Consider the following 288,358-nt stretch of genomic DNA (forward strand, 5'->3'; position numbering starts at 1 on the left):
TTTGCCAAAATAAATTACGAGATGTATGATATTCCATCATGTTAGCAAAGTAAACAGTGATTACAAGGTGTTTGGTTTAATTTCTTCACTCATTTCATTTCTTTATCTAATTGATGACTAGTTTATTGCTGGGCTATGGTTTAGATGTCTATTAAATTTTTTACCGACAGCCCAAATTTTGCCTTGCTTTAGTCTATACGTCTGGGCTGTGTTGGACGGCTATTAGACGTCTTTTTTAAACACAAAATTACTTGCTGGAAGTAAAGTAAATGAAAAAAGTAATCTGATTACGTAACTCACGTTACTTGTAATGTGTTACCCCAAACACTGTGTACTACCCCTCACAACAAAAGAGACCTCAATATTTGTATTTACATTTATTTGTATAGTGTAGGTCGTTTGGTTAAATGATTATGCAGTTTGTTTATTACGATCGAGCCACCGTACTGGTTGTGGCATCCAATCAGAATGCCCGGTGGCGGGGTGATTTGTTCTCTGGTCTGTATTGGCAGTCAGTTATCAAAATGTGAGATTAAACGCAGTTGTCTACATTCAGTGTGTGATCATTGACTCAAGATAACATATTCAAACATTCTACATGTAGTTTTTTAAATACAGTTTTATTTTAGTACTTTGGCACTAATTTCAGAACCCTAATGTCTTTTTCAACACTACACTCAAAAAGGTCTTTACTTGTAACACAGGCTGCCCAATGTTCAAACCATTGCATTGTGCACTCATATCTTTAAATAAACCTTTAACTTGGAGAACCATTGGTTCAAATATCTTAGCGTGATATACCATAGCAACAATAATTTAGTTTCATTGTATAGTTGTTCATACAATCATTAAATATTCTAGCGCAATATATTTTAAACAAGTATTATCATTATGGTACTGCATGTAAATAATCACAGAAGAAAGAATACTAAAGACAATCATTTAACAAAATCTGACTTTTATTGATGAAATATAATCCCTAGTAAAGATTTGGCAGTATTGGGAAAAGCAATTAAAAAGGCCTGCTCACTGTTCTGTAAAATCAGAAAATAATGGTTTGGAAAAGTGGTACATAGGACAACAGTTTCTGAAGATTATTATGATGCAATTTTTCAAGTTCAAGTTCAAGTTCAAGTTCACTTCAAGTGAACTAAACATTAAACTTTGTTAGTCAGTTTCCAACTATTAGTAATGCAACAGTTACATATTTTAAGCAGTTGTATCAACAGAGAAATTACTGTCAAAATGTTATAAGATTAAAATGCTCTCTCTAAGTATCATGTCAAAAACCTACTTAAACATAGAAAGTAAATGTGTTTCTTAGCTTGTGAAATTGACAAATTAAACTAAATGACTGATGCACAAAGTTTGTCACTGTAAAAAATCCTTCAGTGTGGTCTTTTTTGGTGTTGTTAGACACTCTATTTATCATAGAGTGATAAAACATAGAACAAGTTAAGATTACAAAAAAGTCAACTTTTAAGTGATTTGATATGCGCAACATATTTTTAAACTGTGAGAACTAATGTCAAGTTTGGTGCGGGTAGAACTGATTCTCAGTTCTGCAAAACCATTCGAAGCAGAACAGTTCCACCTTTTTTAACTACCTCTATGACTGTTGCAGCTTGATTTGACTTGATATGATTCATATTTATAAATAATATAATATTCTATTATTTAATATGGAATGTGTTTATGAAATGTAAATATTGTGATACAGTAGTTACCTGTAGGGTAACAGTTTGTGTTTGCATTTTTATAAAGATATAAAGGATAAGCACTTTGAACCTCACATTGTTGAATCTATTACTGAGCATGAGTAGCATCGTGGCTCGGGGTAATACCAATATTATACCAATACTTGCACTTGAATTGTTTAATTTTGTGTGTTTGGGTCAAAACATGGGGAATTATGAAGATGTGTACATTGGTTGTCCTTTACAATTAAAGGATAAACATCTATTTAGTGTTTTGAGTTTGTTTTATTTTAAAGGGGTCATATAATGGTACATGCACTTTTTCAAGTTGATTGCACAGAAATGTCTGTTGGCAGTGCCTGTACACAACCATCCTATCATGATTAAAATCCATCCAGTGGTTTTGTTTTAATCTCCTTATATGTTTGACCATCTATGAAATCAAGCCGTTCGATTTTGTGACGTCACAAGATCGTACGCCCCTCCCGCGATTGTGATTGACAGCCGTGCTTCAACACAAGACCCGCCCTGAGCAAGCTGTGACAGCCGTCGTCATAGTAGTCCGCCATTGTTGATATGCTGGAGGAGAATGGCGTCTACGCGATTGTGGTGTTCTGTTCTTAGATGTAATAAGGAACACAGCAGTCATTTGGATGTTCCTAAATCCGAGCCGTTGAAGATGCAGTAGCTGAGTTTTGTTTTTGAAGCGATATGCCCAAAGGATTGACGCGGGGATTCCCTCACAGGGATTCCCCACGATCGTCCATGCTTTCATGTTTACGCGAATCATTTCACACCAGACAGCTTTACAAACGAGAAAAAACGGATCGGTACCAACGTGTTCCTGCTGAACCTCCAGAAGATGTGAGTGTAATGTTTTATTAACCTTTATATTAGTATTTATATTAATCTTTGCGAAATTTGCAAACCTTGCTGCAGGCTTCACAATGAATGCGTCTAAGGTTTACACTCAGGTACATTACAGCATGTTTTCTATGTACGACGTTCTCAATATAATTCATAATCCCACGTTTATAATGAACAACGCGTGGTTATTGTGTTAGAAACGGTGTACGCACAGAACAGAGGGGCGGGTCAGCAAAGCTCATTATCATTTAAAGACACATGCACTGAAACGGCGTGCTGAAAACAGAGCTGTTTTTGACCAGGTAAAATGAGTGTTTTCTTACAATACTAATGAGAATTTTTAATTAAAGTATATTACAAACTTTTAATTTAGACCCTAAAGAATCATATTAGCTTGTACAAAAATGGCATTATATGACCCCTTTAAAATGTCACCATTAGTGTGAATAGGTCTTTTTGGTTTCCTGCGCCAGACCCACCGCCTGTTCCTCCCATCAGAGACTACACCGATCGTCACACGGAACTACGACCACCAGCAACTTATACTGGTGAGCCACAACTGTCGATCATTTTTGACCAAGTGCTCTTTGTTTATTGTTCTTCAGCCATCAGCATTTCCTACCGAGCAATCCAAGGTGTTAGACATTGCAGTTGCTGTTCGCAAAGCGGCGCATGTGTGCTGTCTGAATTGCATCAATGTAACCGATCAGTTACAGATTAATCTATTGAGTTTTGCACACTGCAAGTGGAACGAGGAGGCACAGTGGGATAATGTTCCTGCATGGGTTGGCTGACCATAATCAAAAATAGATATTTGCCTTGGATTTACCCACAGACTTGGATGCTTTGATTGACATGGCGATCAGACTAGATGCTTAATTGCAACGTTGTGATTAACGTGCTCTGCAGAGTTTTGTACCTGAGAGGGAGGCTCGCTCTTCTTCGCTATCTCCAATGCTACGGTCAGCCCCGCTTTCGATCCGGAAAGGACACTGGGATTATGTCTACTGTGGAGCTGCGGGCCACATCGCAGCGCAGTGTCCAGCAAAAGCCAGTCCGTAAGTAGTTTCGAGGTTACTGAGGGGTGGCATTATATTTGAGAAATCCTCCTTATCCGTACTCTCCTCCCAGTCAGACTTCAATGGGTTGCTTCTCATCACAACTATCAAGCGCTTCCATCCGTCGCTCATTCCACCGGGCCGGTGAGTCTCATCACTTCAGGCAACCACATAAAAGAGATCTACTTCATGTTAATTAACTCTCCCTTGCTCCATCAGTCCTTGGACATCCCTGGCTTACCCTCCTTAACCCACACATCAACTGGCGTCAGAGCAATGTCTTGTCTTGGAGCGATCACTGTCATGCCTCTTGTTTGGTGTCTGCGTGATCTTCTGTCTTGTTTTGTGTTACAGGATGAATCTGCGGACCTGTCTAACGTGCGGAGGAGTACCTTAACCTGAAGGAAGTGTTCAGAAAGTCTCAAGCTGCTTCTCTCCCACCTCATCGTCCCTATGACTGTACTATAGACTTGTTACCAGGTTCGTCTCCGCCTAAAGGCAGGTTATATTCATTTTCTGCTCCAGAAAGGGAGGTGATGGAGAAATATATATCTGATTCTCTGGCAGCCAAACTCATCCTTCCTTCCTCTTCTCCTCTTCGTGGAGAAGAAAGATGGTTCCCTGCACCCTTGTATTTACTATCAAGGTTTGAACAGCATCACGGTTAAGAATACCGATCCTCCTAATCGGCATTCGAGGGGTTGCAGGGAGCTTGCTTTTGTGATGGCTGGGGTTTGCTATAATGGCCCACATCAGCGAATGTTGTAACAAGATGACCCCCCCCCCCCCATTAGGCTTTTTGATAAGAAAACAATGGGCAGACATATTCAACATCGCATTCAACACCTAGCGATTCTAGCACGTCGAATTGAGCCTGCATTTCCTGTACCTGGCCCCTTGAGTACTGCGGAACTCTTCCAAGTCGGACCTTCGCAACGCGGTCCATGTCAGGGAGGGGGATGAGTGGAAGACTGATTTCAATACCCCCACTTTGAATATCTGATATTTTCTCCTTCTCTTCAGGAACATGTTCAGCATGTCAGATGAGTGCTTCAGAGGCTGTTAGAGAATGGGCTTTTTGTCAAGGTGGAGAAATGCATTTTTTCATGCATAGTCTGGCAAGATACATCATGCCGTCTGAGGGAGTGCGCATGGATCCCGATAAGATTCAGGCTGTGGTGGATTGGCCAACCCCAGACTCCCGCAAGGCCCTGCAGAGGTTTCTGGGCTTTGTCAATTTTTACTGGCATTTTATTCACAATTACAGCCAGACCTTGACCTCCACCAAGACGATGGAGGTCGATGCTACTTTTTCCAACCTCAAGGTCGATGCGTCAGAGGTGGAGGTTGGTGCGGTTCTTTCATGGAGATTTTTCGTTTACTTTTTTTACGTTTTTGAATGGTGAAGTCTCGTCTTCTTTTCCCAGTGCACGCCGTCAACTTTAGAAAGGGAGTGAACTCAGTGTCCAAAGATAAGTGTAGACAAGGTTCTGACACCAGTTCTCAAACTTTTGTGAGACACCATTGCCTCGGAACTCTGTGTGTATTCGCCATATCTTAAGTCTCGAGTTTCGTCAGTGGAGATAATTCACAACACGGCTTGTTTATGCATAACTATAGTGTGAACTGATCTCCCATGAGCTCAACTCACGTTCTCTTTGGGGAGTGAATACGATAACACTGCCACCACGCCAGTGTGTAGAGGAGGCAATGAATCGCTGACACAAGATAATAGTTTAGTCAACCCTTTAATGGTGACCACATACCCAACAACAAGCTGTAGCACACACTCATACTCCGCCCTTGTCAGCGGCTCCACGTTCAATGTCAAGAACCATTTCATGTCACACTCCACATACTGGAGGAAAGTAGAACAGAATTTTTTATTGTTTTAGTTATGATTATATTATTATGAGGATTTTGCTGTGTACTCGTGAAATGTAACCTGCATTATGTGTTTTTCTTTATTATATAATTTATTAAAATTGTCTTGATTTTATTTAACTAAACACACACTAAGAAAAGTGATATTTAACACATGAGTTTTGTTGTGGTCTTGGATCATACCAGCACCCAAAAGACAACATATGCTGGCCCACCAGCACACCCGCTTCCCATGCTGAGAACCAGAAAACCCGTAACCAGCATCCCATGCTGGTCCCAGCGTGCAAAACATACCTTAATATGCTGGAGACCAGCAATGCTGGATTTTTCAGCAGGGTTTGTTATTATTTTTGCCTCTTTTGTTGTAATGATCTACAATTCTCAACTATGCACCACTGTCAAATCAACCATACGTAAAAATCATGCAAATGGTCAAAAATGGCTTTATGCCAGCATTATGTCTCCTCAATTGACAGAGACTGAATGCTGCCCTCTTGTGTAAGTTTTCTGTGTTTATCAGTCTGGATGTGTGACAGTAAAACTCATCTTTAGATGGTAAAGTTACAACTTATTAACGTAACGGGGTCAGTCAATGTAATGTAGAGGTGGGTCTTACTTTACCAGTCAAAGTGCACAAACACAAGCTATGGCATCCGTGATCAACAAAACGCAGCTGTGCATTATAACCTGTGAGTTTATGTTTTCAGTCTTTATCTACATTAATGTGTATCGGGGTGACGCAAACGATTTGAACTGGTTCGAAAGAACTGTTTCGCGCTGTAAATTAATCAAGCTTAATCAGAGTAGGCAGTAGTAAACCCCTGCACACCATGAATCATAGTGGGTGACATGATCTCAGAATTTTGGCTGGGAAAACCCCCCAAAGAGATTTCCACAGAACTCTGGCTAAAGAAACAATTTATTCATCTCTGTTGTGGAATGAACTGTAGCCAAACACCCGGCCAGTGTTAAGTTTTTAAAATGTGATTTGGAATCATATTGTTTGAAAAGATTTCTACTTTGAATAAATGCTGTTCTTTTAAACTCTTTATTAGCCAATGAATCCTGAAAAAAAGTATCACAGGTTCCAAAAACTACAACAACAACAAAACAATTAAGCAGTAGCCTACAACTGTTTCCAACATTAATAATAACTGAGTATCAAATCAGCATATTGGAATGATTTCTAAAGGATCATGTGAAACTGAAGACTGAGTAATGATGACATTACTTTACATCACAGAAATAAATTATATTTTAAAGTATATAATAAAGTATGTAAAAAAGAAGAGCATAAGATACTTCTTTCAAAAACATAAAAAATAGTAATTTTTCCAAACTTTTGACCGGTATACTGTATATATATCCTATATAACTCATTCTCTTTTAAAGCCTAGTAAAAGAAGCATCATAATTCCATCCTTTATGCATAGTGCTACATCTGAATAAATAGAGCTATGCCATGTTCAATCAAAGACGAGGCACACTTTAAGTTTGCCAGTGTACATAGACACAGGCAGAGTTGCACGCACGCTCTTATTCTCAAGCTTTTCGAAGTTTGCTGTCTGCCTATTGTTGTTTTATGCAAAAAGTCAGAGTCTGGATAGGACACACCAGGGCCTTATGCAAATGACGTGTCTATCGGCTGGTGTGGGATACTGGAGAGGTGAATGCTCTTCTACTAACCCACTTTGCTAAATGTGTTTCTCTGAGAAAAGCACCACAGAAGCAGGGATTTAATCTACAGAGCCTGGGTCCGTGGATCTTTGCTTTTATAAGGTAAGTGTAGATGTACTTCTCAAAGTTTTTATAGAAATGCTTTATTTCCTAGATTCCTGCTTACTTCTCAAGCGGAGACCGTTTTGTGGAATCATATTGTTTTGCATTGTACCTGTACACAGCTCTAGATATTGACAAATTTAAATGTTTTTGACTAGAAGAGATTAGGGTGGAGAGACAGAGTGATTGTGGTGAATGGTGAATGGGGATACCCTTGCTCTTATGAATATTACAACAAGCCCTTTACATAAAGGAGACCATTTGAAAGCTGGACACATTAGAATAAACCTCAAGATCATTTTACTGGCTGGGCCCGGGCATGAATTGCCTCAGTGTCTGCATAAAGTTGTGATCCTGTAGGAAAATCAGCTGTATTTATCATTACAGATATTAAGATGAGCACAGAGGCTGTTGAACAGACAGAATCTCAGCATGAACCAGCTGGTAAGGAGCCTTCTCTCACTCTCTGGAATACTGTCAATTGTCTTGAAATGGAACAATTACCTCTTAACTAATGTATGGTGACATTTGAATGGAAACAACATGGAAATATAAGTCAATAAATTATGCGCCAATTATACATTTTTTTAAAGTTGTAAAATAACAATTTGCGGCACGAAACTATTACAAGTGAGGTTTACGATATTTCAAAACTATAAAATATGACATAAATGTACATTTGAAAATATTATGTGCTACATGATTACCAAACACAATTGATTATTTTCTTAAATATTTCAAATAATTTCACTGCTTTTATGTCCAAAAATGTGATTTTGTTTTGGGTATTTTCTTACAAATGGTCTATTTCCAGTTATTGAGCCTGTATTATCTGTGGTTAAATGTGTTAAATGTTAAATGGTTAAACACAGTGTTTGTGATTCACCTTTACGTTCTCTTGAAATGAGGATCATAATTTCACGAACTGCCATCGGGCTTCTTTACAATAACCGTTTGTGGTTATGACCAAAAGTTTAACTCTTTGTGTTGATGGGACACTGGTCACGCTCTCAGGCAAGTTTGTACAAATGGCTTTGTGCCAACCTTTTTTGTTCAGTGCATTTATTTCTATACATTTACTTATTTACTTTTTATTTGTCACCCCATAAATTGGGATTGTACTTAAAAAAGGCATTCTTATGTATTGTTGAATACCGAGTAGAGAGTGCATAAGGCGTCTAGGTGTGTGATGCATGCAGGCTGATGGATGTGAAGTCTACCAGGATGTATGTGGCGGTTTGTTTGCAGTGAAGCGCTCATAGCCTCAGGCACTACTGAATCTTGGTCTGGTTACAATGACTTCTGTACGGAACCATCTCGCTCAAATGAGGAACCTGAGAGAAATGAGAATTCAGAGAGAGCAGAGTGTTGTCCCTCATTGTTAAATATATATTTCATTTATGTTCCATCACCTCTGTGGTGTGAAATGTTTGGAATATGTATTAGGGTTCAGGTTAGACCTATCAGATGTCCCATCAGGTCATGTGATACCTACAAATATTTGGATTGTACAAAAGAAATGTTGTTCATGTTTACAAACACCTTTATATGAGCCTACATGAAAACTAGTGAAAGTATATGAAGAGTTCAGATGCAAACGCCTCTAAATGCCATCTGAAATTTTCTTATAGAATGATCATTTTTATTAAGCTTGTATATTTAAGTTCAGTAATTTCACTTAAATGACAATTATAGGTCATCTTCATTGCCATTTAAGTGAAATTATTGAATTTAAATATACAAGCTTGATAAAAATTATCATTCTATAAGAACATTTTAGATGGCATTTAGAGGCTTTTGCATCTGAACTCTTCATATCTAAATAAAAAAAAAATTCCACTGTTTTGTAGTAAGGACGTTTTATTGTTTTGGACTTGTACAATTGCTATTAAGTATCATCACAGTTTATGTGCAAACACGTATGACTGGATGACTATAACCATTCTGACTTTAAAATCAGGGATTTTAATGAAGTATAATGCAATCAAAATGGAGGAAATGGGCCATAGCAGGTTTTATAATCATAATTATGTGTGTGTGTGTGTGTGTGTGTGTGTGTGTGTGTGTGTGTGTCTGTGAACGAGAGAGGGAGGGGGAGGGGGGTGGATAAGAGATGCACCTGGAGGTCTGTAAGTATTCAAATGTGAAGGCCTCTAAGAGTTGCCATGGAAACTCATTTGCATGATCTGATGATTTCCATACTGGAAGTTTGGCTCAGGAGAAGGCTATATTTCCATATTGTGGAGTGAGTTAGTGCCGTTCTAACCACGGCCTCATAGAGATAGATTTGAATTTCAAATGAAGAGAGATTACCTGGTATTGACAACCTTTGAACTGCTGACAGTCCTCCTCGCTCAGTTTAATGGAACATTTGGGAGTTTGTTTTTATGGTCCATTATAAGTCTTAATATGAAAGCCCCTTGAAATAAATAATGATACAAGTTTAAATGTTTTTTTAACATTATCTGGATCCCTCAGCTGGGAGACAGTCTGAATGTTTATGCATAACTTTACTTTAATGCTAAGTGTGATTATCTTTTTTGTTTTCCAGACATTGAACAAAATGGCATTGACTTCAGCAGACAAGTAAGTACAAACTTTGCTTTACTTAATATTCATCATGTGAAAACGGACTGTTTTGGTATTCGGAGCAGCGCATTGCTCCTCTTATAAGGTGAAACTCTTTGGGAGTTCAAGTGGAAACGGATTGAAAGATTACAAAAGTTTTCTAGTGTTACACTACGTGAGACATTTGAGTCATTATGAATAAGCTTCATTAGTCTTTTAGATAAGCCTGTCATATGATCTAGTGGTGAGGACAGAGAAAACTTTCGTGCACAGGAACTAGCTTCAGGCTTCTATGGGCATTTGCATACTGCGCCTGCGGGAAGGGAAGGAATGTTTGTTAAAGGCCCTCTGCAGAACGAGTCCTGCAGCCTTACTGGTCTCTGAGTACACACAAAGAGTGCATGTATACACACACACAAACACACATGCCTGAGGCCAAAGCGCAACAGTACATATCTTGAATTTGTTCATTAACAACAAATTCGAACAAATTTGGGTTATCTAACAAATGATTTGTTTCACGTACAGATAAAGACTGAGAACCTGAACGATTCACCTCATTCTGGTTCGTCACACAAGACATGCCACTTAACTCAGGGATCACCTGTGCCTGGTGGCCAGCTTACTGGGGTACGTCTTTATCAACTCATGCACACACACACACACACACACACACACACACACACACACACACACACACACTTATGTTTTGTATTAAGAAAATTAAGCCTATTTAGATCATTAGGTCTTTTGGCATTGTTACTTTTTTAATAACAGTTAAAAAGATAGTTCACCTCAAAATGAAAATCCTGTCATCATTTACTCACCCTTAAGTTGTTCCAAACCTGTATGAAGTTCTTTCTTCTGCTGAACACAAAAGAAGATATTTTGAAGACTATGGGGAACCAAACAGTTGATGGGCCCCATTGACTTCTACAGTATAGAAAAGAAGTACTATGGAAGTCAATGGGGTCCATCAACTCGTTGGTTACTGACATTCTTCAAAATATCTTCTTTTGTGTTCAGCAGGTTTGGAACAACTTGAGGGTGAGTAAATGATGACAGAATTTTCATTTTGCGGTGAACCATCTTTTTAAGCACCAATTAAGCATTGATTTCAGTCCCAATTTTCATAACTGCAAAAAAATGTCATTACTGTAAGGTGAGAAATTTTTATATATTAAATATTTATTTTATTATTCAAGTATTTATGGGGGAAAAACTAGCACGTTAAATATATATTATTTATTTTATTATTTAAGTATTTATAAATCACGGAAGCATTTGTTAAATGCCTTTAATTTATAATGACTTATTATAACAAGTTTTTATATAATACAGTAAAAGATAATGTAAATAAAAAAAGGGAAAAGCATTATGGTAATGACATTTTTGAGAAAAGTCTGCTTAACGGGATAGTTCACCCAAACATAAATTCTGTCATCATTTACTCACCCTCAAGTTGTTCCAAACCTGTATGAGTTTCTTTTTTCTGTTGAACATAAAAGAAGATATTTTGAAGAATGTGTGTAACCAAACAATTGATGGTAGAAGTATTTTTTTTTTATAACCTCATACAGGTTTGGAACAACTGGGTGAGTAAATGATTTTCATTTTCAGGTGAACTATCCCTTTAACTGTCTTAAAAATTATTTCTTAATTCAAAATATCTTAATAGACTTTAAGCAAAATATTTTTCTTATTTTTTTCTTCTTGGATGCAATGTGACCTGAAAATGTTTTGTGAGATTTAATGCTGGAAAAGTTCACACAAAGTGTAATTGTGGTGAAAGATAAGGCATGCATGTAAGGGCTGGTGATTGGTGTTTTCAGGAGCTGCCCTCCCTGCACTCTCTGCCCCAGCTCGTCCTGATGCCTGGATCTCATCTGTCCTCTCCATCATCATTTCTCCTCTCACAGGCCCAATCAGGACACCAAGGTCAGTGGATGTACTGCATCATATTAAGGATGATGTCGCTCACTGAGAAAGTTATTTTTGTTTGACTTAACTACAGTACAGTTTAAATGCTGTTTCCTCCAGCACTGCTGCAGCCCAATCTGCTTTCCTTGCCATCCCAGTCCCAGACAGGACTCTTACCACACCAGCCAGGTCTCGCACTCACTCCTCAGGTACATCAGAGCCTAATGTTGGATTATTTCTTGAAATAAATAAATTATTATTTTAAAAGTGTTAAAAACAAACAAACACCAGAAACACTCTACAATAAGGTTTCATTTGTTAACATTAGTTAACATGAACAAACAAAGAACAATACTTTTACAGCATTTATTAATATTAATGTTATTCTCAATACATTTTTAAAATCAAAAGTTGTATCTGTTAACATTAGTTAATGAACTGTGACCTCACATGAAAATGAAAATTTGTATTAACATTAAGAAAGGTTAATAAATGCAGTAAAAACATATTCCTCAATGTTAAATTATGCTAGTTAAAGCGTTAGTTCTCCCAGAAATGAAAATTCTTTTCTTCACACTTCTTCACAAATGACCCTTCTTCACAAATGAAGATCTTTTTGATGAAAGCTGAGAGCTTTCTGCCTCTCCATTGACTGTTTATGTAACTTCCACTTTCAAGCCCCAGAAAGGTAGTAAAGACATCTTTAAAGTAATCCATGTGACTCCAGTGGTTTAACCTCAATTTTATGAGGTGATACGAGTGCTTTGTTTGCACAAAAAAAACAACAACAACAACATAATTTAACACTTTTTTTGACTTTAACATTACTAAATATTAATCACCGACGCGCATTCAGGCAACAGCGTCTGCTTTCGCGTCAACATAACGCGTGCATCGTGGTCCTCTCAGGAACTCTCTTTGGAGATTAATATTTTGTAAATAAAATGGTTTTGTTTTGTTTATTTGCGCAAACAAAACACTCGCTGCTTCATAAAATTGAGGTTAAACCACTGGAGTCACATGGATTACTTTAAAGATGTCTTTACTACCTTTCTGGGGCTTGAAAGTGGTAGTTACATAAACAGTCAATGGAGTGACAGAAAGCTCTCAGATTTCATCAAAAAGATCTTAATTTGTGTTCCGAGGATGAATGAAAGTCTTACGGGTTTGGAACGACATGGGGGTGAGTAATTAATGACAGAATTATAATTTTTGGGTGAACCCTGTAATCAGAGCCGATCCTGACCTCCCTGGGGCCCTAAGCAAAAAAAATTTAAGGGGCCCTCCTACCTGACCCAGACTAAAGAAACAATAAGTAAAATTTACTTTTTTTTTATTTCACATGCATATTTTTTAAGTTAATTTCACATATGGAATTAAGTATACGTTACTTAACTAAGTTTGGTGAAAGTATTTTAACTTGGCTAGTAAAAGGTTGGGTAGTAGGCTATCCATTTAGTTGAAATTTCCTTTGCATTACATTTCACTCAAACAATATAATATTAAATTATCCCACACATTTATGGTATGTGCTTTACTTGGGAAATCCATGTACTTTATACTACAGATATTTTGCGAGACACCATATCTACATGTCAGGTGTTAAGCATAATGTGAATGCAGAGACCTCAATACTTGTAGACAATACACAATGCCAATAACATTTGATAGAAAATGAACTCCAAATGTCACAAAATGGCAAGTTACTAATCCTGACAACAAAAGCAATGATAAAACTGTATATACAGCTGGAAAACAGTGAAGAATTAACCTTCTTAATTAATCAGCAGTGCATGATTGGAACCCCAATATCAGAATTTGTATTTTATTACGTAGATATTTACGCTTTTGTTTACTTTCTGAGTAATAAATAAAGGTAATAAAGGTAATATAATAAAGGTAATTCCTGATATCAGAAATAGACAGTGTTACTAGTAAAATATTAAGTATTCACACTTCAAATAGAACAAATTGAATTCTTGAAATCACAAATGCATCCTGTGCTGTGAATGAATAAAACTAGCTAAAATTGCCACAGCATGTCACTGTGTTTTAAATGATAACAGCAATACTTAATACTTGAAGGTTATTATTTACTGAGGGATGTGCATCCATATTGACCAGTATGTCCAGTCAATCAACATCTTAATTGCAATATAGACTATAAAGCCAATACATTGTTTTCCATCTGGCATTATTGCAGAGTTGTAACTTAACCTTGACTTGGAGAGTAGATGATCATTGTCTTGTTTAAAAAGTATGTGTGCCTACGTCTATAATGAGGATTGTCATCCCGCTATTGTAGGATGTTTATTTTGGAAAGTGCGCGTTTCATTTCGTGCACGCGCATATGAACGCATGTTAACACGCGACGCGGTTATCTTTTCCCAGCTGCAGTTTATAAACAAGCAAACTCAGTCTACCTGATTGCTGTTCCCACAATTCACACGCATAGTGTTTTTTCCTCTTTCTTCATGACCAGAAGGATAGTTCCGCTTCATTTTCTCATTTCTCAACGATGTTGTCAACTTTGATTGACGCGCTTTGACATGAGGGGGAGGCGGGGCCTTGAGTAATTTGCGGGGCCCTACGCAGCTTGCGTAGTGTGCGTATAGGGCGGATCGGCTCTGCCTGTAATGCATTATCTAACATTAACAGATGAGAACTTGAAAATTGTTAAGTGTAACCAAAACACCTGTTTATTCTTCACTGTCACTATTTTACATTTATTAAATAAGTCATCAACACTATGGAAGAACACAAATGAAAGTATGGGAATTATATAGTGACCAGGAAATGGTCAAAACTATCTTTCACCCTATCTTTCCATTTTTTTTTTTTTTACCCTTTGTCTTGTTTATAGCTTTGCTCCCTTTTTCCATTTTTATTTTCAGAAGAAACATACATTTGGGCAAATGCCTCTAAACCTTTGATTATATATATTCATCGGTTCATATATTAGTTATTATATTAATCTACCATGATATTTAAACCTATTAACATTTACTCCCCTCAACATAGACGTAAAAATGCACATCCAAACTTAAATAGTTGTAATTCATGAATACTTTGGAATACAGACCTAAGGTCTCTTTTCAAGGTCTCTTTTTTAAAGAAGACACACAGCAGATTATTATTATATTTTACAAAACAATTTGGACTCTAAAATTGCTAGAAAACCAAAGCCATGTGTCTAACCAAGCTTTTGTTTCCCAATTTGAAGTTGATATCATAAAATTGAGGTTCCTGGCACCTTTTTTAAATACATTTCTATCACAAAACAATGGCCAAATATGGAACCTTGAGTCTCGGACCTTTCCAAGGATATGTTTTTTATCAAATTTAGAAAAAGATTTGATAATACAGTCAATTTTGAAACATGACACCATCCACTAGGGGGAGGATCCTGCTAAAAGGTTTTAAAGTACTGTTTCCATGCTAACAAGATGTCCAATTTCAAGTCCAATTTTTTCACAGGATGATTTTTTTTTAAGCTTTCGAATGATAATTTATGATGATTTCTAAAATATGTGATAGAAAAAAAAGAAAGAAAAAAAAGCATGGCAAGTGTTCCACTACAAGGACACTGAAATTTAACAGTGGTACTGTAAGGTCTTTCAATGAGTTTCCATCATGGTAGTGAGAAAAACATGGCATTGCTAGACTGACATAGACTATTACTGTAATGCATAATACCAGGGTGCTTTTTTAAGGGCATGAGAAAAGGAAAACACTAAAACACACCAAAACAATAATACAAATAGCACGTAAGCAAACAAAGGTGATAACTGATTACCTAATAGCTTTATTTTCTCCTAAGGCAATGGGCAGGACAGGGCTGGCTGGTTCCTCTATGGATGGACACCTGGACATGTCTCACTTACAGGTCCCTAAACATGTGGGACCACCACAAGATGAGCCTAATGACCTGGAGGAGCTGGAGCAGTTTGCTAAAGCCTTCAAACAAAGACGCATCAAACTAGGCTTTACTCAGGTAAGACTTTGTGCCTGGTTTTATAACTGTTTTAGATGTATATTTTATGGTATTGAACAGACTATATGTAACCGGTCCTACTCGACCCCCCCCCCCCCCGCCTTTAGCATCAGTCGCTAGTGCGCTTCTTGTGATCAGGGGAGTGAGGTTTACACGCACAGCTCTTACTGGCCTACGACAGTTACACTCACTCTCCTAAACCTCACTAACATGAATAAACATGAATCTGTTGGTACAATATGCGTCACATGACTAAATTTACGTCATCGTTTTTAAATACCACCGGTTTCACATTCCACACTACAACGTGAAAACAGCGTTTTCAAATGTATCCACTTTGGAGTGCGTTTTCAAAACAGCTTCATTTTCATTAATAAAAATGTTGTCTCAGTGTGTACGGAAGGCCAAAACGGAGAGAAAAATATACGTTTTCAAACGAAAACGTTTTAGTGTGGACATGGCTTAAACCTAACTAACATCCGAGTCACGGCTCAATTGTAACCGATCCTACTCGACCTGCTCCGAGCAGGATTCGAACAGGGGTCTCCGGCGTGGGAGGTGGCCACGCTAACGCTAAAGACAGAAGCCGCTATTGCGCCTCTTAAGGCCAGGGGAGTGAGGTTTACAAGCACAGCTCTTACTGGCCTACGACAGTTACACTCACTCTCCTAAACCTCACTAACATCCGAGTCACGGCACCAATTGTAACCGATCCTACTCGACCTGCTCCAAGCTGGATTCGAACAGGGGTCTCCGTCGTTGGAGGTGGCCACGCTAACAAGGACGCTAAAGACAGAAGCCGCTAGTGTCAGTCGCTAGTGCGCCTCGTAATGCCAGGGGAGTGAGGTTTACAAGCACAGCTCTTACTGGCCTATGACAGTTAAACTCACTCTCCTAAACCTCACTAACATCCGGGTCACGGCACCAATTGTACCAATTGTGGACATTGTTTAGTGATCACAAATAAATGGAAGTGAACACGATTGAATACTACCGATTGATATTATATAATTTTGCAATCCTGACAGAAATGAGGATATTGCTGTCAGTGTAACCAGGTTTTATCATAAACAGGGGTCAAATATTGAAGCTATTCTGATTCAGTTTCTCAAACTCAAATAAGAATGCTTTGTGTTTTACTTGTCAGTGAATAAACAAGGATACTTGGTCAATATTTATGTATTTTTGACTAATGAAATCCACATATATTGTGACAGTGTTGTTTTTATTTTTTATTAGTAGTAGTATTTTATTATTGCAATTTTGTATATTTATTTCCCTGTCATTTCAATTGTCTTTTCAATTTAATGTCATGTGGGTATATCCACTCAAATTTAAATGAAAAGGAGCCAATTTTAAATAGGCTACTCAATGTTGCCTGACCCTTTGTGGATCTCATCCAGTTCTCAAACTCTCCTGTGATGTGTTTGCAGGGTGACGTGGGTCTAGCCATGGGAAAGCTGTATGGAAATGACTTCAGTCAGACTACCATTTCACGCTTCGAGGCTCTCAATCTTAGCTTCAAAAACATGTGCAAGCTCAAGCCCTTGCTAGAGAAGTGGCTGAGTGATGCAGGTATGTGCTGCTACTGCCCTCTAGTGGACAGAACTTAAAAATGTTTCTGTAAGCATCAGTTGGTATTTGTTTTGCGTACTGTACTCAAATACCTGCAATATTAAACCTTCCCTTCACATCACCTCAGAGAACTCGCCATCCGACACCATGACCAACCCCACCACCCTACCACCCCTTTTGGAGGGTTACGGAAGGAAGAGGAAAAAGAGAACAAGCATTGAAACTAACATCAAGCTCACACTTGAGAAACGCTTTTTAGATGTGAGTTTGCCGTTTTTACTCCTTTTTTTGATGCTTCAGGCCCTCATATGAACATAATTTGAAAGAATTTCTCATTGTAGGGAGCATGACAGAAGAATGATAAAAATGTTTGCCATACAAAGTACAACAGTTTACGATAAGGTCTAACCCTAACTAACAATGAGCAACACATTTGTTACAGTGATTGTTAATATTTTGAAACATTAGTTTATGAAAAATACAACTGTTTGTTGTTAGTTCATGTTTTCTCATGTCCGTTAAATATTATTAACAGATATTAAGAATAATAATTTTTCCCCCAGTATTTCAACGGTTAGAAGTCTTATGCTCACAAAGGCTGCATTTATTTGAAAAATACAGTAAAAACGGTAATATTGTGAAATATTATTCCAGTTTTAAGCAACTATTTTCTATTTTAATATATTTTAAAATGTCATTTTTTCCTCTGATGGCAAAGCTGAACATTACTCCAGTATTTAGTGTCACATGATCCTTCAGAAATCATTCTTAAATGCTGATTTGCTGTTATTATTGGTGCTCAGTTATTAATAATGGTTCTTATAATTGTCAGTGTTGCTGGTGATATTTAAGTGGAAACCATGACACATTTTTAAGGATTCTTTAATAAATAAGAAGCTCAAAAGAACAGCATTTTTTTTTTAAATAGAAAGCTTTTGTATCAATTTAAATGTCTTTACTGCCACTTTTGATCAAATGAATGTGTCCTTGCTGAATATTTTTTTTTTTTCTTCAAACTTTTGAATGATTGTGCATCACGGTTCCGACACTATAATATGAAGCACAACAGTTTTCAACATTGATAATAACAAAAATGTTTCTTGAGCAACAAATCAGCATTATGAGAATGATTTCTGAAGGATCATGTGACACTGAAGTAATGATGCTGAAAATTCAGATTTGTCATCAAAGGAATAAATTACATAAATATATTCAAATAAACAACAGCTCTTTAATTGTAATGATATTTTACTGTATTTTTGATCAAATAAATGCAGCCTTGGTGAGCATAAGAGACAAATACTTCTTAATTATTCCAAACATTTGAAATTAACATTTACTTCTTGAAATACACCTCTGGTGCAACTCAGACACATCATCAGTGATGTATCCTGGGTTCATTGGGTGTTTCGGGTCTCACAACATCATACACCCTCGCCCAGGCGACCCAGCCAGGGTTGATCAGACCCTGGCTTGTGTCTGAGTAGCTTGTCCAATCCACGGATCACCCCGCTTGATCCACAGCCATCTTGACGCCTTTTCAGCGGCATCCGTGATATTCTTGGTGGCTTTCCTGATGTGCAGTCCCTTCACTCCAAGCATCTTGAGAGCCCTGATGAGTGACTGGCCGACGAATCCTCTGCACCCGACCTCGATAGGATTGCATCGGGTCCTCTGCCCCCTGCTTCGGCATTCGCCTGCCAGCTCCTCGTACTTGGCCCTCTTCCTCTCAAATGCCTCCTCCATCCGGTCTTCCCAGGGAACAGTCAACTCCAGCAGGACCACTTGCCTTGTTTTTTCTGACACCAGGACAATGTCTGGCCTGAGCGTGGTCACCGCGATGTTTCCTGGGAATTTGAGCTGTCTCCCTAGGTCGACCTTCAGCTGCCAGTCCTTTGCTGTTGCGAGCAGCCCCCCTGATTCCTTCAAGCGCTGATGTGGCTTCTCCCCGGCTTTAACAAAGGCGATGTTCTGTCTTGCTGGTTGCTGGTGTTTACTGCAGGCGATCCCAGTACTGATGACCTCAGCAATGATCCTCAGCACTTGGTCGTGGCGCCAACGGTAGCGCCCATCTCCCAGTGCTTTTGGGCAGCTGCTCAAGATGTGCTCCAATGAACCTCCTCTCTGGCAGAGTGGGCACAGTGGTGTATCTGCCAGGCCCCAGCGGAAAAAGATTGGATGGACTGGGGAGGACATCATAGACAGACTGAACCAGGAATTTTATCCGGTGTGGCTCAGACTTCCACAATTCTGTCCACGATATCTTTCGGTCTGCCACCTGCTCCCATCGGGTCCATGCCCCCTGCTGCCGCATCCCTACTATCCTACTGCAGCGGGCTTCTTCCACCCCAGCTCGGACCTCATCTTGGATCAGCTGTCGCCTTTCCTTTCCCTGGGCCTTGTTAAAGCGAGGTCTTGGATTGCTCCCGAGTCCTGCCCGTCCAGATGCCACTGCCCCCACCAGCTCACTGTGTCGCAGCCGTGACTCAGCCTGGTCCACTGCCTCTTGGGCCTTCCACTTCCTGCCGGTTCTGACCTCTATGCCTGCCGAAGAGACCTTGATGTCACTTGAGTCTCTGTACAGTAGCACCTCTCTTGATCGGGTTACCATAAACTCTTCCTTCAGACTGCTGAAGGGCAGTTTTAGTTTGTTCTTCGTCCCGTACAAGGCGATATCGCTGAGGCTTCGTGGTAGGCCTAACCACTTCCGCAGGGAACAGCTGACTTTCCTCTCGAAGCATTCAACGGTGGTTATTGGCACGTCATAGACCAGCAGTGGCCAGAGGAGTCGGGGCAGGATGCCGTGCTGGTAAATCCAGGCTTTATATTTACCTGGCAGACCTGACTTGTCCACAGCCGTCAACCAGATTCCCAACTGGTTGGTGGTTGTCTGGAGTGATGCGGTGTCCTTCAGGGTGCAGTCGTAGATCTTGCCCAGACTCTTGACTGGCTTTTCTCTGACAGATGGTATCTGGATGTCTCCTAGTGAGAAGCGGAACTGGTCTGTAACCTTCCCTTTCTTCACCACCAGGGACCTGGACTTGGCTGGCTTAAATTCCATCCGGGCCCAGTTGATGAGACGCTCTAGCCATTGGAGGATCCATCTGCACCCCAGAACCGATGTTGTTGTCACCGTCAAATCGTCCATAAATGCTCTGATGGGGGGCTGCCGTATACCTGACTTGGTGAGTGGGCCTCTGCACTCCACCTCTGCTGACTTAACCAGCATATTCATTGCCAAGGCAAACAATATCACGGAAATAGTGCATCCCGTGATAATGCCCTTCTCAAGCCGATGAAACGCAGATGTTTCCGCTCCAGAGGTGACTCTCAAACTGAAGGAATTGTAATAATCCAGTATGAGGTTCTTGATCTTGTCTGGAACGTAATGTCGGTCAAGTGCGGTTTCTACCCGCCTATGTGGGATTGACCCGTAGGCATAGGCGAGATCGAGCCAGAGGACTGCCAGATCCCCTTTGCCTTCACGTGCCTCACGTAGCTGGGTGACAACTCCTGTGTGCTCGACGCATCCTGGCATCTTTGGGACTCCACCCTTCTGCACAGAGGTGTCGATGTACGTGTTCCTCAGGAGGAACTCCGTCAGGCGTCGGGCAAGAATACTAAAGAAAATCTTTCCCTCAACACTGAGGAGCGAGATGACTCTGAACTGCTCGATGGTACTTGAGCTCTCCTCCTTCGGGATCCAGACGCCCTCTGCATGTCTCCACTACTCCTCCAGATGACCTTGATTAGTTTCCATAACCTCTTCAAGAGTCTGGGGCACCTCTTATAGACGACGTACGGCACTCCACTCGGGCCTGGTGCTGAGCTGGTTCTAGCAGCTTTGACGACTTCTTCAACTTCCTTCAAAGCTGGCTCCCTGGTGTTAAATGCCACGGTGGGTTCCAGCGGGGTTATCAACATTTTGCATGGCCCAAGATCTTTGTCTCTTGCGCTGTCACTGTACGTGGTGCTGAGATGTTTGTTAACATCTTCTTCAGTGCACGCCAGATGGCCACTTCTTTTCTGCCCGAGGATCTTCTTCGTAAATCCAAACGGGTTAGAAATGAAGGCGACACGTTTCCTGGCTCTCTCCTTGCCCCTCCTCCTATGCCACTCAGCTCGCCGGAGGGTGGTTAGTCTTTTCCTCAGGGTGTGGCGGAGTTCTGACAGACCAGCCTTTTCCTCCTCCCTTGCCTTCCTAAACTGCCGTCCGAGCAGTCTAAGCTCACTCCTTAGCTGGCTGATCTTCACTTCCCGTCTGTTTGGCTCTGCCACCCCTCTGGTCTGCTGTCGTTCCTTAATGCCGAACCTTTCAGCTCCGATGCTGATGATCATTGTTGACAGAGCCCGCAGTTTCTGGTCTACATCCCCCCACGCGGTAGCTTCAAGGACTTGGTCCAGATCTTCATCAAACTGGAGCCACTCTCTCTCCTTGTTGGCAGCAGGCCACTTGACCCGGCGATGTTCGGAATGTCTCACATGGGGTGGAGCTTGTGGGGCGTGGAGGTTCTGGGCACTGTGGGGTGATTCCGGGCCGGGCTCCTCCTGCGTCTCACCAGGTACTGGACCTGTGCGTTGCACCACCTGCTTCCCAGTCAAACATTTCATTTTTGCCTGGTGAATCTTCAGGCCATGCCGGTTCTTGCAGACTTTGCCACATATGCAAACTACACTCATTGTCGTTTCTCCATTAGCATTGGTCGTTGCCTGTATATCCGTCCTGTTGGAGTGCTCATTCTATTACTAAGTGCTCATTCTATTACTTAGTAATCTTCGATTACTAAGATCAATAAATATATTCTTTATTGTTAGTTCACGTTTACTAATATAATCAACTAATGTTAACAAATTGAACCTTATTTCAAAGTGTTTCAATTAATTTATCATTTAAAGTAATACAGTATAATTTTGTTGCATTTGTAATCTGCCAGAAGTTAATTTGGTCAACTGTTTGCTGCATTAGCATGTGGAGATTTAATCCTAAACTGCTCCTTTCTAACGTAGGGTAACAGGTCCTCTTCAGCAATGACAAAATGCATCAGTTTTCTTTCAGTGCCGCCTGCAGGCTGTGATACATAAACACACTTTATTCCCTATATCTAGAACCCAAAACCCAACTCTGAAGAGATTACGCTCATCTCAGAGCAGCTAGCCATGGAGAAGGAAGTAGTGCGGGTTTGGTTCTGCAACCGGCGGCAGAAAGAGAAGAGGATATACTGCCCCATTTCCACTTCACCCATGAAGTCTCACAACTACAACCCTCGTCTGGTGAGTCTGAGAAATCATTATTGATTGAGGTCTGTCTGTTTCCTCTAGTAATGATTGATCTAGACCTGAGGAAATTATTAACAGTCCAGTTAAGCTCCCCCTGAAATTTTGCAAAATGGTAGTGAACATGATTCATAATGCACATGTGGCAAGCTTTTTTAGACACACCCAGTCATAAAAGTACAACCTGAATGGTGACCATCAAGTTTTATTACTAATAATCTCTGGTTCGACATGGATTGAGCCACATAGGGCAGATCTTGTTTTGAAAAGAAGAAAAGGAAGTTTCTTCTATTCTATTCTATTCTATTCTATTCTATTCTATTCTATTCTATTCTATTCTATTCTATTACTGTCATGAATATGTTAGTTTCTTTGTGTTCTGTTCCTGTTCGTTTCTATGGTTACTGTTTATGTTAGGCACCTGTCTCTACTTCTGTTGATTAGTCTCCTTGTGTATTTAAGCCCTGAGTTTTCTTTAGTCCCTTGTCTTAGTGTTATGTTATAGTGTGTAGTGCTTGTAACAAATAACAATTTTATAATATTCAATACAATTATATAATATATAATATATAATATGATATATTATATTATACCTTTCCATGGTTTGGGGTCAGTACGATTGTTTAAAAGAAATGAATACTTTTTTTCAGCAAGGATGCATCAAATTGATCAAAAGTGAAAATAAAATTTCTTAAAATGTAACATTATATGTCTAATCATTCTAATTTCTAATTCTTTTTAACTTTCTATTCATCAAAGAATCCTGAAAGATATGTATCATGGTTTTCACAAAATATTAAGCAGCAAAACCATTTTTAACTGTGAAAATAATAAGAAACAATAATAGTTGAATGTTACTTGAGCACCAGATTAGCTTATTAGAATGATTTCTGAAGGATCATGTGACGCTGAAGTAAAGGCTGATGAAAATTCACCTTTGTCATCGCGGGATTAAATTACATTTTAAAACATATTCAAATAGAAAATAGTTGAACTGTAATAATATTTTACAAAATTACTGTTTTGACTGTATATAAATGCAGAAAATCATCGAAAATACTGTATTAAACAACCATAAGGTTGACCCCAGACTTTTGAATGGTCATGTATTTTTTTATTTCTACATAAAGAACAAATGGGACAAATGGATAGACACATTATGTTATAATAAACTTTAAATTAATAATTCATTATGTTGGCATGTTTATAACTTTACCTTCCTCCCCAAACTGTGTGTGTTTTAGAGGGTTTGTGATTAAAGGGATGTATGTGTTTCCTTAAAAGAAATGTTCTCCACGTTGTTTCCCACTAATTTGATTCATTTCCTGTTTCAGCCTTCAACTTCACGCTCATTCAGTCCACTCGCCTCTGGAGGTGGTAAGTAAAGAGCTGGTGGGATGACAAACCCCACTATTGCCATTGTAAGAAAATGTATTTATAATTTATAACCTTAATGTGTTTTCTGATGTTACAACACATTTTTCTTGCAGTGTCATCAAGCTCCTCCCCCAACAGCCCCAGTCGAGGCTCTTCCCCCAACGCTCTGTCCACCACATCCAGTCCACTGACGGCACAGGGGGTCAACCAGACGTTCAACACCACAGGGTATAACCACATCAAATACCTTCCCTTAAGTTACTTCACACATGCGGCCATCTTATGTGTAAAGACACCATATGATGCTATTTTAAAAGGTCATTGTTTTGTTTATTGGGAATAGTAGAAAAAGTTAACATGCTTTAATGTTAAAAAAAATATATATTGCCGAACTTCTATTCCCTGTCTATCGGAAAGGCTCTAATTGCATTCCAGTTTCTTCAAAGCCCCTCCTTTTGAAAAGCCCAGAGTGCTCTGATTGGCCAGCTGACCCAGTGCATTGTGTTTGGCCAAACACCTGAAGCGTGTGTCTGAAATGTAACGCCCCTTACCATAATAGCAAGCTTCAGCTTCTAATGCACACATTGTACGATTTTGGTCATGTTTCCCAGATGAAACATGACCAAGCGTGGTGATTTCTGTGGTAGTGGCTCCTAAACGGTGCATGGTCTATGAAGGTAAAACAGTAGCAAAACTCGAGAGCATGTAAATGTGAATTTGAGAACTTGTACAATAAATATTCGTACTTGTACATGAACATTTACACTCACAGCTCCAATGTGAAAACCTGTAAAATAAAAATCTGAAGTTGAATGTTGAAATTTGCACTCGCAAACAATAGTCACAAACCTGTATTCTGAATCTGAAGCTGCAGACAAGTAGACACAAATGTGTAAAATGCCATTCACAGAAATACAACGACAGACACAAACTTGTAATATATATTTTGCGTTTAATCTTACGTTCACATTCGCGGTACTTCCTCAATTAAGCACTTGCAGCTTCTCAAATCTGTCACTGCAATTTCAAATTTCGCGCCTTGACTTTTGCTACTATTTTCGCGATATATCAGGTGCAAAACTAACTTGTGCACTTGAAACTGAGAGGCGGTGAGAGGGAAAGGGGGACGGGAGGAGGGGGGTCAAAGGAGCCGTTTTATTGGTTGGCACCTAGCCAATGAAATGGGAGTTCGATGATGTCACGAAACCCGCGTGCACTGAAACACTAACATGGCTTAATGCATTAGACTGATATTAAAATAAATAAACGAAATTATCAAACTCAGTAGACACAATGCTAATGCATACTACAGAAAAGCAGATGAGCACAGAATATGACGTAAAACATATGACGTTTGCCATATATATATATGCCCTATATATATATGGTATATATACCATAGACTGTAAAAGACACACACACACACGTACGTGTATATATATATATATATAATTTATTTATGTTTTGTTTGTTTTTGTGTGTCCAACAGTTAGGCTAGGGTGAATATTTAAAACATTTACATTTTTCCAAAGCGACTTACATTGCATATTAAGGTATACATTTTACATTCTTATCAGATAATTTAGGTGCATTTTCATATTGCAATGGAATTGGCACATATATATATATATATATATATATATATATATATATATATATATATATATATATATATATATATATATATATATATATATAAATATGAAGAGTTCAGATGCAAAAGCCTCTAAATGCCATTTGAAATTTTCTTATAGAATGATCATTTTTATCAAGCTTGTATATTTAAGTTCAGTAATTTCACTTAAATGATAATTAATAGGTAATCTTCACTGCCATTTAATTGAAATTATTGAATTTAAATATACGAGCATCTGAACTCTTCATATATATATATATATAAGCAAATGTGTGTTCAGTGCAAATAAACTTGCTGCCTAGTGTTTTATTAATAAAGTAACAAATTATGTGTTTTTTTATTGTTTTTAATTTTTATTTTATAACTGTTGGTCCATTAAGCCTCATTAAGTGTTTTCTTGGGTTCGAGGAAAACGTACAATTAAACGCGTTGCGTTCATATTCTGTGCTCAATTTTTTTCTGTATAGGCTATATGGTGTTTCCTGTTTGGTCTTTTAATACCACTGTCTCAATTAAACGCGTTGCGTTCATATTCTGTAAAACTATTCCAGTAAAACTAATGATATTTCATAAAAATATTTTCCAAGCGTTTTAAAAAATAGCTGATACATATGCATACAAATGTTTGCATTGTGGCTGGCGTTGTTCATTGGTGAGGCATCGACCAATAAAATGACTTCATTCCGACCCCAGCCCCGCCCCCGACTCTGCTCTCTCAAGTCTGCATTTACAAGTGCACGAGTGAGTTTTGCTACAGGCATATCGCAAAAAGAGTAGCAAAAGTCAAAGCGCTAGGATTTGAAGCTGTACTGCCAGATATGAGAGGTTGTGAGTGCCGACTTGTGGTTGTACAACGAAACTGAACTAAAGCACAAAGATAAATGTGTAGTACACAATTGTGCCTGTCATTTTGTTTATGTAAATGACACTTTACACATTTGTAACTATTAATCTGCAACTTCGAATTCAAAACACAGGTGTTCTGAGTATTGTCTGTGTGTGCAAATCGATAGATGCAGCTTTTCACATCAGAGCTGCAAGTATAAATTTCAACTAACAAATACAAATATTAATTTTACAAGTTAGCACATTCAAATTAGCAAGCTCTCGAGTTTTGCTACTGTTTTACCTTCATAATGGTCCTACGTCGAACAGTGAAAGAGGTTCAAGACAGCTGTTGTCACGCTCTTGCGACCAAAGATAGCTTGCGATAATTTTCTTACAATTTAGCATGATCATCTCTCACAACAGTGTGTTTGCTGCTACGACCTACGTCTACTGACTAGCTAATAAAAACACAACATGAAATGGCGCATTAATCAACATGATATGACGCTAAAACATAAAACTACTAACCTCCATTTGCAAAATAGCCATGCCAAATGGCCTCTTTTCCCTAGCTATGACACGTCAATATTCTCCTCTTTCGCTTCCTTTTTTTCAGTGCTCATAAAAGTGCTCATTCAGTGCTCCTTTTGTTTACCACTAGCATATGCTGATGACATTTTATTCTTCTATGCTAACTTGCGTTGTAGCCTACAGTTCAATAGGTGTCATCACCGCAATCGGCACCAGGCAATCAAACCAAGTGTGAAATCGCCCTAAAAATGTGGATGATCAAGCAGATCGATCAGAACCAACTTTGTAAGCATGACTTGTGTATAACCAATGTTGTACTCTCCCAAGTACATTAAATGCACATTACACAAGCTTACTTTTGGGTTGTACTACTCAGGAACGGTTACCACTGATTCCTAATTTCATACATTTTTGGAAGGCCAAATGAAAGGGGTTTGCTTTTGTTGAAAACTTTTTCTTCGTTGAAGCAGAAACCAGGAGACGTTGGGGATCACGTTCAAACAAAGTTATTCTTTATTGAGGACTTCGCGTTGACGCGGCTGCAGTTCTTCCCAAATCATTCTGGCTAACATACTTCACATGGTTTCTTTATAGGCCTTTCAGTGGGCTGTCCTTAAAGGTGCTAAACATACACACAGCCTTAGAGGTAACCACTAAATCTAATCATCTAAAGACAATAGAGGCAATTGCCCCCAATTGAGACAATGGTACCCCCCCCCCCAGATGGTATACACAACAAATGGTCACGAGACCTTAGACTTGGTAACATTCACACACAGTCCAACTCTTAGTTGGAAGATCAAAGACTATTACGTTCAGACAGCTGACTTAAAGCTGACTTCTGATCAGTAAATTGATGCCATCATGTTCACCTTGAATGCCCAATACAGTGTAATTCACCTTAGTTTTTCATGTGATGTTATGTAAGGAAGTAAGATCAGCAGATCTTAAACATATTCTTAAATTTGGATCCTTCACTTTCATACAGAAACACACAGCATCTCAACAACATGGTGACAACACTACAATTTACTGAAGCCTTTCTTTTTAGCGCAATTTTCCACCGGACAAAATTGCGATTGTTAACTCATGATTTCTGTTCTGTCTGTGTGCACCAATCTTGCACTTCTATCTACTCCTCAACCAGACCACCTAGAGACTTCGGGTTTTCGGCATTATGTTAAGGAAGGTCTAATCTCGGGAACGCACAAAAAAAATCCAGGAAAATATTTACTATCTCTTAGTGTTGTGATCCCATGACGTGAGAAAATTGCGCTAAAACACTCACTGAGTTTTTATTAATTGTTTTGCATTTGCATTATGCTAATATTTCAAATTTATGTCATGCGTTTACGTAAATAATATCTGGACTTTGATCGAGGCATTTTAGGCAAGTCTGGATCAATGTTCTCTTTTAGAATAAATCCCTTTTGTAGGAGAATATGAGCTTTTTGCAGATCTTATACATGCACAAACAGATACATTACACACTAAAGGAAAAGGAAAACAGTAAAAAGCATCATATGGCCTCTTTAATTATTAAAGAACCAGTCAAACTGACATATGATGAATTTTGCAGATCCTGGTATCGCTGGAACACCGCGTCATACCACCACTGAGCACCTCTGAAGAGCTCCAGTACATCCGGAGGCAACAGCTTCACTTCATAACTTACCAGACGAGAGAGATCTCTGTGAAAGAAAGGAAATATTCATTCTGTAATGTTTACAACCTGCACTAAACGTGGAGGCAGAACACAGAGAACCACTATTCTGCTTCTCATGGTCTAATGTTCAAAATGCTTGTGAATAGAGCTTCACTGCTAATTACTGAAGGGAAAAAAGCACTAATATGCAACGGCACATTGTTTAGATATGCAAACTTGCTGCAAAGAGCATGACAAACATGTTCGGCATTTTCAGGAGAGCTTTTGATGTGCGTGAAACCTTATTTCACTTTCTGTGCAAAATCTCTGTGCCAATTTTGTTGGAGATGAAGGTTCAAATCTGGCTTTATGTGTATTGATAACGATGAATAAACTGCACAAAACAAAACACAACTTTTAAAAAACCACTGATATTTGTATACCTTGTTTACATATTGCTTTGTCAGAAATCTGTGTCACTGTTGTGTAATTAAATGCTGAACATTGACAATTTCATTGACAATTTTAGACGTTAGGTCAAGACTGGAACTGCTGGCTCTGATATGTGCAGTTATTTTGAGACAACCTTTAGTTGATTGGTCAGCACATTTTACAGTTCTTAATATATTTCGGCATGCACCTAGTTTTGTGTTTCTGAATTTTTCTAAGGATTTCTGGCAGGGAAAACATTTTATATGCCTGGTGTGGAATATAAGCATTTCACACTATTTATTTTTTATGCAGCATTGTCCAAAGCATTTGAAGTGCCTTGAGTTTCACATTTTAGATTCACTGTATGATTAATAATATTATCTAGATATTGTTTGGTTGTTTTTTGCTTTTTTAAAATTTGTATAACACTGTTGTATATTTCAATTTCACTGTTTGACTGTTATTAAAATTTGCACTTAAATATGGCTCTTTTTTATTTACTATTCAACACATGCATTTGGGGGCATATAATTATGTCATAATTAGAAGATAGAAGTCAAAATTATGAGATAACCTACTAAGTATAATTATGAGATAAACAGCAATCAAACCAACAATAGGGCAACAACATGCAAGTACTGTGACTAGTCTCAGTTTATCTAGCACAGTTAGCAAGGTTTATATATATATATATATATATATATATATATATATATATATATATATATATTGTAAGGCCCGATATATTGGTCCAATGCTGGTTCGCCAATACACAGGGAAGGTTATCACGTGTTCTGTCCTCACTCATGCAAAGTATTGGTTGGTTAAATTTGCAATACATTAATCATATATATTTACTCGTTATTTCATCTGACTCCATAAATGAAAGGTTTTAATAATATCTGTGCCTCACTAAAAGTGAGCGAATGTTTGACTATTCCTTTTAACCATTAAATGAACAATGTCAAAATCAGTTAGAATAATCACATGTAACAATTTAATATTTCAGATATCAGAGATCAATTCCACAATCAATTCAGATATCTAGAACATGGTTATACATTAGAAAGGGAAAGAGAGAGATAGAAAGAGAGAGAGAGACTTTGACTTTTACAACCCCTTTATTCTACATAAAAATGTAGAAAAACATTATTCCTTCACATTCACATTAAACACACATTTAAAAAAAAAATAAAAATAAACATATATATTCCATGTTCTTAACACATTCAATTATAAATCACCCATTAAAAAAATTCATTACCAATTAAAACCCAACCCCCCATACTCATTCACTATAACCAGTGCTTCCTTAACACACCATCTCCATTTAAAGAAAAGAACATTATTAACATGCTTGTAATATGTATATTCTATAACCACTCGTGCTTCCACTAAGGATTTGAATAAGGCCACCAAACAAATGTCTCTTCCTGCATTCTTTTCCTGATGAGATTTCAAAATTGCTAATTTAGCTTGACCAATGACAAAATTAGCAAGTACACATTGTTTTTGTAAAGATTTCCTATAATAACAACCCAATATAAATAAGCTATTGGTATACAGAAACCCTAATTTTGTTATTATTTTTCTCAACAGTTCAAAAATAGGATCAAGTCTAGGGCAGTCACAAAACATATGAAAAATAGTATCAAGAGCATCACAAAATGGGCAATTCGATGTAAAATTTTCATTCATCCTAGCAACAAATTTGTAGCTATGATAAAATGGATCAATCTCCAATTAAGATCACCACATCTCTTAGAAAGTGGAGGTTTATATAGGAGTCTCCAAGATGGAAATGTATCTTCAGATATAGAGAGTTGAGCTCTCCATTTAGTATCAACTTTTCCTTTCAATTGACCCAAATGTAAAGTTTTAACGCATATGTGATACAATGTTTTTTTCCCTATACAATCAAAATCCAATTTCCCATAACCTTTCAATAAGGAAACAGAACCAGAGTCATCAATGCCACATTCTTTAGGAAACACCTTTAACTGAGGAAAGTTCAGCCATACAACACCATCTTCCAAAACATGATTAACAAAATGATCAAATGATAAAGGAATGGAGGATTTAAAACCCCTAACAAATCCTTCAATAATTCTAAGAGAATTCAAGCCAACTTGATCAGCAAGTGACTGTGAAGTTCTCCATTGTCCTCTACTTAAATCAATCAAATCAATAACTTTAGTGACACCAGTATTCAAAAATCTATTGATTAAAGACTGAGATATATTTGATGGAAGCTCAATAAGAGGGTTAAAAAAAAATAGGTTCCTCCACACCATAATGCTCCTCAACAGTTCTTGATATTTCAAACAAGTCCCATGATTTGAGCACTGAGACATAAACCCTAAAACACAGATCAGAAAACTTTTTGACAAAAGTTTTCTTCATTAGGAATAATTGTTTGTCAATACCTATTCCACCAATCTCTAAGTATAGATCACCCAAAACACACCCAGGGCACATCATTTGAACTATACAATAGTTTCTGCAATGTTTGCATCCTCATTGCTAAGATCTTTGACTCCAGATGTATAAGCCCTTGACCTCCCTCTGCCACTGGAAGGTAAAGGACTCCTGGAGGAAGCCAATGACATCCATCCCAGAAAAAATTAACCAATGCTTTTTGAACACATTTAAGCAAGTCTTTTGGAGGGTCTAGAACAGTAAACTTATGCCACAACATTGAGGCTATTATATTATTAATGACCAAGCATCTTCCTCTAAAAGAAAGTTGCGAAAGTAGCCATCTCCATCTCTGAAGCCTACCATTAACACGATCAATTAATCCCTCCCAATTCTTCTTTTCATATTGTTCATTCCCAAAATAAACTCCAAGCATTTTGAATCCATCCCTGCCCCATTTACACTGTTTTGGCAATTTTGGAGGTACAAAAATTTGCCAATCACCCAGCAAAAAAGATGTACTGTACATTTTTCCCAATTAATGCAAGCAGATGATGCTTTTGAAAATGATTTAAACAAGTTGTTAACCTGTTAATATCTTCAGAATGTTTTATAACTATCGTTACATCATCAGCATAAGCAGTAAGTTTAATGGGAGCAATTTCAGGGGAATCAGGAAGAGAAACACCACATAACTGTTTCCTCAGCATAACTAAAAGCGGTTCTATAGACATCGCATACAATAGGCCTGATAGAGGACAGCCTTGCCTTATGCCTCTGGTCACTGAAAAAGATCTAGTCAAAGATCCATTAATCTTAAGCATATTATAAATATCACTGTACAGCAGCTTAATACAAGATACAAAGTATGGACCAAATCCAAAAGCTTCCTGAGTCTTAAACATGTAGTGGTGGTCTACTCGGTCAAAAGCCTTCTCTTGGTCCAAAGAAAGCAAACCAATGTCCAACTTGTATCTTTTTGCAACAGTAATGATGTCTCTCACCAAGAATAAATTGTCAAAAATTGTCCGCTCAGGGATGCAAAAAGTTTGATCCACGTGGATTATGGTTGCCATATGTTGTTTAAGTCTGTTAGTCAGTGTTTTTGACAAGATTTTAAAATCAACACATAACAGTGAAACTGGTCTCCAGTTTTTTAGGCATCCAAGATCTCCTTTTTTGGGGATCAATGTCAACATTGCTCTCCGGCAACTTAAAGGCAGAGTCCCTCCATTAATGCATCCTAAAAGGACATCATACAAATCTTGGCCCATTAGTTTCCAAAAGGATTTGTAAAATTCAAAAGGTTTTTCAAAATTCCAGCAGATAATGGATGGGGTTCATCATGATTCCGATCTAAAGATGGATTTATTGTACAATTAAAATTGTAGCCTTGAAGCAAGATTATATCTGCTTTTTTTAAGATTAAATAATCAAATAAAGCAGCTCTCTTCGTTGTGCCCCGGCAACCATTAACATTAAAGGTCCCGATGTTTAAGAATGTCATGTGGGGAAAAAAGGGGCACAAAAAAAAAATACATGGAGAATCATGGCTATATTATTATTTCTTATGACAGACTTTCAATCTTTGCTTAACAGCACTCATGTGTTTCTTAAGTCTTTAACGTTTGGGCTGGTCAATTTCGTCAAGTGTAAGCTTTTCTCATAGCCATAGAAACAGATTCAACAAAAAGTTGTAAATCAGGAAAATAAGTCTCAAGTTTAGGTCTTCGCTGATTAAATGTAGCATCAAGGAAATTATTAATCTGCTGAACGGAATAAATACTTCAGTTAAAACTGGAGGCTTTCCCTTCAGAATTTCCTTGAGAGTTCAATTCAGTCACACCCGTTTCATCTGATGTATCACTGTCAGCACTATCATAGTCAATCAATTGAGATTCACCTTGTTCTAGCTCTATTTTTGAGTCTGTTATATTCTGTGACAAATTTTCAACCAGCATTTGAGTCTCCCCCGCAAACTTAATCTGTCCATCAGAATCATCCACTTCATTTTTTTCCGCAGTAACTACTACAGAATCATTTCCAACTCCATCATTCAAAAGTGCATCTGAATCAACAGAATGTTCGTTTGCACTCACATTGCTTGGTGATTCAAGTACAATTTGATGTGCTCTATCACCAGACAGAGTCATCGTCTCAATTTGTTCTTCATTTTTCTCACCCACACTATGGTTTTCTGTAGCTGGAGTTACTTGCTGTACATTAGCAGGTTCATCCTCATTTTCAACTACACTCACAGCCTCAACATTTAATGGGCATGTCTGCTTTATATGTCCATATCTGCCACAATTAAAACATTTCATCGACTCTGTGCTAATAAATATTGTGTAATCCTTGCCTTGCAGAGTCATCTTTGCAGAGACATTTAAAGATTGACAATCTGCATTCAACACCATATGTGTTTGGCGCCTAAAAGACATTATATGCTTCAACTCAGGGTCTTTTAGGCCAAGAGGAATCATCTTTATAGGCCCCACTAATTTGCCGTAGCGAACAAGTAAGCGCTCTAATGAGTCATTAGGAATAAACGGGGGTATATTAGATAACATCACTTTTTTTGCCAGATTAGATAGCGGTAAAACTGACAAGAAAACATCTCTTTCAGACAAACCACGCTCAACCAAAACGTCTACCATAGACTCCTCTTTAAGAAAGACAACAATGGCTTTATTCATTCTAGATGCCGATAAGATATTACGAGCACCTAACTCATCTCCAATAGCATTTAAAACATCTTCGACTGTGATTGATTCGTCTGGCATGCATTTACATCCATGTCGTGCGGTTAAAAACGAAAAACCATCAGAATGCGTCTCCATTTCAGCAGCACTTGACACAAAAAGTTTAAATTACACCCTCAAAACGATAACGGATCCGCAAGAAAAAAAGGAGATGTAAGGAAAAAACTTACAGAAAGAAGTACACCGTCAGCACTCACTCAGACGCTCACACACCTCTCGCAGTCACTCATCCACGCATACGCAAATGGAAACGAGAGAGAGAGAGAGAGAGAGAGAGAGAGAGAGAGAGAGAGACCACCTATTCAATTCATGTCCAGCAAAGAAGAGACCAGACAGAGGGAGCACACCTTCCTTTATCCTCTTTGACCAGGTGACATGGGGGATGGGGGAGACCACCCTCAAATGGCCTTATCTCTGAACCAGTTTTCTCTAAACTTCTATAAACCTTATTACCTTTTATTTTGTCTATCTGGATATGAGATATATGTACCACTCACTTTGAGACATTTCAAATGACACCAAAAACATAACAGTCAATGATAAACATTCACATTAAACCATGTTCTTGTGTGAGTTCTTAGGTGTTTCTGAGAGGAAGTGAGGTTGTATGGGGGAGGTCGAATGTTAATTAGCCAGCAGGGCCCTTTTGTCTCACCAGGCCTCAACCAGTATTTTCAGTCTTACAATATATATATAGAGAGAGAGAGAGAGAGAGAGAGAGAGAGAGAGAGAGAGAGAGAGAGAGAGAGAGAGAGAGAGAGAGAGAGAGAGAGAGAGAGAGAGAGAGAGAGAGAGAGAGAGAGAGAGAGAGAGAGAGAGAGAGAGAGAAAATAGTAAGTATTAATGGGTCAAGTGTTGACGAAAAAGGTGCGTCTTCAGCCATTTCTTGAAAATAGGTAAAAACTCAGCAGCTTGGGTTGAATTAAGGCAGGTCATTCCACCAGCAGGGAACAGTCAAAGTAAAATTCCTTGAAAGTGATTTGGGATGGCACTATAAGGCGCCGTTCACTTACAGAACGATGCGAGCGGCAAAAGGCAACCAGTGCAATTTTGTGAGGAGAGGTGTGATGTGTGCTCTCTTCGGCTCATCAAAGACCACTCAGCATTCTGGATCAGTTGCAGAGGTTTGACAGTCCATGCTGGAAGGCCTGCCAAGAGAGAATCACAATAGTCAAGTCTGGATAGAACAAGAGCTTGGACAAGGAGTTGTGTAGCATGCTCCGATAAGAAGAGCCTGATCCTCCTAATGTTGTATAAAGCAAATCTGCAGGACCGGGTAGTTAGCAATGTGGTCTGTGAAGTTTAACTGATCATGAATCACAACTCCAAGGTTCCTGGCTGTCCTGGATGGAGTTATGGTTGATGAACCTAGCTGAATGGAGAAGTTGTAATGAAGTGTTGGGTTGGCCTGGACCACAAGCAGTTCTGTCTTCGCAAGGTTGAGCTGAAGGTGGTGGTCCTTCATCCTGCAAGAAATGTCTGTCAGGCAGGCCAAGATCCGAACAGCTACCGTCGGATCATCTGGCTGGCATGAGAGGTAGAGTTCAGCGTATAATCAGCATAGCAGTGATAGGACAGACATGCTTGTCAATGACAGATCCTAGTGATGACAAGTAGATGGAGAAGAGAAGTGGTCCAAGCACTGAGCCCTGAGGCACCCTAGTAGCTAGATGTTGCGACACCTCACCCTTCCATGACACCCTGAAAGACCTACCTGAGAACATTGGAGTGTGGTTCCTGGGATGCCCTTCGTCATGAGGATTGACAGGAGGATCTGGTGGTTAACTGTGTCAAAAGCAGCAGACAGATCCAGCAAGATGAGTACTGAGGGTTTGGAAGCTGCTCTTGCCAGTCTCAGAGCTTCAATAACTGAGAGCAGGGCCGTCTCAGCTGAGTGGCCGCTTTTGAGTCCAGACTGGTTGTTGTCCAGGAGATTGTTTTGTGGAATGTAGAGACTTGGTAGAACACTACTCGTTCAGGTGTTTTAGCAATGAATGGAAGAATGGATACCAGTCTGTAATTTTCTAAAAGTTATTAAATCTTTTTTACCATAATTGAATGATTTTTGCCATCATTTTTTAACAAAACAAAAGTCAATAACTTCACCTGGGTTTCCCAAAGAACGGAGTGCTACTAAACAATGATCCTCCATGGTCCCCTGAACTATCGGCGCCGCTTCCAGAGGACGCCCACCCTTCCACCCCATAGAAGTATTACAGCGCGAGGACAAGTTACGGGTATCTTTTTTCTTTTCTTTTTTTTTTTATTAAAATAATTCCTAACAATGGAAAAATCATTTATAATAAATACTGCAACATTCCATAAAAAATAAGAATTATCCATTTTGATTTCATGGTGACTTTAAATGACAGAACGACAGATGATAAAGTATAACTTTTAGATGAGAGAGATTAAAATGTTCTTAAGAATCAATATTGATTTCACAAGAAGCCATGCTTGCAATAGTAATAAAGAAATATTTTGGTCTGTTTGTTCCACAAAGCTATCGTATGACTTCAGAAGGTAATATGGAATATAGTGCATTGGTTGTATGGACCACTTTTATGGTACTTTCGAAGCTTGAAGATTCATCATTTTGTGTTCCACATAACAAGTCATAGGGGTTTGGAAAAACATGACATAATGAATATTAGTCATTGTCCCTCAACTAGTCAATATAATAAAGGATTTATGGTGTCAGTTAGAACATGCCTTCCAGATTGAAGGCCTCCCTAAGGTGTATCGAAGGGAAGGGCTGTTATTTTATACACACCTGGACAGACCTGTTCTCTGTGGTTACCGATTGGCTCAATCATACTGTTCAGTCCTGCTTGTCTGGTTATCAGCCATACTGTTATCCTTTTATTTCCCATCCCACAGTTTTATCCAGAGCATTGTGAGTCCTGAACACACCTGAACTCTACAGGACAATATGCTGACTGTGCTCTTCATCCTGGGGGCGTTGTGTCCCCTAAACTTTGCAGGTAAAAATAATAACTTTTTATAGCTTCACATTACCACTACAAACTACTGTTGCTTAATATTTGTTGCCAGTAAGTGTTTAAATACATTTAGTAAGTGTTTATTCAAAGGCTTTGATTATTATTTGCTATTTAGAAATCCCTATTAAAGTGCTGAATCCTGAAACCGACGGGGTGCTGGCAGGCATATTCCCAAATTCTTTTCTGCTGAAACTGCCTGACTGCTCTACTTATGGAAACAAGTCCGCTGAACTGCTGTACATAGAACTGCCCAGCACTGAAAACAGTATGCATCGCTTTCATCCAGAATTTGGTTTACATGTCATTGCCTGAAGAGTAAGCATTATGACTTGTGTGTCTTGCAGAAACAGCGACTTTCAAGGTTCCATCTTGTCCTGTCAGTCAGCCAGGGTACCTTCTGACAGGCCTAAAAAGTGGAACAAAATACAAGTATGTGTGTGTGTGTGTGTGTGTGTGTGTGTGTGTGTGTGTGTGTGTGTGTGTGTGTGTGTGTGTGTGTGTGTGTGTGTGTGTGTGTGTGTGTGTGTGTGTGTGTGTGTGTGTGTGTGTATGTGTGTGTACAGGCTTGGCTGATATATATATAAGCTTTTGCTTTAAATCTAATAATGTCAGCAGGCTTGTGTGCTTCAACAAATCATTTTTACAGTGAATAGTAAAATGTTATAAAACCCCACAAACTATAAAAATTATTTGATGGTTTAACTTAAAGAAACCTGGTTGCTTCATTAATACTAAAATTCGAGTTAATACAAAAAGATTTGTTTAATCAACAGAAACTCAAAATATTATGTTATCTGAAAAAACAGAGATTCTAATGATTGGAACAAAGACCTAGGTAATAACCTAGAATACTGTCTAACAAATGGCTGCTCTGTCAAGTCTTCGTTGTCGGTTAGAAACCTGGGTGTGCTCTTTAATAGCAATCTTTCATTTGAAAGCCACGTTTCTAGCATCTGTAAAACTGCATTCTTCCATTTTAAAAATATATCTAAATTACAACATATGCTCTCAATGACAAATGCGGAACAGTTAGTTCATGGCTAGATTATTGTAATGCTATTATGGGTGGTTGCCCTGCACGCATAATAAACAAACTACGGCTGGTCTGAAACGCAGCAGCTTGAGTTCTTACTAGAAGCAGGAAGTATGACCATATAAGCCCGGTTCTGTCAACACTGCATTTGCTCCCTATTAAACTTCATATACATTTTAAAATATTGCTGATTACTTACAAAGCACTAAATGGCACCGCAGTACTTGAGCGAGTTCTTAACACATTATAGTCCTTCACGTCTATTGCGATCTCAAAATTCTGACCAGTTAATAATACCTAGAATCTCAAAATCGACTGCTGGCGGTAAATCCTTTTCCTATTTAGCACCAAAACTCTGTAACAGTCTTCCTAACATTGTCCGGGAAGCAGACACATTCTGTCAGTTCAAATCTAGACTAAAAACACATCTCTTTGACCTACACATAACACATTATAGACTTCTATAATTCAATATTAGGCTGCGCAAACTAGGTCAGACGGAACCGGGAACATTTCCCATAAATCCTGATGTACTCGTTACATCATGAGAAGAATGGCGTCTACACTTATATTAGTCTCTCTGTTTATCCCGAGGTTTACCGTAGTCCGCCAAATCCAGGCCGCATCCAGATCTGATGAAGGACCTTCGTCTGGACACGACGACAACGCAGTCCTGAAGTGTCAACTAGACTCTCCCCTGTAAATGCCTCCTTCCTTCCCTTTACCTCTGTACAGATAAAACGTTGTCAAAATGATTCCAGTTCGCATGGATGCGCAGAAGCGACTAATTCTGTATTATGCAGGCCATACAAGTACTTTGCTGAGGCCACTTTTTTTAAAAAGACTACTCGCCTACCCACATATATATTCAAACGCACATACCTACAGTATAGACTAAACACATAATATGCATGTGCACGCACAGATTCAAGTTTTTGAAGTTTATACGGAGATAAAGTTTTTCTAAAATTTTCAAAACTTGCACCTTGGAACCTATTTCAAAGTTTGCGTTCTTAAACCACCAAACACTGTTGTCGTGCTGTTCCAAATGACTGTTCCAAATGAACGGCCAGAACACATTAAAAGTTTTCTCTTTTCAGTTAAAATGGTGTTGTGTTAGCGGCCCCTAAGTTAATAACTAATGATATTTGCGACGGAAGTGAATCAGTCAACTTTAGCTGGACAATAACTTTATTCTAGAGCTGCTGTAAAGCCAAAACAATCTCTGTTACTTTAATTTTCTATTATCACTGTAAAGCCGCTTTAAAACAATCTATATTAACAATATAAATGAAGGTGACTTTTTGATTTGACAAAAGAAAAAAAATGGGAAAACATGATTTTTTTCACAGTTGAATGAAATCCATTAGAGATAGTGTCTAAGGTCTCTCTCTCTCTCTGTATGTGTGTGTGGTTCAGGTACACTTTTGGGGACAATATGTCCTCACAAATATGGCAATATCTGAAATTCTTGTCCTTGTGGGGAAATTTTCTGGTCCCCATGAGGAAAGCAGCTTAGAAATCATACTAAGTGAAGTTTTTTGAAAATGTAAAAATGCAGAAAGTTTTCTGTGATTGGTAGGTTTATGAGTATAGGGTTAGCGTAAAGGGATAGAATATACAGTTTGTACAGTATACAAATCATTATGCCTTGGAATTTCCCCATAAAACACGAAAACCCAACGTGTGTCTGTGTATGACCATCACACAGCAAATCAAATCTCATTATAAATGTCTTTATCTTTCAGCATGACGTACAAAATTGATAATGAGACCAGCACAGTCTTGACTGAAGCAACTACCACCGGTAATAGATTTTCTGTGATTTTAAATAAGCTGCTTGTAATAAATTATACATGTACCAATTTTATCATGATATACAGTATCTTTTATCATATCAAAAAATTTAAAGAATAAATCCCCAGCTTGTATTGAGATGACTATGTAATCAGGTCTGTTTGTTTTTCTTGTCTTTTTTCCAGTCATTGATTTTCAAGACATAGACAGTGGTCTCCCCGCGCGCAGTGGAGCCATGGTGGTCATCACCGTCATTCTGTCTTTGGCTATGGTGGCCCTTGTGGCCGGACTCATTATTAGTGTGTTCTTTTCAGGCTGAGCTCAATGTGATTCACTTCAGTAACACCTCATGAAATCTATTTAACTTCAAAAATAATCCAAACGCATTTTCGATACCTTTAGAAAATGTCAGTCTAGTAACAGTATACCTATCGTGTTGGATGTAAAAGGAAATTACACAAAAGTACTATATTTTTCAATCATTTCAAACTGAATGGTTTATTGCTTTTCAAATAAATGTTGTTCCTTAAATACATGGTTTTATGTCTGTAGTTTTTTTTTAGGACCTTCTCAAGAGAGGTGTATTTTTCAGAAATATTAGGTTAGCACAAGTTGCCACGTTTTATAGGCATGTTTCTAGTTTTATATAGGCCTAGCTCACTTTATCACTTATGTTGTGGAATATTTTTATTTTTTTATTTTAGATAGGCCTATAGTATTTCAAATAATGGCATTCCACTCAAGCCAGTGTCAATAAATACAGCAGGGCATGTTGTCACAAAACGTGAACATGTTAAACTGCATGATGAACTGTAATCTCTTCCTGGTAAACAAACCCAGCGCGGAAATGTTTAACACCGTTTTTGTAGTCCAAATGTATGCGCATAAAAGACGAAGTGACGAACTTCAGTGATCAATGAAAACTTGTTGAACACTCTTGATTCCTAATAAGCTTAATGATCCCCACCTGTTATAATGAACGATATCGCCACAGTTGAAGTCTTAATTGACACAACGACACATTTATTTGAATAAAAAAGATACTGGGCTTTATTTACACACGTTTTGCTGGCTGTTGTAAAATAATCGACAAAATGTATTTACAGCTTCAATCCAAAAGCAGAATTCTCGACCTTCATTTAACCAGCGGATTACATGACTGGGACATGAACGAAGAAATAAAGTTAACGACGACGACTGATCAGTTTTACCACGGTAATATAATTTCAGTGAGTAATTCACTCGAGTCTGCGAAACAGGGCCGTTTGTTGAGTAGGCCTCACTGAAGTGTTGTGGTTTGGCAGATGACAAGCGGACTGACCAGTATCTGGCGCAGTGGCACTACGCCAGAATCTCCAGAAGATCATTACCAGTAACACCAGTAGCAGCTCACAGGAGTTTCCAGCTCCCGCTCAGCGCCAGAGGTGTGTGTTCATCCGTCACATTATAATATAATCGCCTACACCATTTATAGGAACAAAACACAGATCTCCCAGTCTGTGAGTTTTTTCACAGAGGTTTATTTTATTTATTTAGAATGACATTTCAAGTTTATGTAGGCTATTTTTTTTAAATGTATTTTCAAGTTTATTTTATTAAATGTCATTTCAAGTTTATTTTTATAATATTTAATTTCATTTTGTGTTTTTTTTTATTTAATTTCAAGTTTATTAATTTATTTTAAAATATATTTTATTTATTTCATATGTATTTTAAGTTTATGTATCTATTTAAACTGTCATTTCAAGTTTATTTTATTAAATTTATTTTCATGTTTATTTTTATAATATTTAATTTATCCAAACATTATCTGGAAATTAGCCTTCTTGCTTTGACAGTTGGCAGTTTTTTTTCCCCCGCCCAATGGCAATATATTATTTCATTTAAACAAGTAAGATTACTGATAAATAGTGCACCATTAAGACTCTAAAGCCTGGGCCGGTTGCATAAACCACTTGGACTAGTCTTACAAGGAAGTTAGTCATCAATTTTTTTTCTTTAAAACTGTCTTAAAGTCAGTTACATTAAAATGTACATGGGCCTAATTTGATACTGAAAAGTATACTAACCATCCCTTGACTAACTACTAGTGGGTCATACTAGATCTTAAGACACTGTCTTGACATAATGGCTAAGTTTATGCAACTGGCCAGGTTTCACATACAGGGTTTAAGTTAAACCAGTGGCATTTAAGTAGCTTTTATAAATGTACCTTAGAAAACACATTGGTGTGCATCTTGAGACAAAACAATGGCACTGACATATTTTAAGTCAGTGCGGATTGCTTTAAATTACAGGGGTACGAATTCCAGATTATCCTGTAGAATAGTGTTTGATTCTCTGAAAATACTTAATTGAGGCTCTTTGGATTGGTTCCAAATTATGAAAGAATCTTGTGTACATTCCTTTTAAGTTTTTTTTTTTTTTTTTTTTAACTTTTCAACTTTCTTCAAAAGTCTTGTCACTGTGCCCTTCAAACATAATTGTTTCCGTCTTTTAAAGAGCCCGAAATACAACCTAATCTGTGGTTGATGGTGAATCCCAGTTTAGCCTGCCCCATAAAATACCCTAGTAATTACCCAAAAGCCCCAACACCCCCAAAACTAACAGCGCTGTCAACGACGCCAAGAACCACCACACCTCAGGAGAAAAGTGTGCGTCGAGTGATCCTGCCTGATGAGACCTGCCTGAATGAGTCGATACACGACACCTCCCTCTCCAGCGAGTATCAGGTATGAGTAAAACAGCATTACATGCTTTGTTTGCTACGTTAATATACTGTCATGCAAACCTGACCGTTTCCACCTTGTCCCAGTTGACCGATGAAGATGACGCTTCCTCTGTAGACGTGCCTGTTTGTCGTAAGGTGAAGGGTGCTCGGAAGGGGAGGACTCCTAAAGCGTCCCCTCGCAAACTGGGTCTGACTCAGAACAGAAGGCTTCAGAGAGCACTGCAGGACAGCCTGAACCTGAAGAGTGGCGGATGGCCTCGGCCTCCTGTGAACTACTGCATCCTCATCGCCATGGCTCTCAGCAGCAGCCGACACGGCAGCCTCAACGTACAGCAGATCTATAACTTCACCAGGTCCCAATGCGCTTTTATACAAGGATAGGGTTAAGGATTTGAACCAACTCCAAATGTAGATGATACATCTATATCGGGGTTGGATATATCGGCCACCAAATCAGTATCGGCTGATATTTTTTCATTTTTAAAATGATCTTTATCGCCCCGATAGGAAAATTAGGCTGACATCTTAAAGTCGATAGGTAATGGATTATTTCCTTCAGCCGAGACGCGCTGTTTGCCATTATGGTTTTGATGCGCTTGGAAAAGTGATTGTGCAGTGCAAGTCTGTCTACGAAAAAAATGTAATGGGAATATTGTAATTGTGTGCTTGGGTCATGGCTTTTAATGGTGTGACTTTTGTTTTCGTAATCAGGCTCTCAAAACATTAAATAAAATTTTTGATTTAAATTTATCGGCCGATATATCGGTTATCTATGGAAGCTTGTTTCCGCCACTGAATAAAACATTTTAAAATATAATTGCGACTTTTTATCTCACAATTGCGAGTTTATATCTCGCAATTCTGACTTTATTTCTCAGAATTGCGAGATATAAAGTCAGAATTGCGTGAAATAAAGTCAGAATTCTGAGATATAAAGTCAGAATTGCGAGATATAAAGTCACAATTGTGTCTTATAAAGTCAGAATTCTGACTTTTTTTCTCGCAATTGTGACTTTATATCACGCAATTCTGACTTTATAACACATAATTGCGAGTTTATATCTCGCAATTCTGACATCTTTTCTCAGAACTGTGAGATATAAAGTCCAATTCTAAGGAAAAAAAAAAAAGACAGACTTTTTTTTTTTTTACCTTAGAATAGTTTATATCTCACAATTCTGACTTTATAACACGCAATTGCGACTTTATATCATGCAATTCTGACTTTATATCTCCCAATTGCGTGATATAAAGTCAGAATTCTGAGATATAAAGTCAGAATTGCGTGAAATAAAGTTGGAATTGTGAGAAAAAAAGTCAGAATTCTGACTTTATAACACGCAATTGTGACTTTATTTCACGCAATTCTGACTTTATATCTCGTAATTCTGAGAAATAAAGTCAGAATTGCGAGATGTAAACTCGCAATTGTGAGATAAAAAGTCGCAATTATCTTTTTTTTTTTTTTTTTTTTTGTGGCGGAAACAAGCTTCCATAGTTATCGGCTTTCGAATACGGTATATATTTAATAATTATTGGTTATCAGTATCAGCCAAAATTTTCATATTGGTGCATCCCTAACATATTAAAAACCTGTCAAAAGTTTGAAAATATTACAATTGTGTTTGTCTTATGCTCACCAAGGCTGCATTTATTTAAAGTCCCAGTGAACCGGAAGTTGCAAACAACTTTTCTCCAGTGTTATGACGTATTTCCAAGTGAAACGGAATATTGAACAGAGGGCAAGGTTTTAATCTAGCGCTCCTCCTCTCCAGCTCTGCTTATAACAGACTAACGGTTTGAGGGGAGTGGTTAAGCGTTTTCAAACCAAGCCGTCAAACCTACATCATCAGAAAAAGACGCCATTCCAGATCTGGAAGTAACTTTTCAGATTTTGATTAAAGATTACCATGGTTAAAAAAAAAAAAAAAAAAAAAGATGTATATTTACTTGCACGGATTAATTGTTCACCACAAGACTAGTAATATGCGCTTACAAAGTAAATAGGGTCAATTTTGATTTCATGGGGACTTAGATCAAAAATATAGTAAAACAGTAATATTGTGAAATTAATACAATTTAAAAGTTGTTTTCTATTTTAATACATTAAGGATGCATTTAAATTGCATCTATTTAATAAAAGCTTTAATAGATTTAATAAAAGCTGTTCATTGAACTTTCTATTCGTCAAAGAATCCTGGAAAAAGTATCACCATTTCCACAAAAACATTTTGTCGACGTAATAAGAAATGTTTCTTAAGCAGCAAATCAGCATATGATTTCCGAAGGATCATATGACAACGAAGTAAATTACATTTTAAAATGTATTCAAATAGAAAACAGTTGTTATAATTTATAGTATTTCAAGAATTCTTTCAAAAACAAAAGAAATTGTAATGTTTCCAAACTTTTGACAGATACTAGTGTGTATATGTATATATGTGTATAGATATGTATGTGTATAATATATATATATATATATATCATTTGTTCACCCCTTCATTTGGTTTATTTACTTTTTCCAGTGATTCTCATCCCGTTTTCTTTTACTGTCTTTCTAGAGAGCACTTTCCCTTTTTCATCACGGCTCCGGACGGGTGGAAAAACACAATCCGACATAATCTGTGTTTCAGCAACAGTTTTAAAAAGACCCCGCAGCAGGTGTCTGGAGATGGCAAGAGGAAGTCGTGTCTGTGGCATCTCACGCTGGACGGCCGGCAGAGACTGAGGGATGAAATCCACACACTCACAGGAGATTCCTTCAGAATGCTGAAGAGGAGCATGAACTATCCAGGTGAGGGTCGAGCGCTGAAATAAGCAGCATTCTGTTGATCTGATCTCATTCTTAATGTTGTCTATCACAGATATGATTCAAGCGTTGTTAGAGCTGTAATTCTACTTTAACTCCTGAAAAATGAGGCAAGACCTGCAAGACCTGCTGTGATTTATTCTTCTTTATGAACTTGCGAATGTCATCAGCTTTTCTTTCTTTAATTTTGTTATTTATGTAATTGTTTTGTTTTTGTGTGCCTTTTTCCTCAAATGACTCATTGTGCCTTATTAAATAAACAAATGCATGTTATGTTTCTTTATTTCCTTAAAGCAGCTGAAAAAAGGAATTACTTAACACGAAAAGAACTACTAATAGTAGCTTAAAAGAACAGTTCTTTCTCAAACGGTTTAAACTTTGATAGGAAATGTTTGAGCACAAAATCAGCATATTGTGATTTCTGAAGGATCATGTGCCACTTTACAATCACAGTAATGACAAGTTAACCTTTTCAAAAAGAAATGTTTGTTGTTAATTCTATTAGTATTTCAGAATACTATTATATTTCTGATCAGAATGCAGCATTGAGCATATCTATTTCTATGTTTGCTGCTTGGATTTATTATGTTTATCAGTGATTATGTCTGTTTGTTTGTTTGTTTCAAGAGATTTAATAAGAGTTAAAAAAAAAGTATTTATACACCCCAACCACAAGAGGGCGATGCTGCATATTTGACAACACAAAACGTCACTGTGTTTGTGAAAACATCATGCAATCCCATGTGCAATCCTTATGTATTGGATCGAAAAGTGCCATCTGGATGCATTGGACACAGATTTATCATTTTACAGTGTATGAACTGAAGCAGGTGTTACAAGGGGTGAAACATTCATCTCCAGAAAAAGACGAAGAATATGTTATGAAATGATAAAACATCTTCAAGATGTATGTCTGAACTTTATTTTTAGAGTTTTTTTAATAAGATTTGGGAGTTGGAAAAACTCCCTACTACTTGGAAACAAGGTGTGATAATTCCATTTGCAAAGCCTGGAAAGGACCACTCTATAGCATCAAATTATAGACCAATAGCTTTAACATCTAATTTATGCAGTGATTGAAAGAATGATAATAACCAGATTAAACCATGTAATAGAAAGGAAAAACCTACTATGCTCTTATCAGAGTGGCTTTAGAAAAGGCCGTAATACAATGGATTCAATAATATGTTTAGAATCTGAAATTAGAAAGGCAATAGTGAATAAAGAGGTGTTATCTTTGATGTGGAAATGGCCTGTGATGCTTTGGAAAGGGACTTTTAATAAAATGAAATAAGATGGGAATTAAAGGGAAAAATGTATAATTGGATAATGGACTTTTTGATTAATAGAACTATACAAGTAAGGGTTGGAACAAGTTACTCTAGGACTTATTCAATAGATAACGGGACCCCACAAGGAAATGTGTGTAGCCCAGTATTATTTAATGTAATGACAAATTACATAATTTACAATGATTGGACAAGGAATAGGTAAATCTTTAAATGCGGATAATGGTGGCTTATGGAAAAGGGGAAGAAATGTAGTGTATGTGGAAAGTATTATGCAGAAAGCAGTTAATGAAGTGGAAAAATGGTTAGACTGTGAGTAGAAAAAGGTAAAGTGACATGCTTCTCAAAAAAGAAGAAATCTCCAAATATCAAAATAGGCCTACAGCTTTACGGTCAAATGAACAGGTTTCAGAAATTAGGTTCCTTCGAGTATGGATGCATTCAAAACTAACTTTTGCATCACATAAAGAAAGCAACAGATAGGTTTAAAAAGGGAATCAATATTGTAAGATGTTTGGCAGGGGTGGATTGAGGTGCAAACAGACAGGCATTGAAAAGAGTACTGTGCAATGATAAAACCAATGATAGATTACGGCAGCACAGTATATAGTTCGGCATTAGTATCTCTGTTAAAGAAAATGAGTGGTAGTCAGTCTCAAGCACTAAGAATAGGAAGTGGAGCTTTTAGAACATCGCCAGTCTCAGCGATGCAGGTGGAAATGGCGGAGTTGCCTTTAGACCTTCGGAGACTTGAGTTAAAGATGGCATACTGGTGTTCTATAAGGGGGCATGTTGAAACCATAGACTGTAAAAAAATATAACCCATCCAGTCAAAGAAGTATTAAAAAAATGTTGGGAACATGAATATGTAAATTAAAGTAGTTTTGGATGGAATGCTGAGACAGATTCCAAGAAGTCAGGAGAGTCATTCCACGAAACCGGTACGATTTGGACATTTTTGGATTTTTTACTTACATGTATTACTTTTCTAAACACCCCAAAACATTAATTACATATTTAACTTCCAGAAAAACATATTTTCCCTCCTCAGGCATCAAATCCCTATTATTATTGGTAATTATTTTAAGATACGGGCACTATTAGTCTTCAACCCCGTTATGGACACTATGGGAGCTCTCTGAATATGATTATAAAATATATTTGTAATGAAATAAGCATTTTCCTATTAATCATATGTCCCTCACACTAATTCAGTAATTGTAAATGTAAAATTTACATATAATTTTACACTTATGTTATGCTATACTAAAGCCTGAAATTGGCACTTTTTGTGACAGCAACCTCATCATTTTTGATCAAAGATGTGGCTTAACTTCAGAATTTGAACTAAAATCAGTATTCTTATGATTGCTCTGAACATTTCTGACTAAGTTCAACAAAAATTAAATTACTTATTCATAAACTTAAAAAAATTATTATTAAAAATGTAGGTGTGACGGTGTTGAGACTAAGGTAACAGGGTTGAAGATGGTAACGGGGTTGAAGAGACAAATACAGCTTAACATATACATAGCTGTTTTTTACTCAAATTCACTGTAAGATTTTCTATGAGCACTGTATTTCATTATGTGACCAAGAAAAACAACAGATATAAATTGCAATTGCAACTCAGTTTTATTAACCCGACTGCAGGAAAAACAACTAACTTAGTATACATTAGAACATTATAAACTGACTAAATAGGTCATCAAAATAAAACATATTACTTGTGTGCTTTTTTGATGTGTTTGTGTGTGTGTGCGAACGTGTTTGTGTGTTTTTTTGCATGTGCGCGCGCTTCGTGGCAAAAAAGTAACGGGGTTGAGTGTGACGGGGTTGTGATTTTTTGCTTGAAAATGGCCACTGCTCTACATGTAGTGAATAACAGGAGAGCACATGGCATTCATGGTATTAAGAAATCATGTATATTGTTGAAATAACAAAGATCATTTTCACAAGTAATAGAATTCTATCTTTATTTGATGTAACAGGGTTGAGTCGTTGAGCTTGACAACCACAATATCACAATTCTAAATAAGTTCTAGTTATAAAAGAAGGTGGTAACTTGCCTGTGTCTACACACAATGTTGTTCAGAAGACTTCTATGATGTTAATTCCTGTTATTGATGTCACATAAAGATCTGTTCATTAGTTTCATGGGGGAGAATGGTTTGTGTAACGGGGTTGAGGGATTACTGAGGGACGGAACGAAATAATGTGATTTTAATGAATAATCATGAATTTACTTAGAAAAAAAAACCATTACCAGCAAAAAAGCACAGACAGGTAGCCTATTCATGGGAATGACAAAGTGTATGGACTTTTTTCTAATTGTATTATTCCTATTCCAAGTACACTTTCATAGAAGGCCGTGAGGGACATGACAAAATAGGTGGTGTCAACTGAAAAAACAAGATAATTTCTAATATAAAGATAATATGTATGTCATTATTTTTAAACTTTATTAAAGGAGACATTTCAATTGATACAAAAAGCTTTTAAGAATAGATTTTGGTGACCCAATAGGTAAAATACACTTAAAAAGGTCAGAGGGACTCAAATCATACCGGTTTCGTGGAATGACTCAGGAATTGATGACATAAAAATAAGCTCAACTGTAGTAATACCTATAATACCCATAATACCCCCTTGGCCAGGGTTCCTCAAACTCGGTCCTGGAGGGCCGCTGTCAGAGTTTAGCTCCAACACTGATCAAACACACCTGAGCAAGCTAATCAATGTCTTCAGGAACACTAGAAACTCACAGCTACTGTAGGTGTGTTTGATCAGGGTTGGAGCTAAACTGTGCAGGACAGTGGCCCTCCAGGACCGAGTTTGAGGAACCCTGGAATAAAGAGTCAAAAGGGAGACACCTATTCAGCATTCAACCTAAAGTGGGGATTGATAGAAGGGTATATGGAAACAGAAGAGAAGATAGGCCCACTATTATGACCAGGCTCCATGTAGGACACACTAACCTTCATTATTCACTGCATATTATAGGAACGTGTGAGACAGACTGCTGCATTTATTGTGGAAAATCAGAAACAGTTGAACATGTTATTTTACACTGTGAGGCATATAAAAGAGAAAAAAATCAGCATGTTGAAAAATTAAGAGATTTCGAAATCAATGTCATTACAGTTCAGAATATATTTCAGAATGCACAGAAACAGTTAAGGGTGTACGATAATCTTCTAAAATATTTAAGAGATACAGATTTGATTAAAGCTGCAAGCAGCGATGAAAGGGCCCTCGCACCCGTGCCATCAACACTCGGTGGCTTTAGGAAGACAGAGCATGGTTGGGAAATGTACATTTAAGGAGGTATATATAGTAAGAGTATGTCAAAGTCAGTTACAAAATGTTTTGTATAATGGTGATAATAGCATGCTTCATGACTCAGCTAAGTGTTGCTAGCATGTTTAGTGTGTTTCTAGCATGCTTAGTACACAATAATTATGTGGTTAGTACTGCATTACTGTGTTAACCATGTCAGTTTCTGTTGCCAGTAGGTGGCGTTATGACTATAACTGAATATGAGCTTGGATGTGTGTTCAGGACAGAACTCTTATCAAACGTGTGAAGTTTGGTGCAAATTGGACATTGCCTTCTTGAGTAACAACAAAGTCATGTTTAATTGAATTAGCATGCTTTAGCACTTAGCTAAGCATTGTTAGCATGTTTTAACATGTTTCTAGCATGTTTAGAACTCAATGGCATTTTTAACATGTTGCTAGAACGGCATCAACGTGTTAAACATGTCACTTCCTGTTGCCAGTTGGTGGCGCTATTACTATAATTGAACATTCTCATGTAGATGTGTTCAGGCCATGACTCTTATCAAAAGTGTGAAGTTTGGGGCAGATTGGACATTCCATGCCTGAGTTACAGCAAATTCCTATTTAATTGCAATAATAGCATGCTTTAGCACTTGGCTAAGAGTTTGCTAGCATGTTTTAGCATGTTTCTAGTATGTTGTTAGCATGTTTAACACTTGCTGGCACTTTTTTATATGTTATTAGGAGTCCATAACAGTGTTAAACATGTCACTTCCTGTTGCCAGCAGGTGGCGCTATGACTGTAACTGAATATAAGCATGGTCATGTGTTCAGGACAGAACGCTTATCAAAAGTGTGAAGTTTGGGGCAGATTGGACATTCCATGCCTGAGTTACAGCAAATTCATATTTAATTGCAGTAATATCATTCTTTAGCACTTAGCTAAGTGTTTGCTAGTATGTTTTAGCATGTCTATAGTATGTTGGTAGGATGTTTAGCACCTACTGGCATTTTTTTATATGTTATTAGGAGTCAAGAACAGTGTTAAACGTCACTTCCTGTTGCCAGCAGGTGGCGCTATGACTATAACTAAATATGAGCATGGACATGTGTTCAAGAGATAACTCTTATCAAACGTGTGACGTTTGGGGTAGATTGTACATTGCCTTCTTGAGTAACAACAAAGTCCTGTTTCATTGAATTAGCATGCTTTAGCACTTAGCTAAGTATTGCTAGTATGTTTTAACATGTTTCTAGCATGTTTAGAAGTCAATGGCATTTTTAACATGTTGCTAGAATGGCATCAACGTGTTAAACATGACACTTCCTGTTACCAGTAGGTGGCGCTATTACTATAACTGAATATTCTCATGTAGATATGTTCAGGACAGAACGCTTATCAAAAGTGTGAAGTTTGGGGCAGATTGGACATTCCATGCCTGAGTTACAGCAAATTCCTATTTAATTGCAATAATAGCATGCTTTAGCACTTAGCTAAGAGTTTGCTAGCATGTTTTAGCATGCTTCTAGTATGTTGTTAGCATGTTTAGCACTTGCTGGCACTTTTTTATATGTTATTAGGAGTCCATAACAGTGTTAAACATGTCACTTCCTGTTGCCAGCAGGTGGCGCTATGACTATAACTGAATATGAGCATGGTCATGTGTTCAGGACAGAACGTTTATTAAAAGTGTGAAGTTTGGCGCAGATTGGACATTGCCTTCTTGAGTAACAACAACATCCTCTTTCATTGAATTAGCATGCTTTAGCACTTAGCTAAGTATTGCTAGTATGTTTTAACATGTTTCTAGCATGTTTAGAAGTCAATGGCATTTTTAACATGTTGCTAGAATGGCATCAACGTGTTAAACATGACACTTCCTGTTACCAGTAGGTGGCGCTATTACTATAACTGAATATTCTCATGTAGATATGTTCAGGACAGAACGCTTATCAAAAGTGTGAAGTTTGGGGCAGATTGGACATTCCATGCCTGAGTTACAGCAAATTCCTATTTAATTGCAATAATAGCATGCTTTAGCACTTAGCTAAGAGTTTGCTAGCATGTTTTAGCATGCTTCTAGTATGTTGTTAGCATGTTTAGCACTTGCTGGCACTTTTTTTATGTTATTAGGAGTCCATAACAGTGTTAAACATGTCACTTCCTGTTGCCAGCAGGTGGCGCTATGACTATAACTGAATATGAGCATGGTCATGTGTTCAGGACAGAACTCTTATCAAACGTATGAAGTTTGGGGCAGATTGGACATTCCATGCCTGAGTTACAGCAACTTCCTGTTTCATGGCGAAACATCAAAATTTGTCAGGCCGCCGAGGACCCGCCCTTCGACGAAAACTCAAGATCTTCGCAATTTAACGTCGCAAAGGCCTTAAGATTACACTCACCAAATTTGAAGATGATCAGATTAAAACTGTAGGAGGAGTTCGTTAAAGTATGAGGCCTGAAAATGTCAAAAACTGCACAAAAATCTGGGAGGAAGTTCAAAATGGCTGACTTCCTGTTGGGTTTAGGGCTATGCTCCAAGAGACTTTTTTGTAGGTATTAGGTCATTACATGTATGTACCGAATTTCGTGCACGTACGTGGAACGTTGCGGGAGGCGCACTCCGTTGAACTTTTATAGGTGGCGCTATCGAGCCGTTTTGCCCCGTCCAATTCTGAAACCTATATCAGATGTAAATTTTCGCCAGTTCTGACGCGTGTGCAAAGTTTCGTGAGTTTTCGCGCATGTTTAGGCCCTCAAAAATGCAATTCAATGCGGAGAATAATAATAATAATTAAAGCTGCAAGCAGCGATGAAAGGGCCCTCGCACCCGTGCCATCAACACTCGGTGGCTTTAGGAAGACAGAGCATGGTTGGGAAATGTACATTTAAGGAGGTATATATAGTAAGAGTATGTCAAAGTCAGTTACAAAATGTTTTGTATAATGGTGATAATAGCATGCTTCATGACTCAGCTAAGTGTTGCTAGCATGTTTAGTGTGTTTCTAGCATGCTTAGTACACAATAATTATGTGGTTAGTACTGCATTACTGTGTTAACCATGTCAGTTTCTGTTGCCAGTAGGTGGCGTTATGACTATAACTGAATATGAGCTTGGATGTGTGTTCAGGACAGAACTCTTATCAAACGTGTGAAGTTTGGTGCAAATTGGACATTGCCTTCTTGAGTAACAACAAAGTCATGTTTCATTGAATTAGCATGCTTTAGCACTTAGCTAAGCATTGTTAGCATGTTTTAACATGTTTCTAGCATGTTTAGAACTCAATGGCATTTTTAACATGTTGCTAGAACGGCATCAACGTGTTAAACATGTCACTTCCTGTTGCCAGTTGGTGGCGCTATTACTATAATTGAACATTCTCATGTAGATGTGTTCAGGCCATGACTCTTATCAAAAGTGTGAAGTTTGGGGCAGATTGGACATTCCATGCCTGAGTTACAGCAAATTCCTATTTAATTGCAATAATAGCATGCTTTAGCACTTGGCTAAGAGTTTGCTAGCATGTTTTAGCATGTTTCTAGTATGTTGTTAGCATGTTTAACACTTGCTGGCACTCTTTTATATGTTATTAGGAGTCCATAACAGTGTTAAACATGTCACTTCCTGTTGCCAGCAGGTGGCGCTATGACTGTAACTGAATATAAGCATGGTCATGTGTTCAGGACAGAACGCTTATCAAAAGTGTGAAGTTTGGGGCAGATTGGACATTCCATGCCTGAGTTACAGCAAATTCATATTTAATTGCAGTAATATCATTCTTTAGCACTTAGCTAAGTGTTTGCTAGTATGTTTTAGCATGTCTATAGTATGTTGGTAGGATGTTTAGCACCTACTGGCATTTTTTTATATGTTATTAGGAGTCAAGAACAGTGTTAAACGTCACTTCCTGTTGCCAGCAGGTGGCGCTATTACTATAACTGAATATTCTCATGTAGATATGTTCAGGACAGAACGCTTATCAAAAGTGTGAAGTTTGGGGCAGATTGGACATTCCATGCCTGAGTTACAGCAAATTCCTATTTAATTGCAATAATAGCATGCTTTAGCACTTAGCTAAGAGTTTGCTAGCATGTTTTAGCATGCTTCTAGTATGTTGTTAGCATGTTTAGCACTTGCTGGCACTTTTTTATATGTTATTAGGAGTCCATAACAGTGTTAAACATGTCACTTCCTGTTGCCAGCAGGTGGCGCTATGACTATAACTGAATATGAGCATGGTCATGTGTTCAGGACAGAACGTTTATTAAAAGTGTGAAGTTTGGCGCAGATTGGACATTGCCTTCTTGAGTAACAACAACATCCTGTTTCATTGAATTAGCATGCTTTAGCACTTAGCTAAGTATTGCTAGTATGTTTTAACATGTTTCTAGCATGTTTAGAAGTCAATGGCATTTTTAACATGTTGCTAGAATGGCATCAACGTGTTAAACATGACACTTCCTGTTACCAGTAGGTGGCGCTATTACTATAACTGAATATTCTCATGTAGATATGTTCAGGACAGAACGCTTATCAAAAGTGTGAAGTTTGGGGCAGATTGGACATTCCATGCCTGAGTTACAGCAAATTCCTATTTAATTGCAATAATAGCATGCTTTAGCACTTAGCTAAGAGTTTGCTAGCATGTTTTAGCATGCTTCTAGTATGTTGTTAGCATGTTTAGCACTTGCTGGCACTTTTTTATATGTTATTAGGAGTCCATAACAGTGTTAAACATGTCACTTCCTGTTGCCAGCAGGTGGCGCTATGACTATAACTGAATATGAGCATGGTCATGTGTTCAGGACAGAACGTTTATTAAAAGTGTGAAGTTTGGCGCAGATTGGACATTGCCTTCTTGAGTAACAACAACATCCTGTTTCATTGAATTAGCATGCTTTAGCACTTAGCTAAGTATTGCTAGTATGTTTTAACATGTTTCTAGCATGTTTAGAAGTCAATGGCATTTTTAACATGTTGCTAGAATGGCATCAACGTGTTAAACATGACACTTCCTGTTACCAGTAGGTGGCGCTATTACTATAACTGAATATTCTCATGTAGATATGTTCAGGACAGAACGCTTATCAAAAGTGTGAAGTTTGGGGCAGATTGGACATTCCATGCCTGAGTTACAGCAAATTCCTATTTAATTGCAATAATAGCATGCTTTAGCACTTAGCTAAGAGTTTGCTAGCATGTTTTAGCATGCTTCTAGTATGTTGTTAGCATGTTTAGCACTTGCTGGCACTTTTTTATATGTTATTAGGAGTCCATAACAGTGTTAAACATGTCACTTTCTGTTGCCAGCAGGTGGCGCTATGACTATAACTGAATATGAGCATGGTCATGTGTTCAGGACAGAACTCTTATCAAACGTATGAAGTTTGGGGCAGATTGGACATTCCATGCCTGAGTTACAGCAACTTCCTGTTTCATGGCGAAACATCAAAATTTGTCAGGCCGCCGAGGACCCGCCCTTCGACGAAAACTCAAGATCTTCGCAATTTAACGTCGCAAAGGCCTTAAGATTACACTCACCAAATTTGAAGATGATCAGATTAAAACTGTAGGAGGAGTTCGTTAAAGTATGAGGCCTGAAAATGTCAAAAATGCACAAAAAAAAATGTCAAAGGCCTTAAGATTACACTCACCAAATTTGAAGATGATCAGATTAAAACTGTAGGAGGAGTTCGTTAAAGTATGAGGCCTGAAAATGTCAAAAATGCACAAAAATCTGGGAGGAAGTTCAAAATGGCTGACTTCCTGTTGGGTTTAGGGCTATGCTCCAAGAGACTTTTTTGTAGGTATTAGGTCATTACATGTATGTACCGAATTTCGTGCACGTACGTGGAACGTTGCGGGAGGCGCACTCCGTTGAACTTTTATAGGTGGCGCTATCGAGCCGTTTTGCCCCGTCCAATTCTGAAACCTATATCAGATGTAAATTTTCGCCAGTTCTGACGCGTGTGCAAAGTTTCGTGAGTTTTCGCGCATGTTTAGGCCCTCAAAAATGCAATTCAATGCGGAGAAGAAGAATAATAATAATAAATATAGCTGCGAGCAGCGATTACGGGCCCAAGCCGGTGGCACCGCAACCCCAGTGCCTTTAGTTACCTAAAGGCACCGGGGTGGCGGTACCGCCGGCTTTGGCCCTCCATCGCTGCTCGCAGCTATATTTATATATATATATATATATACATACATACATACACACACATACATATATATGTATGTATATATATATATATATATATATATATATATATATATTATTGTTCAAAAGTTTGGGGTCAGTAAGATTTTTTATGTTTTTAGGAGAAGTCTCTTCTGCTCACCAAGGCTGCATTTATTGATTAAAAATACAAACAAAAACAGTAATATTGTGAAATATTATTCCAATTTAAAACAGCTGTTTTCAATTTTTAAATATTTTACATAGTAATTCATTTCTGTGATCAAAGTTGAGTTTTCAGCATCATTACTCCCGTCTTCAGTGTCACATGATCCTTCAGAAATCATACTAATATGATGATTGATGCTCAATAAATATTCATTATTATTTTCAATGTTGAAAACAGTTGTGTACAGATTTTTTTTTTTCAAAATGCTTTGATGAATGTAAAGTTCAAAAGAACAGCATATATTTCAAATATATATATTTTTAACATTATAAATGTCTTTACTGTAACTGTTGATCAGTTTAACTCATCCTTCATAAATAAAAGTACTGATTTATTTTATTTATTTCCCCAAAAAATAAAATTTTAATTATTACTAACCCAAAACTTTTGAGCGGTAGTGTTTAATGTTACAAAAGCTTTAGATTTCAGATAAATGCTGTTCTTTTGAACTATTCATCAAAGACTGTACACAACTGTTTTCGACATTTAAAATAATAATGAATGTTTCTTGAGTATCAATCATCATATTAGAATAATTTCTGAAGGATCATGTGACAGTGACGACTGGAGTAATGATGCTGAAAACTCAGCTTTGATCACAGGAATAAATAACAGTTTAAAATATATTAAAATAGAAAGCAGCTGTTTTAAATTGGAATAATATTTTACAATATTACTGTTTTTGTTTGTATTTTTAATCAAATAAATGCAGCCTTGGTGAGCAGAAGAAACTTCTCTGTTATGTGCGCGCCACAGACTGCACGCACGTCCGCTTAGAGTTCCGCCTTTTGCCTTCCGTCAATATTACGTTATTAGAAAAATTTTTTTTAGAGAATCGATTTTTTGACATTTGTGAATCGATTCAGAATCGTCCACGTCCGCATCGCGATGCATCTAAGAATAATTTTTTTCTCCCACCCCTAGATTTCATACAGCAGGTTAATAAACAGTTACAATTAAGTCACTTACATTTTAGATGCAATGTTGACTGTTTTTGTTCTGTTTCAGCAGCGAAAATAGTTAAACAAAGATCACGGCAGAACCATCACTTATCACGTGTTTTCTCATAACTGAACGATTCAGCATTTTTAACGAATCGGTTGACTCAAAGATTGAATGATCAATCCATAAACATCTGTCTTAATCATGATCGACTCATTCGAACGAATCGTTTGAACGAATGAATCAATGATTCGCTTATTAAGATGGATGCCTGGCGACACCTAATGGCGGTTTAGTGTTGTTTATTCTTTCCCACATGTGTGTGATTTGTGTGTGCAACATTATCATTATTTTTCTTTCACTATTATATTAGCGATTTAAAAGCACCCACTCGTGTCACACGTCGATTAACCGGTGGGAAAATATCCTCAGACACATACCTAATAAATGTACATTTAAATACAATATTGGCCTACCTGGTAAAAAGTTTTATATACTATTTTGATGTCCTTTTGGACACAAGAGGGCAGTATAGCCCTATGTTTGCTTTTTTGTTGAACCAAATAGCACTAAATAGCCTGTTTTAACTTTTTCATTCTTCTTGAATTGCAAAAACAGAATAAAATGGGTTTAGTTGTGATATTTGTATTCTTTTATATAGAAATAAATGGTATATAATTACATTTTTAGAAGATTTTTAGTGTTTCCTTTTTGGACATTACTTTAATCCCTCGCCATAGCAAAACCGTTTGAGATATTTATTATCCATTCACAATTTAGCATATTTAATGTAGTTTCATCATGTTGAAAAAGTTTGGTACGAATAAAATAAATAGTTTAAGAGGAGTGGCTAAAAATTCAGAGGCTGATTTTGCAAAAAAATTCACATTCAGACCAAAATATCTGACTTCCTGATGGCCAGAGCTATTGAATGTAAATTAGAAAGTTGTCCGGCTTGATGAGAACAATATACAAACTGTTTTTTCTTTACTGTAGTTAAAACTAACCCCCCCACTTTTGTCAAAAGCATGTTGAAAGTGACACACTTCCTGCTGCCAGTTGGTGGCGCTATAACTTTGACTCACAATAGCTACATCCATCTGATCGGCCTCTTACCACGAACACACTGCTGAAGTTTCATCAAGATCAGTTAATGTATGCAGAAGTTATTCCACTTCCGTGTTTCTCTTTTCTCGCCATAAATTCGATTCCTCGCCACAGCCAAACCGTTCGAGATATCAAAAATCCGTCCGCAATTTAGCATCCTCAAAGTCTTGACTACATGCACACCGAGTTTGAAGGGGACACGGTGAATTTTCTAGGAGGAGTATTTCACATTCCACAGCAAGCGTTTTCCAAACAACCCATAATAGCCGACTTCCTGTTGGGCTGGCGTAAAACTTGACCGGGGTAAAGTTGTTCGGCCCGATGAGATCTATATGTGTACCGAGTTTCATATTAATTCATGCGAGCGTGTTTGATATATGGATCAAGTTTTAGAACCCCGTTCAAGGGGGCGCTGTTGAGCCCCCCAGCCACGCCCGGGTCCCAGCTTCAGCCCGGCCCTGATGGCCGTGGGTTCTGACCTGTGTGCAAAGTTTCAAGAGTTTTTGAGCACGTTAAGGACCCCAAAAGCCCCTGAAACCTTGATTAACAATATAAAAGCAATAGTCCAATCCCCCCCTCCCCTCACACACACACAGACACAGAGAGAGGGAGAGAAAATTCTTCAGAAAATCCACATTCAAACCAAAATATCTCTCTTCCTGTTGGTCGGAGATGGTTCATGTAAATTAGAAAGTTGTCCGTCTTGATGAGAACAATACACATACCAAGTTTTGTGATTCTAGGAAAAACTAAGCCCCCATTTTTGACTAAAGGTGGCGCTACTGAGCCATTCCACCACGCCCGTTTCTGAAACTTTGCACATGTCTACGGGCTAATAAATGTGATGTGTCTGTTGAGTTTCATGCAATTTCAAGTATGTTAAGAGTCTCAAAAGCATCAAAAAATAATATTAAAGTTTGATGCGTTGCCACGGCAACAGTATCTAAGATATCAATAATCCTTTCACAGGTTTACATCTGCCGTGTGTCTACATTGTACACATAAAGTTTGAAGCAAATCGGGTAAAAATAAGACACTGATTTCAAAGCATTTTAATAGTGATGTACTTCCTGCTGCCTGTTGGTGGCGCTATAACTTTGACTCACAATAGTCACATCTGTGCGATCGGCCTCTTACAACGAACACACTGCTGAAGTTTCATCAAGATCAGTTAATGTATGCAGAAGTTATAACACACTTCCTGTTTCATTTTTTCGCCATAAATTCGTTTCCTCGCCACGGCCAAACCGTTCAAGATATCAAAAATCCGTCCGCAATTTAGCATCCTCAATGTCTTGACTTCATGCTGACCGAGTTTGGAGGCGATTGGATGAATTCTCTAGGAGGAGTACATTAAATTCCACAGCATGCGTTTCAAAACAACCCATAATAGCCGACTTCCTGTTGGGCTGGCGTAAAAAGTAAAAGTACGAAAGTTGTTCGGCCCGATGAGATCTATATGTGTACCGAGTTTCATATTATTACATGCAAGCGTGTCTGATTTATGGACCAAGTTTTCGGACCCCGTTCAAGGGGGCGCTGTCGAGCCACCCGGCCACGCCCGGGTACCAGCTTCAGCCCAGCCCTGATGGCCACGGGTTCTGACCCGTGTGCAAAGTTTCAAGAGTTTTCGAGCACGTTAAGGGTCTCATAAGTGCCCGAAAGGTTGACAGAAAAATAAGAATAATAATAATAATAATAAATAATCCTACCGAAAACAATAGGGCCTTCGCCCTTTCAGGGCTTGGGCCCTAATAATAATAATAATAAACAGAGCAATTCCAAGAGGGTCCTCACACCATCGGTGCTCGGGCCCTAATTAAAGCTGCAAGCAGCGATGAAAAGGGCCCTCGCACCCCTGCCACCGCCACCCGGCACCTTTAGGAAAGGCCTTAAGATTACACTCACCAAATTTGAAGAGGATCAGATCAAAACTGTAGGAGTTTGTTAAAGTACAACATCAGGAAATGGCAAAAACTGCCCAAAATCTGACAGGAAGTTCAAAATAACTGACTTCCTGTTGTGTTTAGGGCTATGCTCCAAGAGACTTTTTTGTAGGTATTGGGTCTTTACATGTGTGTACCAAATTTCATACCTGTACGTGAAACGTCGAGCCGGGGCAAAATGTAGGGGCAATAAGTAAGCCATTTTGCCCCACCCAATTTTTAAAACCACATCACACGTAAATTGTCACCACTTCTGAAGCGTGTGCAAAGTTTCATGATTTTTCGAGCACGTTTTGTATTTGACACACTTCCTGCTACCAGCAGGTGGTGCTATTGCTATAATCATAATGAGCATTGGCATGTGTTCAGGACAGGACTCTTATCAAACATGTGAAGTTTGTGGCAGATTGAAAATTGTATGCCTGAGTTACTGCAGGCTGTCTGTGGTTGCCTAGCAACATCAGAACTGCAAGCAACATTAATATTGAACTTATCTGATCATGCATATATCACCAAAAGGCCGAAATTGGGTGAACTAGTGCAAAAAATGCCCGTGCAAAATCAGTTTTTGTGTGTGTTTTTAGTAATTGTTGGTTTGGTGTGTGCTCATTGTTACAATTACACAGCAAAAGTTCAGTGACATTTTTATTTGTGCATGGTAAAAAGCACACAGTGAACTCCGAGAAAACGCTATGCTTGAGCAAACAGTTTGTGAATAGGCAACTACAAATGATGCCCGTGAAAGAGACTGTGAACGCATTGAATAGGATATGTTTAGTTGGTGAATAGCATAGGCTACTATTACACAGTAGCGACAACGTTAAGCGCACCAGAATGAAATATAATATTCAGAAGTAAACACTAACAGCATAGCTGACTTACAGATTCAGTTTACATCCACAAATGAATAAGCACCTCGATTCAGGGAGCAGTGCAAAGTGCCCGTGCAAAATCAGTTTTTGTGAGCTGATCGCCGTCAAAAAAGTTCAGGAGATATTTCTTGCGATGGCAATATGATCAAAAATAACTTTATATTGATTCAATGGATTAATAGCATTTAAAAAAAAAAAAAAAAAAGTCATGAATTTATTGCATTTTTGGGAAAAAATAATCCGTTTTTATAATAAATCTTAAAAAATTCAAATCCAGATTTTGATTTTCAATGTTGTTATAACCTAAAGATGCTATGTGAAAGTTTGAAACAGAAAATAGTGGTTTTCACACATTTAGTGGTTATCTCACATTCGAGAGATATGCGAATAACACACAGACAGACAGACGGACGTTTCTGTAATTTATAGATAGATGGATTTATCACGTTCGGGAACCAAACTATAATATTCAGAAGTAAACAGTGTAGCTGACTGAGTGTTTATGTCAGAATGTTTATTTTTAAACCACAGCCTTCTTGGGGCTTCTTTGACCGATACAACTCTCTAATGTCAGAATGTTTATTTTTAAACCACAACCTTCTAAAAATGATATATTTAACGATATCTTTTGCATTTCTCATCCAAACAATGTCAAACTTGGCACTGCACTTACTCGTGCCCGTGGCAAGACACCTGTCGAGTTTGAAATCAATCGGACTAACGGTTCGAGAGATATGCGAGGAACAGACACACACACACACAGACAGACAGACAGACAGACGTTCCTGTAATTTATAGATAGATGTTTGTCAGGCCGCCGAGGGCACACCCTTCGACGAAAACTCTAGATCTTCGCAATTTAACGTCACAAAGGCCTTAAGATTACACTCACCAAATTTGAAGAGTATCAGATCAAATCTGTAGGAGGAGTTCGTTAAAGTACAACATCAGGAAATTACGAAAAATGCCCAAAATCCAGGAGGAAGTTCAAAATAGCTCACTTCCTGTTGTGTTTAGGGCTATGCTCCAAGAGACTTTTCTGTAGGTATTGGGTCATTACATGTATGTACCAAATTTCATACCTGTACGTGAAACCAGGAGCCGGGGAAAATTGTGGGGGCAATAATTTACCGAATTTGCCCCCCACAATTCTGAAAACCATATCACACGTAAATTTTCACCACTTCTGAAGCGTGTGCAAAGTTTCATGAGTTTTCGAGCATGTTTAGGCCCTCTAAAAAGCGATTCACTTTGGAGAAGAAGAATAATAATAAACGGAGCAAAAACAATAGGGTCCTCTCACCATCGGTGCTCGGGCCCTAATAATAATAATAATAATAATTAAAGCTGCAAGCAGCGATGAAAAGGGCCCTCGCACCCCTGCCACCGCCACCCGGCACCTTTAGGAAAGGCCTTAAGATTACACTCACCAAATTTGAAGAGGATCAGATCAAAACTGTAGGAGTTTGTTAAAGTACAACATCAGGAAATGGCAAAAACTGCCCAAAATCTGACAGGAAGTTCAAAATAACTGACTTCCTGTTGTGTTTAGGGCTATGCTCCAAGAGACTTTTTTGTAGGTATTGGGTCTTTACATGTGTGTACCAAATTTCATACCTGTACGTGAAACGTCGAGCCGGGGCAAAATGTAGGGGCAATAAGTAAGCCATTTTGCCCCACCCAATTTTTAAAACCACATCACACGTAAATTGTCACCACTTCTGAAGCGTGTGCAAAGTTTCATGATTTTTCGAGCACGTTTTGTATTTGCCACACTTCCTGCTACCAGCAGGTGGTGCTATTGCTATAATCATAATGAGCATTGGCATGTGTTCAGGACAGGACTCTTATCAAACATGTGAAGTTTGTGGCAGATTGAAAATTGTATGCCTGAGTTACTGCAGGCTGTCTGTGGTTGCCTAGCAACATCAGAACTGCAAGCAACATTAATATTGAACTTATCTGATCATGCATATATCACCAAAAGGCCGAAATTGGGTGAACTAGTGCAAAAAATGCCCGTGCAAAATCAGTTTTTGTGTGTGTTTTTAGTAATTGTTGGTTTGGTGTGTGCTCATTGTTACAATTACACAGCAAAAGTTCAGTGACATTTTTATTTGTGCATGGTAAAAAGCACACAGTGAACTCCGAGAAAACGCTATGCTTGAGCAAACAGTTTGTGAATAGGCAACTACAAATGATGCCCGTGAAAGAGACTGTGAACGCATTGAATAGGATATGTTTAGTTGGTGAATAGCATAGGCTACTATTACACAGTAGCGACAACGTTAAGCGCACCAGAATGAAATATAATATTCAGAAGTAAACACTAACAGCATAGCTGACTTACAGATTCAGTTTACATCCACAAATGAATAAGCACCTCGATTCAGGGAGCAGTGCAAAGTGCCCGTGCAAAATCAGTTTTTGTGAGCTGATCGCCGTCAAAAAAGTTCAGGAGATATTTCTTGCGATGGCAATATGATCAAAAATAACTTTATATTGATTCAATGGATTAATAGCATTTAAAAAAAAAAAAAAAAAGTCATGAATTTATTGCATTTTTGGGAAAAAATAATCCGTTTTTATAATAAATCTTAAAAAATTCAAATCCAGATTTTGATTTTCAATGTTGTTATAACCTAAAGATGCTATGTGAAAGTTTGAAACAGAAAATAGTGGTTTTCACACATTTAGTGGTTATCTCACATTCGAGAGATATGCGAATAACACACAGACAGACAGACGGACGTTTCTGTAATTTATAGATAGATGGATTTATCACGTTCGGGAACCAAACTATAATATTCAGAAGTAAACAGTGTAGCTGACTGAGTGTTTATGTCAGAATGTTTATTTTTAAACCACAGCCTTCTTGGGGCTTCTTTGACCGATACAACTCTCTAATGTCAGAATGTTTATTTTTAAACCACAACCTTCTAAAAATGATATATTTAACGATATCTTTTGCATTTCTCATCCAAACAATGTCAAACTTGGCACTGCACTTACTCGTGCCCGTGGCAAGACACCTGTCGAGTTTGAAATCAATCGGACTAACGGTTCGAGAGATATGCGAGGAACAGACACACACACACACAGACAGACAGACAGACAGACGTTCCTGTAATTTATAGATAGATGTTTGTCAGGCCGCCGAGGGCACACCCTTCGACGAAAACTCTAGATCTTCGCAATTTAACGTCACAAAGGCCTTAAGATTACACTCACCAAATTTGAAGAGTATCAGATCAAATCTGTAGGAGGAGTTCGTTAAAGTACAACATCAGGAAATTACGAAAAATGCCCAAAATCCAGGAGGAAGTTCAAAATAGCTCACTTCCTGTTGTGTTTAGGGCTATGCTCCAAGAGACTTTTCTGTAGGTATTGGGTCATTACATGTATGTACCAAATTTCATACCTGTACGTGAAACCAGGAGCCGGGGCAAAATGTGGGGGCAATAATTTACCGAATTTGCCCCCCACAATTCTGAAAACCATATCACACGTAAATTTTCACCACTTCTGAAGCGTGTGCAAAGTTTCATGAGTTTTCGAGCATGTTTAGGCCCTCTAAAAAGTGATTCACTTTGGAGAAGAAGAATAATAATAAACGGAGCAAAAACAATAGGGTCCTCTCACCATCGGTGCTCGGGCCCTAATAAACAGAGCAATTCCAAGAGGGTCCTCACACCATCGGTGCTCGGGCCCTAATTAGAAGGATACACGAGGCTTCACTCTCCATCCCAGTAGGTGGCGGAAATGCACCTCGAGCTGGTTTGCCAACCGCCAACACAAAAGAAGAAGAAAGAAGACGAAAACATCATGCTAGCGCTTGCTTGCAGTGGCTAAAGAAACAAACCCAAAGCTGTCAAATGGGTGCATTTTATTGCTCGATCTGCGGAAAAACTGATTTTTCTGGAAAAGGACACATTCATGGGAAAAGCCACCAGAGTAAACTTAAAGTGATACTTGTCAAATTCATGGATAAGGTAAGTGTGCTAACTAAATAACTAGCTCACGATACTGCTTCAGTGGCTCCAAATGCGATTTAGGCACTTAAGTCACAATCAGATAATGTTTGAATTTGATTGTATTAAATAACAAAACATCCAAAAAGAGTGAGCCATTTTTGAATTTCATTTTAATCAAGCCAAAGCGATTTTAGTGTCTGTATGAAGTCAGTTCAGTTCATCAGCATCAATATCTATGAATGGATCTGCAGACAACCACAAAATGTCTTCTTAAAAAATAATATATATACTATTTTTTTCCTTTTGCAATGTATGGTAGATTGTTTCCGCCAAGGAAGAATAATAATAAAAAAAAGGTAATTGCGAATTTTTAATATCACAATTCTGAGAAAGTCATGTATAAACTCGCAAATGCGTGAAAAAGCTATTCTGACTTTATTTCTCACGATTCCAGTCGCAATTTTAACATATTTCTTAGAATTGTGAGATACAAATTCGGAATTACGAATAAAAAAATATATAATAATTGTTAGAAAGTGACCGTTACTTTTTTATTGTTCATTTATATCTCACAGTTCTCTGTTTTTTGAGAAAAAAGTCATAAATGTGAGAGAAGAAGTGACAACAAGTTTCCATAGACTTTATTCAGAGCAGCGCCATGACAGCGAGGCTGTGAGAGATAGAGACATACCGTGTTTTCAATGGCATCTAGGAGTGTAAAGCTCCTAGATCAGTTTTAACTTTCCACAGCTCATGTTTGAAGTTTTTTGTCTACTGAAATTTCTCGAAAATATAGTTTTACAGTGTATCATAAGCAGAACAATCCAAAAACACACAAACTAACAGTACAACCCACTGAAGAGATACTGAACGTCTATCCCTCACAGCCTCGCTTTCATTCCCTTTGAAAATCAAAGATGGCGCTGCTGTGAATAAGGTCTATACAGCAATGACAACAAGTAGCCTATGCCTTAAGTGTCGAAGTACTATTTGGAGTCACTACCTGAAATAAACGAGCTCATCTCTGCGTCTGCACATATGTAACACTCCCATATGTTATTACAGGTCAAAGAAGCACGGAGAACCGTCAAAAATCCTCAGGTGGAGAAATACAGTCCCCTTCATGACGTTAAGTTCTGGTGTTACTGCTGCGCGCTGGAGGTGCAGAAACACGTGACTGACAGTAACATCACTGTGCTGTATGGAGGACTGCTGGAGCACATGAGCACGTAAGATCACACACGAAAACCTTTGAGATGCGCATGGAGAGCTTGCAGTGAATTCACAGAGCGCTTTTCATTTCAGCCCTGAGCACAGGAAAAACACACACAAGTTCTGGTGGGACAATAAAGCAGATCTCAAACTACGAGACAAGTTTATCATAACAGAAGAGGAAACTGAGAGGTAGCTTTCTTGCTTACTTGTGTTTTGGAAATGGCTGTGATCATGTTAGCATTTAGAACAATAGTATACTGATACCGTAAAAGATGTTCTACAGAGAAATAAACGAAGAATGCCTTTATTGTAGATTCAAGTGTGAGGTTTCCAAGGCTCTTGAACAGTTTGAGGAAAAAGAGGATGTGTTTATTAAACAGGTAAAGACATTTTATACAGGTTCCTTGTGTTGTTAATGGTTAGTTGAACCACATCTAAGTTTTTTTCTTCTCTTCTTTCGTCCTCAGCAAGCTGCAGTGATCCGATCTCAGGAGCAGCACAGACTGGAGGTCCTTCAGTCATTATCAGAGGTTTGTTTTCCTGGGATGCTCCAAGCGTATCCATATCTCAGTACTCGTCTGTTCTGTTTGTGTAATGAAAATATTAACTTTGACTTTTTCAAACCCCATTGTTAATGATCATTTTTAAAAACAGCATGCATTTGTCAAAGTAATTCCTTTGTTGGGAAAATGATGTTAAAGAGACAATGGACCATTACTATTGACTTTTCCTGAATCAAACTTAGCCGGATCCAGAACTGCTACAACGTGCTGAACTGGACCATTACAGCAATAAACCAACAGCCAGGTAAAATATTATGACCACCAGTGTTATTCTGAAACGTGAGGGTGCACCAATTCTCATTTACCAAAATGCTCCAATACCGCCAATATCCATTCCAATAGACTTGAGTTCAAAAGTTAAAGGTCTTTAAAAAAAAAGAATACTTTTATTCAGCATGGATGCATTAAATAGTCATAATGTTACAAAAGACGTCTGTTGCGAATAAATACTTTCTATTAATCAAATGTTGAAAAAGTTTCTAACATATTAATACAATTTAAACAATTGTACTGCTTAATATTTTTATAATTAATAAGAAATGTTTCTTGAGCAGCAGATTAGAATGATTTCTGAAGATCATGTGACACTGAAGACTGCATTGAAGAGTAATAATGCTGAAAATTCAGATTTGCCATCACAGGATTAAATTACATTTTAAAATATATTTGAATACAACAGTTATTTTAAATTGTAATAATACTTCATGATTACAATTATTTGACTGTATTTTCGATAGAAAAAAGCAGTCTTGGTCTATTGAAGCTTGTTTCCGCCACTAAAAAATTAAAAAGGTATTTGTGATTTTTTTTTTTTCTCTCTCAGAATTGCATGATATAAACTTGCAATTGCGTGTTATAAAGTCAAAATTGTGAGATATAAACTCGTAATTGTAAGAAAATGTCAGAATTATGATTCCCTCAGAATTGGACTTATAACTTGCAATTGCGAGTTTATATCTCACAATTCTGTTGTGGAAACAACCTTCCTTCCATTGGTGACCATAAGAGACTTTCAAAAACATAAAAAAAAAATCATATGTTATGACCCAAAACTCTTGATAGGTATTGTATACAGTATGTTAGGTGTGATGCAGTTTATGCAGAGATTGCGAAACAGGAATTGCGAAACGGATAAACGGATAACTCAAGGGAAGTATAACGGATTACATTGGTTGTACGTAAGATTATATTCAACTTTAGTGTCATTGTACTGAGTAGAGTACAAAGCAAATGGTTTAAAATGTACTTATGATGCTTCTGTCTTTAGGGGTAGTTGTCTGTATTTGTGTGTTACTAGAAATACTGCTGCAGATTCATTGGTGCATCCATAATCTTTATACATTATATACAATAGTAGTCAAAAGTTTGGACGGTTTTGTAGACAAAATATACATTAGCCTATATTAATTTAGTTTTTCTTTTATAGTTTTTTTTATGGATTTAATTTTCTTGAACATTTTTCAACACTACATAATTCCCATATTTAAATGTATTTAATAGTTTTGATGCCTGTGCTATTATAATAAAATGTGGAAAATTATGATGATGATGATAAATAACGAGTGTCCAAACTTTTGACTAAAACCAGACTAACATTTGCGTAATATGCATTTTCCAGCATTGACAAAATAGAAATTGCTGGTTTAGTGTCATTTGATGATCAGAATGGGAGTTTGTAATGCCTAAAGCATGAGTTTTAATGTTTGACAAGAAGTTCTCACCACCGTCGATCTTATGAAATGGAGGCACAGCCCGGGCCGAGCCACGAGGATCTCGCCTCACACTGTCATCGGAGTGAGCCAGGATTTGGCTTAACTTTCATTGGCTACCAGGTATTTTGTCTTACACTATATACATGCAACAATTATTGATTAGATTAATAAACGAGGTCAGACATCACCTTTGGTTTGCTGTCTGTATTTGCAGAACTCGTCCAGCTGTGGAAATGTTCATACTGGTGAGTAAAGCGGCAACATGATATCACACCATCCAATCAATTCTCCCTATGGACAAAATCAAGTCCCGCCCTACATTTTTTCTAGTTTGAGAAGCCGTTTCACTCTGTCAAGTCACATTTATTTATATAGCGCTTTTTACAATACATATTGTTTCAAAGCAGCTTTACAGAGATAACAGGAAAACAATGCAAAAAAGTTTGTTTCCAGAAGAAAGGGCAGTTCTCCTCTGGCCAATGAACGAACAGTGTATGATTATGATTCAAGCAGCATTATAGAGGTCATTAGTCAGATTGGTTTGGAACAATCACAATAGGGAAGAAAAGACTATTGCAACATCTGTTTCATGCCGACTTTAAATGATTGGATACAAATCAATCGTTTTAACCTTTATTATAGTAATGTACCAACAGACAGGGTTCCCTGTATTGTTTGCAGAATTAGTTCAGAATAATTTGAGAAAAATTGACGTACTGTACCTGATATACATATCCAAATGAATCAATATCAAAGCCAATCAAGATCAGAATTGAATTGAATCACAACCGTGTCAATACCCAGGTGAAATGCCGACCATGCTGTGTTGACTTGTAGGCGCTGTTCCGCCGTGGCTATTGGAGGAGCCAGACGAAGGGCCGCAGGAAATGGGCCCCTCAATCCAGGAGTTTCTCAAACACAGTATGTACTTCACTTTCATGGTGATGCTTGTTGTTTTTGGCTGGGTTTAGATTAAAGAGAAGATCTCTGTTGCAAAACACTTCTTTCTTTCACCAATGTAATACTTAAAGGGATAGTTTACCCCAAAATGGAAATCGGCCCATGATTTACTCACCCTCAAGTCATCCTAGGTGTATATGACATTCTTCTTTCAGACAAATACAATCGGAGTTATGTTAAATAATGTCCTGGCTCTTCCAAGCTTTTTAATGGCTTATATAACTGCCTTATATAATTTTTCTTACACAAATGCATCGGTTCGCTTCAGAAGGCCTTTTATTAACCCCCCGGTGATGTGTGCATTTCCTTGAATGTGTTTTTTTTTTTTTTTTTTTACAAAAGTGCTATGAACATATATTATAATTGAAACTAGGGCTGTCAAGCGTTTTATATCTAAGTACATGTACATGAATCTAATTAATTGCATCAAATTTGGCAGAGAAATTACCACCAAAAGATGGTCATTAGTGTTAAATGAGAAAAGCATTACAAAAAGCAGCTTAAGAAAGAAATGTTTTTTGATTCAACATAGAATGCATAAACTTTTAGGCTACAAGGGCCATGATTATTTTCAGAAGCTGCATCTGAATTAGTATTTAGATATATTTACAGACCAAACCAGTTTGGTCTTATACAGTCCCTGACAAAAGTCTTGTCGCTTATCTATTTTGTAGAAACACCTGCTATTAACCTGACTTTTAATTAATCAATTGGTGTTAGAAATAGCTCATATGAAAAGCTAAAACCCTCCCAAATGATGTTTAATGCACTGAAATAAATTAGTTTCACTGAAAAAAGATTTATCATTTAATCAAGACAGAAAGGTCAAATTTTGGCAAGACAAAAGTTTTGTCGCCTATACAGAAATTGAACAAATTTACTGCAAATACAAAAATATGTCAGCAAATTAAGTACTGGCGCTTTGAGATCCAAATTTAATATCTTGTATGACTTCCATGAGCTTGAAGGACTGCATCCATGCGGTTTGGCAAGGATTCATACAATTTATTGATGAAGTCATCAGGAATAGGAAAGAAAGCAGTCTTGCATGCCTCCCAGAGTTCATCAATATTCTTTGGTTTCGTCTTCCATGCTTCCTCTTTCATCCTACCCCACATATGCTCAATGATATTCATGTCTGGTGACTGGGCTGGCCAATCCTGGAGCATCTTGATCTTCTTCGCCTTGAGGAACTTTGATGTGGAGATGGAAGTATGCAATGGAGCACCAACCTGCTGCAGAATTTCTTGGTATTTCAGACTATTGATGTTGCCTTCCACCCTGCTGATCTCTCGCACACCCCCATACTGGATGTAACCCCAGACCATGATTTTTCCACCACCACACTTCACTGTTTTCTGGAATCTCAGATCCATGCGGGCTCCAGTAGGTCTCCTGCAATATTTGTGGCGACTGTGGTGTAATTCAACAGAAGATTCATCTGAAAAATCCACCTTCTGCCACTTTTCCAGCGTCCCTCATAGCAGGCTATGGGCCTTGGCAAATGCCACACGGTTTTTCAATTGTCTTTTGTTTAGTGCTGGCTTCTGGGCACTGATTCGACCATGGAGGCCATTTCGAGACAGAATCCGACAAACTGTTCTGGTTGACACAGGGACTTCAGATGACCAGGTCTTGTGGAGCTCTGCTGCAGTGGAAAATGGGTTGGCCTTGGATTTTCGAGGCAACAAACGGTCCTCTCGAGCAGTTGTCTTGCGGGGTCTGCCTGACCAAAAACGTCTCCAGTGTCTTCAAATGTTTTTTTTATCCTCTGTACTTGACGCTGAGACACATTGAAGGTGTCTGCCACATCAGCAGTGGATCTGGTCTTCAGCCTCTTGATAATCAAAACTTTAGTCTCAGGGTGAATCTTAGGCATGTTTGCAGAGGTCTAGTTGCAGTTGATGTGAAGGTCTAGTGTACTGGGGTTGTTTTTATACACACCTGAGACCTAATTGATCCATTATTAGTCACAGGCGAAGCTCATATGACAAGGCGACAACACTTATGTCTTTGCAAAAATTTACTCAAGGGGCTTTACCAAGCTGTGAATATTAGAATACTTTTTGACAGTTTCGTTTTGCACTGAAACATTATTACAAAAGCTGTTGGGATTAAAATGAGCCATTTCTTGTAAAACAATCTTGATTAGAAATATATTTCAGCGGCACTTCAGGTCAATTTGTACACAAGCGACAAGACTTTTGTCAGGGACTGTACAGGGGCATTTTTGCCCCAATATCTTGCATTTTAGGGGCATTCTAACGGTATTCTAGAAGTTATATCACACTGAGTTTTTAGCCTGCTTCATGTCCATCACCAATCAACTGTATGAAATGTAATTTTAATTGCGTCATTTTTCATAACTAATTAATGCGTTATATCAACAGCCCTATTAAAAAACTGAGGGAAAAAATATATATATTAAAACTTTCTTATATATTAAAACTTTTTTCCACAGTCATTGTCTTCCTTCTATGGTTAATCCTTATTTATTGCACTTTTTTTCATTGTGCTAACTATATAAAGAGTAAGTGCTTAACCAGGTTTCCATTCAAATACAAGTTGTATATACTGTTACTGTGTATGTTATGAATAAGGAATCTTAAATGTTGAATCACAGAGGAGCAAGAGAAGCTCAAGAAGCTTCCGCCCAACCGTGTGGGGGCAAACTTTGACCACAGCTCACACACTGACGCCAACTGGCTGCCATCTTTTGGACGCGTGTGGAACAGTGGCAGGCGCTGGCAGTCTAGGTGAGCGCTAACTTCAGCACAAATAGCAGGCTCGTTTCATTCTTCTCATCATTCTTACTGACACATTCCCCCCCCTCAGGAATCAGTTCAGGGAAGAAGAGGCAAACACTAGGGGGAAGAGGAAGTGGAAAGATGATGGGAAAGCAACAAAGAAGCAAAAAGGCCTCAGTAATGGAGAGTTATGAAATGGATACACCAATTACACTGGCTCCAGGAGGACAGTATGTGAAAAATGGCGTATATATCGCTTCTCTCATATTGAGAATAACTGCAAAGGCAGTAACATGCTTCAATTGGACACCAATTATGGTTTGTTTCAGGTTGTCGTTAGGAAGAATTTGTACGAGAAATGAACAGCACCATTTGCGTTTCCAGTTTATTGAATATATTTCTGCTACAGATGTTGTGTAATTTCCTTTTTTGGTCATAAATCCAAAACAAAATATCCTTCCCACTCTCCTCAAAAGGTAAATGTGATAAAATGAAGACACAATGTGCAATATCTTCTTTCCATTTGGAACAATACATCAGTTCAGTCAAATTTAATAGAATCTCATCTATTAGAGCTATTTCATGTTCTCAACGGAAAGCCAAGACCATATTAATGTTCAATAATATAATAAAATACCTCAAACGTCTAGACAGAATAATAAAAATACAGATTACATTAATATTAAAGGATACCTTGCAGTCTTTTATTTTTCTTCTTTTTTTTAGTAGTTTCTGTTAAAATAATACATGACTGAACGCTTTAGAATGCAAAAGAAGAAAAAACAAAAAAGAAAAGAAAAAAACGAGTCTCTGTAAGAGATGCAGTGTTGGTCATAATTGTACAATACATTACATTTAAAATGGACCATTAAAGGTCTTCATCAAGTTCCTGCGTTGAAGCTTCTTTCTATTTAACTTCATTCTCAAAACCAAGAAAATCCGAAAGATGGGTCGGGCCAAGCTGCCGGAAATGTGTCGCGTCAGCCCGACCCGACGACATTACGAAAGGTCCGGTTTTCCCGTGGCCGCAAGCCAGAGAAAACGCTTTCAGTAGCTTCATTAAATAGCATGTGGTTTATTAAGAGAGGAGGAATGAGAGACACCACCACAATCGTCAGCCCATCCTCAGACTCATTTCCATACTAGTATCATTTGCCTTCATCGTCAGTCAGCAAACATTGCCCGTTCCCCTTTGAGACGTCTCATTTTAGGCTCACGTGACGGCTAGTGTTACAGGACTTCAATCAGAAGTTTTCAACGCCACTCACTGCTGATGGTTTCTACGTCACATATACCACATGCCAGATTGAAACAGAAGTCAGGCATTCGGTTTATGTGAATATCTGTCTGAACTAATCACACTGTCATCATTATTAAGCACATATGCTAGTGAGGAGCTAGCCAGCCAAGTAAAAGATCACGTGACCATTCAAGTTGTACTTTGATTGAATGAGTCAATATTAGCCAATGAAACTTCATGAAAAAATGTCATGCAACCTAGGGGCGTTTTGTAGATCCACGCTTACATTTACACTCAAATCTTGTGGGTTTTTTTTCCATCCAATGTTGTTCATCAGGACAGCATGGTTTTGACGTTGATGGAGGGTTGCTAAAGGAACGAATTGTCTTCTGTCCTCAAAGATGGTTGAATGAGAGGTGATGAAACTTCCTTGCGTGGCAATCGTTCTCAAAGTACGATGACGTGCGCTTGTCTCTGCTAGTGTGCAGCGATTTGGAGCGAGTGATTGGGGTCGTCCTGTTGCGTGAGTGTGAACAGAATCTCCAGATCTCCTGTTCATTCTGTCTCGTGCATGAGCATTGTTTCAAGAGGAGCAGGGCTGGAGCAGCCCAGTGTCTCTGTGTCTCCTCCTGTCTCAATAAACAGAAAGAGCTCCACTTCACTAACTTTTATCTGAAAGAAGGATAAAAAAAGAAACGAGAACTATGAAATGAAAGCTCTTTTTATAATGACAGCACAACACTGAACCACTGGCAGGAAGGACAGAAGCTGCACTACCTTTGTTTTCCTCTGTGTCAGTAGCTGTTTCCTCTGATAGCCTTTGGCATAGCTGGTTATACTTGATTTCTGTATCCTGAAAAAAAAACAAAAAAAACAACAGAATTGAGTATTTCTTCAAATTTGTGACCTGAGCCAAACAGGCATGTGCCTGTTTTATTGTTATGGTTTACTTTTTAATTACTAAAAATCATTTGCCAACATGCAGTGGCCCCATAAAATATTTGGACACTTCAATCAGACGTATCAGACAGACGTATGAATCTCCTAGCATTAAATCAGGGTTTAATGTTTTCAAACTGTCCCCAATACAATGAACCCCCTGCAAGGGCCCTCAGTCATAAAATATAAAGACAGTCATTTATTCTTAGGAATAACGACCAAATGATATATTGTAAGAAAAATGGTATACGAAAAGTTTATATCAAAAATGCATCTTTTGGCTTTTTTTTCTGTGGTCATTTAGCTGCCAAAAATATTATCTGGACATTTACAGAAACTACAGCATTTATTTCTCTACAGAATATTAGTTTTCTTTGCCATTTTTTTAGAGGATATTATTAAAACATTTTCAGTTCAATTCAAATGTATTTGTTTAGCATTGTTCATTAAATATATATATATGAGCTTAGCTTGCAACATTGAAAAGAGATTTAAAAATAGAACTGGTATTTTTAAATATTAAGAAAACAAAAGCAAAAAACATGCAGTTTTCATTTTTTTTATTATTACTGCTAAAATATGTTTCGTAAACCATAGTCTCTAAAATTATCCAGGGACCCCCTAGAATCTCCCTTGAAAATTGAATTAGATAATAAAATTATCCAGGGACCCCCCAGAATCTCCCTTGAAAACTGAATTAGATAACAAAATATCCAAAAGTGACACTTTTTTTTTTTAGATTGGAAAATAAAGTTAGGTTTTTAAATAATAGTAAAACAATATAAAGGAAAGTAAAATACAGTATTGAAATGAAGCTTGTTTCAACCACAGAATAAAAAAAAAGAAGAAAAATTGTGACTTAATACATACTTTTTTTCTCAAAATTGTGCATTTTTATATCTCACAATTCAGACTTTATTTCTCTCAATTTCAAGTTTATAACCCCTCAGAATTGTGAGATTTAAACTGAGAAAAAAGTCTGAATTGTGAACTTTTTGCTATGTAAAATGAATTTTAAATTCCATGCAGTTTTTTTTAACCGCCACAAGTTACAAAGTGTACCTGTAAAATACAGTATAATTGTCCCTGAAAAGTAAACTTACTTTTGAGAAAATATCTAGCAGATGCCACTTGGGTCTGGCATGTTATATAATATAAATTGATACATTTTAAGTGAGACACAAGTCTCTCAATACTTCTTGGTCATGTGTATATTTGTGACCGGTTTTCTTGGTGGGCAACATGTCACCTTCAGGTGCTGCAGGTTGGCCTGTAGTAGACGTATGTGGGTCATGATCTGTCTGTTGAGGTTAGGTCCTCCGCTGCTCTGAGAGGAGGAAGAGAGGAGCTTCTTCAAGTCAATGCCCGAGTCTCCCCCGGCCGCTGGCTCCCCGCTGTTGCCCTGCACGTCATCATCTGTGCTGCTCTCACCTGAGCCTCCATACACCTCCAGCACCATGTAACTGCCTGCAGAGACTGGCAGAGAATGAGACCAGTGGTTACAGGTTATGTCAACAGAAAATGTACATGTAGTGCAAAAAGTAGGCTGCTTCCAAACATGCATACTTGCCTACTTACAGAGTTAGTGTAAACAGCACAGTTCTTTCCAAAAAATAAATCAAGCATGCAAAACATATGCAAAGTGAACACATTTGGATTTGTGCCAAATGACGGTGGTACATGAGGCCAAGATTACATTTACATTTATGCATTTGGCAGACGCTTTTATCCAAAGCGACTTACATTGCATTTCAAGGTACACACACATTATGTGTGTAGCTGCACATCTCCCACAAGCTGGTAGTGTCTGCTGGTAGTTTCACTTTAAATAAATTTGTTTATAATAAATAAACTAAAATACAGTTTAGTATACACTAAAATACTTATTTATAATATTTGTAAACTTTTTTTTATTTCTAAATGTAATAATACAGTTTGACACACATACAGTAGATGCAACTTATCTGTTTTTTTTTTTCCCCCTCAATATATAATGTAAATGTCATTTTGACCTGGTGCAACTTACTTTCTGTAATATATGGTTTGGGTGAAGAGAGAAGCATTTCCGATTTCACAGTATTTACAAAATTGTAGGCAAAAAGTACCCAGACAACCTACTACTACTGCAGAGGTTCTGAAGTGTGCATACAACATACTTTTCGATCCCATGAGGCCACAGGAGAGGATTTGTGAATGGCAGGGAAACGGCTGACGCACGTAGGTCACAGGACAATGACAATTTAGTCCACCCGGGTTACATTCAAACTAAACACATTCTAACTATATATACATTTTACATGGTTGCAAAGTAATTACTTGAAAGAAGTACTATTTTGAGCACTTGTTTCACTGATCAATTTAACGGTCTTTATACTGACACCTATTGGTGTGGATGAAACATCACATAAACTAACTCCACTGTTTATGACCAGTTAATAATTGTTAATTCTATAACTAAGCATGTCTGGTCTTAATTCTTGCGGAAAATCATTTTTCTATAATGACTGTTGAACTTTATAATTGATGGTTGTCCCACACAATCAATGTTCTACATATCTGTGCTAGTTTCATGTCTCTTGATTTACTCTGTAGTCTTGTCCATTTACTTTTCAATGTGTTACGTAGTCATGTAATAAGCAGGATAATGTGCGGTCAGCTGCGCATTATCATAAAATAAAGGCCCCTCCTGATGACTTTGAAAAAGCAGGACAAATACATACCACAATCCTCAGACGTCTCAAAGAAGCCCGTGTCTCCGGAGGGCAGTTCCTGTGCGTTCTCCCCTCTGTTCTCGCCCCTCTCTGAGCCGTTCTCAACAGTGGACCCGATCGCAGCGCTGTTCTCCGGCCCCTGCTGCGAACCCGTCCTCGCCACGTGTTCCCGTTGCTCTCCTCTCTCGGGGTCTCTGTCTGTGTCCTCCTGACTGGACATGTGGTTGATCAGGAGCTGCCTCAGTGTCGCCACTAAAGAACACAGAAATGAGATGAGAATAAATAGGGCTGCAACTACCAATTATTTTGAAAATCGATTCATCAATAGTTTGTTTTTTACGATTAATCTATTGATTATTTTCTAGTTAGTCACTTAATCCTTTAGTTAACTCTTTCCCCGGCATTGACGGAATTTTCCATCATTTATGAGACACTACCCTGCCACCGACGGAATTTTCCAGCTTTCTGTGTTTTCACTGTTATACGGTAGGGGGCGCTATTACACATCTTCTGAAAGAGTACAGAATCTCCGGATCAAAACACAGGCAAAGCAGCAGCAGAAACAAGCGATAGCATATGTAAGCAGATGCATATGTAAAATAACATGATCATCAACATTAAACAGCATATAAATCAAAACTGCCTAACATTACCAAATGAAATGTCAACCCAGGATGAGCTATAGGACTGAGCGTTGATGGACTCGATCTATGTTTTGATCATCGTTCTGAATCCGATCCGGACATAATTTTTGAGAAAAATGTTGCTTTTTTTAAAAGAAATTTACCCACATTCAAGTGTTGATAAAAAAAGAATGCATGAAAGCCATGAAAGTTGTGTGAAAATGATCAAAAATGCTGGCGGTGGCTGGAAACTTTTTTTAAAAACACTGCCGGGGAAAGAGTTAAACAACCACCAACGACGACTTTAAACGCCTCGCATCTCGCACCCAACTCCGGAGGTTCTTTGGATGAACGCAATTCAAACTAAACCCATAATTATACAGTTTACAGTGGCTCTCACAATACAAGACTTGGCAGGCAACTAGTTGTCCAGTGAGGTTGCTTTCATTCAGCACGGGTGTGTCAAATCAATCTGTTTTCCTAATCGACGTCAACGATTACACTGACGTGTCGTAACAGCTCTACACACTTACAGGGTTACAGTTAATCCCAGAAGTTGATTTGCTGGATTTAAGTTGTCCCTATCCAAATGAAGTTTTCAGTTACGTGAGAGGGATGGCTCGTAGCAGTCGAGTCTTCTACTCACGTGTTCTGAGAGCTTCATCAGCTCTGAGTGGCTGGAGCTCAAAGGCCTCGGCCTCGTCCTCATCTATGGCGATGCCCTGTCTCGAGCGCTGCTTCAGTAATGTCAGTCGATCGGTCATATCAGCCACCACGAACTCTTCATCATCTTCAGCCTGATCCGGTACTGAGTTTTCTTCCTCTTCATCCTCCTCATCAGATTTGGTCTCAAACGGGTTGGTACTAGATGGCGGGGTTGACATGACCTCAGTGGACATGACTTCAGTAGACATGACCTCAGTGTCATCTTTTTCTAAGGAAAATACACAACAAAATTGAAGAAAACAATTCTGAAACATATTTACGAGGCTCCTAGTCAAATAAACTAGATATTCATGAGTATTAGGGGGCTTTCAAACTGGCAGTTTAGTTCGAAAAGTAGCATGGTTCGCGTGAAAAATTGGTAACCTGAAAGCTATAATGTGGACCCGGGAGTGCACCACGGTACCGAACCGAGTACCACGGAGTGAGTGTGCAGTGTAAATGGCGCATATTGAGTGAATCAGAGCGGCAAATGAATGGCTCACAATCGGCTGTCTCCTCAAAAGAGTCCATTTGCAAGCCTTCATGTGTAGACTACAGTTGCACGATTAATCATTCAAACCAATATTTTTTTAAATAGACTGCAGCAATTAATATTTAGTCAGAACCTTTAGTAAATTAAATGTTATTTTGTTTAGTTGTCTGTTTAGAATCCTGGGAGAATCATGATCTCTGTTTGAAACAAAAAGTTTCGTTCACTGCTGCACATAATGGCACCAAATTAATAAAAAAAAAAAAAAACCTATATTGACCTGCGTTCTGCTTTCCATCATTTGGTTCAAAAGAATCAAGTGAGTGTGAAACCAGTCCAACACCCCCTACCAATGAGAACAATTGCACTCAGATTCAGACGGCAGCAAATGTGCCCAGTGTGAAAGACAAATGGATACTGGATGTGCTGCCAATTGCCATATTTCAGCAGTCAAACAACTGCATTATGTTCATATTTGAACAAACTACCACTTTATTGCTCATCTTCTACTGTAGTATCCATTTCATATTTACTTGCATTACACATATTAAAAATCTGTCACTAGTTGCAGTACAACAGTGAGATGGTTTAAGTGAGCATTGCAGACCAGACTTTATGCTGATACTTTAATGAATTACTGAAGCAAATGAATGCCAGACAGTTAAATGCACTGCACAACATCCCGAGTTGAATTAAATGAAATAACAAACAAATGAAAAAAATGCTTACCTGGAGACTGAATGCTGCCTAAAGAAATGGGCTCAGCGTCTTTGTTTAGTTTCTGAACACCAGAGTTGATCAACTCGACCTCTTCACGCTCCACGCTGCAAAACATGTCATGTTATCACATTAACTTACTGCCTATAAAACTATATAAATGATGTAGAAACCTTAAACTTACTCAGTCTGAAGTAATGGAATGATGTTGTGTAGTTTGGTCTTCATGCAGTCTGCTCTTTGTGTGATCAAACACTGCCACCTAGTGTTTGGAAGATCAAACAATCAAAACAGGTAGGGGTCATGAGCTGCATTTTTAAAATGTTATGTTCTCTGAGGTCCACTTATATTGTTATCAAGATTTTTACACCCTTATTGATAAGCAATAAACTGTTTTCTGTCCTGTTTCTGACCCTCTCTTTGAAACACTCCGTTTTGACGGATGTATCGCATTCAAGACTTGGAAATAAAAGCTCACTGCTATTGATTGGGTAATATTTTTGCATATTGAAATAAGTACGTACTTGAAGTTACTACAGTTATAATTGACAACGGATGACTTACGGTGTTTTGTGTAAATAGACTTATGAATAAATGTACCATTGTTTGTCGCACTGTGGTTCTTATAGGCTATTCACCCTTTTCGATAAAATGAAAACTTGGCACTTCAAAAAGTTTTGTGATCCTCAGAGGCATCTCTATGGTTTTGTTGCTGGAGTAATCCTGTGTTTGTGTCAATCTCGTGTTTACTACTACAATTGGTGGGCGGGGCTAAATAGACAATGATGTAGAAGTAGGCATTGATTTTCTTCTGCAAAGGTGGTCTTTCGTCACACTATGAGGTGTAATAATGTGACAAAATCCGAAACAAGTCGTTTTCTGAGCTTGGTTTCAATAAAAGCTGTTTTTTGACTAACGAGGAAGTTTTGAGTTCTGAAACTTACAGGATATTTTTATAGTACATTTTTACATTTTACCTCTTGTAATTTCTGACCCATTTAATGTAAACTAAAATATTTAAAAATCATTTTTGGTAACTCAAATAAGGCAGAAAAAAATATTAGTTGGAAAAACTTAAATTATAGATGTTGTCTTGGCAACTAACTGAAATAAATTAATTTACTAAAATTAAAGCTATATAGAAATATTTAAAAAACTAGAAAAAACAAAAGCACACAACAAAATTCCCTAAACTAAAATGAAAATTGAATATATAAAAATCAAAGCTAATTCAAAATATTAATAAATACTATGTGTAATTGTGAATTGGAAATAACACAAACATTCGTCCACTGTTTTAGAGGCTAAACATACTGAGGTGAATTTTGTTCACTTACAAACTTACAAACTGAATAAACACTTAAAGGTCACTCTAAAAGGGCAGACAAAAAGGAATTATAGGGTAAAAAGATCAGTACTCACGTCTTCTGCTCAGATACAGTCTGGGCCATCAGCTCATAGATCTGGGCTCCATTATCAGACATCGACAGTACAAAGAATGACCTGTTGTCTGTAATGCATTCAGACAATAATGTTATTTCAACCTACCCTTGAATCTGCTTTTATTTTAATCTAGAAGCCATTAACGACTTGATTATGGAAGACATGATTTTTGAGGTATTGTTCAAAAATATGATCTGATAAATGTCCATAAACTATGTCTTACCGGTGGCGACCGAGCGCACCATCACAGTGCTGAGTTTGATGATGGGGCTGAAGATGTGTTTGGTCTCAGCGGTGCCCGCCAGATTCTTACTGTGGCATTTTAAGATCAGCTTCTCATCTTGCCTCTGAAGTAGCACCAATATATCTTCCAGCAGCAATGTGTACAGCTCTGCACACACACATACCATATGTAATCATTTCACAATAATATTACATTACAGTGGACCCATTATGATTTTTCGGACACTACTTTCATGTAGTGTGTTAGATAGCTGTTTGTGTATGTAACAGGGTTCATCTGTAAAATGAAATTCCAGGACTTTCAAGGACTACAATCAGCACTTATCAAACAATATCGTTATTATTTTTATTTTTAAAAAATTGTTTTTTTTGCTCAAATTACATGTTATCTGATGTTTCACTTCATAGAGATCAATCCACTGACCAGCGTGGTCAGGCATGGGAAATCTTCCTCCTGATAGGATACTATCATGCTCATAGCCATGCAAAATAGCTCTATATCTCAGATGGGCTGCTGTGTTAATTTTGCATAAAAGATTATTATTTTTTCATAAAAATTCAAGCACTTTTCAAGTACCTCTTCAAAAATATGTCTGTTTTCAAGGGTTTTCCAGGACTTAATTTCAAAAAGTCAAAGTACTTCAAGCACTTTAATCACCTTGTACGAACCCAAATTTTCAAAGATCAAAGTGCACAATAAAATAGTTATTGTTTCCGAACTGCCTGAAACGCATTATCAGTAATTCCAGTCTGTATGAACCTACATAGGTTTGTAACAAATTTGCATAATTCCAGCCTATGGTTTTCATTGACTGTCTGCGAACAACGTCTACTTTGACCTTCAACTTACGCTTACGCTACTGGTAGTTCCTATTGTGCTGTGTTAGACCCTACTCTGAGGTAGGAGCTAATTTAGTTCCCCCAAAAAGTGTTCCTATACGTTCCTGCGGTGCAAACAAACAAAGAAAGCAGGCACTTCCACTCAGGGCCGTTTCTAGCCTTTTTGGCACCCTAGGCAAGATTCCTATTGAGCCCCCCCATTGTAATTTGGCATTAACAGTTTTACTCACTTAAAAGGACTTTGTTGCACTATGCTGGAGTAAAGTTAATAAATGATCGTTCTATCCCATAGGATTTTGTGAAACTATGTTGGGTGGACCTCTGTCCCTCTAGGGGGTTTCGGGGGCATGCTCCCCGCAAGAAAATTTTGTACATTTTCAGGTTAAATTAATGCATTAATCTGGTGCACTTTGAGAGCTAAAAATTAAGAGCTTCAACCCATGAACTGTGCACATTGAACAAAGAAAAACCATTGACTTGTACCTGGACACTAAAGAGGGCTCAAACATCTTATTAGTTTAGAGTCTCAGTCTACATCACATTATCACTGGTGTTTATGATTTATATAAGTATTGCTATGATGTAAAATCCATATAGCCAATTATATGTACTGTATAAATTAAAACTCTTATTTCAAAAGTATATTTTACATTACACTGCTATAGTATAGGAAAATTACAATACTTTTGTCCTAATTTCTTCACTTGCAAGAAATAAACCCTTGAGCTTTTATTTTGGAGAAAACACCAGATCACCATGCTGATCGCATGAGCAAAGTGCGCACTTTTCTTTAAATCACGCAGCACAAACAGAATGCCTATATAGGCTACTTAATTAAAGTCTTGTGCTGTTTTATAAAGGCACAAAGCCATATCATGATTTCGATTTTAGTTAATATAACGCTAGAGACCTTTATGCTAGGCTCTAAATTTTACATCTCATGTGTTGGGAAAAGGGAGAAGAGCGAGTTCGCCAAAAAGCGGATTCGAACTCGGGTCGAACGCATCAAAAGCTACTTTCAAGCACCTCACGCCTTAAGACCTAATGTATGCCACTGTAGATATTTAGTGGTGGGCGTCTTTTTGCCAAAAAGACAGGCACTTAGTGCAAATATACGCTCCATTATCGGAAATGTAAAAAAATAAGGATTTTTCTTCCACTCGCTTGGGCAAGAAAAAAATCTCTTGGTGTGGTGGGGGCTCTCACTGGCGCCCCCCAGCTGTTTGCGCCCTAGGAGACCGCCTAGTTTGCCTATGCCTAGAAACGGCCCATATCCACTAATAGTTATAGGAACTATGAAATGTTCCTTCAGTGCGAAAGTCCCTTTTGAAAAAGCATATTAGGGAAACTTTAAAACTGCTGTATTATACACTTTTGCAGCATTACATTTTTGCCCTGATGTACACTTATAATGTTAGTCAAGCTGTCTTGCACCAAACACAAGTCATAATTTAGGTTTTCAAGACAATTTTTCTCTACAGAATTAAAGGCTATTTACGCTACTGCACCTTTAAGAGATCTTTATGTAAATGACCATCTGATAATGGTATAAAATCAAATTTTCCATGATATCACTCGTAGAAAACATTTCTAATTTGAGTTTGGTCAAGGGTGAATTCTGTGACAAGCCACACCTACCAATAGTTTTATCTTTGTTGACCTTCCAGGATAGTGGTCCCTCATGCACCATCTTCCTCTTAGTCAAGTCCAAGTTCTAGATAGAGAGTAAAATCGTCATTTTGTTGATAGCGAGTGATAATTTGCTATACAGCTCCTGTTTTTTTTGTTGTGTTGATAAAATGGATTTCAATTGGATAAATATGAGGTCTCACCTTAAACTCCGCTATCATGGGGTTCTCGCTCTGTTTCAGTGAGGACAGGTCCAGTCGTCTCTGGTAGTCCTCCAACCTCTGGGGACGGCAGATGATCAGGGATCAGTTCAATATGGTCTGATCTGAGGTCAGGCACCCACTGTGTTATTTACTCACCTGTTTGTTCTCGGCTTCTTTCACCTCCTGATTGACGTGAGTGAGAATCTTTCGACAGCATTCGCCAGCCCGTTTCACTTTACTTTTCTCCTCAGGGTCCTCTGTAATATGTGAGAATGTCTTGCAATGTGATTTGCTTTACACCATCCAAAATGTACATTTCATGACAACTTAGTTTGTATTAATTACTGGCGAACTGGCTGTTATTTTGAGCTGTAGCAGAAATGCAGTTAATGTGATAGCACTACATCATTCTGCTGCTGATGTTACACAGATGCATGATGTGTGAAACAGGGCCCATATGTGAACGGTCTAAACAAAAACAGACCTCGCCACATCTGAGTCTCAGACACAAACACAGTGGCAATATAGCAACTTTTATTTTTGCTAATGAAATGGACATAAAATGGTAAAGCATTTTTAGATTTTTGTCAGATTAGAAGATATTTTACTATTTAAAATAATATCATTATAATATGTATTTTTCTGATGAAAAGGACATAACACGCTAGATAATATTTGTCAGATTTGCAGACATCTTAGTACTTAAAATATTATTATTAATTTAAAAGGTGTATTTTTCCTAACGAAAAGGACATAACATGGTAAAGAATACTTGTCAGATTTGCAGATACCTTCATATTTAAGATAGTAATATTAATTATAACATTATGTATTTAGTAAACACTTTACAATAAGGTCAAATTTGTTAACATTAGTTAATACATTAACTAACATGAACTAACAATGAGCAATACATTTTACAGTATTTATTAATATCGGTTAATGTTAGTTAATAAAATAGTCATTCATTGTTTGTTATTTCACAATGCAAGAAATACAACTTTCTATTTCAATAATGTATTAGTAAATGAAAACTAAGATTAATAAATATAAAATATTAGTAAACTAAGATTAATAAATGCTGTAGAAGTTCAATCTTAGTCCATAAGTAGTTAACTAATGTTAAACTAATGAAACCTTATTGTAAAGAGTTACCATGCATTTGCGCTAATGATAAGAACATAACATGTTAAAGAATATTTGTCAGATTTGCAGATATATCTTACTGTTTAAGATATGAATCTTAATTTAATTTGTATTTTTGCTAATGAAAGAACATAACATGGTAAAGATTATTTGTCAGATTTGCAGATATCTTGATATTTAAGATAGTAGCAAGTTTAATATTATGTAGTTTTGCTAATGAAAAGGACATAACATGGTAAATAATATTTGTTGGATTTGCAGATATTTTAACATTTAACATATTATTATTAAAAGAGGCTGCTGTACCGGTGTATTTGGCGATGTTCTCTAGCAGAAGGGGATACTTTGTGAGTCTCTGAGTCTCCACAGGAATAATGTCCTTTAACTGCAGCCTGCGACAATTACGGTTACTCTCCGCCTCCTGCAATACAAACACTTCAACATGAAAATGACATTTACCATCTGGCAACAGCCAGATATGAAACACACACACACACACGACCAAAAGCAAGTAGAGTTACCAACAATTATGAAAGCAACCACTGGACTAGTAAGCCATTGACCTGAATGAAGGAGTTGAAGCGCTGGTCTTTCTTTTGCTTGCTCTTGATGAGTTCCAGGGCGAAAGGCTGATTACTGCAGTACGTGCCGGCAGCTCTCTTGATCTTCGCCTCTTCTTCCCCACTGAACTGTGGGTAAAGACACAAGCTAATGTGAAATTTCCTCCTTGGAAAATCTAATGGTAACTGGTTTAAGATGGTTCCTAGCTGGCTAAAGCTACTCATTCATGGTCGAATTGGTCAAGTTGGTTTAGTTGGTTAGATCAGCCACTTTGAAACAGCAACAAACCAGCTACCATTTTCAAAAAAACAGCTTTGCTGCCTTCGACTAGTACAACCTGGTTTTGCACTGCACACTCACTCTCATCGCCCATATTCAAGGTAAATCATCACCACATTTCAAGTGCAACCGAACTACAGGTAGTCAGGTCCACACGACAGCTTTCACTTTTCATATTTTCATGCAACTGTGCCCCGTTTCAAACTACCTGCCACTGTCTCTCTTCCTTTCTTACCCAGGAAAGCAGATCGTCTCCTAATAAGTCAATGAGCGCCGTCTCATTCTTCTTCCGAACAGCGGCCATTTGTTCCGTTAGAGACACTGAAGTGAGAAAACAAGCAAGACCGTGTTTAGAAGGCATGCTTTTTCAAGGGTTTTGAAGGATTTAACAGGTCTATGAAGTTATGAGATTTACTGTGCAGCTGAACGATCTCCTCAAGGTTGCTGAAGATGCTTTTGATGTCTGCCGAAGGCAGGATGGAGTCTCTGATCAGCGGCTGGTAAAACAAATTCTCCAGAACCTTCATCATTCGAACGTGTGCTCTCTCAGTGTAGAACAACTCTGTGAAAGCAATGATGTAGAGGAGAAAAGCGGTCACACAGGATGGTTTGCACTGGTAAATTGCCCCTGAGCAAGTAAAAAAAGCTTCTCATACTGAATGTATGCTTATACACTGTTGGGAGTAATCAGAATACTTTTTCCTGGGATAATGTAAGGAAATACATTTTCACTGTCTATTTACACCGGTGCAAATAGCCCGCCTTGTTGGCAGAGGCTATTTACACTGACTCCGCACACCTTATCTGATTGAGCCAGACAAAATTACAAAAGAAAACAGGAGCAGTGGTGTGGAGAGTAAGGCATTACTCTACCATTGTTTTGTTTTGTTTTATAAAAAATAATAAGATATTCAAAAAGTGGAAATAAAGTGCCTAACAGGGAATAAAAACAGTGGGAATATAGTGTTTAATGAGGGCTTAAGGGATATAAGGGCATGGGATAAGGCAGCATACATTTATGATCTTAATAAATATAATCATATATACGGAATCATTTGTTATTATTGCATACTGTTTTATAACATTCTACAATACAATATGAATCTATGCCACTATTTGCCCAACCACCATTATTTTTTACCAGAACTAAAAGAAAAAATAGTAATGTAACAATACAATTAAATAAAATAAACTATGTAAAAATATATTCATAATCTTACTTGTGTTACATACAGTTTTAATTAATAATGGTAGAATCATTAACATCCAATAACAAACAGTGTTTCAATTAAAAATAAAAAGTATTATACCATGGTCTGGCTGAATACTCGATTCTGATTGGCTGCAGGGTGTCCATTAAAAAGTGATAATGTACACCTTGGAACTGATGACAGTTTTTCGCTGGCTCAAACTCACTGATCAACTGCTGCGGTCGGCTCGCTGTGGCCACGTTGCTTGGCAACGCCTGTATACTATTAAATAGTGTGCGCTCGACTTAATAAATAAAAACCCTCACGATTTTTACTCTAAAACACATTAAAGTATTATTAATTGATTAAATATGTCTTTCTTTCGTAAGTGACCATGGTATAAGCGGGTTATCCTCCGCTGCGTGTCGGACGGTTCACGCCTCGCCGTCGTCCATTAAAACCTGATAATGGACACCTCGTCGGGCATTAACTCTTACATAATAGGATGAAACTAAATGGAAAGAGATCCACATCACATAACAGAAGGTGACTTGTCTCTTGAACTGTATAACTGTAATTTATCAGATATTTAAATCAAAACAAAGTGTTTTAAAAATCAGTAATTCAAAATCAGTGATTACTTTAGGAAGCAACTTCCCCAACACTTCTCATACAGTACACCACACTTGTCGCTCACCGTTGATGACTTCTTGTCTCTTGATTTCCTGAGAGTTAAGTGTGGACAGGACGTCTCTGCTCACCAGCGTCTGCCAGTTAGAAGGCTCCAGCTCCACCTCAACACACTGATCATCCTCACTCTGCACTTCTCCAGAGCCCAGCGGATCCATCCTGCTGTACAAACACAATGACAAAACATGTTCATCAAATGCATGTCTAATCAATTCAGTGAATAAAACTTAAACAAATTAATCATTTATTAAAATGTTAACAACAATAGGCTTTCCCCCCAAAATGTATTTAATTTTTTCCTACATCCTGTTTGTCTGATGTAATTCTACTGGATTCTGTGTTTTATGATTCATTGCCAATTTATCATTCAAAGAAATGTATACATTTAAAAAAAATTAATCAATCCTTTTAAATATAATCAAGTAAAAATATAAAAATTCCTTTACAACAAATGATTATGATTAAAGTTACGTTTAATGTTCGCCTCCTTCTTCCCTGAACTTGAACTTTGTTACAATTACTTAAATTCACATTATTTTATTTCATTCTAATGAAATAGCAGCAAGTGCTGAATTACAACTCAGAAAAAAAAAAAACCACTAGTGGTCTCACAATTTTGTGTGTTTTATTTACATATTATACATGTGAATAGTCAGTTTGTTGCCCATATTGTTCAAGTTATTGTTATTAATGGCCAAGAGATGATATCAGCATCGACCACTGAAAAACCCACAGTGGTCGACCACAAAAGCAAAGAGCACTTACCTCCGGTCAGGCCTGGGGGTGCCTGTGTCCTGCGTCCTGTAAGGAAAATCACATTCCAATTACCCTACAATAGTAACAATCCCAACATACCAAAACCGCATGTCGTCAGCATTCCCTTTCTCTCCTCAGGAGCCCCAGTCATGAGGCACAAGCTTAATTCTCTGTGTCTGTCCCAATAAGATCATTTACAGAGGAGAGCACCACAGAGCAATGCTTTGTTCAAACGGTACATGTGCATCGTCACAACGGAGACATAAGGAACAAAAATAGCTGTGAGGCCTGTAAACAGCCTGATTATAAGACAGCGACTGCTCGGCTTTTAACGAAAATCCAAATTCAATGCAAGTAAATGTTTTGGAGTGATAATTCTGCAAAGCACAGGGATGTATATTTAAGGGTTATAGACACTACTATTCAAAAGTTTGGGGTTGGTAGGATGTTTTTGACAGAAGTCTCTATGTGCACTAAGTCTATACTAAATCTATTTGATCAAAAATCAAACAGTAATTTCCGGAAATAATATAACAATTTTAAATGATTTCTGTTTTAACACATTTTAAAAGGTAACTTATTCCTGTGATGTCAAATTTGGATTTTCAGCATCATTACTCCAGTCTTCAGTGTCATTCTAATATGCTGATTTGGTGCTTAAGAAACATGTCTTGTTATTAACAGTGTTGAAAACAGTTGTGCTGACTAATATTTTTGTGGAAACTCTGATTTTTTTTTCAGGATTCTTTGATGAATAGAGAGTTCAAAAGAACAGCAAGTCTTTTGTAACATTATTAATGTATTTACAGACACTTTTGATCAATTTAATGTGTCCTTGCTGAATAAAAGTAATAATTTCTTTTAAAAAATAAAATAAATGAATAAATAAAACTGACGGTAGTGTTTTGAACGGTAGTGTTGTTCAGAACCAGAGCTGTTTCAGTTTTTGTAGTCTAAAAAATATTTAAATGTGATTTTATCCAATAAAAAAAAAATAAAAAATTTTGGGAAATCCAGTCAGTATGAAATACCAGATTTTTCTTCTTTTGCAAATTATATTCAGCTTCACAAGCTTCACTTTAACTGAGGAGGACATACAAGATACTGACTGAGCAAATGGAACACGGATGAAATTTGATCAATTTGAATTGTGTTTAGTTTAAAAAAAACATTTTATTAAAATGAGCCTGGATGGTGATCGTTTGACTCACTTGTCGGTCTCAGCATCCTCTTCCTGTAGATGTTCCAGTGTGCAGGGGCTGAAGTCAAAGTGAGTGTTTGAAGAGGAGGAGTCCTGCGAATCTCCTGGGGTGGAACCCTCTCCCATTCTGACCAGTGCAGAAGAGGGAAGTCCACCTAATCCACAGTCAGAGAGACGCACAATGTGTCAGAAAAAGAAATGCTCATGAAATCAGTGCTAAATTGAAGATGATCCACTTCAGAGATTCTACTAACAATTAGCAAGTTTGCAACTCTTTAACATTAGAGTATTAGTAGACTGTCTGTGTGATATCTGCTGACACTTTATTGAGATGCTCCTTCTACTGACTAAGTATCTTTGCAACTAGATGTCAACGTATTCTACTAACCCAAACCCTAACACCTAACCCTAACCGTCTGCTACAGTTGACATGTAGTTGCAAAGTTACTTATAGATAGCAGCATGTCTAAAGTGGACCACTGAAATAAAGTGTAGCCAAAGGAGCTTCTTAAAGACAGACGTCTTATAATTTTGTCAAATTACACAGACAATGAAAGGCACACACAGGACAAATTCTTCTTTATAAATGTGGGCACAATTTGACAATTTAAGAAGAACAGGCCAATTATTTTCTGAAAAGGGTTAGTCAGCAGATCTGAGCCGTGACCCTGATAACCCAGGAGAGCTCAGACAAAGAAAACAAAGAAAAACATCTAAATACATACCTGGGGCTGTATTACATAAACATCCTAACTAAGAATCCTATCCTATCTGTTAAGTAATCATAGTAACTTCACTTAGTAACTTTTTCAAATCTTAAATCAGGAATTAAGATAGGATGTTTCTGTAATACAGCTTCTGGAGAAAAAGTGGAAATACTGTTCAATAGTTCAATTTAACTAATGTTAGCAAATGGAACCTTATTGTAAAGTGTTACCAAGAAAATGAATATGGTTGATTTTCAGTGGGCAGCTTTTCTCAGCCGATACTCACATTTACATGGTCAGCTTGGTTATTAATTTAGCATATCATGTAATTGATTTTATTTTCTTTCATTTAAATCTGATAGTGGACCACAGACACTTGACAGCAATGATTCGAGAAGCGTCTCTCACCAGTTTCAGACTCTCGGATGATGCCGTCTGTGCCCTGCGCTGCTGGAGCGCTGTAAGGAGGTGACGTGACCAGGGCAACGCTGCCATCTGAGCCCTCACTGGACTGACTGCCCCGTATGAGAAGAGACGACCCGTCTGTCTGCTCTCCAGTGCCCAGCGGCAGCTGAGGCTTTGTCAGACGCTGCTTGGAATCCAGAGCCTTGGTGACTGCAGGGCGAGAGACAGAGAGAGAAGAAAATCAGTGTCAGTGCTCGACGATAAGGACAGCTGACAGAATTGTCATAAGTGGATGTAAAGAGTTGGGACAAAATATATATAATAAGCAGAAATATATTTAATTCAGTGAAGAATATGCAGTCTTTTTACTTTCTGTAGTATTTCTTACCTGAATACTACTGTTAGTCCTATCTGAAAAACTTATTTATTCTATTTGTTCTATTGTATTTATTTTTACCTGCTTGTGATTTGTTTATTACTGACTGTTTATTCGTCTTGCGTTTAAACTTTATAATAGTTGTGCTAGGAATTTTTGCTACAGTATTGAAAATGAAACTGAGAATTGTGAAATTTCACAGGTATCAAAAATGTTTGTGTTGTACCAACAACAAACAAAAACTATACAGCAGTAGTAAAATAATCCAATCCTAAATGGTAAGTGCCTCTTCAAGTCTCTTCAAATAGGTAGTTGCCTTTAAAATGGTCACAAATAGGGAAGTTACAAAAACCCACAATAACTTCACAAGGAACTGAATTATACCACACACAAATTTCACCATAACAAAAACTGAAACAAATCATTTTTTTTTCTGGGAAATGATGATAGAATTTATTTATTTTTTTAGCCCTTTTAAGTTCACTTATAATATTCAAGTTCAAGATGTACACTAATATTGCATTTCTGGAGTAACGAAATTAATGGTTAATTTAAAATATATCAACACTCTGTTAATAATAACAAAAAAGTCTGTGTCAATTAGAGCAGAAATAACAGAGGAAATATCTTAGTCAAAATGGAAGGCCTGCAAATATTTGTGTTGGACGATGGTGGGCCTTTGAGTCAAAAGGTTGAGAACCACTGGTGTGACCATTCATTAAATTAACCATCAACTTACGTGATGAAGCATCAATCTTGCTCGGCCGTCTCTGAGGAAAAACGTTAGGAAACCTTGTTTTCTTTGATTTCTCCTCACTTCCATCTTTCTCAGGCTTTATACTTTTCTGATTAAGGAGCAAAGAGACACTGGTTTAGTTTATTTGGTTTCATTTGGAGTCATTTGGAGATCAAGAGATGATTTTTGCTGAGAGGTTGTACCTTTATCTTAGGGAAAAGATTCATTAGCTTGGGCTTGTGCTCCAGCCCTCGAGTAGACTCCTTCCCTTTTACACCGAGCTGCTTCATATAGGACAGTATGACAAACTGCATGGTGCTACTGCGAGAGAGAATAACAGAATGAGAGAAATTTAAAGGGATAGTTCACCCCAAAAAATGAAAATTCTCTCATGTCGTTCCAAATCTGTAAGCCTTTCGTTCTTCTTCAGAACGCAAATGAAGACATTTTTAAATCTAAGAGAGTCCACGCAACTAAAGCCTAAATTCAATATCTGTTCATCATATCAAGTGAACGTGTCTCTTCAGAAAATTTACACTAAACTGCTCAAATCATTTGGATTCGTTTTACAATCTCTTTATTAACTTTTTAAAGCGTCAAAGTGGTAGTTTTAAAGGTATGGAACTACATGGGGTGAGTAAATGAGGACAGATTTTTCATTTTTGGGTGAACTAAATTCATGTTAGGTTATTATATCTGTATAAATACCCAGGTGTCAGATCATTCAGCCAAAACTCACTAGCTAATGCTGTTGTTCTAATCAATCTTTTGACTTAAACATTGTAGTTTAAAACTGACTGTGTCATTTCCAGCAGGGGGAGCAAGTGCTCGGTTCAGTCCATGTTGAAACACTTTACAGTGCGCAGAAAATTATTCTGACAGCTAGGACCCCAGCCGAAGAACTTACAAAGCTGTTCTCACAAACACTTACAAGCCAAACAGATGACTTGTACAATGCGTAACTGCAGTCAGTGCCAGAGCAGAAATAGCCCTCACAAGCTCCTGTCAGAGGCTTCATGAGGCTCCAGTCTCTTGTGAGCCATCTGGGCGGACACACAACGCCTCAGTCCCTGCTGCTGCCACCCATATGTGCTCCTGACCGATCATATGCTGCAACTACACACCACTCAAAAGATTGCAGCTAAAACTGGTGGGAAGGAAACTACAGTGCTAGTGTGTTTTGTAGCTAGGTTTGCCTTTAAAAGCTTATTAATACCTTTTAATACTTGAAGTTTTCAGCATACTGCTTAATGAAATTATGTAAAACTGTACTGTTTTTTTACTAAGTACTCATACTTTTAGTGTGACGTTGGATTTAGATTCAGCCTATGAGTCTGGACAGTGTTTCGGGGGTTAATTCAGGGTGATGTAATATGTCGTTCATGGAAGAGAGAGGACATGAGAATTCCCCTTACCACTTATCTTCCTCTGTGGCCTGCGACGTCAGTCTGAAACAAAACATAAGTTGCATTTATTGAAGTGTGAAAAAGACAACTCTCAGTTTTACATCTCATTTGAACAGCATCTTGTGTAAAAATGATTCACCCATTTTGGTTTAAGTCTAAAGATATTATAACAATTAGTTTAATGTCAATGCTATCATTTTAGTCTAAGTTTAATCTTAGTCAATCTTTGGGTCAAATGGGATTCTGTTGTGTCCAATATAAGCGTAAATAATGACCAACAACGAATATGCCATATGTGAAGCCTTCTTAAAATAATCTACCATTCCAAAAATTTGGTCAAAATGACATCACTATTCATTAAGGAAGTGAACTCAGATAAGATAAATAAAAGCTTATTTTTTTAACTTTATCTTTATTTTTGTTACATTTATTAATCAGGAACAGGCTTAAAATGTCAACCCAGTTGTGATGATTTTGTAAACAATGCCAAAAACCAGCATAATACCAGAATGAATTTCTCTGGTTCTAATAAGTTCATTGAAGTGTCAAGAACTATCTTACTAATTACATACACAGTTCTGCTAAGTTTACATATTGAACTGCTACAAAAGCAAAATAAATAAATAAATAAATAAATAAATAAATAAATATATATATATATATATATATATATATATATATATATATATATATATATTTATATATTTATATATTTATATATATATATTTATATTTATATATATATTTATATTTATATTTATATATATATATATATATATATATATATATATATATATATATATATATATATATTGAATGACCAGAATATTGGAAGTTAGATTCAGAGTGGCTCAGCAGAGTTGTGTGGATTCATTGATGAATCACAATGTAACACGGGTTGCATGGTGATGCTCCAGAGCAATGTCTTTGAATATCTGGCGAGAAATTTAATAATATATGCTTCCCAAACAACTAAAAAGTTGATATGTAAAGAAGAATGATCAGATGTTATTTTTCAACAAGACAATGCTCCAGCCCAAATTGTTTAGCCACCAAGAAGTGGCTTGAGAACAAGTCCATCAGACTCAGTTTTGGCATGGTCAGATTTAAACCCTATAGTGAATATTTGGCCTCACATTAAACTCAAACAAATCGAGATAATTTTTTAACTAATCATGAACTGCTTGAAGCCATTAACAATAAGAGGAACAACAATGGCTCTTTTTCCTGTAAAAAGCTGTCTACAAGTTTACCCACATGGCTTTCACATTTAAAGAAAACAATGGGGAAGTCTATTCTGTGCTAAGTTACTTTATAAATATATAAAATGAAGAGGAAGAGCTGTGGCAGATTAAGCAAATAAGCAAGTTTGTTGTAGGTCATCAGCATAACAATGGTAGCTGAGACTATGACAGCAGAATATATGACCATGGGGTAACAAGTAAATATTGAAAAGAAGAGGACCAAGAATAGAGCCCTGTGGGACACCCTGAGTGAGAGTAGTGGAAGATTTAGCCATAGTTATGAGTAAACAATTAATTGTCTATCCGTGTAAAAGGATATAAATTATGAAAGAGCAGTGCCTAAGATGCCTCCAGCTGAAATATGAGAAATAAGTCTATTTTTTAAATAGGAGAGATCATATATATATATATATATATATATATATATATATATATATATATATACATTTATTTCAGTAGTACTGACTGATAAAGCTATTTGACAGTACAATAAATTTTAGGTAGCTTCTTCTGAGCAGTACAAAAAAAAAACTTTTTTAATAATGCTAAGCATCTTAAAGATTCTGCAAGGGCTATGTAAACTTATGAGAAAAGGGGTATGTAAATGATAGTGATCTGTAGTGTGTGTGACCACCAACCTCCAGACACAGAGACAATAAATAAAAAAGGACAAGTATATTCACATACATATGTCAGCAACGATATGTGCACTTACAGTACATCCTCTATCTTGGAGATGATGTGCTCTGCACAGGATCGTTCTTTTTCTGGAGCCACACGGTCTCTCATTCTCTCCGTATCCAGACGGGCTAGTTCCGCTTCAGCCAGCGTCAGACCCATACTGCGCTTTTGCCTGAAACATACAATTAATACATGAGAGAACATACTGGAGGAGGTGGTTTCAACTGACACTTGTGCTGATACATTGGAGTCGTTGAGTGTGTGGATTAGATGAGTGCATTTTACCTGAAGTCTTCTAGGTTCTTCTGAATGTCAGGTAGAAGTGTGTCCTGCAACTGCTGCACGTATTGTCGGTGGACATCCTCTGAGATGGGCTCCGGCCTCTTCCGTTCTGCATTAATTGAGTGTGCAGTCCGCTCTATACTCACGCAAACGCATAAATAATTCAAATGAGATGGGTGACTTATTATATAAAAAATAAAGATGCGATCTAATGGTAACACTTTACAATAAGGTCTTACTTGTTAACATTAATGTATTAACTAACATGAACTAACAATGAACAATACATTTGTTACAGTGTTTATTAATCTTTGTTAATGTTAGTTAAAAAATCCAGCTGTTCATTGTTTGTTCGTTAGTTCACAGTGCATCAACTAATGTTAACAAATACAACTTTTGATTTTATTATTAGTAAATGTTGAAATTAACATTAAGATTAATAAATACTATAGAAGTTTATGTTAACTAATGAAACCTTATTGTGATGTGTCACCGTTATAATATTGGTCATTTATAGGTTATCAGTCATAACAGGAAAATAATCATTGACTTATCAGTATCAAGCAGAACATCAGTTCATCCCTATGATAGAGGAATGTATTGGTAACATCCTAGATTAATTACAGATATCAGCATAACATCTGAATTAGCAATGCCCCACTTAGTCAGACAAGCCCCATGTTTAATAGGATTTATCCAAGTAGGAACTATCACTGGATCAACTTTCTTGTTGGTTCTAAAACATTTCAATGAAACAATGAGATTTTAAGTTGAAGGTCGGGGTTTGCACAACATTCATAACTATCATTTCCATGAATGCTAAAACAAAGTGATTAAACAATGTATTTCAGATTTTTAGAGGTTTGAACTAACCCAGATCAGTGATGATGGATTCAGGTACTGTTACTTTCAAGCTCTGTTTAAAAACAAAATACAGCTTAGTCAGAGATCACATCATCTATGACAAGCTAAAGAATCTGAGCCTATCGTAAGGTCCCTCACAGCTGTTTTGTCTATGAAGAAGGTATCCATGAGGATTCGTCGTGTCTCTTTGGAGCTGGTCTGTTTGTAAAGTTCAGCATAGAGGTAGCACAGCTGTGAAGTGAGAAGGGAGATGAGAGGCGCTTTAGTGATGTGACTCATCTGATCTGAGACCAAACTATAAGCATGCAAGAGAGATTCATGGAACATGGAAAGTCCTTTATAAACATTTTGTTAGATGCCTGGAAATTCCAGGTTTGTGTGAGAGGGTTTGTGGGTAAGAGGGGTGATCGATCTCACCAAAGGCGCAGGGTCAAACTGAGAGACCACATGATGGATAAAAGCTGCCAGGTGAGCAGGCCGAGATTTCAGGAGGTCTATGCTCTGAAAACAGCTACACTGGCCATTTATCTAGAGACAGAGAGAGAGTTATTTACAGTACAGGCAAGCACAAATTCTTATATTATTAGACTTTATGATTTAAAGGCAAACTTAAATGTGGTATTGTGAATGTAACTGTGTAAAGGTTTTTGCTATTTACCATGAATAAATGCTATTCCAAAGTCTAGTGAGCGTCATTATAAACTGTCTACATAGTCTGTTATCTTCTAAGGCAACATCTATCCTTAAAGGAAGCCTCATAAACAGCATTGCCTATATATCCCAAAACAGTTGACTCATATTACTACTGTATGAATGGGAGAAACTGCAACACGCTATATGGTGGAATAAGTTCCACCTTCTAAATAAAAGTGCCAAACACTGTGTCACAGCTTTGGTTCTCATAGAAACTGGTAGTGTCCCGAGACTAGCGCTTAGTACTGCACATGTGCATTGGATAGACCAACCTGAAATATGATTTTTTTTTTCTAAAGCTACCTGTATTTGAGCATAAAGTAAAGTAAAATTTTCCAAACAAAATAGAAATGCACGTGATAGGGAATTTTGCGTGAGGTCGAAAGATTTCCCAGTCCAGATTTCGCAACAGGTTCAAGTTGGTAACACTGATTCGACACGTTGACCAACAGAAAACAAAGGCTATGTTCACACTATCAGTCCAAACCCAATTATTTGTTTATTTGATTTGTGTGCGGCAATCGTTTGTTTTCCGGAATATCTGCTGCACTGTGTTTTTATGACAATGTTGCGTTGGTATGTCTATGGCAAAAAAAAAAAAAAAACAGCGACATGGAGGGATTTACAATACAGTTGTTGTCTTAAAACGTGAAAATGTGTAGCCGTAGCGCTTGACTACTATGTGTGTGGGTTTGTTCCATGCTGCCTTCTCCATCTGTCTCAAAATTCAAAAAGGTGTGTAGACCAGGATTTCAAACCACATTATGAACTTAGCTTCAAATGGATTTGTAAAAATGTTATTGTCATTTGATGTGATTTTTTTGCCGGATTCCAATCAGATAAGCACAAAAATCGTATTTGGACAGAACAAGTATTAAGTGACTTATTAGCGGTGATTCATGCATTAGTACACTATTGCCAATAGACAATGGAGTACTGCTAAACATACCAAGTACTGCTTAGTACAGCCTTCATATCAGAAGCTCACCTATGATGCCTAAAAATGCTATGTAGGGGCCCTGATATACTTCAAGCGAAATTGAACGAACTGATGTGACATAATATAGAACAAAATCAAGCCATCATTTTGGAGTTTGTTTCGAAAGTTGAAAACAGCTTGGCAAAGCAAACTACGGAAAAGTTCACTGCAGCTGGTAAAAACATTCGTACTACAATTGGTCCATAGATAATAAGTAGATGTGCTCTGTGCCTCTTCCTTTTTCATTTCATTCCTTCTATTCAGTCCATCGAGGTCAGGTGTGAGTAAAAGCATGAACATATTGGAGAGTTTCTTTATAGTAGAAATTGAAGTTGAAAATCTAATTGAAAGTCTTCTCATGTTTAACTCTTTCCCCACCATTGACGGAATTTTCTGGCAATCAATGTTTTCACTTATACGATAGGGGGGTGCTATTACTCATCTTCTGAAAGAGTACAGAATCTCCCGATGCAAAAATAATAATATAACATACGTAAGCTGGAACAATCATCAAATTTTCAACACCATATAAATCAAAACTGCAAAACGTTACTGAATGAAATGTCGACCCAGCAAGAGGTATAGGACTGTGAAGCTTTGTGGGTGTTGATGGACTCTACGTTTTAATCATCCTCCTTCTCTGAGAAAATCAATAATACCAGAAAGGCGAGGACAGTGCCCAGCATATATCTACATCTTCACCAAAACACTGCTCCCAACAGACTGTTCGCTAACAGCTGAAAAGGAGTAAAACTTATTTTTACTCCTAAACGAAGAAGAAACAAGAACTACGGCATGAGTATATCGGGGCCTTAGTCACTAGTGTTTGGAGGAGAGCCCACAAGTACAAAAATACAAATTGACAGAAATAAACATACAGAGTACAACCAAGCCACAGTCACCCCTACCTGTTCCTGCTCTGTGTCAAAGTCTTCGTCCTCAGCACCAATAATGTGTGCAACCGGACGAGAGGAGGGGCTCCCCATACTCGACTGAGAGTCCTAAATGAGAAACGCACAATTTTTGCACAGCTCTGAGAAACTACATATAACTCCAAGAGGTCAAGAGGTCACTCACAAGATCAGGTGTGTCTTCGGCGTCCGGTGAAGGACAGGAGTTGAGGCTGTCTCGGGGTGTGGTCTTTGGGCTGTGGCAGGGGGTCTCTCTTTGGCATGGGCTCTCCGGGAAAGGACTAGGAGTGACCTGCATGGAGCAATTGAGAGCAAATGTCAATTACATAGAGGAACCACAGATCTTCATTCAAGTAATGTGTTCGGGAGGTGTACTGACAGGGGTCGTGATATTGTTGGTCCACAATGGCTCCGTTCCAGCATCACCCTGCCAGGAAGGGGGTCGATCCAAATCTCCCCCGCCATCCTCCAGCTCTCCTTCACCTGGCCTTGGAGATATTGAGCCATCCTACAATATACACAAACTCTCATTATGATTGTAACATCATGACGTTTTGTTAGAACGTGAAGTGTAAGTTTCCACACCACTAATGGTACTGAATAGCATCGAACAAAATAATGACTGTAACTGAAGGCATTATTTTATTTTGCCAAGTTTTAATGTAAAAAGTTTATGTAAAAGTTTATGTAACTTTTCTCAGAATAGTTTTACATCCAGATTACAAGAAAAATAAGTAAAACAGAAATACTGAGCAAGAAAATCACTGTATGTTTGTAAACACTGGCATTTCATTTGGTCTCACCAACCTCGCAGAAATCATATACACATATATATAATGCGTCATCATAACCAGACAGTGCGTCAAAACGCGATAAAAAGTGGCTTTTTCATGTTATTCAGTTTTTGTCCTAACCAGTCGTGACAGCAATGCATCAAGAGATGGGGTTACAGTAAAGTTAAGTCACCTTTATTAATACAGTGCTTTATACAACAGATTGTTTCAAAGCAGCTGAACAGTGATAAACAGGAAAATAATATTTATATTTTTTAATAGTTTCTATGGCGTTTCGTTACTGATAATTTGCTTTGAGATAATATTGAAAAGGTTACTTTTTTCAGTCATTTTATTATGTACTTATCAATCAGCAGTGTGCTTGCAGAGAGAGACTCTTGCTCATGCTCTTCTGATTGGCTGAGATTTGTAATTGAGTTTGCAGCATCTTGTAGCTGTGTCGTATCTGGCGTGGACAGACAAACTGATTGTCATTGTAATCTTATCGCGTCTGGTAAAAGCATGGTGTAAGACTACATCAGTGTTATTTTAGTATCATTGATGCTATGATTGTATTGATATATTAGTTTGTGTTAATAGTTGGAATTACATTTAATTTTGGTTAAAGTTTTAGTAATTTTGTTAGATGTTTTAATCATTATTTTTAAAATATGATTGTCTATATAGTAGGGCTGTGTATTGGCAAGAATCTGGCGATACGATACGTATCACGATACATGGGTCACGATTCAATATATTGCAATATATTTCGATACTGTGCATAAGGCGATATATTGGGATTTTTTAAAAGTAAAATATATTAAAATATTTAAAAAAAAGAAATGATGTGCATAAAAGTCAAAGAAGTTTACTTTAGGTAAACAATTCAGTACACAGAAAATCAAACTGCCAGTTTGGGCTTGTGGTTTACAGGTTCTTAGTGAGCAAATGTTTATATGCTCAAGTAGGCCATAATAAAAGAAAATAGGTACATAGCCCCTGTCACAATACAAAACAACAACGTGAACTGGACGAAAATGAATGAAAGTGGATGAAAGTGAACAAAATAAATGTGTCATATATTGAAATCAAGTTTTATGTGATAAAAGATTTTAAAAGAACTGGACGCGCGAATGAGGCGAACCGCGCCGCACTAAACGCCTCGTGCCGCAGGACCTCCAGACGCGCGTAAACGCGTCTTTGCATTGACTTAACATTGCAATCACTCGCGCCAGATGCTCTCTTCGCGTTTGATGTGAACGATGTGAACGATGCACGCGATTACATTTAGAAATAGACAAGCTTTGTTTCCAAATGCACCAAGCAAAGATATCCTTTCAGTTGTATAAACTTTTATAAAACCAGCCAATATAATCACAGTAAACACATCCAAAATGAAATATTTAACATATAGGCTATATAACAACTGCACAACGTCTAATTTGTAAACAAAATGATTTACGCACTAAATCCAGCATAAACTCCGGCACAATTTGCATATGTTTAAACTCTCAAGGTAGACATCACATCCCGAACCTCACAGCAATTGGCTGCCGACTGCGTTTTTCGCTTGATATTTGTATAAAGGAACTGCCCAACTTTTTGACGCTCTCGGTCGCTCTCAACGCTTTCTCCGGTCCGCTGTCAATCCTAAAATGTCCAGTGGACACGCACCGTTATAGGCGAGCCTGGCGAGGACACTAGTGGTGCGTCTCAGCATAGCTATCTATTGGTAGGGATTTAAACAACATAAACGTGAACCACTGTCTTACGGTCTTACCATGAATATTTTTGGACGTAAAAAAAAAAAAAAAAAAAAAAAAATCGATATTGCGTTTTTGAAAATCGATACAGTATTGCAAAATAAAATATCGCGATACTCAAGTGTATCGATTTTTTCTTACACCCCTACTATATAGTTTTTTATTGTTTTAGTTTAGTTATTTCAGTACTTCACTTAAAGTCACCATGAAACCAAATTTGGCCATTCTTTTTTTAAAATTTTTATTAAATATTGCAGCTATAAATGATTTTTCTGTGCACATCATTATTTATTTATTTTTAAATTCATGTGCCCTCATAATCTTTCAAAATAACTTCCCCTCCCTCTTGCAACGACATTTCTTCTCTTTTCTGTTGAAATGTTTTTCGGTGCGAGGTCAGGACAATCTGTCACTCACATTACATCACAGCAATAGCAAACCACAACGATCAAATTATCCAATCAATTCCCTATGGACAAAATATTTTTTTCCTTTTTAAGAAGCCGTTTCACTTGAATATGAAACGCAATAGGGAAACAATAGGGAGCACTTCTGTTTCATGCCGGCTTAAAACTAAACAAAAATGAGAAATGTTGCTTTGGCAACATTGAAGCTGAAATAAAAAGCTGAAATAAAATAAGAACATTTGTTTTTATTTTCAGTTAATGTTTATTTTATAAAAAAATTGGTTTTAGTTGATACATAATCTGGACAACATTAAATGTTCAATTGAAGCTGAACCAGAGATTTTCCATTGTCACACATTCCACGTGTTTTACTGATGAATAAAATTTCACGTTACTTATTTTTACATTTAGGGGAAAAAAGTGATTGTGTGAATCTCATGAAGAAAAGTCTCGGTCATATTTCACCTCACACGAAAACAAATGTGATCATCATATCATGATGTCCAGACAAAATCATTTTTAATATTAAATTAACATCTACATATCTTTTTTTTTTTTTGAGGTTTTAAAATCAAGAATTTCTCTGAATCAGAGGAAGGGAGCATGTGTGTGGGTTCGGGTGTGTGTGTGCACGTATATGAGTCTGTACCTGTCCAGTCCCAGTGGGCTTGCTGAGCTGCTCCTGGTGCTGTGGAATGTGCTTCTTGGCGTCCTGGTTTTCCTTCAGTAGTTTAGGTGTAGGGTTCCTGCTGTACTCCTCCGTCATGGCCTGTAATTTATCGAACATCACAGCAGCTCTGATCATTCACACATCTCTTGTTAGAGAGGATGTGAGAATGAAGACAGACTCTGTCACAAACATCACATGGTTGATAAATGTACACTTATGTGTATGAGCTCAATGACAGTGCTAACCACACATGAGTCAGTCTATAATTATAGCTTCAGTTCTGCAAATTAAGACATAACTTTCCCATGGTTCAAAACCAAATGTGTGCTACATAGGTCTACAAATATTAACAGGTTGCAGAACGGACACTGCGTGTGTTAAGCAACTGTGGCAGCAGCATTGCAAGTAGTCCTAATCAGCTTAATCACAAAATCTTTTATAATAATAAAATATATTTCTTGAAGAAACAAAATAATTGATTAAATAAAAAAATAATAATACACATCTAAATTTGTAGATTTTAATAGTCCACTCAATAACCAATGTACACATGTTTAAAAGTTTGTGGTAGGTAAGATTTTTTTGTAACACTTTAGACATTCTACTAACTATAAGTAACTTTGCAACAACATGTCAACTAACTCTCATAAGAGTATTAGTAGGCTTTGTGCTTAATATCTGCTAACACTTTAATTTGATGATCCACCAACAGACATGCAACTAAGTAACTTTGCAACTACTTCAACTTATTCTACTAACCCTAACGACTAACAGTCAACTAATACACACTAATGCGAGTTATATGACATGTAGATACAAAGATTCTTAATAAGTTAGTATAATGTCTAAAGTGGACCACCAAAATAAAGTGTAACCAGATTTAAAACATTTAAAAAAGTATAATTTTATGCTCACCAAGATTGCATTTATTTGATCAAAAATACTGTGTTAAATATTATTACAATATTATTTTTATTAAAATAACTTTTTTTAATATATTTTAAAGTGTAATTTATTTATGTGATGGCAAAGCTAAATTTAAGTGTCACATAACAGAAATAATTTTAATATGCTGATTTGGTGCTCATGAAAAATTTCTTATAATTATAAATGTTGAAAACAGATGTGCCATTTATAATTTTTGTGCAAATAGTGATAAAAAAAAATTCAGTATTTGATGAATATAAAGTTTAAGAAGAAATATTTTGTAACATTACAAGTGTCAAGTGTTTTCTGTCGCTTTTGATCAAAGTGTTCTTGCTGAAAAAAAGCAAATCTGATATCAAACTTTCGAAATGTAGTGTATCCTTTAAACGGTTATGAGGAAATACTCAATCTAGCAACCCAGAAATTATTTTTGTGTAGAGCCACAGCTCTGTTATCTGTCCGAAACACTCTGTATGAAAGCATGTGACTGCTGTTGTATTTTTGCTGCTGTGATGCCTCAAACACACAATGAGTTACTGTAGTAAAAGGCTTACAGTTCTATGATAGAAAAAGAACGAGGGCTGATGGAGATCAAGGTTGTTTTTCGGTGATCTGAGGACAAGACTGAGTTCTTACCCATACAGGCAGAGGGGTGGGTTTGCGCTCCGAGGGGCTGGGGGAAGAAGAGGAGCGGTCTGGACCGATGGGCCCCGGGGAGTGAGGGGATGTGAGCGAGAAGAGAGACCCCTCCTCCACCTCGCCGTCTGAGAGGGGGATCTGAGGCAGGCCTGGCGGTCTCCCCAGCACGGTTAGGGCCACATAGGAGCCCGCTGTAAACACACACACACACACACACACACACACACACACACACACACACACACACACACACAAATAGATTATCTGTACAGAAAAACCAACAACTGCACAGTATTGTTCACTTTAAATGTGAATAACTTCAATTAAAATTCAGTGAAAGCCACAGGCTACTTACATTTTATTAGCTTTACAACTTCTACATGATTTGAATGTGTAACTAATGTCCCATTGACCTGGATGAAAAAAACAAACAAACAAAAAAAACACATAAAACTGATTAAATTCATAATGATACTCAACATTAAGAGCAATATTGCCAGTTACTTTGTCTAATTCTGCACCAGCAACAAAAATAGTGCCAAAAATGCTTTTTATTTAGCTTGTTTATGAGTTTTGCACGACCAAACTACATTTCCCATTATTCTCTATGACAGCATGATAATTATATATATATACACACAGATAAAGCATAAATTACAAACCAAACATAACGTCCTTTAGATACATCAATGCTCCACTAAAGCTTCCTGTCTTTGTTGGGTAGTGGAAATGAGAAGGCCCAATGTGTCTATTTTATTCTGACAGAACTGATGTGAAGGTACACAACAGCTCAAAAGTAAGACTTTTTTAAACAAATAATAATTTTAAACAGCAGGGACACATTAAATTGATCAAAAGTGACAGTAAAGTCATTTATAATGTAACGAAAGATTAAAAAAATCCTGAAAAATGATTCACAATATAAAAACACAACTGTTTTCATCATGGATAATAATAAGAAGAGTTTCTTGAGCACCAAATCAGCATATTAGAATGATTTCTGAGGGGTAATAATGCTGAAAACTCATCTTTGTCATCAAATGAATAAATTACATTTTAAAATATGTTCAAACAGGTATATTAATTTGCAATAGTATTTTACAATAATTCTGTTTTTACTATATTTTCGGTCAAATAAATGCAGCCTTGGTGAGCACGAGAGACTACTTCACTGAGCCCACACTTTTGAACGGTAGCGCATGTCACATCATATTTATGACATGTTAAGATTTCCGAACTCTTAAGTATGACCAGAGAAATATATACATCTATTCTTCTTTATTCCGCCAGCAGGAGGCAGAACACGGCACCCGAGGCATCCTGCCGACATCAGGTGAGCCTGTGAGAGAGCTTTTTTGTACTGTAACCTCAGGGCTTAAAGATTTTTACTCGATTCATTCCTTTTATAACTGCTTTTATTTTGTGCTTATTTTCTATGCAAAGCACTTTGAATTGCCATAGTGTGAAATATTAATTCCCCTCTATGTAAAGCATTTTGAATAACTGTTTTAATTTTCCTTTTATTTTGTGATATTTGTATTCCTTTCTATGTGAAGCACTTTGAATTGCCACAGTGTATGAGATGTGCTATCTAAACAAACTTGCCTTTTGCCTTGCCTAAAGACACAAGCCCAAATAACAGTTTCTGGGGTTGGTCATACAGACTACGCTCATTTTTAACTGAATCTCAAGAAGTTATATTAAAATCTACTAATAAATCTGAACTTCATCACAGTGGAGTCCCTGACGGTCATCATCACCTTTATGATCCGGTCGCCTGTCTGAACACCAGCTCGCATGGCAGCTCCATCTACATGCAAAAGAAGAGAAAGAGAGATCATGCAGTCAGCTGGCATGAAAAATATAAGTTCCTTGATCTGAAACCGTCATTGTGCCATAATATCGCCACAGTACAGAGTAAGAATGATCACAAGTAGCTTGAATACACATTTCCACTGCCTCGCTGTAGTTACTGGTAAAAGCAACTATGTATTTAGCACTGTCAGTGTCGTAATTATACCGTACTGTGTAACACAACTGGATAATTATCTAAGGCTGGGTAGTTAAAAGAGACAAGTGTGTGTTTAAGTCACTCGTGAAACTGCTCTGCATGTGCATGCTATGGAGGGCAAAACAAGGACAATGAACAACACGGTTTGTGTCTTTCTTACCCTCTTTTACAAGCTGTACAAACACAGGGTTATCGCCGCTCACTGTCAGCCCAAAGCCATTCTCATCTTTCTGGATGATGACACAACGCTGCACAAGCCCTAAGAGACAAACAGACAGAAAGATAGGGGGATAAAGGAATGGAAAGATATGGAGGGTGCAGGAGAAAGGATGAGGACTTGGTAAGTAGCACTCAAGGAGCTGCATAAAGAAGAGTGTGTTATTCCTGGTCACATACAGTATAGTGGTGGCGTATGTAAAACCAGACCAAACGGTTGAGAGACTGTAGGTGAACGCAGCGAAAATGATTTCTTAAAAGGCCTTGAGCATGCCAGATGCACTCAGTCATAAAAGAGCTTTAGAAACGACATAAACAACAAAAACCTGTTTCTTTTCTGGCATGCCAGGGACTTCATAGGAAGTCTATGTGAGAAAATGACTTGTAAACGCAAACATACCCTTACTGTTCAAAAGTTTGGAATCGGTATTTTTTTATTATTATTATTAAATGAATTATTTAATTCAGCAATTATGGATTCATTTGATCAAAAGTGACAAGACATTTATATAAAAAAATAAATAAAAAAACCTGATTAAATAAATGCTTTTCTTCTGTTCTTTCTATTCATCAAATAATACCCAAAAAGTATAATGGTTTCAAAAAGAAACAGAATAACTGTTTTCAATGTTTCTTGAGCACCAAATCAGCATATATTACAATTGCATTTTAAAATCTATTAAAATAGAGTACAGCTTTTTTAAACTGTAATACTATTTCACAATATTACTGTTTTACAAATAAATGCAGCCTTTGTGAGCATAAGAGACTTCTGTTAAAAACATTGTACTGACCACAAACTTTTGAACAGTATGTGTGAATGTGTGGAAAATATGCTCAAGGAGAAATAGGAAATATTTTAGATATCAAAGTCAAGATGAAACAGAGTCTGCGACCCATTTTACTTTTGTATTAAGAAGTATTTCCAAGAGAAACAAAATATTCAACAAGAAAAAAAGTCATTATTTTCAATTAATATTAATAGAATATATCAGAGGGTTTAATGGTGTCAGAGTAGGAGCAAGTTATTGCATTACGATGAAAAATTACAAGAATAATGTGAAATTGCTAAATCGCAATTTTCATTAAGATCAGAAAGGTGTATTAATAAAGTAAATGGGGTCAACTTTGATTTCAAACTGGCATAACCTTACAATACTATGAAAATTATATACTGTATTATATACTTTTGTACATATCATAAATTAAGTGCAAAAAATGAAAGTTTATAATAATGAAATGAAAACTATGAGCACTTACAAATAAATTATTATGAAATAAATCATAAGACAGCAGGAAAGAGTTACAACATACAAAACACTTGTGCACCAACTACACAAATTAAGATTTATTCAGCCCAGATACTTGTTTATTTTTTGTTTAAATTTGAATATTTTAGTGTTTAAGCATATTGTTATTCCGGATCTGCCAATGCAAATGTATAGTAGCCTACAGAAACTACAGAATGATTTATGCCTTAGCGGACTGGTGTCTTTTAACAGTTTTTACATGGCCACTGCTTTTGTGAAGAGTGGAAGTGTAAAAAAAACACGTCAGATAACAAGTATCTCACCAGACTGGATCAGCCTGCAATGTGTTTACATGAAGCGTTTGGTGTAGCTCATAAGCCATTCATGTGTGATGGCTACAAAGCGGATTTCTCCATTTGTGCTGCTAACACAAAAAAACACATGCACTCGCAAACACTCGGGCTGAGTGTAGCCATTGTATTGGACTTGATAAACCTATGCACTCCAAATTTGTGACAACCACACTCAATAAAACAGGACTAGACGACCCGCCTTTGGAATTGTATTGCTTTATGGATGTGACATCTGTCCTAGATGCATCTTTCAATCCACTTGGAAGTTGTTTGAAAGATTACTCCTCGTTCTCATGCATTATTATGCATGTCTTTTGTTTTATTGGTTGTATTATATGTGCAATTTTTATTCATTTATACATTTTGTATAATTATTATTACATTAAATTTAAATATAAATTTTGACTTAACACAAAAACATATTTCTAACATTTTTGTGTACGTAATCTGAGTTGGTTATACAATTGTTATCCTAAATTTTGAGGCAAAGTAAACTGATGCACGAAAACATTCGCACAGGTTTTATGCGCAAAAATAAGCATGTATGCGTGGTTAGTAGACAAGACCCCCGTGTGAGAAAACTAGTAAGTTGATTGTCAAAATACTGTATGGAAATGATGTGCTTCTTTTAAATTAAATTCTTAATGAACAATTTGAGCTGGGTGCACTTGGTCAACTAACCACAAAGAATTGGCTAAATAAAATGTTTCAAGCATCTGTTCATTCATTCTGTTCACTTAGATCAAGCAGATGGCTATGAAGTAAGATTAAAAGAAACCAAAACGCATGAACTCACTATATAATAGATAAATAAAACAGGCAACGTGTAACAGAGAGAAACTGTTGCAAAAAGGCTAAAGTGTTTGAGAAAAAGGCACAGCACGTTACCCAAAGGACCAAGCTTGTTGACGATTAAACAGATCTTTGAGTAAATCCAAATCCACCAATTTACAGCCCGACACCAAAACATGCTAAAAGATTGTTGCAGGTTGAGTCTGATAGGCCGGCGGGCACAAAAGGGAAAGAATGAGGCTCTCACACACACACACACACACACACACACACACCCCACAGCAAAACTCCAGAGCAGCGGCAGTGACCCAGTGACTCTTACCGCAAGACTCTGGCCTTCCGTCGGCTACTACACTCTGAACAGGCAGTTCTGACAGCAGAAAACATGCGGCACACACACACACACACACACACACACACACACACACAAACAGCAGAAAACAGCAAGAGAAACAATACGATTATGCAACAAAAATCTCATTAAAATAAGAAAAAGTAACTGATATGAAGTTGTGAAGTTTTGTATGGAGGAAATCTGTGGAGTTCAGCCGAATTTATCACATTTGAGTTTTTAAACTACAAATAAGGGGGAAAAGGGACATTTTTAAAATAAAATCTTAATAATTAATAATTAAATAATAATAAAAGAATACATCTACATTTTTCTTATTCCAAGTATCACTTCAGTTTTTAAAATGTCACACTTGTACCAGATTTGAGACAGTTTATCCAAAAAATTACATTTCAGATATATGCTGTTCCTTTGAAATTCATTCATCAAATATTCCTGAGGGGAAAAAAACGGTCACAACTGTTTTCAACATTGTTAACAATATATATTCCTTATTCAGCATATTAGAATGGCTTCTGAAGAAGCCCCAAACTTCTGAAGGGTAGTGTATAAATTGTATTGATTTATACATTTTGTATTCATTTGTAATAACACCATCCATATTTCCATCAGGACATTTTGAGTCGGTTGTAAATTTATGGATACACTTTATTTTAAGGTGTCTTTGTTACAGTGTACCTTCACCGATTTTTAACCCGCTTTGTATGGTTACAATTTCGTAGTATGTTTACTCGTTCTCCATGTTACGTGGACTGAGAAATTCACATTTATTTTTACAGCTCCAGGGCTTTTGTGAAAACTACAGATTATACTTCCACATTTTTGTATCCGACAGTCGGATCGACAGAGGGTTATTAGCAGAAAATATTATGGTAAGGGTAGGTTTATCACTGAAAACAGTATCGTACTGTGTTTACTCTTTAAACAGAATTATGGTAAAAACGGAACACCATGGCAACAGCTTTCTTACTGATTCAGTTCGATGTTTTGCTTCAGGTGGTTGTCCGGAACTGACAGTTTTCCCTTCTGGCCTAAAACGGTGTTCGTGGTAATCCCGTTTGAAATGCTGACTGAGTTTGAAATTTTCATTTTGAAAATCTCTAAATATTTACGATTCTTTGCAGCCTTTAGCAACCGAATACAATATGCTAGATCCTTCACTGGAGACTGAAAGTAACTCACTCCCTCTAAACGTTTACTCTTCGGATTCTTGCACCCCGGAAGGATACAAGTCAGCACCATTATGACTAAACGTTTGCTATGAAGTATTTCCTACTAAAGCAAGGCAGTAAGCGTATCCATAGCAGACTGGTGAGAGTGGCCTTGGACAACAACGAGCCCAGTGCATTATGGGTGTTGAAGTTTTCCTACCTATTTGGCAAATGGGAAGACAACAGTTTTTTCTCTCGGTTTTATCTATCAGGTATCAGCCTTTCTACAGCCTTTCTACTGTATAGGCAGCCGAGTTTTATTGAAAGCTCATTTTGCCAGTGGTGAAGTAGCCCTTTAAATACTGAGTAATATTAAATAATAACACTAATTCACTGTAGGGTTAAGAATAGGGTTTGGTTTAAGGTTAGTTAATTATGCATAATTTACTATTATTACTACAGTTAGAACATGTATAACAAGAACACTAAGTGTTACATACATTTTAACCTAAATTTTGAAGAAAAACAAAACAATGTAAACTTATTTAAGGTTTAATGCACAAAAATAAAGGTGTTAAATAATGGTTGTCAAACAGTCAGTTTATCCATGACCAACAGACAATGCTTCCCTTTCCTCCCGAATCATTTATAAAACGATGACTCAAACCCATCTCAGACACACCCTGTATATCCTCCTAGATGACTCAGCTAGATCCCTTACTAAAATAAACTGTCATCATGAAATGAGATTTCCCTCTCCGATGGCCGCACAGCTGTGCGTCTCTGCAGCAGGAAGAGCGAGAGGGATTACAGGCCTGTGACAACATCCGGAACTTGTGATGAGATGGGCCTCCTACATAATGGCATGACCAGGCTGCTAAAACGATATCAAGTCCAAAGCTCTGGGAATGAAAGAGTTAAACTTCCATGCTGCATGGCAACATGGGCTCTGATGTGCTTGATTTGATCACTTCAGTCATGTCTAGTTAATCCCAAGAAAGATTATAAATGAGTCAGGACTTCAAATCCAGGTTTGAAACACAGATGTGTGAGGAGCAGAGAAAAGTATACAAGAGCAAATTTTCAATGGTACGTGATGTTAATAAAGAAATTATACATTCCCACTGATCTCTTCCAATCGAGTGTGAACATGCGCATTTTGCATTTGTCCAATAAGGCTTTTTTTTTTTATTGCTCACTTTTGGTTCATGTGTCTGGAACCAGTATTTGATAACACTGTATGCTGAGTAAAAGTAACATTTAACTCCATGAGGGTAAACTGAGTGAAAAGAAGTAGTGAAATGACAACCAACTGTTGATAAAATGAGAATGTTTAAAATACTTCAGTCAAAAATGAGTCTCATTTGCACTAACACATTTAAATTTCACATATTCACATATTTGCAATAGATTTGAAAGGTTTGTGGATCTGTGGTGAAGGAGAAGATTCTTTGTGAAATTAAATTTTAGTTCCTACATAAAGCTATCGTATGAGAGCAGGCAAGTCTTGTAGACTTTATTTTTAGGCTTGACATACTCAGTTCTCATTCATTTTCAATGTATGGAAAAGTGCTGTGTAAACATTTGGCCGTTTGTGACCACCTCAGTCAAAATAAAACTTTGCTGCAACCCCAAAACTGCAAAAACTTTGTTTGCACACACATAATTTGAGAAAAGTGTCAATTATATAATGATGGTAAAAATGTCAGTTTTCAAGAAGGGTATTTGTTAAAAATGTCACGTTGGCCAACACTGACACAACTGGGCCGAGATCCATATGCATTTAAAACATTAGAAAATTTTAGCAAATATTTAACGTTACTTTTACATTATGTTTCCAGTGTCATTTTTTCATTGTTATATTTTCATTTATACACCAGAGTTGAAAAGTTTGGGGTCGGTAAGGATTTTTAATGTTTTTGAAAGTCCCTCATTACGGCTGTATTCATTTGATACATTAAAGGTGCCCTAGAATGTGAAATTGAATTTATCTTGGCATAGTTAAATAACAAGAGTTCAGTACATGGACATGACATACAGTGAGTCTCAAACACCATAGTTTTCTCTTTCTTATTTAAATCTCGTTTTTGAAAAACACCCCTGCAAAACAGGCGAATCTCCACATAACACCAACTGTGACGCAACAGTTGGGATCATTAATATGTACGCCTCTAAAAATTTGCATAAGCCAGCCCATGCTCAGTGCCAGGCGAAACTGCACAGCCGAATCATCGGAAGTTCTGCAGGTGAAGAAACAATTGAGGATCATAGAGAAAATGGCAGATCTATCTATAATCTATCTATAATCTATCTATAATCGGATACCGCTACAGTTTAATTTGAAGTTGTTAGTTGCTCTGCCCATTTCACCGCGGACTGTTTTTCTAACCTGGAACAATATCAAGCAGCCAGGCTTCTCTCGGCGTCTCAAACGGACGAAGGGGGCAATTTCAACTAACGCTATATTCCCGCAAGCGGTAAGTAGTGATTTTATTAACGATAATTTACACTGTGTTATCTAGATCCAGCGCGATATTGTTTTTTCCTCGAGAGACATCGTGGCTTGCAGACGAGCGAACGAAGCATGGCAGTTGTTCAGTGTTTGGATGTAACTACAAATGAACACAAAAATATTTTTTTAGCTCCTATATCCGAGCCTCTGGAGAACCAGTGGGTTATGTGAATTTCTGATGTGTAATTGTTCAAGTCCAGACAGATAATCTTTCTCTCAAAGTCGTTCAACACTGTTTATGCATCAGTAAATCGCGTTGCAGTGATAAGATCTTCATTCACGCGATCGACAGGCTGTCATCTGCTCAATGCTGGAATAGATCTAAATACTTAAAAAACTTATCATGATTCGTTAATCCCGATAGCTGTAATAGTAAAAACGTATAATCACTGTAATAGTAAATGTTTTCCAGATACATGTAATGCCAGATATTTCATATGCAAGCATGTCAGCCAATCACAGCAGTGGGCGTTTACACTGAAGTCTCACAGCAGACACGCCCCTTCAAACAGAGTGTTCAGATCAGGGTATGAAATCAGGCTAGGAAATATGCCTTTTATTTGCCTTTATATGCCTTTTATGATCTAATAAACATACTAACATTATAAGGGCACCCCAGGAAACATTATAAAATAATAAAATAATCCATTCTACGGCACCTTTAAAAACAGTAATATTGTAAAACTTTTTTTTTTTTTTAAATAGCTGTTTTCTATTTTAATAAATGTTCAAATGTTATTTACTCCTGTGATGGAAAACGCTGAATTTTCAGCAGCCAATAGGGGCCATTCACACAGAGCGCGTTCGTGTGGTAAAAAAAAAAAAACAGATAAATGCTGTTCCTTTGAAATTCATTCATCAAATATTCCTGAGGGAAAAAAAGTCGGTCACAACTGTTTTCAACATTGTTAACAATATATATTCCTTATTCCTTATAATATATATTCCTGAAGCCCCAAACTTCTGAAGGGTAGTGTATAAATTGTATTGATTTATACATTTTGTATTAAACACAATCCATATTTCCATCAGGACATTTTGAGTCAAGACCTGCAGAAGTTGCGAGACGTGAGCGCAACAGTTAAACAGGTCTGTCTAGAACTTTTACATCGAAAAACAATGGAAAAGTAGTGCAGTGGAATAGAAAAACTTCTTACTCCAGTTTTCAGTGTCACATGATCCTTCAGAAATCTTTTGTAGAAAATCAGAGCAGTGGCACCAGTGACACAAAGTTCTACATATAGTGGCACCAGCACCTGATTTCATAGCACTGCACATACATTGTGTCACTGTGTTCATATCAGCGGCAGCATCAGTGTTGTGCGTCTACCCTCAACCTGCCCATAGCACTGTAATATTAATCCTATTTAATAATTTTGTCTCTTGGAAATCCACATTTGACAGTAGCTTGAGTTGACAGTAGCATGAGTTGAGATGTGGAAATAAATGTATTTTTATTTAAAAAACACATAACTGTTAACATTTTCTTATATTTCTTAAATTTTTATAAAGTAAAATTTAAATATTCTGACTGTTTGAGTTACGACTCGACTTCAAATTGGCAATTGGTCTGTGGTATTTTATATGAAAAACGGTAGCGAAAATGCAATTTGCAAATACAAATGCACAAAAACTATATAAAACTATAAAATACTGTAATTATGTTCTACTACTCCTTTAATACATTAAATACTTGTCTGCATTCTACATGAATATCCCACCTTTCTGCCACAACACCATGATTATAGTGAGTGTACAATAAATCCATGGTAAATGTTGGAGATTTGTGGATCGAAAAGCCTTCTAACTGGAATCGCTGTGGCAAAAAATGTATGTTTTAGCAGCAGTTTTGTTGAGAAAGTCAGCGCTGTTTTATCAAACAAGACATTTGTGCTTTGTATCTAAAAACTCTGCGCTGAATTCGAACGTTCTCACCGGATCTTCTCGCTGTCTTTTGGGCCGATCTGATCAATGGTCCGCGTGGCGCAGTTCAAACGAGTAGTGCTGTTCGTTCCGCTTTTGGTGCATTTGTCATCGAATGTTATGAGCAACAGAATAGCAGCGCTTACCAGTTAGGCAAACTGGTAGTGGCATCAGTGTGACCGCTAACAAAATTCAGTCGCATCAACAGTAAAAAAGTTAGCAAAATACGGGTATTTAGTCTAGTTTATTAGGTCTAGAGCCCTGAATAGGCTGATTTGGTGCTCAATAAACATTTCTTATTACAATCAATGTTAAAAACAGTTGCTGTTTAATGTTTTTTAACTGATACATTTTTAGCATTTATGTAAGAAAATCTTACAGACCCCAAACTTTTGAACGGTAGTGCATGTTGCAGATAAAACCAATAATATAATGTTTAATGACAGGTTTTATTGTTTATGGGTAAACTATCCCTTTAAGTGTTGCACTGAGTCACATTACTCAGCGGTGGCCAAAAGTCAAAGTCAGTGTTAAACCTTTAAACAAGGTGCTACTCCAGCATTTAAATGATGATTGAGGTCCCTGTGGTCCCTCTGATGTCACAGCTTGACATGTTCCTGCTGTAATTATCTTTATACAGACTGAGGCAGTCCAGCAGCACAAGTTGGGTCTGCATTCAATCTCTCAAACAATAAATTTACAGGCATGCAAGTTCAATGCTCTTTAGAGCAATGTGCACTATATCTGCACAATATCCAAGCTGTCACAACCCAGATATATGCATTTCATTACAAATAACCTGATTAACTTTGTCAGTTACTGTTAGCTTTCAAACTAAATAACTTAAACACTGAAACCTCTAGTTTTGCACCACAAAATATTCTTGAAATGAAGAAAACGAGAGAGCGAGACAGTTATGCATTATTTAGATGTCTTTCAAGAGGACACAAACAGGCGGGTTCTTACCTGTGGGGTCAAACTCATGCGAGGGGGGGACTGACGCCTTGTCGCTTTTGGGCTTTTTGTCTGGGGGATGGTCCTTGCTGAGAATACTTCCTGTCCTGTGCGCACACACACACAAAAACGGGAAAAAGGGTCACCATCACCGCCACATCATGCTATTCTTATCCAGCAGCACACAGAAACTAGACAGGAAATTTGGATCCACTTACAAAAGGTCACACTCATGCCCCATGTCCAAAAACAGGCCCAGAGAGAGCAGACAAAACATTTCTGACCAACACAATGCAAACTACTGTTCACTGTGAATTCACCAATTACAAAAGAGCTATCATGTTGATGGGTTGCGTAGTCATCCATTAAGTGAATTCTGAGTTTAGCTTTAATATGGTACTTCAAAGGGGATACATTTATAGATGGCACTTCCCAGAGAGGGTTTTAGCATATTGTTCAGGTAAATTGAGAAAATAAATTTGTACTTCGCATTTATTTTAATTAAAAATATTTTTTTGTCTCTATGACTGCAATTATTTAGCTGTTTTGCACACTTGTAACAAACAGCAAAGCTAATCGTATTCCATATAAGTCTCCATCTTCCCACCGGTCACAAAAAATGAAAGACACATTGTGATTTTTTTCCTCTTGTTTTTGTTTTTAATGTTAGTTTAATTTACAAAGCCCCTAAAGCAGGGGTGCCAAATCCTGTTCCTAGACATTTACCTACCAGCAGAGTTCAGATCCAACCCTGGTCCAACACACCTGTCTGTAATTATCACGTGCTCCTGAAGATCTTAATTAGTTGGTTTAGTTGTGTTTGATCAGGGCTTGAGCTGAACTTTGCAGGAAGGTAAATCTTCAAAAAATTATGTAAATTTGTTAGCGTTCTCTCGCACATGTTTTGCGCTCCACGAGAAACGTTGCATTCACTCACAAAATGTTTGCGTTCCCCCCAGAAACTTTCTTTTAAAAGTTCTTTGCTAGTTTTTCTTTCAACTAGTCTCTCCCTATGGAGGATCCCTTTACCACTCTACAGATAAGGCGTTGTCGGGAAACTCAATTCGCGTATCTTCCCCGAATTGATAAAATAAAATAAAATTCTGTATCAAAAATTATAAGGAAACACCAGTACTTTGTTTAGGCTTGGTTTGTAGGGAATTCCAAACCTGCGCACATATATTCAAACGCACATAAGAACCAATTCTTAATGCGCATGTGAACGCCATCAGCGTTTCTCACAGGTTCACGTTTGAAGTCTATGTAGAGAGAATGGTGTCGTCTTAGCGGCTCCTAATTTTATAACAAATGATTGTTGCCACGGAAGCGAATCAATCAAAAGTACATTTAGCTGGAAAATAACTTTACTAAAGAACCGCTATAAAGCCAAAACAATCTCTGTTACCATAAATTATACGTTTATCTCTAAAGCTGCTTTGAAACAATCTACCTTGTTAAAAGCGCTATATAAATGAAGATGACTTGACTTGACTTGACTTTGCGAGTGAACGCAAAGTTTCTCGTGGGATTGCAAACGTTTTGCGAGAAAACGCAAAAGCATTTAAAAATATATTTTTCCTCCCCCACAAAGTCCCTTGAGGGGCTCCATATTAATTAAAACGTTAGGAGTCAGTAACAGTAGGAGTTTTTTTTTAAAGAAATTAATACTTTTATTCTTGAACAAGAACACATTCATCTAAAGTTTTTAATGTTACAGAAGACTTGCATTTCAAATAAATGCTGCTCTTTTGAACTTTCTACACATCAAAGAATGCTTAAAAAAAACATTTAAAAATATGTAAGAATTGAAAAGTTATTTTAAATTGTAATTCATAATATTACTGTTTTACTGTATTGATGAAAAAAAAAAAATGCAGCCCTGGTGAGCATAAGAGACTTCTTTTAAAAACATTTTAAAAATTGTACCATCCCCAAACTTCAGAAGGGGAAAAAAATTCTGAGATACAAATTATGATAAATTTTCCTCAAAAAAAAAAAAAAAAATTGGTTGAAGACGATCAGGGGCCAGTTGCATAAACTTAGCCACTATAGAGATTTAAAAAAATAATAAAAAATAAAGGATCTTTATTAGCATTGGTGGTTCCATGAAAAAAAACTTTATAATTATCAGAACCTTTCCATTGCACAAAAGGTTCTTTATAGTGGAAGAAGGTTCTTCAGATAATTCAAATGCTCTTTACATTAAAATGGTTCTTTTACGAACTGTTGACTGAAAGATTGGTTGGGGAACCAAAAAAAAAAAAAAGGTTATTCTATGCTTCAAAAACTCTCTTTTGGAACCTTTTTTAGGAGTGTAGGCCTATGTTATGACTTTCTGAAAATGGATAGTTCACCCAAAAATGAAAAGTCTGTCATCATTTACTCACCCTCAAGTTGTTCCAAACCTGTTTAAGTTTCTTTCTTCCATTGAACACAAAAGAAGATATTTTGAAAAATGTCGATAACCAGACAGTTGACGTAAGCCATTGACTTCCACAGTATTTTTTCTTTCCTACTCGAAATGGAAGTCAATGGATGCTGTCAAATGTCTGGTTACCAACATTCTTTAAAATATCTTCTTTTGTGTTCAACAGAAGAAACTCATGCAGGTTTGGAATAACATGAGGGTGAGTAAGTAATGACACAATTTTCATTTTTGCGTGAACTATCCCTTTAAGAATTAGTTTGGCCAACTAGCAGTTAACTAATGCCTGGTTCAGATTACACGATTTTAGCCCGATTTTGGCACGATCCGTTTGACGTAGGGTGTCGTGGGGATTCGCAAACGGGCATCGGGACGCAAGATTCGATCGTTTCATCTTGTATAGTGTGTCATAGTGGGCGACAACCTACGTCACGTCTGCGATGCTTCACGACATCACGACAAAAAGACTAGCATGTTTAATTTTTTAACGGTCCTCCACGACGACGGCGCGCGAGTGAGTGAGTGAGAGAGAGTGTGTGTTCGCGAGTGTGTGACTGTGAGTGTGTGAGTGAGAGAGCATGTGTGTGTGACTGTATGTGTGCGCGAGAGTGAGTGTGTGAGTGAGAGAGAGAGCATGTGTGTGTGACTGTGTGTGTGCGCGAGAGTGAGTGTGTGAGTGAGATTGCGTGTAGGCTATGTGAGTGAGCGTGTGTATGTGCGAGTGAATGAGTGTGTGAGACGGCTCGCGATGACTGGTCGGAAAACAACGTGTAGTCTGACATGTTTCTTGTCCGCGACATGACAAGATTTTTAGGAGTCAAAATCGTGTAATCTGACACAGTGACTATCGTAACAGACAAAAAAATCGTGTAATCTGAACCAGGCATAAGAGGTAATCCGTCGTACTTTTCTAATTCAAATTGGACCGATCTACCTTTTTATGTAACTGACTTTAAAAAGTTAGGACCAGCCTTAAAGAAAAAATTTAGAATACTAATTTTTAAGACTAGTCTAAGCAGTTTATGCAACCGGCCACAGATTATGATTCTTATGATTCTTGATTTTATATATGTTGTAATTCCTAGAAGTTAGTGAGTTTTGCAATTTTTTTATTTGCATTTGATGAGTGTACGCTTTGGATCCTGCTCACAAGCAAATAAGCAAGCTAAAATGAACAGCTGGATTTGTATTAACTAACATTAGCAGAGATGAATACAAATGTATTGTTCATTGTTAGTTCATGTTGCATTAACTAACATTAACAAATGAGACCGCCTGAAAGCGTTACCGCCTGAGTTAATGCTGTAAATCTGAGCGTTTTATTTCCATACTGTGTCACTGTGTTCATATCAGCGGCAGCATCAGTGTTGTGTCTACCCTCAACCTGCCCATATCGCTGTCTGCAGAAAACCGGCATTAGCTGTCTGTCTTCTCTCTGGGACTATGAGGGCGTTTCACTAGGAAAGAGCAACAGGAAGGAGGAACGGCACTCACCTGCTCGCTTTTTTGGGAAACCTGGAAGACAAAGAACGTATATTTTAAAAAAAATGCTAATAGAAGTTTAACAATGGCAATTTGTTTTTCAAAAGTGGTACAACTACCATTCCAAAGGTCGGTGAGATTTATTTTATGTCAGTAAGACCGGTTACACTTTTTTTAATGAAAGAAAAGTCTCCAAGGCTGCATTTATTTAATCAAAAATACAGTAAAAACAGTAGGATTGTTATGATTAGAGTTTAAAATAACGGTTTTCCATTTTAATATATTTTTAAATCCAATTTATTCCTGTGATGGTAAAGCTGAATTTTCAGTATCATTACTCCAGTCTTCAGTGACATGATCCTTCAGAAATCATTCTAATATGCTAAATTAGCTAAACATTTCTTATCATCATCAATGTTGAAAACAGTTGTGCTGTAAAAAAATAAATCAGGATTTTTTTAGATGAATAGAAAATAAAAAATTTGAAATAGAAATCTTTTGTAACAATGTAAATGTATTCGTCACTTTTGATCAATTGAATGCATCATTGCTGAACACAAGAAAAAGAAAAATCTTACTGACCCCAAACTTTTAAAAGGTAGTGTACATGTGTGGTATAAACATTAACATTATTTTAGAATAACATTAAACATAAAATTACTAATTTCAAACTAGCCCATGTTGAAAGAGCCCACCACCCAAATCTCTACAATATTTATACACGTTAATATAAAAGTTGATTTTAAATAATTAATTTAGTAAAGAATTAGTTAAAGAATAAGCTAAATTATATTATGCAATCACCTAGACGGCACATACCTCCCTTCTTTGACACACCCTCTCACGATGCCACAATATATGTATATCTAGGTCATTTTATTAATATATTATAAATGATCAAGTAAAAGTAAGAGGTGATTCTATCTACATCATGGTACGTGACAGTTAAATTATGGAAAGTGTATATAACAAATAGCTATTCCTGCAGGAAATTCAACCCAGAGATATTTTATATAGGCCTACTACATTACCAATTACTATTTACTGATATTCTAGTGAGTTATAATCTAGTAGCACAGATAAACAGTATAGTGGAATCTCCACAGGTTGACATACTGCCTCAGCAAACACCACTAATGACCGTTTCCAGACGTATCCAAACAAGCCCACAGAGGCCATGCATTATTATTTTTCTGTGTTGTTTGCTTGGGATCATTACATCATTATTTTTGCAGTTCTGTCTCAATTTTCTCTCCTTTATGTCACCATTATGTTGTAACTGCCTATATACTGTGTGCACTGCTATTGGTGGTGTTGCATAATGAATTTGACTTTCCATCACCCTAAACTTTCCCCTGCCGGTTGTGCAGCAGCCCATAATCTGTTTGGTGTGTCTTGCAAATGGATTCATGTACTGTAGTACAAGGATAAGATTCAGCTTGCAAGTATTCCCTTCGGTTCCCGACCTTGTAAAGGTAAAAATGTGTCTGTTGTTAAGTAAATGGTCTTAAGTAAATGCCCCCTAAAGTATCCAAACAAATAGAAAGTCCCATTCAAGAACAATTCATTGACTAGTTGATTTCAAAAGTATGTAGTTTTGTACTACACTTCAAGCAGTCTGAACATGTTAAGCTGTTGTGACCTGGTTTTTCCAGCAGGGATTTCTGCCCTTGACCACAGAGCGGAAAAGACATTGGTTGTGTACAGTAAGGCTTTCATCTAACACAAGTTTGCATGTTTCCACAGACATCAGATCCTCCATTCTCATGAGTCACATGTATTTTTGAATTTGTGCGTCATCCTTTAACATGGCAGAGTACTGAGATAGATCATAGAGATAAACTCTGCAGCCGAACACGCAAGAGCCGCCGTATCTCATCAGCGAGCGGACCTCACTTTGGGAAGGAGCCTCTTTACAGAAATAGCTCAGACATCTTGTCCTCCCTCCCTCTCAGCTCCTTCCGCGGGTGTTTTTTGTTTTTGCTGCTGTTCCTTCCCCTCCACAATGGAGCTCCGCACGGGAACAATAGCCTTCACGTCAGAGCCGGCCCACTACACAGCAGCCCTGTGGGCCTGATTCCCGGAAACAGAAAGGGCTTCTGGCAGGGTCCCCTGTTTCCTGAATGTGTGAATGAGGGAGGGAGGGGGAAGGGGGCGTTTGGGGTGGCTAAGAGTGAAGGCAGGGGGCAGGACTGGGCCAAAATAAAAATTCTCAGGGCTTTGCTCCCTCACGCTTCCTACTTCTCTCTCTTTTCCAAGGCACAGCTCTCTCCTTCTCTGGAAAACTGTCTTTAAGCTTTCAGTGGTCAAAAAACAAAATCGCAGCTTAAAAATACTCAAGCGCTGCTGATCCAGGCCACAACAAACAATCAAAGCGGAGATAAACTGAGAACATCAATCCTCAAGGAAATCAAGGATAGTTTTTTTCCCCTTAATGCTAAGTGAAATTGAAAAATAAAAATAAAAAATGGACTCGAGAGAAAAGAGTTCGAAAATCTGATTCACTCTGGCCTCTTTTTTCGAAAAAAAGAGGGGAAAAACTGTAATTATCTTGTGAGCTTTTGTGGAAACAGGAAAAGCCTCATAATCCAGTTCACAAGAGATTAGAGAGAGGAAAAGAGAATTAATGTCATGGTACTTTGGTTACTGAGCTGTCTGAGTGAATCAAACCAACTGTTTTGTTAACCTGGTTCACCGTTTCATTATAAAAAGAACCAATCCGAAAAGTGATTCATATGTGTTTGGGCATTGCTGGTTCAGAATTTAAACAGTTATAAGAAAAATAAGACTTGATTGATGAAAAATGGTTGACTTGGTAATCTCTTTCAGTATTATTTTTTTTACTTGCACTCCAGCATAAGGCCAAAATTCGCGTCCGAAATTTTTGCACGCTAAAAAATAAATACGACCTCAAGTTATGTCAATCACACTTTGCACACTGCCTCCGAATCTTTCATCCGTCAAAAAAATTTCAAATCAGGTTTTCAAGCATTTTGAATGGTGTTTTGACAATTCAGAGCCACCAAATCACGAATGCGACAAAACGCATGCGATCATTTCGGACTCAGTGTGCAAGGGCCTTTAGACCACATGCCAAAATACTATTAAAAATGATGTTTGTTGGTATCGACAAACAACAGACTCAACAGCAGGGCTGAGTCCACTGAAGAGATTTCTACAGAGCAATGAATGTCGCAGGTCTGTGCACAGTCTGTGTGCAGAAGCTGAAATCACAGATACAAATGTCATAATAGACACCAATTGTCACTGACATAATAATTCAATGACAATTATCAGTGAATAACAACTTAAATTTGGTCTTTTCCTCACACAAAGTTATCAAATCACTTAAAGACACGATGTAACGGAAGTAACTACAAATTATTTCTTATGTATGTTAACATACAATTCACCAGTTGTTGATTGGATGGAGGCAGATCTAAATGAGAGTTTGAAGACAATTGTAAGAAAGGTTTGTGATAAGAATTGGAGAAATCCGGCATACGTTGCCAGGGAGAAGTCTGTCATTTCACCGGAAAAATAAAAGAGGAAACATTACTATCAGTTCATGCATTCGAACCCATGAACTTGGTGTGGATAGTGCCATTGTTTGAACAAATGGAATTCTGAACTGAACACATGAAAGGATGAACTGTTCGCAATAAAATCATAAATATGCATTTAGGAAATAGGGTCAGTTTCCATCTCGTGCCAACTTTAAGTTCTGGAATATACAGCCCAACTATTTTAATGGTGCTTTTTTCTGTTTTTGGAAGGCAGTCAACTTTCAGTGTATGGAAAAGAGCAGCTTGGTCAAGACACAAGTGTCAATAAATTATGACAAAGTTCATTTTTGTGTTAACTATACCTGTAACACCATTTCAGATTGACTAAAACTACAGAACTACATGGATTTTATCAAAACATCAATCAATCAAACTATTACTGATGTCATTTCAGTCAAACAAGAGATGGTTCCCAGGCCACGTCTCTCAAAGACAACATTAGCATGCTGATTTACAAGCAGCAGTGTTAATGACTCTACAATAGCAGCAGATCTGTAATATGATGCCATTGTAACAGAGGGAATAATGATTATGCTAAGCTGCTCAGAGAACATTTAGCACCTCATTTTCCTGCATGTGATGGCCAACAGCAACCTGGATTAAAGAGCCATTTGTGGGGTTTTGGTAGTATTTGAAATGATTTGAGCGTCTTTGCCTCACTGAGCTGTTAAGCTTATTAGTGCGAGACTGGACTTTAACCAAACACGATGTATAGATTTGTCCATTTGTTTATTGTCTTCGTTGTTTCCATCCATTTTGTGTGTAACACTTATCTTGAATCCTATTGGCTGGCAAGTCTTAAAATATGTATGATCACAGCAGAACATGCCTCAAGCCTGATAGTAACAGCGGCCACACCTTCTGTCCTATTGCCCCCTTTCACTCTCTCTTCAAGTGCTTGAAGGATGGGGTCTCATCTCCAGCGCAACCTCTCCTTCTGCCCCAATAAACCCGATGAGAGCGACAGAACGAGTGTGCTCGGGGACGCACATTTCTTCACGCTAGACTGTCTCTTCACGTTTTATTATGATTAGGATGGGCTGGTGGGGGCAGGAGAGAGGGTGAGAGGAACATACATTCATTGAAACTTGAGGGAATCCTGTTCTCTCAATTCCCCAGAATATCCAAACACAGTGCAGTACAGTACAAACGTGAACCTACATTATACACACAGGGGAAAAAACAATCCCAACAACACAAACAGAGCTGCCATGATCAGGAAATGTGGTGCTGATGATGAATTGTCAGACTTCTACAATTAATAATAAATTGTTATTATTTTTATGAGTATAATTTAATCGATCATCATTATGATGAACACATATCGTTTCCTAAATCCCAAGAATTGATCATTTGTCTATGCTGTCTTCAGTTGATGATTAGTTGTAGCACGCCTCCCATCCAATAATCGCAAGCTTTATGCTTTGTTAATTTAAAAACCATTTTAAAAAAAATCTCATGCAGAAGTTTTTTTTCCAGAACAGTCTTTATTATAAGTATATATAAAAAGTGATAATGGACACCTAGGAAAGGCGTCCCGTCAATTTGCCTGATGACAGTTCTAAATGATTGCGCTGACTCAAACTCACTGATCAACTGCTGCGGTCGGGTCGCTGTGGCCACGTTGCTTGGCAACGCCTGTATACGGGAGATATTAAATAGTGCGCTCGACTTAATAAATAAAAACCCTCACAATTTTTACTCTAAAACACATTAAAGTATTATTAATTGATTAAATATTTATTTATTTCGTAAGTAACCATGGTATAAGCGGGTTAATGCCCTTCGAGGTGTCTATTATCAGGTTTTAATGGACTTCGGCGGAGGCAACCGTCCGACGCGCCCGCCGTCGTCCATTAAAACCTGATAATGGACACCTCGTCCCGCATTAACCCTTACATAATAAATATGAAAAAATGAAGCATTTACACAGATGTTTTGGGACAAACAATGTGTTTTTGTACGGTCAATTATTGGCTACAAACATCATTAATCAATCAAATTTAAAAGTTTATTTATTGCTTATTAATTTGCAAGATTCTCTATCAGGGGTTTTTCAAACTTTTTAAATGCCAAGGCACCCTAAAAAAAAATCCCCTTTTTGAGGCCCCTTTATTAGGCTTTAATATATAATATAATTAGGGATGGGAACCGAGAACCGGTTCTTCTTCAGAACCGGTGCCCAGTGAATCGATTCCTTGGAACCGTTAGCATGCCTGCTTAACGATTCCGCTTATCGGTTCCGCTCGTTCAAATGTGACACGACGTCACACACGTGCTGCGTTGTTTTGGTTCAGAACGTAGCAAACACTATGAGCAAACATGGCATCGAGGCAGAAGCGCTCTGACCGCGTCCTAACTACATGCGACGCGACGGCGCGACACGCGATAAAAAGTATAATTTTCCATGTTAATCAAAGTTTAACCAGCCGCGACACGCGACGATTCTATTTGAAACGGATCCTATTTTACTGCGACGTCGCGCTGGAACAACAATCTCAAAGTGTGGCAATGATAATATCAGGTAGCCTACTATTTTTGTGCTTTATTTAATGTTAAAAGCGTGTATAATGTGCCTGAATATCATTTAGTGCTCCCAGCTTTGTAGCTGTAAAAACAACAATGGATAAGTCACATCAGATCTTGAAATTAAACAAATGGAAACAAAAACGTTCAAAATGTGAAGAAAACCCGTGTATTATTTGACAAAGATTGTTTTAGTAACTCAATAGCCTAATCCAAATGAGCACTGTTAATATTCCAAAAGACACAAGCTCTTCCTAAACTGTTTTCAGTCTGTGTTTTTAGTTTTTATGGCACATAAATGGCAGTTTTATTTATTTTTTTGTCCGGACCAATGAATGTGAAAATTGTCAATTTCCTAATCCTAAGGCACTCTTCTTGATAATCTTTCAAGGCACACAGGTTGAGAAACACTGCCCTAGGCTATAGGTCCCTGGACTTTACTTTGAGAAGTAGCTCACCTACTTTTAGGTTTGTTCTGAGGTTGCTACACATAATTTGTGTATACTCTGTGCTGTGTCTTCTGATCAGATATTAAAGTGAGTTAATACAAACAAATTTGTACTTATTCCCTCACCCAATAAGAATCGATAAGAGAATCGATAAGGAATCGGATCGATAAGCAATATCGATAATGGAATCGGAATCGTTAAATTCTTATCAATTCCCATCCCTAAATATAATATAATATAATATAATATAATATAATATATGAAAAAAATGAAGCATTTAGCTAAATATGTTCAAGAAACATAAATATGCAAAAAAAAGATTCTATCCCTAAAACCCACACACAAACCTATTTAAACTGACATTTTGTTTGCACGCTACACCTGTGGTGGGTGTGTAATTGTAAATGAGTTTTGTTACCATGCTGTGCACATCATCTGTTATTTCCACCTCTTAAACAAGTCACTCTTCATTAAAACATGTTGATGTTTTATTTCAGGATTATGCATTTGCGTTGCCTCTCGCATTAATTTGGTCCACAACCATTACAATAATCCTGATTTGCCTCACATCATTCTCTTAAGGAAACCTGTAAACCGTTGTCACCGGTTCTAACACTATAGAGACAGAGCGCATTTAGGCCACGCCCACACTGGGGGGAAAACAATCCAACCGTCTCCATTGACTTTGCATTGCGAGAGGCTGCCTCCTTGTCATTTCTTGCTTCTAACAAAAGACAGAAAAATGCCTAAAAGCTGCTGTGTGACAAGATGTACAGCAAACAAGCTAAAAAACCCAGAAATAAGTTTTGAAATAAATCAAAAAACGAGTGTTTAGGACATAAAAGTGGATACAGGCAGTTGAGACAGAGCGTCACGTGTCTCATTACTCTGAGAACTAACGTACGCCCGCTGGAGGAGACAGAAATCGCCAACACAGGATAGTTTATCTTACAGAAATACAATATATAAAACTGACATTTGGATATTTGACTCACCAGTGACCAAATGTTTAACTTTAGTGCATACTGAGTGTCAGGATCCCACAATTTACCCATTCGTTCCAGCCTGTATCCACTTTTATATCCTCAAAAGCTCGTTTTTTGGAGTCTTGAAGGAAAACTTATTTCTGGGTTTCTTAGCTTGTTTGCTGTACACCTTGTCACATAGCAGCTTTTAGGCATTATTCTGTCTTTTGTTAGAAGCAAGAAATGACAAGGAGGCAGCCTCTCGCAATGCAAAGTCAATGGAGACGGTTGGATTGTTTTCCCCCTTGGTGGGTGTGGTCTTCAGATTATGACGCGTTGCGCTCTGTCTCTATAGCGACACTAACTCTTTAGCGGTTGACCAGAACACTGCAATTATTTCTCATTTACTAGGTTACAATCAAATGACTTTTACCACACATTTCGTGTCTGTCCTCTGCGCGCCATTTTATTATTTCTGTGCGGTTACAAGCTCCATTATGACTGACTGACTCCTCCACAATTGAAAATTTAGGATCTGGAAGCAAAAGCCACCTGTGATTGTTGTTTAATATGTTGTTTAATATGTCCGCTTCCTTTAGAGGGTGGAGCTTGACCAAAATGCTGCAGAGTGGATGAGACTTTATGAAAATAATTAAAAGTCTATGCAGAACTATTCAATCATTAAATGAAAGCGATTCCAAAATAGTTTGTTTAGCTTAAACACAAAAAACTCTCGTTCTCTTTTGATTCTGCTCTGAAGAAGCTCAGATGATTATAGAATTTCATAAACGTACAATGGGCAAGAGAACGTCTAATAGGAATGATACTGACTGTTTGTGAATGCAGATATGCGTTCACGACAGATGTTTGAGAACTGAACTGTGATTAAAGGGAGACTCCAGTGCTTTTTCTGTCTAGTTCCTTTGTTGCCATTGTCAACAACACATGCAAATGCTACGGTCTGTGACTAAAACACGTCCAAAGAAACAGACTTTAAACAATAGCAAAGATATTTTAAATAAACACAATGGACAGCCCATAGAGGGTGAAGCTGAGATAATACATTTCAAGAAACCTTAAAGGAATCTCTAACTGCAGAAAACTAATGTTCATCCATAATGACAGTGTGAAGGCAGACACGAGTGTGAAGCTGAATATGGAGCAGCACTTCAACATTCTCAAGGTTTAAACAAGCAGAATTAGAATAAATCAAACACTACAAACTTAATCACAGAGCATAATAATTCAATTAAAGTTTCAAAAAGTCTAGTTCTTAGCAACAATCAAAGTTCCCAAAATAACTTACAAAGATTCAATTTGCTGTATAGCTAATTAGCTATCAAATCAAATCAGGCATGCTAAAAAAAAAAGATAAGACGATTACAGATCTGAGGAAATACTTATATTTCGTACAAATAAGTACATTTCGGTTATTTTCATATGCATTTATTTTTTTTATAATATTTAAGGTAATAATAATCAACATTATTTAAGGTTATATTTGAAATATAACAATAAATACATTCAGAAACAGGATTGCCAGGCTCACTAGCCGCTATTGTAGTCAAGCACTTCAGGTCTACACGAATCACATAGGTGAACAAATGTGCTTTTCAAAACAGTGAATTTTGACGAAATGAGCCGTTTACACCCCTGTTAAATAGCCCATGGCCAATTCAGGAAAATTCATTGTTTCATTGATTCATTGTCCAATTCTGCTTATTGCTTTCTGTGTGCGCATTTTAATGTGACCATTCAAGCACGAAAAGACGCAAAATAACTCAATTTGGCACTTTGGCAGCGTTTTCTGTGCTGCGCACACATGCAAAGCGTGTGAACAAAAATAAGCCGCTCATATAGTGAGCCAATACTAAATTGAGTTATCTTTCGCATCTTATTGTGCTTGAATGGAAAATTCCACACAAAATTATGTCAAAATATCCTCGTAAGAGTCCGTTTTGTCTTAAGTGAACGTAAACAAGTGAGAAAGAAAACGCATACAGTATATTGGATCTGTGCATTCGGTCTTAATGACAGCAGCCTAATGAACCTGTTGCCGTCTGTCTTTTATGTTAATCAATGAACAAAAGAAACTTCTGTAACTTTAATAAGGATTAATCTACATTGTATGTATAAAAAGAAAACTATGCAGTGTTATTTTACATTTGATTAAATTTCTGTACCTGAACTTTGTTCAGCTGTATTTATTTGTGCTACTGCTAATTTGTTTATTTGTTCTTATTTTATTACTGACGGTTTACTTTTCTTTAATGATGCAATGTATGAAATACGGATGCAACGAAATCAAAATTCTGGATGAACTTGGCTGAAAATTGAAACTTTCTTTATTATTCATTTCTCAAATTACTTTTTTTGGATATTAATATTTGACTTTTTAATGAAATTAAATAGTTTTATGGAATCTGAACTTAAAAAATACAAGCCAATAAAATAAAATAACACTTTTATTTAAAGTAACCGAAAGGACAGAAAAGAGAAAATGTATTAAAATAATATAAAATATCAATAAATTATTCTTAATTCAGTTATATGCAACAATACAGATTATACAGATAATTTTTTTTGACCAATTATCAAAATATGATTGTTTATACATAAGTGATCACCCGGATTTAGACCTAACTATATTGTATTTATATAAAGCGTTAGGTAGCAAATTTGCTTTATGTATTTCCCCGGCGTCGTAATCAGGCACATTTAAATGTCAGGAAACACGATTCCTGGCTGCATGTCAATACTTGATTTTGTAATTTAAACTAATAATGGTTCGTTTTATTTGCGTTTTCTCAGTTTCCCCCATTAAATCCAGTCACGCAGCAGCTCTTTTGCCACTCTGTCCGGATGAGAGGGCTCTGTCTGGCGGGAAAATGATGTTAATGCATACCCTCTATAGACATCTTTGATGCTTTTCACCGAGTGCTTTAATACACAGATACAAAAGGGAGCATTTGAAAGCAAGCATCTATCAACGGATCCCTAATATATCCGCAGTTAGACGCTTGCTTTCAAATGCTCTCGTGTGTATCTGTGTAAGCGTTTGGTGAAGAGCATCAAAGATGTCTATTTACAACGTTTTTGAAGCGTTGATCACTGTAACCAATCACAGACAAATATTTTGAGCACGTGAACACAATGGCCAATCAGAGGCGCATGTTGAGTGCGTGAACACAATGGCCAATCAGAGGTGTTTAAGAATCCGGTCAACAGTGCTCAAAATGCTAGAGGGAAATGCTGGTATCATCACATTTTTAAAATGTCAGTACCGAAGTCGGTACTTTTGGCAACACTAATTCAAAGTTGTGCATCTTCAAAATCAACCTGCGAATGGCTTACTTATGATTGACTACGCATACTAAACTGCGAACAGCATTTTAATGCATTTTAACATTAAAAAAATGCACAAGTCTAATGGCAGGTCAGGGGTCAAAGGTCAAATAATCTGGTGGAACACAAGCCGAGGCAACAGCTGATTCCCCGGCAGCTGAACTGAGCTGCCCATCGGCTGCCTAGCAGTGCAGTCCCAGACATGAGATTCTGCCTCTAGACAACAGCATTTCTACTCTGATCACGAACCCACTTCACTCACGATTCCTCACTTTAATCATTTAAAAAACGAGTGCAAAAATGGCTTCAGGGCTCAAAAACAAACATGATTTACACTTCAGAAGCTACAGTCTGGTCACAGCGGTGTGAGAGAGATTGATGAGGTTGTGTGAGTGTAGAAAGCTCAGTGTTCATGACAGATGCGGCAGTTTCCTCAGGTCAATCCCTTCGAGCCTCGATCAATTCTACAATTGACAGTGTAAATGCACGAAACACGCTTGACATGAGTCAAGACTTGCTCTGTGTGCCATTCTGCATGTCAGCCCGAGGCTACTGTTAGTCACTGAAAACTAATGGCATTAACGTATACTAAGACGATATCATCATGTCATTTAAATCATTACTGGCAGGTATATAATTGAGGCCAGACATAATAATAGTCATAGAATTTCTATGCATGTAGAAGCTGGTTGTTCAGCTTTTTACAACTGAAAAGCATCAGTGTTCATTGGAACATTTTAAAATATGCAGAAACGATCACGCAACTACCTGTAGCAGAGTAAAAAAAAAAATTGGGGGGTTAACTAATCTATTTATCTATTGTTAAACTAAATCCTTGTGATGTTATTTGATATAAATTAGTATTAGAGGTGTAACGGTTTTAAATTTCTCACGGTTTGGTTTTTATCACAGTTTTAGGGTCACGATTTCTTTACGGTTCGGCATATGCTATGTCCAGGGAAAAAAGTAAAATAAAAATGAAGAAAATAAGAAATAAATCAAACTACAAGCAACAGCACAAATAAATGCAACAGAGCAAACATATAAACTCCTTTTCAGGTGATTTTGGCATCTAACAGTAATTTTCAGGTACGGAAATTTAATAAAATCAAATGTAAAATAGAATTACATACAAGCCTCACTTTATAAATCAAACAAAGATGAATCATTATGAAAGGTGCAAAAGGTGATTCTCTACGGAATTTTGTTTTTGTAATGCTGGTTGAAAGTCTATCCTGATAGCAATCACTATGTTAAGTGGTCTTAATGTATTTTTCATATCGTGTGTGGATGCATAGGACTATAAAATGTTTGTTCAATCATTGCATTCAGTCCAAATAAAATGATACCACTGTTCCCTGTCAGAACGCAAAATGTGTTTGCATTCCACTGCATCAGTGAGATTCGACTGTGTTGCTGATATGTCCTGAAATCGCATATGAATAAAGCTGAAATACAGTGCATTCTTTCCTTTCAACAGGTCAATACTTATGTATGCAAACAATCGCTTCTTGCAGGGAGGGCGGGATCATATGCTTTCAATGCTAGCAGGCTAAAGTTAGCATTTCCCAGATCACCTATTGCACCTTTAAAGCTACAAAATCTATCCAGTCAAGAGCAGTGAGTGATTTCCTTGTCTTGTGTCATTTAATAGACAGCAGGAATATTAGGCTGCTGTCACCAAGACAATGCACGGATACAAAATACTGATTCTGGTACACATGCGTTGTCTTCCTCGATTGTTTACGTTCACTTAAAGGTTGTCTAAGCGATGTCAGGCCAAAACATTTTTTGTCACATACAGCAAACATCTCCTCACTATCCGCTAGCTGCCTGTCCCCTGAACACACTGTAAAAAAACGCGGTCTCTGTAGACACCACAGGCTCCACAAACGGCAACAAAAACAAACTGTGCTCACCCGCACCCCGAAACATAACAAACAGAGCTCCAGCCAATAACCGACAAGAAGTGTTGAAGGGTGGGGTTTGCGCGTTTGCGGGGTTAGTGCGCGTGCACATGAGGTGGGTGTGTGGAGGAGAGAGATGAAGAGGGAAGTTTGAATTATGGCCGACACACGACCAAATAGACGACGTTCCGATGAACAGAACAACTTGCAAGAGGGACAAGGATAAGGAACGCGCGAAGTCCCGAATTTACATCGGAAAAACCTTTGATATGTGGCGAGACCTCCGCCGGCAGAAGGGATTAGCTAGCAGCTACTATCCGACATTCAGTTGCTCTGTTTTTGCAGAACAGGTAAATCCACTTTTCTTTCTAAACTGACGTTCATGTTCGCCAAACCAACACAAGGATGTAATTAGCTAGATTTATGCAGTCAGCGTTAACTTTGGTGAATACAACATGTATGTTTCTAGCAGCGATCAATCTCTATTGTAAATGATCAAGCAAATTCACAGTAGGGCGACAATTTGTGTAAGTTAAGGGTTGTTTTCACCCACGGTTTGTCGTGAATTTGAATGTTCATTTATAGGCTATTGACAACTTTGACTAAATTGGTTTACAACGCCGCCGTTGTTTATGCTCACTGGGAAACGCGAAGCTAAACGTTATCTTGCTATTATTGCGTCCTTGTATGGGAGCTATTTATAACCTCAGGTGGCAAAACGATTTTAAGATAATTTTTCTCTTTTTCTGCATTCTGTTCTGCAATATATAAAAGCATTTATCTAACTTGGCGACATTACACATTGAATGAAGTATCAGTAAAACGTAACTTTGTAGTGACTATTTTGACTTTCCTTTATGCCGGAAAGGAGGGGAGGAGGGAGGAGACGGGATAAGGAGGAGGGAGGGTCTAGCCAGCCTCCGTTTTGTTTGACAATAATTCGAATGTCAACAAGAAGAAACGTCTCCCGGGATCGCTTAGACAACCTTTAAGACGTAACCTACTATGTTTTCTAGGATACCTGCGAAGATGGGCATGTTGACAATTTTTGTGTCAATTTGTCCGTTCAAGCGCAAGACTTGGAAGAGAACTTAATATTTGCGTGCAGTCTGAGAAGTGGCTTCCGTTTGCGTGCTTCAGATGAGAGGACACACAAATCAGCGTGTGCGCGAGAGTTCTTTTTCTTGTCTTCTTGCGCTTGGAGGTTTAAATTGGCAAGGCTTAAATGAGTTTAATTTAAACACAGATAACAACGTTGTGCTGTTCAGGCCTCACCTGTGCTCACACGGTCAACATCAGGGTATTAGCAGTGTAAATGACTGGTTATATTAGAGCATTCGGCACTAAAATAAATAAAATAAAATAAGACTCTTATATAGTGTCCAAAGAATGACTTTTGTCCAAGGTTTTTTTTTTTTGTTTTTTTTTTAAACATCGTTGTTGTAACGCAGGGGTCGGCAAGTAACTTTGGCCGCGGGCCAATATTTTTTTTAGCCAGTAGATGGCGGGCCAGCTACACAGAGTAGGCCTATGGATACAAATTAAATACTCTTATATAGGCCTATAATCGCGGAATATGATGGGTCCGTCACCGTCCGTGGATCATTCGTTCAATCGTTTTTTCAAATTAAAACCAAAAATAAAAAGATGAAAAACGACTTGTTTTTCCATTATTTATTTCCTAAACTAAAATGAAAAAAACTAATAACAATGGGTTTTCTGATTTTCTGATTGTGCTCAGATCAAAAATAGAAAAAATTAATTACTGGATTAGACAAATTTTTTTATTTTTATTTAACACCTTAGGCATATATCAAGGAAATCGTTTTAAACAGATCAAGTACTATTGTGGTAACAGATTACAGCCATTTTAATAAAGGTGTGAATAGCCATCATACCTCATTCGCTTACAGTCCGACTTTTGAACTTTATTATTCCTTTTTTTTTGTATTATTATTTATTCGGGACACACACATACACACCTAAGGTTTAAGGAGGTCTCCGCGGGACTGTTTTTTTTCCGTCCCGCTCCCAGAAGGTTCTATTCAGCAACCGCTTAAAATACACTCGGTGTTCACTCACTTTATTTCCCGACCTGACGGGTCCGCAAAATTTAGATCTCGTTTCCATAATCTCACATTCAAATGTCACTAACGGAAAGAATGAGATTAAGTAGCCTATAATAAATGCTATACAAAAATTGTGTTTGTGTCAATATAAATATTAGGCTATTGTAACATTGTACTGTCAGCAGAGAAAAAAAATGCCACAGAAAAAAATTATAAAATATAAATAGCCTAACATAAATTAAATAGGACAAAGCCTACCACTCAAATTTCTAAGCAACATAAACGAAAATCATATTGCCCTACTGACAAATGAAGTAGGCTATTTTCTGCCGAACTATTTCAAACATCCTTGCAAAAAAAGAATGTTGTTGACTGACAATGGTTTCAGTACCAAACAGCTCCTCAGAGCTACGTGTACGTGGTCAGAATTAAGTGCGGATACGCTGTCAAAAGATGTCGGGAGTGGGCTATTGTCAGTCAGACCGCCCGCTCCGTCCAAAGTTGCCTACACCAGAGTTCTGACCGCTACCGTCTTTTGATGCGCGAATGGACACAAAGTGGTCAAGCGTATAACTAGACGCGGCAGGAATTTGACGTGCTATTCGCGTCCGGTGTGAACGCACAGTTATACTTTAAAATGTAATCCCGCGCCGCATGATTCCACCTATGGGTGTTTCACACAGTATGCGGCTGTGAGATCGCCGCGCGACTACGGCTTTTCTCAAGCAGTGGAAGAGTTCTGTGCAGCATTTAGAACTTCCAAAATAATCCGGCGGGCCAGAAAATATTGCTGGCGGGCCAATGAAGCCGCCAGTTGTCGTTCCCTGTTGTAACGTATTGGAAAGCTAGAATGCATATATACATTACAGACCTAATTAATATGCACTTGCTCTAAAATGGATTTAAAAGGAACCTTGTTGCTAAGTTTTGAATCTCAGCGGAAAAAAATTAAATGTTTCAGTAAAAAAAAAAAAGCTTGCTTCTGTGTTTTATTAAATGTCCCAAAAAAAAAGAAAAGATTTGTTTATATGCACGCTAAAACTTCTGTGAACATTTTTAAGTAAAGACTAAGACTAAGTACTAAGTAAAGAAGTATTAAACCATGCCATTAAACCAGTACAAAATAACTACTTTGAATTAGATTATATATATTTTTTATTTTTCATTTTAATTTTAGTTTCAAACATAACATTTACTTTCTATTGCCATTTCTAATTTTCTTTTTTAAAGTTTTCCTCTAACACTGATGTGCAAAATAGAAAAACTATTAATTCTTTTTAATGGTTTTAGTTAAAAATAACACCGTTGTCAGTTTTCAATATAATCGCTGAGCCCCAATCCTTCTTGTTCACAACTGTTTATGATGCAATTGAACCTATTTTATAACATAACAGACAGCTCATATACATATTTCAATTACACTAAGCTGATACAATGATGAAATAAGTGAGAAAGACGAGAAAGAGACAGTGCTCCCATCTTTACTGGCTCCGTCACAACGGTGTTGCTGTCAGTGTCTGTTGTTTGGCAGCAGTGTGTGGGATTCCCCACATCATCTCACAGATCAATATTTCAAGCATGCTCCAATTACACCAGCTCAATTATATCTGCCTCAAACCTACTGAACCAGACGGTTCATTTAACCAAATGGGCAAGCCAACAATTGAGCGTCCAGCAGAGAAATAATTTGATACCAGTAACCAGAAGGACAAAGAGCTCAATATAACGTTTAGAGCCAATCCAAAGAACAGTATGTAGCCAGAACTCCATATCAACTCTACAATACACACATTAATTCCTGAAAAATTATTACCTCAGAAGAGAAAACTCTATTCAAATGTTACTGTTAATGGCCATTCCCACAGAACATATCCAGGCCAACATAATCAAAAGAGAGAAATGAGAAATGATACTTTGCTTAAAGAAAAATTAAGCAAATTGTAATGTGCAATAAGCAATTTTTGAGAAACGCTGTTGAAAGTGTATCGGACCGAGTGACACAACACACTTGTAGCCAATCAGCAGCAGGGGGTGTTTACACTCATGATGGGGGAGGAGAGAGAGTGAGCAAGAAGGAGATTTAAAGAAAGACTGTAGAAAGAGAGATTATGAGAGATGCTCACAGCTAACACAACTCAACAGAGACTTCACTGGAGAGCACTCAGATTCATGGTAAATACTAAAAAGAACATAATCCTTTACTAGCTACATCAGATGGCTGTTTTTTGTCTCTTTTAGTGTAGAGGTGAGCATGACATGTTTCCCTGGCAATGTCAGCATAAGAACTGTGTTTTGTGAGTTGTAGGATAAAACAGATTTTGGTAGTAGTCATAGAAGTAGGCCTATGCATGTTTTATTACTGTGTGTACCTGCGTCTTGCTGCGATATGACCAGTCGAACAAAGAATGAACAAGGGCTCCAGTTTCCCACAGTGGTAAATTTAATCTTTACAGTTGTTATTATGGTTAGTGGTGGGGCGATTTAAATGCAAAAGTTGTGAGGTTTGGAATTGTCATTCAATGAATAGGAAAAAAAGATGACCTTTGTAACCATTTAAAGCAGCCATACCAGTTTTGATGTCAGAATTTTCAACTGTTTCAACTTACACACTGAGAAGCCAGTAGTTAAATACTCCAAAAGTCTCTGGGAGTGTCCAGGTCACCGCTCTATTTATAGCAGCTTGATTACGAAAAAGAAAATAAAGGCACAACAACAATACTCTCACGTCTTGAATGCCAAAAATACCAGACAATTCCTGAGGGGTGATTCAAGCGCTGGCCTTTCACAGCCTGGTGCTTGAGTCATATGGTTTTATCTACTCAAGTCTAACACTGATAAATCACCCTTTTACCATTAGTTAGAGAAAATTAGTATGGCACATTTCCTAATAAATAAACTAATCCTAAAACACATCCTTGACTTCTCAAAACAGCTCCCACTAGCTCTGCTCCAAATCCTAGTGAGCTGTAGGTAGACAGCAAATAAAGCACCACAAGTTGTTCCAAACAGTAGGCAGCAAACATATGCTGACTTAAGTAACTTTATTTTGTCCAAGTTCTAAAGCAGAATCACTTATCTTTCACAGAGAAGTTCATCCAAGAATGCATTGCAAAAAGTAGTGAAAACAAGAAATATTCCAAGAGAGCAGCCAAGAGAAATGTAGACTTTAATTTCATGCAATACTAAGAATCAATATTCCCTTATTTTGTGTGTGCTGTCTTTATGCTTGGAGGCAGCAAAAAGCAAAGCAGCTGACTAAGTTTTAGGATCTCAGGGAATGTAAGACTTTAAAAAATGTAGTTATCCTCGTCTCATAAATCACTACAGCTTCCTCCAAAACAAAAATGCCTTTGAAAACTTTCAGCAACCAATAAAACAACTCGATTTGAGTGGATGAAAATTTAAGTATGGATGGATAAAAGAGGGAACGATTTGAGCACAGGAGGAAAGAATGCTTTCAAGACAAGATAAGCACTGCAGCCGGAATGAGACTGTGAACAACGAAAGCTATGCTGAATACCAAAATCTCCCAGTTCACGTCTCGGCTATGAAGTAGTTTCCAGGCAACTCCCGGGTCTGTCAGTAGCCTCTGCCTAGTTGATGGATTTCAGTAGCGCAGGCATGTCCCCAGTGCTGTAACACCGGGGAGGTTGGCTTGTGCACTTTGTTGGGAGAACAAAAACAAAAGGCTGGGCTCAGCAGTTGCTTTTGTCACTGGTTACTTAGCACACTGAAATTTTAACAGGCCCTACAGCTGGGGCCTATTCAGGTATAACAACGTACCACTCACTCTCTCTGCTATCTGCCATGTATGATGACAAGGATCACATGTCCCCTTGATTATATGACATTTTGTGAACATAAAGGGAAGTAATTTTACCCACAGCCACAAGTCTGATCACTACTTGGATTACATATTGCTTAGAAATAGCTTTGACATGATTTTAATATAACTAGTAATGCAAATCCCAAAGCAATACTGTATGTTCCTGGATGAAGATCTTTGCCAAACAACAACCCTAATCCCAAAACCTCCTGGAGGACCATTATCCTGCAGAGATTTGGTCCAATACTTATCTAACACACCTAAACCAGCTATTCAAAGTCTTTAGGATTACTATAAACCCAGGCAAGTGATTTTAGGCAGGTTGGAGGTGAACTGTTGAGGACACCTTTCAAGACACAGTTGCCTGGCTGCTTCAGTAGCAGGATTGGACACACCTGCCCTGATATCATAGAATATTTTGTGCAGTTTATACGAATGTTGTTTAAATACCTAACCCTAGCCCTAAGCCTAAGAACTAAGAATCTGTTTCATTTTAAATTCCCCAACTGCCCCCAATGAATAGAGTTCAATCACTCAGCATTTGGTCCCATTTTGCAATTTTCATCCCGTTTGCTAGAGCTGAACATCTACAGCGAATATAGTTCAGAGTGTAGTTCCTAAATAAAAGTCTCACAGGTCCTAAATCTATCATTCAAGGATCTTTATCACATTCCAAAAGTAATTCAACGCTATATTGAATTTCAGAAGGAGAAAATTCATAATGTTGCTTTTTGTACTCTGCCATGAAACAGTGAATTTATGCTTCATTCCACTTAACTTTTAAATGCACTTTTAAACTCACATCCCATGAACATGAAACCGCGAAAGCTGCTCAGACCGAGAGCAGAGATTCATAATGCATTATGATGTACAGGCAGATGTTGAATCCCTGAGTCATGGGAGAGAGTCCTACAGATACGGAAAAGGCAGACGTGCCATGGTTCTGTGGCTGGGTTTGGTAATGGTCTGTTGGAGCAGGAAGCAGACGGGCACGGACACTGTGTGGAACGTGGCAGGGTGGAGTTGCCAAGCCCTTCTTATCTCCCTTTCAGAAGCAGATGTTGCCAGCTGTGTGGAGCAGAGATACTGATCGGGGTGCGCCTCATGTTAAGATTCGCTCCACTGGACTGGAGACTGGAGAGGTGGGGGAAGAAAGCGGGATGCAGGAATACAGATTTACAGGCCAAACCACAGGTACTGACAGCAGAGATAGCCTAGTTCAAAGATTTTTCCCTCTTTGACAATTGATTCTCCCAAACTAAAGCATGTCCAAATTGTGTTTCTTAGGGGCTGTTTACATGAGACAGAATTTTAACTAAAAAATACAGCATTTTTAGTCGTTTTTGCGAATCTGTGTGAATGGGGTTTTGACAAAGCTGTCACCTGTAAACGAAAAACACAAAGCAAAAACTTTTCCATTTTTAGTACATCGCTGTCATGTAAACATATCCTTAAAATGTTCAACATGAACCTGGTGTTGATTCAGGACCAATAAAATTAAAATGGGCATGCTTGAATATGATATAAATCATATTTAAGACAATTCTAATCTAAGTGAGATTTTTGAGTGGCACTTTAGGTCACTCTTTGAGATTTTTTGGAAAGATGTGTTCTCAACTCTGTATTTGACAACTGAACCACTAGTCTTGCGTAGCCAGAATCGATGAATTATTCATTCAAGAACAGAGCCGCGATTTTTCATATACTTTTGAAGATCCAGCACTTAGTTGATCCTGGTAAGTGCTCATTGCCACAGTTGTAAACACGACTGCGTTCTTCTTCCATGAGGGAGTTTGGTGTCACAGCATTTGTTTCCAGACGGACTGTGGAATGCAACACAACGTCTCACGGACATTCTGTAGAATTCAACCAGTCAGATCGTGACTTCAAAACTCCTGAAGTGTTTCCAGATAAGTGTGTCATATGCATCAGATGTTCAGCCAACGGTCCGTGGGAGTGACATCTGAGGCTGAGACTACTGAACCACCAACACTAAGGTACACAAAAATGCAACACATTAAACCTCTTAAGTCCATGACGTGTTTTCATTCACGTCAAATGAAATATGAAATATACCTCTGAACTAAGTCCATTAAAATGCTTCACATTTCTAAGGTAATTACCTGCATGATGTACAACACACAATGGTTTTAGAATGCAACAACTGCTGTCAACACGATCAGGTGCACCTAAAATTATATGTACGTCAACACCTCCAAAAATGCACAAAAGCACAACATTTTTCCGTCTGTGAAACCAGTTTTTCTGTCTGTGAAACCATGAACCGTCTATCATGTAATGTCTGTATGTAGCAGCAATGTGAACTTATTACAGTGACAACCTGTGTGGAGAAACCTGAGGGGCCTCACTCAAGGGCACAGTGGTGATCATTTTAGTGGGGATTGAACCAGCAACCTTCTGGTAACCTGCCTGATTGATTGATGGCATGGTGGACAGTGTTACTAACAATAACATTAACATCTGTGTTGACAACACCTTCTCCACCGGTGAAGTATGCAGCTTCCCCAACAACATGCCCTGGTCATACAAATGACCCTTAAAGAAGGGGGATAGGGAGGGGATGAATGCATATACAGAAAATTTAAACTGAAGTTAAGAAAGAGCAGGGACTCCTAAAGGAGAAAGGTGGAGTGCAGTTGCAGGACAATAAGGTGGAGGACAGTTTTGGTGGAAGTAACAGGAGAATATGGAGATGGCCAACAAGCAGAACCAGTTCTTTAAAGGTCCCGTTCTTTGTGATCCCATGTTTTAAACTTTAGTTAGTGTGTAATGTTGTTGTTAGAGTATAAATAATATCTGTAAAATTATAAAGCTCAAAGTTCAATGCCAAGCGAGATATTTTATTTAACAGAAGTCGCCTACATCGAACGGCCCGTTTGGACTACATCCCTCTACTTCCTTCTTTAATGACGTCAGTAGAACCGTTTTTTGACTAACCTCCGCCCACAGGAATGCTCCCTCAACTCTACCGAAATTCGTTTATGTACTTGCGCACTTCTAATAACTTACTGTGTTTACTCAGCTCTTACGGTGATTTTCTGAAGTAAAACTGACACTTCATCTTTTGTGTGATGTACAATAAACTTTATTAAACTCATCAGTATATGTTTGATCATCATTCAGACAGCAGACTTGTAGGCTATTAATAAATAATGGATACATACAAGCAGATGACAAATACGTTATAATAGCCGTAATTAAACTACTAAACTATACCTGTTTCATCTCTATACAGCACTCTGACTCTGTAGGCATTATTGTCCGACTCGAAATGAACGCCGTTACTGAGAGTTTCTGATATTATTATCATTCCGTGAGATGAAATTGTCCTGAGAGACTGAGCGCGAGCTCATGAAGCTCCGCCCCCTGGGTCGTCCAGCAGCAGCTTATTTGCATTTAAAGGGCACACACTAAAACAGCGCGTTTTTCTGAGCCCCAAAAAATGACAATTTAAACATGCTGTAAAAAAATGATCTGTTGGGTATTTTGAGCTGAAACTTCACATACACACTCTGGGGACATCAGAGACTTATTTTACATCTTGTGAAAAGGGGCATAATACGGGACCTTTAATAGGATGGATTCAATGTCCTCTGTGGTTCACCATCCAACCACCCATGGCCACTAGCTCCCCGAGACCTCACAGCTCTAAATACCTTTTGCCTCCATTCCCTCTGAGCCTTCAGCTAGTAAGAAACAGCCAGTCTCACTCACAACCCTGCACCTGTCACACTTTCACACCTCAACAGGCACCGGCAATCCTGACAACTCAGTTCAAGCTGAACGTCACAGCAGACCAGGTTCAGAGGGAACTGAGAGGCACCTGTTAACATTAGTCCCTTCCTGGAAAGAGTCCTTGTACTCTGGAAAACAACATATTGGGTCCAGACACCAAAGCACCCCACTGTTAACAACAGCTAACGTCACTGAACTCTAACATTATGACAGTAGAGAAGTACAGTCAGGCATATCTGGTCGACCCCTGTTTGGCTTGACGATTCTATCTACAGCTTCTTTAATAACTCTGCGATTGTGGGGTATACATAGTAAGGGAGTGAGAGTATAGATTACTAGTTAACAACTTGCAAAAACCAAGGAGTTGGTTCACTTCCAAGTGGAAATTGTCTGATGTAACAGGCCACTTAAAACTCATTTTACCTCAAAATCAAAAGTAAATAAAATAAGAAACTAGGCTATATTTTGCTTTGAGAAGGGACCATTTTAGGACCATGTGTTCACCAGAGATCTTCAACTCTTAGGTAACAAGAAAACTGAGGTTTTGGCCTCAACTATTAAATTACAGCTAAAACGGCATAATGCAGTCAGTCAGTGTAATGACTCATTTTGGCTTCATAGTGGCATTTTGAGGCTCTAAAGTCTCTTGGCTTTGGTCTGCACTTTGGTCTCATACAACATGTATGACCTTTGCCAATCCGTAAATCCTCTGGCTCAGAGGCTGATGCTTATAACGAAAAAAAGTGGCAATTTAAATCTCATTTCTCGTAAGCTCAATTTTCTGTCATTTTTTTACACACACTGTTGTCTATGCTTTGACAAGACTGATGTAACTAAACTTTCACACATTTGGCATGCTGAGGGAAAACCACAATTATGAGACAAAGTTGAAGCATGACAGGCAAAGATGATGCAAAGAATTATCATCGAAAATAAATATGCAAAGAGAACAAATAAAGATAATGCTTGAGTTGTATATAAAAAAAAAAAAAAAAAAAAAATTCCTTCCCAACCCTCACTATAAAGCACAAAGACCAAGTGTAGCTGATCACAGATCAGCAGTAAACTTCAACAATCACCTCATCCCGAGGACTGTAGTATGTCAGCAGGTTGTCGAGCTGTATAGATGGCAGTCAGCATGGCAAAAGGTTGGATCTGAGGAGGTCAATTTCTTTCCTAACAGCTCGTCTGGCAAAGGAGAATGGGAAAGCTGCAGCAACATTACTTGCAGTTTCCAAGGTGACGCAGCTGGGAGAGTCAAAGGGCCTGTCACGTGTGTGTAGCACGAGGACTCTGTGTGCTGTTCTGGCCCCAATTTCTCCAGCCTCCAAAAGCAGACTGGCTCCCACAGCCACTTCCTACTTTTTCAACACGGGTCTATAACCCCGTCCCTGTCTCTCTCGTTCATTCTCTCTCCCCAGCCACACTTCCTGTGGGAACTGTAGGCAGCAAAGCCATTTAAGAGCTCAACATCCAACAATCCTTTCTATTTAAACAGGCCTACTACTTTAGTTATTAAACTCATGATAATTACACTGAGATTAGGGATGCAAGATATATCGGTCACCATATCGATATCGGACGATAAATGGTACTTTTTAATTAGTGGTCGACCGATATTGTTTTTTTGATGGCCGATGCGGACATCTTAGAGAGCAGGGTGGTCGAATGGCCGATTATATATATATATATATATATATATATATATATATATATATATATATATATATATATATATATATATATATATATATATATATATATATATATATATATGCAAAAGACTAAGTGCCATCTGAAATTTTCTTCTAGAATGATCATTTTTATCAAGCTCGTAAATTTAAGTTCAATAATTTCAAATTACCTATTAATTGTCATTTAAATGAAATTACTGAACTTGAATATACAAGCTTTATAAAAATGATCATTCTAGAAGAAAATTTCAGATGGCACTTAGAGGCTTTTGCATCTGAACTCTCCATATACATACATATATATATATATATATATATATTCAACACAGGTTTTACACACACTTTATATTTATTTTAATCAATATTTAATCAATTATAAATAAATTAGAAAACAAATCCTTAAAATAAACATGCTTATACTTTAGATGGCAACTTCTTGAATTTGCAATCCTATTACAGTATTTTTCACAAATAAAGTAATTGTTTAAAAATATATGAATATGCGAATAAAAAGGAAGTAAACACTGAAACAGGGCACTCAGTAATCTGGTAATTTCGTGCGCACTGGTAATCATATTTTTTCAAATAAAGACAAGGTAACGCTAATTTTACATACAGCACACAGTGAAAACGATATGAATATGACAGTGGGCAACTGGATATAGCACAACATATTTTAAAATTAAGGATAAAGTTTTTCGATCTCGTCTCTTGTGAAGCTGATCTTCTGTTCACATTCACTCACTTCGCACGGACCGACCGTCAACTCGCAGTAACACGTTTATGCAGGCTACAAATGCACACTTCACAAGATATCAAAGCTGCATTCGATTAAATCTGCAAGGTTTGTGAAATTAAATGTTTATTCAGAGATTTGTTTAAATTATGTAGATGCGCATTTGCTGAATGTTGACGGTAAATAATAAAGTATTTTAGCCTGACTGTTTGCCTTTTCTATTACAAATGATATAAAAGCAACGCTTTACTTTTTCGCATACCATTTACTTTCTTTGTTTACCAGTTCTGTCTAACAAAGTATTAGATTTGACTGACAGAGATCATAAACTAATGAAGACGCACTGTGTGATCAGGCGCTGCCCGTCAAAATAAAAGTCTGGAGCGCAGTCAAAATAAAAGTCCCGCTTCCAACACACCAGCCAATCAGAAAAACTTATCGGCCAATGCCGATATTTTTAAAATGCCAAATATCGGCCTTGCCGATATATCGGTCGACCACTATTTTTAATGCTATTGTTATCGATCCGATAAGAAACTTAGTCTGATATATTAAAGCCGATAGGTAATGGATTATTTCCTTCAGCTGAGACACTGCAGATGCGCGCTGTTCACCATAATGGTTTTGAATTGCTTGAAATATGATTGGAATCACATCAAAAAGGAAGAGAAGTTAAATACAACATCTGCAGCACAAATCGGTCATAGGCTACATCAAATTATAATAAAAACACAACTGTAAAGGAATGTTGTGAAATCTTTGTGCGCCGTGTCAATGTTATGGGGAAAAAAAATAGTTTTGAAAGTGATTCCAATGATGCCATTCCTCTGTGCCATTATTGTCACAGTTGTGGTGTTTTTAAAACTATATCTTTATTGTTATAGTTATCATCCTTGGTGTGACTAGCCTTTAAATCACAGTAATGCTTTGCAAGAACAGAGAGAAGTACTGATCACACATAAATACTCAAGAGCTGTGGCATTTATCAGAAATCCCTGGATTTAATATAGTCTAATATAGTTTAATATGACAATGTGTCACTTCCTGGAGTATTCAAGCTCCGCCCCTCCTCTTCTGTACTAGGAGTGAGAGTGAGAGATTGAGAGTGAGATTTCTCTCATTTCTCCCAGTTCTTTCCAACAGCCCATGTTTACTCAATCGTACTTTGTACTTTAAAAAGCTTTTTTTCTTAGTTAAAAGATGAAAAATAAAAAGCATTTGTGAGTGAACTCGTTTTCCAGTGTCTGGCTCGCTGGGGTGTCGGCCACGATTAGTACAGGTTTCTATCTACTCAGCAAGCTGAGACATGTCAGACACACTAAGAAGGGGTATTTAATTAAATGGGCCAAAATTACCATGTGGAACTGCTCATACAATACTCATCCTTTCTCATGTCATTTGTATTTACTGACGGTGAAATATTCAAGAATGTAGGTCTACATTTATCTGGTCATACACAGTCCCAGCTGGGGTACTCATTACTTACAGGTAGTGCTATCTCCTCCAATACACTGATGTAACAGCTTTATTCAGAATACCATACTATTAATATTTCTGCAGTATATTGTGCAGCGGTGCCGTACAGAATTCTGTATTTTCAGCAATACAATTTTGTATCCCACAATTCAATGCACTCAGATTAACCTATCATAAACTGACTCATTATTTGATAAACATTTCAAAACAAAAAATGTATTAAAAAGACAAATAACACTTTTTGTTTCCAAGATTGGCGCATGCGTCACGACTAAGCGCGTTGTTTGTGTTTGGAGCTCCGTCGAAATTGATTCATAATCCTTGATTTTCTTCTTCTAACCCTAACCTGAAAAACACTGTTAGTACATCTTCCTGAAAACCTAAAGCACTGTTTATTTAGTTTGTATTATTGTTCTGTTGTATTTTTTGTCGGTTTTGTTTGTAATTTAGTTTCTTTGTTCTTGATTGTATTGCTGACTCTTTACTTGTCTTCTGTAACTGTTTTGAGGACTTTCATTAATTAACCTAGTATTAGTTTTTGCTAGGGATATCACAATATATTGAAATACAAAAATATGTATCGTGGATAGTGACAATATATAATGTGTCTAGTTCACCCAAAATTAAAATTACTGTGTGAGAAAAAAAAATTAAAGTTTACAGAGTGTAGTGTCAGTACTACATTAAACTACTATATATAAATGTTGAATATATTAAATGTATAATAATGCAATGGGGGGATATTTGTGGGTCCTGATAATGTTAAATGTCTTATGTTACCAGTAAAAAGTGGTCTACATTATTTTAAATATATCTAGTCAGAGACAGAGCGCAAGCATATCCGTCTTAAAAAAATCTGTATTTTTAGTCTGGTGTCATCGTTGACCTGTGCATTGGGTTATCAGCCCCAAGTCACCATGTAAACATTTTCCCATATGTCTTGGAGTATCGCAATAATATCGTATCGTGAGTTCAATATCGTGATATGTATCGAATCATGACATGAGGCTATCGTTACACCTCTAGTTTTTGCTGAAGTAATGATAATTGTGAAATTTCACTGACATTTATATCATATCAACAGAATAAGACTTATCATATCATCCACCAATAATCATGTTAAATAATTGTGATTTCAATATTGGGCAAAATAATCATGATTTTTGCCATAATTGAGCAGCCCTAATGTCAATCACAGTGCTATCTGCCTACCACGTGTTTGAGTTGACCAATGAAATTGGCAGAGTTTGCACTTAACTGGTAAGCACTAAGCAGTGAGCAGTGTATACTAGTTTTCCAAGTTGGGTCCCATTTAAAAAAATGACATTAAGGTTTCTGATTGACTATTGCATAAATGGCTGTAACCTTAGATCATTGCAAATAAGAGCTCTATAACTCATGTCTGTGGTGCCTGAACAAGAAAAATGAAAAAGATGATCTCATGGTATTTAAAAATTACGGCAATATTCAGCACATCTGTTTTTTCAAGAATTTCTCAATCTCTCACAGACAAACACAAACACGCTCGCACGCATTTTTTTGCACAGCCAATGAGAGCGGCACATAAAATGCTGACAAGGGCTGCTGACCATCAGCTGACCAAACAGAGCAAAGCCTGCCTTCCACCAACAAAACCAGCATAGCTGGGAAAATCTGAGCAGTTCGCCCTGCTCCATACATCATCTCCATTCACTGCAATTTTTAATCCATAAAACTAGAAAATAATTGAGCCCTCCTTAGGATGAACCAGTTTCAGATCACAATACACTCCCTGTAATCTGTCAAAGCAATCTGTTTGGTTGGAAGATGTCACATGAACAGGTCTAAAACTTGAAACTGATTTGTCAGACACTAAGTACCAGCAGACTTGCAAGATTAGTTTCAATGTGACTTTATATGGAGCAAGCACCTGTCATCATAGCAGGATGTTCCTGATGGTATCTTTCCCACAATCCTGTGTCATGTGCTGAGGGTCTGATCTTTCACAATCATAGCTAAACATGGCTCCCCTCCAATTTATTTTCCAAAATGTTGTATTGGTCACAACTTAGACTTATCATCTGATAAAGATCAGAACAGACAGTCAAAAGCTAAAATACTGGGTCAAATTCAGGTTTGTGAGGATCATAATCCTGTAGGTCTTGTACAAGAATGTCATGTGACAATATTATTTTTTAAAAAAAATATTACTACTATTAAATCTATTCTCAAATTAATTTCTAAAAAATGTAATTAAATTAAATTAAATTTAATTTAAATGTTGTTTATTTGTGGGAAAAAAGGGGTTATCAAGCAAAAGTATTGTTAATTGGGTTTAGCTAAAACCTCTTTTCCTGATTAAACAACAGCCGGCACTGTATAAAGGGTTAGTTCACGCAAAAATTACTCCCATCTCATGTCGTTCCAACCCCATAAGACTTTCGTTCATCCTCAAAACACAAATGAAGATCTTTTCGATTAAATCGCTAAACAACAATTATTTGTGCTATTCTCTGCATAACTAAAGATGTCATTTAATGGCTGTGTGGAGGTGGCCTATGATTTACTGTTGTTTTTTAATAATGAAATGCAGTGGGCTGCGGATGTTTACAGTGCTTGCAGGTTGACACTTCTAACTTGATTAATGTAGCAGTTTTATTGGCCTGTTCAGACCAGAAGTTAATCATAAATGAATGAATCCAATATCTATATTGCCACAAGGAGCACATTAAACAGCCTCAACATTCGAAGGCATTTAAAAGCTAAATCTCCCTCTTAGCCTTGTTTATGGTAAAAGTAATGCCAATATTTTGAACAAAAAAAAAATTAGTAATAATGGGTCTCATTCACTAAGCATGACTATGCCGTAAGAACGATTTTAAGAACAAATCACGATTCACCAAAAATATAGGAACAACTGAAACCATGCGTACGCAAAAAACACTTACTCTCTACGGCCTTAAAATTGTGTTAGGTTATATTTCATCCTAAAATGACTATAATTACATTGAAGTATGTTGCATTAATTGTATTATATCATCCATATATATTACAATTTAATTTCATCTTAAATACATTCCATCATACCAAGTAAAAGCGGCGTTAAACCTTCAGCTGCGAGGTTTCTCTGAACAACACAGATATACGCGTATGTACAGCTGGCTAATGAGAGGTCTGTAATCTGGGTCTGTATAAAAAGGGGTTTATTGTGAGAACTGGTGAGAACGGCACACTTGCTTGGGATTGGGCGAGAGCGCGTCTGGAAACAGCGGCAAGTTTGACGAGAGTGACGAAAGCCCTTATATGGAGATGGTTTGTGGGTATTTCATGCAAATGACTAACCTTGTGCACGTGACCGCTCATTTAGAATACTCCAAATTCACCAACGTCAGAACGACGTTAAGAACAAAATCATGTGCGTACGAACATGTTGTGAATTAGGTGGGGATTTTTCGTGAGAAGTTCACCTGTGCGTACAAATACGAAATTATCTACGCAATTATTAGTAATGAGACTCATTGTCTCTTTATTAAAAGACAAAATTGTTTATAGATATAGATCATATAACTAAATTATTTTACATGTACAGCTTTACCTTTATTAGCATTTTCTTTAAACAATTTATACACATACTGTACATAAAAACAACACTCCGCCAGCCTCTAAGCCATTTAAAACTGCCACTGCCTATATGGTTCTCTTATCTGAATCCATACAGAATGTTCATGTGACAAATAAAGTAACAAAGCAACTCAATTTCTTCCCATGATGCACTGCTGGTGGCTGGCAGCTCTGTCAGGAAGAGCTTGTGGCCTGGCCCAGTTGACAGACATTGTTTATTAGTGATGTCACCACTTCCCGAGAGGGCCTCGGGGGTTAAAAAAAAAAAAAGACCACAGATCAGCGAAATACTGTGACAAAGAGCAAGCTGCACGATACAGCCTTCAGCAAACATTCAATGCAATGATTCTTGCCACATGAAGTCAGATAAGAACAACTTTTTTTTGGTGTCTATTTAGTTGATGTTAGTTAGATATATCATTTCAGCTAGAACTATCTGGGAGCCTGAGGTTATGAGGACTCAAGCTCATCATGTTTGCTTTGCAATGTTTCGTATATTATTTAGTTGATGTTACTGTACAGAATACTGTAAACATCTGAATTTCACAAGTTATAAAAAACTAATGTCCCCATCAAACAAGCATACTGTACAAAGCGTCATTATGCTAGCCTAATGTCACACATAATAATTAGCTGTCCAAAACCTGAAAAATTCTGTCTTCATAGCCAGTAAACAAATTTTTGTAATAAAAAATTTTCTAATAATTTTTTCTTTTTTTCTCACAAAAATAAATTAAAAAAATTGTTTAAAGAGGTAAATTGAGAAGTTTTCTTTCTTTCTTTTTTTTCACGATTTCTAGTGAGAAATAAGTATTGTAGTCTTGGATATGACTAATTCTTTACATTAATTTGTTCTAGATCATTAGACATGCAGTTACGGTTCCTGAACCTAGTTTCCTTATTCGGTGTTTTCGCACAAAAACACCACCTGTGAAGTCATCAAGGCAATGGCCTTATGTTTCGGACACAGCTGTTGTGTTACTATGAAACCCAACAGATACATAACTTGAGTTGCTTTCTCACATCTGCACTATTTTTAAAAACACAAAAAGCTTTTGTGAAGCCTTGAGATTAAAGTGGTGTGTGGTGACGTACAAAAGCTTTCCAGAAGAAGAAGGCTTCTGACTCACTCGCTACTGCCAGACAGTTATTCAGACAAATGATGAGAGGTGAGCGGAGCTCTGCTTTTGGTGAAACGTCTTCAGAGAGCCTGGAGACACTAGAATACAGCCGGACGAATAATTCTCCACTAAAAATGCCAACATGCCCTCTGAACTCACTGCCAAATCTCCAGCCGCCCAGCGAAGAAAAACAGTCTACAAATGCAGCAAATAAAAGCCATTGAGACAACATCCAACTGTCTGTCCAATATGTATAGGTTTGGTCATCGTATTTATATACACACTATACACCACCATTCATGTGTATTTACAATACAGTTAAAATGGTTTTCTATTAGTATATTTTACATTTATTTATATTCCTGTGATGCAAAGCTGAATTTTCAGCATCCATTTATCCAGTCCTTAGTGTCACATGATCCTTCAGAAATCATAGTAATATGCTGATTTTGTGCTTAAGTAACATTCCTTATGTTGAAAACACATCATCACAAACCAAAAACAACATAATGGAGTTTTGTAGAAAAACATTTAGGCATCCTAGATCAGGGTTGGGTATCGCGTGAATTTTTAATGATTCCGATTCCACTAATCGATTCCAATTCTTATTGAATCCTATTTTTATCGATTCCTAATTTCGATTCCAATAAGGTGCTATGCTATGCATAAAGCTTTTATAATAAAACAGATCAACATCGATTTATGTAATACTACTTAAATTATTTTATTAAAAAATATATATATATATTTTAGGACTCCACTATAAAGAAATAACAAAAAACATTGATCATTGAATAATTCGATAATGCAATTTAAACCACACCCCCATTGTAAAAGACTCAATTTGTGAATCTGAACTTGTGTAGCCAGTTCAATTTACAATACTACAGAAAATATAATACAAAGTTTCAGTGGCAACAAATGTTGCGTAAAGGTTCACCCAAAAAAAATTAAATTCTGTCATTAATTACTCACCCTCATGTCGTTTCAAACCCGCAAGACTTTAGTTCATCTTCGGAACACAAATGAAGATATTTTTATGCCCCTCTATTGACAGCTACGCAACTACCACAAATCTAATATGTAAAACTAATCCATATGAATTTGAGTGGTTAGTTCATTTTTCTCTGAAGAGACACGATGGCTTTATATGATGAAAATATTGAATTTCACATATTAACATGTTAATTAAATGTCACTTCAATGATTAATGTTTATATGTGAATAAAAGTCTGAATTCAATCTGTTCGTAATATTAAGCGATCATGTCTCTTCAGAAAATTTGGACTAAACCGCTCAATTCATATGATTAGTTTTACAATCTATTTATGAACTTTTTGAAGCGTCAAAGTGGTAGTTGCGCAGACTGTCAATAGAGGAACAGAAAGCGGAAGATTTCATCAAAAAAATCTTCATTTGTGTTCCGAAGATGAACGAAACCTAACTAACAGTAAACTGACCCTTTAAAAGAAGCTTTTTTTAACACATGCAACACAGAGACCTTATCTGAACTTTCCTTTTCAAAGTAAATACGTCTCAAATATGCAATAATGCAAATGTCGATCTGTGAAATCCTGATAGTAGACGGTAATGTTTACTGAAAGCAGGTGCCCTGTTCTTGCCTTTGAGGAAACGACCTGTTTTTCCTGATGACTATCATAGAACATCACCTTACAAAAGCAGCTAGACCCTGCTGTGCACTACATCTGTACTCATGCAATTTGCAAGATGGATATAATTTATAAAAAGCATAGGCCTAGGTGTCAAAACACAGATGTCACACAGCTCCGCACACAGATAAGATGACAACACATTAGCACTTAGCATCTTCTGAGTTTTGTTCTCTGAAATGTGTCCGACTGGTCGAGCACGAGCAAGCACAGGTAACAACTCAAAAGGTGTAAAACCACAACAAGAGACACATCGAGTCTTAAGAGCAGCATTAGCAGAACACAGTGAGATGACAGCACATCTAAAGTGCTTCCTGTCACAAACCGTGGGCTCGCAGGTATAGTGATGGGTCGATCATGAACAATTAGTTAATTTTCATTCCTCTCACGTGGCAAGGAACGACTCGAGTCAAAAGGTCAATTAGGCCAAATCAATTCGGTTTCTTGTACTAGCATATGCATCTGTCATGTGACAAAAGAACGAGTGACTCGGACCAGAAGACCCCGAATTAATCATTTCTGTATATCATAATTTCTCATTTTTCGGGATATGATCAAAGTTTGCAGAAAAGAATCTGGCTATTGAAAATGTAACATTTAATTTAGTTCTGCTCAAATGAACGAAATTACTTGAATAAAGATTTGTTCATCTTACTGATCGAGATTCAAAGATCCAATTCAGATCACTCACAGTTCTCTGGGTCATTCTGAGTGACTAGTGCACTACCAAAATAATACACAAACACACAAACCACACACTGTCACAATAAATTAGTGGTTCCAAAGTGGTTTTGCTTAGAAAGTTTATCTGGGGAAAAAAATCAAGTAAATTTGAGCTGCAAGGTCATAAGGTCACCAGTTTTCTTATCAACTTGACAATTTTGAGAGAAACAGGTTTGACTGCACGTCTCACACATCCGGGAGAACAACTTCAACCAAAAACTGGATCATCACACTTGTGACAATGTTACCCATCATGCTCTTTAAGATCGGTTTTAGATCTTAAAGAGATCTTAAACACTGAACATTGACTTATAGGTTTGGGTTTTGTATGGGGATACTTGTTCAGATTTTATACTCACCCATTTCAACAGGTGACTAATTCGCCTTACATAAAAAGTACCATGGCATTACTAGGGTGGGGTACGTTGAGGTGTATTGATATTAAATGATTAGCATATTCATGTGATGGTATTTATATAGTACTCAAAGGTATTTAGAAGAATACCATGGAACCAAAAATAGTACATTTCTGTGTATATTTGAGCTCTTTAAAGAGATAGTTCCCCCCAAAATAAAAAACAATTAATCATTTACACACCAACATATTGTTCCAAACCTGAATGAGTTTCTTCTGTTGAACACAAAAGAAGATATTTTGAAAAAATTTGGTAACCAGACAGTTGAAGGCACCCATTAACTTCCATAGTATTTTTTTTTTCTACTATGGAAGTCAATGGATGCCGTCAACTGTCTGGTTCCAACATTCTTCAAAATATTGTTTTATGTTCAACAGAAGGAGGAAACTCATGCAGGTTTGGAAAAACTTGAGGGTGAGTAAGTAATGACAAAATTTTCATTTTTGGGTGAACTATCCCTTTAAAACAACACCCAAGGCACAGTTACACCATGGTAATTTGCTAATAAACCATGGTAGCTAATGACAATTATATGAATACCAAAGTTTGTACATAGTATCCCGAGAGTATATAAGAATACCACGGTATTACTAAGGTAAACATCCAAACACTTGTAATTTATTCTGTAGCCTATTCCCACAAGTAGCTACATTTTGTTGAAGGCTGCCAGATTCATCTCAACATCAACAATATAGTGTTTTGGATATGTATAAACAGTGTCATAAACCTAAGACAGGTCACTATCATTATCATAAACACAATCATGTAAATATTATGTCATCATTTACCTCTCAGCAAGCGTGGACTGTGTGCCGCTCATTGGGCTTTCCTTTCTTGATTTTCTTCAGCTCTTATCCAATTAGCATTTTACCATGGTAAAACACCTTTGTATTCGAAATAAAAATAATAAACAAAACCATCAACAACAGCCGAGTGGCGCTTTTGAATTTTGACAGTTCCGTCTTGATGTTTTCGGGAATGTCTCCTCTTGAATGGAAGAGAGATACAAGCTTATGTTTTATATTTCCACGGTTTGACTGTGTTGGTTTTACTATGCTGTGTCATTTGACTGTAGCAGCTCTACAGATATCAAAGAGTTAGTGAAGGAAATCGATGCTAAAAGCAAACACAGATGATCAATGGAGGAAAACTCTTTCTGTCTGTCTGAGACGCTTCATCATTTTCCCAGCCAAAATGCCACCACACAGCCCGACAGGCTTCCCCCTCGCCTCTGTCTGGATACAGTCGCCTTTGTCAATCCCAAACCACGACTGGAAGTAAACTCAGATAAACAATCTTTTGTTAAAATGTTGCCTTACGAATGAAAGAGACTGTCCGGTCGCATTTCACGTCAGTCCAAAAGCTCTTGGCTCGTTTTACAGTCCCAATTGTTACTTCGTACGTCTCGGCGGTTTTCTATCATTTCCAACACGACATAGTTCCAAATCGGCATTCCTAAACAGAACCGAATCCCATAAGCGAATTTTCTCTACTGTAAAAAGACGTAAGTTTGCAGTATTGCCACTGTAAAGTTAGTATGTAAACTAAATATACATCCTTTTTAGGCCCCTTACACGCTGAATGGACTTTTTCTCCATAAGAATGTATGTATCCTTCCTGTCCACTCCAATGTGTGGAAATCTGGGGAAATTCACTCAAACGATGGATTAAAACAGCCACACGGTTCAGCCTTTCATCGTAATTCCTCTCCTGCCTAGTCCAACTTCCAGAATTCCCACATTTTCCACTACAAAATCGGGAGAAAACTTGACAAATCGTTTGATGTTTGTGCTAGGAGCAGCGGTATAGTTCCCAGTTCAGGAATTCTGCTCAAAGAAGCTTCGTTTCAAAGCGGCAATAAAATACAATCCACACTTGACGGGTGTGCTACACATATTTTCCTCTCGTGAACGGATTCCCTCTTTTCCCGGAATAATTTGTTTGGAAACTTTGGTTTAGTCGGGTCCTTCCCTTCTTGTCTCCATGTTTTCCAAAATTCAGTAGTTTTTAGCCGTTCTTTTTCCACCAGAATCTGTGCACCAAGAATTCAGTCTCTATACAAACGCAAATGAAGAAACCACACGCATATGTGTTGTCACATGTGTCAGTTTCGCGCTGTACGAAGATTAAAAACGATTAAGCAAAAATCACAAAAATCCAGATAATTCCTGACTTTCAGTAAAATCACATCCCGGATTCCTACGCCTGCTGCGAGCCTGCGACGCTTCACCTCCTTTTGCGTATCCTTCCGCAAACAGCAACATCGCCTCCCAAGTGTTGTAGACTAGCCTACTAGTTGTTGTCAGAGGCAAATTAAGAACATTACTCACTCACTTAAACCAATAAATCAAGTTACATGGTTTACAGATTAGCCAGAAACGGCAAAGAATAAACAAAGTCACTATATGTTAATGAAACATTCGAAAGAACCATAGTTAAATTAATGCTGAAATCAATTAAGCATGTGTAACTTATACATTCATATTCATCATATAAGTCTAATATTCAACAACAACAACAACAACAACAACAACAACAAAAAGAACCTGGCTTTTATTCATTGTCATGTTGTGTTAAACAAATAGGCCTAGAGCTGATGTGTAAGTTATAATCTATAAAATACCAAATAAGGAGAAAATAAAACAGAAATAATTCATATGGAATGAAAGACACTGATACAATAGAGCTGTGATTTATTGGTCAATAGTGATAAGGAGCATATTTCAATCTTTTGCGCCACCTAGCGGTTCATACGTTTTTAACAATGAATAGATATCTGTGAACATTTATCAATGAATAGATATATTTCCAGTGTTTCTGATCCCACAGTAACATTTAACAATAATCTGTAAATAATTTAGCTCATGTGTGAACAGGGATGCTGATATTGGCAGGGTTTTCTCATCTGTCACAAGAAAATCCAAATAAAATTATAATAAATAAAACAAAATGGGTAAAAAATGCAGTTGGGAAATCTTTATTGTGAAAGTTGTAGGTTGTAGTTGAGAGGCTTTATTTATGTGGACTCATATGTACTAAAAATCTAGGCCTACATGTTATGTTCAAAACAGGCCTCTTGCATTATCAATACAGTTTGCCATTTTTTACATTTCAAGATTCTTCTGTGGTTTGGATACAATGGCCTAACATACATATATCTTCCTGTCTCTTGTTTAGTGTCTATATAAAAGAGAGAAATACCAGTCCAAACAGATCACAGAACAGATGCTTACGTCTTTTCTTTTTAAATTCAATGACCTTAACTCATAACTTTAGCTTTAAGAATATACAGATGAATCCTAAAGGAAGTTGGTGGTTTTGCAGTGTGACAAGAAACCATTTGAAAATCCACAAGACCAAGAGGTTAGTGGTGAATTTGAGTTGTGTCATTAAACCTGTAAAAACAATTTAATTAACCGGTTTAATTCTACAGGCTTCACAGAAGAGCAGACATGTTTGAGAAGAAGGTGGGGGCAAAACTGTGTGAGCACGTCCGAAAATCACACATTTGGAGCAATATTGGCTCTTTCTGTGTGCTGAGGAAATACAGTATCAGCTTTTGCAGTAACAGGCAATGATGTTGCACAAGAAAACCTTCTCTCGTTCACAGGCTCAATAGCAATAGCAGATGTGAAACATGAGTGCACTCTCATTGTCATTGTTCTTTTCTGTTTGATTGCACATTCATGTTAATGTGTAGTTGTGTTTTTGAGTTCGTAACAGTTAATTCAAATTCACATTTTAACTTTATTTTTAAAGTTGTTTTCTAGACCTTGGAATGTCATTAATATGCATAAAATATGAATGTCATGGAAAAGTAATAAAAATTAAAAAAAATCTTAATATGTCACAGAAATTAATAAAATAGGCTATATGAATACGTTACGGAAAAGTAATGGAAATTAATAAAATCGTAATATGTCACAGAAAAGTCATGAAATTCTGAAGTCTGATATGTCGTGCAAAAGTTGTGAAAATGAATTAATATCTTAAAGGTTGTATCAGCGATTTCAGGCCCAAACATAAATGATCACATTTATCGAATCTTTCCTAACGATCCGCTAGCTGCCCGCCCCATAAGCAAGCCGTCAAAAAAACGCGTCTCTGTAGGCAGCCTAGGCTCTGAGATCTGCACACAAAAACAATTGGTTTCACCAACCACTCAAAACCAAAATAAATAGTGTTCCAACCAATCACCGACAGGGGTGGGTGTTATGAGGTTTTGCGCTTGTGTTCTCCGACTTCGCGTGCAGCCGTGCACGAGCGCAAAACCTCACAACACCCTCCCCCTGTCGGTGATTGGTTGGAACACTATTTATTTTGGTTTTGAGTGGTTGGTGAAACCAATTGTTTTTGTGTTTAGATTAGATGAATGTGATAATTTATGTTTGGGCCTGAAATCGCTGATAACAACCTTTAATATGTCAAGGAAAATAGTAATATGTTACTAATATGCAATGGAAATGAATAAAATCTTAATATGTCATGAAAAAGTTATTAAAATTAAATATCTTGCAAAAGTTGAGGAAATAAATAAAGTCTTAATATGTCAAGGAAATTTATAATGTATTAATATTTTATGGAAAAGTCATGAAAATTTACATTTTATTATGTCATGCAAGTTTTCTTAATATGTCAGAAAATTCATGAAAATTTATACAATCTTAATTAACAAGAAAAAGTCTTGAAGAAATGAATAAAATCCTAATATCATGAAAAAAAAAGAAGTAAATAATACAATTTGGGAAAGTCAGGAATTGGAAATAGCCTTAATTAATATACATTTTGATACGTTTTAAATATTTCAACTTTTATGTAAATGTATCCAGTAAAATTAATAGAAATTAATTAGTGAAAAGGTGTAGAAACCATGTTAAGTTAAAGCGATAGATTACCCCAAAATTGTAATTCTGTCATCATTTACTCACCCTCAAGTTGTTCCAAACCTGTATGAATTTCTTCACAAAAAAAGATTTCCATAGTATTTATTTATTTATTTATTTATTTTTTCATACAATGGAAGTCAATGGGGTCCATCAACTATTTGGTTACCCATATTCTTAAAAATATCTTCCTTTGTGTTTAGTAGAAGAAAGATATTCATACAGGTTTGGGGGGGGGGGTAAACAATGTAAATGATGAGATAATCCTTCTACATATATCAGCAGATATGCCATTTGTTCACAGAATGGTCTATTTTACTTTAACAGCGTGTCCATTAGAATCATCCAGCTTGTACCGTTCCTTCCATCGCCTGTATTTGGTGCGAGTTTTCCTGCAGGCAAAACGTGCAATGTCCACCATGAAGATCCAGGAGAGAGTGTAAATAGCCACCCCACAAACTTTCACTATAAACAGTGGCTTTGGAGAGGTTAATTCACAGTACAGCATTCTGCTCCCAACCCCGATCCTCACAGAGGCAAACAGAAGAATGAAGAGCAGGTCCACCACATCTCCAGCTAAACTGTCGTAGCGGCCCATGCGCTTGAGGAACCAGCGGGCCTGCAGGAGCGGGTTGGTGATCTCACTGCCGAAGAGGACAGCGCAGGTCTCGATGCCCGACTCGCCGAGTCCCAGTGCCAGCAGGATTCCAAAGATGCTCATGGTGTGGTGGGCCAACATCACCGGACCCTCGGTGCGGAAATGCACACACCAAGCCATGTCGAAGAAGAAGTATCCCAAGCTGAGAACAAGAGCCAGGATCTGGAGAGATGTGTTTTCAGTGCCTGGAAACAAGAGGAGAGTCAGAAGTCACATCTAATTCATTCTTAAAGGCTTGACAGACAGTTGTAATTGACGCAATGTGAAGAAATGATCTGACTGTGCGGATCAGCAATCTGGTTGCTGCATTCGTAGGATCGAGTATATCCTGGGTATATCGTAGGATCGAGTATATCCTATATAGCTGCAGTTTCAAAACAATATATATATATATATATATATATATATATATATATATATATATATATATATATATATATATATATATATATATATATATAATTAATATTAATTGTCTAAAGGTTCAATAAACTGTTCCAAAAGATTCAATACATTGTTCCAAAAGTTGTGGAAATTTATATTTTAATTTGTTATGAAAAAGTTGTGGAAATTAATAAAAATGTAATATGTCATGGAAAATTTGTGGAAATTGTGTACAATGTTCTGATTTAAAAAACAATTTTTAAATGATTTCATAAGTCATGCTTTACAGGGTCATTTAAAGGGGTGGTATAATGCCCTTTTCACAAGATGTAAAATAAGTCTCTGATGTCCCCAGAGTGTGTATGTGAAGTTTTAGCTCAGAATACCCCACAGATATTTTTATATAGCATGTTAAAGTTGTCAATTTTTGAGAGTGAGCAAAAACGTACCGTTTTGTGTCTGTTCCTTTAAATGCAAATGAGCTGCTACTCCCGGCACAGAGGGCGGAGCTTCAACAGCTTGCACTCACACAGACATTGAAAATTTCAAAAACTTTTAGCCTTTTATGTTCAAACTGGATTCAGACAAAGATGGAGAGACTCAAGAAGAACATGTAGAAGCAACAGGACATTTCTGAATGGTTAGTTGATGAATTTATGTAGCTTATGTGTAGTTATCTTCTAATCATTGATTAGCATATTCCGTGATGATAATCTATAAATCATGTTCCGGGGGAGGGGTTTATTTAAATATTAGGGTTAGTGATGTCACTAACCAGGGAGGAAGCTTGTGTAGTCCCTACCAGCCATTTGTTGTAGTCCTTAAAAAGCAATTTCTTTAAAAGCAAATATCTCCCTTTGCTTTGAACTTTGAGGGTTGTAACTTTGCAGATGTTGTTTATGCTCAAACAGCAACATTACACACTAACTAAAGTTAGAAAAGTGAAATCATAATCAACCACCCCTTAAAATAATATAATATAATATAATATAATATAATATAATATAATATAATATAATATAATATAATATAATATAATATAATATAATATACACTCACCTAAAGGATTATTAGGAACACCTGTTAAATTTCTCATTAATGCAATTATCAACCAATCACATGGCAGTTGCTTCAATGCATTTAGGGGTGTGGTCCTGGACAAGACAATATCCTGAACTCCAAACTGAATGTCAGAATGGGAAAGAAAGGTGATTTAAGCAATTTTGAGCGTGGCATGGTTGTTGGTGCCAGACGGGCCGATCTGAGTATTTCACAATCTGCTCAGTTACTGGGATTTTCACGCACAACCATTTCTAGGGTTTACAAAGAATGGTGTGAAAAGGGAAAAACATCCAGTATGCGGCAGTCCTGTGGGCGAAAATGCCTTGTTGATGCTAGAGGTCAGAGGAGAATGGGCCGACTGATTCAAGCTGATAGAAGAGCAACTTTGACTGAAATAACCACTCGTTACAACCGAGGTATGCAGGAAAGCATTTGTGAAGCCACAACACGCACAACCTTGAGGCGGATGGGCTACAACAGCAGAAGACCCCACCGGGTACCACTCATCTCCACTACAAATAGGAAAAAGAGGCTACAATTTGCACGAGCTCACCAAAATTGGACAGTTGAAGACTGGAAAAATGTACTAAAACTGTACTAAAATGGCCCCCACAGTCACCAGATCTCAACCCAATAGAGCATCTTTGGGATGTGGTGGAGCGGGAGCTTCGTGCCCTGGATGTGCATCCCACAAATCTCCATCAACTGCAAGATGCTATCCTATCAATATGGGCCAACATTTCTAAAGAATGCTTTCAGCACCTTGTTGAATCAATGCCACGTAGAATTAAGGCAGTTCTGAAGGCGAAAGGGGGTCAAACACAGTATTAGTATGGTGTTCCTAATAATCCTTTAGGTGAGTGTAATATAATATAATATAATATAATATAATATCTAATATAACGTGACCTAACCCTTAACCCTAAACATAACCACTGGTAACACTCTTGAAACTTTTAACCCAATACTATATGAGTCATGCTTTAGGGTTCAAATCTGCAAGAAATAAAAACTAAACCTATTTATTTTGTTACCACATGTCTTGTGGTGAACAAATAATTTGTGCAAGTTAAAGAAAAAGAAAATGTCTTTGTAATCTTTAGTTAAGATCTGAACATTTGCTTCCCCTCAGGAAGGACGTATCCTCCTATCATCAGTCTGCTGCAATCAAGCCCTCTATTTTTTCTCATTCAATATTTAATTTCATTTGGAAATACGTCACAATACTGAAGCAAAAAAGGTTTCAAAACAAGACAGGACAATTTACCTGGGTGTGTGAAAGGCCACGGCCCAGCAATGAAGCCAATGTAGGCAGTCACACAGACGCTCAGGATGCCATGGATCAAAGTTACCAGCCTGCAGTTCCACTCATAATCTCCAACACTGTTCAAGTGACACAGCAACACGTACAGAAAGAACCAGCCAATCAGGCTGCAGCTAGTCTCAATAATCAACCAGGCCATCTCTGCACTGGAAAGACAAAATAGATACAAAGATTGATAAGATATTCAGCAAATATTAGAATTTCCTGTCTGCATAGGGTTTATTATAGTTAACTAAAACTTTGTTACTTGAAATAAATTAAACCTCAACTGAAAAAAATGAACTAACAACGAGTTGTCAAGACAGCTTTATTTGATGTACTATAACTATAGCTATAGCTAAAACTGAAATAGATATTAATAAATGTATATAGTTTTAATGTATATTATAATATGTATTAGGCCTATATACATTAATATATATACTTTTTAAAAGAAAAAAGAAAATGAAAAAAAAACTATCAAAAACAACAACAACAACAACAACAAAAAACTCAAATTAAACTGAAAACTGCAAATATGAAAATAAAAACTATTCAAAATATTAATAAGAACTATAATAGTATCTCATCTGGCATCCAATCAAGACACTTCCTTTCAGAATTGTTTTTCTCTATTTTTGAATTTGACAGTGTTTTACACCTTAATTATGACAAAATAGATAGAAATATTAAGATATACAAAATGTTTAGCGGATATATTTGAAATGCCTGTCTGCATTACGGGTTGTTATAGTTATTATAACCATATATAATGTGGTTACCTGTGAAATAAAATAAAATATTAACTGAAATAAAATGTTAAAAATATATATTTTATTCAATACTTGCCAAGGCAGCATTCCTCATTTTCATTTAGTTTAACTTGATATACTAAAATAACTAAAACAATTTATAGAAATAAAAATTAATAAACAATTTATACATATTAAAAATGATAAAAACACACAACAAAATTAATAAAACTTTAATTCACATTTAAATAAAAACAAAATATTAAAATAATTATTTTAATAGCATTTCAGTGGTACTTAAAAACTGGTCTGCACACAACCAAGACACTTTCTTTCAGAATTAGTTTTTTCTATTTTTTTATTTAATTATAAAGTTATTAAAAAAAAAGACTAATGAATAACTAAATTGAGTGACAACTGCTCAAATGCATTTTGCATGTACAAACCTCAGATACAACTCAAGCGCATGAACCTAAACATCCTGGTAAATCCATGAAAGCAGCTCCAGGATTCTCCGTTGCATTCTCAATGCATTGGGACGTCCAACCTCAAGTGACATGTCAGACGGAAAAATCCCTCCTCTCCCGAGTGGTGTGACACGGCAGACACAATCAGAGTGTAAAACTACAACGCTTCTGTTCGCTCTCTTCCTCTTCTCCATGCGGCCACAAGCGGCTGAGCCTCTTATGAGATTAGACTCTTTACTCCCAATATACACAGGGATAAATTCCAAACTACATGGAGCTTTTCATCTGCCCATACAATGACCTAACAGTGGGGTGATGATTTGTGCCCTCGTAAACTTCCGACTTTAATTTCATTCAACCTGTACTGTAGTTACAAGTGAATTGGGCCAATGAGGGAAGTATTGTGCAACGTTTTAATGCCAGGTGTTTGGATGATGTCAATTAAAAGACACAGGATTAGTTTGAGAGTCACAGTATGAACCAACGAGACTGCTAGTCTTTTCTTTCCTTTTTGTGACGCCTTTATATGAGTGGAACGGCTTCTCGAACAAGAAAAAATAGGGCAGAACTTGATTTTGTCCATCTGGAATTGATTGGATTGTTGTGATTTGCTATTGTTGTGATGTCATGTGAGTGACAGGTTGTCCCGCCCTCGTGCCAGTAAACACATCATCAGAGAAGAGAAGAGATGTTGCTGCAAAAGTTATTTTGATTAAAAATTATGCGGGTACATGAATTAAAAAATAATGATGTGGCTGCACTGATAAATAATTTATAATAAATACTGCAATATTCCATTAAAGGTGCTCTAAGCGATGTCACTCGTTTTTTAGGCCGAAACATTTTTTGTCACATACAGCAAACATCTCCTCACTACCGTTAGCTGCCTGTCCCCTGAACACACTGTAAAAAACACGGTCTCTGTAGACACCACAGGCTCCACAAACGGCAACAAAAACAAACTGGCCCAGGCTGGACCACGAAACATAACAAACAGTGTTCCAGCCAATAACCGACAAGAATGATTTGGGGGTGGGGGTTGGGGGGTTAGTGCGCATGCACATGAAGGGGGGTGTGGGGAGTGGAGGAGAGAGAAGCATGAAGAGGGAAGTTAGCTAGAGGAGAGATGTCCTAACAACGACAACGACTTACGTTAGATATGAATTTTGATATGGCCGACACACGACCAAAGAGACGATGTTCCAATGAACAAATAGCAAAGAAGAGGGAAAAAGAAGGAGGAACGCGTAAAGTCCCGAATTTACATCAGGAAAAGCACGGAAGGGAGGGGGAGGGGACGGGATGAGGAGGAGGGAGGGTCGAGCTAGCCCCCGTTTTGTTTGACAATACTTTGAATGTCAACAAGAAGTGATGTCACTCAACATCGCTTAGAGCACCTTTAAGAAACAAGAACTGTCGATTTTGATTTCATGGTGACTTTAACACACTTTGACAGACTTCTATCCATAATCAGAACACACGTTTCCATCATCCTCCTCCCTCTACCCTTGAAGAATGTCCTGAGGATGCGGACGGGTATCTGAGTCCCAGCATTAACTCACATCCAGCTTAGCTATAATCTGAGACAGAGCAAGGTTATTACCTCCCAACAGAGACCTGGAGGAAATAACCTGCAATTCTGAAACGCACATAGCCTACGTTTCGGTTGTAGAATGTAAATACAAGGATGCGGTCACTTTTCAAGTTCATCCAAGAAGTTTTATAACTTTTTATAAACAAAGAAATACGTGTGCACTGAAGTTATGTTAGCAGTGTTCTGTTCTCATACATGAACACTAATTAAGTATCTGCAGTGTTCAGACTCAGAGAGACATAAATGCTATAATGATAATAAAAATATTAAACTCACAATTGTAAACATATGGATAAAGATTGTTCTCTGCTGCTCTCATGCACATATACCACATTTATTTAAGCAATGATAAAACGTGATAAAATATTAAAGAATTCAGAAACCCTTTTTATTAGCGACACCAGTGGCCGTTATGTGAACTGCAGCCAGCAACGTGCTAGTGCTCGCACTCAAGAACAAGAGGTTGAACGTGATTCAAGGTCCCGATATACTCACATGGAAGTTCTTTTTTTCGTTCTCCGCTTAGTTAGAAGTTAAAAGAAGTTGGAAATACCTTTGCAGCTGTAGCATACTGCTTCCTCACGCCACGCTGGCAGACGTCTGCACTGCTCGCGCGGTTTTCTCTCAATAACAAAGTAATCAAAGTAATGTTTGCACCAGCACTGCAATTAACCGGCATCAAGTCGACGGATGAGGTAATTAAAATTACACTGCAGATAATTTGATTGTAGGCTAAAGTAGGCTTATTGGCCTATTTGAGACTATACACTTTCTGGGTATGTGAGACTGAGTTTGTATTCAGTAATTAATCCCTTTTATTTGCTTGAAAAATTGACATTACAGAATTTACAGGAAAGAATGGATCTTTCGCCTGAATAATCATTTATTTGATGTGTCATTGACCTGGAAAGGCTCTCGGGAGCGCGCGTAAACACATCCTTTTGATTTTCCCGGCAAAAACGACCCGAGTTCTTCACATAAAAGTCAGTCTGGCTTTCATAGGCAACCTAGGACGTCGGGAAAGGTCTCATTTTTTTTAAAGTTTTGTTACAAACAGTTCACACATTGGCAACAGAAAAGTGATACATTACAGTTTTTATATAGCCCCGTTAAACTCTTGAAATTTTAAAGATGTAATTTGGCATGCTCTCGGATATTTTTACTTCTGACTTGGTCGGTTGGTCATCAATTTTATTTTGTTGTTGGTTTTTCTATTGCCAGTTATCTTTCCTTCATGTATGTCTTTTGAACGCTCTTTTATTTATTTATCTTTTTAATGCGCAAAACAATATTCAGACATGTAGACAAATAACAATTAGAAACAAATTTAAACAGAAGAGGAAAATGAAGTAGTAAATAGAAGTATGTAGAAATGCAATAGTAAATTGAAAATACAAACAAGTTTTGAGAATTAAAACAGGAAGAGTTTTAAAAATATTTCAAACAACTCTTAATGCCTGCAGACAATTAGACAATTTGATGAATGGTAACTGCCCTTTTACTAAAACCAGCTCCTTAATCATCATGGAAGTTACATAGTTTGTGATGGTTTTGTTCAGTAGCCCAAGCAAGCAAAAACACTGGATTTTATGAATTCTGTGATGTTTTGTAGTGTTGAACCCCTTTAAATAGTACATTCTTTAAATTACAACAAAGGTATATATATATATATATATATATATATTTTTTTTTTTAAGTTAGAGTTTAAAAGGACAGCATAACAGAAATGACCCAAATGCACAAAGGTCTCCATAATGTTCGACAAATGAATCCTGATTCAGGACAGCTTGAGCCCTGTGTGTGATTTAAGTAAACTGTAGAGGGCAGCCTTCCTCTATATTTCGTTCATACTTTCCCAATTGAAAACTGTACAAGTCTGGAAGAAAAATTAGGTTGAATTACACTTCTTTGTTTTGGTGATGTCTTTCAGACAATTCTGATTACTGTTATAAGCAAGTATTTTTATCATTTCATTATAACAATTATGTGTCTGGAGGTTTGCAGTCTGATTCAGCACTACAGAATTAAACCCGAAATAACACAGTAATTAAGAAGAATATATTCAGTGAGGCTGAATGACATATGCAAACGTGCCCTTAGTAATCTCAGTAACAGATATCATGGAAACTGTGATTTAAATAAAACCTGCCTGATATTTTCGAATGCTTCACTTTAGCAGACGGAGACGCTTCTTCGGTTGTATTCAGATCTGCTAGAGGAAAGACCTGCATCTAAAATGATGTATCAAAATTGAAGGTTTCCAAGAAGCTGGAGACAAACATTGAATGTAACATATCTTTATTTTTATTTTTTTGGGCCAAAATTTATTTAAAAAAAAATGCAAGCATCAAACGCATCAAACCACAAGTACTTAATTTACATCCATAAGTGAAATCAAAACATAGAACATTGCAGAACTGTTTGCGAACAATCTACAACGAGAATGATAGTTTGCGCTATTACAACATAATTTGCTCACAAGGACAGGCAGGAAAAAGGTGCCAGTGTAGTATGCAGAGGTTCGACAGTGTTCTGACAGTCTCAAATGACTCGCACTTATATTTAGAGAGTGTAAATATTATTAAAATGCAACATTTGCACAAATATATATAAAAAAGATGCCTGTGTTTCTGTTACATCAATAAATGCAAAGCTTTTTTAAATGAGCAAACTAACAAAAATGGACAACATCAGCCTACTTTTTTGATGGTATTTAACTATAACATTGAGGCTAAAAGAATGCATGAGCACAGCTATAATCAAATATGAATTGTCCAAGTGTGGTTTAGAATGGCAACAACAGTCCTGAAGATATTAGGTTCAGCTTCCACGAACACTGATGTAGATAACATGTGTGTCATGTCCTTTTTGAACAAATGTAAAAGCCAAAGCCATCATGTCAGCCACATTCAACAATATGAAACAAGACAAACTCTGTACATTAGAACAAATCACATTGACGACTGAATGATAGTAACAAAAGTCTAAAACAAAATTATTTAAGGATCCAAAAGTTTTCAGGCTAAACCATACAGCGTCTTTTTATCAAACGTTTAATTATTCATGGCATTTACGAAAACAACAAAAACTTTCCCCTCACCAAATACAGAGACATGCGCAAAACGAACAAGACAACACAAAGGTTTCAGTGTAACTAACATTGATGTGAAATGAAGACACATTTCCGCAGGCACTGCAGTTGAGGCAAAAACAGAGGGAGCTGCAATTCCCCTCAGCAGTCGAAACACAAAGAGCTACAATTTCCTTCCCTACGACTATTTACAAACAGTAAATGAGCTCTGCAGTAGTTTGAGCTGGACCGTACACACACTATTAAGTGTCAGCTCTGTTTTATTGGCTGAATCCTGGTCATGTTTATCCATTTCCTCGGTTTACTGCCAAGTTGAACGGGGTTTCTTAATATTGTGAAGGGCTGTGTGTACACATCTGTTATCCTCAATGACTTTACGTGGGTTTTTTAAGTAACAGCCTTTGAAACGGAATTAGCATTTTTTTTATTTGGTCCATTGGGATTTACTGGAATATCAGAAGACGTGACAAAATTGTCTATAATGTACATAGAAAACAAAAATCAACTTTCACCATATGAAAATCAAATGTTTTTTTTTTTTTTTTTTTCAAAGTATGCTTTCTGCGGCATCACGCAAGGATTGCAAAACTAAATCTTTTCTGAACAGAGCTTAGAAAAGCACAAGTGGAACGAATTGGGTCACAAATAGGATCAATAAAACATATTTATAATATATACACTTTTGTGGTCTAAAAACAAGATGTCCACACTGCAGTCTGTATCGCGCTGATGGACTGAATTAAATTCAATGGGTAGTGGACGCAAACCAGGTTAAGGTTAGGGTGTAGGGCAGGTTTAGGAGTTAGTCACTCTAAAAAATGATGGGTTGTTTCAACCCATGTTTGGGTCAAATATGGACCAACCAACCATTGGTTCAAAGTCCCCCTGTAGTCAATCATTGTATCCCTTAAAACTCATATTCACCAAAATGACATATTTAAGTGTTTTAATGACATATTTAAGAGATCCACTCGTTGATGATCACATGTTGACATGACTGGTTACAAGGTAGTTTGTGACGTCGCGTTTTTGAGACTGTCTTTGGTTCACTGCAGTTTTAATGCACCTGGTTTGTCTTAAAAACACCACATAGATATATGAACAATATTAAAACCTTGATTTTCACCACAGGGGGACTTTAAATGTGTAAATTACATTTTAAACCCATCTGTTGAGTTGAAACAACCCAGCATTTTTTTAGAGTGTATTTGTTGTAGTGTTGTGTAAGCGATCAGCACTGTGATTGACATCAGCAATTAAATCTTGACATCACTGTGACTGACATCACTAATGGGATCTATAATCGGCTGCATGGAGGAGTTTTGTGCTGAACTGGTTTGGGAGAAAAAATCAGGCGTCCACTACATAATGGATTTAATCCAGTACGTCATCGCGCTACAGGCTCCAACGATGGCAGTCTCTCTAAAAAAGACATTGTGTCTCATTCGTTAAACAAGCAGAATGAATTTAGTCTGTAAAAGCATTTTTACATTCAAATCAATGTCACAATTTGCATGGTTTTGTCACATGGTCTGACTACATTCAACTTGTCTACATGCTGTCAAATCCACTTAGTTGAAACTAGTCCTGCAGTTGAAACTATCGGAAGGAGTATGTCAGCACTAGAACGGGCCAGAACTTGTTCAGACTGTCAGTCCAAATCTGTTTTTTTGTGCAAATCCGATTGAAATCCGACCAGATTTAGCAAGTGTGAACGGCAAAAAATCACATGAAATGCGATCTTTGCAAATCCTTTTCGAGCCACTTTCAAATGTGGTTTGAAATCCTATTCAAATCGCATTTCTGGAAATTCGTTTCAGTCCGACCACTCTGGGGTGCGTTTCCCGCACAATTATATAACTCGCTGCTTAACTACAATAGTAAGATGCATTGTTGAAGAAGTCAACTAGCTAGTCACGACTGTTTCCCAAAACTGTATTGTCGCAAACTGGATGTTCAACTACGTTGGTTAATGATGTCACTCACGCACGTGGTAGAGTAATAACTACTTTTAATGAATTTGTTTGAGATTAAATTAATGCTAGATGTTTTTCTATAAATTACGGACATGGCATCTGAGGACTATTTCTCATTTTTCTCATTTATTTTGCTTTATTTCCAGATTCAATCATAGGCTCGTTCTTACGTAATAGAGCACGTACGCACATGCGCACTCTTCAAAAAACGACGCTTTAAATCTCTTGGCAAACTAAGAGACGTAAATGACAAATATGTATTCTAAATAAAAGACACAGGTTGTACTGAATGTCAGCTTGCTTATGTGCCTCAAGATTTATTGAGACCATGTGTCATGCAAACAAGAAACTTGTCACAGATTGAGAGCTGTCGTTCCAAACACACAACATTGCGATGCTGTTTGCGAATGTTCGTTAGAACGTTGGTTTCGGGAAACACTGACTCGTTGAAATATGCTGATAACGACCGAACTTGCGACCATAGTTGGCTAACGATGCTTTTGGGAAACGCACCCCTGATCAGATTTCACATGGTTTAGGCCTATGTGAATTTCTCACGCCACGTAAAATGGAAACGTCAGACGTTGTTATAGGAAAAATGCTAAAAGTCGCTGCTGAAACATGGTTGTGCTGCTTCAAAATGCCAGAGGAGCAGAAAATGAATATATAATGGAGATGTTTTGAGATTACAGTACGGAATAATTTTAAACGCACATACCAGCGGCAACACATTTACATTTTGTAAATAAGACAACATCTGTATTGCAAACTCTTGCAGTTGTTGTTGTAGTTTTTGGCGTATGCCTACCAACACAACATCATTGCCATAAAAACAATGCAGATATTCCAGAAAACAAAAGAGCGGGATGGGACACACAAATCGGATCAGGGGTGCGTTTCCCAAAGCAAACTATGGTCGCAAGTTCCGTCGTTACCTATAGAGTTCAATGGAAATTGTGATCATAGTTGGCCAACGATGCTTTTGGGAAACACAAACCTGAACAGTTGCGATTCAAAATGTGGACAGTCAATAATTTTAGATCAGATTCCAATCGGATACATGAATAATCAGATTTGGACTGACAGTGTGAACGTAGACAAAGCGTTGCATCCTGTGTAGACAGCATCAATGTAGACAGTTTTTTTCAACCAGTTTGCTCTGTAATTCATTTTGCTTGTTTTTCATGGAAAAGGTCCACTGTCTTAAATTGGTCGTTGGTTGAAGAAAAACATTGAAGAACAGTAGAAAATAGAGAACACTCTTCCTTTATGGATAAGCTCGCTTACGTCCCATTTATCCAAGCATGAATACTGCTGCTCACACACGAGATACAAAAGTACAGTCCACTTTATCCAGAAAAGGTGGCTGCTCCACTTAAGACTTGATGTTGGGTCAGCAGGGAGTAACAGATTCCATCTTTAGTCGACGACAATCCTCCGTTTATGAGCTAAGGATGTTGTTCTTTATTTCAGGAAAAAGCGCCATATAATAAAGTTAAAGTGATGTTCCTGATGGCCATCTCATCTTGATAATTGCTATGTACTTTGAATAAGAGTTAAGTATACATGGTTACCTGGTCGTTGAGAGGTTTCTTTTCCCCATTGACGCCCTTCAGTAGGACAGACTCCTCAGTCTTTTTTGCCTTCATCTCTACGACGATGTCATCTTTGCTCGTCTTCTCCTTGGTGCTGTAGGCATTAATGCTGTAGAGATTACACACCAATAACACACCGATACACAAGACTGCACCATTTGGCTGCACAGATGTTTTACTATCAAATGATATCATAAACACTTGAAAAAGACTTCATCAAATTACCCCAACAAAAAGATATGTGGTCCCATAGTGAAGTCATGTTATTAAAATCTAATGATTCCTGCTTTCATTTTTGAAAGGTTTTGTATGAATTTCATTCCTAAAATAGTAACATTTGATATGGTTCTATACACTACGTTAGTAAATGCATTAGTAATAATAATACTTCTCCATCTTAGTTCATGTTAATTTCTATGTACACTAGCATTTAAACGTTTGTCAGTAAGATATGTTTTGGGGTTTCGAAAGAAATTAATACTTTTATTCAGGAAGGATGCATTGAATTGATAAAAAGTGACAGTTATACATGTTTAATGTTACAAAAGATTTCTGTTTCACATAAATGCTGTTCTTTCCATCAAAGAATCCTGAAAATATGTGCAATGTTTACAACATTAATAATACTATGAATTGTTTATTGAGCACCAAATCAGCTTATTAGAATGATTTCTGAAGGATCATGTGACACTGAAGACTGAAGTAATGACAATGAATTAATTAGGCCTATATTTTAAAAGATATAAAATAGAAGACAGTTATTTTAAATTGTATTATTATTATTTCACACTATTATGTTTTGTACAGTATTTTTGATCAAATAAAAGCGGCCTTGGTGAATATAAGATACTTTTTTCATAAAATTAAAAAAATTGCCGACAACAAACTTTTAAAAGGTAATTTATACTAACACATATTGAATAGTTCAAGTTGGATAAAATTAACATTAATGTAGTATGAACGAGCATGAATTAACAATGAACGCATATATTTATAAATTACCATTAACCTAGATTAATAAAAGCTGTAAAAACATTTAGTTCATGACACCTAATATAAACGGAACCTAATTAAAACCATATTATTCAATGTTTTCATGAAACAGTAATAGAGATGCCCAAACTTTTAACTGGTAGTTTATGTGTCATATACCATAAAGTTCACATGGTGGTACTGCAGCATACTTTAAAAAAATACCATGGCATCTTTAGATGCAAAAAAACTTGATAATACCATATCAACTTGTATAATAATGCAGGGTTTTTTAGACCCACAAATATGACCATCCTCAAGCAGGACCACTATTGCTAAAATGGAGCTATGTATTTTCATGTGTAAAGACCCAATTTTTACAGTAAAAATGTTATATTATAAATATGAGTAAAATATTATTTTGGAAATATTTGTATTTATTACATTATGTTTTTGTTTCAACATACTATAGTACTGTACTGTTTGTTTGATTAATTAATTAATTATTTATTTGGATTAATGTTCTTTTTTATTATTTATTTTAAAAAGCTCAATTTTTTATTGATTTGATTTAATGATAATTTGTATTGTTTTAAATATATTTTTTTTTACAGTTTTTCTCTAAACTTATCCATAGACCCTCTCGCACTCTAATGCGGCCAATTTGAAAACCCCTGCACAAATGTATACGAATTAACTGGATAGAATGGGAAATATATATATATATATATATTACATACATTTCTTGTTTGCCTGAGCGTCCACAGGGTAACTTGCCCTTTTTATACAGGAAGTAGAAGACGCTGCCCAGGATGGCCAGCAACAGGATGCTCACAATAATCACCACAATAATCACTCCACTATTATCAACTGCAAAGAGAACAAGAGACGTCAACATTAGCATGACTGGCTGACATATAATAACCAATGAATTATTACCCTTTCAACAAGACTAATTAAGACTAGATTAATTCATGCTGAAATGCAGTAAATGTGCTTTCGGGCAAAATACAAAAGTGAAATCCCATACCAGATCATGAAAAGAACACTGAAGGGCACGTTACACTGCACTTTTTAACAATGGCTGGAACATTTGGATTCAAAACGTGTGCCACATGACAAGGACGCATGTCCTTGTAAATGAGACGAGTTTGGTATATGAAACATATAATTAAAGTGTTTTAGTAAAATGGAATAAGAGACTCATATTCCTCAGAGTCAAATAAAGAAAATTAAGGAGCGCCATTTAGAGGAAGCGTCATCAAATGCTATAAATAAACACTGAGAGACGACAAACAATTGTCTGGGAATGGATTTTATGAGTTAAATCTACTCAGTAAAACAGCAGGCTGCCACCACTATGTTCACCATAATAATTTAACAGTCTCAGTTGCAGCCCAGCACTTCAAAACATTTGTTAATATATTCACATAGAACTAATTATACATTCATCTTGGAAAACATTCAGCGCTAGATCTGCCCCTGCTATCTGAAGTAATGTCTGCTTCAATTTTTGCTAGGTTTTTTTTTTTTTTTTTTTTTGCACTATGACTTTTCTTCACACAGAATTTTAAATATGCCCAGAGGCCGACACGAAGAGCCAAGCTAACCGAGCTGCTGTGGAGGCTTCACCATATAAAATCTATGAATTATTCAAGTACATAAGATGATCTTTCATTGTTTGTTTGGGATGGATTTTGTAGGGATTAAATGGACTGGGTGTTGATTTAAAACTTATGATCTGTTATGAACAGAAGATGAAAAAAAAAAAAATGTTACCTGAAGTTTTTCTAGCCGTTGGAGTCTGGGAGAATGGAACTGGGCGAAAACAAAGAACAACATTAACATTTTTGATTCCAAACTGCCAGTATTGCCAGTCAAATCAAACAAGCGACAGTAAAGACATTTATTATGTTGCATCTGTTTTTAACAAAAGAAATGCATATTAGAAGGATTTCTGAAGGGTGATGTGACAGACTGGAGTAATGATGCTGAAAATTATATATATATATATATATATATATATATATATATATATATATATATATATATATATATATATATATATATATATATATATATATATATATATATTAAAATAGAAAACAGTTATTTTAAATTGTAATAATATTTCACAATAATACTGTTTTTACTGTATTTTTTATCAAATAAATGCAGCCTTGAAGAACAGAAGAGTTCTCACTGACCCCAAACTTTTGAACGGTAGTGTATGTACAAATTTTGATCCCCAATAAATTATATTAATCTAAATAGATACCCAAATTTTAAATTAAATAATTTTATTAATTTTATACATTTAATTTCTAATAATAAATCATATTTAAAAAAAATAAATAAAAAAAATTAATAATGTATGTATAAAATTGTACACAGTAATCGTATGTATAGATATTACATCTACCTATATTAAAATAAATATTACATGTATACAATACATTTATTCAATTATATTTAAATACATTGAATGTATAATCAAAAAAACATAATTTTCTTCATCATTAATTATAGTGATTATGATTCCTGATTTTCAGTGTAAACAAGGAAAATGGACTCTTACTGCTCCTGATGTTGTAGGTCTTGGTCTCTATTCCAAAGTCATTTGTTGAATTGCAGATAGCAACAATGTCAGTGGTAACTTTAAGCATCACAACACTAAGGACTTGCTCCTCCGTCTCTCTTTTAACAACCTCACGCCAGCTCTGAGAATACACACACACATACAAGACAAAAGCGTCAACCCAAGCGCTGTGTAACACGAGCAGAGGACTGAGAGGAAATCTGTGTTACCTGGCTGCCAGTGATGCTCCAGGTGATGGCGGGACGAGGGTAACCTCTCACCTCACAGCTCAAATTTAACCACCCCCCGACCTTTTCTGTCAGCTCAATCTCCCTCTCCGCATCCTTCATCTGAGGCGCACCTAGAGGAACAGATCCAGTAACAACTTTAGAAATATACTGTTACTAAATGTACAGCTCTATTCATGACCTTTATTACGTTCAAAAAACATTATTTTGAACATATTTTACATTGTATAATGCAGCCTGTTAAGTTCCTGTCTCTATGAAGCCCCTCCTACTAAAAAGTGCAATGTGCTCTCATTGGTCGGCTAGACCAGTGTGTTGTGATTGGTCAACCGCTTCCAGCGTGTTTCGGAAATGTCACGCCCTTACCATAACTGAGTTTCAAGTATTTTTTTACAGTCTATGGTTTCAACACACTACTATTGCAACTCAACCAGGCCTCGCCAGTTTTTTGCGGATGCCTTGGGCTGTCAGGGTTGGGTTAAGGATGAGGCGAGGACTCAAGATGCAGAAATAATGGGCTTTTTATTTAATTGTAAAATTAAAGAGAAACTACCCCGTAGGGGGTAAATTTGACTGACAGCAGGGCTGGGCTGGAAACAGCAAGACAAGGCTTTGCAGGGCTAGACACGATCACAAGCCATGTGCGCAAACAAAACAAGGCACGAACACGCAGCCAATGAGAGCACTCACCGACTGCGTATCCGCACAAAACAGGACAACATGAAAGCACACGGCTGATGAAACACTTGAGCCACGTGCTACAAAGAACAAAACACACACATGGACAGAAGAGCGTACAGTCTGACGCTGGAGAGTGAGCAAATGCTCATTCCATGCGCTTAGCCGCTTACAACAGAATGGAGCACGAACGTCCGAACCCTGACACAGAACCGAAACTAGATCGAAGTGCCGGGATCCAAACAGTAGCCTACGCTCCGCACACAAAACACGTGGACAGAAGTGCGCACGGCCCGAGCGAACTCGAAACCGCACACTCACCAAGACAAGACAATAAGAGTGTCAGAGCTCTGTTACCAAACCAAGAATAAACAGACCGACGTGAAAAACCCTAAACTCGGCGGGAATGATTTAAATGAAGAATGTTATGCAGTGTACGTTTCAGGGAGTTCAGAAATAGTGAGCACTGATATAGAGAATTATTTATCTCCCGTGATTCCGTAGTCCTAACGTGGCCGTAGGTTATATAGAACCGTGGGTGCTGAACGGAAATTGCCTTCGCATACGAACTCCACGATCTTTCTCCACCGTTTCCTGTCCTGAGCCGCATTCTTGTTGGCATAATCGGGTCAAATACCATACGCTGATAGGTCCATCTCCACTTGTTTGATCCACGTCTTTTTAGGTGCATTTCTTAATACTTTCCAGCCATCAGGCCTGGTTCGCCATAGGGTGCGGTATGGGAGATGGTGCTCATCCATCCTGCAAACATGTCCAAACCATCGAAGGCGGGCGCGTTTGATCAAGACGTTGATTTCCAGTTGGTGAGAACAGCGACGGCGGATTTCCTCGTTCGGAATCTTGTCGAGGAGTGTGACTCCAAGAATCCGGCGGAGGCAGCGCATTTGGAATACCTCCAGTCTTCTCACGTCTGCCTCTAAGAGTACCCAAGTTTCCGCCCCATATAGGAGATATAGAGAATAACTCCCTTTGGAGTGTCTTTGTGCTTTATTACTTTGCAAAAAAAAAAATCATGCTCAAACAGCAAGTTACACTAAAGAAAATTAGTAAAAATGTAAAAAGCATAAAAGGTCCTTCTTAAAAGTGCAGCATGTTCTTTCTCGAAGTCGTTGCTGAATATTGTTGATATTTGAAATCAACCCAAACAAACACATGCCTCTCTATATTGCTCCGCCTCCAAAGCTCACCCTCCAATCCTAACTGCCCTGCTCCAAGTCGGTCTCGAACCCTGATCGCTGGCATACGAGGCGAGTGCACTAACAAACAGTAAACACCGCATTCTCTAGCAGTCATCAGTCTGCACAACTCTCACTAGCTGGCCTCTGTTACACACACAATGCAAGAGTGGATGTCTTTATCGTAGCACAAGTGCAACAAAATAAGGCTTCATGAAAATGTATCGTGATGATGAACGAACGACAAGAAAGCACAAAAAAGTTACATACATACACAAGAGAAAATACAAACAAGAGTTCATGTTAGATGTCAAAAGCACAGCAGCTCGAGACAAACCTTTTTTTCTAATATTAACGCGGGTCCTAAAGCTCTTTCCTGATCATATCCCTTCAGTTTCCAGTGATATTCTTATGAGCTTTTCTCTTTTGTAATGTCACTCAGCCGTCTCTCTTTCTACAGTCTTCCTTCAAATCTCCCTCTTGCTCGTTCTCTCTCCTCCACTGTAATATGCCCCCTAATGCTGATTGGCTACACGTTTGTTGTTGTGTCTGGTTGTGTTGGTCCAACCAACTTTTAAACAGCGTTTTTCAAATATCACCTACTCCACCTTTAAATACTTGATGAGCTCTTCCTTACCCTGTACGATGATATGGATAGAACCGCTGGTCAGCAGGCCTGGAAGAGACGGTACAGTCACTTCACAGTCATACTGTCCAGCTGTGTCAAACGTGGCGTCCTGCAGCTGCATTATGTGTCCTCTTCCGACCTCATTCCCTTCCTACACACAAACAAATGCACGCAAACAAATTTAGCGAGGAACAGGTGGGGTGAAAAGAAGCTCTAAACAGAATGTGGAAGACTAAATGAATGTGTCCACACTGCAGTGTTACCTTAAACCACACAGTAGTGGTCTCTAAAGACGACAGGGCATTGCAGGTCGCTGTCAGACTCTCTCCTTTCAGCATGACCTCGGAGTCTTTGGGCATCACCACAGCTGGGTCCAGATCTGCACACACACACACACATACACACAGAGACAAACACATAAACCTAGGCATTTGTGACTGTACCCGTGGCAGCATTAAGCTTTCTGGTTGAGTACCATCTGTAAACGGTCAATAATTGACTGAAAGGAATTATATCAGCTTCATTTAATGAGGGTGAGTAAGTGTTGACAGAATACATTTTTATTCATATTGCACCAGAAAAACATAATTGCTTTATTATTATTTATTTATTTATTTTTGAATATTATATATGCATTTTACAATATAGATATTTTATTAAAAAAATCAATACAGAGAGTAACTTTTCCTTTTTCAACAAAAGTTAACTGCTAATGTATTTGGCTCCTTTACATTAAATAATAAAAAAAAAATCCTAATTTGTTATTCACTTTAGACTAAAGCATCTGCAAAATTAATAAATGTACACTACAGTTCAAAAGTATGGGGATGGTAATATTATTTTATATTTTTTGAAAGAATTCTCTTATTCTCACAAGGGCTGCATATTTGATCAAAAATACAGTAAAATAGTAATGTTGTGGAATATTATTACAATTTAAAATAACTGTTTTCTATTTGAATATATTCTGAAAAGTAATTTATTCCTGTGATGGGAAATATGAATTTTTATGACTAATCACTCCAGTCTTTAGTGTAATTTCTTCAGAAATCATTCTAATATGTTGATTTGATGCTCAAGAAACATTTATTATTATTATTATTATTATTGTTGAAAGCGTCAATTATTATTGCTTAATATTTTTGTGTAAACTGATTTTTTTTTTCAGGATTCTTTGATTAAATAGCAAGTTCAAAAGAACAATATTTATTTGAAATATATATTTTTTGTAACAATGTACAAATCTGCCATGTTTCATAAATGCAATGCATCCTTGCTGAATAAAAGTATTAATTTCTTTAAAAAAAAAAAAACAACAAAAAAACTTTTGAACAGAATAGTAAGTGTTATTCAACATTATTAAGATACTAGTTCTAATGGATGATCATATTGTGGTGGTGGTGGGCAATTTATTTCTAGTTTCAAAATCAGGGTGTGTAAAATTGAGAAGCAGAACTCACAGTGCACAGTGAGCTGTAGGGTGTCCACCACCTCATCATGGTTCACAGCATCCAGGTCCAGAGAGTGACATTCATACACATCACTGTCTGCTCGAGACACCTCCTTCAGAACCAGCAGCCCATGATAGGAATCCAGCTCCACATCTGACTGTTATGAGCAGGACACAGAGAACAGTGGGAATGTCTACATGGTGTTTTAATCCGTTTCTTTTGTCCACTTTCAACCACTTCTGTCCTGATTTCTTCAAAGGGAGGGTCTATGGGCGGGTACTTTATTTATTTATTTTTTTCAGATCTTTTGCTCTAGACAAAATAAGCTTGAGCAATTTGCATGAATGCGCAAGGAGACGATAGAAAAACATACTGAGAGCAGCTTTTGTTTCTGCTCTGACAGCCCCAAGACCACACCGAACTGTCAGAAAAAGTGTGTTAGAAATCAGGAATGGTGAGAGGAATTGGGAATTCTGCTTGGTAAATTTTTCATCTTTAAACCAAACTTGGGTCTCCAGCCGACAAAGTTTGAATCCCGTCTGGCTAGCACGCATCCTATAATGTTTACGCATTAGGTCAGTAGGCGGTCTTTTGTCGCTGTTGAACCGCATTCGACCACATGAGTGTTTACACTACGAAAGCAATCTGGTCAAATGCGTTTTCGACTACCTCTGGAAGTGGTCAAAAGTGGACAAGCTCAAAACGTTTTAGACCCCGTTCACACCTGTATGTAGCTTCGTCCACTTGTGAAGCGATTGACCAAAACACATCTTCATACCAGGTGTAAACAGGGCCTAAGATTGAGGGGCTGTTTACACGACACCGTTTTCAACTAAAAACGTAACACTTTTTATTTGTTTTGGCCGTTCGTTTTCATGACAACGGCGTTTTGGCTGCCTGAAAACGCAAACTTTTGAAAATGGTTTTCAAAGTGCAATTTTTTGAAAACGGTCTCCGTGTAAACAACAAAAACGTGAATCTTTGAAGACGATGACGTAATGCACATGCGTATTACGTGTTTCATCGCCGTCTAATGGCCTGGCAGCAGAATACAGGGGTTTTTATTCGTTTTGGCAGATCCGTGTGAATGGGGGATCGTTTCGACAATGAACTGAACGTGGAAAACTGAAAGGAAAAACTTCTCAGTTTTAAGCATGTCGTTGTCGTGTAAACGTACCCTAAATCTGTGCGTATGCGCGTTTTATAAATGAGGCCCAATGTCATTAAAGCAAATGCATACGTAACACTTACAAAAAGCTGCAAGTCAGTAATGGCACTGTTCTGTCTGTGCATATCAACCACATTGTCTGAGCTAGACGTCTGCTACGTCCGCTTCTTCTCAATGCTTTACAGCCTCCCATTCAGGAAAAACGGGTCCGAATAAAAAGAGAAAAAAAGAGGCTATTCTCACTTGTTCTCGGTTGAAAATGATGGGTGCTGGGGGGTTCCCATCGCCTTGGCAACGGATCTCCACTGTGTCCCCCTCTTTGACCAAGCCCTCAGGCGATTCTTTCCATATCTCCACGCTGCTTGTTGGGTCTATATGACATACGAACATACACAAAGACCAAGGGGCCATGAATCTTAATTCATTCATAAGCATCTTGCCAACGCAAAATAATTCTCACAATCAATTATTTAGTAAAAGCTGACAAAGTAGACCTTCATAGCTGTGTCATGACGAACACAACTCAAAGTTTATCATTACCTGTGACGTACTGACGCTATCTGAAATATTAAAAACATGAAACAGGGAAATATGGGTCCTTTCATATAAAACCATGTTAGATTATGTCAAATCTGATGTGATTTTTAAGCCTTGTGTTCGCACAAAGATTGTCATCAGATTCATATTTAGGTTTTGTCCACAATTAAACTGAAAATACTGCATGTAATGATAAAATCATGTCAGTAAAGTCAAATATGATGTCTAAAATGCATGGATGTAAAGTGAGATTTTGGACCAATGAGATTTCACAGTGGGCGGAGCTATCCTGCACAATGCAACAGACCAACAAAATGTTGTGTAGCATGTTTTATATAGAACCTTAAAGGGTTCTGTCAGGCGTTTCATATATAGAATATTTTAGGGGTTACCATCATGTGATCATATGGATTTAGTTTTAATTAATTTTTCATTTTAATACAATTTTATTAATTAAACAGCTCATAAACATACTTTATCATTGAAATAACTCGTTAAACATGAAAGTATTTGTTTCATGTGTGATCTGTGTTTCCCCCCTTCATTGTGTTTTTGGTTCAGTCCTGTGTCCTAGTGTTCCATGATTGTTCTAATTAGTCATGCCTATCACCTGTGCATTGTCAGTCACCTCATTAGTTATCTTGTTAGTCCCTGTGTATTTATACTTTGTGTTCTCCTTCAGTCTTTGTCCGTTATAGTCAATGTAAGTGTGTGTAAGAGTGTTTGGTGTTTTCCCTGAGAGTTTGGTTATTAAATGTTATTTCTACGTATTCCTAGTTTCCATGAGCTTTGTCCTTACACGTAATGTGACAGTATTATTCAATCATTTAAGAAATTTTTCCTTATATAGAAACTTTCTGGCATAAAGCGTTCTTTAAAACTGGGTCAAGAATAAAGAAACCTATTGAATATAGAACCCATTGAACCTTTCTTTCTAAGAGTGTGGTTAGAACAAAAATTGGATGTATCGCATTCCATTTCATCAAAAGAAACTCTCAATTATAAAATGACTTACAGTGAACTGTAATATTGATGCCTTTGGACTCGGATGTCCTGACAGCTGCTGGGACAAAGTAGCTGACTTCACAGGAAAAGTGGGCATCTTTGTCTTCCTTGGTCACCTTATAATGCAAATCACTCTGCACTGTATATAGGCCACTGGATTCTCTTGTCACTAGCGTTACCACATTCACCACTGAGAAAACACACACACACACACACACACACACACACACACACAACCAGGCATACAGACACATTAGTGGCAACTCTTTTTCATACTGTACATTACAATGTTGTGATGCCTAAATTCATTTGTAGCATGTAAAGCGATTGATTTCAGCTTTTAGGTTTTTATTTTTAATTCGGACAAGAAAAGAAATTTGGCACAAAATTTTCCATTTATTTATCTGCTATTTCATAGTTAGCCACAACATAAAAAATAATTTGGGCTTATTAGTATTGGCTAGAATTTTAAGATCTGTACATAGTGTTATAAGTTTGGAGCAAGTAATTGCATCTTATTGTAAAAGTATTTAATGTAAAATTTAGTCATCTGTTTGTTTAGTTTCATTTTCATGGACTTTTAGTTTGCTTGTCATTATTTTTGTCTTGGTTCACATTCCCCGCCACTTGTTTGTTACCATGAATTAATTTAATCACCACGGTTGTCCATATTTAAGTTTGTTATCATTGTATACTTAGCGGCTGTTTACATGACACCTAAAAATGTACAAATATTTATGCGTTTTGACCGTTCATTTACATGACAATGACGTTTTTGCTGCCTGAAAACGCAAACTTTTGAAAACGGGTTTCAAAGTGCAAGTTTCTGAAAACTGTCTCCGTGTAAACAACAAAAACGCAAATCTCTGAAGACGATGAAGTCATGCACATGCTTATTACGTGTTCAGTCTATAGACTCTATAGTGTTTCATCGCCATCTAATGGCCTGACAGCAGAATACAGGGGTTTTAGTCATTTTCGCAGATCCGTGTGAACACGGAAAACCCAAAGGAAAAACATCTCAGTTTTAAACATATCGTTGTCATACAAACGTACCTTTAAAGCAACAACATGTAACTTTTCAACCTTCATAATATATTTCCAAGACCCTTGTGATAGTACATCGACTTACAATAGGTTGAATGAGACGTCTGCCAGAGCCTGACGGGGTCTGTATCGCTTTTACTGGCACTATGTAACTTCGGGGTGCGGGTAGTAACCAGAGCTCAAAAAGAACTACAAAATTCGACTGCTTTACGGCATACGTCACTTTGCCCACCACTTCCTCAAATGTGGCCAACCAGCGCGTTTGTTTTCGTACGTCTGTTTTCGTCATGGCTGAAGCAGCAGCGAAACGTAAGAAGTCCAAGGTTTTGTCGGAGTAGAGTCGAAAGAGGAAAAGGGAGAGTGATAAACTGAAAGGCAGGACGAGGATCAATATGGGTCGAGCGTTTGCTCGCTGGCGTGAGCTTATGGAGGAGGAGAGTTACCAGACCGATGCTGACTTGGCCGTCATGCTGTTGAACTAGTAAGTAACTGTAAATTGCTTGCATACTATCTTTAGTTTTTCTAATCTGTTGTCTGCCTGGCTACGTTATGGAAACTATCTGGTCCTCCATTTATTTATCTTCATGAATCAGCTAGTAGATGAGCGAATTATCAATCTGGTAACGTTAGCTAGTAAACACTTACATGGTAGTTTTAGATGGTTAGGATGCTATCGCTATCATTCTCGTTCAGATTTGAGCATTGCAATCGACATGCAAATCGCAAATGTTTGAGTTAAAATAGTTAATTTAGTCTACTAAACATGTATAAATTATGAAAGGGGGAAGATTAATAATATTATCATTGCCCATATGAAAAAAAACCTGCATGCTTCATATACAGTAACCGTAAATCATTTTACGACAGCGGTAATGGACAATTCCGCTTCCAACCTGTAGGGCGACCGCAGAGGAAAAGTTCCATGTTGTTGCTTTAAGTTTCTGTGTTTCCTCAGTTCATTGTCGGTTATTGTTTGTGTGTAGACACGCTGTTACGTTGTGGGTTATCTGAGTTTATTTCTGTATTAAATACATTCGTATTGGAACGTTTTGACTCATCTTCATCTTTTGGACTTTCAAACTTGTGACAGTGATCGTACACAATAAGACCAGGAATGCGTTTTAAGAAAATAAATAAGGTCCATTATTTAAGCTTGTTTTTTTCTAGATCCATATTGATATACATACCATTCAAAAGTGGCAAGGACACATTAAATTGGACAAAAGTGACATTGTTTCAAAAGATTTAGGTTTCAAATAAATGATGTTCTTTCTGTTTTTATTGTATTTTTATTTAATAAATACAGCCTTGGTAAGCATAAGAGAATTTTTAGGAGAATAAGAAAACTTTTGAACGGTAGGCTAGTATAAAAATGTATATTAAAATTATATTAATATTAAAACTTAAAATTACTGAATTAGAACTGAATGGTTGCACTTTATTTTACAGCATGTTACAGTGTACTTAAGAAAGTACAAGTTAATATAAAGTACAGTAAGTACATGGGTTGGTTAGATTTAGGGGTACACTAGGTTCAGGGTTAGTACCTAGTTATTTCCCAGTTATTGTAATAACTTTAATAAATACACAGTACAGGTACGTACATGGGGAACAGGATATATTAATCTTACTCACATCCATTAGCAGGGTGGATGGGGATGTGATCACGGTACCATGTGATGTTTGGCTTGGGAAAGCCGTCTCTGGTCTCACAAGATGCAATCTAACCAAATAAGAGATGCGTCAGCTTAAACCCAGCATATTTAACGGCTAAAAACATTACATATGCATACAGGGTGAATTTGAGTGCATGATGTACCTTAGCTGGGGAGTCACTGGACACAGAAACTCCAGAGAGGACACCTTCAACGACAGGAGGCTCTGGAGGATCTGACAACGGCAAGTTAACGTTTATATATATATAAGAAGCAACCATATTAAAACATTTAGTGACGATTCAACTGACATGAGGAAAAGACTTACCGAAAACCTTCAGGAGAGTCCTTCCCTCTCCATTGCCGGCTGCCAACCCACTGACCTGACAGAAAAACTCTCTCTCATCAGACAGCTTTACGTCCTGAATGATCAGAGTTTCTCCATCACTGTTTGGTTGTACACTGATACGGTCACTGTAGCTCGTGTCCTCATCCACCTTCTGCATGGTCAGATCGCTGTAGGAGATCCTCACCCGATTCCCTTCACGCTCCCGCTGAGGATGATTGAAAATAAAACTTAGCACATGGTCTGTGGATATGACTCGAGTCCCTCGTTCAATGTAAGTCTAAGGGAATTTTTACTCTATCTATTGTCAGCCACGTGAAAGTCTGAGCACTTAAAAAGTAACAGCACACTTCCAGCACAATTAAAGGGATAAAAAATCATCATTTACTCACCCTCATATCATTCTAAACCCATAAGATCATTGATCTTTAGAACACAAATTTTGCCCATCCATTGAAAATCTGCTCAACCAAAACTTCCACTCATTAAAAAGTTCTAAAAGACATTGTAAGAGTAATTCTTATGAATCAAGCGGTTTAATCCAAGTCTTCTAAAGAGATAGGACTGCTTTATATGAGGAACAAATTTAATGCAGGCTTTATTCACATATAAACATTGATATGCATATAGAGCGCATCAAATATGGTAAATAGAATCTCACACGCATGACATGATGTCACACAAATGCTTTTGAGCTTCCGCAGGAACCAATGAAGCTTGTACGCAAGCGTCAAACAAGTAGGGCGGAGCTTTGGTTTGCCATATTTGATGTGCTCTAGGTGTGTTGATCAGTGTTCATGTGTGAATAATAGTCTAAATTAAAAGGATAGTTCACCCAAAAATTTTAATTCTGTCCAAACCTGTCTGAATTTCTTACTTCAGTTGTACACAAAAGAAGATATTTGAAAGAATGTTGGGAACCAGACAGTTGACGGCACCCATTAACTTCCATAGTATTTTTTTTTCCTACTATGGAAGTCAATGGATGCCGTCAACTGTCTGATTACAAACATTCTTTCAAATATCTTTTGTGTTCAATAGAAGAAAGAAATTCATTATGATTTGGAACAACTTGAGGGTGAGTAAGTAATGACAAAATGTTCATTTTTGGGTGAACTATCCCTTTAAATCTGTTCATCGATCAGCTATGTTCAGCGATTGTGTCTCTTCAGAAAACTTGGGTTAAACGCTTGATTCAAAGCGATATATTGTGAACTTTTTGAAGTGTCAAAGTTTTGGTTTCGTGGACTTTTAAAGGATGGACAGAAATCTTTTTGCATGTATGTTTCGAAGATGAGCAAGTCTTATGGATTTGGTACAACATAAAGGTGAGTAACTGATGACTAAAAACGTTTTAAACTAAAAAATGTGAAAGAGCGTTACAGCTTCAGACTCACCACAAACCACTGCACCATCACCATCTCAGGTTTCTCGGTGAAGGTGTACAGGCAAGGGATCTCTGCAGACTCGTCCATGTAAACCTCCACAGTGTCCTCCATCCTCAGATCCACTGCCGCCCAAGCTGCCAAAGAAAACTCATTGAGACTGTGTGCTTGAGGCCGTTTGAGAACAAAGGCTGCTTTATCAACACATGAAAAAACACATTAACAAGCATTTAATGTATTTTAGATTGTGTAGTGATGTTTAGGCCACAGCCTTAGAGGAAACTCAATTACACTCCTATTAATGAGATCAACAACATAAAATACTCTCTTTATTGAATCTCTTCAGGGTCATTCGAAGACTGTAAATGATGGCTAGATCCTGCCGGATCTGTGGACCGTTTTTGCATGTTCTGTGCGGATTGTTGTGAGGCGGAATTATTTAGGATGGATATAAAAAGAGTACAAAGAATACAGAACTGAAAATGATATCAAGTCAAAGCAGATAAACAAACATGATGGGGTGACGGATGCGTACAAGCTTGTCAATTATGTGATTTATCTGTATTGCAAGTGATTCAGTTTTTTCAGGTTGTTATGCTGAATATGACGTTATCATGTTTTATATTTTTGTCTTCCCAGCGGCATAGTGATTTAAAGTTGTTCCGTAGTTAGTTGTGTACAAATAATAAGTCTATGTGACTTCTGCGGAATTCCATGCCTGTAGATTGCATGTGGGCAAACTGAGGACATGAGACAGTCAATGAGTCATCAGTCTTTGATGCTATCCTGTTGAGATTGAAGATATACAGACAACGCACACATCTATTTTTACATTTTCTGCACTGTTTGTGTAGTGTAATTCCAATGCAACTCTATCAGAATGGATTTAAAATGTTACAATGAGAGTACTATACTCAAATTAGCCAATATATATTTAGTAAACTAATGCATAATAGGTGGGAGAGGCACATAACTTGACTGAAGAATGTTTAAATTCTGGCGCAGCCCTTCTGATGGCCCACATTTGTAGATTCATTGATCTTGCAGACTTTGGAAGTTAAACCATACATGGCACAGCTTCACTTGGCTGGCAATATTAGATTGAAGAATGCTCTAGGCCACCATACCACATCAGCACTGACCGAATCATATATAGGCAAAATCATTAACTCCATACAAGTTATTCTCCATGCAAGCTATTACATGTTATGGCTCTCAAAAGCATTGTCATGGAAATCAAGAAATAAAACATAGCCCATTAACTTGCTTCATAACACATAAAGAGAACTGTCTGCTGGAATATGAAAAAATATTATTATGCGTTTAAGCTGTTTCACAAAAACATGTCAAGTGCTGCGTTTCTCAAAAGCATTGTGAGCTAAGCTGGTCATGGCAATGGTTCTACAATGCTTTTGGGAAACGCAGCCCAGGTCAATTTTACCCAATAGTCAAAAGAATGAAGAACTGAATAATACCATGCATAATTCAGAATTAAGTACTTATTCTTATTACTGTAATGCATCCAATACATAAAAAAAATCTGATAACTGTTTTTTTTTTTACTCTATTACATTGGTGTAATAGAGTACATACATTTTTGAGTACATACATTTTTGTTGTTGTTTTTTATCACAACAAACATACTACATAAATTACTACAAATATTCAATATATTACTATAATGTATGACAAAAGGTATTGAATAGTTGTGTGGCTTTCACCTGTTCAAAAATAAAAATGTTAAAATATGTTAAAGTAATAAAAATAATTTATTACTTTAACATATTTGGGATCAGTAAGATTTTATTTATTCATTCATTTTTTAAAGAAAATAATACTTGCATCAACTCAATTAGAAGTGCAAGTAAAGACAAAAATAAATAAAAAATCATATTTCAAATAAACGCTGTTCGTATAGTTCCCACAAAAATATCAAGCTGTTTTCAACATCGATAATAATAAGAAAGGTTTCTTATTATCACCGTATTAGAATGATTTCCGAAGGATCATGTGACACTGAATGCTGGAATAATAATGCTGAAAATTTAGCTTGACATTTAGCATTATAACTATATTATAATAAATAAAAATTGTTTACAAAATTACTGTTTTTATTGTACTTTAATCAAATAAATGCAGCCTTGGTGAACAAAACCTTTTTTTTTTTTTTTTTTTTTTTACATTAATAAATCTTAAATGTATAAATAAATGTAATATATTCCAATTCTTCTGAACTCAGACAATAGCTTAGTGTGAGGAACAGACCAAAATACGAGGGTGAGTAGATGAATTTTTAGGTGAACCGTATATTTAAAATCCTCCCTCTCTTTAGTTTCTGGCTGTCTCTATTGTGGCAACATTGAGGTTTCGAGTGGCAAACACAGACCTGCCGGCGGCTGCCACCACACCAACTGAAAAAATACAGACCATGTGTCTTTTGTGTGTGATGATTATATTTGGCAGCACACCCCTAAGCAAAGCTGAGAGAAAGAACAGCATTTTTAAAAAACAAGGCCCAGATTTTGTGACCACAGGCTTGGTTTTAATCTGACAATCTTTGTCTGACTCAGACATGAGCGATACCCATTCATCGTCTCATCTTCCATTCCTCAGATATCTGCGTTCAAAACAAGCGTCCAGCCACTGTGACTTTCCAAATGTCACTCTCTGCCCTCAACGGCCTTTTTGTATTAGAAGAAAGTCATTTTTCTTCCCTTCAGCCCTTCTATCTCTCTGCAACCTGCTCTCTTGCTCTTTCTCTCAGCGTGCAGAAAATAGGCTCGGACTGAAAGGCCTCCTTTTTAATTGGAAACATCTGGGAGGCAGGGAGCTGGACTGGTGGGGTGCCGTGGAGACGGGCTATTATGGGATTTCCACGTCCTTGGCGAGTGACTGGTGGAGGAGAGAGACGTTGGCGAGGGTTCAGGGGTGAAGCGGCTACACAACAACCCTCCCCTCAGCAGTGTGAGGTCAGTGGCACAGCTCCTGCTGTGAAGGAAGGGGTCTAGCTGTGTCAACAACATCCGAGATGGATTGAGTGTGTGTGTGTGTGTGTGTGTGTGTGTGTGTGTGTTTGTGATTGAGTGATAGATGAGACTTATGGTTTGTTTCAGCTCAACACTGCAAAAATCCTACGATTAATCAGTATCTTTGTCCAATAAAAATGAATTACTAAATTTAACGAGGTTTAGGCAAGTTCAGATGCAAATGTTTGGCCAAAGTACGTACAAATGTGCAATCTTGCATTAGTAACAAACCTCAAGGTGGCGACAGATTTCCCTTCAAATGCTTGCGTCTTTATGTGTTTCTTTTTATTCAAATAGCTAGCTAAACATCTTCACAGTTCACAGCCAGGCATTCATATAATACTTTTAATTCTACAGTTAAATCCGACCTCTAGTTCATAAACGCCAGAGGAGAACTGGCCCCCGACTGAGCCCGGGTTCTCCCAAGGTTTTTTTTTCTCCATTAGGTCACCTGATGGAGTTTTTCGGTTCCTTGCCACTGTTGCCTTTGGCTTGCTCAGTTGGGGATATTTAATTGAATTAATCAATCAACGATACTATTGATCAGCATTACCGAACGTAGACGTTCCACTAGAAACAAACATTGATGTATTGTTCTAATTTATTACTGTGAAGCTGCTTTGATACAACCTGTGTTGTGAAAAGCGCTATATAAATAAACTTGACTTGACTTGACTTGACAGTTTGAGTAACTTTTTCAGGGGTTGCCTTCCCAAAAAGCATCGATAGCCAACTTTGATCGCAAGTTTCGTCGTTACTAACAAACGATTCTGCATTTTACGAAACCATAGTTTTTAAACACCATTTGCAAACACCATTGCAATCTTTTGTGGTTGGAACTACATCTTTCGACCAGTAGTTAGAAGCATATAGTTTCATGTTAATATGACATATGGACTTGCATAGATCGCAATAAGCAAGCCAACATGCAGTACATTCTGTATCTTTCATCCCATTTAATACATTTCGATCTATATGTTTTAGTGTGTCAACAATAAACGACAGTTTTTGAAGCTGACATTAAAAGTGATCTAGATATAATTCATTAGCAGAAGTTATTACTCCACCACCTGTGCTTGATGTTATTAATGACTTTATTGAACTAATGTGGTTCAAACGATGGAGATGCAACCCTGTTACTGTGCTCGGTTTTGGGAAACAGTCACAAAACTAGCTAGTTCATTTCTGCAATGATGCATTGTACTAGTTCAGCAGCAAATTATGTTGTTGTACAGGAAATGCAACCCAGAAATATTCTTTTCAATTAAATCCAAATATTGACTATGAAATATTCGTGATTTATATGTCGCTTGCCAAAAATATATATATATATAGAGGGGTATTTCACACTAGATCTGACTGAAATATAGCCACAGTTGTCACTAACAGGACAAATCAAAACTATGAAAACATAAACCTCAGTTTACATAAAACATAGAATGTGAGAAGCTGTGTCTGCAATAATATGGATGATTCTAGTAAAAATCTGAAGAGCTATACCTACGTTTAGTTATATCTAAATGTAGACATACCATAACCATAGATTTTAGTCTATTTAACGCTGATCGTAGTCACTACAGACTAACCCTAAAAAAAGTGTTTCCTTTATTTGTAAAGCATTTTAACATTTGTGGATGTTTTCAAAGAGGGCTTTGTCAGGTTTTGCCAACTTCTGTCGACAATTTGTTCCCTAAGGTACAGCTAAGTGAACCTCCACACACACAAAGCCTTATTAAACTCACAGTCACATCCCGCTGGTCCCATTCTGCATTCACACCCCATTTTCAGGGCTGCTGCCTTTCTCTCTCACCACCCCACCCCAGCCCAACCGAGACTAGCCGCCCCACTCATTGTGACCAAGACGCTGGCCCTATTTGCTTAGACCTCTCTGTCCTTTAGCACAGCTTCACTGAGCCCCCCGACTGCGTCCATCCAGCCATGGCCTTCAGATACAAGCCATTGTTCCCACACCTGGGGCGCAAATCTCTTCTTCTCTCTTATCTATAAGCTTTGAACATCCTGAAGTATCTCACATTTGTTCTTGTTTAAGTCTTCAGGTAAACATAAAGGTGAACAGAAGTTCATTGTGTGCCTCAAGATGTGCTTTCCTTATCTTCTCCAACAAACATTTTGAAATTGCCTGGCACAAACAGGTTAACAATGATTTTCCCTTAAACATCGCGGCCAGATAATCGGATTAGCAAAGGTGGAAAATATCTTGTCAGAGGAGATTTGAGGCAAAGACCTACATGATATTTTCTAATCTGAGAGAGAGAGAAAGAGTGTCCCACAATAAAGAAAAAGAAAAAAGCTTTTAAAATCTTCTTCTAAGTTCTGAGGAATGTACTCTTTGTATTCATGTTGGATTTATCTGGTTTTTACAAATATCATAAATGATTTATTCATAAATATGATAACAATTTATGCATTCAGTATTACAACCTGAACTAACCTTGCCTTGTCATACTTTTTTTTTTATGATACAAACAGCGTGGGAAAAATATATATAAAAAACAAAACTACAAATATTATAAAATATAAGTAATAAGTTTAGTACATGAAAGTATAGTAAAAAATACAAAGATGGATCAACAAAATGAAAATTTTATAGAATATTGCAGTATTTATTATAAATGATTTATGCTTGCACATAATTCTTTTTTGAAAATGAATGTACCTCATAATCTTTTATCAAAATAACTTCCCCACACTCATGCAATAACATCTCTCCTTTTCTCTGATGACGTTCTTTGTCAAAACAAGCAAAAAATAAAGGATTATGCTGAACTAGGCTACTTTTTGAGGTCAGTTTACAAAATCATAGAAGAGAATGTTCAAGTTATTGTATATAGGAAATCTGAATGTATTTTTGAATCAATTAACAGATCTGGATTAAAAAATATGTTTCATGTCATATAATGAAACACCGAGACAGAGAAAAGACAGAAACCTAAAGCCCACGTATGTCAAACCGCCGCACTGTGTTATTAACTATCGGGGCAGTTGGCCTATCCCGCGCAAACCCACGTCTGGAAACCACCGGTGAATATTTGGACGTGCTGACAGAGTTTCAAATAACAAGAGTAAGGATGCCTGAAACCACATTGTTTTCACAGGATGATGACTAGCTAGTGTGTGTCTGTGTATACGAACACAGGGTTGAAGGAATTGTGGGTCACAAGCTCAAACTGAGTTCCTCTAAAAACCGAGATATTATCCTAACAATGGGCTCACCACCATACGATAATACTGCCACATATACATTGTGTCCCTGTTACCCACACAAAAGTGGACAGTAGTCACAACATCAGTCTGTCTGCTCAGCAACAAAGAGGATCAGCTACTGTTTCAGCCTCAGCTGAGATGAATTACATCTCCAGCTGTTTTTTATTATTGCAGTGTGACTCCCTAAACTTAAAGACAAATGCAAAACCCAGCAAGCAAACACAAACTCCCTCCCTCTTGAGGCTTGAGTCAGTCAGACTTCAGTGATCTGAGATAAGTAAATGGGCCTTCTTTATCTTTTGAATAGAAAGGGCTTTGTATTGCCAATGTGATAAACATTTCAAAACAATAGTATAGCTAAAGAAGTATTTGCCAATGCTGATGTCAATACTTAGTGACCATTACAAATACTTTTTTTTTTTTTTATATTTGTCAAAAGGACAAGTGGGTGGGTGGGTGGGTGGATGGATGGATGGATGGATGGATGGACAAATAGCATTTACATGAACAAAGCTAGACAAGAAACAATGGAAACATGAGGGCTATTTATACAACAAGACTAATGAATTAACAAGACACCTGAAAGCAATGAAACAATGAACCTATCAAAATGTGACATATAAGACAAGGAACCAATAAGGACATAGGACTCATGACAAAAAAAACACCAATTAGAACATGACACATACAGGGGAAGCACAAGACATGATCACATGATGGGAACAGGGAATCACATGACAAACAGGAAGCAGGAAACAAGAAACAAGGCAAAATTACAAATTTAAAGACATTAAAACATAAACGAACCAAAACCCAAACCAGCCAGTCGTATCTCAATAAAATGGCAAAAAGAAATCTTTTTTTGAAAAAATCCAAGTTCGAGTCCTGGCTCATGGATCTTTCCCGATCCTGTCCCCCTCTGTCTCCCTTCCTGTCAATTCTCTATACTGTAGTATCACAATAAAAAAGGCAAAAATAAATATAGGCTAAAAAAAAAAAATGAAACACACAAAGAAACATTTTATTAAGAAAAACACACTGTAAAAAATGTTGATTCAACTTAAAAAGTGTTTGTGCTGCCTTAAAATGTTAAGTTTAGTCACTTTGGTGTACTAAGTGACAACTTGGATATTTGAGTTGACTAAACTTGAAATTTTTAGGCAGCACAGTTTTTTAAGTTGAATCAACACATTTTTACAGTGTACATGGTGCTTCAAGACATTTTATGCCAGGTTTGACTTCTTCTGAACTTCTTGTGATGTTTAAAATGAACGCAAGCACTAATAAGATGTAAGAGCTATGGCATATGGCTTCAGAAGACTTGGAATATGTATGGAAGCTTGTTTCCGCCACTGAATAATAAATAAATAATAATAATTGCGACTTTTTATCTCACAATTCTGACTTTTTTTCTCACAATTGCGATATATCAAGTCAGAATTGTGACTTTTTTTCTCAGAATTACGAGATATGAAGTCAGAATTGTGAGATATAAAGTCGCAATTCTGAGAAATAAAGTCGCAATTGCGGGATATAAAGTCACAATTCTGAGAAATAAAGTCGCAATTGCGAGATATAAAGTTGCAATTCTGAGAAATAAAGTCGCAATTGGGAGATATAAAGTCAGAATTGCACGATATAAAGTCGCAATTGCGAGATATAAACTCCAATTGTGAGATAAAAATTCTCTTATCTCTTATCTAAATTATCTTTTAAAATGTTTTATTCTGTGGCAGAAACAAGCTTCCATAAATATGAGTGTGAATCACCATCCATTTCACTATATGGGAAAGAACAGTAAAACTCTTGTGTTCCACAGAAAAAAGAAAGTCATACATGTTTGGAATGACATCCCAGCTAACGGGGAAAGTTCTCAGAACTTTAGATAATGTTGTGGCAAGGTTCTCACAAAGTTATGAACGAACGCTCTTCCAGTAACGAAGAACATCATTCAAAGTTAATGTTCTCAAAATGTTGGCACAAAAACATTATTTATACATCGTTCCTGGAGATTTTTTTCTGAAATGTTTAAACATTTTTTAAATGTTAATATTTATTTCAGAAAGTTCAGAGAACATTCAAAAGTAACATTCCCTTCAAATTCACATAACCAAGACATTTTTTTTAAAACATTTAATGAAATGGACATTTTGAATGTTCAGAAAACATTCAGAAATAACGTTGGGAATGTTAGAAAACGTTCTTAGAACATATTTTCGTAAGCTGGGATAAAAGTGAATTTTCATTTTTGGCTGAACTATCCATTTAACTATACCTCTGCCTGGGTTGTGTTCTGTTAGCCAAGCTGTGAACAGGCTGGTTTTCAACATGGTGCCCACCCTCCCCCTCTGGCACTAATGTGTCACAATAGACCTCCCATATAGATCACATTAGAATGACTGGGCACCAAATGAACCTCTGTATTCAACTGTTTTCTCAAAGATAACCTGCCTATTGAAGGATTCACTAATCCTTGGACTATCTCTGTGTCAATAGCTGGCGTTTGATCTTAAAACCTGAGTAAAGTTTGCTAATCTATACCTTCAGACTTTCTAAATCAAGGATCTTTCATCTGCCTCTTTAAAGTGTGTTGGGTTGGGAATCCGTAAGCTTTGCGAGAGAAAGGTTGAAGAGTGCTGGAGAAAGGCAAGCGTGACCAGCTCTGTGGCAGGGAGGGAATCACCTATCACACCCCACATGCACCTGGGATCAAAGAGAACACACACAGTGGCTGAGTCCAAAACCCGAAGGTTAACTGCCTTAAGGCCCCGATATACTCAAGGCGACGTTTTTTTCCGTTCTTCGCTTTGGGGTAAAAAGAAGTTTGAAATACGTGAGCAGCGACGGTCAGCGATGAATATGTAAATATGTGCTGCGTGCTTTCCTCTCAATAACAAAATAAACACACAACAATAATCAGAAAACAACCAGCATTTTTTTTTTAAAGAAAGTTTCAGAAAAGCATCTGAACAACGCAACGTGGATATGTTTGCACAAGCTCTACAATTCGGCACTTTCGTAAAGTCACGTCATGTTTATTTATATAGCACTTTATACAATAGAATGCTTAAAAGCATGCAGCTTTACAGTATTAAACATGAAAAATAGTGTCAGTGTCTCATTTCATCAGAAGTACAACTTCATTTTCTACTATAAAGTGGCTCTCCGGTGTATTCGTGTTTTTACCCGCGGACATGTGACCTTGATGGACTGAACAGAAGAAATGAACCAGAGAAGAGTTCCACGGGAAAGAAGGAGCACGTTATTATTACGTAATCGCCACGGGCCAATGGTAGTTTGAAGGTGTTTACCAGCCTAAGCGAACTTTTCCACTTTGAACTCCTGAAACAAAAACAAAACTAACTTCGTTTTGGCCTGATTTTGTTCGAAATGTCATCATATCATTTTTCGACTCGCTTGAAGTATATCAGGGCATTTACTGCCTCACTGCACACTGAGTCAATGACTTATCAAGGGAAATGCAAACAAAATCACAAACTGTCAATGTACTGCATTTGATGAAGAACTAACATCCTGACGGTAATAAACTATGTTTTATAATTATGCATGCATGTAGTATGTATTCAATCCAGACATACTATACCATCATGTTGGTATTGTAATGTGACCAATGACCTCAGCTCTGATACTGCCATTTACAAATACATTTCAACTTTATTCACCCAAAATTGAACCTGAATGAATTTCTTTCTTTTGTGGAACACAAAATTGTGGAAGTTAATGCATTCCAATCTTCTTTTATGTTCCGCAGAAGAGTAAGTCATACAGGTTTGGAACGGCATGAGGGTGAGTAAACAATGACAGAATTGTCATTTTTGGGTGAACTATCATTTTAAAGTAAACTAATAATTTAAAACACTGTTATATGTACTCTGATTTTGACTGATTTTACTTTTTAATGTTTTATTTTTTGTGTATTTTGACAAACGTACAGAATTTTAATATCATTTATCTGGTATTGTTCATAACAAGAAAATAGTTAGGTAACACTTTATCTTAAAGTGACGTAGTAACACGTTACTACATGTACTTACTATAGTAATAACAGTAAATTATGCATAATTACAAGTAACTAACCCTAAACCAAACCCTAACCCTAACTCTATAGTGAGTACATGTAGTTAATTAATATTACTCAATACTTATTTGAGTAAGTACAAAGTAACTACATCACCTTAAAATAAAGTGTAACCAATAATTATTATATACCACCACCAGCACACATCTACTATAACACAATGAACGAAGTATATCTTGAAGATGCATCTTATACTAACACGCACATTTAAATCTAACATTAGTACATATAACAAATTTCCCACAATGGAATGCACACCCATGCACGTATGCACACACTTGTGAGGCCTCCCAAACTGATCTCTTTTTGTGAAGCGGGAACTGGCACAAATCCTTCACGATGGAGCTTCCAGAGTGAGACGGCCATTCAGTGTTTGCTGCCTCTCTCCTCGGTCAAACACACAAATCCGTCTGAGCGGCCCACTGTCAGGCCAGATCCTCTAAACCCTGCAGAACAGTGCATCACTTCACAGCTCACGTTTACGTGCACAAGCAAAAATCAAAGATTTGAAAAGTGCACAGTCACACAAACACTTTGCTTTAAAGGGGTGGTGTAATGCCCTTTTCACAAGATGTAAAATAAGTCTCTGATGTCCCCAGAGTGTGTATGTGAAGTTTTAGCTCAAAATACCACACAGATATTTTTACCCCACAGTTAAAATTGTTACTTTTTGAAGGTGAGCAAAAATGCCGTTTTTGTGTGTGTCCCTTTAAAAATGCAAATGAGCTGCTGCTTCCGGCACAGAGGGCGGAGCTTCAAGAGCTCATGTGTGTTTGTGTGTTAGCAGCAGCAGCTCCGATTACCTCACACAGACATGCACTGAAAATGTAAAAGACGTTTAGCCTTTTATGTTCAAACCGAAGTCGGATAATGATGGAGAGACACAAGAAGAAGTGACAACATTTCTGAATGGTTAGTTGATGAATTCATGTTGCTGATGTGTAGTTATCTTCTAGTCATTGATTAGCATATTCTTTCATGATAATCTATAAATCGCGTTCCCGGGGGCGGGGTTTATGTAAATTTTAGGGTTAGTGATGTCACTAACCCGGGAGGAAGCTCGTGTAGTCCCTACCAACCGTTTGTTGCAGTCCTTAAAAAGCTATTTCTTTAAAATAAAATTTCTCCCTTTGCTTTGAACTTTGAGCTTCGTAACTTTGCAGATGTTGTTTATGCTCAAACAGCAACATTACACACTAACTAAAGTTAGAAAAGTGAAATTATAATCAACCACCCCTATAAACCTGTCTTCATTTAATGTTGGTCACCAAACAGTTTTGGCGACCATTGACATTTATCAAAATATAGTTTTGGGTGAACTGTCCCTTTAATAATACAAAGATCAATGAACCATTTACATTAGCAACAGGGCAGTTAGCCTCATCATCATTAGCATTTTGAATTCCTGTCATAACAAGCCAGACTTAATGCATCGCTAATTTGCTGTTTGTCACGACAAGTTTTGCACAAACATTGCTGAGAGTGCTGTTTTTTAAAAGCGCGAAATTACTCCCTCTGGTGCAGCACGCCTCCTCATGAATATTTCAGCAGCATGTATGCAAGCTGAGGCCCCTTCAAGAGGTAAATTAATGTTTTATTTACAGACTACACACTGTAAATATGCTGCTGGATCAATATTCTCTCCACTGAGTGTCCGTCGAGACACACAGCAGATTTATGATGGTGGTACATTCAGTAAAAATTGTGCATTCAAGCCAAAATCATTACAGTGAAAACACTTGAAACACGATAAAATCAAGTTGGCTTCAGAATGCTTTGTGATCTCTACACACTATTATTCAGTGCAATGTCAGGTTCTGGGGCGATGCTCTGTGCCGTTATAGGCTGATCCAGTTGAACACCACATCTGATCCCAAGAGGCCAATCAAAACCTAATTAACATAACAAAGAGGGCCAATCAGGAATAACCCCCCAGGCACATTAAATAATAACTGCTCTATTACAAGCCCCTGATGAGGGTGAAGCTATTTGCCCAATGGGGTAGAACCACAAGTGAGAATTCCATGTTAAAATGCATTTCCACTTTTCTGTCCCACGACGCGAGTGTGAGCAATTTAGACTCAATATTTCTTTATTCAATGTGAAAGAAGAAAGCAATGAGATGCAAAACTATATTTTTATATTGTCTGAAGAACACATGGATGGTTTTTAAACACACAAAACGTGCTGCCATATATTCAATATGTTCAATAATTATTCAATAATTAGCATATATATATATATATTGAATAACTATAGTTATTGAAAGAAATTAATACTTTTATTCAGCAAGAAGACATTAAATTAATCAAAAGTGACAGTACAAACATTTATAATGTTACAAAAGATTTCAATTTCAAATGAATTATGTTATTTTGAACTTTCTATTCATCAAAGAATCATAAATCCACAAAAATATTAAGCAGCACGTTAGAAGCATGTTAGAATGATTTCAGAAGGATCATGTGACACTGAAGACACTGAAAATTCAGCTTTGCCATCACAAGAACAAATATTATAATTAAAAATATATATTTGTAGTAATATTTTACAATATTACTGTTTTTACAGTCTCTTTGATCCAATAAATGCATCCTTGATGAACATAAAAGTCTTCTTTCAAAAACATAAAAAAATCTTACTGACCCCAAACGTTTGAAAAGTAATGTAAATATAATTTAAATATAGCTTTATATAGCTGTAGTTTAGTTTCTATAATTTCTTCAGGCAAAATATTTCTTATTATATATCTTTTTCTTTTCTTTTCTTTTTTTGATTTTGGGGTTAAATGTGATAGTGTAGTTTCTATATAAGAACAGTTCTTTGAACATTTACATCAATTAAATCAGGGCTAGCTCTTTGAATATAATACAGTAAAAATACTAAAAGCAGTCATCAAAATAGAAGTGTTGTATCTTCTTCAGGTCTGTGAAGACATTCAAAAAAATAAACTTGGATTTCAGAGGAAAGGTGGGGGTGTTTTTCATGTTATCTTGTAGTAAAAATCACACCATGGAGGATAAGCTTTGCTGACATTAAACAGAGAAGGTCAGGTAAAATGAGACTTAAGACAAAAACCTATATCTGCAGCTCTGACCCTCTGTTATTACAGCTCTATAAATAGCGGCCCTGTATCACGTCAACTCTCGTGATGAGCTGGACTTTAACAAAGGGCCGCCTTGTCTGAAAGAGTGTGCTTAAAAGGGTGATGGATTGGCAAGCAGTAAGAAAGGAAAAGGGTGTGAGGGACCCTCCACTGGCAGAGACATTCGGTCCAAAAATAACAGAATACCACGCTCACAGTGTGAAAAAAAAATCAATGCTTCTGCTCTACTGTATATTTCATAACAACCCTAGTGCGACTTTTATGAGTTGCAGCTTTCATGTGGAACAGCATTATGAAGTTAAAAGTGACTAGAAGATAAAAAAAAAGTCTGAAATTTGGAATTGGAGCCAACTAGGGTCCATGTACACATCAGCTCAGTCAATCATTAGGCTCTCTGTCGCTCGAGGTATCAAGGCGATCGCGTGTGCGTTAACCCCCAATCCTCCTCAATATTCTGACAAATATTAACAAGCCCACAACAAAGACAGATCCGTATTCCATCATGCCTTTCATCACACCCTTCAGAGAGCTCCGGCCGGGATGGGGGTTTAACTGTACCGAAGAGGGCGAGCGCTGTGCCGGGCTGCTGCCACCCCCTGCAGAGCCAGTCTAATGCCCTCAAAGAGAATTACTGAGTGATCACAGGTTCACTCCGTCTCTAATGAGCTCACGGCTGCCTGCTCCACCCTCCGTGCCGTACCCCACCCACGGCCCTGCCAGACCCTCTCATTCAGAGTCTCCTTCACTACTTCTGACTCCAGTCTTTCATTCCATGTTACTGTATATTAATAGATTTGAGCTGCATGGCTTCAGTTTGTTCAGCCCAATTTATTCAGAACAATTGAAAGAATGAGTTCGACAGCGTCAGTGGTTTGTGTTCCTGATGGACTGTTATTATTACTCATACTTGGGAATTGTTCAAAACCCTTAAATTTTCGTATGCATTTTGTTGTATTCGTCATTCGGCTCTGAATTGTCAATACACCTCTGAAAATGCTTGCTATGGATGAGGAAAACGCAGAAAATCGAACCCGATCCGAATTTTTTTATGACGGACGAAAATTTCAGAGGCAGTGTGTAAACTTGATTGAAACAACGTGAGGTCGTATTTATTTTTTAACGTTTGAGAATTCCGGACTCAGTGTGCAAATACCTCAAGTATGAACTCTTTTACCACCATTGACATAATTTTCCGTCATTTATGAGACAACGCTTCCCCGCCATTGACGGAATTTTACAGCTTTCTGTATTTTCACTGTCATACAGAAGGGGGCGCTATTGCGCATTTTCTGGAGTAGAAGAAGCAGAAACAAGCGATAGCATATGTAAGCAGATTTATAAGTAAAATAACGTGATATATATACCACTTATACCATTATAACGAATGAAATGTCGACCCAGGATGAGCTATAGGGCTGTGAGTGTTGATGGACTCGATCTGCTCCATCTATTTTTTGATCATTGTTCTGAATCCAGACATGACAAAAATGCAATTTTCTCAGCTTTTTGCTCCAAATTATGCGTTTTTATGAAACTTACCCATTAAAAACAATGCATGAAGCTAGCTGCTTTTAAAGCAGAGGGTCTCTTCTTTCTTTTGATATATTGCATGTTCAGAAATTCATACAACAAAATATTCTGTGGGCCATGACATTTTTGTGAAAATTATCAAAAATGCTGGCGCTGGCTGGCAACTTTTTTTCAAAAACGCCGGCGGGGAAGGAGTTAAAAGTCGGCACATAACTCATTGCACAATGTTTGTACATGCAAGGACCATTTACATTTCTTGCTTCTTGAAACTGTCCTCACTAGAATTAATTTGATAAGTGACAAGCTAAAAACAACATAGGAGCTGCGCAGCAATGACCTGACAAGCACCTCATCATCATGGCTGCGAGTTTCGCACAAGCAAACACCAATTACAACGTCTTTAGAAATATAAAATATCTAGTTCTATGTGATTTTAACTGGTTTGAGATGGCTTCATTATTCTGTCCATGAGAACAATTACAAAAATATGATTTTAACATGATTTTGTGTTATTTTCTAGTGCAAGTTCAGACAAACCATAGCTTCTGGGAAGAGTCAGTATTGGGAGTAATTGTGATTAAGGTAATCACTGAGGTTTCTCAATGCAGTGGTCACATTCATACAAAAACAAACCAGTCGAAACAGGATGCATTATGGCTTGTTCCGGCTTCTGCTCTCGGTGCCCCGCAGGTTTGTCTTGGACGAACAGAGATTTCAGGGTGATCTCTATACATTAACTCAGTGCCCCAAGGTGAGAGCAACAAGATAAATGATTGTTTTTTTCTTAATGCTGCTCTTCCCGGAGCTAAGTTCATTTCATTAAACGCCCACACTGTGAACTCTTGTCCCCTCCAGCTCAGAGCGCAACAGACTTCAGAAACACACTGATAAAACAAGAGCAGAGCCCCATCTGTACTCACAACAAACTCACACTGTTTTTCTTTACAACACAGACATACACAGAATCAGAAATCTCTATTCTCATTGTTCAAAAACACAGACATATCACATAACATGCATTTCAGGGCTTAAAAACAGCGCTTCAAACTGATAAATTGAGCACAACAGAATGAAATTAAACAGGTGTCTCAAATTTGTATAATACAGTAATATATAAATATATATATCTTCCATAATATAGGCCTATATAGTGAAATAAAAAGAAATATTATAACTAACATCAACAGTGCTTGTCTTGTCACACTGAGGCATCAATAGCCTTGAGAAAAGCTTCTGTTCGGGTTTTACTGAGTTTACTACGTTTCAGACTCACTGTGAAAGAGGTTTATTGGATAAACGCTGCATTTAAGCTCTGAGTACCAGAAGAAGGGTGACCCTGACATGACACACAGTGGCAAACAATGGCCTCATCCTTCTGATTCCCATGTAAAGGACAGTCACAGCTGGGCAAAAGGAGTTTCCCTTGTGACACCTGTTGCTTGTCCATTTGTCAAGTGATTTGTGGGATTGGTGAGAAAGCCAGTGGACAGGCAGGGGGTGGGACCACACACCATGAGTAACAAGCACAGTTCCCTATTTTCCGCTTTTATCTTTATTTCTCTTACAAAGCTGTAGCCGAAGGAAGACTCATGTGTCTTCTGGGCAGTGGAGGCTTGAAAACCTCCAGCTCTTTTATGGTCTCTCTCACGGCACCGCTGTCCTGGAATCCGGAACTGCCCGGTGTCCCCACTGGGCTCATGGCAGCAGGTGTTTTAGCACTAGAAACAAAGATTTAACAATTTGGCTGCTCTCCAGCTCATGTTTCCATCCTGCTTAACTGGATGTGGCACCATCGTGGAAAAACAGGAGAGTTGATACTGGTAAATGCTGTTTGCACATTCTACCTGTATTACACTGATTACATCTTATTTTCAATCACTTCCTTTTCCAAACATTCAGAAAACTTAAGCTCTAGCTTGATCCTTATCGTTTCACCTGGCAAAGCATAAAACATCCAAACATCAACTTACATTGCAGGAGGAACCCCAAGCATATCTTGAGATCAAAACATCATAAGAGACTTGAGGGTGGGCTCTTCTGACTTGGGGTATGTAGTAATCACCTAGCAACCACAAAAACATTGCACCTACCCATAACTCAATAGTAACACCTTTAGCAATGCCTTATCAACCCAGAACATCTTAGCAACAACATTGAAACCACCCTTAACCCTATAGCAACACCTTAGCAATGCCCTAGCAACCACCCCGCACATCCAAGCAACAACCTTGCTACAACTCTTAACCCAATAACAAAGCTTCTGCAAGGACCTAGCAACAACCCAGAACACCCTAGCAACAACACTGCAACCACTCCTAACTCTATAGCGACACCTGAGCAACGTCCTGGCAACAACCCTGCAACCCCGTTAACACTTTTATGAATATATTTTTTTTTTATTAAGCAGATTCCGATCTGAAAATGTATGCAGAGCATACATGACAAACCTGCTGTCTGATTTTTAACACCCATGAAGATAGATGAATAAAATTATGCAAATAACCAGAAAACCAACCATAATTCTATAACAACTCCTTAGCAACCACCCAGCATATCCTAGCAACAACCTTGCAACTACCCGTAACTCTATAGCAACATCTTAGCAATGCCCTAGCAACCACCCAGCACATCCTAGCAACACCTTGCAACCACCCTTAACTCTATAGCAACATCTTAGCAATGCCCAAACAACTACCCAGCATATCCAAGCAACAACCTTGCAACCACCATAAACTCTATAGCAACACCTTGGCAACACCCTAGAAACCACCCTATAGCAATAACCTAGCAATGTCCTAGCAACCAGCCAGAAAACTTGACATGCACCTGCAACAATGTTCTGGGTGGTTGCTAGGGTGTTGCAAGGTTGTTTGTTGCCATGGCAACAACATTGCAACCACCCTTAACTTTGTAACAACACACTAGCAACCACCCAGAACATCCTAGCAACAACCTAGCAACTACCTTTAACTCCATAGCAACAAACAACCTTCAATTTCGACATGTAGCGACAAAATTACATGATCCTATTAATTTTCAATGGAGAGCTGCCGACTTCCGGCGACAGTGACTGTTGGCAACAGAATGTAGGCGTGTCAAGTGATGGGAGTCATGTGACAAAAGTTCTGAAATTTTCATTTGAGTTTAATTTGTTGCTTGATCGATCGTTAATCTTGTTAATGATTAAATGCACTGAGCACGGCTGTAGTTTATAACACTCTCCAACCGCAGAATGCTACTTTTAATTATTTTAAGTTTAAATCCTTCATCAAATTATAATGATATCTTAGATTTATATATCACTTGTGATTGCATTTCCTAAAGATATGGGCAGATCGGTGTGAATGGGGCTTTAATGTCCAATCAGTCAAATCGTAACGTGGCTGAAGAGCAGTCAGTTATTGAGCTGTAAAAGAGAACTCACCCTGTTCCCCAGGAGTCTTTCTGTGTAGCACAACATGGATGAGCAAGTTATACACTTTGGGACCGATCAACTGTTTGTTTATTCAAAGTATTAATTCTTCAGAATATCTTCTTTTGTGTTCAGCAGAAGAAAGAAACTTTCATTTTCATACTGTTAGACAAGATTAGATACATTAGATACATGAAAAACAATTTTTTCTATTGTATTTGTCCTATTGTTTGCCTTTTTTCTGTTTTTATTGTATTACTGACTGTTCACTTTTCTTCAATAATTGTTTAAAGAATGATTTTACTTATATTAGTTAGCCTGTATTAGTTTCTGCCGTTGTATCAAAATTGGTATCAAGAATTTTGAAATTTCACTGATATCTAAATTTTAATATCATAGCAACCTTATTTCCAGCAAAATATACTTTATATCGCTATTTTTTTTAAAACTCGTTTAAGACTGTTCATCTCGTCAACACTAATCGTGTTAAATAATCATGATTACAATATTGACCAAAATAATCGTGCCATAAAATTGCCATAATCAAGCAGCACTAGTGGCACGTTTTGCAAAGGAAATAACTATTCAGATTTCCTTAGTTTATGTTATTTTGTTAAGGTAACACATTTTGTGTTACTATGTACATGTTTAGAAACAGAAAACGAAACATTTCTATTCTATATAATATCATACATCACAATACATTCATTTGCATATAATTGTTTGAGCATTTGCAATCTGAACAATTTCACGTTACTTTGCTCAATAGCTGATCTTTAAACACCAGCTAATACTGAGAGAACGGAGAGGCATGTGATATTTAGTTATCTCTCTCAAACGTCAAGTTCAAAGATAACACCAATCACCTTGATCTGTGGGCCAAAGCGACCCGCTCTCCACGTCATGTCGTTCCTTTGTGTGGGGTGAAAGCTGAATAATGTCCTTCAAAATTCAAATTCAGATGTCTTTCTAAAGAGCAGAGCCATTCTGATCGTAAGGTAGAAGCTGTTGAGAAAGTAAAAAAATTTGCATGGAATTCTGGTGGTATCTGTGCCAGACCTGGTGTATTAGAATGACTCTTCTACAGTCCTGCAATATATATCCTCAGCTATGTGGTTTGGTGCCATTCAAAACCATTATAAAATATGGCTGGCATTTGTCTTGGAGGTCTTCCTGTGAAGTCCCGCCAGTTCATTTAGACTCTGTCAATCCCAGTGTCAAATTCATTTGCCACCCTGCTGAAATTGAGTGGATCCAAAGAGCTGTTTGGGATTTGGCTGAAAGAAATCTTTTTCTTCTTCAGTCTTTCATTCTCCAAGACCTGTGGACTTTGGAATTTTAATTACTGTATATTTATATTCATTTGATTAATTGTTCACCAACCATACATCTGAAATCTGATTTGTTTTAATGGCAAATGCTTATCAAAGAGTCAAATACTCACTCTAAACAGGTCATTGAAATTCAGACATAAAGAAGATGTTGCTTTTGCTTTAGTGATTCAGTGGGGAGTTATGTGTTAGAAGAAACCATCAGGGAAAATAAGTTTGTAATGTAGTGCATGGGGCCTGCACAGTCCTCTAACTGCAAAAATTAACATTTTAACCTGCTGGATCTCTGTTTACACCTGGTTATTTCATACGTTTTTTGTTTGTTTTTTATCGGTTAGCTATCTGATTTGTTAAAACTGCTCCATTTACACTTGGCCACATAAATGTAACTCCGCAAAATGAATATAAATCCGATAATCAATTCCCGTACTATGTGGAAATGTAATGGATGTCACACAACAAAAGGAACAGATATGAGCTGTATTTAGCTAATTTCAAGATCAAAGACTGCAATAGGAGAAAGAGCGGCATCAGCACTGGTGAGACAATATAGCGCTCATTACTTTTAATGCATTTGATTGTGTGTTGAGTTTCCGGATGCGACGTGGAACCTTCAGTTTCATTTGCGACAGTGTGTGTGTCGGTTTGTTGAAGAGATGCTGATCTGCGGCGGGTCATATCTGTGACGATGGATGTTGCTGTCATATGTGACTGGTAGCTGGGATAACACGCTCTTACATGTTACATTACTCTTACACCTCCTGAAGTGGTTTGAGTGAATAGATTTAAATCCGCTGTGAAAGCGTTTCGGTGGGCATTTACACCTGGTCTTTTTTAACAATCGGATGGCTATCCAATCAGAGAAAATGCATGAAGTGACCAGGTGTAAACAGGCCCAATGACTTTAAATGAGGGAAGGGATTTGCATTTTAAAGCAAAGCTTCAAGCTAAAAAGATTTAAGGATTTGTTCTATCAACAGCATCTGTAGCCTGTTCACAATTACTACAGAAAACCATCACTCAGTTTGTTAGAAAAAAAAGTGATGCATAGCGGAAGCACATGAATTCTTTAGTAATTATATTTATTATATGAGCTTTAACTTGTATACCTACATTGTCATTTTGAAGTGGGACTACCTTTGTAGACAGATGAACATTTAGTTATGCATTACCAACATAATTTATGTGGGTAGAGTTCATTGTTAATCTTATCAATTAAATGCACTATTTACACGCACTGCCATTCAGAAGAGTGCTGTCAGTTGTCAAGACTTTTGAATTATTATTATTAATTTTACTCCACAAGGATGCACTGTTACAAAAAAAAACTATATTAAATGCTGTTCTTTTGAATGTTATATTAAAAAAATCTTGTATTATGGTTACCACAATCATATTAAGCAGCGAAACAACATTGATAATAATAAGAAATGTTTCTTGAGCTGCAAATCAGCATAATAGAATGATTTCCAAAGGATCATGTGACACTGAAGACTGGAGTACAGGCTGAGCTTTGCCATCACAGGAATACATTTTTTTGTCCATATATTAAAACCGAATCAGTTTTGAATTATTTCACAGCATCACTTTTTACTGTATTAAAACTAATAATAGAAAGCAGGGAGCAGGCTATAGATGATAGAGCTGTTTCTGAACATCCAGTGAAGTTTCCACATAGCTTAAGAGTTGTTGGTCCTTCAAATGGGTTCCACTCCAGTTTCCCACAGGAGAGTGAGAGTCCTGTACCTGTTTCGCTCATCTCAATAATGAAACGCTTGATCACGTTGTGTGTTTGTTTTGGTTATGTTGGTGTTGGAGTTCCTGGCGTCAGCTGTGAGAGCAGATGCCAGTCGGTTGGAGGCGGAGCCGGCTTGCTGTGCAGTGAGTACTCTCACACTGACTCATCCTGAACTACTTGTTGGCCTTTACAGAAATCCATACGCCAGGGCCCAGGCTATAACAAAAATGGCTTTTTGTCTTTATGATCATGCATCAGAATTAGCTCAGGACTTCATTTCCACTTCCGTAGACACTCTAACAGAGAAAAAAATGGATATGATTTTTTTTTTTTTAAACACTAAGCTGTGTCCGAACAACCACTGGATTAAATTCTTCATGTGACAGGGATCAGCAGCTACTAGCTGTGCTCCCTCCAGAAAAAATGAATAATTAATCAGGTGTTAATCATGTATGTCATATGGAGGGTGCTCTCTTATGTCAATACGGTAACACTTGACAGTCTTAACAAGGTTCTTCAGAGCCTGCATGAGACTCTGAATGATTTATTCATAAAGAAAGCAATACACTTAGCTTTGTGATGCTGAGTGTTACTGATGTTAAGGCCCACAATAAATCTGAACACTTCTTCACATTTTATGCACTAATTGTGGGAGAAAAAAATGTGTGGATATTTTAAACAAAACTAAAAGCTGACCTTCTATAGTAATGTAGCTGAAAGCATGATCAAAATTTGTTAAAAACCTAAACATTTTACATTTATTTAAAACAGTGTAATTAATGATAATTACTGTATAATTACTGTGTAATAATTCAAAATTATTATTTTAGAATATTTTGTATTAAATTAAACCAATTTATTTTTAATATTCAGAGACTACTATAAATAAGCAATTCAGGTTGATTTCAATGAAAATTGTAAACATTGTTTGGCAGGAGTCTGCGGGGTGGGACAATCATTTGTCTGATTAATGGTAGATTGGTGGAGTTTGGAGTGCTTGTATGCACTGGAAAATGTTAACATCTACAAACAACTGGTTTTATTCAATTCTTAATTATTATTACACAGTAAAACACAATGTCTGGTGGACATGCTCTGTGAAAATATGTGGAACTTTGTCGCTGATTCCATGTAGGCCTACAGGGCTAAATAAAATTCAGTCTTCGTGCAATTCATATTTAGCAGATAGTCTTGCTGGAAAGAGTGTATGTGACAACAATCTCCTCTCTTTACACTTAAATCTACAACACTGAGTGGGATTTCATGCATATCATAAGTTGAGTCAAGAAAGATGCAGCTGCTATAACATTATCATTGTAATCAGTCTTTGAATCCAAGCCGTTTGTGTTGACTTTTATAATGAATTAATGGTTATGGAACGGTCTTTGTAATAATTTAATATTGCCTTCAATTGGGTCAAGGGCAGCAGTTTGTTAGGAACATTGAAGATTTCAACAATATACATGCTTAAATGCCACAATTTCTCTTTTTATCCGTACATAATGCTAGTACAACAACAAATAATAATAAAAAAGTATTTAATTTGTTCTTTCATTTACACATCAGAAATTTGCAACCATTTGATAATGGGATTTCAAAGCCCTTTAAAGTCTTTGTTTCAGTGTCTAAGCGCATATAAATTACATTTATGAGCAACCTTAATTAAATGAAATAGGATGCAGACCACAAAGGTTACAGCCTGTTTAGCATTTGCACAAAAAAAGAAGGTAAAACCTCAAAAAAAAAAGCCCAGATGAGAAGGTTTTAATAGACTTTGCTCTTTCATGCTGATTTGTGATCAGTTACGTTTTCACAATAACCCTCTGGGTCTGTACATGTGGCAGTGCTCCAACCAAACCAAGAGGAAAAGTGTTCAGTCCAGCACAATGATAGATACTGCTATATTGGGAATGGGATAGCTGGTCTATAGAGGGCAGATATCACAACCACCCCATCCATGATGACACACATGGGACCCTGTCATTTACTAAAGAAATGTGCCAAAATGAAAGATCTATTGCCTTTGTGAGAGCAGAACCATACAGGCTCTGTCCAGCATATCATATTTCACATCAGATAGCAGTACCTGATAGTAAAGGTGTGAGGTCATATTCCAGCCAAGACACACAATATGCACATACTTTCAAGTTGTAATAGAGTGTCAGGCGATATGAGGGTCACATGATGTCACATGCTCATTTTTTCCCCCGGATCTATTCATTTATCAAAAATACCAAGGTCAATATATTTGCTTTACCAAGGTATGAAGCAAATATATAACTACTTTTTGACTTGATGGTTACACTATGTAACCTTTTCAAGTCATTAAACACTTTTCTAAAAAATTGTAAGTTTGTTCTTTCTTAGAAAAATGTAATAAAAAAAATGTGTTTTTTTAACTACATTTAAACCAGATTTTTTTGTAATACTGTCTTACATGCTATTGACCTTTTTATTGAAAGCTGGTATTTTTTGAAAAGTTTTTAAGAAAAATGAAATCACACTGCACTCAATCCAGTAGAACTTGAACCTTTGCAAACATAAAGTGTGTATGTGATAGGGAAGAGTCCAGACTCTTGAGGCAAATTTTGAGGCAGATCATAAATCTGGCCCCTAAGGGACAAAAAGAGGCCCATGAGAGCGACTCAGTAAGCAGACACTTATAGGGTGATAGGTTAAAGACAAAAGACATCAGACATAAATACAGGCCCCAAGACCAACCAAGAAGGCTTCCCACTTTAGGAAGTCCTGCGCCATGGTGTCTGTATAATTTGTGAGGGAAAGGATATACTCTCAACGACTGCACGTATTCACTATCAACAAGGATTTATATAACTCTCTATTCCAAACATATTCCCAGCCCATATAACCTATTCACAGCTCTACTGAGTTACTCTTCTAAAATGAATTATGTCAACATGGGTGAGCTCAACTCCTGGCTGTTATCAAGTCATGTATTTGATGAAGCCTGACATGAAGACTTTAAATGCATCCACGAGTGTTTCGACACCACCTGGTTGAGGTAGCGTAAAGATGAACAGTATATTAGTGTCCTAAAAACAAGGGTCTCCTTCAAGGTTTAGGAGGGAAACACGTGGCAGCTGAGGGACAGCTGCATCTGTTGATTTTTGTCATTCATCTCCTCTGCTAATACTCAATTTCACTTCTGTCAATGACCTTTCTTAATCTAACTTTTGTTTGATGTTCATGAAGTTCATTTAAAAGGAATCGGCTGATTATGCTCTTTTAAGCCTTGTGGACAAAGTTTCGACATATAGCCTAGTGCATAAGCCCTTCAGTTGCTGAAGTTCGTGTCCCACTTGTAGTCTTTTCCTGATTCTGTTCCTCTCCCTTTTCTTTTATTGCTTTCTGCCTCTCCATGAACTACCCTATCAAAGGAAAAAACAAAAAAATAGGATATAATGGATATAATGCTCTTCTCCTTCATTTGATCACCATTTGATGAATAACGCTGCTGTAAACAAACAAACAAACTGTATTTTAAATAACATAAGCCTCATTTCCATAAAAAGGAGGCATGTTCGAAAGGAATGATACACTGACTTAATGCTGCTCTTTAGCTCCTAGTTAAAATGGATTGTGGGTGGTTAATGAATATTCAGGTTTTTGCACTGATATACTGAGCATTTCATAAGGGGAATTCATAATTGAAACTTTTTAACTGTATTTTTGATCAAATAAATGCAGCCTTAGGGATGGTTCACACAGAACGCGTTAAAAACACGAGCTGCAGGTCAGTGAAACAAAAAAGGCGCAAGTTCTAGAAATGCGTTTTTTAAAAGTTGAACTTATTTTAACTTGAGCGCCACGTTTTTAGAAAGCTGTGTCATACGCGTGAAGCTGCTAAACAAGAGACGTGAGAGCAATGGTTAAAGATGTCCATCTAACGCGTGTTTACATTGAAAAACAATGGAAAAGTAGCGTAGTGGAATGGAAAAACACGTTCTGAGTGAACGCAAAATATTTCTTTCAAGAAACATTTTTAAAATCTGACCAAGCCCAAACTTTTGACCATGCATACTGCTAATCATACTGTGAGGACTTTTTATTGCTCTTTCATACTTCAGGAGGTGTAATGGTTGTTCTCAATTAAGTTTTAAAGGAACACTCCGACTTTTTGGGACTTTAGCTTATTCACAGTATCCCCCAGAGTTAGATAAGTCCATACATACCTTTTTCATTTCTGTGCGTTCTGTAAGTGTTATTTGACGCACCCACCGCTAGCCTAGCTTAGCACAAAGACTGGATGTAAATGGATAAGGTAGCATACTAATCCCAATAAGTGACAAAATAATGCAAACATTTTCCTATTTGCATGTTGTGATCTGTATAGTCACAGCGTGTACAAATAACAAGGCTATATGAGACAGAGACGATTTTTAATCGTATAAATACGATTGTTTACGGAACCATCAACAGGGCGTCTCGTGTGCTGCGCTAATCACTCCGCCCAAGTAGCCACTCCGCCCAAGTAGCTGTGCTCCTACGCCTAGTGAGAATATAATTCCCAGTATTTATACGATTAAAAATGGTCTCTGTCTCATATAGCCTTGTTATTTGTACACGCTGTGACTATACAGATCACAACATGCAAATAGGAAAATGTTTGCATTATTTTGTCACTTATTGGGATTAGTATGCTACCATTATCCATTTACATCCAGTCTTTGTGCTAAGCTAGGCTAGCGGTGGGTGCGTCAAATAACACTTACAGAACGCACAGAAATGAAAAAGGTATGTATGGACTTATCTAACTCTGGGGGATACTGTGAATAAGCTAAAGTCCCAAAAAGTCGGAGTGTTCCTTTAAGTATCAACATCAGATGTTTTTTTCCCCAAACTCCTTATGAGAAATATAGCTATAAAATAAATGTGGATAGCAAAACTCAGATCATTCGTTCTTTGAAGAATTTGATGACAAATGTTTGTGTTCATATTAAAAACTCAAATTTTTCTTCTGAAGACTCATGTGATCTAAATCTGCTCTTCATGTAGTCTCATTTGAGACAAAGAGATCTCATCTGTGATTTTTCTGTCTGAGCTGTCAGTTTTGATCAGCATAAGTTGCATAGAATAATCTGAACAGTCTGATCTATACATGGAAACTCAATTCTTTGCAATGGCTTTGACATAATTCTGCATGCCATGTCTGGTCTGATATGCTCACAGTGAATAAAAGGTTTGAGTAAGACGTCTCCTTTGGCTGAATCCAGCTGTTCTGACTGGTAACCATTTCCATGTGAGTAATACTGCCTGGTGCCTAGCTTATGAAATGTTAACATTGTCTGTCTTTCTCTGTTATAAATGGCACTTTAGGTCATATTAACAATCCAAAAGGCCAAGAATTTTAAGGTACACAGCGTTTAAATAAATTTACAGTGAATCCATCCAGCAGAATAGTACAAATGTTCACACTAATTGCCAAATTTGTTGCGTAACGTTTGTGTATCTCCTATAGTTTAAAGAATTGCCTCACCACAAAGACCATCCCTGGCCTCAGTGTAAAATATTTGGTGTATAATGTTACCTTTCAGTGCCAGATAAAATGATCATGTAAACAAAGGATCGAATAGCAAAAGTTGCATCCAGAATCCAGGGGGAACCTTGGAAGTAAAATGGCCACTGTCAAGTATTGATATATAGGCTTGCTGCAACCATCCAGTTTTTGGCGGTTTGAGGTTGCTGCTGTAAAATATGGCGTTCTGTCATTAATGATCCTTTTGGTCTTTGTCTGATTTCTGCTAGCGTACTTTTTAAATGTACTCAGATGGTCACAGTACATTCACTACATTTATCCACCATGCAGAATTAACCACCATTTGTACTAGTACAGTTTTGCCACTAACCACTACTAGTTTCCAAGCAAATATGTTGTATCCGGCTTGAGGTGTCCTTTCTGCTACTGTCCAGTGTATAAAAAATATTATTCTTCAGAGTTTTAAATAAAACAAAGATTATGAAGTAGGTTTTACAAGAGAGTATCATTTCAATCTTTCCACTTCAAAATTTCACATTTAATTGAATGTATTAAATGGCATTTCTTTGTAATTATTTGTAAAATTCACTAGCAATTCCTGAAAAATCAACTTAGGTCACATTCTGGTGTGCGTGACGTGGACTCAAATAGATAGTGCTCTTGGGCACAGTAAGCAAGCTAACATTCAGTACATTCTATCTTTCAATTACCTATACACTTTAATATTTTTAGATTTTAGCATATCAACAATCAGCGTAATTTTTGAGGTTTGCACATGTGCATAAATGCGTACGTGAACCCCGGAGTACGACATATGAGGGAACTTACGATGAATCAAACAACAATTAAAGCAAAACGTCAGGGAATAAAAAGTTAAACAGTGAAGTGGTTCTCAGTTCCTTACAGCACCATGTGAGAAAAATTATGTTGCGTGGAGAAAACTGCTGACTGAATTAAATGAACCGCATTTATACGGGAGTAAAGACTATGCCAAATACCACGTTAACAAGATTAAAAAATGAATGGCTTTAATAACCCTAACCCTAATAAACCAAAATTTCTGTTGCACTTAGAGTTCTTTAATGGGTTTTAATGCTATTATGGGTTTTATATTGGTCCATCCATTGACCAATATCTGTCACTGGATGAAATAATATATAACACAATACACAATAACACAATCATTTAATGACAGCAAATAAAATTTACACTAAAACATCAATTTTACACAATATGTAGACAGAATTTATTGTGCAAACCCAAGAGCAAATTCTGTTTAGCCACGTTTCCACTGCAGGAACTTTCCCCAGGAACTGCACTGAAGTTTTGTTTGGAATACATGTAATGCATATGTAAACAAATATGTAAATAAGATTGCAAAGTTTAGGATTCATATAAAAAGAACTTTCAGAATCTGACATCAGATTGGATTCATTCAGACTGACGAATGAAACTACTAGTTTGTCCAACCAAATGCTGAAATAAATAAATAAATTACACGCTTCAGCTTTAAATTTGACAATAGAATCTGAAAAAAAGTGTTACAGATTTGTTAGTATGTATTTAGTGTCCAAATGCATACAATGGCTAAGGCAAAGGCTTATTGACTTTGTTCCTAAAGAATGTCTATAAATTACAGTCCAATGGCACCAAATTACATACAGGCCTTTATTACCAGTCATATTCCCAGCTGAGAGCAACTACAAAGACCTGCTTTAGCACAACAGCAGGGTTTGAGTAGGACTATGAATTGTGGGAGTACATTATTGAATATGCATGTACATATGCACACACTCATATCTAGGTACTGGATCTGTCAGTATCAACCCACTATGCTTGATTATCAGATCTACGGGGAGTAGAGGAAAGAATGAAAAGAGCACTGCTGATGCCAGAATGTTGGCACAGTGCCACCACTGTGGGTGTTGGGAGATATTACCCCTTCAACAGATCTCTGATCAGCTACACAGTTTCTTCTACAGAATCCTGTTTAGAGTTTGAATACGAGAAACTGAGCATGAAATAGTCTCAAAGAGCAGCAAGTTTGAACTGCTGTAGAGCATCTGGGCTTTCAATATGACAGTGTTCTGGTCAGAAAAGAGCAGTTTATCCCAGACAGGGAACATCTGTATTAATATATATTTGATGGAAGAAACGAAAGCCTACTTTTGTGCCCTCGCACACCCCCCAAAATCCAACTCCAACAAGATGCATCTCTTGGAGAGAAAGGGCAAACTGTTCGTGTGGTTCTGGATGACATTTCAAAGATGAAGAACATTCTGTTTACTTCTGTTTCAATGATTTGACTGAAATAAGTGAGAGCTAACCTTTACCACTATGGTATTTATCAGACTGTGTACTCATCACTCTTCAGCCAAAAGATAATTTGCCCACACAATCTGGTGTCTCCAACAACATATGGTGCTGAATATATACAAGATGTTTAAAAGCAAAGATGACACATTATATTAGTGATGCACTAAAATAAATATTCTTGGTAAATACTGTACAACAAAAGGAGGAAATTCTGGACAAACTGGGCCAAAAAACAAGACTGCACTTTTTATTTTTTTTTATTTTTTTGGTTTCTTTTATTAGTTAAAAGATTTTATTAGTTAAAAGATGACACATTATATTAGTGATGCACTAAAATAAATATTCTTGGTAAATACTGTACAACAAAAGGAGGAAATTCTGGACAAACTGGGCCAAAAAACAAGACTGCACTTTTTATTTATTTATTTTTTTTTTGGTTTCTTTTATTAGAAGATCTGTTCAGATGTCCCAGATTTTGTGGACTATTTTTATTCCTTCAATTTTGTTATTTTCAATTTTTTCCAGTAAAGTTTGGCTAAAAATTCTGCACATTCCTGCATATTTCTTAGGAATAATGAGAAGACTTGTTTTATAAATGAGAAGGAAAGAAAGAAGAAAGTATGGAAAAGATGGTAACAGAGTATAACATGCTGGAGGACAAAGAGATGTAAAGGGTGTGGTGGTTCTTGAGGAATTTTTGCCTTCAGTAATCAGCAGAAAAGCACAATGAATGTCTCGACAGCTTTTTTGTCAAGAAAGGTACTCGTATAGAGACACAGGATGACATATGGCTTGATCAAATTTCAAAAAGCACTGAAATACATCTCGAGCCATTCTACCACATAATAGGACGTGTGCAGGATCACATGCCACTAACACCTGAAGAGCTTATGATGATATATTTAAAGGTGTGTAATTTCTGCCACGATAACAGCACCAAACAGAACTGCAAACTGTTTGTTTCAGAAGAAATTAAGGGTGTCCACAATAAAGAAAACTAAATATGTTTTAAAAGTCCGTTTAAAACACATGTACCTTCTTACTACTTCAACTTCATGTTGATTTTTTTTTATAAAATCCTCATTGTTTTATTTTTTTATCTGCATGATGGTCGCACCACATGACTGATTTGCTGGACAAAGTTTGCCAAAGTATAGGTTTTCTTTAAGAATTTAATTTATAAATCTGATGTTTTTCTTCATTATAATATCAGGACAATTATATCCCCCTGACAATTTTCACATTTTGAACCAAATAATACCTAAATGAATTTTAATGCTCAAATTTAAAACAATGTTCATCATAGAGGATGTGTTTTCAGGGCATTTTATGCATGAATAGCATTTTTTATGTATTTTTGAATTAATCAATAGATCCAGACAAACAAAATGTCCAGTCATGAAAAAAAAATGTAATTGGCTTCTGTAGACTTCAGGGTTTTTTGGAAACAGTCATAAGTGGTTCTTCTTAAAGGGACAGTCCACCCAAAAATGACATCTAAATAGTTTTGGTTTCACATTGACTACAATTATATGGACAAAAAAGTGAGTAAATGATGACAGAATTTTTATTTTGGGGTTTGACTGTCCCTTTAAGGCAAACAACCAGCCACCAACGTACTAAAAAAACACTTAGGACATCTTAGTAACTGCTTAACAATGGCCTGGCAAAACCCCACTCGTAGTTTCTTCCAAAAATTCCAAAAAAAAACAAAAATCAAGTTAACTAATAACATCACTCAAAGTAAACAGCCTTCATCTAGGTTATTTGGCAGGACCACTGAGAATTACCTTGAAACCACCTGAAATACAAACACAGCAACTTCAGGTATGCCTGCAAAAATCAATAAAGATTTTGGAGAAAGTAAAACACATGAAGGGCCTGAAGCCCCTAGCTCTCTTTGAATGGGCCGGTAGCCAAGCCTGAGTGAAGGGCATGCGAGCATGAGGGAGATGTGGGAGGAGGCGTCCAAGATCGTGGGGGATGGGGGCAGACAGCAAGACTCGAGGTGCTACTATTGTGGTGTATGATTTCTGTAACATGAGCAACCTACTAACTCACACGCATGCACACACATCCATGAAAAAAAAATCCACATCTGCCTCCTCAAGAATGAGTTAGCCACCAGGTGTTTGCAGCTGTCTGTGGGTTTTATGGTAAACAGAGAGAGAAAGAGAGATGGAAAGTGATAAAGGCAGAGGGGTGGATGAGAGGCAGTGATTTAGAGGGAGATTTTGGAGAAAACATTATACGACGACTTCCGAAATCCCATTTGCATTGTGAGGATTTCTGCCAGATCCCGAATCGGTTCCTGGCCAGTGACGTGTCCCACAGATGGGGCTCTCCAAAAGTGACGGGCTGCGTTCAACCAATTAAATAGTGCATTTTGGAAGGGTGCGCTAAGCTGGTTATAAATCTGGAGAATAATAGTGAGATAAAGCCAAAGAATCACAAGGGACATGGTGTGCAAAATTAAGCCTTTTATCAGTACATACTGTTTTTCCCATTTATTTTAATGGCATTAAAAAACTGTCTACAGCTGTGTCCTTAACACTGTTGCATGAAGCATATAATTGCTATTGATCCAAAAGGAGATTATTTATGAATGTTATTGGTGGGGAAATGTCCTCCTTCCATTTCAAATAAAGGAATAGAGAAAGTAATAGTCAGCAGTCTAATAATTGCATATTTCAATGTTAAAGGGATAGTGAATCTACTCGTGTCATTTCAAACTGAAAATGTACACTACCATCAAAAGTTTTAATGTCTCACGGTCTTCTTCAGTGTCACAAGATCCTTCCGAAATCATTCTAAAATGCTGATTTGGTGCTCAAGAAACATTTCTTATTATTTTCAATGTTGAAAACAGTTGTGCTGCTAAATATTCATGTGGAAACCATGATTTAGAAAGTAAAAACTTTGGGTAACATTATAAATATCTTTACTGTCACTTTTGATCAATTTAATGCATGGCTGAATAAACATCCAAGGTTATTTTCGTAAACGAAAACTGAAACTAAGACTAAAACTATTGGTCAAAAACATTTTCGTAAACTGAAATAAAATAGAAATTGCAACATAAATGAAAAACTAAAACTAAACAAAACTAACAACAGTTACTGAAAAACTAACTGAAACAAAATAATAATTAGCAAAAATAAATAATCTTTTCGTAATTAATAAGCTCTCATCCTGTATTGGAAAATCACTTTTTTCCATTCCACTGCGCTACTACCCCGTAGATCCGTTGTGCTCGAGTCTCGCGTCTTTTGCAGCATCATGTGCATGACACGACGTTCTAAAAACGCGGCACTCAAGTTGAAATAAGTTCAACTTTTAAAAGACGCGTATCGAGACCATGTGTCCACTGCCCGCGTCTTTTTTCCATTTTTCAAAGCAAAATCGCTTTCTGTGTGAACCATCCCTAAGAAGCAGAAAAGGCCAAATAAGTATTTCCACCATGTCTAGACCTTAGAGCTGTGCTATGCAAATAGAGCTGTACCTTAATTCCAGGTAAGATAACCATCTCATGTGAAACTAGCCAAAACAAGATAGGCCTACCACACACATATTAGAAAAGATACCACACTGAGCATGAAAACGGAAAAAACAAATGGCATGTCTATAGCCCAGAAATAGACGTGTCAGAGTAGAAGTATACTAAATGTCTGGTCTGAATAGAACATTTGAATATAAGTATAACTATGAGTATATGATTTTAAACGATGCAATAGACAAAAAGCAAAAATGGATCAATACAAGAATAATGTTTGTATTGAATAAAACTTAATCATAGAAATAACCTTTAATAATCATAATAATCATACGCATATATTTTTCTTATACTCCACGTTTAACAAGATTTTATTTTTAATATGAATGAGTATGAATGAATAATTTTTACTTTTTAGTTGCATTTGTTTGGTTCTTTGTTCATCCTCAAACAATTAGGCCTATTTTATTTTTATTATTAAGAGGTTTCACAAGAGTTAACTGTAAACTGCAAACATTAAACTTTGCTGAAATTAAATTTAATTAACTGGAAGAGTTCTGTTAACTCTGCTAAACTATAATTACTAAAAGTAAAACCGAAACTAAATATATAAAAGCTAAATAGAAATGTGTTCACAAAATCAAAACTAACTAAAACTAAACTGAAATTTATAGGAAATTTGAAAATGATATTAAAATTATTTTAAAACTAATTTAAAAATGCTAAACTATATATATATATATATATATATATAACCATAAGCATCCATACCAATTGTTCAGTTTATTCATCACAAATGTGATTTTACCTTGTAATAATTTAGACAAATATTATAATTTTACAATTTGTTTAGAAAATACCAATGAAGTATAATTTAAAAGAATCATTTTCAGTGGTGATTTTCATGCCAGAGTGTCCATTATTTTTGGTTTCGGACAAGAAATTTAATGATATTACATGAATAATATTCTAAAAGCTTTGTGTGAGGAGCAGACCGCTACATATACTGTATATAGACAAGTCATATGGCCCACTTTATGGTGTTTTCTTGCTTCTGGAGCTTGACGTCATCCGTCCTCTTTCACAACCATTTTATGCAAAGCAGCAGCCTGGACATTCAGCAAAATATCTCATTTTGTGTTCCAACAAAATAAAAGTAAGTCAAATAGATTAGTGTGTAAATGGTGACATAAGTTTCATTTTCAGACAAACTATGCCTTTAAGAGAAATTGCTCTTTTTATTATTGAACAGCCTGTAAGGAAAAATAAAAAAATAAAAAAACTGGGACAATTTGAGTGTGACCAATCTAATTTTGGATTCATTTTACAGCTTTCTAAAATAAAAAATAAAAACACATTCGGTGAGAAAGTGAGGGAGAGGGGCAAAAAGAGCTGGCATCCGTCCACTGTAAATTCTTCACCCCCTTCGTTGCACTTGGATGATTGCTATTCATTCTCACGCTTCATTAATGTGGTCAGTCTCCACATCTGACTCTGATAAACATGCCATCACTATAAGTCCAGGGTTTTTACACATCTACTCTTTAGTTGGATCAAAATGTTGCTACGATGGCAGATTGTGCCACTCAGAACGTCCCTGAAAATGCAAGAATCTCCACAGATCATTGAATAAAGTAACATGAGACGCGCTGGCGGCTCCGACGGCCTCGTGGCCGCAGCAAGTTTGACACATTTCCCAGACCACACTAATATTGTAAAAAGTAAGCCAACAAAAAATGAGGAGCAGCCAGACTGGATTCCTTCACAAAATGACCAGACATAGTTTTCTTCATTCTTGAAACAGTCAGTGCTTTAAAGGTAGCCTATCTCCTTGTTCAAATACAGCTCAGATGAAGACTAGATGACAAACACAGAGGCTTTTCCTTTCAATGACTCAATTGGCAAGGCAAAGGGCTTTGATAAGAGCAACCTCTATCAGATAGTGATCTAACCCTGTAAACTCACCTGTGGATGTCACGCACACCTCCAACTACCATCCCCCCATTCTGCTTCCTACTGATACATACAGGCATTTAACTGAGGAATCTCATGCCATTGTTTTGGCTGAACTCAAAGCGGGTGACTTCAAGAATTTGGCCTGCGGTGCTGTCGTCTAGCCTGTCTCAGCTCATCACTACAGGGAAATCTTAGAAGAAGGATCAAAACCTTGACTTCAGGGATATGATCAAAAGAGATTTTGATAAATACTGAAGTATGTTTGAAAGTAAAGGGCTGTTCTGAAGGGTCTAGTGGATTTGATGGGATGATTCTTTCGTTAACAGGTGTCAAATATTTAATGGTCACCATAGTTACTACCTGACCTGATTCATTATACAGTGAATCTTTGTGGTTTACCAGGGTGAACATTAATGAATGACTCATTAGTGTTGGTTTGGATGCATCCAAGTACTGTATATGGTAACACTTTACAATAAGGTCTCATTTGTTAATGCATTAATGATTTACCTGGTAAGAATTGTTTTACAGTACAGACAAATATTGGAGATGGACTTCTCATCAGGTCTTGTGTAATTTTAACATGGCATGTCACATTAAAAATAGCTCTATTTTTATAAAAATGTATTCTGTTCCATTCTGTTGCACTCGATCTAGTTGTGTTGAAATGCAATAACACATCTTATGCCAACGCCCATAAAAACAAAGTCGTCTAAACAGCCTATTTATGCAGGCCTTCCTTAAGATGAGGGCTTTCAGTTACTCAGCTACTGTGTGTCAGCCAACCAATGGCAGGCAGGGTGACGGTTCAGGAAACCTGCATGAAAACAGTCATTATTTTTGGCGATTCCATTTGGTGGCACAGAAAATACAAATCTGATGTTTCATTATTATAAAAATGTTTTGACCTTGTAATTTTTATATAACTGGATCTAACAGTGAAACAACAGCCTTCTCTGTGGCGATGTAAGCTGGACTTCTTAAACCCGACCCCTTTCTTACATTCGACTGCAAGCCTGCTTTCAGATCTCCCTCAACCAATCAAGTCCCTGGCCTAAAATGAGTTTCACTTAGATCATGTCACAATAAGGAAGAAATGATCTGACTGATGTAAAGGAAACTAGATGTAAATCCAAGTACACACTAATGTCTTTTTGACTGAATGTATAAATGTGATACTGACAAGATATACTGTAGAACTGAACTTCGAAAGGTAAATATGTGCAGTAATAGTGCAGTAAATGTGAGTTATGGTGTAAGAAACAAGTGCACAATTCCAAACATGCAATCAAACAGACGTTCTACAAAGACAAAGCATATTTGTTGCATGCATACATGTTTAATCAGTAACACAAGTGTTTAGTTTTGTTCAGGTAATTGCCTTCTTGCTGCCCCCTGCTGGTAAGAGAATTAGATAAGAGATTAACTCTTTAACTTGAGATGAACCTTCCCATCAGTCAGATTCAATATGCATCAGTGATGTTTCATATTCCAAAACCCATAACACACAATTGTGCATAAACAATATACTCAGCACCATATAGTTGCAAATACTGACAGTTTTTTTTTTTTGACAGGGTCTCAGTCTTCATCTAATCCACATGTTGTTGCTCACTGAAGCTGAACTGCAAAACAACAATGTAGATTATCCCTATAGAGGTCTTCACTGATTCCCACCTTCTGCCAGGCCAAAACAATAAGCCCACAGGCTTTTACATGACATTCACTGTCAAGAGTGACAGACAGGGGCTCAACCCAAGATTTTGGGCATAGAGACCCCTTCAAACCAGAAACAGCCACTCAATTGTATCGCCTCTACTGTGGGTCATGGGCTGCTATGGGAAGCAGGAAGTCTAAGGCAAGGCATCTTTGTCACTGGCACACAATGCAGCTCACACGAACTTAAGGGAATGAGTACGGACATCTGGATAAAAATGCATATTTTGGCGGATGTCCTATATTAGGATTTTCACTAGAGCTCCGGTTTTCACTTTTGATTGACGGGGCCTTGATATGAAGATATTTTTCTTGGACTTTTGCTGTGGCCGTGAAAGCAGACCAATATGTCGGTTTCATGAATAATATAATGACAGAAATATTATAAAAAATGTAATAAAATGAATATTAATAATATGATATTTCTATTTGATACTGTTATGCTTATAGTTAATTAAAATAAACAGGTTATCAGTTTACACAAAAGGGAAAACAATACTATTAAACTTTTATAATTTAATAATTTTGACTTAATAATATTTAATATTAACACTATGACTACTATTAATATATACATACATATATATATAGAGAGAGAGGTTTTTCTGTATGTGAGTGATATTAAAATATAATGTTATTTTATACACTATAATTTGATATTGTTTTAATATTGGGTCTTTTATGCTTACGGTAATCAAAATAAATGGTTATTCGTGTGAATTTTTTTTTTAGAAAATCAACGCCTTTTTTCAGTACATATTCTATCATCCACATCAGTCACTATAAATTGTAAGGATGACACTTTCAATGTCAAGTTCTTAGATGAAAAATCGCCCCCTCACATTGAGGGAGCAAGGTGACCCCTCTTAATCATAGGGGCAGTTATCTGACGGGGTGTTCAGTAATCCCAGGACAGACAGCTTTGGTTCATCTGCTGGGGAACTGGAGGGACCTTATTAACACAAGGGTGAACAGAAGGTAGGAAATGGGCTTGTTAGGAATCTTTGGAAGAACCAGCATTATAGGAGAGTCCTGATCCACACTGAACAAAATATGTAGGGAGAGAAAGAGAGAAAGAGAAAAAGCAACGAAGGCGGAAAACAGCGTAAAAGGATTGACAAAAAAGTAGTCGGATAACACAACAGGGGATAGATATAGATGGACAAGGAGAGGATTATGCAGTGGGGGTCCATCATCTGTTCCCTAATGAGAAGGGCTGGTTCGGTAGTCGTCTAGGTCATGTACAAGAGACCTACAGGGCAATTTGCACAGATATAAGCTTTATGTTTTGAGGATCTAGGTCTACAAACGTATGATTATACAACTGAGTAGCATATTGTGAACAGCTTACTTATCACTGTGAGAATCTCTCATATCATCAGATTTTTGAGCCCTCTATACGAGTTCCACAGACTGTATCTGAGAACAGACACACAAAGCCTGTATTTGTGACCAGTCCCATGATCTGAACCACTTCATCACACCAGAGGAAACTGCAAATTGGCTAGTTATTAACATGAAACCTCTTTAAATATTTGCTTTGTTAAATAGGCCTACATATTTGCTTTGCATTACTAGATAAAATAGGGTAATAAGATTAAATATTTTAAGAAATGCCAATCGTAGGGTGTTTTAGAGAAAAAAAATCACTATTTTAAAGCACTTAGTCCACCTGCTGTTTTTGTATCAATGCCAGATTTAACAGTTTACGTAGTTTTCTGCAAATTCAGCATGAAAATGAAAGGAAAATGAGAAAAATGAACTTTGCTCATTTAAAAGCAATATTGCATTACTGTACAAACAAGTACTATGTATTTTTAGTATAAAGGCTCTATGTTTGAACAAGCTTAACGTATTTATTAACTCACGTGCGGTGTGTTTTGATGAGAAACTTCATACGTTTCTCACGCGAATACCAAAGCCAAGGTAAAAACGCTTTACGAATGTGGTCTAAGCAACTTTAAACAGACGATATTCCTGTAGGCTATTACAAACAGAATGTTTTAAACACCGCACAATGTGGTACAGTATAACTGCAGCATCCTAAAACAATCGCATGCATCCCATTCAAACGCGCGCGGTCGTAACGCTCCAAAAGTTTCTCATGAAATTAAACCACAACAAAAAACAGCGCCGCAAGGAAAGATGAGGTGAAATCGACTTACCTTGCCACGCAATAGCGCACAGTTGAAGAAGAAACAGTAAAAGTGAAGTGTTTGGCCGAGCCATGTTTCTGAAGTTATCCATCTGAATGAAGCGCACTAGAGGGGCTCTGCAGTTTTGGCCAGGAGGAGCGCGAGAGAGGGAGGGAGGGAGATGGAGTCGAGTTGCAAACGCTCCCTTTCTGTTCACTATTGTAGGCTACTGTCCCACTGCGAGTGGGAGGAAATTTGGGACATACAATTAATGCTCCCCACCCTACAAAATAAATCCGGTTAAAATCATATTTTTTTGGTCTCATTATAGGTTATGTTTGCCCGCGCGTGAAGTGTAATGTTTATATGTGATATCCTAGCAAAAAGTGCCTTGCTTGAATGTTTTGGACATGGTGCCGTGTTAATAGCATGTGTATTGAAATGTACCTTCACAATACCATCGTTTTTTTTTTTTTTTTTTTTTCAGAATTTCTAGTAAATACCATTGTATTTTGGTCAGTACCACGGTATTAATAATTACCATCTGATACCATGGTACAAACACAGTTGTTTGTCAGGGTCTTAATATAATTGATTATGTGTGCTATTTGTGTTGTTTGTTCTCGTTGGTAGTAGCTACATGAATAATAGCCCACAGTATTTGAATTTAATACTGCTCTGATATCAGTATTATCATAATACTGATCATTTGACTGATTAAACAATGACTTAAAGCCATAGTGTAGCCTAACTACTTCTAATACACAAAATAATTGTATAATTTAAATGATCATTTTCTGGCAAGTCTCTGGTCAGGAATTTTTCCTGGAGCCAGAATTATTATTATTATTTAATGAAAAAGACTTCTCTCCATGAGAGAGAAAAATGTTTCACATTGTTCTGGAAAGGAGGTGTTGCTGATGGTTGTGTGTTGGTTTAGGAGAGGGACTTCTTCTAACCCAATGTGTCAGCATGCAGGTTGTTAACAACCTCTACTGCTATCACCACTCCTCTATCACCTTAGCTAACAGCTGCTGGAGGGAGGGGTGTGTGTGTGTGTGTGTGTGTGTAGAGAGAGAGGGAGCGGGCCAGAGGAGGGCTGTCCCTCCAGCTGTCTACCCAGCCTCCTGCCATCATTCCATGCGCCTTTTACTCAAAACTGGGCCATAAAACACAACATTCATTCATGAGCTCAAGTGCTCATTTAGTTCTTGAGGGGAAATAAGGTAAACAGATTTGTCTTTGTTCGACAATATATATGAGCTCGAAGATGAGAGTGCAGCATAAAAGGAGCAGCAATAAAGCCCATTTTTATTAAGATCTTCAATAACCTTTAAAGAGATAGATGGATTAAAAAATGAAATGAAAATTCTGTCATTGTTTACTTACCCTGATGTTCAGTACTTGTATTACCTCCGTTCTTCAATAAAACACAGAGACATTTTGCATGTTCACGCTGCTTTTTTCAAACAATGAAATCATTTTGTGACCAGGGCATGTTAAAAAAAAATCCAAATCATTTGAAGTCATGCATCTTTGTGTAAGAAACACCGTAATTAAAAGGGATTTACTCACTTTCATGTCATTCCAAACCTGACTTTCTTATAAGACAAAAGATGTTATCTGAAGAATGATTTAACTGTTTTTGTCCATATTATGGCAATGGACATTTTCAAGCTCCAAAAAGGACATAAAGGTAACATGAAACAAACTCAATTGTTCTGAAGTGAAACAATCACTCTGTATTATGAACATAAATAAGAAATATAAGCGTTTCATTTCAAACCAATTTATCAACATCAGCACACACAGAATACATAATCAAATAATGCAAGATGAACATCAAAATCATGACATTTGGTCAAAAAACCAATATGGTTTCAGTCAGGTTTACGTTTGAGGTTCGTGTTTTCAAGTTTATATCCTTTTCGGAGAAAGATTATGAATGAATCAGCTTGAATTTTGTTCTATTCCTCACACAAAGCTATAAGACTTGTAATATTACACATAAATCATATGGACTACTTTTATGGTGGTTTGATGGTTCTTTTAAGAGCTTGACACCTCAACACGAGGGTGAGTAAATGATGACAAAAAATGTCAGTGTTGGATGAATTATCCCTTTAATAAAATCTGAAAACTTGGAGCATAATCTCATTTTGAGTGAAGTGTAACATTCATGTAATAGAAAATTGAAAAGTCTCTCTATTTTTAAACAGTTTAAAACTAACAGAGTGCACTTGAGCTGTAATTAGAACAAAAGCTGGCAATGAACCAAATCCAGGTCAGTGTTATTGAGGGGCTCCACACACGGAGCCCTCAGACTTATAAGTGCGCTTTGAGGCCGCTGAAGGAAATCATATATGACCAAGGAGGGAAAAAAAGAGAATCGTTCAGCTTTGATGTTGACTCAGTCAGAATTCAGATCTCTCTCTCTCTTTCTCTCTCTGATCCCTCCCTTCCCTCTTCTACGTTCCTTCTTCTTGTCCACAATCATTCTCTTTCACTCTAAAGGAAGAAATACAATTTCACTGTCACATTTAAATATACATTATTCATCCTTAAAACAATCCCTGTATTCTTTCACTGGATGTCTCTGTTCCCTCTCACCTGAATTGTCGCATATTTCCTTTTAAATCTTGTCCAAGTTATTTCATCTTACCAGCATCTGTGTGTCTCATAGCAGTGTAACAGGTTCCAGCACACAGAAGATGTGGGTTGATTCGCAGAGAAAATATTATTGACAAACATATCTTAAAGAGATAGTTAACATATCTCAAAGTCCCTCTGTAGTCTAGTCAATAAGATCTTTGATCACCAAAATTACATATTTAAAAAAAATATTCCATGCCTTAAAGCAACACTTAAGAACTTTTTTTTACCTTAAAATAATGTTTCCAAAATCGTTTCAGTGGTTCATAACACGGTGAAAGGCACTTCTGCATTCGCTCTGCGGCCCTATATCTGCTATAACCGCACTATGCAAGTTTGCCAGATCGGGTAGCGTTTCTGTAGTTCGAATGAGACATAAGAAACTACAAATTTGACTTGCTTTACAGCAAGCGTTACAATAGTCATTATTTTGTTTTTCTTCATTTCTGATGTCGCAATACATCATACTTTCATAAAAACATGCAACATTCTCTACCTTGTCTGTGGACATCGTTCATTCCAAAGCCGCTGCTGGATAAACAGCGAGCGTGCGTGCGGCGGTAGGCTGCGGTAGGCTAAATTATTTATGACAGCGGTAATGGACAATTCCGCTTCCAACCCATAGGGCGACCGAAGAGGAAAAGTTATTTAGTGTTGCTTTAAAATAGCTTGAATGTAACTCTACACCCTTGCTTCCTTTAGTATACAGGGATTCATGAATCTAAAAATTAGCCCCGCCTCCACTCACTCACACCAGCTCGGACTACCTTATCCACTCACTTAACTTTACTGTAATAAATGTTGCACAGTGGCAAGTGGAAATACTGGTTTTATTCAGCATATATGTTTGAACAAGAAACTGATTCAGAAGAAGAAGTGGAAGAGTGAATTATACAAGCTTGTCTATAAGTCAATGTATCAGAATGGTAGTGCGTTTTATGTATCGCTCTCACACATTACGGTAATTAATATGATCAGCCTTTTCCTTGACTATGTTATCAAGCAGCTAATAATGTGTTGTCAATGTTACACAAACCATGTTTCCGTTCACCATCTCAGTCTGTCTTCTAAAAATCAGTATCCTTAGAAACGCTTTAAACAACTTAGAACGCCAGTGGAGAAAGGCATAAATAACATCATAAGATACATCATATACACATATTGACCCGCTATTTTGCTAAATGTATCAACAGAAAAATATACAGGGATAATCTGTATGGCTTCTCTTGAGACACCCCTGCTTCGCAGCATAGTAATGATGATATGCTAAAGCCCGCATGTTGGTGGGATTGGTTACTACATATTTGTGACGTATAGAGAACAAGGGCGTTTTCAAACCGCTTTTTTGAGACTGTTTTTGGTTCACTGCAGTTTTAAGGAGAAAATACTCAGCAATGGTGTCGATTTATGAATTTGCACATGGCTTGTCTTAAAGCATATTAAAAACACCACATAAACAACATTAAAAGCTTGATTTTAAGAAATAGATATGATACAGTATTAAAGAGATAATAAGCATCTTCACACTTCTTTCTTCTCTGATTTTTTTTTTTTTGGGGGGGGGGGGGGGGTGCACTATCCCTTTAAGACTCCATGAATAGACAGGTGCCACTACTTCCAATCTTCTAAATGTAAATGTCACAAACTAAGGTTTTTAGCTTGAACAAGCAATTGTATGATGACAGAGGTCTTGCATAAAGTGATGAAAACTTGGATGAAATTCTGTGCTCTGAAAAGTTGTTTGTCTGTATCAAAACATTTGTGTGACGGCCAGCATGCTGTTTTTTCATGTCGCTGCATGACTGAAGATTCAATCGAAACTGCCATGCTGGCATTGTGCACTATCTGGATGTATTTACATAGAATGCAATGGATTTTTAGTTGTGTATTTGGACACTTAAGCTACGGCTGGGCGATATGGAGCAAAAAATATATCTCGATATATTTTGCTATATCTATATACGATATATATCTCGATATCTTTACAGGAAAAAGAACCCCCCAAAAACTACTGCAAAACAAATATGCCAAATACCACAAAGTCTTTTTTATTGAAGTGCAAAGAGGTAGGCAGTTCACATAGGAACAAGTGCTTCTGCAACATTTTTAAATAATATATTTTTTTTATTCTTTTTTTTTTTATAATTAAAACTAACATCATCAAGTATGATATTTTTTTACTTTGAGCAATTCTGGAGCTATAATTGACTCTAGGAGCATATAAAACAAAACAGCTCCTTGGAAAAAATTTAATGTAATATTGTAGTAGTTATTAATAAAGGTTTATTTTAGTTCAGATTAACATTTGAGGCAATTGTATTAATAATGTCAAAATAAAACCGACGTAATGTTACTTGAAGGCATTATAGCCTACTATTCCTGCCAAACCTACATGGTTGCAGTAAGTGTTAATACAGTAAATCCATGGTGAATGTTGCTGATCTGTGGACACTATAGTTCATTCATGGCACAATGTTTCTCCTGGTTTCCACGTCAGCGCTGTTTTATCTGTTAATAACGGAGAAATGTGAATGTTTCTCACTAGATCTCGCAGTGATGTTATTACTTCAGTGGCGAATTCAAATGCTTTCTTTACTGGATCGCTGTGTAGTAACAGTGTCGCATGCATAGATATCATATAGAGAGCCTAAGTCCCGCCCCTCCGCTTCCGGCTCATGGGACCTTATTTCGAAAAAAATATGTATGGAAGTCAATGGCGAGAGATAACTTATCTTTTTATTCCGTCTGAACTGTGCCCTGAACTACACATATGATGTTTGTCAATTTAAAAGGTAATTATGAAAGTCAAGAAAGTTGCAGTTTGTCATAAAACAGAAGAGTAACGTTTAGTTTTATGTGAAAATCGCTCAATGAACTACATCTCTCGTCTCGCACTATGTACATCACAAGATCCTAATCATAATCATAATGTAAGACTATAGAAAAAATGTCAGACGTTAGCTTCAGTAAAGTTAGCTTCATTCATTGAGAGAAAAGGTATGACGTCGCGTTGGCGCCTTCTGGGTTTGTAGTCTTTGTAATTACGTATTTTCACAGTCTTATACCTTAGCAGTTTTACATCAAGCTGCGACTTTCTTGACTTTAAAATGTATCTTTTAAATTGACAAACATCATATGTGTAAATCAGGGCACAATTCAAACGAGATCAAAATATTTGTTGTCTCTCGCCATTGACTACCATACAATATTTTTCCGAAATAAGGTCCCATGCATAGACAGTGTATAAACTGGACACAGCGACCCCATAGGTTTCAACGGAGAAAAGTGAAGCAAATTAGAAGCACTCATTTCCTGATTGCCGAGCGTACTGCGCAGACTCAAACTCAGCTTGACGACGTGGATGTGACGTGAGCAACCTGTCTGACAGTTGTAAGTCTTCTAGTAGCTGGGCCAAGAGAAATCTGAATCATTCCCTTCCGAATCTTGCAGAGACGGAGAGTGTGAGTAGGAGCTGTCCATGAGCTAGGAGCAGGAGAAACTTTATGATTCTCTATGGGCTTCTTCCTTGACTTTATCTGACTTTATGCCTCCACGTCCCCCCGATTGACTGCGAGCTTCTCTTCCTGTCTCTACGATAATTTCCAGAGAGTCGCGTGGTTATGATGCAATGGTTAGCCTGTTTTTACAAAAACTGCTTCTGCGGGGCCATAACGTAAGATACAAGGTAATGGAGCATTTTATACATTGTCATGTTTCTTTAGAAATAAATAATGGACAAATGGAGTCTTTAAACGCCTCAGATGTAAAGTTATTCGCTGTCAAAGTGACGCCAAAATGAATGGGAGTCAATGGGATGCTAATAGCAGGTGAAGGCTTGATAGCCAATGGCGGCCTCTTGGGGTGGTACGGAAATCGAGAGCTCGATTACCCCCCTGGTCCCATGGTGGTCGACCGGAAGGGGAGGGACTTAGGCTCTCTATAGAGTTGGTAAGTCCCGCCCCTTCCGCTAATCCCCCTGGACCTCTAGGTTGAAAAAATCGTCAATGCAAGTGAATGGGAGAAAATAATTATTTTCTGGTCCGGTTTGAATTTTGCCATGAATGTGAACATATGTTGTCTGTGAATTTTTTATATAACTTTTCGTGTAAAGAATGCTAGAATTTAGCGGGTAGAAGTTTGATATGGTTAGACTTTGTATGAGAGCACTTTGTAGACTACAACTCTTCGCTGCTTTTGACGTGTTTGAAACGTCAACACCACTAGCACACGGACACTAGCTCATGGATCCCGCTAAACATGGCTGTGTCTTTGATGCACTTCACCGCCTTCTTTCAGAGAGAGGACAAAATCGTTAAGGTTGGTGAAAACCACGGGTAAGTCAACATTATGGGTGACATCACATAGGCGACATGTAGTCTTTCTCGTTATGTCTTTTCCACAACTGATAGCCGAAGAATCATACCATATACTATCAAACTCGTAACATGAAAAGTTATATAAAAAATTCACAGACAACATATGTTCAATTCATGGCACAATTCAAACGGGACCAGAAAATAATTATTTTCTCCCATTCACTTGCATTGACGATTTTTCAACCTAGAGGTCCACTTTGGGTTTTACGGATGGGCGGGACTTACCAGCTCTATAAAGGCTAGATGTCTTAAGGCGGAGTCACTTCCGGCATCACCGGCGGCCATCTTACCACAGGGCTCTGTGAATTAAGGTGAGTGAGCAGCACGCACACAAATCCTCTTATCTCGGTGAAATCTTGACGGATTTACAAACGGTTTGGTTTCTTACAAACGTCATTACCGTGGCTATAATTATTTCATATGGAAGTCCATTTGTGTAATTATTCATATGTATGCAGTTTCATAGCTACATCTCTGACGTTTATAACAAACCAAACCGTTTGAAAATCGGTAGAAAATTGAGCAAGTTATGGTTATTTAACATGTAGGCCTACCTGTACATGTAGCCTACCATTTTACGAGTGAGCGAGCACCCTGTGGTAAGATGGCTGCCGTGTGCGGACGTCGACCTCCATTGGCCAGCAGCGCGGGCGAGACATCTAGCCTTTATATGATATCTATGGTCGCATGATCACGATTGGCTCGCGCTGCTTTGGTCCAAACTGATAAACGGTCCTTCAACCACATAATAACGAGCAGTTTCGTTCTGCTTGCATTACGTTTGCCATTTGATGTTGGGCAATGTTGTGGTCGCGCCGGCGTCTCTTACATTATGAGCGCGCTTGCCACGAGCAACGCGCCTACATATAAACATATACACAATATATTATATTTAAACAATATATCGATATATACGATATGTCAAAATCCATATCGTGTTTAAAAAATATCTCGATATATTTTAAATATCGAGATATCGCCCACCCTAAGCCACACATAATGAACTATTAATGTAATTGAATTATATAACAAAATATCATATAGGCTATTAAAAAGATGATGGTTTCAATTAAGTTCTGTTCATTAAACAGAATTTGTGACATACTATTAGTAACAGGCTAACAGCTAACAGGTTAAAGTTATTTTTATTTGAAAGAAATAGTACAAGTACATTTTAAGCAGAACAATACGCCAAAAGAAGTTTGTTTGGTTTTAAATGATAAAAAATAGATATACTCTTCAAAATTCAAACAAACAAATATTTTTTAGCCCACAAAACCACATTCAGACCAGTTAATTAAAAGTCACTGAGAAATTTAGAAAAGAAAAGAATTAGTTCTGAGAACCGCTCTAGCAGCATTTGTGTGAAAACGCCATTTGGTTTGATATTCTGTATCTAATGCATTGAGATTAAGATATTTGAGCGTATCTTCTTTGTCCAAACACTTTTTGAGGCCACTGTATGTATTTTACGTATGTAATTCTATAGTGTAAGCAGTTACTGGGGATTATTTGGATCTCTGCTGTCACTGCTGGACTGATATCTGGGGTTAAGAGAGATTTCCCTGATCCACAGGTGTGCACATTCTATCTATTCAACATCAGTTTACTTTGCCAAGGACAGTAAGTTACACATTCTTGCTAGTAGTTATTCTCATGTCACGACTGAGCTTGCACTTTGGATCAAGTGCACAAGTTGCATGGACCCTATTTAAGGCCGTGCTTTTTTTCTACTTTTTGGTGCTTGACAGCAAATTACTGCCTACTTTCACAACATTTCCACGAAATTCATGTGGGTTTGAAACGACATGAGGGTGAGTAAATTATGACAGAATTTGCATTTTGGGAGGAACTGGCCCTTTAAATGTCTTCACAGTTCCCACCAAAGAAAAATAAGACAGCTGTGGAAGATTTTTTTTTTTTTTAAATCATCCAGGTTCATCACGTATGCAATCAGAACCAAGCAAGGCTTTTATTATTATCTCTAAAGATTTATGTGGTTGAATGAGACCTCCCACTGCATTGGTTCAGTTATGGTAATGATGCAGCGAGTGTCTGTCTGTGTGTGTGTGTGTGTGTGTGTGTGTGTGTGTGTGTGTGTGTGTGTGTGTGTGTGTGTGTGTGTGTGTTGTGAGTTTGACCTCACAAAGACTAGATTCCATGCCCACCGGCCACCTGCAGTCCCAACCTGGGTATACAGTCACCTAACACCACCCCTTTGTGCAAATATCACATCTACTGGTATCATCTCTCAATGACACCAAGTCAAAAATATTCCGTTTTCTTTTCATTCTGCCTTCCAAGCCTTTAGCTGCCTTATAGGTCAGAACACCAATCTGATTGTTAAAGAGCGTTCTTTCTTCTTATTCACAGAAGCATTTGGCCACTGCCATGGCAATAGGGCAGGTTATGGGTGTAACACCATTACTCCAGAAAATATCCAGCCATATTACTTCACGACACCAAGCGTATCCGATAAAAGCCAGTGATTGTGGGTAATGTGATTAGACTGGCTATTCTCCACCTCATGACTGTCATGCCCACCAGCTCCAGTTTCACAGACTGAAGAGCAGTACGTGTCACAACAGGGGTGTCAGACTCACCCCAGCCAAATGTTAAGAGGAAATATGAGAGTTTGACCAAGAGAGAACAGTTCTGCCCCAAACCCCTCCTCCATGACCTCTAGGTATAAAAGGTTATTTTTGTATTCATGTCTGGGTTTCTGTGGAGCAGTAAGGATTGTATTTACTATTTTGCTTAGGCAAGATGTGAAGGAAAATCCATGGTGTTATGTGGCTAAAGGTGGTGGATTGGATCATTAGACTTATGGTGGTGAGTTCTTTAGGAAATGTATCTATTTGCAGCTCCCAATTCATAAGCTATAGAAGTGCCAACCACATCTCATGAGAAAACATAGCCATTTTACAAAATGGCCATTTTGTGTTAATTTTGTATGATTTGATTCATAGGGAAAAATATGATTTTAAAGAAAGCATCTTTAAAATCATATTTTCAATTTCAACCATCCAATCATATTTTAAAGATCCATTAAGGGTCCATCCTTAAACCTATCCCTCTGTGGGGCATAAGCAAATCGTACAAAAACGTACGATTGTACAAATTCATTTAAACTTGCCATAAATGTGCCAAAATACTTATGAATTGTTGGAATTGCTGGATACTATACCTGTAAGAGGCTCAGAGTGGGAAGAATGGAAAAATGGGAAAAAAATACAAAACTATTAAAAAATATAAGTCATATTTTTCTCATTTGTTAGTGTTAATGGTATGGTAATGGAAATATGCCATTCCAAAAATGTTAACAGAACACTAGTGCCTATTTACTATAGTTACTATTTCTGCAGTATGCAGTATTTTCACTGTGTGAAGTATGCAAATTTTCAGGAATGACCTACAACATTTGCCTAAGTGTGTCGCTTAAGTGCACTGTGGGGAATAATGTATCCCACAATGCAATGAACTTGATTGACCTTCAATTTCCAATGTGACGAATGAACCAGAAATAAGTTCAACCGCCATTTTAAACGTATTTTTTTTGAATAAATATCTAAATTGGCTAAATACAAATATACTACTAATAGTAATATTTTAAAACAAAATTTTATTACAAATGCAAAATAACCATTTTTATTGATAACCATGCCTCTTGCATAATGAGGTCATCATGTGACAACAATGCATACTACAGTTTGAAAGGTGTATCATTGCATAATGTATACTTTTTTTTTATAATATTAGTATGCCGTAAGCAATATGCTGGCAATCTATTCAGCATTGATTCTATCATTTTGTTCGTAATCAACTATATTGATTTAAAATTTCCTCTCTGACATTTTGCTTCTCAACAAACCTCTATTGACAGTGTCACAGTCCATGTTTCTTTTGACCACATAAGTGCATCTCAGTAGATATAAGTGTGACTGATAAAGGGCTGAAAGTCAGTCTCTGGAGGTTTTTCTGTGTGTGTGTGTGTGTGTGTGTGTTAGGAGGGAGAGGACGGTGTTGGTTGACCTCTTGTAGCAGCCGTTGCCATAGCATCCCCCGAACTGCAATATTTGGCTAATGAATCACTGTGGAAGACCACCACTGACATGCTACTTTCTGATTGGTTGAATGTGGGAGAAGGCAGACAACCACAAAGGGAAGTGGGCGGGGCATTGGTAATGGTAGACCCTAGAGTCCTGGTGGTTTCTTGAGACTGACGGCGGGACACTGTATAGGGACCCAGGTGGCTACTTAGAGGGCAATATGAAGTATTAAACAGGAGTATTGGCACCTTTTAATCTTCATTGGGTTGATGGACAGTTTAAATTCACCTCACTACTGTAGTCTCCCATTACCTTGATTTCTCACAATGGTGATTTGTAAGAAGAGGAAACGGTTCTCTATGATCGTTGAGACTCATACAAATCACTTATCCATGCTACGCTGGGGTTCAAAAGAAAGGACATGCTTCATTACTCAAAATTTGTTATAGTGATGTAGCTGTCAGTTCTCCTTCCTTCACTTGTGTTATCACAACACTGACATCAAGAAAAGCCTCAACAATCGCCACAACTATAGATAACTAGATTTTTCAGAAAAAAATTTGAGTGCTGCTTGCTTAAATGGATAGTTCACCCAAAAAATACTTCATTTTCCATATGGTACATAAAAGAAGGTACTTTGAAAAAGAAGAAAATGTATATGTGTAGTTGACCTTAGTTGTTTCTTTGAGTTTGGGTTGGGTTGGGTTTTTATTATTATTATTATTATTTATTATTTTATTATTTCTTCTCCTTTGTGTACAGGGTCCTATTGGGCATGGGTGGGAAAGAGTGTTTGATATGTATATGTTGTATGTAATTATATGTGTAGTTTAAGTGGGGGCGATGATTTTTTTTGTTTGTGTCTGTGGTGTATTTATATGGTTTCAAAATTAAAATGAATAAAAATTTCATAAACAAGAAAAAGGAAAAAAGAGGGTACTTTGAGAAATGTCTCAGCGTTGTTTTGTCCATATAATGGAAGTCAATGGTCACAGAACTGATTTGGTTAACAACATTCTTAAAAATGTCTTTTTTTATGTTACTCAAAAGAAAGAGTCATAAGGTTTGTCATATAGGTTTGGAACGACATGAGGGTGAGTTAATGTATGAGCTTGCGAATGTAATCCAATTATTGAAATGTAACATTGTTGTTAATAATAATAATAAAAATAACAATTACTAATAATAAAAATAATATTGTTATTACTGATGAATAAATAAATATACAAACAGCTGAAGCATTTAATTATAAAACACAGTGTGAAGTACAGTACATGCTGACTGGTGTCCTGCACAGCTCTTTAGAGGAGAAAAGGAAAAAGCTGCAGGCACAGGTCAACCCGTGGGCTCCTCTGAGATGCTTGAGACAAGGTCCCCAATTTCCCCAATTGACAAGGGTAACAAAATCAGCAGAACCCTGCCTTCGGCATGGGCCATGAGCATCAAGCGAGAAAAGCAATTAGAGCTCAGCTGTTCGGGGGACATGGTCTGCCACAAAGCCCAGGAGATGACAAATTCAGCAAACAAATATGGCTAATATTACAGTGTGTGGAGCAGTCAGATTGCTGTAAGTGCTGCAGAGGGGCCTGCAGGCACTGGCGGTCATTAGCGCGTTGTGCTTTGGGCTTTGTGAACTGCACCTCTACACACTCAATCTCATTCAGACTACTGACTGAGCTCAGATAAATTAGACTGGCTCAATGAAACTACAAATGCAGAATTTGGCGCTGGCTGCATATCAAACCACCGAAGCCACAGTTAGCAGGTTCTTCATATATCGCTGCTCACGGCTAACATACTTCATGATATATACAGCCTGATCTCACGACAATTCGTACGAATTCGACGAGGTGGCTAATTCGTACGAATTCATACGACCTCACTCGTACGTATTAGTGCGATTTTCCTAAATCGTACATATTTGACGATTTACCCAATTCGTATGAATTCATATGAATGACCTACCCCTGACCCCGCCCCTAAACCTACCCATCACGTGAGTTTAGACAAATCGTTCAAATTCGTACGAGTGAGGTCGTACGAATTCGTACGAATTAGCCAATTTTCCCACACTTGTCGAATTCGTACGAATTGGTCGTGAGATAGCGTAGATATATACTAACATATTCCCATTTTCTCTTTGAGACTGAATAAAAAATGTTCAACTTTGCATGACAGAATGCAATACAACCTTTAGATCTATTATATTTATTTGTTAATACCTGCTGTATGCTAGCCCTGCTAACTGTGCGATGCTAATCCTAAATTGATGTATACAGTAATTTTGCACAGTTACAGAAACTTTCATGCACTGTGTTTAGTGTTAGTGTTTGAGAAAAACAGTTGAAAATATTAATAACTCGTAAATCCAATCAAAAAACACTTAAATGCAACTAGGTGGATTATTGATCATTATTAGGCTAAGTATACTTGTCCAAATAATGTTGTTGTTGTTGTTTTTTACAGTTTAAATATGCAATTAGGAATGTTGTTTTATACATTTATAGTGTAAAATCTTGAAACTTGACCAGGGTTATTTTACTAACCCAGTATGAACAGTGTGAAGCTTGGAAGATAACACAGATTTAAGATTACAGGCCTGTTCACACCAAGACAAATGTTCAGTGGGAAAATTCAGTGTGATAAACATTAATGTGAATAAATGAATGAAATGGATCTGTTAATTCAGACCAATGCGAACTTCCAATTCCAAGCAATTCCATCGTGACAATTTGTATTTATTTTTCCGAATAAAGCTGACCAACCAATAAGATTTGCATTCACATGACCAGAGCCTCTGCTGTTACATAAAACTATGATAATGTAAATACTGTTGGACTTCTCAGTAACAAGTATGTGTCGGAAATAGAAGGTGTTGTGAAGCTTTGTGTACTAAAGTATTTCTGCTTTTCTATAAGCGCCACCTACTGTCAGAGAGTGATTTTTGTGATGAACATTTGTGTTGGTGTGAACAAACCTTCAACCATCTGCATGAGCAATCAATATTTTGATTTGTTTTGCTAGAAAAAAGACTGTAACATTTAAAAGAATCTCTGCTTAAAGCGAAATTTGTCAGGTTTTAGGATTACAATAGCATATAAATTACCTCAAAGCTAACAGACATTTTTATGATGTTGATTTCATGATGTCTGTAAAGCATCCAGTTTTATGCTTTATATTCTATAAGGGACTGTGTCAAGATTAAGGTTATATCTTGTTAAGTGCAGAGAAGTCATTCAGAAATATGGGGGTTGTTTGGCAAAGAATGGTGGAGTGATTTCATGGATAGTTTATGCCAGTTTCACATGGTAGCCCATAAGAAGGGAGCAGCTGCTATGGGTGGAGACAACAGAAAGAGCGGGGGAGTGAAGGAGAGGCTGAGGCAGACAACAGCTGTCAGAAGAGATGAGACTTTAAAAAAAAGAATAGAAGGATTTCCAAAAATGCATCATGTCATTCTTTTTTGGGAACTATGCAAATATATATACAATATATGGGGGTTCTGGGTGGTTACTTATTGACAGAATTGAACAGAACTCACCCTCAAATGTATCATATTTTGGTTTCTAGATATCACTAAAGGCGCTGTCACATTAGTGGCGATTTTGGCGAAATTTTGTGGGCAAAAATGTTCATTGTAAATGCATGGCACTGATGCAGAAGACATTTTCAAACCCAGCAGCTTTCTGTTGGTTAACGTGACAAATTCATGAGACCAAAAATGTGCAAAATCTGTTTGTGGAAATCTTTCGCCCTTACAAGAAACTCAAGATCACTTGGATTCCTATTGAAATAAATCTGACTGCACCTTAAAGGAATAGTTCACTTTGAAATTAAATTTTGGTATGTTTTAGCTTACCTCAAGGGCATCCAAGATGTAGGTGTCTTTGTTTCCGCAGTAGTTTCAATTTTGATATTTTTAGGTCAAACCGTTCTTGTCTGTCAGTCATATAATGCAGGTCTGTGGTCACTGTCTCAAAGAGCATGCACAGAGAAAACGAACAGTATTTATATCGTTTTTACCTCTTGTACACTTTCCGGCGCTTGCGCAGACTAAGCCAGAACGCGTGCACACGTCACACACCAGGAAGCGCGCGCACCCTCAGATCACTTGGACGTGGTTGTGTAGAGGTAAAAACGATATAAATACTGTTCGTTTTCTCACTCAAAACACGTTTCGTGTCTTAGGCCATCAGTGTGTACTTACGATGGGGAATTGTTTAATTTGGACTTCTCTGTGCATGCTCTTTGAGATAGTGACCATAGACCTGCATTATATGACTGACAGACAAGAACGGTTTGACCTAAAAATATCAAAATCTAAACTACTGTGGAAAAAAAGACACCTACATCTTGGATGCCCTTGAGGTAAGCTAAAACATACCAAAATTTAATTTCAAAGTGAACTATCCCTTTAAAGGGGAAATTAACCACTGACAAGATGGGCTGTCTATGCAGTAGAAACGGACTCAGGCTTGAATTGATACAGTAAAACCGACACCATTATTACATCGTAAGTGCTGAGGAAGCCCCTGGACCTGAAAGATATTGTAATGGCCATTTACCAATCACAACAGACTGGGCCATCTGACCAATCAGAGCAGAGTAGGCTCTCGGAAAGGAGGGGTTTAGAGAGACCGACTCCTTTATCAAACCGTTTTAAACACTGTGAGAACAAATATAATGCTGCAATGTGAGAAAAAAAACTGTTTAAAGAGTTTTTTAAAGTCTCATCTACTCCAATTCATAAGACGTAAATAAACATACACATTTGTTTGACATAAAACGTATGTAAATACGTATCACGCCACTGAGCGTGTGCACAAGGCATTTTTATGTCCGACTGAGAAAGCATTCAAGCATTTAATTTTTTCCTGCTATTCGGTTTATTTCAGGTCTACGCCACCACTTTCAAACCAAATGAAATTTCATTCAATTCAGTCCTACTGATTGAGGTGTTTACATCAAGACTTTTCTGTAAAAAACAATCCTGTAAAAAAACGGTAAACTACTGGCAGCTGTGGTTGCCAGCATCATACCGTAAAAATACGGTGTGTTACTGTTTTTGAAATTAACAGCTAAATACCATTTTGTCAGCTACAGTATAAAACTGTAATTTAACAGCAAACGGTATTTAGCTGTTAATTTCAAAAACCGTAACACACCGTGTTTTTACGGTATGATGCTGGCAACCACAGCTGCCAGTAGTTTACCGTTTTTTACAGACTGAGCCATCAACATGTAAACTCAGCCACCGAGAAAGAGTAAACAGCAAAATTATACTTTAAGGCTCCTTTTTCAATTTAAATCTGTGGGATTTTTATGTCAGTTTTATTTGGAAATCATAAATCCGATCATGGAGAAAAGCAATAGCATTTCCTCAACAAGCCACATGATTTAAAGTTTCTTTTATGTTCATGGCACAAACAGCCCTGGACAAGTTATACTCCAAATGTTATACTTGAGGGTTTTGAAAAATCCCTGAGATTATGGAGTTGTAAAAGTGATGTTTATCTTAGCATCTGTTTTTTCCCTTCTAAATATCTTATGCAGACCTAGAAAAAAGATGTCCCTGTCAGGAGCAAGCTGTGAGGCTTTGAGTTGAAATAGTTGATTTTTTTTTTTAATCTGCTGGCCAAATGCAGGCTTGATCTTGTTTGGATGCAGCTCTGCTGAATGGCTGATATGTTAACACTAGATCTTAGTAGGTGGGGACCATTTCACATGCAGAAATGTCCCTGAACACAGTCTTTTCTTTGTGGAAAGCCATGTTATTTTGCAAGGAGGGGCAGAATGGCCCTTACTTTCAGGAGACGGGCATAATCACATGACGGCTCCAGTCGAAAGGCACAGCTAGCAGCCACAGATTTGACTCGTGCGTTTATTTGATAAGAGCTTTTCCAAAATGAGCCGGCTTTCAGAAATGGCATATTGTGAGGAGGGTGGGAGGCGTATTCTGTCAAAGGGAGGCCTCAGACTCTTCCATTACAGACTTCCTCGGGGCAATCACACAAGCAAGATGAATCATAAATTACTAGAGTGAGGCCTGATGGCTTTTCAGACTCATAATGTGATAAAGACTTCCATTAGCAAAGGGAACTCATCATCTCAATGTTAACAAAAGGTACATAATGAATATCCCACAAACGGTGTTTAATCTCAGATACATGTGTTGATCAGCTTCACAGAAACCAAACCTCTTGCCCACATAGATGTAGGTCAAATTTATAATTTAAAGGGGGGGTACAATGGTGTTTCATGTATTCAGAGTTGTTTACAGTGTTAAAGAGATGGATTCTCATGCTAAACATGGGCAAAGTTAAAAAAAATATATTTTGGACGAATAACGGAGAATTTCTGTGCCGAAAATCTTACTTCCGGGTTGGTGCAAGTTTCGGCTGTTTTTTTTCGATCGTGGATCTAATGACGTAGATGAGAGTGGAACTCCTTATATGAGCATTTCTCTCGGAGAAGCGTGCCCGCGCACACGTCGACCAGAGGAGAGCGAGACCGCGCACATCAACGCGCTTCAACAGGAAATCATCGCAGTGCTGCATAGGATTTGTTCAAGAATGTCTCCAAAAAAGTGTGTTTTTGGATGTGAGGGAAAGCTTACCGTGTTCAGCTTTCCAAAGAACCCAGTGTTACAGGAACAGTGGATGCAGTTTGTTTTTCCGGGGCAGCAACGGAGTGTAGGAAGTGCGGTTGTGTGTTCTGGTCATTTCAGTGACGAATGTTTTATTAACAAGGCCCAGGTCGACGCTGGATTTGCAAATCGTTTGCTATTAAAACGTAGAGCGGTCCCAGTGATAAAAGACCCCATTCATGCAAGTACAACTGGATCAGATTTCTGTCTTTTGCTGGAAATCAAGCACTACCGCTTGACTCTATAGCTCCGCCTCCAGGACCTCGGCTTTTTCCGGAGAGAATCGGAAAGCTGTATTTTTCTTTTATAAATATAATAAAACTAAACAATTTTTGGAGATATTAAAGATGCACTACTACTCTATAGGTACTCAAGATTAACATGAGATTAGGTGAAACTGTGCATGTTATGTACCCTTTAAGAACTGGCTCCCTTACAACTAATGACTGTGAACAAGATGTTGGATATACATGAAGAGAGTTTGACGAATTTGAAATTTGGAATTTCAAAGAAATTCAATTCAGTCACACAACGAAGGAATTTCAATAAAACACAAAAGAGGTTAATCATTTTAGACTTTATCTTATTATTATTTTGATGTCATTTATTGTAATGTATTCCTGTGATGTCAAAGCTGAATTTTCTGCATCATTACTCCAGTCTTCAGTGTCACACGATCCTTCAGAAATCAGATTTTTTTTAGGTTTTAGGATTCATTGATGAATAGAAAATTTGAAAGAAAAGCATTTATTTGATAAATAGACATCTTTTTTTAACATGATAAATGTCTTTACTGTCCCTTTTGATCAATTTAATGTGTCCTTGCTGAATAAAAGAATTAATTAATTATAAAAGTAAAAATGTAACAAAACAAAAATTGACCCCAAACTTATAATAAATTTTCTATGCACAAGTACAAATATCCAATCTTATACTTTCAGATGATACATAAAAAGACACCATGAACGAGGGCATTTTATTATGTGATCACAAACTGAGGGAAAGTTTGTAAGAAGACAGCAACTGAAAGAAAGAAAAAGCTTTATCTCAACTGTAATATTGAACTTCTGAATTGTTTTTCTGAGCAGTAAAATGATTGATGACTAAAGCATTTTAACCTGAAATGTTTAGACGAAAGAGATGTTACCTAATTACACATGCTAGGAAAAAAGAAGTGGACTACATTCTTTTACATTTGTGCAGCCTGAAGCAACTGAGCAGAACAATGACATGAATCAAATGACTGACTCATTATCTGCGCTGTGTTAAGAGGATGACGTGAGACTACGGTCTAGTGCAGATCTGAAATACTAGTAAATGACATCATCTAGAAAAAACAGATGTTAAAATAAGACTTCCATTGTTATATTTCAGTATGCTGCAAAAATGCTATTGTTAATCAGCTTCTCGTCTAGTCTTCCAGTAAAAAAAAAAAAGAAAAAAGAAAAAAGAAAAAAAAAACGGTAACACTTTACGATAAGGTTTCATTAGTTAACATTAGGCTGTCATGTTAACTGTCATGTTGTTCCACCAGTAAATAACATAAATTGGTAACATGTAGTAAACTGAAGTCATTGTAAGTTTTTTTTTTTTTTTTTGTAAGGTTTTGGATAGTAATTCCTTCTGAAGGATTTGGTAACACTTGAGTCATTACTAGTGGGTTACCATGATCTTCACTTTACAATACTGTTCCAAGTAATCAGTAATTCTGTAGAAGGATGCAGTAACACTTGAGTCATTATATCCAAAACCTCAGACCTCAAAAGCTTACAATAACTTCAGTCATTTCTAGAGTTATCATGCTTTTCACTTTAGAGTACTGTTCCAAATAATAAGAAATTCTGAGTCATTACTTGTAAGTTAGGTTACCATGATCTTCATTTTTTCTCTCAGTAATTATGAACTGTCTATAATAGTTCTTAGTCCTCTGGGAGGTATGGAAAAATAGTAACTGATTAGCTAACAGTGAACTACCTCACTCAGCTTCCTCAATAATTCATTAATCAGAGTTTCTTTTTAGTTAATAGCAGTTGGATGTTAATATTGCATTACTCATTTGTTCCTGTGTAGTTATTCATTAATGACGGAGCAGTATTATAAAGTGTTACTCTTAAATTTTGGTCCACCAGAGTGAATGTACTGTATCTTGAATATGTTATGTAATTATGTGTTGTTCCATTGCCAAATTTTTAAGTGCCCCTATTTCTTTCTGTTTTTAAGCAGGCAGTGCAGCCAGGTAGCATGATTTAACATGCAGTTTTTATTATATCATTACATTGCTGTAACACCACAATTTTCTTCCTGGCCTTAAACCAAAGCACATAGTTCAACTCCTCTGGGCTGTTAACAGAGATCTCATTCTTAGGTAGGGCACGTCTTCAAATGGCTGCTAGATGCCAGTGCCATATTATAATGCTACAGATGGTATACGCCTGAAGGCACAGGAGCACTGACATGCACTGATACAAATTATTTTTTGGTGAAGTAAATACTACAGAAAAAAAACATGTAATTTACATGAAAAAGTTAGTTCAGGTAAGAATTAAAAAAAAAAAGTAAATTCTATATTAGTACTCAATTCAAGCGCGTAGAGATGAAAGCGTAAATATCAACATTATAAATTTAAGCAAAATTACTCAACTTTTCTGATACTGGTGTTCCCATCATGCACTAATTAATGAGGTTGATTTTTCACTGCTTTCCAGCTACATTATCATTGCTTTTGTTGTTAGGATTAGTAAATTGCCATTTTGTGACATTTGGAGTTTATTTTCTACTCAAAATGACACATTCAAACACAAAAACGATCCATCAAATGTTACCGTCATTGTGTATTGTCTACAAAGTATTGAGGTCTCTGCGTTCACATCACGCATTGCTTCTGATATGTAGATGGTGTCTCACACAATATCTATTGTATCAATTACTGAGATGTTTCTAAGTAAAGCATACACTTTAAACGTGTGGTTTAATTCAATGTTATATTGTTTGAGTGAAATGTATTGCAAAGGAAACTTCAACTAAATAGTCAACCTTACTCAACCTTTAACTAGCCAAGTTAAAATTACTTATTTTCTTTGTTACTTTCACTTAACTTAGTTAAGTAGAGTTTACTTAACTCCATATGAGAAATTTACTTAAAAAAATCTTCATGCAAAAACTTGCCAAAGAAAATTAAGTAAATGTTACTTTTTTTTTTTTCAGTGTGGATGTAGATTTTTTATTTTTATGTCTCCAAATGACAGATCTTTGAAATCTTATACCTTAAATCATACATGCAGGATGTAAGGTATGTGTGAGTTATAAAATATGAGCAGGAAACAGTTTTAAAGTCCTTTGTTGGATGTTTACTTTGTGTTTAAAAAAATATAAACATGAATGATAAAAAGTGCTCAGTATTTTATGAAAACTGAACATGCTCCTGTCTTCGATCTTTATTATATGAAATTAATTTAATGATAATTCAGTGTTTGTAGATCAAATTTAAATGTGACAGACAGACTTAAAGCATTTCTTTAGTTTTGGTTCTACCATGGCACCTTAAGCAACTCAAAACAGCATATTCTCCCGATTTGGTTCTGTTTTGATTTAGTTTATGAGACATATCAATAAAACATAGAGTGAAACAAACCAAATTAAATAAATGCATAGGCTAGAAGTACAATAAATTCCTTAAACAGGGAATGCTGAGTTGAAAGTACTTTAAATGCAAATTGAACCCTTCGTCCCAACTGTGCCCTCACAACTGAAACTCTATTCTGTTTTTGAATGCATGCATTTCACGTATTTCAATTACAGAAGCTGAGCGCTGTGACCTTGAGGGACAGTTTTACCTTTGAAGTTCTTCATTAGCTCTCTCAAAGCCGAAAGAGTTAGCAGACCAGCACCTTAAAACCCAAACACAGCCCCGTCCAAAAGCATCATGCTATTGCAAACTCAGGGAGCCAAGTGGATTTTTAACACGAACAAAAGTTCCATGAAAAAAAAAAAAAAAAAAAAAAAACTTTTATTATTAAGTTAGACTACCGGTCAAACTAATTAAGATTTTAATTAAGATTTAATTATTAAGATTTAATTAAGATTATTTTAATGTTTTTGTGCTCAAGAAACATTTATTATTAACATAGTTAAATTCTCATAGTTAAATAAATATTAACTACGACTTTTGTCTAAATAAAGGAATTACTGCTTATTAATAGTTAGTAAGGTAGTTGTTAAGTTTAGGTAGGCTATTGGGTAGAGTTAAGGGATGTAGAATATGGTCATGTAGAATAAGACTCTAATATTTGCTTTATAGATACTAATAAACAGCCAATATAGTAATATGCACTAGTTAATAGTGAGAATTGGACCCTAAACTAAAGTGTTACCAATTTTTCAAATACTGTAAATGAACTTTCTATTCATCAAAGAAAAAAAAATGTATCATGTATCATGGAACCTTTTTAAACATTGATTAATAATAAGAAAATTATTAATAACTGAGTAATATTGCTATGTAAAGATGCTGAAAATCCATCTTTGCCATCATATATATATATATATATATATATATATATAGAGAGAGAGAGAGAGAGAGAGAGAGAGAGAGAGAGAGAGAGAGAGAGAGAGAGAGAGAGAGAGAGAGAGAGAGAGAGAGATTTGAAGTTATTTTAAATTGTAATTATTTTTCACAATGTTTCTGTTTTTACTGTATTTTAGATCCAATAATTGCAGCCATGGTGAGCGTAAGAGACTTACGCATTCAATTTTTTTAAAAGAAGTCTCTTATCCTTATATCTACATTTCCTAAATGAATCCCAGGTAAATGATCCACTAAAATGTCCACGGGTTTGCATGTGCATCTATGCAATGTGCATGTGCATCTTCCTAAGTGGTCCATATGGATGAAGCCCAGATTTTCACAAATGTTCAGACAGACATTTGTGAAAGCCCCCGTCGTCTGCCTCGTCCTGCTTTGTACACTCATAGCTGGAGCGGTGCCAGCGGAGTTGTCATTAAGGGTCCTTTGTTAACTCTGAGGGGGGATAATTGTGCAGCAGGATATTGCTCTACACCCCCTCAATGAGGGACAGAATACAGAAAGAGCCCTACACCTCCTCTGCTCATTACAGCCCGGGCCGGCCCCTCTATTGTGCTGATGGGTTGAGGTGTACGTATTCTCATCCACACCCACCTTCCTCAAAAGAAGGGTTTTTTTATATACAAATTGATAAAGTTACAACAGATTTCTATTTCAAATAAATGCTGCTCTTTTGAACTTTCTACTCACAAAAAGAATCTTGAAAAAAAAATGTATGATGGTTTCACAAAAGAAATATTAAGCAGCCGTTTTCAACATTGATAATATTAAAAAATGTTTCTGAAGACTGGAGTAATTACGCTGAAAATTCCAACGCTATCTCACGACCAATTCGTACGAATTCGTACGAATGATAAAAAGTTGGCTAATTCGTACTAATTCGTACGACCTCACTCGTACGAATTTGTACGATTTGTCTAAACCCACGTGATGGGTAGGTTTAGGGGCGGGGTCAGGGGTAGGTCATTCGTATGAATTCATACGAATTGGCCAATTCGTAAAATATGTACGATTTTGCAAAAAACTTACTAATTCGTACGAATCAGGTCGTATGAATTCGTACGAATAAGCCACCTCGTAGAATTTGTACGTTTTCCCGTGAGATCGGGCTCGAAAATTCAGCTTAGGAATAAAATTACATTTCTCAAAACTTTTTGATCAAATAAATGCAGTCTTGGGGACAAAATTCAGCATCCTGTTATTAAAATCAGTGGACCCACTTTATATTGAGTGTCTTTAACTATGTAAAATGAATTAAATTAATAATTTGATACAATACTGTGTAAAAAAAAAAATACCTGCATGTAATTACTGCTGTAATTGATTTCTGTAATTACATCTACTGTATACTATTGACCCAACTACACAGAGTCCTACACCTAAACCCACCCTTAAACCTACCTATACCACCAAACCTGTTCTAACCTTAACCATATCCCACCTTAATAGCAGCAAAACTGTTTTGCAACATGAAAACAATAACTACTGTAGCTAACATTTTTTATGTAAGTACATACAGGGGTTGGAAAATGAAACTGAAACACTGGCTAATATAGTGGCCAGGTTTCACTCTGGTATGCAGGGTAATGTCGGTATGCCACCACGAAAGAAGAACCACATCCAACAGGAGTAACTGTCAATGCAAGAGGAAGCGATGTCCGGGTACCAGAATTGTATCCAAAAAACATAAAACCAGAGCTGCCCAGCCGCACTTTAACTCTCCTGTTTCCATCATTGCTGATAAAACTACTTATCCTATAATGAGGGCACCAGCACACCAGCATCTAATACTATAGGGACCAACCAATATCCAAAACATATGCTGGTGACCAGCTATGCTTTTCGGCAGATCTTATGCCAAAACAATGAGGAGATAAAAATGTAATTTAATCATCATGTCTGTTCACTCAGACAAAATATTTCTGCATATCTTCAGTTTTAATCCGCTTGTATTGCTGGATAAGATATCAGTTCATCCAGCGTTTGTGCAAACAGCTAAAGATCAAGGCGTCTCTAAATTGCACGTATTTCGTTACTGGTGCCAGTGCGTTATATTTAGTGGCAGAGAAACATGGAGAACAGTAGCTAGAAAAGCGAATCTGAATTTCAGGCTTCTCAGAGCTTGGTAAGGCGTGGAGAAGGTGACCTCTCCCTGACTGCGCCGGGCTGTCGTCCTAAAGAAGAACAAACAGTCTGTCACCAGCTGTCCCCCAGAATATGCCAAGACTCCTCTCCCACCCACAATGCACTCCTGTTGCTCGTGGCCAGAAGGCCAAGGGATGGGCACACTGTGAAAATGCTCCTCACCCAGATTTTTGGGGATTAATAAAGCTGCTTGGGAGACCTCAAATATTTCTCAGCTTTATCTACCAGCACTGTGTGTGTTAAGGTGCTGATGCAAGAGAAAACACTGCAATGAAAGAAGGATTTCCACTCAATAAAAAGAGAGAGGAGATTTTAACTTGACAGAATGATTTGTGAATACGTGAGAATGCTTGCCAAATATCTGTTGTTGTAACGCTCTCAGAAAAAGATGGTACATCTGTCACTGGGACGGTACCGTTTAAAAAGGTTCTAATATGTGCCATTAAGGTACATATTTTTACACTTTTGTTACCAATATGTACCTTTTATGGTTAAAAGGTGTACCTTTTGAAAGGGTATAGCGTCCCATTGACAGCTTTTGTACCTTTTTTCCTGAGAGTGAACCAAACTGTTTAACAGTCATGCAGGTTTGGAACAACATGAGGGTGAATAAATGATGACAGAATTTTGGAGTGAACCATCGCTTCACTGTAAGAAACAATGTGCAAAAATTGTACCTTTAGGGCTATGACCTCTTGTCACTAGGGCAGTACCCTTAAATAGACAAATTTGTAAATTATGCATTTTAGTACCTTGGAGTAGTAATATGTACTCTTAAGGCACTACTACCTGTATGACATTTTACGGGTAAATAAGGTACAAAGTTGTCCTTTTAAGGTATACTGCCCCAGTGAAAGCTGTTATAGCCCTACAATTTTTGCCAAAAAAATTCCGAGAGTGTTTAAGGCTACGTCTACATTAATCCGGATACATTTGAAAATGGAGTTTCTCGTCCACACTGAAACGTCTGAAAACGGCAAATTCACCTTACTGTGCATGCGTAAACCCTCACAAAAGCTCACTGAGATGATACAGATGGAAAAATAAATATTAAAGTTATTGTGCAATTCTTCTGGGAGAATAATTTTATATAGCAAAATATCCAGGTCGCACTCAGTCACCACATGTTTGGTCTAAAACGCAACTGCTCTCATATATTGCCAGAGGACAGCAAATTCGAGTACATTTTCTGTCACCTTTGCACGACTGGGATGAGTGTGCAACATAACATATTTTAGCAACTGTGTGAAAGTAAATAGCACATAACAGACACAATACCAGTATAAGCATGAATGTCTATGGGTTCAATATGTGTCACATGACTAAACTTACGTCATCATTTCTAAATACCTCCGTTTTGACAGTCCACACTACAACGTGAAAACGGCGTTTTCAAATTTATCCACTTTGGAGAGCGTTTTCAAAAAGCTTCGTTTTCATTAAAAAAAAACGTCTCAGTGTGAACGCGAGGCCAAAACGGAGAGAAAAATATGCGTTTTCAAAAGAAAACGTCTTAGTGTGGACAATTCCTTGACATCTACCTACCTGCAGAGTTCAGATTCAACCCTGATCCAACACACCTGTTGGTAATTATCAAGTGTCTTAATTAGCTAGTTCAATTGTGCTTGATCGGGGTGGGAGTTAAACTCTGCAGGAAGGTAGATCTCTAGGAACAGGATTGGGCACCCAAGGGTATTGACAACTTCATGACACAAACTATGGCTGCGTCCGAAATCACATACTCTCTTGAGTAGGTACTTATTTTGAATAAGTGATTTCTTCAAGAGCGCTAAAAAGTATGTTCTATATATTATGAATGTGTGTAGCATGAATTTAATCTGGACGCACTACATTCACCATGATGTCATTATCATGTGACCTACCAGTGTCAGTTACGTCGCTTCACTCTGTCATTCATAAATCCACTCCCGTGGCCTCATGGATAGTAAAGTGTCTATCGTATGCATTGAACACTTCAGAATCTCGCTGGAAAAAGCAGGTCATCCAGGTACTTTTTTCCTACACTTTTATGAGTACTGTGGATTAGGACATTCTTCTTTTGTCACATACTGTTTTTGCTTACTATATAGTAGGGAAGAATGCTATTTCGGATTAAGCCTATCTCTCAATAGGATTTGTTTAAAGGGATATTTTTCCCCTTTGAAATCTGATGGACTGTTCAAATGGCAAATAGGTTCACAATGCATGAGACTTCAACGGATGTTTTGCCATTGATTCTGTTTGTCATGAGGGCAGTATCCAAATCTAATCATATTTGGGCGAACAACAGCTTAAAAACTCATGTCATAGGTGAGAGATGTGGACCTGTGAAAAGAGCTGTGACTGATGGGAACTTGGGATAGCAAGACACTGTGCTACAAATGAAACACTTGAAATCAGATCTGATCGTCCAGACTAAGATGCATTAATTTTAAACCACCCATGAAGGTGGTTTGGACTGGGCTTGTGAAAATCATGTTTTGTTCCAGTTCAACAATTGGCAAATGTGTTTGAGTCACATAGGCAAAAAATCCAAATCATGCCAAATCCTCTGTAAAAAACAAACAAAAAAAAGGCTTGATATATTTCCACTATTCCAGATTTGTACAGTTATTGAAAAAATATGTATGAGTGGTGCTTACCAATGGAAAATTAGCTGCCACAACGCCAGGGTATTGCAATGATGTTGCTAAGGTGTTCAGAGTAACGTTAGATTTTAGCAGTTTTTAGGGTGTGCTAGCTAGTTGTTAGCCCAAGTCAAAAGAATCTATTGCTGCGTCCTAATTCGCATACTATCCGTCCTAAATTAGAAATTAGTGTGTTCCAAATCATATACGTTGAAAGGAGTATTCCAAAGATACCCGGGTGGTCTACTTTTTCCGGTTAGAATCCGAAGTGCAGATCCGTGCACACTCAACGGCTAATATTTCCCACATCCCATTTAGCATTGGACGAGGATTTGATTAGAACTACAAACGAATAAAGTGTTAAAAAACGACAGACATGGTGGATGTGCAAGTACGACAGTTAAGTAGAGAGGTTTATGCTGCATTCCAGATGAGGTTAAACGTGGGAATATCCCAAATTAAATGTCCGACTTCAGTCGAGACTTCAGTAAGTTCCAGACAATCAGACTTCACGTTCAAATGTTGTCCACATGACGTCACCATGACAAAATAAGAGCATATTGTGTAACAGAAACAGAATAAAAACAACATAAAATCACTTTGAAAACAAAAAGCAAAAACAAAGGTATTATTACATAAACTTAATGTATAATGTTAAAGTTAGTGTTTACGTTTATGCTCATTGGAAGCAGGACTTGCTGACACCTTGGAAGTGATGTTAAATGGATAAATCTTGCTGAGGTTGGGGTTGATCGATAGGTCGAATGTCCAACTTCAAGAGCCATTCACGCCATGCTGTAATTACCGTAGTCTCAAGATGACAGCATGTGACATTATATTCGAAGCTGTTCATGTCCTCAGACTTGGAGTTAGATGTTTCTATGGCACCACTATCAACGTCTGAATGAATCTTCAGCAATCAGGTGGTACAAGTAGGAGCTCTCAGACAATTCCCATTTTATAATCTGTAATTACGAGCTCTACGAGGACGTGAATGCTTTTACAAATTGAAATCACGTAATTGCGGTAATTCAACATGGCCTGAACCATCATTTCCAAGAACAAAGTGAGAAAAATCCAAATTCCGAGCTGTCTGGAACACAGCATTAGATAAAAGGGTTTGAGTGATTAGTAATCAGTATATAACCTGATGATATATTTATTCAGTGTTATCCATATTGCATTATTCTGTAACAGCTTTGTGAACTTTTGTAAAGATACATTTGGTCATTAACTTTTATTTGCATCATTACGCAAACACATGAGAGTCTCCGCATTAGACCCACGACTGGCAAATCAACATGCTGCTTTTATTTCTCTCAGATAAAGTAGGGAATTCAATTAAATTGAATGTGGAGGATTTTAACTGTGACAAGATGATTGACGGGGCAGTTTAAACGGTGACAGGATGCACGTAACTAAGCGTCAGACCGGTCCGTTAAAAACGCAATTATGACGAAGTAGAATGTCCCAAAGCTTGCCTATGCAGTATGCAGGCTGGAGGCAAACAAGGCTAGTCTGGCAGCACCACAGCGGCTGATCCAGTTTGTCAGGCAAGGAGGTAGGGAACACAGTAGTAGCACAAGGTCATGGTCCAGGTCCCTCCTCTCATCTGAAGTGGAGCTGAACAGGAATGTCCATCTTGAATGCCAGTTGAAGTTCCCTCAAAGGATCACCACAACCTCGCTTCAGCCAGACATCGTGCTCTGGTCCATTTCTGCTGGCCATCCTGGCAGAGCTGACCGTGTCATGGGAAGAAGGAATGGAGGCTGCCTACGAGCGTAAAAGGGAAAGGTATGATCTGTTAGCTGGGTGGAGGGCACTAACATTCTGGTAGAAGTTGGGTGCAGGGGCTTCGCTGGAACGTCTCTTGAAATCCCTTGGAGTCAGAGCCTCCAAACTGAAAAAGACCCTCAAAGACCAGGCAGAGGAGGCAAAACAGGGGAGCTTTTGGCTCTTGACAAGACACAAGACAAGAAATGCCTTGAAGGTGTACCCACCTGTGCTTCCAACCTGCTACACACTCTAAAGTACAGAGTTCTTCACAAAAACAGTACATACTTTGAGGGCATAGTATAAGAAGGTGAATTGGGACGCAGCATATGATTTTTTTGTTCTCTTCCTGCTCCTTTTTTCAACTTTAATAGCATTTTTATTTACTTATTTTAATTTTTTCATTTTATTACATTGGAAAAGCATGCCTCTTTTTTGTAAAACTCTAAAACCCTATCTATGCATAAAATTCTACGGTGACCGGGAGGGGACATGTTCGGTTCACTTAGTTTTGTCGTGGCCACAACATATAAACTCGTGGGAACGTGATATTAAGTCGTGGGAACGTCATAATATCTCGTGGGCACGAGATCCATTTCTCGTGGCCACAACTTAATATGTGACCCTGGATCACAAAACCAGTCATAAGTCGCACGGGTATATTTGTGGCAATAGCCAACAATACATTGTATGGGTCAAAATTATCGATTTTTCTTTTATGCCGAAAATCATTAGGATATTAAGTAAAGAAAATGTTCCATGCAGATATTTTGTAAATCTCCTGTAAATATATAAAACATGTATTTTTGTGAGTGAATGCCTCACAATCGCGAACATAAATGCACAACTTTAAAGCCGATTTTCTCAATGTTTACATTTTTATGCACCCTCAGATTCCAGATTTTCAATAGTTGTATCTCGACCAAATATTCGACCTATCATAACAAACCGTACATCAGTGGAGAGCTTATTTATTCAGCTTTCAGATGAAGTATACATCTCAATTTCAAGAAATTGACCCATGTGACTGGTTTTCTGGTCCAGGATCACATATGTTGAGGGTACGACATCCGTTTCTCGTGGCTGAGTTTTTCACTTATAACATACCCATGTCTTAATGCCAGAGAAAGCACATCTTTATATGACATTCCTAATTCAAATTAAAATGTTATTTCATCAGTCATCTCCATCTCCGACTGCTGTATACAGTATTCACAGTATTACATGGTTATTAGCCTATATACATGGTTACAGTATTGACCGGTGTGGTACCCTCAACATAACTCGTGGCCATGAGAAATAGATGTCGTTCTCTCAAAATATGAAGTCGTGGCCACGAGAAAAATATATTGTTCCCTCAACATATGATCTCGTGGCTACGACATAATGATGTTGTTACCTCAACAAAATGATCTCGTGGCAACAACATATTGTCAGTTCCCACGAGTTTATATGTTGTGGCCATGACAAAACTAAGTGAACCGAACATGTCCCCTGCCGGTCACCGTACAATTCATTGCAGTTTCGGCTGAAATGAACACTAGTGGCAGTAAAACACCAAACTCCTTTTCACACAAATTATGGGGCATATATTATATTTAAAAAAAAATTCGCACAGTTCCTTGCACAATATGTTTTCACCTCAAAACATTTTTACCAAAATGCATTCGTAAACTAATACATTTTGACGTTTTCATCACATAATTATTTCCATATGGCTTTTCTGTCGTGGTAAACCTGCTCGGTAGCTCACCTGGCACAGATTGCACTTGCGATGTGAAGTGATTCAAGTGATAGGCCTATAAGAAATCCCGTTCAACATAAGTGCCAATCAAAGACTTGTAGAGCTAAGGTGGCATAGTTGCTTCAGGAAATGTTTTTGTCTTTGTAAACACTATTGGGTTTTAGCTGAAAGAATTTGTATTTTTTGGGTAAACAGTCCCTACAAGTATGAGCAAAAGTCATGATGGCCTTAGCAAACACCGCCAACCTAAAGCTAGGTTCATCATTCAAGTATTTAACAAAAACCTAATTTATGAACATTTAAAAAAAACAGAACATTTAAAAAAAACACACCTTCAGTAAGCAACCTTGATGTTTGGCCAGAGAGAGGGACTATTTTTAGCTCAGATATGATACTTTACCTTCTTTGAGGAAATCGATAGTGCCATAAGGTTTCGTTTCACGTAACTTTGAGGCCCTGCCTCAGATGATTCAAACATCCCCAAAGCAAAGAAAAATCTTGCACCGATGGTGTGATGTAATGCAATAGGGACAGAAGTGGGCTGTGCTCTGTTTGTATCAAAGATTTGAACAAAAACACTTGAGGTGAATGCAAAAAGAGCACTTCTACATCAATAACATCATGTAGTCGCGTTTTATATCTTTGTTTAGCTACATAGGAAGTCATTTACTGAATGGATTAAATGGTATAAAATAAATAAATACATCTTTGTGCAGATGATTGCATCAGTACGTATAGATTTATTTAATAGCCTTTTTTAAAGAAAACCCTGAGCTGGCTTTAAAATGGATCATCTGTATGCAGAATTGATTCATTCTGACTGTGCAAGGAGTAGATTAGCTGTTGCAAGCAGGGCTTTCATTGATTGCCCGCATGAGTCACTTGGCCGTATTGACGTCTCTCACAGTCTAATTGTACCTAAAAAAATTTTTTTTGAATAATTTTAAGATAGATTATATCTCACACATCCTTGCACAAATGATCTGGTAGTTCTGTGCATAAACCAGGAGGGAAGACTTGGTGTTCACCAAGTTGAGTGAAATGAAATAGTCTTTTTTTCGCTTTCCCCATTTGTACCACAAGAGGATAAAAAAAGAGCTTTGAACTTCATGCGCTCAAGCATGTTTGCCTCTGGTGGAGAGTCTTTCAGAGAGTAATGGGGGATTCTCAAGGCAGTAGTGCATATTTTATTTATTGTTCACTGCAATGCTTTCTGATGTTGTTAGCAGTTAAGTTTAAAAAATGAAATGACCTCTAAAGTTAGATTATTATAATTATTTTCAGAGGCTAACTTTTATTTTATGCTAATCACTGAATGTTAAATTATAGAACACAGAAGATAGGCACATTATGTAAATTAAAGTTATTGGTTTCAGATGGCAACAGTTAAATTAACGGTCATCTGGCAACATTAAGCGCATGTGTTGACCTGCAGACATATTAAAGGGAAGTTTTGATGCATGTACAGATAAATGTAGCAATGCTATACTTTATATTTTTCAGTAGCATGACAGTAGTTCAGCTGTTTTTAAAGCAGTGTATCTTAACCCTTACATTGTGTTCGGGTTATTTTGTCCTGGAGAGGATTTTATTTTTCCTGAAAACGTTAGTTAAAGGTAGGGTAGACGATTTCCGGAGAGGCAATAGTGAGCTAGCTTTGAAAGCATAAAATCCCATCCTCCCTTCAGAGCGTCTCCAAAGCCACGCCTTCTTCAAAACACATGAACGTGAAGTGAGTGAGTACACCCCTCACATTTTAGCAAACATTTTAGTATATCTACTCAAGGGACAATACTATAGAAATGAAACTTGGATATAGATTAGAGTAGTCAATGTGCTGCTTGTAAAGCAGTATATATTTACTGTCCTCTGAAAATAACTCAACATACAGCCATTATTGTCAAAATAGCTGGCAACAAAAGTGAGCACATGCACTCTAAGTAGGCCTAATAGCAGTATGTCATTTAACCCTGCAAAGCCACATGTCCTATTCATCATTTTCATGTTTTTGTCTGCTTGACAGGACCATACGAATTGTTGTATCTTGTATTAGAGCAGTTAAAATTTAATTAAATTAGAATTGTTGCTCTCCACAAAGATGGCCTAGGCTATAAGAAGATTGGTAACACCCTGAAACTGAGTTACTGTCATGGCTCGGAAGAAAACAGTCAAGGATTCAATAGCGAGTCACAATGGTGTTTATTAACACAAAGTAGTAGAAGGTAGAGCTGGTCAGAATGGAAGCAGGCGGGAATCTCTCAGGCTCGGCAACGCATGGACGCAATGGGCAGACAACGAAGCTGGAAACAGGCAGATAATCCTTCGGGAAACACTGAAATCCACAGCATGGGAACAGAAACTGGAACGCAGGAGAATACGGTGAGTAATCCCAGGGAGAACCTCCACAACCATCTGACAAAGACAAGACAAAGTGACAAACAATATATAGGACATCCTCATTCAGAACAGCTGGCGCTGATCGGCTCATCAGCGGAGATAACGAGCCGCGCCCATTCACACAACACACACACACACATATAGCGAGGGCGAGTCAATGAATCCATGAACCTTGACAGTTACAGTACAGGCCAGGGTCATACAGAGGTTTTCCAAGACGGGTTCCACTCGTAACAGGCCTCGCAAGAGTCAATCAAAGAAGTTGAGTCCTCGTGCTCTGCGTCAGGTACAGAAGCTGGCTTCAAAAAACAGACGCATGATCGTGCCAGCATTGCTTTAAAGGTTGCAGAAGCGGAAGGTCAGCTTGCAGTGCTCAGACCATACGCCGCACACTGCAACAAGTCGGTTTGCATGGCCGTCATCCCAGAATTAAGCCTCTTCTGAAGCTCTTCCCCAAACACACCGCCAAGATGACAACTGCCTTGCTGAGGAAGCTGAAGGTGAAGGTGATGAAGTGGCCAAGTATTTCTCCAGACCTGAACCCTATTGAACACCCGTGGGGCGTCCTCAAGCGGGAAGGTGGCGAAGCGCCATGTGTCTAACATCCATCAGCTCCGTGATGTCATTATGGAGGAGTGGAAGAGGATCCCAGCAACAACCTGTGCAGCTCTGGTGAACTCCATGGCCAGGAGGATTAAGGCAGTGCTAGATAACAATGATGCTCACACAAAATATTGACACTTTGGACACAGTTTTGACATGTTCACTTAGGGTGTCCTCACCTTTGTTGCCGGCTATTTTGACAATAATGGCTGTATGTTGAGTTAGTTTCAGAGGACAGTAAATATATACTGCTATACAAGCAGCAGAATGACTACTCTAAAATATATCCAAGTTTCATTTCTATAGTATTGTCCCTTGAGAAGATATACTAAAATGTTTGCTGAAAATGAGGGTGTACTCACTTTTGTGAGATAATGTGTATATATATATATATATATATATATATATATATATATATATATATATATATATATATATATATATATATATATATATATATATATATATATATATATGAAGAGTTCAGATGCAAAAACCTCTAAGTGCCATCTGAAAATCTCTTCGAGAATGATCATTTTTATTAAGCTTGTTTATTTAAGCTCAGTAATTTCACTTAAATGGCAATTAATTGGTAATTTTCAATGCCATTTAAGTGAAATTACTGAACTTGAATATACAAGCTTCATAAAATTGATCATTCTCGAAGAAATTTTCAGATGGCACTTAGAGGTTTTTGCATCTGAACTCTTCATATATACATACATATATATTCATAAAAAAACACTGGATAGAAACGGCAAGATGTGCATAAATTCTAAAAATGCATAATATAAACTTATGCGCTCGTTTGAGTCGGATACATTTTTTAGGCTATCCAATAAGAAAACATGCACATAAACAACGATGACAACGCATTTACCGAATACATTCCTAGATGCACATTAAAAAATCTTGATTTGGAAAAAAAAATTAGAATTTAACTTATGCGCAAAATATCGCATTTTCTTGCAATTCTTTGGATGGAAGCATATAGCTAGTGACAGGTTGTCCCACACCAGCACTGAACACGTCATTAGAGAAGATATGTCGCTGCAAGAGGGAGGGGAAATTTTGATGAAAGATTATGAATCAGTTCATTGTAAATGGTTCTCCTCCGGATATGTAGGCCTAGCATTGGTGAGTCAGGTTCATTCAAATATGTAGCTCATATTGGTAAGAATACATATAGCACTGAAACGTCAGATTCATTCATAATAAATCAGCTCTGATAATATATATACACACTCACATATAAAATGTGGTAGCTTGTAGCTACATTTTCAAAACTTTAGAACTTAAGCATGTTGAAATACTTTAAAATATGCTTGTAGCCTTGAAACCAACATTAGCTTCTCTAATAATACTGGTCAAGGTGAACACAAATACAATCTTTCAGTGTTCCGTGACATTAGATACCATTCGTTGGTTTCGTTGCGTGCGAATGTAGTCAATGTGTCTCTTAATCAGCAGATCTCTGCTGTAACCTTATTAAATTTAGCTGGGTTCCACTCTGCTGTTCTCTCATAACTCATCACCTCAGTATCTTCAGGCTCAAGCAGGGCTTTCTGACTCCAGCTTTTCAGTGCGTGGTTGTGTGGAGATAAGGGGTCTTTATTGGTAGACCCTGCTAATCTGACTTGGCAGGGGGGATTGAGGGCAGGCTGTCCGGATTGTGACGCCTCCATCAAGCATGACTTTTCTGCGGATGGCCCCAGCTGGTCTGGATACGTCTTTAATGAGTGATGAAAGAGGCAGACGTAGTCGGGCAGGTTGTGGGGGTCTCTCTCCTCTAATCCACTGTGTCTGTCTCCAGCCCTTGTTTAGGTGCATGCCCTCCAGCAAATCCAGAGATATGATTCATTTTTTACATGAGAATAGCATTGTCATTGGGTTTTCATCTTGCATTGGGTGTAATGATGTTGAAGTGGTTTACATCATATGGTGAACACTCCCAACAAATCTTAATCTTAAGCATCTTTATCTTGATTTAACCATTCTTAAAACATGAAAAATGGCCTTACCTGAGAAGATATTAAGAGATGTGTACTTAAATGTGTCACCCACTGATTTTTTTCACTTTCTAAATGTAATAGAAAAATAAAATACTATTGATAAAATATTTTAAAAAATAAACAATACCAAATGTACTTGGATCTAATATACATTCTGAGAAAACAACTATGAAGCAGGGTTGATATAGTTAAACTAAAACCTTAAAAAAATGGTTATACTTTAAATAAAATAAATGCTAACTGAAATAAAATATTTAAAAGATCCTTAAATGTACTAGATACACTAAAATAACAACAAAAACTAAAAATTATATATATGTATGTATGTATAGTATTTCAATAATACTAAAAATATCATTGGTATGAAGAGAATTATACTGACACTATAAAATATTAAATTCTGACATTTTGGCACAACATGGGGATGTGTAAATAACGCAATTGTAATTTTTGAGATTCCTATCTCTTTGAGAGAATATATTTAAAAGTTATCTTGCTTTAAGGATGTTATATATATATATATATATATATATATATATATATACTGTATATATTCCATGATAATAAAAATAAACATAGACAAATGGTGTTTCAGCATCCTTTTTTTATTTGTGTAAAAAATGCATCACAATACAAACACAACAATCATTTTATTGTTATTTACAGTCATGGCCAAAACAAGTATATTAGCCTATTACATTTATTTCTAATGCTTGCTGTCCAAATTTACACTTGCAACTCAATCCAAGTACCATATTTAAGATTGAGACTGTGAACAAACTTTAGGTCTTCCTGTGGCGCCGAAGAGGTCCTGTACAAGCCAATACGAACTTAAAATCTCTCTCCTCTGAACATCAAGGGAAAGACCTTAAATATATCCTCAAAGAAGAGCATAACATAGCACTTGCTGTAAAGTGTAAAGCCAGGCTGTTGGACACATCAGTTTGGGCCTGTGGGACATTTGGGTTAATCTCATGCAGATCTAACTGTACTGAACATCAAAGGCACTGAATCGTAAATGAGAAAACCCAGCGACTTTGAGGAAAGAGAGATGGACTGCATTTCAAAAGTCTGAGGAAAGTCACCTGATTACAAATGCATTGCTTTGAAGCTGGACTGATCATGGCACATGTATGTTAATGTTACTGTCCCGAGTAGATTGTGCGCCGCCTCCCCCTGGTGGATGGATCATGCTACTCGTGTTCAAATGTTACAAAGCATCAAACCTCATCCAGTCCTTTATTTTGCTTTCTAACGTTTCCTACGACGTCCTGCAGTTGGCCCACAGTCTCCATCATGTGTCGGACGCTGTCTTGGACACTTCCCATTCCCTCTCGCCTCCACGAAAGACGCAGTTCCTCGATCCATCTCAGCACCTCATCCATCTGTTTCTGCGTTTCTTTCTGCTCCTCGAGCTCAGCGAGAAGCGCTTGCTTGGCGCACACCTCGGCTTCATAATCCTGCAGCAGTTTCGCGACGGAGTCCTGCAGTTTAGTGAGCTCTTCTTTGCCTTCTGGGTGCTTCTGGTGCAGCTGGTCATCGGGCAGAAGGACGTTTCGAGGAACGGAGAGGACGCGGTCCATCAGCATCCCCTTCATGCGCTGAAACATGACTTCGAAGCGCTCCTGTAAAAACTGTCGCAGTTTTTGGGTGCCCTCTCGAGCTGTCAGTCGGAGCTCTGCCGGCGGGTCATGGCCTGGACACAATCTTTTCACAAACACAGACTCAACTGCGACCAATATGTGATTAAGAGAGTCTCGAAAGGCATCACGAACTCGTAGTGTGCAGGTCTCCGGGGTGAAGCCGAAGAACTGTGCTTCATACAGCTGGAGGGATTCAGATCCCACTGAAACTACAGTGATAAGAGAGACTAGTTACTGAAGGCCACGAATATATACATTTTTATATATATATATAATTTTGACAGTACCAGTCAAAAGTTTGGAAGCATTATTATTTTTAATGGTTTTGAAAGAAGTCTCTTTTGCTCATCAAGCCTGCACAACTGTGATTGTGAAATATCATTACAATTTAATATATTGTTTTTCTATTTTAATATACTTTATGATTTATTTCTGTGATGCAAAGCTGAATTTTCATCAGCATCCATTACTCCAGTCTTAGTGTCACATGATCCTTCAGAAATCATTCTAATATGAGGATTCAATACTCAGTTGTTATCAATGTTGGAAACAGTTGTGCTGCTTAATATTTTTTTTTTTAACCTAGTATGAATGATACTTTTTTTCAGGATTCTTTGAAGAATAATACGTTAAAAAAAGAACAGCATTTATTTAAAATAGGAAACTTTTGTAACAATATACACGTCTGTAATTTATGTTATGTCAATAGTAATGTTTCCAAAGTTTTGACCGGTACTGTACACAGAGAGAGAGAGAGAGGAGACACACACACACATTATATATAACTTATAGCTGCTATATATATTTGAAAGATTGCCTGTTAGCATTGTCGTAGTTTCAAAGGGCTAAATTACTGCTGTTTCTCAAAATATTAAACTACTAGCCGTATGAAACTATGACAATAACATGTATCTGCATGTAAAATGTATTAAATATTTTCTAACATTCTAGAGTTAGAGATAAAATAACATAAATAAGCTTTTCCGTTTTACCTCCGCTCTCTGCCATCTCTACAGCCCGCGCTCACTTCAACCTTCTTCATGCGGCAGCGGCAGCGTCGCTCAGTGAAAGTGCAGTATCGCCCCCTGCTGATTGGGAGCACGATGGTGTAAACATAGACACGTAGAAGATTTTTCGAATTAAACTGTGCATAGTTAATCGACCAGGTGAAACACAACATTACAAACTTTGATTTGAAGCAAAAAGTTTTTGAAAATCGGACAAAAAGACAAATATACAAGACTGTGTAGCTAGTTAATGGCTTTAATGAGGGAAAGAACCGCAATCCAATCAATCATTGTAAATGATAGAATGAATTAAAAACGAAGGATAAATAAACACCTATTGAGTTAAAGATAGGCTATTTATTTGTAGAAACAGTATAGGGAAAAGTGGGGTGAGTTGTGCCAGTTTTTACTCAAAGTGACTTTAAAGTGAGGCCATGGCAGTAATGCCTTCAACTTAAGGATGTACATATATTTCAGGATGTGGTGCATCCCTGAGAACAATAACTTTGGATCTGAAATAAATTGTTTCAGAAATATAGCTCTTGGGAAAAAAGTGGTCTCATGGCACAACTTGCCCCTGGTTCGGGGGAAGTTGTGCCTTTGGGGGAATACATTGGGGGTAAACTGTGCCAGTGATTTCTGAAGTAAAACAGAACATGTTAATGTTATGAACCGTAATGCTATATGAAAACAAGATAAATTCAATACTAATTTAAGGTTTATTTAGATGTTGTCACCCTGGAATACCATAGCATGCGTTTTTCCTACTATGGTCAATTGCATAGGGATTTGGTATTGAACATAACTCTGGATCACAGTGTCATAGAGACAAGGGGGCGGGCTCATTTTACTCAGACGACCAATCAGTCTCTCAGGATCATTGTGAAGCTATCAAGCTACGCCCTAGCAACCATTTAGAGCACCATAGCAACACAATATATGATATTTGTGAATCATTTCAGGCAAAAAGGCTTTGGCAATAGATGCCTGTTGACATAGTGCTGTCTGTCAATTATGTAACATTTAAGAATAAAGTGACTAGGCTAACTTCTAAACATCCTATTGTGACATAGGCCACTTAAAAACGGAATAAAACTTCTCTTTAATAACATAGTGCAAACTCAAAACTGAAATCAGTGTTAGCTAAATTAAACAAATAACAGGCAGGCCTAAGTCAAATAATGATGAGGCATGCCCATCTCCTCACTTCTCAAGATTATCCCCTGTGAGTATGTAGGTCTAGTTGGTCTGGATCTGGCACAACTTAACCCAGGCCCTTTGGCACAAATCACCCCAGACCCACAAGTTTGAAAAACTAGCATGATCCAGCAGTTAAGAGCTAACATCATGCTAACTGTATAGACTCATTGTGTAGACTACTAAAGCACTAAAACATGTGTGAAATGTTTTCAAACTTGTCTATAATTGTTCAGACACTACAATCAAAAAAACCTTAATCATAGAAATTTTACTTTGAAAGGGAAAAAACTGTTTTTTTGCGCTAAAATGTGCTTAACTCTCATGCCATGTGTCTCTCTTCTTTGGAGGATGAGTAAAAGTGATTGCTTTTCAAAATTATGTGGTCACATGACCAATTTCTTTTATGGTTTTCCAGAAACAAGGGTGGAACTACTTCCCCCTGGCACAAATCACCCCACTCTCCCCTAGGCTATTTTTTAGGTTTACTGCAAAATATGCATATACAAATTGATGCTGTGAGATCCAGTCAGACGAAGACTGGATAAATATTTAGATAAATGTCTAATAATAATCAGCTTTTATTATAACAAAGTAACAATAAGAAAGTCTTTAACTAAATATCTAAAATAACGTTGCCAGGAGAGTAAAGGAAGAGAGAAATGAGCTGCAAGAGCAGAGCAATAAATGAGCTTTGCCTTTGCCAATAGTTATATCATATCAGGAACAAATCATGCCAAAAAAATATATTTTCTAAGAATCAGCTCTGGCCTATATTATCTGTAAGTTGCGATTTTAATACTATAAAGCAGAACAAGCCAAATAAGCCTTTTCAACATGTCTTGACTTTATGCTATACTCTCTTTACCTTACTTAAAACCACAAACTCGTGTGAAATTTGATATTAGACCAGATAACAGACTTTTAGAGAAGTGACACCATATACTTTACTGAGCAGAAGTGAACCAAATATCTGGTTTGTATAGGCCTATATGAATATGAGTAGGCTACATGATATCAAAAGATATAATAGACACACACAAAAAAAAAAAAATTCAGAAATGAATTAATTAAAAAATATATGTTTGAAAAGATTAATTATAGAAATAACCATAAAAGAATAATCATAATAATAAGCATAACACTTTATTTTTCTTATAGCCTACACCACAAATCTTATAATCTTAGATCAAAAGTCAGTCATACATCTATTAGGCCTATATCTTTTTCAGCAGCAGAGATGTCTTAACAGCAATGGTTCTTTGTCGATATTGAAGTGTCAAAACAGTAGAAAACAGTCTACCATTTGGTTCAACTGACATGAATTTTGCTGTGTGTATATGGTATTGTCCATCTCCAATATCAGTATCACATTTCACAAACAAGAGCATTGTATCAGTTATTGTAAAAAACTTGTAAAAAAAAAACTCAAAAATAAATATTGAAACTTGGGACCAGCATACATTTGTATAGGCCTAAGTGCAACTGACAATAAATGTAAGATATTTCCTGACTCATCTGTACAGAAATAACATGGCCGAAAACCTTTCTTTAAATTTACTAATAAAGTAATTACAGGGATAATATAAATTAAATATAAAGTGAGTTTCTTTGACTTTATTTGAAACTATATAGTCTATATTAATATCTGACCACGTTTCTGAAAAAAGAGAAGGATATCATGTTTCACTTCATGACAGCATTAGGGAAAAATACTTTTTTCTTTTATTAAGAGCTTTCTAATAAGTTAGAGGCAATATATATATATACCACCAGAAGTGCCTCCAATTATAAGTTTTTACATATTTTTATTTCACAACGAACGGATTTTAAATATTTTTTTTAGATACGCTACATTTGATTTATCCCAAGAATTTCATCAAATTCACTGTAGTTATATAGATCACGTGATTGACTTAGTGTCTGTAACAAACTTAAAACCTTTGTTAAACAAGTCGATCCTAAAAATATAGTCTTGTTTATAAATAATATTTGTAGAGTTTCCATAATGCATGAATAGGGAGTCCAAAGGTGAAACTGTCAACATACGCTACAATATTTGCATACGTATATTGACTATCTTCACCAACAAATCAAAAAGTGCCATTCTTCAAATGACCGGGATAACGGAATGATCGACACTTCAGACGACCAATCAGAGCAGTGAATTCACAAAGCGCTGACCAATTGGAAACATCACAAATTAAAGCCGCCTCCTTCATTTGCTTACCCAGGTGATGACGTGTCAAGAAGGTGCCGGAAGCCGCGTTGTCCCTCCAAAAAATGGCATACCAGACAATCCGACAGGAATATTTACAGATTCCTGTGGTTACTAGAGCTTATACCACCGCCTGCGTACTCACTACAGCAGCCGTGGTAAGTAAATTGGACGAATATTAGGGTCTTAAGCGCTATTGTCAGCCGTGGCCTCGTCCCTGTACAGTTGAAACAAACCTGGTATCCTGTGGCAGACTGGCTGTGGTGTTATTAGGACACGTTTACGTAAAACCCGCCTGTAAAATGTGTGTTTATGTTAAGTGTAATGGGTCTAGGTCTACATATCACTTAGTTTGGTTTCCAGTTGCGCTTTCTGCATTTTCATGTCTTAATTCCTGTGTTTACATTCATTTAGCTGACTTGCCTCAAACGAGCTGCTAAAAGTAACTTTAATTTTGATTTCGGTTGTTATTTGAGTATTAATGTAACCTCGAGCACTGTTTGTTTGTCATTCGCATCTGACTGTGATGTTTACTTTGTGTTCACAGCAATTAGAACTCATCACACCTTTCCAGCTTTACTTCAACCCAGATTTAATATTGAGGAATTATCAGGCAAGTGTCATCTGTGTTGAGTTTTGTGCCTCGTTTTAGTTGTATCCATGTAAAGCCTGGCATATACAATAATAGTCAGAAAAAATGGAACAGTTTATTGAACCTTTAGAATTTTAAAAGAAGTTTCCATGTCTGTTTTTTGATGCATCAGGCTTTTATGGCCCATATAGTATATGATACACTATTCAGAGGCCCACACTGAACAAAAATATGTAATTTTTCTTTAGTTGTAATGTAAATAAATCAGTGAGATCTTTTTAACAGACTCCTTATATAAGCTGCATATGAATATTTCAGTATGTCATCTCTCTATGTCTTAGTGGCATGATATTTAAATGCTTAGATTCATGATCAAAGGTCTGTAGATTGTGTTGTGGATATGAGGATGGCAAAACATAATGCAATACAATGATGATTGAGAGATGGATAATTGCAAATTCCCCCAAAAGCCTGTTGCATCAAATTTGATACTCATATTTTTTACATGTAATTTTAAAAGTTCATCTTGATAGTTATTCTTATAAAAATCATTAAAGATTTCACATACATCACGACCTGAAGGGTCGTTTTTAGAATTATAGCCTAGTAAAAGGCCTTTTACTTACTGAAAATATATAAACTAGCAATCAAATGACAAGGCATGTAGGCCTAGTTGATTGTGAGTTTTGATCATATGGATAATTTAGAGGCCTTGGAAATTCATGTTTCAAATATGATCCAGTATAGGTTCATATTTATAGGATTAATATTGCAGCATGTGATAACATTTCCATAGGTTTTAGTGGAAATGGTGATATTTTTGTTGATTATTATCAACTTAAAGCTCCAATATGTAAAAAAAAATTGACCACAAGAGGGCGCAGTTTCCAACAATAACAAAGGCGAAGCTTGATGACGCTATGAAGGAGGTGACGATGGGAGATGTCGTTTTTAATGCGTTTTCACCATCTAGCGATATATCTAAATGGAATTAATGAATCATGATCACGGATGAGGTAATTTATTCGTTTTTGTATTACCTGTATGTCTGATCGTATTATTTTATGTCATCAAAATTAATGAACTGCAAGGAAATGTGAAATGTTATGCTATATTATCCTGTTACAACTTACAGCTATTTGTCATTAATTCATATCTATTAAAATCATCTTTACTGTAACTATTACGCTACTTGTACAATAAAAAAAATTGATTTGCTCACCTGTCTATCAATACACTCGCGAGAGCAGAGTCTCTGTCAAGTCCAAGATGGTCGCACAGCTCTCTCCATCTCGAAAACGCCTGGCCGATATTTATCGGGGTTTTATTCCTCCGTTTGTCACACAGTCTGCGTGTATCCGAATATGGACGCTTTCATTTTGTTGGCACTTCAATACTCGCCAAAGAGTAGGCTAATCATGATCCATAACAGCTATAACCATACAGTCTATGGCAGGGCTATTCAATTAGTTTTATTTGAGGGCCGCATTATCAAATCGAAAAGTTGAGGTGGGCCGGTGGGTTGGTTTGGAGGTTTAGCTTATTTATTGAAACATAACAGTTTCAATAAATAAGTTAAAGTAACCCTAAAAAAGTGTGGTATTTACTTGGAAATGTGGTACCCAACAGTAGCCTATGCAAATATAGAAAACCATAATAAATAAAAAACTTGATAATTTACAGCTGTGTACAACTATTTTCCTTGGAACAAATAAATTATTTATACAAACTTATACAAACTCTAGCTGTTGGTGAGAAATAATAATTATTTTATTTATAATTGTTATGCTTAAATGAAAATATTCTGACAGTGAGACTTGTTAACCACAGGCTCCCACTGTATAAAAAATGCCTAAACACAAGTTAAAAACTATACACACCTTTACAAAGAAACTGACATAATTTCATAACAAGCATTAATTATATATTCCTCTACCCACCTAATAAATCTAATGCATTATAAATAACTATATTTACTATTATACTATATAATATTATAGTATATATATTTACTATATTTATTTATTACTGCATAGTATTCAATATAAATATTGCACATTTCTGCCCAACCATGGTAAATTACTACAGTAGCCTACATTCATGGTAAATGTTTGCAAGGGTGATTAGAGGATTTAAAGTCTTCTAATTTCGTTCATGCCACAATGTTTCTCCTGCTTTCCTCATCAGTCTTGTTGGGAATGTTGAGGCTGTTTCATCCGATTTAATACTAGTTAAATCATCGAGTGATTTGTGGTTTGTAACAGAGAGGTTTCTGTCGAACTGAAACGCTTCCCACTGGTTGTCGCAACGCTGTTTAATATAGTGTCCGGGACCGGGAGTAAACGCAACTCCGCGCTGGGCCGTGTTGAAACAACTAGTGAAACAACTGAAAACAGCGCTATTTGTTGTAACTGTACTGAACGAGAAACCGCCGCTCTCGCCGGCGGCGGTGTGAACGCACATGCAAGCGCGTTTAGAATCGAACCAAAAGAATGATTCATTCACGAATGATTGGTAGCCTATCGCTGGTTCAGTCGACATAAATTCGGGACACATATAATAACTGCTGAAATATTCGCACGTAAAACGTTTCTCAGGTCAATCGGAGCGAGTATCAAACTAAATTAGCCGCACCGCCAGGAAAAGAGGAGGAGGGAGGTTGGTGCCGTCGGGCCGCACGGAGATGATTGGCGGGCCGCCAATTGAATAGCCCTGGTCTATGGCAATAACGCTATAACCACCACTTCCGCATTTGACCATGTGATGTTCCGGTGTGGTGGAATATCACATGGTCCACACCGGAAAAAAGCAGACATTGCGTCACTGAGAAGCGACATTTCTTTTCCGGGACGGACAGTTATTTAAAATCGGAATTTCTCTGAAATAAAAAATCTTTGGAGACTTTTGAGATATTGTAAGTACACAACTGGAGGAAATATATCACACTGCAAGTTATTTTCGGAAATTTTATTGCAAAATTGTTACATATTGGAGCTTTAAGTTGATAATTTAGTGGCCTTGGAAATTCATATATCAAATATGCTATAGTTGGGTTAATATTGCAGCATGTGATTCTAATTTATTTGTGTGTGTGTCCATAGGTATGGCGGCTAATAACCAACTTTTTGTTTTTTGGTCCGGTTGGGTTCAACTTCTTATTCAACATGATATTTTTGTATCCTTATTAAAACATACATATTGATAGTAAATCAGTAGATTTTGAAGGTGGCAGTGTGTGTAGAGTCTGAAGTTCCTTAACCTGAGTCTCACAGGTACCGGTACTGTCGGATGCTGGAGGAGGGATCCTTCAGAGGGAGAACCGCTGACTTTGTCTTTATGTTCCTCTTCGGTGGCCTTCTCATGACTGTATCCTTCACGTTTTCTCAAAAGAGAAACATTTATCTGTATTGAACAGCAATTGATGTCGAAAATGGCAGACTAAAATGTAGATGTAGGCAAGTTTAGGTATATAATTAGCACATTTTATTCACAATGATCAAAATGTCTAAATTCTCTACACATGCATACATAATTTTACGTGGTAAGCTTTTGTTTGATAGAGCTCTTGTAGAACTTACCAGAAAAAGTTTGTACATACTTTTAAAATATTTTGAATCATTTTATTTATACAATTTGTAGAAAATGTAATTTGTGGTAAAGTAACTCACCATTGCCGTCAAGGCCTGTTCACACTAAGGACAAATATAAATGTGAAGAACAGCAGAGTCCAAAACCACAACTAAAAAAATGTCACAGAGGAGCGATATTGTTGGAATCACTTTCAGAACAATTTTTTTTCTGCGGATGAACGATAACTTTGACAGCCAATCAGAACACGTCCTGCTTTAAACAGCTCGCTTTAAAAACTACTGCGTGCACTTAGAATAAACAGAACAATGTCAACCGCTGGTGTGGACGCTATTATAGTTATCATTATCTTTATAGTTATCGGTCTTGGTGTGAACAGGCCTTAAGAATAGCCTTAGCTGCTGCCATGCCATTCAAATCGAAGACTATTGGAGTGCATTTTACAATACATTTTTACAAGAATTTTGACTTGAAAATACTATTTCAAGTCAAGTCACCTTTATTTATATAGCGCTTTTTACAATACAAGCAGCTTTACAGAGATAAATAATGCAACAAGGTTTGTTTCCAGAAGAAAATACTGTCACAGTCCAACTTAAGTTCAGTCTTTCAATATTAAGTTCAATATTCTTTTCTATACCGAATCCTTTAAGTGTACATAGGCATGATAAAAAAATGTAAACCGAAAAGTTTAAAATCATTTAAGATCGTAAGATAAAATAGACTAAAACATTTTGAAAAAGATTGCATTTCATTGGATTACAATAATTGGATTTCATTGGATTACAATAAAAAAGGAAAGGAGAAAGTGTAAATAAAAGGACATGAATTGAAATAAAGTAAGTGGAAAAAAATGGTAATAGTTGAGCATACATATTGCATTGAAGGCAATGTTCCAATCTAGGCGTTTTTTTATTAACATATAATAGCCTAATATGCTTTGATTATATGCAAAAAGGTTGCAAGAGTTTTCTCTCATTCTAAACTTGACACTTAAACAAATATAGAAACAACCATGAAAGATGATCCTGTTTGACCTCATTCTGCCTTTTATTAAATCATGTGAAGAAACAACAGCTAAAACTTGTCAAATATACATACAATATTCCCTTATTTCAAGACTTCTAACCATAAACATTGCCTTTGTGTTACATTTTGCTCAAATACATAGTGATTTTCTTAATAGTTGTGCAGATATTTGGCACGTTTGTGAATCTTGTGTTCTTAGGTCAGGCTTTTACCATCATGTTGGTGTATATCTGGAGCAGGAGGAACCCAAACGTGCGCATGAATTTCTTTGGCCTTTTGAATTTCCAGGCGCCCTTCCTCCCATGGGTGCTCATGGGATTCTCTCTGCTGCTAGGAAACTCCATCATTGTGGACCTTTTAGGTAGAAACTTCTAGTGATTTGTTCACTTTTCTTGTGCTGACACTCTTTGACAATAAAGAGGTCAAATTTTATTCATGATCAATTCAGATTTTAATATGACGTAATGATTTTTTTGTTTTTGTTTTTTACTTGTGTGGAAAAATGTTTTTTTTGTATACATCGCTGTAAGTTTATATGTTCTGTCCTTTTAATACAAGGCATTGCAGTGGGACACGTGTACTACTTTCTAGAGGATGTGTTTCCCAACCAACCAGGTGGCGGCAGATGGCTGAGGACACCGTCTATCCTGTGAGTAATCATGTCTTCACAATGTCAAGAAAAGTTTTGGAACATTTGAAAGAAGTCTCTTATACTCACCAAGGCTGCATTTATTTAATCTGTATTTCACAATATTACAGTTTTTACTGTATTTTTACTACAAATTAAAAGAACTGTTTTCTATTTGAATATATTTTTAAATGTCATTTTAATCATGTGATGTTAAAGCTGAATTTTCAGCATTATTACTCCAGTCTTCAGTGTCACATGATTCTTTAGAAATCATTCTAATATGCTGATTTTGGTACTCGGGGTAACAAGTTCTTATTGTTATCAATGCTGAGAACAGTTTTGCGGCTTAACATTATTGTGGAAATGGTGATGCTTTTTTTCAGGATTCTTTGACAGTTCAATGAACAGCTCTTATTTGCATTTATTAAATGTATTAATGCATTTATTAAATAGAAATCTTTTGTAACATTATAAAATGTCTTCTCTGTGACTTTTGATAAATTTAATGCAACCTTGATGAATAAATGTATTAATTTCTCTCTCTCTTTTTAATCTTACCTGAAATGTTTGAATGGTATTGTTCCCACAAAAATGTTGATAATATCATTGATAATAATAATAATAAGATGAAGAAATGTTTCTTGAGCAGAAAATCATCATTTTAGAATGATTTCTGAAGGATCACTTGACACTGAAGACTGGTCGTAATGATGCTGAAAATTCAGCTTTGGCATCACAGAAATAAATTATATTTTAAAATGTATTAAAATAGAAAACTGTTATTTTAAAGTGTAATTTCAAAATATTACAGGTTTTATTAAATAAATGCTTCTTTGGTGAGCATTACAGACTCTTTTCAAAAACATAGTATTGTGCTGATCTCAAGCTGTTGATTGGTGTGCCATCAATGTGCCATTTTCATCCTTTCAATCCCAAAAACAATAAAATAAAAACCTCCAGTTAAAGTAAAACCCCCTTTTTTTTTCAACCTTTCCAGTAAGATGCTCTTTGATACACCTGAGGAAGATGCCAACTACAACCCTCTCCCTGAGGAGCGTCCAGGAGGCTTTGCCTGGGGTGAGGGTCAGCGACTAGGAGGCTAGTCTCAGCACCCGTGTGCCTGCCGATTAATGGACATCTCTGAGAGCAAGAGAAAGAAAATATCTTTTCTACTTGTTTCTCGTGTACAAAAGAACATGAGCTCTACTCACCGAGCAAAAGGGAGACTTGCAGTTTGTGTGCACAGAAATCATCTGCCTCGAAATGTCTGCAAGGCCCATAATGCTCCTCTGACTGTGGACATGGGTTAAAAAAAAAAAAGAACTGACTTTTGCTATGTTGCTGTTGCTGCCCTGCACAACAGCGATCACAAATCGAGCAGCTGTGAAAGAGAAATATCTATTGATCGTCACCATTTTACTTGTTTTCTTTTCTTTCTTTTTTTAAGAATAAATGTATGTTAAAAGTTTGAGTACTGCTTGATTGTGTGTTGTTGTTGTTTTACAAAAAGCATTTAGTTCAAGTTCACAGATTTACAGGGATAAAACAAAAATGCATACTGTATTATATCAGACATGAAACTTGTCAGCGCAAATATAATGTATAGGCATTAAGATAGTTCTCATTATTTTAAGAAGTTTCATCAACGTCTTTGCACAACCACTTCCAAACAGTATGGTACTTCAACAGAAAATGACGTTTTTGGAAGACGTATTGCATCTCTAATGGGAAGTGAATGATCGCTTTACATAAATGAAAGTAAACGCTGGTTACATGCAATTAGTACTTGCTTCAGTTTAAATAATGTCGAATAGGACTTTGTAGGAAATATGGTAGCTGGCTTCTAGGCCTTCTCATGTGTCTCAACTGTAGGTAGAGCCACTGTTGATTTGCGTCTATTACCCTACGTCGTCATAATCATCACTGTCGAGGTTAGCAGGGATTTCAACGTCGTCATACTCCTCACTGTCTTGGTCTTGGTCTTGGCTTTTTTTCTCAACTGTGGTGTAGTGTGGCGTGAAGATGGGTTGTTGGGGTGCAGGAGGGGCTGACTCCTCAACCACAACATAGTCCGGCACGGGCTCCGCATCCTCATAACTCTGATCCACTGGAAATTTGAACATATCAAACTGGTTACATTTCTTTTGAAGAGGGTTTTTGCTTACTGTAATATGCTGAGAGAAAGAAGTATGAAGAGCAATTTTTTTCTTTCTCCTGTTAAAGTAGGAAAAAATATTAAGTATTGAAGAGTTTATTTATTTTTTGTCATGAAAAGCAAAAAAGGTCTGCACTCTAAAATATTTTATTGTAAACAGAGGTCAAGTTAACAAACGTTTCGGCTCTTTGCCGTCATCAGCCGAAAATTAGAGTGCTGATTTTTTGCATTTTTGGATTGATATATAGGTCTCAGCACTTAATTATCTGGGAGAGCGTGGTGAGTGTGTTGATTCTTTTTGTCATGACCATGAACTGGCCACAATACAATTGTTAGTCAGAGAAGGGTGGTACTGAAGGAAGTCCATTCTCATTCTAGAAAGCATTTGATTGGACAAACAATTGGATACATAACAAGTGAAACATACACTGAACAAAATTATAAACGCAACACTTGTTTTTGCCCCCATTTTTCATGAACCGAACTCAAAGATCTAAGACTTTTGCTATGTACACAAAAGGCCTATTTCTCTCAAATATTGTTCACAAATCTAAAATCTGTGTTAGTGAGCACTTCTCCTTTTCCGAGATAATCCATCCACCTCACAGGTGTGGCATATCAAGTTGCTGATTAGACAGCACGATTATTGCACAGGTGTGCCTTAGGCTGGCCACAATAAAAGGCCACTCTAAAATGTGCAGTTTTATCACACAGCACAATGCCACAGATGTCGCAAGTTTTGAGGGAGCATGCAATTGGCATGCTGACTGCAGGAATGTCCACCAGAGCTGTTGCCCGTGAATTTAATGTCTCTATTAATTTCTCTACCATAAGCCGTCTACATAGGCGTTTCTGAGAATTTGGCAATACATCCAACCGGCCTCACAACCGCAGACCCCGTGTAACCACACCAGCCCAGGACCCGCCTCCTTCTTCCCATAACAACGAACTGTGTTACAACGACCAAGTGGGTCCAGTGCCACCACTCGACATTGCTGATGCAGGCCATCAAGCAGGCTGAGGACCATGTGGCATCGTATCCAGGGGTCCAGTGCCACCACCTGATGTTGCTGACGCAGGCCATCAAGTAGGATGCAACCATGTGGCTGCATATTATTCTTTGCCAAAATAATAAGACTGCAGAGATTGCAGCCGACCTGAGACCTAAGACCAAAAAGGATGTGAGGAGAGTTAAATTTTAGGACTAGATGGTAATATTCCTTGCTTTTATTGCAGCTTCCTGAGATGAGTGGGGAACAAATGTGGAGGTGAAAGGGATAGAGGGAGGGAAGTACAAGACTTCATTGGTGTCATCAGGTGGGAAATTATAAATGCCCATGACACCTCCAGAGGGCTCATCAGCGACATCTGGCATTCCAGTTGGGAAGCTTCCAGAGCTAAAAGCTCTGCTTTTACCCCACTCTGTGCCTCTGTTGTCACAGGGCCCAACCGATGTCCCTCCTCTTAATCCAGAGCCATCGACTTGCTTGTTCTGCGGCACTGGAGTGGGCCTTAACAGCTTGCTGACGTGCTTGGCCTAGGATTCCTAAGTCCTTAAGAATTTTGATGACAGATCTACCAACAAAGTCTCGACAGCCAACTTCGACAGGGCAAACCTTTGCTTTCCAGCCACGTAGTTCAACATTGACTGCTATTTCATCATACTTAAGGGTCTTGCGTTCGTAGGCCTCCTGCACAGCATCCTCCCAGGGCACAGTAAGTTCTATGATATACACAGTGTGAAGTGTGGAGGACCAAAGCACAAGGTCTGGTTTGAGACTGGTAACTACAACTTTGGGTGGAAAACAAAATCTCTGATTTAGGTCAACTAAAAGCTTCCAATCACAAGCTCCACCCAACTGGTCAGTATCTGGGGTCTTCACTTTGACCTCCCTTGCCCTTTCCCCCATAAACCCCTTTACTGGAGCACAAAATCACAACGGGAGAGGTAAGGCATTGTTGGAGGTCTGTCTGGAGTCCAATGACGCTGCAAGATACTTCAGCACCTGGTGTGCCTCCACCGTACGTACAGTATAGCGCCTTTGCGTCAAGCTTACCTTGCAGCCAACCAAGATGTCCTTCAGGTTCGCTGGAGATGAGCAGAGGGGGCACATATGATCTTCTCCGTACCATTTGCTGAGGTTCACTGGAGATGGGAGGACATTATTGCTCATCCACTGCTCTTGCTTTGCTTGGGAGATAGCCTTTTCACATCATGTTGCTTGCTCTTACTGAGACACCTCCTCAACCACAAGTTTTCGACGCTGAGAAAGAGTTGCCTTGTGCCAGGATGGTCTACTGTCTCCAAGGCCGAAGCCTCCTCTCCCTTGCTGCACATGGCCAACAATGTCTCAGTGCTTAAGAGTTGACTTAGCCTGCTGTGCAGCTGTGGATGGAGTCCACTTCATCACAGTTTTGAGGGAAGTAACTCTTTGGGCTGTGCATGGATCACAGGAGACAGTTCCTAAGGCTGTCTGGTTATTATAGGTTTATGCTTAATTATTCAGACATCACCTGACTGATCTCATTAAAAAGGGAGACCCAGATCCGGTCCAGTGGACGGAGCCATGCCAGCCGGCATTCGCCCAGGCTGCTCTGTGTGACAGGCTGCTATTTCACTCTCCTGACTTTAATCTCCCTTTTGTGTTGCAGACAGACACATTGGACATGGTGCTGGGGGCCATATTCTCGCAGGTGGTCGAGGGAGAGGAGCGCCCGGTGCTGTACCTCACCCGTAAGCTCTCAAATAGGGAAGCAAGATAGAGCACCATCTAGAAAGTATGCTTAGCGATCCGGTAGGTCAGGGGTGTCCAAACCTGCTCCTGAAGGGCCACTGTCCTGCAACTTGCCTCAACACACTGTGCAGTGTGAAAGATCTAATCTGTTAACATGGATACGGAAAAAAATACGCACTGCAAACGGAGTATGTGTGAAACAGGCGTGAGGCACGCAAAATGTGAAGTCATCATCCGACTGATTGTATTCTACAGGATTTCTGGGAGATGTGTATGTTGCGTTCTTTAACAGTTCCTCTGGAAACAAAGCCATCATGACACCAATCCCCCTAATGGAAGAAGGAAGTCGTTGTGTTTGAAACTGTGACAATGAATGCTTATCAGGATCAACTGTTTTTTATTTTTTTTTAAATTGCTGCAGTAAATTTGCATGATATTCCTGAATGAAATTTATTTTTTGGTCTGTTATTGTAGAAACACTGACTTTACATTTTCATGCCCCCGAACATGACGCTGAATGAAATGAACTGTAGTTGCTTTTACATATTAGTCAGTGGGCCTCAGGGTGGTCCTATGGCCAATGAAATCTATTATGAAATCCAGACCTTCTGCCGTCAATCTGAAGGTCTGGCTACATGAGACTACCAAGTCGCGGATCACCTGTGTGGATCTGAAAAGCTGCCTTTTCTGTTTATTTTTAAATAAAAAAAAGCTTTTGAAAGTCATCTCACCCACCCCTGACTTCTCATTCTCTTGAGTTCAGACATGTTACAAAAGCTGTGTGTCATTGCAGGGCTATAGAGTGAAGTAAATTAACGCATCAATAAAAACAAAACTGACCAGATTCCATGGACATGAACTGATCTCTGGGAGGTAAGGGTGGTTTCTCATTCACAAGGTTTATGTGATAAACTTGTTTGTCCCTGTAATGGAAAAGTCATTTATTTTAGTGTGAACACATTTTTGAGTATAATAAAGATCTGGACTTAAATGACCTTGACAGACTTACTGTTGTTTCAAACTTGTGCCATCGTAATGATTTGGCGTTGCTTGTGTATTGTAACAATCAGCTAGAAAAAGAGCAAGTAATGACATGAAAATTGTTCAATAAAATTAATCAAACAGTGGTACATAACAGTCAAACTGTTATAATAAGGAAGTGGTCGCACGGCCTATTTTTCACTAACTGTGAGGTTATGTCATGTGAAATGTGAAATGGTTGTTTCCTGTAGCTGTATGTCGGTTTCAAACATCTACTTCTAAACCCCTTTTAAATTAGAATAATTTCCTTAAAACTAATATTGGCAACTGCATTATTAAATTAACTAACGTTTTCCTTTCCAATAATATTATTATATAATTATATAATTATATTATATAATAAGAGTAAAAAGTGTAAAAACGAAAGCTATGGAGTTCTTACGTCAATGTTTTTGTCTATATATGTCCGTATATATATATATATATATATATATATATATATATATATATATATATGGGTTTTTTTGTGTGTTTTTTTTTTCCTTTTTTTTTGCAGGCAGATAAAATTTCACATATGGAATTAAGAAAAATTTACTTAACTAAGTTAAGTAAAATTAAATAAGTAACTTTAACTTGGCCAGTAAAAGTTTGCGTAGTAATTTTTACTTATTACTACTTACTAGTAAGCCTACATTTTACTCAAACAATATAACACTGAATTAAGCCATGCTATTAAAGGTTAATTTTTACTTAGAAAATCTAAGTAAATAATACGTTAGGTAATGTGTAGACAACAGATACACAGAACACAAAATACACAAAACCGGTAACACTCGATGAATAATTTTTCAGTATGAATGTGTCATTTTGAGTAGAAAATTTACTTCAGATATCACAGAACAGCAAGTTACTAAACCTAACAACAAAAGCAATTATAAAACAGTGTAAATAGCAACAATGAAAAATGCTACCTAGCATGATGGGAACACCAGTATCAGAATGTTGAGTAGGTTTTACTTAATTTTATAACGTTGATATTTACGCTTTGATTTCTACACGCTTAAATTGAGTACTAAAATAGAACAAACTTATTCAGGTAGAAATTACTTTTTTTCTGTAGTATTTATTTCACCACAGAATATTTTTTATCAGTGCAGTAAAGCCATTTATAATGTAACAAAATATTTCTATTTCAAATAAATGCTGTTCTTTTAAACATTCTATTCATCAAAGAATCCTAATATATTATGATTTCCTCAAAATATTAAGCAGCACAATCATTTTCAACATTGATAATAATAAGAAATATTTCTTGAGCACCAAATCAGCATATTGGATTTTTTGACACTGAAGACACTGAAGATAATTTAATAGTTCTTCATTCACTCTCAGAAAAAAAGTTACATTGGGCCGGAAAGGTACCTTTGTACCTAAAGAGTGCATAATAGTACCTCAAACGTATTGGTCCCAAATGTGCATTAGTACCTTAATGTTACATATTAGAAACTTTTTAAAGGGTACCGCCCCAGTGACAGCTTTTATACCTTTTTTCTGAGAGTGTGCTGCACAGTTTTCACATTTGTGGCTAACCACTCTCATTAAATGCTCTACATATTTACATTGTTGTGTGGCTGAACAGAACCTCTGTAGTCTTGTCAGATGTGATTTACCTCTTTTACTGATGCAAATATTGATGAAAATGAAACTTATTACTATCACCAAAGACACCAGAAAGATGGCCAGCAGTAATATGGTCCAGAAGTATTGACGTAAGAAATCCATCTGTGAAATGAAACAAAGAAAAATGTTCAGATTCAAATATATCACTAACAGATAAAGGGCATTTAGTTTCATATTGACATGAATAATAGTTTAAACTCCAGCTACTTCTGCTTTTCAGCAGAGTTCAGGCACATGCTTGAAGTTTCTTGTTTTCCAGTCAGCTGTGTTTCCTGGGTAGAGCGTGTTTTAATATGCTTCTAATTGCTTTTACAATCTATTTTTAATGGCAGAAGCCTAATCAAAATGTGGGAATGAATACAATAGTTGTCATTTGTAATATTTCAGATTTATCTCGATCTATGACATGAATACAACATTTTCCTCTAGCTCTATCATGCCCACAGCACTCATCCTGCAAAGGCACAAGTTTTACATATGATTAACCGACTTCCTGCGTCATTCTTTTCTTAGCACTGGCTTAGTGAGTTTCACTTCACTGGCCTCTTCTTAATTTAGAGATTAATTCACTGCAATAGGTGTGTCTCTTCACAAACACAAACTAACAGATAGACAGGTTTACATACATTTAATACAAGTACAGATTCACACAAGGGATCTTTAAGGTTTACATCAAACTAAGCCAAAATGTTATATCTGTGAGGAAATAGAATGCAACACATATTGACTTAATAGATCTCACAATGAACGCATGGCCTTAACCACAAACTTAACAATTGGCATAATATATTTCTGTATTCTAAATCACACTGATAATGCTATTAACTTGTATTTGACACTTTATTTGAATTTATGTTTTTACAATAAAACCGCAATAATGCACACGGGTTACACTTTATTTTGATGGTCCACTTTAGACATTCTATAACCATAAGTAACTTTGCAACTACATGACAACTAACTTTCATTAGATTAATAGTGGACTGTTAGGTTAGGGTTAGGTGTTAGGGTTCGGGTTGGTAGAATAAGTTATAGTCAGTATAATGTCTGTTGGTGAACCATCACAATAAAGTATTAGCAAATATTAAATAGACAGTCAACACTCTAAGTTACTTACAATTAGTAGAATGTCTACTAATTAGAATAGTAGAATGTGTTACATGCACAGCTATTCTATAATGTCTTTTCACATTTTGTGAAGATTACAATAATAAGATAAAACATAATTACCTTTGTCTGTAGTATAGATCACATCAGTCTTGCACATATTCTTTAAAGTGGGGATTACAGATGTGTCGCAGACATCTGGAAATTTTAAATAGGTTAAGTTCTTCAGAACTTCTAGCCTCTCTGCCCAGTGCCCACCCACCAACCCTTCTTCCACAGAAGCAGTAAGTCTGCTGTGTGACTCAGAAGTGTGTTAGTCAGTTGTAGGCTACATCGACTATGGTGTGGGGAGTTGAACTTGAGAGAGAGACTGAGCTATGGTGTAAAACAGGAATAGTACTTCTGCTATTCTTCAGAGAACTGAATCCAGGCATATAATTTGCTGTCATCTTAACTAAGGTGGGTTTCTATATGTCGATTAGAATGATGTAGTAGGTGTGGCCTCTGTATCCAGGAATTTATTTATTTTTATAGATCTCTAGAGGTTCACTTTCGAAACCTTTACTCGTATTGCGTCTGCTTGAAGATATGGGGAAACTCCTTTTTCTCCGATTTTTGAAGCCTTTTATAAAATAACGTAGTGCTACTGCACTGAGGGAAACCTGCAGCACACCGCCGCGATATAAAGTTAAGGCAACTAAACAACCAAGGGAAATATATGTCTACCTCAAATGTAACATTTGATCTGTAGGCTACATCAGCATCGGGGGAATACCATCATAATCTCGTTCACGGTAGAGAAAGATACATGTAGGCTACACAGGGACCGTGAAGACACTGAATTAAACATAAAACAGCCCTCATAATAACCACAAATACACTTACATTTCTACAAATCAGTTTTTATGAATGAATGGCCTGCTCTAACTGTTGCTCTGGTCTTCGTCAACAACACGCCCTTGCACCACCTGCTGGTGAGGTCGACTACAGCAGATGGAGATTATGCCCGGTAATCCACTGCTTTTCCTGCAGTTCCTGGATGTCGATGTTGAATTTACAATCGAATTTGAACCACTGAATTTACTTTCGAAGTATATTGTATTGAGTCTGACTGCTTATATAGGCAGATGCCCCGCACCCTTTTGGCAAAAAAAAAAAAAAAAAAAAAAGTTACATTTTGAAACAATTATTGAGAAAACAAAAACGAAATTTAATTTGTGGTTAATGAGGGTTATATATCAATATTAGGGAGGGTATTATTATTAAGGGCAGAAGGTTTATCTAGATCTGTATTTACATATTTATTAAGAGCAAGGGGTAGTTGAGGTTTTAGATTATAGAACACTTAATGACACCTTCAGAATTACTGTAAATGGTTGGTAGAGTTTTTGAAGAATAGAGAAAGTCTTTGGAACTTATTTCCTAATTATATATTTAATACTCTTGGAGGCATAGACTTTTTGTTGAAGTGCAATTTTTCTATTGATAAAATGCCTGTTAAATTGGCGAAGTTTTCACAGACAAGCCCTGCTAGCATGGAAATTGTATAAGCACAATTTTTCACCGCACAATTATTTCTTATGGAATAACAAAGCCATACTATATAAAACAAATCACTATTCTATCATACTTGGTTCAATGTAGGGATTATATTAGTAAGACAATTGGTTAATTCCAATGGATATTTGTTATCATATACTGAGTCTGCTAATGTTCTTGACACGATTCCAAAGAGTGTGATGTTACTCTTAAATAACTCTTATTCAGTGGAGATCAATATGGACAATCTTTGTGGTAAAATTTTTATTGATATTGATAATGTTTAATGTTTTAAAACAAAAATGTACCGATAAGGATATAAGAAATGCTCTTTGTTCTATGTCTTGCAGTAAGATTATTTTGGTCTTCTTTATTTGGTAATATCTCTAGGGTCAAAGCATGGAAATTGGCAAATAAAGTTTTGTGTCAATAACAAAATTAAGGAAGTGTCTTACACAATATTTCATCCTGCTAAACATGTTTTGGAAAGATTTTAGCTTATTTCATCTACCTGTGAATTTTGTGCACCAGAAAAAAAGAAACTATTTTGCATCTGTTTTTTCACTGTTTCACTGTTGAAACCTTTATTAGTAAAAAAACTGAAGTGTATGCGTCACAGAGACGAACTCCGTGATTCCCTCCTTTGACCATTAGCCGAGGCTCCCTCACCCGAATATTGATTTTTCACTCACACACTAGATTTCCCATCAGCCCCGTACCTGGCACCGATATAAACTGTCTCTCCACCACTCTTCCATGCGAAGTCTTGTATTACCACGGTTTGCATTTCTGAGCATTTATTTCTGTATTGCCTACCTGTTGTGACCCAGTCTGTTCCCTATTCATGATTCTCTGCCGCCTGCCTTTTGGACTATCCGCTTTGTTACTTATCTGTGATTGTTCTCCGCCTGCCCTGATCTCCTGCCTGCTTTTCGACCACGACTGTGTCTGTCCTACATTGCTGTGTTTGCTGGTATCTGACCATTGCCTGTTTGACCACGATTTTAATAAAAGCTTGCTGATGGATTCCAATTCGAGTGACGCCTCGTTACAGAAGACTTTGCCAAACTACGATCCAGCGGCTTTAACCCACCTGTCTGCAACCATGTCTGCCCAGGTTAGTCAACTCGCGGCACACCAATACCGGCACACCAATACCAGCTCAATCGCCTCAAATCTCTCACGGAGGAATTGGTGAAAGCACTTCAAAATCTCCACGTCTCTCCACCAGAGATGACAGCAACACCAACTAACGCGGCCACTGCACCCGCGTCAGTGACACCATCTTAAGTGAGTCCTCGTCTAGCATTTCCCAAGAAGTTCGACGGAGACCAAGCGAAATGTAAAGGCTTTATACTTCAGTGCTCAATGTTTGTTGATCAACAACCGACGCTGTATTCTACTGAGGCTGGTAAAATCGCATTAGTTTGTTCATTACTTACTGGCAGGGCGTTGGAGTGGATTACGGTGGTGTGGAGAGAGGGATGCACAACTTTCCCGTCTTTTGAGGTATTCTTGCAACGATTTTGTGAAGTTTTTGATCATCCCAAAGAGAGCAAGATTGCAGGCGATCGTTTACTGGAGAGGGGAGAAGGACTGTAGCTGAATATGCTCTCAACTTTCGTACCCTCGCTGCTCAGACGTCATGGATGAATGATACACTGAAAGTACTATTCAGAAGGGGATTAAATCATGAACTGCAATCAGAGTTGGCCTGCCGCGATGAGGGGAGAGACTTAAATCAGTTTATAGAACTCACCATTCAAATTGATAACCTCATCAGATCGCGAAGACCAAACACTCGCAACGCACTCCGAGTCCCTGGAACTGCTGTCGCAGACGAAGTTGAACCCATGCAAGTTAACACATACCATCTATCAGAGATCATAAGAGATCGTCGCTTTGCTCAACGCCTATTTTTGTACTGTGGTCAACCTGGTCATCTAAGAAACTCCTGTCCTTCACGACCACACATGGAGTCCCAGAAATCTGTGAGTTTCTCTATTGATGCTCTGAATCCAGAAATGTGTGTCACTGCCCCTGCCATCACAATCACTGCCAATGGCCAGAAGATCTTCACCAGGGCTTTGTTGGATTCTGGAGCTGCAGGAAACTTTCTGTCTAGAGACTTTGCACATCAAAACAACATTGCTCTGATCCATTGTTCCTCTCCTCTTACAGTGGAGGCGATAGATGGACGACCGCTGGGCTCTGGAGAAGTTTTATTCATCACTCAAGAGCTCTTGATGCAGACTCAGGGCCGGAGTGGGGCCACTTTTCAGCCCTGGAGTTCAGGCCCAAGACCGGCCCACTTTTTCCATGGTGGAATTCCAAATTAGCACTTTTTCCAATTTGGATAAATGAAGCAACAGTTCAGCTGAATGAATGAATGAATGAATGAATGAATGAATGAATGAGGCATTTATATAGCGCTTTCATATGTACTACTGTACACCCAAAGCGCTTTACAATCATATCAGGGGTCTCTCCTCAACCACCACCAGTGTGCAGCATCCACTTGGATGATATTACTATTGCTATTACTATTGTGTAGTTTGTATTAATACTATAGTTCAAGAAATAATGTAAAGGTTAAATAATAATTCACTTAGACATTATAAGAAGCAATTGCGACTTTATATCACACAATTCTGACTATATCTTGCAATTCTAAATTTCTGACTTTAAAAAGAAGCAATTGCAACTTTATTTCACGCAGTTCTGACTTTATATCTTGCAATTTCTGACTATAAGAAGCAATTGCGACTTTAATTCACACAATTCTGACTTTATAACACGCAATTGCGACTTTATATCTCACAATTTTGACCATCTCGCAATGCTGACTTTATAACACGCAATTGCAACTTTATTTCAGGCAATTCTGACTTTATATCTCGCAATTCTGACTTTATAACACGCAAGCGACTTAATATCACGCAATTCTGACCATCTCGCAAAGCTAACTTTATAACACGCAATTGCAACTTTATTTCAGGCAATTCTGACTTTATATCTCGCAATTCTGACTTTATAACACGCAATTGAGACTTTATTTCACGCAATTCTGATGTATTCCGAGATGTAAACTCGCAATTGTGAGATAAAAACTCGCAATTATCTTTTAAAATGTTTTATTCTGTGGCGGAAACAAGCTTCCATACCTCCTGGCCTCTTCCTCCCATCCATCCTCCCTGACGCGTACCGTTACGGTAGGGCCGGCCCAGCTATCGGTAGGCGCCGGCGATGCCGCGGGCCCGCGGCTGCAGTAGCCTACCTAAAAACGTTTTGGAAAAGACTGGCTGTGGACCCAACCAACTCTGTAGTAGGGGAGGGGAGAACTCCCTCACATGGTACAACCCATGCAGAGACTGCGCGCTGCAGTATCAGAAGGCGGAACGTGTAATGTTACTAACGTGACATTGAAATGTGAAAAAAAAAAAAAAAAAAAAAAAAAAATCCTCGACCGGCCCAAAAGTGAAGCGGCCCACCGGGAATTCTCCCGATTCTCCCGATTACCCAATCCGGGCCTGTGCAGACTGGAATACTTCACTCGGAGAAGATTCAATTCTACATCCTTCCCACACCTCATACAGCTTTTTCATCCTTGTTTTACCCTGGCTTCGCAGACATAATCCTCACGTCTCCTGGAGGGAGGGTCAGATCTCCCAATGGATTAAGTCTTGTTACCCCGAATGTCTCGCCTACATCTCACCTTTCAGAAGAGAAATCCCTTGATTTTAACCTCCTAGAGTAGGGATGCGCCGATCCGATATTCAGTATCGGTATCGGCTCCGATACTGCCATTTTGGCCGGATCGGGTATCGATCAGATGAAGCCGATCCAAATCCGATATTGTGCGTATTACTATTCTGTCATTGTTAGGCCCCACAAAAGGCACAAATGTATAATAAAGCACTATAAAGTTTTCGTGCACTATATTATAAGTGTTCAGAAGCCATTTAATAGTCTAATATGAGATAGAAATGAATATTTAAGTCGTTAAATTCAAGTTCACGTAACGTTAAACTCTTTCCTCCGCTGCAGCCAGCATTCAAACAGCGCGTTCGGTTACGTCAGTCTACGCGATGAAACTCTCAACAAGATGATTCAATGTTAATATTATTGTACTTGATCTGTAGATAAAGTTCTATGGTTTCACATAAAAGGACTTTATCTTGCTGGTCTGTATTGCTGTACCTTAACCATGTTACTTTCTACCGGGTGTCTGTCGATCTCAATGGGGTAGACCACTATGACTGTTCTTCACGCGCACAGTAACTGAAATCTAAAACTGTTAAAGGAAAAGGCTGAATAAACTATTGCAAAGATTGATACTGTATAATACACTACGCATCAATATGTATTTCCTCAGTGGTGCTTTGAACTGTGTTTAATGTGGACTCGACGCGCTGCGCGCTGACTCGTGTTGCTTCGAGCGCATCATTCTGCACACAGGTTGTGCATAAGCGCTTTGTGCCGCACTGTATTGGAGCCTTTCGTATTATAATACTTTTGCGCAATGAAAGATTATTAATAGACTTTCTTGTTCTGCCCTATTTTTATGTTGCTGCTTCAGCTGCGCTATTAAAAAAATATATATTAATTTTATAGTAGGCTAGCCTACATTTTTATGTATTTGTATTTTATTGAATGTATTTTGCAACAATACAAATTGCAATGTCTAAAGTTTTACCAGATTTATTACTACACTTGTGATTTTTCTAGAATAAATTTTACTGATGAATTATCCACTAATCTAGTTTATAATAGCATGTTTGTCATAGATTATGATCATACATTTTTATTTGTTTTTCTTTATAACTAAGTTGTCTAGTCTGTATTAAGTAGATTGTGTTTAACACAAAATAGTGATTATCAGTTCAACACACAGAGTTACAGAAATTCTACTTGATTTAAAAAAAAACTGCACTGGTATCGGATCGGTATTGGTATCGGTCGATATTCAGAATTTTTGGTATCGGATCGGATCGGTTCTGAAAAAACTGGTATCGGAGCATCCCTATCCTAGAGGTATACTCCGATTTATCAGAGGCCTTCAGCAAATCTAAAGCTTCCAGACTGCCTCCACATCGTGCATATTACTGTGCCATTGACCTTATTCCTGGTTCAACACCCCCTAAGGGTCGTATTTTTCCCCTCTCTCAGCCTGAGTCCGAATCCATGAAGTACTACATCGAGGAGGAATTAGCAAAAGGTTTTATTCGACCTTCTACATGCCCCGCTTCTGCAGGATTCTTCTTCGTTCACAAGAAAGACGGCGGCCTTAGACCATGCATTGATTATCGTGCTTTGAATGAATTGACTGTTAAGTTCCGATATCCCCTACCTCTGGTTCCTGCAGCACTGGAACAACTTCGTACTGCCAGATACTACACCAAGCTGGACCTACTGATTTGGATACGAGAGGGGGATGAATGG

General features: G+C 37.3%; 10 protein-coding genes across 16 annotated transcripts; 5 read left to right on the forward strand and 5 right to left on the reverse strand.

The window, feature by feature from the left end:
* The first annotated feature begins 7,160 nt into the window (after positions 1-7,160).
* On the forward strand, positions 7,161-29,543 carry pou2f3 (POU class 2 homeobox 3). 2 transcript variants are annotated; one of them, XM_081365758.1, is made up of 13 exons: positions 7,161-7,285; positions 7,673-7,729; positions 9,837-9,871; positions 10,382-10,483; positions 11,686-11,791; positions 11,894-11,982; positions 15,594-15,767; positions 17,201-17,342; positions 17,470-17,603; positions 22,449-22,613; positions 23,951-23,993; positions 24,107-24,221; positions 28,568-29,543. In XM_081365758.1, the coding sequence occupies exons 2-13, from the start codon at positions 7,681-7,683 to the stop codon at positions 28,605-28,607; spliced, it is 1,194 nt and encodes a 397-aa protein (XP_081221884.1). In that variant the 5' UTR covers positions 7,161-7,285; positions 7,673-7,680; the 3' UTR covers positions 28,608-29,543. The 2 variants fall into 2 exon arrangements, with proteins under 2 accessions (XP_081221884.1, XP_081221885.1); XM_081365759.1 differs by lacking the exon at positions 7,161-7,285 and having other exon boundaries at positions 7,610-7,729.
* A 7,591-nt stretch (positions 29,544-37,134) lies between these two features.
* Positions 37,135-40,538, forward strand: upk2 (uroplakin 2). Its single transcript, XM_081367340.1, has 5 exons — positions 37,135-37,229; positions 37,363-37,512; positions 37,592-37,676; positions 40,029-40,087; positions 40,263-40,538. Exons 1-5 carry the CDS (start codon positions 37,178-37,180, stop codon positions 40,394-40,396), a joined length of 480 nt encoding a protein of 159 aa, XP_081223466.1. The 5' UTR covers positions 37,135-37,177; the 3' UTR covers positions 40,397-40,538.
* Positions 40,539-41,042: 504 nt separating this feature from the next.
* Positions 41,043-46,556, forward strand: foxr1 (forkhead box R1). The gene is made up of 6 exons (XM_081365796.1): positions 41,043-41,292; positions 41,382-41,501; positions 42,580-42,809; positions 42,893-43,161; positions 45,370-45,602; positions 45,673-46,556. Exons 1-6 carry the CDS (start codon positions 41,172-41,174, stop codon positions 45,699-45,701), a joined length of 1,002 nt encoding a protein of 333 aa, XP_081221922.1. The 5' UTR covers positions 41,043-41,171; the 3' UTR covers positions 45,702-46,556.
* Positions 46,557-65,212: 18,656 nt separating this feature from the next.
* cenatac (centrosomal AT-AC splicing factor) lies at positions 65,213-73,044 on the forward strand. Of its 2 annotated transcripts, none has more exons than XM_081365607.1 (11): positions 65,213-65,455; positions 66,503-66,666; positions 66,743-66,841; positions 66,966-67,032; positions 67,120-67,182; positions 67,398-67,459; positions 68,930-69,047; positions 69,142-69,172; positions 69,765-69,848; positions 72,511-72,643; positions 72,723-73,044. In XM_081365607.1, exons 1-11 carry the CDS (start codon positions 65,339-65,341, stop codon positions 72,826-72,828), a joined length of 1,044 nt encoding a protein of 347 aa, XP_081221733.1. In that variant the 5' UTR covers positions 65,213-65,338; the 3' UTR covers positions 72,829-73,044. The 2 variants fall into 2 exon arrangements, with proteins under 2 accessions (XP_081221733.1, XP_081221732.1); XM_081365606.1 differs by having other exon boundaries at positions 65,261-65,455; positions 68,927-69,047.
* Positions 72,995-156,204, reverse strand: arhgef12b (Rho guanine nucleotide exchange factor (GEF) 12b). Of its 3 annotated transcripts, none has more exons than XM_081365605.1 (39): positions 154,758-156,204; positions 120,137-120,157; positions 116,230-116,324; positions 106,875-106,973; positions 106,464-106,513; positions 105,059-105,116; positions 104,701-104,894; positions 103,117-103,236; positions 99,904-100,032; positions 99,691-99,816; positions 99,522-99,614; positions 97,359-97,469; positions 97,080-97,172; positions 96,951-96,993; positions 96,081-96,213; positions 95,830-95,967; positions 93,880-93,912; positions 92,668-92,785; positions 92,468-92,573; positions 91,356-91,562; positions 90,251-90,395; positions 89,049-89,084; positions 88,291-88,445; positions 86,819-86,965; positions 86,639-86,724; positions 86,127-86,252; positions 85,870-85,984; positions 84,574-84,674; positions 84,418-84,495; positions 84,224-84,299; positions 81,726-81,893; positions 81,482-81,569; positions 80,244-80,321; positions 80,072-80,166; positions 78,794-79,081; positions 77,534-77,776; positions 76,063-76,289; positions 74,652-74,727; positions 72,995-74,546 (listed from the first exon to the last, which is right to left on the reverse strand). In XM_081365605.1, the coding sequence occupies exons 1-39, from the start codon at positions 154,787-154,789 to the stop codon at positions 74,536-74,538; spliced, it is 4,338 nt and encodes a 1,445-aa protein (XP_081221731.1). In that variant the 5' UTR covers positions 154,790-156,204; the 3' UTR covers positions 72,995-74,535. The 3 variants fall into 3 exon arrangements, with proteins under 3 accessions (XP_081221731.1, XP_081221729.1, XP_081221730.1); XM_081365603.1 differs by having other exon boundaries at positions 73,009-74,503; XM_081365604.1 differs by lacking the exon at positions 120,137-120,157 and having other exon boundaries at positions 73,009-74,503; positions 154,758-156,155.
* Positions 156,205-159,162: 2,958 nt separating this feature from the next.
* tlcd5b (TLC domain containing 5b) lies at positions 159,163-162,419 on the reverse strand (the record flags this gene model as incomplete). Its single annotated transcript, XM_081364794.1, has 2 exons — positions 159,163-159,695; positions 162,224-162,419. 2 exons carry the CDS (start codon positions 162,417-162,419, stop codon positions 159,163-159,165), a joined length of 729 nt encoding a protein of 242 aa, XP_081220920.1.
* A 5,068-nt stretch (positions 162,420-167,487) lies between these two features.
* mcama (melanoma cell adhesion molecule a) lies at positions 167,488-225,320 on the reverse strand (the record flags this gene model as incomplete). Of its 2 annotated transcripts, none has more annotated exons than XM_081366922.1 (16): positions 167,488-171,601; positions 171,714-171,843; positions 173,447-173,576; positions 174,486-174,524; positions 175,285-175,426; positions 175,515-175,645; positions 178,044-178,185; positions 178,298-178,413; positions 179,495-179,642; positions 180,897-181,024; positions 182,206-182,385; positions 184,878-184,965; positions 185,062-185,132; positions 185,226-185,451; positions 186,641-186,765; positions 225,239-225,320. In XM_081366922.1, the coding sequence occupies 16 exons, from the start codon at positions 225,318-225,320 to the stop codon at positions 171,581-171,583; spliced, it is 1,899 nt and encodes a 632-aa protein (XP_081223048.1). In that variant the 3' UTR covers positions 167,488-171,580. The 2 variants fall into 2 exon arrangements, with proteins under 2 accessions (XP_081223048.1, XP_081223049.1); XM_081366923.1 differs by having other exon boundaries at positions 171,714-171,828; positions 225,239-225,306.
* Positions 225,321-261,399: 36,079 nt separating this feature from the next.
* On the reverse strand, positions 261,400-263,545 carry mis12 (MIS12 kinetochore complex component). The gene is made up of 2 exons (XM_081365984.1): positions 263,450-263,545; positions 261,400-262,666 (listed from the first exon to the last, which is right to left on the reverse strand). Exons 1-2 carry the CDS (start codon positions 263,463-263,465, stop codon positions 262,035-262,037), a joined length of 648 nt encoding a protein of 215 aa, XP_081222110.1. The 5' UTR covers positions 263,466-263,545; the 3' UTR covers positions 261,400-262,034.
* Positions 263,546-266,872: 3,327 nt separating this feature from the next.
* Positions 266,873-274,189, forward strand: derl2 (derlin 2). Its single transcript, XM_081365985.1, has 7 exons — positions 266,873-267,037; positions 267,427-267,492; positions 270,573-270,646; positions 270,744-270,837; positions 272,254-272,449; positions 272,647-272,737; positions 273,717-274,189. Exons 1-7 carry the CDS (start codon positions 266,945-266,947, stop codon positions 273,820-273,822), a joined length of 720 nt encoding a protein of 239 aa, XP_081222111.1. The 5' UTR covers positions 266,873-266,944; the 3' UTR covers positions 273,823-274,189.
* Positions 271,502-286,169, reverse strand: scimp (SLP adaptor and CSK interacting membrane protein). Of its 2 annotated transcripts, XM_081365987.1 has the most exons (6): positions 286,081-286,169; positions 281,501-281,575; positions 280,261-280,372; positions 278,619-278,679; positions 278,450-278,532; positions 272,087-274,826 (listed from the first exon to the last, which is right to left on the reverse strand). In XM_081365987.1, the coding sequence occupies exons 3-6, from the start codon at positions 280,370-280,372 to the stop codon at positions 274,618-274,620; spliced, it is 465 nt and encodes a 154-aa protein (XP_081222113.1). In that variant the 5' UTR covers positions 281,501-281,575; positions 286,081-286,169; the 3' UTR covers positions 272,087-274,617. The 2 variants fall into 2 exon arrangements, with proteins under 2 accessions (XP_081222112.1, XP_081222113.1); XM_081365986.1 differs by lacking the exon at positions 286,081-286,169 and having other exon boundaries at positions 271,502-274,826; positions 281,501-281,833.
* Positions 286,170-288,358: the final 2,189 nt, after the last annotated feature.

This window comes from Scardinius erythrophthalmus (assembly GCF_964197995.2).
Source record: "Scardinius erythrophthalmus genome assembly, chromosome: 5".
Taxonomy (NCBI): domain Eukaryota; kingdom Metazoa; phylum Chordata; class Actinopteri; order Cypriniformes; family Leuciscidae; genus Scardinius; species Scardinius erythrophthalmus.

What these genes read in the sequence shown, in the direction of transcription:
- pou2f3 (XM_081365758.1), top strand. Translation starts at nt 7,681, where the DNA reads ATGAGCACAGAGGCTGTTGAACAGACAGAATCTCAGCATGAACCAGCT. An exon ending in GTCTCGCACTCACTCCTCAG is followed by an intron (nt 11,983 to 15,593) that starts GTACATCAGAGC and finishes TTTTCTCCTAAG; the next exon opens with GCAATGGGCAGGACAGGGCT. An exon ending in ACAACTACAACCCTCGTCTG is followed by an intron (nt 22,614 to 23,950) that starts GTGAGTCTGAGA and finishes TTCCTGTTTCAG; the next exon opens with CCTTCAACTTCACGCTCATT.
- upk2 (XM_081367340.1), top strand. Translation starts at nt 37,178, where the DNA reads ATGCTGACTGTGCTCTTCATCCTGGGGGCGTTGTGTCCCCTAAACTTT. An exon ending in ACTGCCCAGCACTGAAAACA is followed by an intron (nt 37,513 to 37,591) that starts GTATGCATCGCT and finishes TGTGTCTTGCAG; the next exon opens with AAACAGCGACTTTCAAGGTT. An exon ending in AAAAGTGGAACAAAATACAA is followed by an intron (nt 37,677 to 40,028) that starts GTATGTGTGTGT and finishes TTTATCTTTCAG; the next exon opens with CATGACGTACAAAATTGATA.
- foxr1 (XM_081365796.1), top strand. Translation starts at nt 41,172, where the DNA reads ATGTATTTACAGCTTCAATCCAAAAGCAGAATTCTCGACCTTCATTTA. An exon ending in GACTGATCAGTTTTACCACG is followed by an intron (nt 41,293 to 41,381) that starts GTAATATAATTT and finishes GTGGTTTGGCAG; the next exon opens with ATGACAAGCGGACTGACCAG. An exon ending in GCTCCCGCTCAGCGCCAGAG is followed by an intron (nt 41,502 to 42,579) that starts GTGTGTGTTCAT and finishes CGTCTTTTAAAG; the next exon opens with AGCCCGAAATACAACCTAAT.
- cenatac (XM_081365606.1), top strand. Translation starts at nt 65,339, where the DNA reads ATGGGTGCATTTTATTGCTCGATCTGCGGAAAAACTGATTTTTCTGGA. An exon ending in CTGCTGGAGCACATGAGCAC is followed by an intron (nt 66,667 to 66,742) that starts GTAAGATCACAC and finishes TTTTCATTTCAG; the next exon opens with CCCTGAGCACAGGAAAAACA. An exon ending in CCAGGAGTTTCTCAAACACA is followed by an intron (nt 69,849 to 72,510) that starts GTATGTACTTCA and finishes GTTGAATCACAG; the next exon opens with AGGAGCAAGAGAAGCTCAAG.
- arhgef12b (XM_081365603.1), bottom strand. Translation starts at nt 154,789, where the DNA reads ATGAGCGGCACACAGTCCACGCTTGCTGAGAG. An exon ending in CCGAAGACACACCTGATCTT is followed by an intron (nt 99,615 to 99,690) that starts GTGAGTGACCTC and finishes TTTCTCATTTAG; the next exon opens with GACTCTCAGTCGAGTATGGG. An exon ending in GGTGCGCTCGGTCGCCACCG is followed by an intron (nt 81,570 to 81,725) that starts GTAAGACATAGT and finishes AATGCATTACAG; the next exon opens with ACAACAGGTCATTCTTTGTA.
- derl2 (XM_081365985.1), top strand. Translation starts at nt 266,945, where the DNA reads ATGGCATACCAGACAATCCGACAGGAATATTTACAGATTCCTGTGGTT. An exon ending in TACTCACTACAGCAGCCGTG is followed by an intron (nt 267,038 to 267,426) that starts GTAAGTAAATTG and finishes TTGTGTTCACAG; the next exon opens with CAATTAGAACTCATCACACC. An exon ending in TCGGTGGCCTTCTCATGACT is followed by an intron (nt 270,838 to 272,253) that starts GTATCCTTCACG and finishes ATAGTTGTGCAG; the next exon opens with ATATTTGGCACGTTTGTGAA.
- scimp (XM_081365986.1), bottom strand. Translation starts at nt 280,372, where the DNA reads ATGGATTTCTTACGTCAATACTTCTGGACCATATTACTGCTGGCCATC. An exon ending in TATTTGCATCAGTAAAAGAG is followed by an intron (nt 278,680 to 280,260) that starts GTAAATCACATC and finishes CTCTTTTTCTAG; the next exon opens with CTGATTGTTACAATACACAA. An exon ending in GGCACAAGTTTGAAACAACA is followed by an intron (nt 278,533 to 278,618) that starts GTAAGTCTGTCA and finishes TTTCCATTACAG; the next exon opens with GGACAAACAAGTTTATCACA.